At 39.1% G+C, this 288,358-nt stretch overlaps 2 protein-coding genes, 1 non-coding gene and 1 pseudogene across 10 annotated transcripts; 1 reads left to right on the top strand and 3 right to left on the bottom strand.

Annotated features, from left to right (window-relative positions):
• Positions 1–78,100: 78,100 nt before the first annotated feature.
• LOC136311715 (sister chromatid cohesion protein PDS5 homolog B pseudogene) lies at positions 78,101–79,589 on the bottom strand (annotated as a pseudogene).
• A 535-nt stretch (positions 79,590–80,124) lies between these two features.
• NCEH1 (neutral cholesterol ester hydrolase 1) lies at positions 80,125–170,978 on the bottom strand. Of its 2 annotated transcripts, XM_066241007.1 has the most exons (5): positions 170,745–170,978; positions 105,702–105,930; positions 103,280–103,349; positions 89,708–89,879; positions 80,125–84,136 (listed from the first exon to the last, which is right to left on the bottom strand). In XM_066241007.1, the coding sequence occupies exons 1-5, from the start codon at positions 170,880–170,882 to the stop codon at positions 83,519–83,521; spliced, it is 1,227 nt and encodes a 408-aa protein (XP_066097104.1). In that variant the 5' UTR covers positions 170,883–170,978; the 3' UTR covers positions 80,125–83,518. The 2 variants fall into 2 exon arrangements, with proteins under 2 accessions (XP_066097104.1, XP_066097105.1); XM_066241008.1 differs by lacking the exon at positions 105,702–105,930 and having other exon boundaries at positions 170,745–170,872.
• A 23,396-nt stretch (positions 170,979–194,374) lies between these two features.
• On the top strand, positions 194,375–267,041 carry ECT2 (epithelial cell transforming 2). Of its 7 annotated transcripts, none has more exons than XM_066241440.1 (27): positions 194,375–194,511; positions 195,231–195,351; positions 197,629–197,780; positions 198,643–198,722; positions 198,828–198,920; positions 200,249–200,431; positions 201,410–201,499; positions 202,609–202,716; positions 206,019–206,092; positions 206,782–206,912; positions 207,053–207,168; positions 207,267–207,329; positions 209,076–209,298; positions 212,864–213,000; positions 219,952–220,071; positions 224,207–224,275; positions 227,314–227,424; positions 228,308–228,404; positions 229,953–230,034; positions 245,868–245,946; positions 246,106–246,225; positions 249,455–249,593; positions 251,771–251,925; positions 260,420–260,527; positions 262,061–262,207; positions 264,195–264,462; positions 265,755–265,866. In XM_066241440.1, the coding sequence occupies exons 3-26, from the start codon at positions 197,651–197,653 to the stop codon at positions 264,459–264,461; spliced, it is 2,922 nt and encodes a 973-aa protein (XP_066097537.1). In that variant the 5' UTR covers positions 194,375–194,511; positions 195,231–195,351; positions 197,629–197,650; the 3' UTR covers position 264,462; positions 265,755–265,866. The 7 variants fall into 7 exon arrangements, with proteins under 7 accessions (XP_066097537.1, XP_066097541.1, XP_066097540.1 ...); XM_066241441.1 differs by having other exon boundaries at positions 194,410–194,458; XM_066241444.1 differs by lacking the exon at positions 264,195–264,462 and having other exon boundaries at positions 262,061–262,174; positions 265,755–267,041.
• On the bottom strand, positions 244,739–244,873 carry LOC136312399 (small nucleolar RNA SNORA52). Its single transcript, XR_010726987.1, has one exon. It is a non-coding gene; the product is annotated as a small nucleolar RNA SNORA52 (small nucleolar RNA).
• Positions 267,042–288,358: the final 21,317 nt, after the last annotated feature.

Raw genomic sequence — 288,358 nt, 5'->3', positions numbered from 1 at the left:
TCTTCTCAGAGCATGACCCCAGCTTGCCAAGAAGAATATGAGGTATAGCAAAATAAACGCTTTTACAAACAGGGCTGCTACTTTTGGCTTATGTCTTTTTCCCACTTCTTTTATTGTTTAGAGGTCATTTTAAATCTAGTTCCTCAGGATCTGTGAGTTTTCATGTTCACATTCCCCTCAATGAGCGATGGTGGGGAGTTGAGTGTTTTGACTCAGGAGAGGATTCTTGGCCCAGATAGGTTTGAAAATGGGCATGTCCATGGGCTGGAAAATATGGATCCAAAAGGGTGGCGCCTGCATTGTAGCCTCCAAGGAAGGGTGAATTTCATTACCAAATAGACCCTCCAAATTATTGTGGACTCTGAGGCTTCCAGAGAGAGAACACTAGATAATAGACATAAAGCAACAGGCAGGATTAGTGTGTTCACCACCCAAAATCAAGTCCCCTTCCATCACCATTTATCCCCTATTAACCAGTGCCACCCTAATAAGTTCAATAAAAATTAAAAAGAAATAAAGGGCATACATACATAGAGCCCTGCAAGGCAAACAAATTCAGAATTTTACATAGAAGAAATACATTTATGGTTCTGCACTTTGGGGGGAAAAAGCAGCAGGCAAGAAAGCTCAGGATGAATCTGTGGGTGTGAAACAAGCTGTGCAGGAAGCTGGCCTGGAGGATCTCAGTAATATTTTCTTTGGTAAATGAGAGGTGAGAAGTTAGAGGTACTGCTATTTATGAGTTGAATTGTAGCCTCCTAAAACCTAATGGAGGAGTCCTAATCTATAGTACCTCATAATGTCATTCTATTTGGAGTTAAGGTCTTTATAAAGATAATTACATTAAAATGAAGTCATTAATCCTTAAGAATGGGCCTTAATCCAAGATGACTAATGTTGAGGAAATCTGGTCACATAGACACAGAAGAATGCCACATGAAGGCTAAGGCAGAAAGCAGATTTGTGTAAGTTGCCGAAGGCTTGTGTAAGTTGGAGAAAGTTTGTAACAGAAAAAAAGAAAAGGAGATAAAACAGAATGGGAAGAAGCAAAAGAGACAGAATTGAATAAGTGAAAAAGGTGATATAGGAATATGAAAGAGAGGGACATACGTATTATAGGAAGAAAGGACATTGGATGGAGGATTGTTTTGGAGAAAAAAATGGAAATAGAAAAAAAGAGAAATAACAGAAAAGGAAAGTCCTATAAATAGATGGTGGAGCTGAGAGCTGATTTTGATGACAAATGTAAAGTCCTGGGAGCTCCCTTTGATTTTTTCAAAACCAATTATTCCCCATTGGAGCCCCTGGGTACAATTGACAATAAGGAGCAAATTGATTGATTTCTTAGCCAATATTGGAGCCACTTATTTGATTCTTGTTGGTCAAATAAGTTTGTAAATATAATATATAGGTTTGCTTGCTTATAGTTTGCATTGGGTGTGGGGGACAGGCTGTAAGCAGGCAGGGTCATTATAGCCTAAGGCTTAGTTTTAAGACTAAGCCTTTTCCACCCTAAGTGATTTTGTATCAGAGATTTCCTTGTTTGTATATTGGATTAAAGGTTTTGATTTTTATACTATAAAATGGGGCAGAGGAGCCCATGCTGGAAGAGAGCAGAGAAAGGCCATGTGGAGGAGAGGAGAAGCAGTCAAGATGGTGGAGTGCTGAAGGAGAAGCCCGTTTGTGCAGAAAGAAGGAGATGAGGAACAGAGGTTGTAAAGCCAGTACCCAGGGCCACCATCACAGCAGCCTGGCCCATGCAGGTTCGCATTGGATTCGGACAGTCGGTAAAGAAACAACGGAGCCAAAAACTGATGGGCCATCATCTTTAATCCTAGTTTGCACCTGGCGGGCAAGTAAAAACACACACTGGGCTCCAAAACCCACTCACATTCAGTGCTCACAAAGCTACTGACTTATCTGAGTTTCCTAGAATCAAAGGTTTCTAGCTCACCAGACTTATTCACCTCTGTTCCCCATCTTCTACCTTCTCCCTGCACAAACTCTACACAAACTGGCTTCTCACTCAACACTCTGCCATCTTGGCTGCTTCTCCTGGCCTCCTCCACGTGGCCTTTCTCTGCTCTCTACTCTCTAATGCTAATCTCAGGAACCAAGAGAGCAAGCTCCCATTCTGCCCCCATTTTATAGTGTAGAAATCCAAACCTTTAATCCAATATACAAAATAGGGAAGTCTCTAATACAAAGTCACTTATCTGGGACATGATGAGATTGTACCACCCCACATCTAAAAGGGTGGGAAAGGCTTAATCCTAAAACCAAGCCCCAGGCTACAAGGATCCTGCCTGCCCACAGCCTGCCCCCAATGCACATTAATATCACCTGGGCGACGGCCTCCACGTGGGCAGCGCCATCTTTAACAAAGTGAGCATAATATATTTTATCTGCCCAACAGAGGTGAATAAGGCTGGTGAGCTAGAAACCTTTGATTCTAGGAAACTCAGATAAATCAGTGGCTTTGGAAGCCCTGAATGGAAAGGGAAGTGTTTTCCCACTGTGTGTATTTCTTGCCCACTGGGTGCAAGCTAGGATTAAAGCTAATGGCCCACCAGTTCTTGGCACCGTTGTTTCATAACCAACTGTTCGAATCAAATGCAAACCTGCATGGGCCAGGTGGCTGTGATGGTGGCCGTGGCTACTGGCCCTACAGCTCTAAACAGAATGGCTAATCAGACAACTGTCTTGGCGGCAGGAGTTATCAAACAGATGCAACCAAAGGCCTTTCTCCAATCTTCTCAGAGTTTAAATTTTATTTTATTTATCAATTTTAGAAAGAGAGGAAGGGAGAGAGACAGAAAGATATATCTGTTCCTGTATGTGCCCTGACTGGGGATCAAACTGGCAATCTTTGCATATTGGGACAATGCTCCAACCCACCGAGCTATCCAGCCAGGGCCCAGTGTTTAAATTTTAAAAAACTTTTTCTTAACTTATGTTGGGCAGATAAAATATATTATGCTCACTTTGTTAAAGATGGTGCTGCCCACATGGAAGCCTGTAGCCCAGGTGATATTAATGTGTGTTGGGGGCGGGCTGTGGGCAGGCAGGATCCTTGTAGCCTGGGGCTTGGTTTTAGGACTAAGCCTTTCCCACCCTTTTTGCTGTGGGGTGGTACTCTCATGAGGAATCCCATTATGCCTCAGATAAGTGATTTTGTATCAGAGACTTCCTTGTTTGTATATTAGATTAAAGGTTTTGATTTCTATACTATAAAGTGGGGCAGACAGGAAGCTTGCTCTCTCTCAGTTCCTGAGATTAGCACTAGAGGAGAGAGCAGAGAAAGGAGAGCAGGTAAAGGCCATGTGGAGGAGAGGAGAAGCAGCCAAGATGGCAGAATGCTAAAGGAGAAGCCAGTTTGTGTAGAGTTTGTGCAGAGAGAAGGAGATGGGGAACAGAGGTGAATAAGTCTGGTGAGCTAGAAACCTTTGATTCTAGAAAACTTGGATAAGTCAGTAGCTTTGTGAGCACTGAATGAGTGGGTTTTGTAGCTCAGTGCGTGTTTTTACTTGCCCGCCAGGTGCAAGCTAGGATTAAAGGTAATGGCCCACCAGTTCTTGGCTCCGATGTTTCATTACCGTCTGTCTGAATCTAATGTGAACCTGCATGGGTCAGGTGGCTGTGATGGTGGCCATGGCTACTGGCTTTACAGCAGGTGATCTAGAAACCTTTGATTCTGGGAAACTGGGTAAGTCAGTGGCTTTGGAAGCCCTGAATGGAAAGGGAAGTGTTTTCCCACTCTGTGTATTTCTTGCCCACCGGGAGCAAGCTAGGATTAAAGATGATGGCCCATCAGTTCTTGGCTCTGTTGTTTCATAACCAACTGTCCAAATCAAATGAGAACCTGCATGGGCTGGGCAGCTGTCAGGATGGTCGTGGCTACTGGCTTTACACATGGTTCTTGGCAATATTTCCAGGTAAGGAATGAAGGTTACTGTTGGGAAGATAAAATATATTATGCTCACTTTGTTAAAGATGGCACTGCCCACATGGAGGCCATTACCCAGGTGATATTAATGTGTGTTGGGGGCTGGCTGTGGGCAGGCTGAATCCCTGTAGCCTGGGGCTTGGTTTTGGGATTAAGCCTTTCCCACCTTTTTTTGATGTGGGGTGGTACAATCCCATCATGCCTCAGAGAAGTGACTTTGTATTAGAGACTTCCCTATTTTGTATATTGGATTAAAGGTTTGGATTTCTACACTATAAAATAGGGGCAGAATGGGAACTTGCTCTCTCTTGGTTTCTGAGATTATCATTAGAGGAGAGAGCAGCGAGGAGAGCAGAGAGAGGCCACATGGAGGAGGCCAGGAGAAGCAGCCAAGATGGTGGAGTGTTGAGTGAGAGGCCAGTTTGTGCAGAGTTTGCGCAGAAAGAAGGAAGGAGATGGGGAACAGAGGTGAATAAGTCTGGTGAGCTAGAAACCTTTGATTCTAGAAAACTCGGATAAGTCAGTAGCTTTGTGAGCACTGAATGTGAGTGGGTTTTGGAGCCCAGTGTGTGTTTCTTACTTGCCTGCCGGGTGCAAGCTAGAATTAAAGATGGTGGCCCACCAGTTTTTGGCTCCGATTCGGTTGTTTCTTTACCGACTGTCCGAATCCAATCGAACCTGCATGGGCCAGGCTGCTGTGATAGTGGCCCTGGCTTCTGTCTTTACAGTTACTTTCCTAAAAAATGGCAAGACAGAAACCTTAAAATATTTTTGGGAACCTCAAGGACTTGAGTACTTATAATGTAGCAAGAATCAGAGGAGGACAAAAGAATGCCCAAACAAGAAGGAAGTAGGAAAAAAGAAAAAAAAAAAAAAGAAGGAAGTAGGATTTATTCAACCGGCGGAGCAGCTTGACTCCAAAAGAGGCAAAAAGTCATGAGCTCTTCAAAGTTAGATTTTTTTACATCTTATGTACCTTTACAGCTTTAGCTTTCATGTGACAAATGCCTGATTTCTATGACTTCTTTATTTGCAGACCTACGTGACTTTCGTGTCTTAGGGAGGGGAAAGGGAGAGGAGGCTGGAGGGTCTGTCCTTGATAATCCTATTACTCATTCTTCTTGCTGGAGCTGCAAGTTTATTTCCAGGAACTGATAAAAACCACTGATAGTGGTTTGTTATTTTTCAGACTTTTCTGTCTGCCCTTAATCCTTCAGTCTTGAACACTGAGGACATGGGCTGGAGTGTAAGACCCCAGACATTGCAGGCCCCCCTCTTCTGCATTCTTGTTTTCTCCTCCTAATTCTCCTCTTCAAGATCTCCAGAACTTTTTATTATACTGGAGTCTCACCTTCTTTTTGTTTAACTCCTGGAGGATTTCCTGATAGTGTAAAACTACTCCTATTAAAGTTTTAAATCTACTAAAGGTTGAAAACTATTCCACTAAAAGGCCATTGGGGTCCTATCTGTGCCAAACTTGCATGGGCACATGTGTTAGTCTTGTTATGATTTTGATAAGGTCCTTAATGCCTGGCCTTGGTCATCTATTTGCAGGTAACAATTAATGAGATTGAATTTTTCACATGCTCCTCCTTCTGCTGCTAACATATAGTCCAGTGCCAACCTGTTTTTGGTAGATGGCGTTTCTTATCTGAGTGTGTTGATGTGCAAGTAGGGTTAGGGCTCTCCCAATCTTATTGGTAATGATTTCAAAGACTGCTTGCAGTCGGATAGTCCAGTTTAACATGTAAATAAGGGTACAGTATCCCCAAGAACCATCCTCTGCCCAGGTGGCAGGTCCACAGTATTGTATTATCGTTTCTGGGGGCCACTCATTATCTTTCTAGTCTCCTATCTGGAGTTTTTTTTTTCACTTATTTTTTCCCCTCTGTACAAACCTCCTACAACCTGCACAAACCTTCTGCAACTTACACAAACCTTCAACTTTCATGAACTTTCTTATCTATTCAGAAATAACCCGCTTACTTTTCCCTTTCCCTTTTAAAAGTACTACTGTACTTTATTCCCTTTATCATTAAAACCATGCCATTTTATTCCAATTAATCAGAATTCTTAACTTCCAAAAACCTTAACCTTCAGTAACAACTAAGTTAGCAATAAGTAATCCCCTTTTAAAATATACTTCTTTTTGGAGATGTCCTTTTTCCAAGTAGACTCTCAGACACATGACCAATATTCACAGGGTATGATACAGGGGTAGCTATAAGCACATATAAACTTTTAATTTACTTTGTAGTTTCTTCTCCCAGCCAAGAGACCTGTGACAGGTACCACAGGCAAAGTCTGATGACAATGGAGGGGCTTGGTTTCTTTGCCCAGAGGGACTAGTTAAAGCTCAACCTAAAGATTTCTTATGAGGCTGACCTGTGGTGGCGCAGTGGATAAAAGTGTCGACCTGGAATGTTGAGGTCGTTGGTTCAAAACCCTGGGCTTGCCTGGTCAAGGCACATATGGGAGTTGATGCTTCCTGCTCCTCCCTCCCCCCTTCTCTCTCTCTCTCTCTCTCTCTCTCTCTCTCTGTCTCTTCGCTCCTCTCTCTAAAATAAATAAATAAAATCTAAAAATATATATATATTCTAAAGATTTCTTATGAGATTCTAGCAAAGCAAATTTGAAAAAGACTGTCTGCTGTGTTATGCAAATAATCAGGCCAAATTGAAACTGGACCTAGTACAGTAAATAGTCTGAACTTGGCCTTTTACATAAATGAGGGTAATTTGGGGAAGGGAAATTATGTTTCCACAAAAACTACATATAATACACATTTGTATGAGGCCCTGGCCGGTTGGCTCAGCGGTAGAGCATCGGCCTAGCATGCGGGGACCCGGGTTCGATTCCCGGCCAGGGCACATAGGAGAAGCGCCCATTTGCTTCTCCACCCCCCCCTCCTTCCTCTCTGTCTCTCTCTTCCCCTCCCGCAGCCAAGACTCCATTGGAGCAAAGATGGCCCAGGTGCTGGGGATGGCTTCTTGGCCTCTGCCCTAGGCGCTAGAGTGGCTCTGGTCGCGGCAGAGCGACGCCCCGGAGGGGCAGAGCATCGCCCCCTGGTGGGCAGAGCGTTGCCCCTGGTGGGTGTGCCGGGTGGATCCCGGTCGGGCGCATGCGGGAGTCTGTCTGACTGTCTCTCCCCATTTCCAGCTTCAGAAAAATACAAAAACAAACAAAAAACAAATACACATTTGTATGAAACTCTAGACTGGATCTTAAATTTTTCTAGTTGGTTTTGGGTTTTTTTTTTTTTGATGTTTTGGCTATAACCCTCTGAAAATGTTTTATTTTTCTGCCATCCTCTGACATATTGAAAACTAAATGCTTTTTCCCCCTGCAATACCTTTGCAATTACAAACTGCAGCTCAAGAACATGACATAGTTTTGAAATGGCGTCACCTTTAACAATCTTGGTGACTTAATGCTGTGTAGGCCATACAGAAATTACCTGAGCACCTGATGACATTCAAAGATATTCATTGAAGATAAGAAGGATCTATCAAATTGCCACTGTTTAATTTCCTTTCCGCAAAAGAAACAATAAGCGTCTACAGTCATTCCAACTGGGAAATAAGGGTCTACTAAAGACCTGGAATACACAAAGACTGAAGACTGGTTTATCAGTTTATTCTCATGAATACCATGGAAATGCTGGTTCATACTTAGAAGGATTTTTAATTGAGAGTAACTCTCTTATTTTAATTTACTTGTCTTTATTTGCCTGGAGCTTTTTTATAAGCTGTTTTTCTTTTATAGGTAAATGCATTTCTGTCTGATATATGCCTTTGAAAAATAAGCCTTCTTTTAACTCATGAGATTTTGCTTTACAATCAGCCCAAGTTTTCCACTCCCCTAGAAGATTTGGAAGACACCAATAGCTCCATAGAAATATAGCCAGAATTGACAGTGGGGAATTGTAACTGGGAATAAATATACTATATTACTGATATTAGTTTGACTTGCTAAAAAAAAATATCAATACACTAACAAAGTAAGCTTGTAAAAGAACTCTTGTAAAATTTATTTATTCCTGTAAAATTTAGAGTTTATTGCTTTTATTACCATGATTCAATATCACCAGTTTAGTGATTACAATGATGTATTTTATAACAAATCTAAGGTATATAATCAATCCTATGTGTATGGCCACCATCACAGACGCCTGGCCCATGCAGGTTCGCATTAGACTCGGACAGACAGTAACGAACAACAAGCCACGAACTGGTGAGCCATTAGCTTTAATCCTAGCTTGCACCTGGTGGGCAAGTAAAAACATACACTGAGCTACAAAACTCACTCATTCAGTGCTCACAAAGCTACTGACTTATCCGAGTTTCCTAGAATCGAAGGTCTCTGGCTCACTAGCCTTATTCACCTCCGTTCCCCATCTCCTTCTTTCCACACAAACACTGCACAAACTGGCTTCTCCTTCAGCACTCTGCCATCTTGGCTGCTTCTCCTCTCCTCCACGTGGCCTTTCTCTGCTCTCCTACAGCATGGGCTGCTCCTAGAATGTAATCACTCTTCCCCTAGAACAATGTGATCTCTCTTTCTTTTAAAATCTTTTGGCGCGAAAGCCCTCCCCCAACACATATTAACATAATCATACCCATCCTAAGCAGGAAGGGCAACTAATATCATCACCTGGGATATGGGCTTCTACATGGGCAGCGCCATCTTTAACAAAGTGAGCATAATATACACTGTGTCCATAAAGTCATGGTGCACTTTTAACCAGTCAGAGGAAAGCAACAAAAGATGATAGAAATGTGAAATCTGCACCAAATAAAAGAAAAAAACTCCCAGTTTCTGTATGATGATGTGGCAGCATGTGTGCATGTGCAGATGATGATGTAACACCGTGTATAAAGAGGAGCAGCCCACGGCCATGCCAGACGAGATGTGGAAGGTACAGAGGAAAGTTCAGTGTGTTCTGTGGCTTGCTAAATTCGAATTTGTGACCAAAGTGCAATGTGAATATCAGCACGTTTATAATGAAGTGCCACCACATAGGAATAATATTACTCAGTGGGATAAGCAGTTGAAGGAAACCGGCAGTTTGGTGGAGAAACCCGGTTTTGGTAGGCCATCAGTCAGTGACGAGTCTGTAGAGGCTATACGGGATAGCTACCTAAGGAGCTCTAAAAAATCTGTGTGTGAGCCCACATCGAACTGCACTGAATAGGTATGAAACTGGGAGAGCTTTCCTTTTATTTGGTGCAGATTTCACATTTCTATCGTCTTTTGTTGCTTTCCTGTGACCGGTCAAATGTGCACCATGACTTTACGGACACACTGTATTTGATCTGCCCAACACTATGCTTTCACCTCTAGCCACATCTCATTATAGTTGAAAGGCTGTTGAGGCCATGAAGGTTCTCATTGGGTTCAGACAGACAGTAAAGAAACAGTAGAACCAAAAAATGGTGGGCCATTTCGTTTGTTAAGTCTCATACTGGCGGAAGAGCAAACAGGCAGTGGAGACCGCTTTCCTCTCATTCAGAGCTCCCAAAGACCTGACACATTCTCCAGTTCCACAACCTGAAAATCTTCTCTGGTTCCTCCTGGAATCAAAGGCCCCCACCAACCTCAGCAGAGCTCACAAAGTCCCTCAGTGCCATTTCCACATCTGCACTCCTCCTCCCTGCAAAACAGGCAGGGGCAACAAAAACCCCTTCTCCCACAAACACTAGCCAAACAATGGCCCCTCTCAAGCAGGAAGGTAATCCGCAATTTGCCATCTGCCACCCTGAGGTTAACGCAACCTTTCAGAGACTACATACACATGATACTTCCCAGACCAAAACAAAATATTAGTGAGTAAACCTAAAAAACACATTTTACAAACTTATTTGCCCAACAAAAGGCCTGTTCCTTTCTGGCTGATGGGGTTAACATCTGAGCAAGAAAGATAAATGTAAGTAGAAGCTACTTGGCCCTCCTTCTCCTCACTCACACCATGCTGAAGCTTGAACTTCTTTTTTTTTTTTTTTTAATAATTTTATTTTTTTAATGGGGTGACATCAATAAATCAGGATACATATATTCAAAGATAACAAGTCCAGGTTATCTTGTCGTTCAATTATGTTGCATACCCACCACCCAAAGTCAGATTGTCCTCTGTCACCTTTTATCTTGTTTTCTTTGTGCCCCTCCCCACCCCCTTTCCCTCTCCCATTCCCCCCTCCCCCCCGTAACCACCACACTCTTATCAATGTCTCTTAGTTTCACTATTATGTCCCACCTACGTATGGAATAATACAGTTCCTGTTTTTTTCTGATTTACTTATTTCGCTTCGTATCATGTTATCAAGATCCCACCATTTTGCTGTAAATGTTCCGATGTCATCATTTCTTATGGCTGAGTAGTATTCCATAGTGTATATGTGCCACATCTTCTTTATCCAGTCATCTATTGATGGGATTTTTGGTTGTTTCCATGTCCTGGCCACTGTGAACAATGCTGCAATAAACATGGGGCTGCATGTGTCTTTACGTATCAATGTTTCTGAGTTTTGGGGGTATATACCCAGTAGAGGGATTGCTGGGTCATAAGGTAGTTCTATTTTCAGTTTTTTGAGGAACCACCATACTTTCTTCCATAATGGTTGTACTACTTTACATTCCCACCAACAGTGTATGAGGGTTCCTTTTTCTCCACAGCCTCTCCAACATTTGCTATTACCTGACTTGCTAATAACAGCTAATCAAACAGGTGTGAGGTGGTATCTCATTGCCGTTTTGATTTGCATTTCTCTAATAGCTAAAGAAGATGAGCATCTTTTCATATATATGTTGGCCATTTGTATTTCTTCCTGGGAGAAGTGTCTATTCATATCCTCTTCCCATTTTTTTATTGGATTGTTTGTTTGTTTGTTGTTGAGTTTTATGAGTTCTTTGTATATTTTGGATATTAGGCCCTTATCTGAGCTGTTGTTTGAAAAAATCATTTCCCATTTAGTTGGCTTTCTGTTTATTTTGTTATCAGTTTCTCTTGCTGAGCAAAAACTTCTTAGTCTGATGTAGTCCCATTCATTAATTTTTGCCTTCACTTCTCTTGCCATTGGAGTCAAATTCATAAAATGCTCTTTAAAACCCAGGTCCATGAGTTGAGCACCTATGTCTTCTTCTATGTACTTAATTGTTTCAGGTCTTATGTTTAGATCTTTGATCCATTTTGAGTTAATTTTTGTACAGGGGGAGAGACTGTAGTCCAGTTTCATTCTTTTGCATGTGGCTTTCCAGTTTTCCCAGCACCATTTATTGAAGAGGCTTTCTTTTCTCCATTGTGTGTTGTTGGCCCCTTTATCAAAAATTATTTGACTATATATATGTGGTTTTATTTCTGGACTTTCTATTCTGTTCCATTGGTCTGAGTGTCTATTTTTCTGCCAATACCATGCTGTTTTGATTGTCGTGGCCCTATAATAGAGTTTGAAGTCAGGTATTGTAATGTCCCCAGCTTCATTCTTTTTCTTTAGGATTGCTTTGGCTATTCGGGGTTTTTTATAGTTTCATATAAATCTGATGATTTTTGCTCTATTTCTTTAAAAAATGTCATTGGAAGTTTGATGGGAATTGCATTAAATTTGTATATTGCTTTGGGTAATATAGCCATCTTGATTATATTTATTCTTCCTAGCCAAGAACAAGGTATATTCTTCCATCTCATTATATCTTTTTCGATTTCCCTTAACAATGGTTTATAGTTTTCATTATATAAGTCCTTTACATTCTTTGTTATGTTTATTCCTAAGTATTTTATTTTTTTTGTTGCAATCGTGAAGGGGATTATTCTTTTGAGTTCCTTCTCAGTTGTTTCATTGTTGGCATATAGAAAGGCTATTGACTTCTGTATGTTAATTTTGTATCCTGCGACCTTACTGTATTGGCTTATTGTTTCTAGTAGTCTTTTTGTGGATTCTTTGGGGTTTTCGATGTATAGGATCATATCATCTGCAAAAAGTGATACCTTTACTTCTTCTTTTCCGATATGGATGCCTTTTATTTCTTTGTCTTGTCTGATTGCTCTGGCTAGAACCTCTAGTACCACATTAAATAAGAGTGGAGAGAGTGGACAACCCTGTCTTGTTCCTGATTTAAGGGGGAAAGCCTTCAGTTTAGTGCCATTTAATATGATGTTAGCTGATGGTTTATCATATATGGCCTTTATCATGTTGAGATATTTTCCTTCTATACCCATTTTGTTGAGAGTCTTAAACATAAAATTGTGTTGTATTTTATCGAAAGCCTTTTCTGCGTCTATTGATAAGATCATGTGGTTTTTGTTCTTTGTTTTGTTGATATGGTGTATTACATTAACCATTTTACGTATGTTGAACCATCCTTGAGATTTTGGAATGAATCCCACTTGATCATGATGTATTATTTTTTTAATATGTTGTTGTATTCGATTTGCTAGTATTTTGTTTAGTATTTTAGCATCTGTATTCATTAGAGATATTGGTCTGTAGTTTTCTTTTTTTGTGCCATCCTTGCCCGGTTTTGGTATGAGGGTTATGTTGGCCTCATAAAATTTGTTTGGAAGTATTGCTTCTTCTTCAATTTTTTGGAAGACTTTGAGTAGAACAGGAACCAAGTCTTCTTTGAATGTTTGATAAAATTCGCTGGTATAGCCGTCAGGGCCTGGACTTTTATTTTTGGGGAGGTTTTTAATGGTTTTTTCTATTTCTTCTCTACTGATAGGTCTGTTTAGGCTTTCTGCTTCTTCTTGACTCAGTCTAGGAAGGTTGTATTTTTCTAGAAATTTATCCATTTCTTCTAGGTTGTTGAATTTAGTGGTATAAAGTTTTTCATAGTATTCTACAATAATTCTTTGTATATCTACGGTGTCCGTGGTGATTTCTCCTCTTTCATTTTGGATTTTGTTTATATGAGTTCTTTCTCTTTTTTCCTTGGTAAGTCTTGCCAAGGGTTTGTCAATTTTGTTGATCTTTTCAAAGAACCAGCTCCTTGTTCTATTAATTTTTTCTATAGTTTTTCTGTTCTCTAATTCATTTATTTCTGCTCTGATTTTTATTATCTCCTTTCTTTGGCTGGTTTTGGGTTGTCTTTGTTCTTCTTTTTCTAGTTCCTTAAGGTGGGAAGTTAAGTGGTTCACTTGGGCTCTCTCTTGTTTGTTCATATATGCCTGAAGTGATATGAACTTCCCTCTTATCACTGCTTTTGCTGCATCCCATAGATTCTGATATGTTGTATTGTCATTTTCATTAGTCTGTATATATCTTTTGATCTCTGCATTTATTTCTTCTATGACCCATTCATTTTTTAAAAGTATGTTGTTTAGTTTCCACATTTTTGTGGGATTTTTTTCCTCTTTTTTGCAGTTGAATTCTAGTTTCAAGGCTTTATGATCAGAAAATATGCTTGGTACAACTTCAATTTTTCTGAATTTGCTGATGTTGTTTTTGTGGCCCGACATATGGTCAATTCTTGAGAATGATCCATGTACACTGGAGAAAAATGTATACTCAGTCACTTTGGGATGAAATGTCCTGTAGATGTCTATCATATCCAGGTGCTCTAGTGTTTTGTTTAAGGCCACTATGTCTTTGTTGATTCTCTGTTTGGATGACCGATCTAGAGCCGTCAGAGGTGTATTGAGGTCTCCAAGTATGATTGTATTTTTGTCAGTTTTTGTTTTAAGGTCAATAAGTAGCTGTCTTATATATTTTGGTGCTCCTTGGTTTGGTGCATATATATTAAGAATTGTTATGTCTTCTTGATTCAGTGTCCCCTTAGCCATTATGAAATGGCCATTTTTGTCTCTGAGTACTTTTCCTGTCTTGTAGTCAGCATTATCCGATATGAGTATTGCTACACCTGCTTTTTTTTTTGGATGTTATTTGCTTGGAGTATTGTTTTCCAGCCTTTCACTTTGAATTTGTTTTTATCCTTGTTACTTAGATGAGTTTCCTGTAGGCAGCATACAGTTGGATTTTCTTTTTTAATCCATTCTGCTACTCTGTGCCTTTTTATTGGTGAGTTTAATCCGTTTACATTTAGTGTAATTATTGATACTTGTGAGTTCCCGATTGCCATTTTATATCTTGCTTTCTGTTAGTTTTGTGTCTTGTTTGATCCTTCTCTTTCGTTTTTCTATCTTTTGTTTTTATTTGGTTGTATTCCATACATCTTTCCTCTATTGCTATCTTTTTTATTTCATGTGCTTCTGTGGTGGTTTTTTCAATGGTGGTTACCTTTGAGTAATGAAAAGGGTCCCTACCCTGTTCATTGTAGCGAACTATTCTGTGAGTACTTTTGCACTCCATTGTTCTTTGCTACTGTTAATCTCCATCTTCTCCCCCTCTTTCTTTTTGTTGTTGTTACAGTTTAAATTTGGTTTTATTATGTTCTTCTTGGAGCTTTTACTTGTGGCTCTGTTTTTTTTTTGTTCTTTGTATCTGATTGGAGAACCTCCTTTAGTAATTCCTGGAGTGGGGGTTTCTGATGATAAATTCCCTCATCTTTTCTGTATCTGTGAATGTTTTTATTTCTCCTTCATATTTGAAGGATAGCTTTGATGGGTGTACTATTCATGGCTGAAAGTTCCTCTCTTTCAGGACTTTAAATATTGGGGTCCACTCTCTTCTACCTTGTAGAGTTTCTGCTGAGAAATCTGATGATAATCTAATGGGCCTTCCTTTATATGTTGTATTCTTCTTTTCCCTGGCTGCCTTGAGAATTTTTTCTTTGCTGTTGGTTTGTGCCAATTTCATTATGATATGCCTTGGAGTAGGTTTGTTGGGGTTAAGAAAACTTGGAGTTCTGTTTGCTTCTTGAACTTGAGGCTTTAGTTCTTTCCACAGGCTTGGGAAGTTCTCATCTATTATTTGTTTGAGTATGTTCTCCATTCCATTTTCTCTCTCTTCTCCCTCTGATATACCTATTATTCTTATGTTATTCTTTTTGATGGAGTCAGATAATTCTTGTAGGGCTATCTCATTTTTTTTAATTTTTGAGTCTCTTTCTTCTTCTCTCTGTTGTGCCTCAAGTTGCTTGTGTTCTATTTCACTAATCCTCTCTTCTATCTGACCTGTTCTATTAGCTAAGCTTGTTACTTCGTTTTTCAGCTCGTGAATTGAGTTTTTCATCTCTGTTTGATATGTTTTTATAGTTTCAATTTCCTTGGACATATATTCTTTGTGTTCATTGAGTTGTTTTCTGAGCTCCCTAAATTGCCTTTCTGTGTTTTCTTGTATATCTCGGAGGATTTTTAGGATTTCTATCTTGAATTCTCTGTCATTTAGCTCCAAGGTTTCCAATATATTAAATTTTTTCTCCATAGATTTTTCCTCATCTAGCTGTGTTACCTCTCTTTTTTTTGTATCCATGATATTCGATTTTCTCTTCCTTAATGGCATCTGAGGGTGGTTTTGTTGATAGTATTAATGAGATTTAATAAAGAATAAAAAGTTAAAAAAATAATAAAAAATAAATAAAAAATCGAAAAGAGTTGTTTTTTTTAAAAAAATTAATAATGAAATAAAGAAAAATAAAATAAAATAAAAAATTTAAAAAAAAAGGAAATTATTCCCCCCCTCCTTATTTCCTCTCCTCTCCTCTCCCCTCTTTCTTGAGAAAATCTTGTGATGGACTGTGAATTATAACAAACAATGCCTGTGATGGAGGGCCTGAATTGGGGAAAAGTAATAAAGGGGCAAAAAAAAAAAAAAAAGAAAAAAAAGAAAAAAAAAGAGCGTATGGACCCACAAAAAGCAAATAAGGAAAAAATTTGGGTCAAGAATAAAATGATTAGCTTTTTGGTGTTGGTTGTCTAAGAGTTATGATGAGAGGAATAAGAGGAAAACGGAAAAATGGGGGGACAAATTAAAAAATTACTATTGTATTTAGTGGAAAAAGAACTAGATAATATGGAGAGCCAAGGATGGGAGCACTGCTAGTGAGTTAAAAAGGTGAAGTAAAAACCCCCCAAAATCCCACAAACAGAAGTTTGAGTCCCAGATAAGATAATTTCTTTGTTATTGACGTTTGAATGAGAGGAGATGTAAAGGAGAAAGGAAGAAACTAATATAGAGGGAGAAAAGAAAGAGAGAGAGAGAAAAAAAGAGGGAACCACTAAAAGAAGAAAAAAGAAAGGAGAGAGAGAGAGTTAAGGGTTTTGGAGTGCAACCCTCATAGAAAGAAAGGAAGAGAAGAGAAAAGATAATGGGAGATGTAACATTTATGGGTAGTGTAGTTCAAGGAGAGGAGAGAGTAAGACCGGTAGAGAGTTAATCAGCCAAATTGGAGGAGGAAAAAAAAGTATCAAGAATGAAGATAAGAGAAACAAACGAACAAATATAATAAAATGGGATAGGTTATAAAGTCTGCAGATTATTCTTGATTTTGAGAGGTTATCTTCTTGCTTTTTCTTTTCTCTCCCTCTTCCTGGTCGGTGACTCTGTACCCCGGGTTCTGCCCCTTTGGCACGCTCAGGTAGAGGTTTGCAGTTGATAAGTCTCTATGGCAATGTCATGTATTGTGCTTTAGTCTCATTGGCAGTAGAAGCTCATTAGCATTTATAGGCTCCGACAGTGAGAGAGTCCGTGTTCCTGGAGCCTTTCTCCTAGTCTTTCCTTCCTCAATTAGTAGCCTGATAATCCAGCTATGGGGTTGCTGCTGCCTCTGCCTGGATAGTAAGAGGCTCAAAGAGCTGGCAACTCCCCACTCTATTTCCACTCAGCACAGGGCTCTGGGTAAGGCTCAGTCAGTCAGAGCTGCTAGCATAATCAGGCGGGCTTTCCGCCCATTCAAAGACCTCTGGCTCTGCCACTCTGTCCGGTAACACAAGCGGGCGCCCACTTTCGGGGCGCTTGGAGGAAACTCTCACTCACTGTCTGCGACCAGGATATCCAGCCAGCAGTCTCACGCTCTGAGTGAAACCCCCAGCCGCAGGGAAAAGTTGCAGCGTTGGAATTGAGTTTCGCTCCGTCCCCGTGCGCGGCTTTTGCAAGGCGCTGGGGCGGCCCGAGATTCCGCTTTGGCCCACACAAAGGCCCCTGACTCTGCCCCTCTGTGCGATAACACGGGCGCGCACTGCCGAGGCACTCGGAGGAATCGCTCACTCCTTATCTGCGCGCGCAAACCAGGATATGAGGCCGGCCGCGGTTCCCTCTGAGTGAAACCCCCAACCGCACGGAAAATCTCCACCGTTGGAATTAGTTCTCACTCCCTCCTGTGCGTGGCTTTCTCAGGGTGCTGGGGCTGCCCAGAGACTCTGCCCTCGGCCCACAGAAAGGCCTCTGACCCTGCCTCTCCGTGGGGCAACACGGACACCCACTCTCGGGGCCTAGGAAGAAATTCTCGCCCACTAACTGTGCACCGACCAGGAGACCGGGTAAAATGGCCGCTCCGCTTGTCTTTCTTTGTTTGGGTTTGGTGCGAGTGTTAGCTTGTATTGCCCGGGTTGCCACAGGATCAGATTTTCCTCGGCTTGGATCTCCGTGCCACAGCCTGGTTCGACCGTTTGTGTCGCAGCCTGGATCTATTCACCCCCTTTGCCCGCCTCAGTTTCTATATTCACAGTTACCAGAGAAAGCCGCCCTGTTTAGGTTAGTGAGGAAGGCGGAGCATTTCTTACTCCCTATTTCCTTCAGGATTTGGTTATATATTTAGCCAATTTTTCACTCAATCATACCTTTGGGTGTATTGCGAAGCATCTGGAAGCTCCAAGTATAGGTTTTTCTGTTTCTGGTTGAAGATCTTGTTGAGTTTTGGGGGAGATTTATCAGTATCGCTTCCTACCCTGCCATTACTCTGACATCATCTCAGCTTGAACTTCTGATTCTCACTCAAGGCCAAGAGGCCAACCTGACTGTGGGAATGTGTGGAAACCTGTTACATAACACAAAAACCTAGTTTATGAGCCGCTTAACTAGCTTTAGTTCCTGTAACAACCAAAGAAGCAGACTGTAACCTTCAGATGTGCCAGCTCTGGGAGGTCTGCTGACCTTCAGCCCGTTATCTGAACAAGGTGTGCTGAGTCCCTCGGCAAAGAACTCTCAGCTTCTTCCTTTTGATTGCTTTATTTTTTATTTATTTTTCCTCTTTCTTCCTCCTTATAAAAACCCCTGCCTGCACCAAAAGTGTAAGTTGAGTTTCAAAAACAGGGGTTCTCCATCTTCGCATGTGGCTGGCACTTAAATCTCTCTTTTCTTCTCAACACTTGTCTTACAAGTTTGGCTTTTTGTTGTGACAGGCAGCTGGATCTGTGGGTCATTTTTCCAGTTACTGTAAGAACAGATTTTTCCTCACAGCCCTCAGAAGAAGCCAATCCTGCTGACACCTTCATCTCAGACTTCCAGCCCTTAGAACTGTGAGACAATACAGTTTTATAATTTTAGCTGCCCAGTTTGTGGTTCTCCGTAAAGCCTGCCCTGGCAAACAAATACAGATGTTGAGGGATTTTAGATTCCTGTGCCTAATTATAATCCCCCCTCTTGCTGCTGATTTTTAGAGATGAGAGACAATGGGAAGTTAGGTTAAAAAACAAGAGCATAGCTGTTGTTGTGATTGTCCTCCCACAATAAAAACTATTACACAAAAATCAACAATTCTGAAACAGTTGACTATAAAAACATGGTAGCTTTATACATAACTAGTCCAACCTATCATTTTCTGATGCAAAAACCAGAGTTATAGTGGACTCCTAGCCTGACTAGGTGTCGTACAGTGGATAGATCATCAACCTGGGATGCTGAGGTCCTAAATTCAAAATCTGGGGGTCGCTAACTTGAGTGCAGGCTCACCAGCTTGAGCCCGCAGTTGCCAGTTTGAGCGTGGCATTATCAACATGATCCAGTGGATGCTGGCTTGAGCAAGGTGTCATTGGCTTGGTTGGAGCCCCCTAGTCAAGGCACATATGAGAAGCAACCAACGAACAACTGAAGTGTCACAACCACAAGTTAATACTTTTCATCTCTCTCCCTTCCTGTCTGTGTCTGTCTTTCTCTCTCTTAAAAGAAGAAGAAGAAAAAAAAAGGAGTCCTGTGTTGGTTCACTAGGGCCACCATAACAAAATACCATAGACTGATGACTTAAACAACAAAAATTTATTTTGTCACAATTCTGGAGCATAGAACTTAAATATCAAGATGTTGGCCTATTTGATGTCTTCTGAGGCCTCCCTGCTTGTCTACCTCTTGGTCGTGTTCTCACATGGTCTTTCTTTTGTGTGCAAGCATCCTGCTGTTTCTCTATGTGTCCAACTTTCCACTTCTTATAATAACATCAGTCAGATTGAATCAGGGCAGAGTCTGATGGTCTCATTTTAACTTAATCACTTCTTTAAAGGCCCTATATCACATACAGTTATATTTTAAGGTATGGGAGTTAGGGCTTCAACATACAGATTTGGGGAACCCACAATCCAGCCTGTAGCATTCTGGCTCCCAACAATTCATCATGTCCTTCTCACATGAAAAATACATTAACCTTGATTGCAAGAGCCCTAAGGTCTTGAGGCCAAGCATCAGTAAATCCCAAATCTCATCTAAATATCTAAATCCAATGTGGCTAAAACTCAAGGTATGACACATTTTGAAGCAAAATTCCTATTCAGCTGTGAACCTGTGAAACCACACGTTATCTGCTTCTAAAATACAACGGTGGGACAAGCATAAGGCACACATTCTCATTCTGAAAGTGGGAAATCAGAAAAAAGAAAATGGTTGCAGTTCCCACCCAAGCAAATCCAAAACCTACCAGGGAAATACTAATTTGATTTTAATAATACTTAATTTGATTTCAAAAATCTCTGGCTGGATGCGCTGTCTTCCAGGCTCACCGATGTCAGCTCTGTCTTCTGGACCCACTGAAGCAGCAACATTGTCCCCAAAGCCCTGGGTGGCACCCATACCCCTGAGGCGCTGGAGAGCAGCAGCATGGCCACTGAAACGGAGGAGTTTGACCTGCTTTCTGCAACTGAAGAGGAGACAATCCTACCTTACAGATTATTCTTCCCATTCTTGAAGGATAATGCATGTTCACAGCCAGATAGCTTTACTGTCCTGTTCTGTAGAATTTCAGAAGTTTGGCAACCATACTCATCTCACCTCTTCTCTGTCCCTTTCAGTCAGAGCTGGTAGCATTTCTACTGGTTGGTTGATTGGATCCATGCATCACACTCATACTCTTTATCTTATGATTGTCCAGCTATATGCTTGTACTCTCAGAAAAGCTTTATTTTTTGTAATATGGATAGGCTGAGAATTTTCTGAATCCTCAAGTTTTGTTTCTTTTTTGATTAACAATTCTTTTTTTAATTTACCTCTATCCTTTCACGTTTTACTATGAGCAATAGGAGAAACCAGACTGCTTAGACTCTTCAACTCTGTTTAGAAACCTCTTTTGTTAAAAATCCACATTTATCACTTACAAATTCTACTTTCCACAATACACTTGAACGCAATTCAGCCAAGTTATTTGCCACTTTATAACGAAGATCTTTCTTCCATTGCCCAATAACATGTTCCTCGATTCTATCTGAGCTCTCACCAGAAGCAACTTTAACGTTCATATTTCTACCAACAATCTCTTCAAGGCAATTTAGGCTTCTTCTAACATGTACCTCCCTCAGAACTCTTTTAGCCAGTGCCCATTACCTAAGTCCAAAGCCACTTCCATATTTTTAGTTGTGTGTTACAGAAGCATTCTACTTCTAGTACCACAATCTGTATTAGTTTTCTAGGGCTGCCATAATAAAGTACCACAAATTGGGTGGTTCAACCAACAGATATTTATTTTCTCATAGCCTGGAACCTAGAATTCCAAGATGAAGGTGTTGGCAGGTTTGTTATTTTCAAATGCTTCTCTCTCTGGCTTATTAGAGTATAGAAATGCAAGTGATTATTTATATTTATTTTATATCCTGCAATTTTACTGAACTTGTTTATTATTTCTAACAGTTTTTGTGGAATCTTTAGAATTTTCTATATATAAGATCATGTCATCTGCAAACAGGTAATTTTACTTTTTTCTTGTCCATTTTATTTTATTTTTTCCTGGTTTAATTGTGCTACAAGTAGTAAGACTGGGAATCCTTACCTTGTTCCTGATTTTGGAGAAAAGATTTTAGTCTTTCATCATTGAATGTAATGTTAGTTGTGAGTTTTTCTGTATATGATCTTTATTATTATTATATTTATTTATTTATTTATTATTTATTTATTTTTTTACAAAAACAGAGAGTCAGAGAGAGGGACAGATAGACAGAAATGGAGAGAGATGAGAAGCATTAATCATCAATTTTTTGTTGTGACACCTTAGTTGTTCATTAATTGCTTTCTCATATGTGCCTTGACCACGGGTCTTCAGCAGACCGAGTAACCCCTTGCTCGAGCCAGTGACCTTGGGTCCAAGCTGGTGAGCTTTGCTCAAACCAGATGAGCCCGCGCTCAAGCTGGCGACCTCGGGGTCTCAAACCTGGGTCCTCTGCATCTCAGTCCGACGCTCTATCCACTTTGTCACCGCCTGGTCAGGCGACCTTTATTATATTAAAGTCATTATTTCTATATCATTGAGAGAGTTTGTTATGAAAGAGTACTGAATGTTGTCAAATGCTTTTTCTACATATATTGAGATAATCCTGTGATTTCCCCCCTGTTCATCTTGTTTCCTTTATTCTTTATGATACATCATATTAATTGGTTTGTGTAATGTTGAACCATTTTCACATCCTGGAGAGAAATCTCACTTCATCATTACGTATGATTCTTTTAATGTGCTGCTGAATTACACTTGCTAGTACATTTGCATCTACATTCGTCAGGGATATTAACCTATAGTTTGCATTTCTTGGGTGTCTTTGCCTAGCTCTGGTTTGGGTAATGCTGATCTCATGAAATGCATTTGGAAATGTACCCTCTCTTCTACTTTTTGGAAGAGTTTGAGATGTTTTGGCCTTAATTCTTTAAATGTTTGGTAGAGTTCACCAAACATTTGATCCTCAGCTTTTTTTTTATGTGTTTATTATTATTATTATTACTGATTCAATTTCTTTACTAGCTATAGGCCTGGCTCATATTTTCTATTTCTTCATTATTCAGTCTTGGTAATTTGTATGTTTCTAGGACTTTATTTATTTCTTATAAGTTATCTACTTAGTATATATTTATTTATAATAATCTCTTATGATTCCTTTTATTTCTGTGGGACCAGTTGTAATGTTTCCTCTTTCACTTCTGATTTTATTTGTTTCAATTCTCTCTCTTTATCTTAGTTTAAATAAAAGCTTATCAATTTTGCTTATTTTTTAAAAACCACTCAGTTTTGTTGGTGTTTCTATTCTCTGTTTTACTTATTTCTGCTCCAATATTTATCATTTACTTCCTCCTGCTAACTTTAGGTTTAGTTTTTTTTCTAATTTTTTGAAGTGTAAAGTTAGGTTATTTATGTGAGATCTTTTTTTTAATACAGGTTTTTATCACTATATACTCTAAATACTGCTTTTTCTGCATCCCATTAAGTTTTAGATATAGTATTCTTTATATATTGTTTGTTTAAAGATATTTTCTTAGTTTTTTTTCCTTTAATTTGTTGGTTGACCAAAAGCGTATTGTTTAATTTTCATGCATTTGTGAATTTCCTACTTTCCTTCTGCTCTTGATTTTTAGTTTCATTCTATTTTTGTCAGAAAAGACACTTGATATGATTCCAAACTTAAATTGGTTGACTTGGTTTGTGACATCACATGTACTCTGTCCTGGAAAACATTCTAAGCACACTTGAGAAGAATGTATATGCTGCTGCTGCTGCTGAGTGAAATGTTCTGTATGCCTGTTGTCACTTTGGTCAATAGTGCTGTTCAAGTTTACCATCTTTGTTCATTTTCTGTCTGGCTGTTGTGTTCATTATTCAAAGAGAGGCATTGAACTCTCTTATTATTATTGTAGTGCTATTTCTCCTGTCAGTTCTGTCAATATTTGTTTTATATATTTAGGTGCTCTGATATTGGATGCATATATATTTATCATTGTCATATCTTCCTGTTTAATTTTTTTATCATTATATAACATTGTTCTTTGTCTTTTGTGACAGTTTTTCAGAGTATTTTTTAAGACTTTATTTATTCATTTTAGAGAGGAGAGAAGGAAGGGAGAGAGAGAGAGAAAGAGAGAGAGAGAGAAAGAGAAGAGGGGAGGAGCAGGAAGCATCAACTCCCATATGTACCTTGACCAGGTAATCCCAGGGTTTTGAACCGGCAACCTCAGCATTCCAGGTCGACGCTTTATCCACTGCGACACCACAGGTCAGGCTTGTGACAGTTTTTGACTTAAAGTTTGTTTTACCAGATACAAGTATACAGCTGCTGCTATTTTCTGGTTACAATTTGTATAAAATATCTTTTTCCTTTCCTTATTTTCAATCTATGCATGTCTTGAAGTCAAAGGTGAATTTATTGTAGATTATAGTTAGAACTTGTATTTTTAATTCATTCAGCCACTCTATTTCTTTTGGTTAGGGAATTTAATCCATTTACATTTAATGCAATTATTGATAGAAAAAGATTTACTATTGCCATTTTGTTGTTTTGTTTGTGTTATAGTTTCTTTGTTCCTCTTTTTTCCCTTACTATCTTTCTTTGTATTTTATTTGCTTTTTTATTTTATTGATATGATTTTATTTTTTTCTCTTTTTCTTTTTTGTAACTTCCTAAGGTTTATTTTATTTTATTTTTGTTGTTAGCATAAGGCCAATATTTTAAAGTCTATTTTAAACTGATAGAGCTTCAATTGCATACAAAATTCAATACTTCTCTTCTTCCCACACTTTTTTTTATTGATGTCACAATTTACATCTGTTTGTACTGTGTACTGTTATCATATATTAGTTATGGTTGTTTTCATACATTTGTCTTTTTATACAATTAAAAGTGATTTACCCATCACAATTACAATGATACAGTATTCTACATTTGTTTACATATTTATCTTTATCAACAAAATCTATACTTTCCTATGCCATCATGTTGTCCTTTAATATCCTTTTTTTTCAACTTGAAGAACTGCCTTTAACATTTTTTGTTAGACAGGTCTAGGGGTGATAAACTCCTTCAGCTTTTGTTTGTCTGAGAAAGTCTTTATCCCTTCCTCATTTTTGAAGAACAGTTTTTCAGAGTATTCCATTGTTAGTTGGCAGGTGTCTTCTCCCCAGCAGTCTGAATATACTGTGCCATTCCCTTCCGGCCTGCAAAGTTTCTGCTGAAAAATCTGCTAGTAGTTTATGGGGCTTTCTTTGTACATAATAAGTTGAGGTTTTTTTTCTTGCTGCTTTTAACATTCTCTCTTTGTCTTTAACTTTTGACAATTTAATTATTGTCCTAAAGTGGGTCTCTTTGGTTTCATCTTATTGATCTTATTTAGAACTTTCTTAGTTTCCTAGATCTGGAGCTATCTTGTCAGTACTTTTTTTTATAAAGACTTTATTTATTTATTCATTTTAGGAGAAGAGAGAGAAATAAAGAAGGGGAGGGTCAGAGCAAGAAACATCAACTCCCACATGTGCCTTGACCAGGAAAGTGAAAGTTTTGAACCAGCAACCTCAGTGTTCCAGGTTGACACTTTACCCACTGAGCCACCACAAGTCAGGCATCAGTACTTTCAACATTGATAAAAATCTACACAACCTGGAAACCTCAAATCATTAGAATTGAATGGATAACATTTTTGAGAGGAAGAAAAATGAAACAAAACTTTACTCATATCATAATTTGGCCACAGGCTAGCCTTGGTGATGAAAACCAGAATAGTATGAGTTTTAGAATTCTATTAATAGCAGTTATGTTTTACATAAAAAAGTACAGTATTATCTTCATTTACATATAAAAAGAACATTTTCTCCCAAAAATTATTTAAAAATTTTCCAGCATCCAGCCTTTACTTAAAAAAAATTGTTAAAATTTTTCCATAAAAAAGAATAAGTTGGAGGGGGGGAGAGAAAAGGAGAGAGAGACAGAAAGAGAATATATACAATTTGGAGGGAAGAGTTATGCTTGGTGGATTTGCTACCTTGTTTCTGGGTTTCGTAAAGTGGGAAAAGTTCAAAGAATAGACACTGTGTTGGGAACCTTCTACTAGCATTCTTTCCTAATAATTATGCCTTTTCCAAATTATTAGGCCATTTAAGTTGTTTAAATTTAAGTTAGTAATGCTTTTATTCCCTTTGATTTATGGATTATATAATAGCGAAACAAAGAAAATGGCCAACTAAGGAAATTAATACATTTTCTTCACATTTTGGCAGGTGTATTCATAAGTGAAATATTTAGAACTGAGAACCTATTTGCTAAAAGTGAAATTGTAATTAGAAAACTGAATGTCCCAGAAACAGACTTATTAATTTCTCTAAGGTATTTTTTTGTTGTTGTTTGTTTTGGTGTTTTTTAAGTGAGAGGAGGGGAGATAGAGAGAGGGACTCCCGCATGCCCCTCCACCAGGATCCACCCAGCAACCCCATCTGAGGCCAATGCTCTGCCCATTTGGGGCTCTTGCTCGCAACCAAGCTATTTTTAGAGCCTGAGGCAGAAGCTTGAGGGAACCATCCTCAGTGTCTGGGCCGATGCACTGAAAACAGTGGAGCCATTTGCTGAAGAAGGGAAAGAAAGAGTGAAGGGGGAGGGGAAGAGAAGTAGATGGTCACTTCTCTCATGTGCCCTGACCAGGAATTGAACCTGGGATGTCCATATGCTGGGTAGATGATCTACCACCGAGCCAACCGGCCAGGACCAGGGTTTTCCAAAGTAATATATTTCAACAAAATGAATCATACATGTTCTTATGGTCACTGGTAAAAAGGGAGGTTGCTGTGGGTAAAAGAAATGTTGCCGTGCATTCTTCCAGCATGAATAGCAAGAATGCCCCTAAATTCAGACTAGAGAAATGTTTATTGCTGGTGCCTGTAACATTGATATATGACTTTGTTTTGTAGTCACACTCAGGTCACCTTTCATGCTATTGGGAATTTTGTTTTCAACACAAAGGATAAGAGAACAATATTACTTAACTGATATTAAGTACAGGCTATTCTCTTTTGTACAATCACTTTTGATCTGAGTAAAATCTATGAAAAATGTGAGCAAAAATATATATACATATAAATGTAAAATGAGTCCTTTAAGCAGAAAACAAAGTTATGGTCATGATGTAGAAGACAGAGCCATAAAATAGTAACCTAGTAGCAGGCATCAATCTCACATTTGACTTGATTTACGTGGTCTTGAAGACAGTTACCAAATCTAAAATGGAGACAGTAACAAATACTTATCCTATCTACTTCATGGGGACCCACAGGGAGTATTGATGGAGCCTACTTTCACAATAATTTGTCTTTTTTACATTGACTTTTACCAACCATTAAACATTATGCTAAATGTGTTAAATTTTATATCTGTTCTTCTCAACTATTCTGGAACCCAAGTGTTTCTCTCTCTCTCTCTCTCTCTCTCTCTCGCTCTCTCACTCTCATAGAAGAAGAAATTAAAACTCAGAGACTGTAAGTAATTTATCCAACTGGTAAGTGAATGAGTTGAAATCAAAAGACTTTAAGAAAACAGAAGTTTCTCTTCATCAGTTCTAGCATTTGACTTTGGATTGATGCTACTTTCATGTAATTGTTTTATCTGACAAAATGCAGTGACAAAGCTGAGAGGCTCATTTAAAAAAATATTAAATTATTTTTCCTGGGAAATGTTAAAGATAGAGTCATTGCTAAAGTTTATAGTAATCCTTTATATTTATTTAGGTACTTTTCCAGTTCACATAATACTTTCTTATATATAATCTCTGCTGAAATGTTTTCTCATTTTTTATTTTTTAATTTTAGTTTCTAACAAATATCAATTAGTTGTCTCCTTGGCAAGCCCCAACAAAACAAAATTTAAATTTAAAGAAGAACTACACAGAAATGAACTCCTCACCACACTATTTTTGCCTGCTCCCCAAAGTTAACATCATTGGGAAATAGACAAGTCAGAATCTTGTGTCTTATGCACTGAGAAGAACACAGCAATACTTTAGTGGTTTTCCTGACAAAGATGAGTAATCTGAATCTAACAGTGAGATAACATCAGACAAACTCAAATTGAAGGACATTTTGTTATAAAAAAGAAAGAGTTCACCTACCCAGGGCTAAGAGAACCAAACACTAAATTCAAGAATTGCAGTGGAGAAATATTGGCTATTTTATTAATAAATGGCACCTTCCAATTGAATAAGAAGCTAATGCTCAAAAGCCCAAACTTCCAATGGTGTGAAAATTATATAGATTATATCAGATGAAATCACAAGACACTATTCTTTAGGGGATTGGGCTTGTGCTGGAAGCTGATTGGTTGGAGGTGAAGAAAGGGTCATGAATCATTTCTTCAGGTCTTGAGGATAGCTTTGAGGTCTGCTCTGGTGTCCCTATGTCTGGTTTTATGGGAAAAATAGTCTGGAGGTCATTCTACCTTAGGGCTTAGGAACTCAAACTTAGGCCAAGACGTTATCTTTAGCCTCCCAGAAGCCTGCGCCTTGTGACCATTAGTCAGGTCCAGGATACTATCTCTGCTGCCTTGGGAGTTTGCTGATTATTCAGAGGAAAGGCTCTGTCTCTGAGGATAAGAGAGAGAGAGAGAGAAAGAGAGAGAGAGAGAAATGATTGCTAGAACTAGGATTTAAAGCTAAATTTAATCAGAATCTTAAGGACCCTCAGTTTCAATTCTACCAAGTAACTGGTCTGTATTCTTCAAACTGTTGATGTCATAAAACACAGAAAATATGAAGAACTGTTCCAGATTAGGAAAGACTTAAAAAATATGATAATGGGCCTGACCAGGCAGTGACACAGTGGATAGAGCATCAAACTAGGATGTGGACAACCCAGTTTTGAAACCCCAAGGCCACTGGCTCATCCTGCTTGAGCACGAGCTCACCAGCTTGTGTGCGGGGTCACTGGCTTGAGCATGAGTCACAGACATGACCCCATGATCACTGGCCTGAGCCCAAAGGTTGCTGGCTTAAGCAAGGGGTCACTCGTTCTGCTGTAGCCCCCAGTCAAGGCACATATGAGAAAGCAGTCAATGAACAATTAAGGAGACTAAGGAGCCTCAACAAAGAATTGATGCTTCTCATCTCTCTCCCTTCCTGTCTGTCTGTCCTTATCTTCCCCCCTCCTCTTTCTGTCTGTGTCACACACACACAAAAAAAATGGAATTCAATGCATGATCCAAGATTTATATTTGTCACAAAAGGCATTCTTGGAATAATTTGTTGAATAAGATCTGTGTATTTGATAATAGAATTATATCAATGTTAATTTCCTAATTTCAATTATTGTTATGTGATTAAATAATACTAAAGTATTTAGCAGTAAAAGGTATTATTTTTAAATATTTCATAGTATATAATGAAAGAGAAAAAATAAAGCAAATGCACTATAATTTTAACATTTGGGAAATCTAGATAAAGAGCACTTGGGAATCCTTTGTAATAATCTTGAAACTTCTCTGTAAGACTAAAATTCTGTCAAAATGAAAAAAATATTTGAAGTATCTATGCAGATTAATTTAAAAATTTTCTGTCTTCTGCCTCTTGTACTTTTCTAGACCTGTATATGAAATTGGCTGATTTTCCAAGGAGTCCTGGTTTGTTTTTGTGGAAAGATGATATTATAAACCATAATATGTGTACTAAAGCAAATATAGTAAGTGTGTCTCTTCTAGGATGCCATTGTTAGTACACAATTTTAGTGGATAGTCCCCAAAAGGATACATTTTCTCCTTAAAACATTAATTTTTATTATTTCTAGTTAAATTCTAAAACTATTGTGTCTTTATGTAAATTATTTTCTATAATTGTTCCTCCATTTCTCTTATGTTGAAAAATCTTGATTTTTAACAAAATAAATATTATTGCTTATTTTTTTTCAAGCAATAGAAGGAAAATAATTCCAAAACAATAACATCATTAATAGAAACAATAAGATGATTGGATGAAGTTCAAGGTTTCTTCCAGTTCTTTTTATCCTTGTAATACATCTCACTGTGGACGGATGCCACCTTATTTTGGTCTAAATTTTCTCATTTCTATAGAAGCACTTATCTTATGTATCATTGTTCCTGTTCCTTTTCGATTTGAAGTTATTAATATTCTTACAGGTCACCAATTTCAGGTTTTAGAAGATTTTAGTTTTTCTTCAGAGGAGAGTAAGCCCCTCAGGAAGTAAGAGGGGGAAGTTAGCTATTGTATGTCCAAAGTTCTGGCGTGAGTTTTATTTAAGCCACCATTTGAGTTGTCGTCAGTAATTAAATGAATGGTCTGTGTAAGATGCCAGTGCATAAGTTACAGCTGGGCTAACCAATTCTGCCTTTACATGTGAAGTAATCTTTGTTTTACTAAGATCCTGTGGAAATAGTTTTTCACATCTGTAAAAAAAAATCTATATCACATGTAAAGGCAAAGTTGCTTTCAGTATACTTATTCAAATTTCAATATCACTTCTTACTAGATTCAGATTCCTTGATACAAGCAATTGCTCTATCCTCTGCCTTTTGCAAACCAAGCTTACTATAAGGAGAGAGATATTTAATTTTTACTATTTCCTACTTCCAGCTATGGAGATCAAATATCTAGATATTGAGGCTATTATTTCTGGAATGAGTTCTCCTAAGGGTTTGGGATTTCAGAGACAATCCCAATCTTTAAAAATAATGATACAACAAGATAGATGGGAAAAATCACAAGGGGAGAAAAAGGAGATCAGTGTTGTGGCTGGATTTGAGAGTGGGGTGGGAATTGAAGACCTTCTTACACTTTTTGGTTGCAGCTCCCAAATCAGCTCCCAGTGAAGGACGATGAATAACATTGTTGTGTATGCCGTCTTTTGACTCCTACTTGGCCATATAAGAATGGTCTTTGGGTATGGAGCACTTCCTTAACACAAGGGAGGGAGCCCACACACCTTCTGCTTAGCTTCATGGCTGTATGGGAGTAAGTTTCCCTGTTTTGGACTCAGTGTGTACTCGTTTGTTCTAAGTTTATGCTTCAGTGCTCTTGGGCATACCCAGATGTCTGTAGTCAGACACCACAGGGTTGGCCTTGGAGTATAAAATAGGGTGTGTGCAGCTTTGCTACCCAAATTGGCTGCAGTGCACAGTGGGTCAGTTGGCTCTGGGGGACCAATACATTGAAGGAGCTGCGTTTTGTGCATCCTTTCTCTCTCTTCTTGCTATATATTATACACATGCTTTACCATTTGACGTGTATGTCATCTGTTCCTTGTAACCTTGAACCATGCACTGTTTCTTCCCTAGGTAGAACTTACCTGCATTTTAGTCTTGGCTGCAGTCAAGTTATATTCTAGCCTGTGGCATAGCCTGCCTACCCAGTGAATGGTGAAGCAGAAAGAGAAGATGTGGTAGGCTGAATGAATGGCTCCTGAAAGACGTTGTATCCTAATCACCAGAAACTATGAATACATTATTTTACATGGCAATAGGGACTAAGCAGATGGGATTTAATTAAGGGTCTTGAATTAAAGAGACTATTCTAAAGTATCCAGGTGGGCCCAGGGCAATCACAGCATTTTACAAGAGAGAAAGAGTGAGAGTCACAAAGATATGAAGACAGAGCAGAGGAATAAAGAAGATGTAATGTGGGGCTACAAACCAAGGCATGCAGGCAGCCTCTAGAAATGGAGAAGGCGACGGGTTCTTTTCTACGATCTCAAGAAGAAACCATCTCTGCCACCACCTTAATTTTAACCAGTGAGATTGAGTATTTCTCCTTTTACCTCCAGAAATGTAAGATAATAAATTAGTGTTGTTTTAAGCCATTAATTTTGTAGCGGCATTAGGAAACTAATACCAATGACTAACCATCAGACCTAACAATAAAGCAAGGCCAGAACTTCCAACAAGAGAGTCACAGGCAGGCCCTGGCCAGTTGGCTCAGTGGCAGAGTGTCGGCCTGGCGTGCAGAATTCCCGGGTTTGATTCCCAGCCAGGGCACACAGGAGAAGCGCCCATCTGCTTCTCCACCCCTCCCCCTTTCCTTCCTCTCTGTCTCTCTCTTCCCCTCCTGCAGCCAAGGCTCCATTGGAGCAAAGATGGCCCGGGCGCTGGGGATGGCTCCTTGGCCTCTGCCCCAGGCGCTAGAGTGGCTCTGGTGGCAACAGAGCAACACCCCGGAAAGGCAGAGCATTGCCCCCTAGTGGGCAGAGCATTGCCCCCTGGTGAGAGTGCCGGGTGGATCCAGTCAGGCTCATGCGGGAGTCTGTCTGACTGTCTCTCCCCGTTTCCGGCTTCAGAAAAATACAGGAAAAAAAAAAAAGAAAAAAAAAGTCACAGGCAGAAAGAAGGGAACTAAAATTTATTAAGTGCCTTATTATGTACTCAGTTAAAGGCTACACATACAACATGTGTATCCTGCTTGGTATAATTGTGTAAAGATCAGGGACTTGGGAGTCAAAGAGCCTAGGACCTGGCTAGGATACTAGCTCAGCCATAATTCTTATGGGTTGCTTTGCACTTCTTGACTTTACTGGACCTCACAATAAAATGTTGAAACTAATAATCTTGCAGTGTTGTCTTAAGACTAAGAAATAATATATCTAGCCCTGCCCAGTGATGCAGTGGATAGAGTGTCGACCTGGAGTGCTGAGTTCATGCATTCAAGCCTGGGGTCACAGGCTTTCTCCCAAGGATCCCAGCTGGACCCCGAGGTAGCCACTTTCAGCCCTTGTCAGTACACTTATGGGAAACTATCAATGGGTGCACAACTACACGGAACAATGAGTTGATGCTTTTCTTTCTCTTTCTTTTTTTTCCTCAGAAACAAACAATAAAAAAGCATTTGTAATAAAGAATTATTAATATTACCTGTCATTGTTATTACTATTGTAATAGCAAAATATGGTGGATCCATATGACTCTGGTGACCGGTGATCAGGCCACACATAAATTTTACACAGTTCTTTGTTTCTTGGTCTACTGGTTGTACCTTGTTACTATTGTTTCAGGCCTAGTTCTATTACAGCTTTTCAACTGGTAGTTGCTCTTTTATTATTTTTTTTTAGTTTACAGTTTCTCTATTTTTATTGTTTTAATTTATTGGATTGATATGATTTACCACACTATGCAGTTTTCAAGTGTACAACTCAATATAACATCATCTACACACATCATGCTCCCTCCCAAACAAAGTCTCTTTCTGCCACCTTTACCCCTACCCCACCATAGTAGCTCTTTACCCTTTACTTGAAAACAGAAGGCATCAAGGCATCAAAATGTCCCATCCCCTCCCCCCAGTTCACAACACATGGATTTCATAACCTGTTGCTCAGAAGGTGCTTAGGCAAGACTAATTATGAGCCCTGGTTGGTTGGCTCAGTGGTAGAGTGTCGGCCTGGCATGCAGGAGTCCTGGGTTCAATTCCCAGCCAGGGCACACAGGAGAAGCGCTCATCTGCTTCTCCACCCCCCCCCCTCCTTCCTCTCTGTCTCTCTCTTCCCCTTCCACAACCAAGGCTCCATTAAAGCTAAGTTGGCCCCGGGCACTGAGGATGGCTCCATGGCCTCCACTTCAGGCGCTAGAATGGCCCTGGTTGCAACAGAACAACGCCCCAGTTGGGCAAAGCATCGCCCCCTGGTGGGCATGCCGGATGGATCCTGGTCGGGCACATGCAGGAGTCTGTCTGACTGCCTCCGCGTTTCCAACTTCAGAAAAAATAAAAGAATAATTATGAATGGATAATGATACTCATATGTCCTTTACAGTCTTGTGAGCTTCTTTCCACTGTCCTGTGAGTTATTCTTAAGGGTCCCAAGGTTTCTGCCTCTTCTGTTATTAAGCAAGACCTTTCACTATTCCTGCTCTCATTGAACAGATTAGCCAGATACTGATTTTTCTGGCCCCAAGTTTATTTTACTAGAAAAATCACCTTTAAATGTAGTAGAATAGACTAGAAGGCACACATGATATTCAAAGAGTTGTAAATAAGGTATACTAATTTTGTCTGCAAGAGTGTTTCTCCTGAGTCTGAAAGGTGAAATGGCTCCTTTAGAGTAAAGCAAAATACCTCTTATTGGCTAGATGAACTTGTGAAAGTTATTTAATTTTGATTAAATTACACATATGAATATACAAATAATACCATTCCGTATGTGATTACAGTGTAATTACTATATAAGTACATGTGTAAGAAAGTGCTCAGTACATGTCTATTTTTCCCTTAGTTTACATGCAGTCATTTTTAGTTTTCATGTTTTCCTTGTTTCTGTTTTGAGCATTGTTTAGATGTAGTCTGTTTTGCTTTGCCTTGATTGTTGTTACAGATTCAACAATGTCTTTCATGTTGTATATTTCAATAAATATAAAAAGAAACAATAAACAAATATGTGACAAAATGAATTTTGAAAATGAACAGAAAGGGACATAAATAATTGAGGTTGTGTATATTGGTCTCATATAGAATAATCATTCACATAGAGCGATGAAAATTTATTTTGTATTTTCATGGTGGACTGATCCTCATAAATTTTTATTGTTGCAAATAAATAGAAATTACATAAAACTATGTGCTCTATTTATCTGAAGGACTTTGTAAGAACTCATTTAGGAATAGAAGTGCAAGCATATTATAACAGCTTCTTCCTCCTTGGGTTACTTCTCATAGTGAAACCACAAAGAAACAAAAGTGATACCTTAAAATAAAAAAAAGAAAAAAGAAAAAAAAAAGCTTCTGCTATTTTTCCTGGAATAGAATTTGAATTAAACTTAGGAAGGAAGCTTGTTTCTTATAAATCAAACTGCATAAAAATAAATTTAATTAAAGGAGATAAAAGATACCAAAACAAATAAGAAGGAAAAAAAATCAGTAACATAATTTTGGTGGACAAGAAACTTAATTTGGGAAGGGCCAGTCATGTAATTAATTTTTCTTCATACCAAAGTGACACTGTTTCATCTCAGTGGGATAAAGATTTTCAAAGTTACACTTAATTAATTCAAACTCCTCTAGGTGCTACAAGATTAATAGTATGAGTGGGTTTCACATTCCACAGGAGTAAATCTGTCATTTATCAACTGCGATATAGAATGTGAAACTGGAATACTATTTGTGGCATATTGACCCATTTAGAAGCTGCCTTATGAGTAATCATATGAATTGAACGTTTCCAGAATCTTTGAGGGACTTACAGTATCCCAATTCAGATTACCAAAGGTTTGGAACATTGAAATGTTGTCAAATATTCCTGAACATCATAACCTGAAACTCATTCTAGCCATGTAAAAAAGGATTAGTACCTTTCTTTCTATTTCAGCTTTATCCAAAGTAGAAAAGAAATTTTGATGCCCTAGTTATTTTTAATATATATAAATATTAGCACAATTATTACAATTAAAATAAATGTTTACTTATTACCTAAAACTATCACATGGAACATCAGTGACATGAATATAAACTTTTAGAAACAGTGGACTAAAGTTGTTATAGCTATGGGCAAGTGCCTACAGTCTATCCGGTGAGACAGCAGCTTGAATTTTGCATCCTTTCTTCTAGTATGGCTTAACCAGCATACTCTGAGGCTACAGATGATAGATAGGTAGGCAGGTAGGTAGGTAGGTAGATATAGATGATAGATATCAAGATCTGACTGCATCTTTTTTTTTTCTTAAATAAGAAGTGTGGAGGCAGAGTGACAGACTCTCGCATGCACCCTGACCTGAATTCACCTGGAAAGCCCACTAGGCGGTGATGCTCTGCACATCTGGGGTGACTTCACTGCTCAGCAACTGAGCCTGAAGTGAGGCCATGGAACTATCCTCAGCACCAGCGACCAACTTGCTCCAACCAAGCCATGGCTGCAGGAGAGGAAGAGAGATAGATAGGTAGATAGATAGATAGATAGATAGATAGATAGATAGATAGATAGATAGATAGAAGAAAGGGGGGAGGGGGAAGAAGCAGATGGTCACTTTTTCTGTGTGCCCTGACCAGGAATCAAACCTGGGAAGTCCATATGCTAGGTCAACAATGCTCTACCACTGAACCAACCGGCCAGGGCCTGACTGCATCTTTTAAGCACTTGGATTTAGTTATATGTCTGAATCCAGTTTTATCCCTACACTTTCCAGTTAACATTGTCATTTTCTATTAAGCCAGTTTAAAATGGGTTTTCTAAATAGTTCAAAAGGTCTTAACTACTCTAGAGATTAGTCTGTGGAAATGAAGTTTCACATAAAACAGACCTTAAATTATGGACTGGTGCAAGACAGCATGTATCACAAGGCAGTGAGACTCTTCTACCCTGGCTGAGAAGTATTGATTCTTGATAGATGGAGCTAGTACAACAGCTGACAACTGTTGCCTTTTTTTAAAGCAGCTTTAGATTTATAACAAAATTGAGCAGCAAGTGGAGAAAGTTCCAATATGCCCCCCCCTATATGCACAAGTTCCCCCACTACCAGTATCCCCTACTATAGTGGTACATTTGTTACAACTGTTGCTGCATTGACACACCCTCATCACCCAAAGGCTGTAGTTTACCTTAGGATTCACTCCTGGTTTTGTCCATTCTATGGGTCTTGACAAAATGTATCATGCAGAAGAGTTTCACTGCCCTAAAAATCCTCAGCTCTGCCTATTTGTTCTTCTGTCTTCTCTAATCCCTGGGAGTTACTGGTTTCTTTCTTTTCTCCATAGTTTATCTTTTTATATATAGAATGTCATATAGTTGAAATCATATAGTAAGTGTTTTTTTCAGATTGAATTCTTTCACTTGAAATATGCATTTCAGTTTTCTCTGTGTCTTTTTATGGCTGGATAGCCCATTTCCTTTTAGAGCTGAATTATATTCCCTTATATGTACGTACTACAGTTTATTTATCCATTCATCTACTGAAGGGCATCTTTTTTTTTTTTTGTATTTTTCTGAAGTTAGAAACGGGGAGGCAGTCAGACAGACTCCCGCATGCACCCGACCGGGATCCACCCAGCATGCCCACCAGTGGGTGATGCTCTGCCCATCCGGGGCATTGCTCTGTTGCAACCAGAGCCATTCCAGTACCTGAGGCAGAGGCCATAGAGCCATCCTCAGTGCCCGGGCCATCTTTGTTCCAATAGAGCCTTGGCTGCGGGAGGGGAAGAGAGAGACAGAGAGGAAGGAGAGGGGGAGGGGTGGAGAAACAGATGGGCGCTTCTCCTGTGTGCCCTGGTCGGGAATTGAACCCGGGACTCCTGCACGCCAGGAGGATGCTCTACCACTGAGCCAACCGGCCAGGGCCCTGAAGGGCATCTTGATTGCTTCCAGATTTTGGCAATTATAAATAAGGCTGCTATAAACATTGATATGAAGGATTTTTTTTAAATAAACTTTTTTAAAGTTTATTTAATTTTTTTAATTTATTTATTTTTTACAGAGACAGAGTGAGTCAGAGAGAGGGATAGACAGGGACAGACAGACAGGAATGGAGAGAGATGAGAAGCATCAATCATTAGTTTTTCATTGCGCGTTACAACACTTTAGTTGTTCATTGTTTGCTTTCTCATATGTGCCTTGACCGCGGGCCTTCAGCAGACCGAGTAAAACTTTGCTGGAGCCAGTGACCTTGAGTTCAAGCTGGTGGGCTTTTCCTCAAACCAGATGAGCCCACACTCAAGCTGGTGACCTCGGGGTCTCGAACCCGGGTCCTCTGCATCCCAGTTCAATGCTCTATCCACTGTGCCACCGCCTGGTCAGGCAGAAGGATTTTATGTGGATAAAGTTTTTAATTCATTTGGGTAAATACCAAGGAACGTGACTGCTGGATGGATCATATGGGAAGTTTAGTTTTGTAAGAAACAGTGACGCTGGCTACAAGAGATGCTGCACCTTTGTGCATTCCCACCAGCAGTGAATGAGAGTTCTTGCTGCTCCTTATCACTCAAAGTCCATAACCTCCCCAATATTTGGTGTGTTCAGCATTTTGGATTTTGGTCATTCTAATAAGTGTGTAGTGGTACCTCATTGTTATTACAAATTTTAATTTGTAATTCCCTAAAGACATGTAATGTTCAACATTTTTTCACATGTTTATTTGTTATCTGTGTATCTTCTTTGATGAGTTGTCTATTCAGGTCTTTTGTGCGTTTTTCACAGTTTGCTTGTTTTCTTACATTAAGCTTTAAAAATTCTTGGTAATCTTTGTATAATAATCCTTTGTCAGATATGCCTTATGAAAATATTTTTGCCCTACCTGTTTTTAAAAGTAAAATGACTGCCCAGCCTGGTAGCAAGCCTTGATTTGGGGTGGCTTAGTGGAAAAATATAAGAAAAAGGCTATGTTGTCTACCTATTGCAAACTTCAGTAAAGCCACAGAAGTGACAGGCTTCTATCAAATATGGCCTTCCTGAAAGGTAAGGAGGGAGGAAAATACAGCTTTTCTAAGAAAGATACATTTTTTCTATAGCCATAAATCCAATCTGGTTGCCTTGCTGATGGGCTTGAGCTTTGCAGAGTGAAAAAGTTGGATTCTCTGCACCAAGCTCAAGTTGGAGGAGGGAAAGAAGGTAAAATATGGTTGAATATAAGATTAAGGAATTCTAACACATCCTTTTGAGCTCTTTTATTGGCAAAGATGACAAAGATGTTATCCTTATTGTAACAACCATCCCATGAAATGTAACATAGGGCAAAGAGAAGGTGAACGGTCTTCTCTAACCCCAGGTATAGTTTTCCATAGCCAAGAGGCCAATGGTCAAGTTGAATGCTGAAGACTTACAAATGGATGAAACACTAGAACATGATGTTCTATGACAGAATCTTTAGATTTAGCTCTTGATTCAAGAATTATAAACAGTCAAGATCTGTGGAGTTGAACAAATTTGGACCAACAAAGGCTTTAAAGGAGATATGTTGCCAGCAAAACCCCAAGCCTATCACCCAAGAAATTAAAAGCCTGCAATCGCCAGATCTCTGAATCTATACCAACCAGAAGTAGACTAATGTAATATATACCCAGAAAGTGAATTCTTCCTGATGCTCATCTGAGTCATGGCCAGGTGTCTGAAGCTAGTGTCCACATCAATGGGTCAATGTAAGTGCTCTGCCAGTTACTAAAGTTTTTGAACATCATATCTAATTGGAAGGGAGACACTGATCTAAATTGTTCTTTGAATATGTTTTTGGTTGTGGACAATCATCTTGCTCATAATTGATTCCTCAATGGCTTCAAGTACAGTTATAGATCTAAACTTTTATCAAATAATGGAAGAGTGTGTTTTTTACCCAAAGGACAAAACTAGAATAAAGTCATAAAAAAAACTGGTACTGTATGGAGCTCAGGAGAGCTGGAGCTAGCCACTGGTCCTAATTTTCTGTATACATAAAGTGAGAAGGTTACAATCCTTCCATCTCTAAAGTTCTAGGGTGCCATTTGGACTAACTAAAAGTGTAATATTAAAACGAAACTTAATAGTAACTGCTTTCCTTTAAACGTGACTAATTCTAGGAAGTCTACTCAAAATTTGGCAAGGAAGTATGGAGTGAATACAAGCATACAAACTCGCACACCAGTTCCTTTCTTCACACACATACCCAGTTACATGCAATGAAGAAAGCATTTCACGAATGCATGTTGTTTTATTTAAATCCAAGGAAGGCATGAGTGAGTTAAGCATGAGATAAGTGTTATAAACATTTGTTTTTCCTTTTGAGATCTGGAACTTTTGTTCACTGATCCTTCTCAGATTAAATAGACAATATTTAAGGCAAATTTTTCCAGTTAAATAGGCATACTTGGGCTTATAGCTTTCTGTATTTGTTTAATTCAATATAAATATGTTTGGGAAGTCTTACAGGTATGGTCAGTACACACCTAGTGTTTTGGGGTTTTTTTTTTTCTTTCTTCCTTTTCTGATTCTATCTTTAGAATCAGAAGGAAATAAAGAGTACAGATACAAAAGGGAGAGTAAAGAAAGGGAAAGAAAAGAACAGAAAAAACACAAGAAAGGATTTAGTTCTGAGCATGAGCATAAGAAAAATCTCGCTTCAATGTGTTTATTATAAGAGTAAAAACATTATAGAGTCATTTTCTAAAGAAAAAAACAGGAAAAGATTTTTATACATTTGTTCTTTACAAATCAAATATGCAAATATACATATGTTTATTTTACCTAATCACTTTTTTTTCTTTGAAATAGTGATAATTTTTAAAATAACTCCTGTGGGTTAAGAATATCATCAGCTTTTACACAGAGCCAAATCCTTATTGTTGTCACTGTTTTTTCTACTCACAAAGTAGGATAAGCAAAATCCTGACAAGACATGCAAAGCATTAAATTAAAAGAAGACAACTGTCTCCCTTTCCTGCTTCGGAAAGATGAGGGCAGAGTTAGTCATGATTTGTGCAGGCTCCAGCTGCCAGTCCGTCTCACTCTGGTTAAGGAGGGGGCAGGGCTCTCTGTGACTCATGGACATCTTGCTATAAGAAATCAGCAGATTGGCTTTAAACTGAGTGGCAGAAACCATCATCGTTTTCATGTACGTGAACTTTTTATGTTTTTCTACAAACATCAAAGTCTAACAGAGGCAGATGTTTCTATTCAAGCTTGGCCAAATTCATCAGTGACTTCTGAGCAAAATTCAGTTTCAACTCCCCCACTTTCAAAGACAATGTGAACAAGAAAGTAATAGCTGAAATGACACTTTTGAGTTGTCCAAAGGTAAGGAATTATTAACAATTAGTTACTAAGATGACCATTTCTATACAAATATATATATGTTATGCATATTATATACATTCACACATAAAAAATGAATTTTATACTAGTTTGAATATCTGTGTTCTTAACTATAGACAGGAAGGCATTTGAATTTAGTTATGCAAGTTTAGGCAACTAGAAACTGTTCCCTCTGATGGTTACAGTAGCTAATTATTTATCTAGATCTGGTGAGATATTAATCTGGAATTTCCCAAGGACGCAGTGGAATTTTTGTAGGTGTTTTGAATTGATTCTCAAATAATGAGAGTTCATGTTTATATTTAACATAGAGACTGTAAGCTTTATTAATCTTAAAAATAAAAAAAGCTTTCCTTGAATGGAGAGAAAATCCTAATAAATGTGATAAAGAAAGGAAAAGAATAATAAAAATGAGTTTTGAAAACTAGCTTTGGGTGTAGGTGAGCTCAGAATTTGTAATTAGGGAGTCAAGATAGTTTTTTATTTCACTGTGTTACTTCCTCTCATAGATTGTACAGCTTCAAAGGTTTTATGCTTTTCTCCCCTGCCCTGCAATTATTGGATTCAAAATTTAGTGATCCTGTTGCTTTTTGTGTTGTTACCAGTCATATCAGGAAGAGGGGGGAATGTGCATTGATAAACCCAGTAAACCTCAGGGCTTATTAGAAAAAATCTTACAGGTGTGAAGAGCCTAGACTCTGGGTCAGATAAACGTGGACACAAACGCCATCAAGTGGTCTTGACAGATCCCTTGCTTGCTCTCTTCTTCAATTATTTATTGGCAAAGTGAGGACAATGTGGATGCAATAAGTCAATTACATTTCCAAATTTCTTCGCAGAGACCAGAATTATAGGATGCACTTGTCATCCAAGAATAAATGATACCAGCAAAAGGTCCCAAAATTCATTAATCTTCCTATAAAAAGGGGCAAATTTCAGGGTAAATAATGAAAATGACTAAGTCTATAAGATTAACAGAATTTAATGATTAATTGCAATAATTCCCTAATTCTAGATCCAAAGAATGTTGCAGAGTTTCTTTGGTGTAGAAAGGACACATATTTTAGACAAAATCATAGGATGGCACAATGAAATATGTTTTAGTTTATGCTACCATGTGAAACACCATTAAAAGAAGGCCATTTTTTCAAAAAATTAAAAAAATTTAAAAATATAATAAATAAATTAAGATTTTTAAAAAATCAGTATTTCAAAGGGCTTTTAAAAGTCTTTTTATATAACCCAGTACCTTCTGGAAGCATTTATTTGGTCATTAATCTTATGTAGGTAGAGCACAGAGCATTTACCTGGCAGCTGTGGCTGATGCTATGCTGTGAGAACACTCCAGCAAAAATAAACCCTCCCAGCACACCCTGGAGGGAGCTCGCCCACTATACGGAAATGACTCAGCGCTAGCTAGGCAGCCTCCTGACCTTTTTTGGCCATTTGTCCTAGTGTAACATCCTATTGGCTGAACTCCTGTATATAAGCTAGTTTACTTCCTGAATAAAGTGGATCTGCGTCACTGAACCTGGTCCCAGAGTCGGGTCTTTGTGTCTCCTTCGTCCTCACCCCCTGCAGGACTTGTCCACAACTGCCGCCTCGAACAGGGACCTAACCGGCATCCAAGGGACGGATGAGTGACCCTCTGCAATGGGAAACCTTCTCCCCCACTCTCAAGCCCCGCAGGCTCGAGCCCTGCACGCCCTATTGCAGAGTAGGCGAGTTGAAGTTAGTGAAAAGGATCCCTGTACTTACTGGGAGATTCTCTCTGGTCTCAATCCCTGGATTGAGGATGCGCCCCTCTGGGACCCGGATACTTGGTCCCGAGCTCTCCGACGTGTTGGTTCGTTTAGCCAAGGTGCATGAGGGGCAAACCTTCCCTCTCAGCCTCAGCCCTGCCTTATTGGCAATACACACCTGCTTGACCAGGGCTCCTGCTGGGGACCCTCAGCGGGTCCCTAAGGTCCTACAGGCTACTCCTCTTTCAGAGGAACCCCTACCTCCATATTCGCCCCCCTGTAGAGGAAGAAAAGGGTTGGGCCACCGAGTTTGATGGACTTGCAGCTGAGCGTGCAGAAATTAAACTAGATACAGGAGAAACTGCGCTATCAGCTCGGCCACCTGAAGAAGTGGAAGTCGCTACTTACGCATTCCCTGCCAGGGCTCAATGCCCCAACCCAGCCTCTCAGACGCCTTTTCTACCCCAGCTTTAACTCCAACACGTGTTCCTGCTGCAGACCCATGGGCCAGCCTGCACGCCCCTATGTGTCAGCAAAGAGACATTTCCCATGCAGCATGGGGACTAGAGCCCCCTCACCTCTTTCCGTCAATATTAACCCTACCGCTGCATCACCGCAAGCTTGGTATCCACATGACCAAAAAACAGCCGTTACTCTCAGAAATACTATCCAGGAAGATGGCCTTCATTCCCCCTATGTTCAGCAATTACTTGAAAATATCAGTGTTGATTTAAATTGTCCCCATGATTGGAAAATGTTAGCCCGAGCAGTCCTTACCATGGGACACTTAATTCAATGGAAAGCTTTATACAATGAGCAAAGTGAAGTAATAGGTGAAAGAAATCAAAGGGCTGGTATTAACCTCCCCCGGAAGCCCTCAAAGGAGAAGGGCACTTTGTCTCCCCCGCCATACAGGCTACAGGACCCCTCAGTATTTTGATCAAGTTCGCCTATGTGCCACTAGAGCCTTTACCCAAACTAATGCTCATGGAAGGTCCTTAAAGCTTTCCAAATTGCTTCAGGGTCCCAATGAGCCATTTTTAGATTTTCTAGGAAAGGTCCAAGAAGCTGTAAAGTGTAAAGTTACGCACACTGATGCCGCCGATGCTCTAACTAAAGAATTGGTGTGGGAAGGCGCCGATGGAGAGTGTAGACAGGCAATAGGGCCAATTAGAGCTGCGCCCCTAGATAATTGAGTTCTTCCCTGCCAAGATGCGGGCAGCAGCTCCTCAGTGGCCCTCGCTACCGCTCTTGCAGCCCAGTTGAGTGTCTCCCACCAGGGAAGCCAACTGACACAAGGAGCCTGCTTTGAATGCAAGGGCACAGGACATTTTGCATGGCAGTTTCCTAACAGGAAAGGAAAGAATGATAGAAGGCCACCTTCTGTGTGCCCCCGTTGTAAAAAGAGATTTCACTGGAAGTGAGATTGTCGCTCAACCACCACGGAGGATGGAAAGCCTTAGAGCCTTTAAATCAGCTCTCAGCCCCGCCCATGAGAGAGCAACTCCACACAGGAGTCTATTGGACCTTAGGAGTCTATTGGACCTTACCCTTAACCCAGAATAAGGCCTTTCTAACCCTGCAAGTAGAGGGCCATCCCATCCTTGGGCTCATAGATTCTGGTGCTGATATTCTGTAATCAGAGAGGAAGATAAAAAGGAACGCTGGGCCACGCAGCCGGGACCCTTAGTACAAGGAGTTGGTGGAGTACGACCAGCCCAACAAGCCATCCAGCCACTCCATTGGACAGATCCTGACGGGGTGACTGGAGTTTTCTGTCCTTTATTTATGACTGAATTGCCACATACACTTTGGGGATGGGATGTGCTGTCTTTACTCCATGTCTCTATTACCAGCCAGCACCCCCCCAATTCTAAAGGCCACTGCTCAATTAAAAACTCCGGAACCCACCAAACTTACATGGGATACCGACCAACCAATTTGGGTTGAGCAGGGGCCATTAACAGCCTCTAAATTAAAAGAGTTACACAAACTAGTTCAGCAACAATTAGAAGCCAAACATATTGAGCCTTCCACTAGTCCTCATAATTCACCTGTTTTTGTAATTCAGAAGAAGGCATCCAGAAAATGGAGATTCCTTCATGATTTAAGGGCTATTAACAAGCACATGGCAAAGATGGGCACTTTACAACCAGGCTTGCCACATCCCTCTGCGGTGCCACGGGCTGCCCATATCATCAATGGGCAGTCTTACCGCAAGGCATGAACTATGTGAGCACGGCAACGCAACCATTAGAGGAACAGTGCCTCATCTACCATTATATGGACGACATATTAATAGCTCATGTCGATCCTATGATCTTAGAAGAATGTTACCAGCAGCTCTTAACTAATCTGAATGCCATTGGGCTTTCTGTAGCACCAGAGAAAGTACGGACCTTGCCGCCCTTTTCTTTCTTACGGTACCGCATAGGGGAAGAAATAACACCTATTTCCCCTATGCTTATAGTCCCTCAACAATGCTCTTTACATGAATTACAAGAGCTAAGTGGCCAAATAAACTGGATACATGGATACCTATCTATTTCTACTGCTGAATTAGACCCCCTATTCTCCCTCCTTGAGCGCGACGTAGAGCCTACTAGCATCCGCCGTCTAACTACAGCAGCAAAACAGGTTATAGTGAATATCAACACTGCTATTGGCTCTGTGTCGACAGCTAGATTAGAACCTGATTAACCAATCTCAGCTATTGTCCCAGCCACAAAAGGCACTCCTACTGGTATCCTGTTTCAAAACAAACCCCTTTATTGGGTACATTTAGCATATAGTCAGCTATCTAAAATCACCCCCGGCAAGACTGCAATCTGCATTCTTGACCGGAAGCTGCAGCAAGCTTGTGTCACCTTGTATGGCCAAGAGCCTGATGTACTTATTCTGACAATTCCTCTTGACCATATTCAATTCTCTTAGCCAATGATTTAGAAATGTAGACATTCTTAGCTAACTATGCTGGACAAGTAGACAATCACCTCCCCAACAATCGACTCTTACAGACCCTACAAAGGATCCCCCTACAAACCACCCCTCATTCATATCCAGCATCTACCCCTCTTCTGCACAGCATGCTTGTGTTTACAGATGCCAGCTGGAACTATTGTGGAATAGTGTTCAAAGCACAAATGGAAGGCACTAAATTCCACAAATTAAGCTATGAGGGAGTTCACAAGTAGGTGAACTACTAGCCATTTACTATGCGCTACACCTTTGGAACATGGCCCCCTTAACATTTTTTCAGATAGTGCTTATGCAGTACAAACAGTCAAAGGCCTTGCTCATTCCACCTTCCGGCCCAAGCAGGCATTGCTAGATAGGGCTCTCAGCCAGCTTAAAGAACTGTTAGAGGAGCATCAACACCCTTGGTATATTCAGCATCTCTGCTCCCATTCTGGCTTGCCTGGCCCCCTAGCAGCAGGCAACACACAAGTTGATCATCTAGTTTTAACAGTCTCCCCTACTGAGCAAGCCAGACAACTTCATGCCCGGTTTCATATGTCTGCCCATTCTCTCAAATCTCTCTTCTCACTCACACAACCTGCAAACACCTTGTTTGCGTATGTAAACAGTGTGGGCCCTTGTTACCATTAGACCCTCTACAACCACAGGGTGTCAACCCTTGAGGCTTACAGCCTAATGCTGTTTGGCAAATAGACATCACTCATGCCCCCCAATTTGGCAAACTCCGCTACGTACACATAGCAGTAGATACCTTCTCTGGAGCAGTCTTGGCCACGGCCCTAGCAGGAGAAAAAACTACACATGCAATTCGTGCCCTTCGACAGGCCATGTTTTGCCTTGGTGTACCTTGGGAAATTAAAACTGACAATGGGCCCTGTTATACAGCAGCCAATATAAAGCCTTTTATTCCCAAATGGCAAATCACACACCACCTTGGCATTCCTTATAATCCCCAAGGACAAGCTGTTGTAGAATGGTGACACAGAGACATAAGCTTCAAATTAAAAAAGAAAGGGGGGATATGCCCCAGGCCTCACCCAGAGAAATGCTCCTCAGTGCTGTATTCACTCTCAATTATTTAACTTTTGATTCTGAAGGAGTAACTCCTGCTTATGAACATTGGGGAGGCCTTTGTAGCCACCCAACCCTTTACCGATGGTATGGTGGAAGGACCCAGCCACAGCTCAGTGGCAGGGACCGTACCCCCTTCTAACGCAAGGAAGAGGTTATGCTTGTGTTTTTCCAGAAAATAGCCCACATCCAATTTGGATCCCAGGAAGGAACATACGGCTACAACTAGTGTCCCAAGATGACCCCACCAACAACACCTCCAACACCTGCGAACCCTCCGGTTCAGGAGATGGCCAGCCTCAGCCTTAATGAATGGCTGCCTGGAGGAGGTCCTCACTCTTTTCCTCCTCATGTGTGCTATTGTCACAGTGAACTCCCAGGCACGAGGAGATCCTCACGTCTGGGTGGCTGTTCCCCACCCTGGCATAATTTTGCCTGTTGAAGTTAATAGCCCATAGTTTCCAGCAGTATATTCCAGTAACTGCTCCCTTAGTCTCCCTTGTGACAATAGTGGCCGGGAATCCCAACAGTGGAACGGCACTATATGGGGTAACCTCAGTGACCCAATGCTACTTAACTTTACTCTGAATAATAACACCGTCCCCTCAGAGGGATGAGTCCTCCTTCGAAATAATACTTCAGGGGACTTTGCTGAAAATGGTACTACCAACCAAGGCTCAGGACTTGGCCTACAAGCCCTCCTCCCCCTAGCTACCAACAGCTGGGCCCACCCCACTAACCTTGCCTTCCCAGGGTCGCCTCTTTGCCTGTTCCTGTATAATGAACATCTAAGAACACTTCTGAGAGAAGGAATTCCCTAGAGAGACTGCCACATTGCCTCTGGCCCAGATGCACAGACCATCAATCTCGGAATTTGGCATAGGAAGCTGAGAGACGGGACACAACCATATACAATACGCAGCCCGCGGCAAGCCATCTGTTCCGTGTTTGGATGCTGGGACCTTTGTGGGAAGGGGGCGTGCATAAACCTATGTCCATTTTTTACAATCAAAATGGAACTGTGTTTAACGGCACCTAGAAGGTCTCTGTAACATAATGGGAGAGAAACGATATCCCAACCCCTAGGAAGAATCCCCTGTTTAAGACCCCTGTTCTATTTCCTAACTAGTCAAACATTACGGAAGCTTGCCTCATTGTTTAATCCAGCTAATCTATTAGCATATAGTATAATAGGTATTATAGTTGTTTTAGTTCTACTAGGGTTCTGTTGCATAATGCGTAGCATTCAGAAGCTACAACAGCAACAAGCAGTCATCAAGCAAGTTCAACTGGCCTTAATTAAAAGAGAAGGGGGAGATGTAGGTAGAACACAGAGCATTTACTTGGCAGCTGTGGCTGATGCTAAGCTGTGAGAACACTCCAGCAAAAATAAACCCTCCCCAGCACACCCTGGAGGGAGCTCGCCTGCTATATGGAAATGACAGCGCTAGCCAGGCAGCCTCCTGACCTTTTTTGGCCATTTGTCCTAGTGTAACATCCTATTGGCTGAATCCATGTATATAAGCTAGCTTACTTCCTGAATAAAGTGGATCTGCGTCACTGAACCTGGTCCCTGGAGTCGGGTCTTTGCATCTCCATCGTCCACACCTCCAACAGGACTTGTCCACATTCTTACTCATTTTATTTCTTTGATGTTAATTTATTTGATTTCTTGTCTATTTTTCTTCTTCAATTTTTACCTGGTCTCTTGACACAAAACAATATGTGAGATTAGAGCAGGTCTCCAACATCATTTTTATCAATTTCATGAAATTCTGCATCTTCTGCAAAAATTGCAAATTTCACTTTGCCATATAATTGCTTTGTATTGTCAGAAGTCTACAACATCCTACAATCATTAAAAGACAGACTTGAAAAAATTTTGATTGGTTGATCAGGGTTAGTCACTCGAGCCAATCTGGAAGGTTGTTTGAGACAGGAACAATTTTTTTTTTGTGTGTGTGTATTTTTCTGAAGCTGGAAATGGGGAGAGACAGTCAGACAGACTCCCGCATGCGCCCGACTGGGATCCACCCGGCACGCCCACCAGGGGCGATGCTCTGCCCCTCTGGGGCGTCGCTCTGCCGAGACCAGAGCCACTCTAGCGCCTGGGGCAGAGGCCAAGGAGCCATCCCCAGTGCCCGGGCCATCTTTGCTCCAATGGAGCCTTGGCTGTGGGAGAGGAAGAGAGAGACAGAGAGGAAGGGGGGGTGGTGGAGAAGCAAATGGGCGCTTCTCCTATGTGCCCTGGCCAGGAATCGAACCCGGGTCCCCCGCACGCCAGGCCGACGCTCTACCGCTGAGCCAACTGGCCAGGGCCGAGACAGGAACAATTTTTGACAATGCCTCTTTTTATAACCAAGAATTTCTTTCTCCATTTATTGGTTCAATCATAATGGATTTAGGCCAAATCACATTTACCATATAAAGGACTAACTAGTATGTGCTTGTCATTTCCCAATTTGGGTTTAGAAATGCTAGTTTTGCCTAATATGATCAGTTTTATTAACTTGATGCTCTAAATCAGTGGAGCTGTCAACTCCACTCAGATTGTTCTCCTTATAGATATGCCACAAATATATGGAAAATAATTTTATATTTTATTAGGAACTACCAGTAATTTCATGTTAAACAAAACTAACAAGTGATGACTTGTTGAACTTTTTGTTCCTACCAGTAAAATAGTTGTTTTGTTTTGTTGTCACATAAAAAGCCAGTAGTTTAATCAAAAGGTGAGACTAAGAACATGAAAGATTGGGAGAAGATATGTATGACACATATCCAACGATAGACTTGTATTCACACTTAAAGCCTAATTTTTAGAGGAGTGAGACTTAAACGGGTATTTCACTAAAGGGTATCCAGATGACCAGTACAAATATGAAAAGGTACTTATCACCATTAGTCAATAAAATGCAAATTAAAGCCTCAGTGAAATACTACTATATCTCTGACAGATGCAAAAATTATAAAGACTGACACTACATGTGTTAGTGAAGATATGGAGCAGCTGGAACTCTCACAAATAGCTGATAAAAGTATACATTGTAAAGCCATGGTATATTGCTAAAGCTTAACATATATATACTCTATGACCTAGCAATTTTATTTCTGAGTGTACATCCAACATAAAGAAGTGTCATGTCCACCAAGTTGGCAAAACATGTTCATAACTTCTTTATTAATAATAGTGCCATACTATAAATAACTCCACACAGAAGAACAAATGAATAAATTATATGTATTATACTCATGCAATAAAATATGACATAGAAATTAAAATGAACAAACTACTGAGATATATATCAATATGGTAAAAAATGACACTAAAAATATCTAGTGTATGATTTATACAAAGTTTCAAAACAGACAAAACTAATCAATGGTGATAGAAATGAGAACAATAGTAATTCTGGATGGGGGACAGTATTGATTAGATGGTGACATGTAAACCTTCTGGGATATTAAAAATGTTTTATATTTTGACATGGTATTGATTACACAGACGCATGTAAAGATTAATTAAGGTATACTTTTCAGATTTATACACTTTGCCTGGCCAGGTGGTGACACAGTGGATAGAACATTAACCTGGGATATTGAAGACCCAAGTTTGAAACCTGAGGTCGCTGGCTTGAGTGCAGGGTCACTGACTTGAGTATGAGATCATAGACATGACCCCATTGTTGCTGGCTTGAGCCCAAAGGTCACTGGCTCAACTGGAACCCTCTGTTCAAAGGCACATTTGAGAAAGCAATCAATAAACAACTAAAGTGGCGCAACTATGAGTTGTTGCTTCTCATCTTTCTCTTTTTCTGTCTGTCTCTCTCTCACTAATAAATAAATAAATAAATAAATAAATAAATAAAAGAGATTTATAGAATTTGTGTATAAATTACGTATCCTTAAGTGATATAGTATACATGTTATATTTTATACATATATTTAACTATATATAAGAAAGGAATAAAGCTATCAGTGTATGAAAATTCTGTTTCCAAAGAACCTATACCACAAATGCAAATGTTTTCAATTCTTAACAATGTAGCCATATGTCACTAGCAACAAAAAAGTCTAAAAAATATTATCTTTAAATAAAAAAAAAACTGAAAAGACATTTAACAAAATGTTAATAATGAAATTGTGGGCTGTTTTTATTGTCTTATTTATACTCTTTAAATATTTTTTTAATTTTCTATGATGAGCAGGCAAATAACTTTAAAGTAGCTCCCAAAATGTTAACTAAAAGTACTATCATTTAATTTCAATTCATTGAGTTATAACATTAACATTAAATATTATTTCTTTTGTGGGCTTTTCTAATAAAATAAATAATTGAAAATTATGACTCTTTGATCTAATACCCTTTTAGGTAATAAATATTGAAAGTTTATATTTTTCTTTTATTAAACTATATACAAAGTGTTTCTTTCTTGCATTATTTGAAAGCAGGGTAGCCTGGTGGGCTCATATCTGACTCACTGAGTTTAGAGACTCAGCTCCACTGTATTTGAGTCCATGACTGTAGGAAACTGACTTACCCACTTAACCATTTTTAGTTTCTTCTGAATTAGGGGTAATAATAGTATACAGTACTACACATAGCAAAAGGGTTGTAAAATAAAATACTGTATTTCCCATGTATAAGATGCACCTTAGTTTTGGGGCCCGAAATTTGAAAATAAATGTACTACATAAAGTTATTGAACTCAAGTTTTATTCATCATAAAATTCATACAACTCCTCATCATTGTCAAAATTCCCATCCATTAGCTTGTCCTCATCTGTGTCTGATGACGAATCACTGTCTTAATATACTGCCTCATCCTCAGTTCCATTTATGGCATTTGAAATGACACACTTCTTAAATGACTTGACAACAATCTCAATCTTGATATTATCCCAGGATCTTTTTACTCAAGTACAAACAATCCTTATAGTTGGTTTCTTCACTCTTCCTGCTGGTGTCAAATTGTCCCCAGAAGACTTCATCCATTGGTTCCATTCATTTCTCATGGCAGCTTTGAAGGGTTTGTTAATGCTGACATCAAGTGGTTGGAGCTGGGATGTCAAGCCTCCAGGTATGATGGCAAGTTTTGTTTTTGCTATGCAGCAATCTTTTTTGTATTTTTTGTTCTGTGTGCCCTGAACTGATCAATCACCAATAGGGCAGGTTTGCATAAGAGCCTACCTGGTCTCCTTCTCCAAACTTTCTCAAACCAGATCTTCAACCCATCCTGACCCATCCAACCTTTGTCATGAACAGCAACAATCATACCTCAAGAAATGTCATCTTTGGCATTGTTTTGCGTTTGAAAATCAGTATAGAAGGCAGTTTGATTCTGGCTGCACAACAAGCTAGAACAACTGTATAATGGCTCTTTTCATGTCCACTTGTCTTCACAGTTACAATTTTAATCCCCTTCTTATCAACAGTTCTATTACCTGGGACATCAAATTAAATGGGGGGTTTCATCCATATTTGCAATCTGTCCCAACTCAAACTGATGTGTCTTTGACATTGAATGACAAAACTATGAAATTCCAGGACGTTCTGCTCATAGCTTTCAGGCATCTTTTGGGCAAGTCTGGTGCATGTACGCACGCTTAGTTCATTTTGTTTCTTGAACCTGAAGCACCAATTGTGTCCTCTTTTGAAATCAGTAACTTCTTTTTCATCAGCAATTCTTCTTGCCTCATGCTGAACCATCTTTGTGGACACAGGAATTCCAATTGCCCTTTGCTCTTCAATCTATATCTTTAATTCCCTCTCTAAATCAGGTCATTTTTCTGACTTGCCTCTCATGACCTTCTTCTGCCATAGTGTTTACAGTAGGGTTTCTTTTTCCCATAGCCAGTCTCAGATTGATTTCTTAGTTGAAGGAGGATGAAACTTACGTTCAGTAGCATGATTTCCATTCACTTTTGCAAACTGGATCACTTTTACCTTGAATTCAGCACTGTATGAAAATCTTTTCTGAGCCATTTCTGGGCAGAACATGGCAAAATGTAACCTACTGTAATATACCAGTAACAAGTGCAAAACAATGAGTGCAAAGACAGTAAGTGCAAAAAAGTGGGAAATGCAAGTAAAAAAAAATCTACAACCAGTGCATAAGAATCACCCAGTTTTTAGACTCCAAATTTTTCAAAAAAAAGGTGTGTCTTATAATGGAAATATGGAGAAATAATGTTTGTTATCGTCAGTATTATAATATATAATTAAATTATTTCTGCTCTATGTGTCTGTGTGTCTCATAGTATTATTTAAGGAGAATTTTGAAGGTTATTTCACATTAAAAATTACTCAATGTTCTAAGCTCTCAAAAATTAAATATCTCTAACCAACTCATCTACCTATTTACAGTAGAAATCAGTAGTCATTTGCATTGTCTAATTCTCATAATGTAGGCAGAACAGAGCTCCCATTTTATTTCTTTGGATACTGAGGTCTGAGGAGGTGAAATGAGGCCCCTGAAGTTAAGGAAGAGCCCAGAGTAGTGCAGGGGTCTTCTGACTTGCAGAGCAGGCAGTGCCTGCTCCAAGTATCACCCCCACTACAGTAGGCACACGACAATCCTTTCTGGCTGAGTTTAACCTTTAGTTCCCATCTGCTTCTCTGGTTTCGCCTTTGAGCTGGGTCCATCATCCTACTCCACTGTTTCACACTTGTGTCATCAACCACACTGTGATCAGTGGGTTTTCCTATCCGCAACATGAGCTCATATTGGCCCTTTGCCACAATGCCCGCTATCCTTCAAAGCTAAACATGTTCTTCATCCTTCATCCTTTCTAATTTCTTTCATGCAGTACTCTTAAAATATTAACCTTTTGTGAATCCAGATTAATATTTTGTTTTTCTTCTTACACAGTACTTATAAAACTCTGTTTTGCATTTCACTTACTTGAGTATTTTTCTTCCTGCTATACTTTTTTTAAATTTTCAAACCTTTTATAATGCCCAGGATAATGGCTCAAAAACAAAAGATGCCTAGTAGATATGCACTAAGTGGATAAATGAATTAATGATATGGCAGGAAAATAGGTACACATTTTAAATATATATTTATGAAATAAGTTCAAGGGCATATGTTATGATATTAGAAAAATGTCAGGATATTAGAATGTAGCAGGTTACTTGCAGATTCTACTTGCATTTTATTCATGAAAACTTTTTTGAGGTTTTAAAAATAGGAATCTTGCTCAGTTGTCCTTGATCTAATAAATACACTGGAAATGAATTTCCTCTTCTTTGCAGGCACATTAACTCCTACTGGTCAGAGAGATAGGGCACTCACAGAAAATTTCTTGAATGTCAAATGTCGTGAAGCCGAGGCTAGAGCCAGCTGGTAAAGGACGCACAGCCCACCTTTCCCCGGGCGGGGCCGGGTGCTCCGGCCCAAACAGCATCGTATTCCACTGCTTTGTTTCATTTGCCTCCCCAATGCCATTAGAGAGACTGGTGGAAAACCCTTTTATGTATGACATGGTTGATCATATTATGTAACACAAAATGTGGTCTTACAAGTTGGATAAATTATGCATTTCAACCTTAATGTCTTCCTTTCTGATCATGAGTTTCATATGTCTTGAGGTACACTTGAAGTAGTTAATGCAGTATATTTTATCTGTTGTGAAGTATTGAACTGAATATATAAACTAAAAATATAAAAAATAAATTTGCATTTTGAACTGAAGTACTTATATTATTCAAAATAAATTTTAATTTTAAAAAATAGAAGGCTTATGCTTTTTTGCATGACAAGTTACTTTTACTATCCTAAAATTCTCAGAAATATTAAGGGTCAGTGTATGTAAATTTTCCTGACAAGTGGGTGTAGTGGGAATTTCCAGAAAATCATCACAGATGAGTGTGTCAGAAGCTTGGACATGGACCAGATGAAACTTAAGTCATTTCACTGATTACTAATCTCAGAATATTTGATGAGAAGAGTTGTATATAGTCTAAGTTTTCAGGAGAAACAAACCAAAAGTATATATATGATTTATTGTAAGGAAGTGGCTCAGGTGGTTGTGGAGGCTGAGAATTCCCAAGGTCTGCAGTCAGCAAGCTGGAGACCCAGGAGAGCTGGTAGTGTGGTTCCAGTCCGAGTCTGAAGGCCTGAGAACCAGGAGAGCCAATGGAGTAAGTTCTAGTCCAAGTCCAAGTTCAAAAGCAAAGAAGACCAATGTCCCAGCTAGAAGACAGGCAGAGGGGAATTTCTTCTTATTCATGGGAAGCTTAGCCGTTCTGTTTTATTCATGTCTTAAGCTGATTGGAGAAAGCAATCTGCTTTTCTCAGTCTACCAACTCAAATGTTAATCTGATCCAGAAACACGCTCACAGAGCAGTATGCTAAGTGAAATAAGTCAGCCAGAGAAAGACAAATGCTGTATGATTTCACTTCTAGATGGAGTCTAATGAACAAAATAAATGAACAAACAAAATCGAAATAGACTCATAGATGCAGAGAACAGACTGGTGGTTGCCAGAGGGAGGGAGGTTGAGGGTGAAGAGATTAAAAAGTACAACTTGATAGCTACAAATAGGCCCAAGATGTAAAGTACAGCGCAGGGAATAGAGTCAGTAATAGTGTAATAACTATGTGAGTGCTGGAAATACTGGGGGGTATCACTTTGTAAAGTATATAGCTATCTAACCACTATGCTGTACACCTGAAACTAATACAAAATAATATTAAATGTAAACTGTAATTGAAAAATAAAATTAAAAAGAATAAAACATCCTCACAGACATACTCAGAATAATGTCTGACCAATTATCTGGGCACCCCTGTGGCTAGGTCATGTTGACACATAAAATTAACCATCACAAGCTATTTTAACAGTATCTCCCCCACTGTCCAAAATGATGAATGTTGCTCTTTTGGAGCCTAGAGAAAACTCACCTTCTTTGGGGAATGTTGACATGATAAAGGAGCACAGATTTGGGTGTTAAATGACCTGGGTTAAAATGCTCTGTCTCAGCCACCTTCTGGCTATGCAGACTTGGATAAGCTAGTTAACTTCTCAGTTTCCTTACCCACAAAGCATGATTTGTCACAGATTGTCAGGGAAAAATATTTTTAATGTACTTGTCACATACATAAGCATTCACTGCATCATATCTATTATCATTAGGAATTTTCTCAGATTTAGACAGCATTGTTCAAAAAAGTAATTATTTTGCACATGATGCTTTAGTTAAATGTGTGTAGATATAAGATGAAGCAGAGTTGCTGGAATGTAATATTTTTAAAGGTATGTTCAGTGTTCTTTTAAAATGACCAAAGTATATCTGCAATTTTAAGTAAAGTCTTGATGATCAAACCGGACCATGATATTAATACTTTCTATGCTCCTTGTTCCTTTGTTAAGTAATTTGATTTTGAGAAATCCTGAGTGTACACTGGTTGTCTGGGTGTCAAGCTTGGCCAGGCAAGACGAGGAGGAAAGGGCACATCTTCACTGCTGGACAACAAAGTGTTCCCTCTTGTTTACCAAGTGTTCTGTATTAGGTCACGCCAATTTGAAGACTGGGAAAAACATGGTGTTGGAACTACTTGCAGGGGATTTTAATTTGGCTACACAGAACTTCATGTGCTGTTTGCGGCACACATTCATTATGGTCCACGTTAAGAGAACAAATGCTAACCACAAAGGCAGCTAGAACATTGTTTATCACATCATCCTGGTACCCCACTCCCTCTTAGCAAAGCCAGAATGAATGATCCAGGCTTAATTATAATGGCCATGACTATGAACTCAACCCCAGCAATGCATCATGAGGACAACAGTCCCAGAATCTGTGACAGCAGGGCCAGGCCTAAGTAAAGGTATGACGCAGTGCTTGTTGCCTGCAGGTGTCTTCCTCTTTTCTTATACTATTTTCCTCTTTTCAGACCAACTTCCATTAAAAGCTTTCTCCTTTTCTGTGTTCTCTATGTAAAATCAGGGAAATAAATATTAATTCCCAAATTGCGTAGAGATTAAATAAGGTAACATCTTTGGTGAACCATGGATAATTAGAAACACTTTTCGTTGTTTCACAATTAGATCGATACTATTAGCTTTTCCATTTCTCTCATAGAATTGTGAGCATCTGAGGGCCTGGAGGGGGTCGTGTGACTGGCACTGTGCCAGGCATTTAAAAGGAATGCAACATTTATTAAATGAATAAATAAGGAAGGATGGCTGAATAAATGGCTGGCTGGATGTATGATGTATGATGTATGGATGAATGGATGGATAACAGACCATGAGGGAAGTGAATAAGTGGATATTTTAAGATCCAATATTTTGCTGAATGTATCAACCTTGTGTCCCTTCTCTTCCTGGACAGTCACATTGACCATAAAAGTGAAGCACAGTTCTTGATTGACATATAAACTGACAGTTGATGTGAAGTCTTCATTCCTATAATTTTGGAATGATACTTTGTAAGGTCCTTTTCTTTTTGCTTACCGAAAACCAAAGTTAGTGTTCCGAAGTACACAGGAAAAAAATAATTCATTGGATCCTAAAATTCATATTTAAAAGGAAAGACTAGTAGCGTATTTTTAGTCAATCATTTTGCTTACAAATTTTGAGTCAGGATAATCACTAGGGCTAGTTGTTGGGATTGAGTCACACCTATTATTTCTGCTAAGTGCTATTCTAAATACAACATCACTTTTATTATTTTTTTAAAGTATAATTACTTCAGAGAGCAGAAAGAGCTAATATTTGCCTGTGTGGACATGAAAAACATCTACCTTCCCTTATTCACTCTACTGCTAAAACCCAGGCTACAAAAGCACTAGATGTTGGAGGTAGGCTTCAGACCTCATGAATGTCTTCTGTTTCCAGATCCACTCACCACCTCCTCTGTCCTGCTGTGGGCCCACAGGGTCTGGCCAATATGGACTGCAGGAATGGGTTCGCTCACTTCTGGTTCAGAACATGGAAGGCACAGGCAGGAAAAGAGATGGCAGAAGGTGAGTGAAGTTTTGGGACTTTATTTCTCTATTTCCTTCTCTGGTGGCCACCAAAAGACAGTGGGTACCAAGCTTTCTTTACACAGTTACCTTCTCTTAGAACTGGGTGGGGGGAGGGGTCACTTCCTCCCTTTCTGTTACCAGGTCTAGATGAGGAAAGAGCTGTCTAGTGTTACCAGCTTGGGTCTGGCACTGTCTCTTGATGGTTTCTTTAAACCCTATCCACAGTTAGAGTCTCTTTGTTAAGTGTTTCTCAGACAAACCAGTTTAAGTGTGCTACCTCTTTCCTGCAGGGACCCTCACTGATACACTCTGTGTGTGTGGCCTGCATAGAAACCATTTTCCATTCATTTCTCTGAGTAATTCACTGACTACCATGGGACACAGTTTTAGTTCTGAGTTATTTCACACATATTTACATGTATTCTTCCTACCAGTCATGTTTCTGAGGTAAGTGAGCATCAGAAGTGGTGTCACAGAACACAGGGACTCCACAATGTGTTCATCTTCAGCAGTAACAGCATCATCTGTGACCTTGTGAAAATATAAATTTTGGGGCCCAGTTCCAGACTGACTGAATCAAAAGATCTTGGGAGTGGAGCCAACAATCTGTATGGCCATCTGTGCTTTATCAAGCCCTCCAGAGAATTCTAGTACATGCTAAAGTTTGAAAACCATGTGTGTAACATACTATGGTTACATACATGTTTTAATGGGAGAAACCATATTCTCTATCCCCCCAACCCCCACTCCACAGCCAAGGAATTTTTTTCCAGTCTAGTAGTTCTCAGACAGAAGAGCATTTGCATCAGAATGACTCATCAAGCTTGTTCAAAACCCCAATGCTAGACCTGGCCTGTGGTGATACAGTGGATAAAGAGTCGACCTAGAACACTGAAATTGCTGGTTCGAAACCCTGGGCTTGCCTGGTCAAGGCACATATGGGAGCTGATGTTTCCTGCTCTCCCCACTTCTCTCTTTCTCTCTCTCTCTCTCCTCTCTCTAAAATGAATAAATAAAATCTTTAAAGAAAAAATTAAAACCCCCAATATTCAGACCCCATGCTGGATTCACTGAACCCAAATCTCAAGTTTGCAAACCACTGATTACTCCATCACCTTCACATGGTGGAAAATCACACCTGGCATCGACAGCAAGAAACCCGAAGAAAGAACATATGTCCTCAGGAGGCTGTGAGCTCTGCGGAGGCCAGAGTTACCTTTGGACCGACTTGAGGTCATTGAATACTGAGAACAGGGAGAGAGGGTTGTCTGTTTTATATAACTGGATCACGTTTGTGGTAACTTTGGGGGGTAACTTTGGACAAGAGTAAAATGTCTGATCTATGTTTTGAGGTGCCTGCTCACCCATTTCTCTCTTTCTCAGAGACTCTACTCCCACCCATGAATCCTCCTTCTGGGCATGTCACCAGTTATTCCAGGCCACAGATGATGGCATCCAACCCAAATCATTGGCTGACTAGCCACCAATCAGATTCCTTCTCTCAAAAATGTCCCTAATGAATGCAGCACAGGGAATAATATTGTAATAATTTTGTATGGTGACTGATAGTTCTAGACATATTGTGGTGATCACATTGTAAAGTGTATAAACTTAGAATCACTATGTTGTATACCTGAAATATATTATTGTATGGCCACCACACTTCAGATTTTTGTTTTTGTTTTAAAAGGAAACCACCATTACCATGAACAGAAAAAAAAACCATTTTTACTGTTAAGGGTAAATAACTGGAAAATACAGTATCAAAAAAAAAAAAAAAGATCACGTGACTTTGCTACTCAAAATGTATTCTGCCAACTGGCAGCACCTAGGATTCTCCAAACACACTGAAACCTACGGAATTGGAATTGGTGTTCTACCAAAACCCCCAGGTGACTCACATACAGATGAACAGTTGAGAAGCACCAGCTTAAGAGACAGTGACATCATTGAAAGTCAGGAGGGGGGCTTTAAACCTACCCAGAATTGGTGGCCATTTTTGGTCATACAAAGCAAGCCAAGAAAGCCTATACTGTATGATTCCATACATAGGTGGGATACAAAATTGAGATTCATAGACATAGATAACAATGCAATGATTCCTAGGGGGAGAGGGATAAGGGGAGAGAATAGAGGCTTGGGGAAAGGGTATAAAGAGGAACAAATATAAGGTGATGGAGGATGATTTGACTTTGAGTGATGGGTATACAACATAATCAACTGTCCAAATGATCTGGAGATGTTTGACCAAAATCTATATACTCTTGTTGACCAATGTCACCCTGTTAAATTTACTTTTCTAAATTAAAATTTTAAAAAAAGCCTATTTGCTGAGAAAAATTGGGTATTTGGGAAGATAAGAAAGGAGCAGAAATTATATACACAGAGGAATCAGCCCGAGTTCTTGAGTTTTCTGTACCAAGTTCCGTGAGAGAAGATTTTTCTTCATTTTTTGTTATTAGATGTGCAAATTTCTGGTTATAACCTTACAGTAGCGAGCCTCCCTCTTTATGTTAGCTAACTTGAATGTATGTCTGGTTATTTTTTCTGTTAATAACTTGCAAAGATGTGAACTAAAACATGACTAAAAAAATTTTTTTAATGGGCCCTAGCCAGTTGGCTCAGTGGTAAAATGTCAACCCAGCGTGTGAATGCCTGCATTCGATTCCCAGTCAGAGCACACGGGAGAAGCGGCTATCTTTTCTCCATCTCTGCCCATTCTCCCTCCCTCTCGTCTCTTCCCACAGCCATGGCTCAGTTGGTTCAAGCATATCACCCCAGGTGCTGAGGATGGCTCCATGGAGCCTCCACCTCAAGCACTAAAAATAGCTCTGTAACAAACCTGGTTCCAGATGGGCAGAGCATCAGCCCCACATGGGGGTTGCTGGTTAATCCCGGTCCAGGCACATGCAGGAGTCTGTCTCTCTATCTCCCCTACTCTCACTTGGAAAATAAAAATTAAAAAAACTTTTAGGATGTTTGGAGTTATTTTGCAGACCCTGTATAGGTACTAGTTATGAGCAAATTGCCTTTAAATATATATATATTAAATAATACATAGTCATTATTTTTAAAAAATGATTTCTTTCCAAAGGGAGCCAAAATAGAATGAACTTAACTTTCTCCCCCTAAAGGCCTTATTCCCATTCCCCAGAGGAAACCAGTTAACAGTGCCTTGTATAAATAACCTTTAATTAATGTTCTATGCACCTGTAATGCCCCTGCTTTTTTCCCTCTTGGCAGCAATATAGGAGAAAGCTGATCATATTATTATCAATATACCTAGAGGAATACATTTAATAACATCTAACATTTGTTTGATTCAGTGTTTGAAAGTGTAATTCTGTAGATTTATCTCTGAAATAGCTTTTGGAGGCACACAATAGGGCAAGCATCACCATTTTCATTGATTTGACATATGGATACACTGAGGTTTGACATCATGTCCTCGGTTTTCATTGAGGGTCACTGAATAAGTAGTTATGTGAAAGGTCCTGCTGTATTTCCTTTTAAATAATTGAGAACATTAGATATTAAGTCTCATGTAGGTATTTTCTTTGAGAATTCAGTGTTGGAGACAGACCACCACCCCTTAGAAGCTCAAATGCCTCATAAAGGCTAAATCATTGATCACATTATCAGCTTTTTTTCTCAAGTGCCAGGGCACTTTGAATTAGAAAGAGGTACTGCAATAAACTTGACAGCTATCAGAGTGCCACATGGTGACTCAGAGTAACCACTCAAGAAGGTCTCATAGCAGATTCCTAATGAGGCAAGTCATAGGAGGTAGTTACATCCCAGGCCTATAGCTTCCTAAGCAAAGGTTAGTCTTTACCACACGTTGAGTCCTGTACATGCTTCCTACGCTCCTAAAATAACCCTCTGCAACATCAAAGTAATTTCCTTTTCCTGCCCCTTGAAGGCACAACCGCAGCCACCCAAACACAAACCCACCAGAAAACGAGATCACAGAACCTCTCTGTTATCTTATTCCTCAAATACCAGCTCTATGTGCTGTAAATGTTAATAACTATCCTGTACCCACCAATGTAAAAGAAGTATGTGTTTCTCCATTTTGTTTTTTATCTAATTCCACAGATCTCCCTGCATTGCTCTCTCTCTCTCATCCCCTTAATCTCCCACTGGTAGATTTCATGTAACCCCTCTTATGTCTTCTCCTTTGATTCTAATGCATAAAATAAGCTGCAAAACTGACATCCTCTAGATCCATCCTCACTCCATTGAAGTTTGGTTCTGGGCACGTTCTCAAAGTTTTGGCTCAAATAAATTTTCATAAAACATTTATATAGGCTAGACATTCTTTTGTGGGCAGTGCTTAGCACCAGAACAGAAGTCAACCACAACTGAATTTTCTAGTCGGCACATTTTTGTTCTTTTCCTTGGCTATGAGCTCATATTTCTATGTCACTTTTTCACTGTATTTTGCTGTTGTTGTTGTTTAATTATAATATACTTCAAGTATTTTTGTGGAATAAAGATGGGGTTTTAAAAAATGTCCCTTTTAAATTGAGGAAACTGAGGCACCAATGAGAACTTACACAAAGTTACTGAGATATCTGTTGGCAGAACTAGAACTGGGATTGCAGCTTCCTAAACTCTAGTTCATGCAATTTCCTATTTTCCACATGAGCTGAGCATCAAGCTTTTCCCCCTTAATGATGGAAAATATTGTATTTGTTTTAAAAAGTATGGTGATTCTGCAAATGTCACTGCTGAATGTAGTTAGAATTGAAAATGTGCTTTAGCTTTTGAAGGCCATCTAGCTCTGGCTTACTTGCTGTTTTCAAAGACAGTTTTTTTCACATAAGACTCCTCCCACCTGGTCTGTGGTGGCGCAGTGGATAAAGCATCCACTTGGAATGCTGAGGTTGCCAGTCCAAAACCCCAGGCTTTCCAGGCACATATGGGAGTTGATACTTCCTGCTCCCCCTTTTCTCTCTCTCTCTCTCTCTCTCTCTCTATGTTTCTCTCTCTTCTCTCTAAAATGAATAAAGTCTTAAAAAATAAAAATAATCCATCTAGTGCTGGGTACCTAGAGTTTGCCAGCAAACACAACAAAAGATGAAGGTTCTATAGTTCTTGCTGCACTAAATGATCCTTTAAAAACGCAGAACATAGGCAGCAACATGGTGATGGTGTAGTTGGATGTACCAACTTTCACCTCCCAGAACCAAAGTGAATTACAACTTAATTTTAAGAACCATCATTTGGAAAAATCAACTTTGGACTAAACTAAGAGGACTTTTTAACCAAGGAACACCAAAGAAGCCACACTGAGACTGGTAGGAAAAGCAGAAATGCAGAGAGGGCTGCCCAGCTCCTGGGAGAGAACAGCAGCCTGGAGAGAATTGCATGGCAGGAAGTGACTTTAGCAGACAGGGGAGGGTTCTGATCCCCAGGAACAAAGCCCAGGCCTTCAGCTCCAGAGCCTAGAAGAAGAGTATGGATAGTGTTTACCTGCAAAACATGTCAGGATACTGATTGTGAGAAAGATTTCTGAGACCCAGGACTCTTCTTAAAGGGACCAAGCAGAAAACCTCTTTCACAACCACTCACTCAGGACTCTGGGGGATGGAGAGAGACGAGAGGACCAGAGTAGCAGGAAGAGAGTGTAATCTAGGAGGCACAAGGAGAAACACTTTGAGGGACAGCCACCCTAACCTCTGGGCTGAGTCACTCCCAAATCTGAAGTGAATATTTCCCCTGGAACCAGCAATACCAGCAAAGGGAAACAAGACACCAGCCAAACAAGCTCTTCTGTGGCACTCAGAGCAGAGTCACTTAGGAGGGAGCCTTAAGAAATACAATATTGAATGCTAGGGTCTGAGTTGCTGTGCCCCCACCCATACTGCTGAGGGCTCACCAGAGGGTGGGCAATGGCAGGATGCAGAAGCCCGGTCCTGTTGGCAGGGGTGGAAGCCGGGCCGGCCAAGACTGAGGCCAGGCATGAGCTCAGTCTTGCCTGGTGGGGGCAGTAGGGGTGCACAAAAGTGGTCCAGCTGGCAACGGGCCCACCTGCAATCTCACCCACAGGAGAAATGCAAAAGCCTGGGAACTGCAGAGACCCGTGTCTGAGCAGGCACGCAGAGATGACCAAATTTGCAAGCACAGCTCTGCCTGTGGGGGCGGGGTGAAAGCCTGGAAATAGGTGGAGACCTGCATCTGTGCAAAGGTGCTCACCCCAGTCTGCAGTGCTGAGGCTGAGGCAGCATGAAGCCTCACCTGTGAGGGTGGGATGAAGGCCGAGACTTGTAGACTCAGGCACTTGAAAATAGCTGCTCCCATGGAGGAGAGGTGGAAACCACAGTGACAGCTGCAGCCAGCCAGCGCAAGCAACACCAATACCGATTGTCTGAGGCAGCAGCAGAGAGGATGGCGAACCTGCAGACAGACCACACCTAGAGAACACAGAGGCCACACCCATTGGGCTCCAGTGGCCACACCCTTCTTATACACAGACAAAATGGGAAGGCAGAGAAATGCAACCCAATTGAATCAAGAGAAATCCCCAGAAAAAGACTTGAATGAGTCAGATATAATCAAACTACTGGATACAGAGTTTAAAATAATGATAGTTAAGATGCTCAAAGATCTTAGAACAACAATAGATGGTCATAATGAACAACTAAATAAAAAGATAGCAAATATAAAAAAGGACATTGAAATAATAAAAAAAATCAGTCAGAAATGACAAATACAATATCAGAAATGAAGACCACAATGGAAGAAATTAAAAGCAGAATGGATGAAGCTGAAGATTGAATTAGTGAGTTAGAGGACAAGATAAACAAAGGCAGAGCAGCAAGAAGAAAAGAAACTCAAAGTGTGTGAGGAAACTCTAAGAGAGCTCTATGACAACATGAAGAGAAATAACATCCACATCATAGGGGTTTCTGAGGAAGAAGAGAAATAATAAGGGATAGAGATTTTATTCAATCAAATCATAGCTGAAAACTTCTCTAAATTGATGCAGGAAAAGTCACACAAGTTCAAGAAGCACAGAGAATTCCATTAAAGAAAAACCCAAAGAAATCTACACCAAGACACATCATAATTAAAATACCAAAGCTACGTGATAAAGAGAAAATATTAAAACCTGCTAGAGAAAAAAAGGCTATCACCTACAAGGGAGCCTCCATAAGGATGAGATCAGAATTGGAAAAGAAGAAGTAAAACTATCATTATTTGCAGATGATATGATATTGTATATAGAAAACCCTAAAGTCTCAATCAAAAAACTACTAGACCTGATAAATGAATTCGGCAAGGTGGCAGGATATAAAATTAATACTCAGAAATCAGAGGCATTTTTATACACTAATAATGAACTGTCAGAAAGAGAAATCAAGGAATCAATCCCCTTTACCATTGCAACCAAAAAAATAAAGTACCTAGGAATAAATCTAACCAAGGAAATTAAAGACCTGTACTCAGAAAATTATAAAACATTGATAAAAGAAATCAGGGAAGATACGAATAAGTGGAGGCATATACCGTGCTATTGGTTAGGAAGAATAAACATCATTAAAATGTCTATATTACCCAAAGCAATTTATAAATTCAATGCAATACCAATTAAAATACCAATGACTTACTTCAAAGATATAGAACATATATTCCAAAATTTATATGGAACCAAAAGAGAACACGAATAGCCTCAGCAATCTTGAAAAGGAAGAATAAAGCGGGAGGTATCACAGTTCCGGCTATCAAGTTATATTAAAAGGCCATTGTACTCAAAACAGCATGGTACTGGCATAAGAACAGGCACATAGATCAATGGAACAGAACAGAAAACCCAGAAATAAACCCACAGCTCTATGGACAACTGATATTTGACAAAGGAGGTAAGGAAATACAATGGAATAAAGACAGCCTCTTCAACAAATGGTGTTGGGAAAATTGGACAGCTACCTGCAAAAAAATGAAACTAGACCACCAACTTACACCACTCACAAAAATAAACTCAAAATGGATAAAAGACTTAAAATGTAAGCCGTGAAACCATAAGCATCTTAGAAGAAAACATAGGCAGTAAGCTCTCTGACATCTCTTGCAGCAATATATTTGCTGATTTGTCTCCACAGGCAAGTGAAATAAAAGACAGGATAAACAAATGGGACTTTATCAAACTAAAAAGCTTTTGCACAGCTAAAGACAATAAGAACAGAATAAAAAGACAAATTACACAATGGGAGAATATATTTGACATTGCATCTGATAAGGGGTTAATAACCAAAATTTATAAAAAACTTGTAAAACTTAATACCAGGAAGACAAACAATCCAATCCAAAAATGGGCAAAAGAAATGAATAGACACTTCTCCAAAGAGGACACACAGATGGCCAATAGGCATATGAAAAAATGTTCAACATCACTAATGATTAGAGAAATGCAAATTAAAACCACAATGAGATATCACCTCACACCAGTCAGAATGGCGCGCATCAATAAAACAACACAGAATAAGTGGAGAGGATGTGGAGAAAAGGGAACCCTCCTGCACTGCTGGTGGGAATGCAGACTGGTGCAACCACTGTGGAAAACAGTATGGAGATTCCTCAAGAAATTAAAAATCAAACTGCCTTTTGACCCAGCTATACCACTGTTAGGAATATACCCTAAGAACACCATAGCACTGTTTGAAAAGAAGAAATGCATCTCCATGTTTACATCAGCATTGTTCACAATAGCAAAGATCTGGAAACGGCCTAAGTGTCCATCAGAGGACGAGTGGATTAAAAAGCTTTGGTATATATATACTATGGAATACTACTCAGCCATAGGAAATGAGGACATAGGATCTTTTACAACAACATGGATGGGCCTTGATAACATTATACTGAGCGAAAGAAGTAAATCAGAAAAAGCTAAGAACTATATGATTCCATACATAGTTGGGACATAAAGATGAGACTCAGAGACATGGACAACAGTGTTGGGGTTACAAGGTGGAGGAGAGGGAGGGGGTTGGGGGAGGGGTGGAGCACAAAGATCATGGCTTTTCAGCATTTGCCATATTCCCCCTTTAATGTATAGACAGACAGCAAATATTTACTTATGGCGTTTCCACTATAAAGACTGCTGTCTTAGGGGCAAATGCTGATGAACTATTTCAGCAGTTCCTCCTTCTTCAAAGACTTATATGTCAACATAGAGCTCCATGTTTCATAGGACATACTCGAGCTCACTCCATGCTCCCTGGAGCTTTACCACAAGGGATTGCCCTTTTTTTTTCTTTTCTTTTATTTCTTTTTTTTTTTTGTCGTATTTTTTCTTTTATTTATTTATTTTTTGTATTTTTCTGAAGATGGAAATGGGGAGGCAGTCAGACAGACTCCCTCATGCGCCTGACCGGGATCCACCTGGCATGCCTACCAGGGGAGAATGCTCTGCCCATCTGGGGTGTTGCTCTGTTGCAACCAGAGCCATTCTAGCGACTGAGGCAGAGGCCATGGGGCCATCCTTAGTGCCCGGGGTGGTTTTGCTCCGGTGGAGCCTTGGTTGGGGGAGGGGAAGAGAGAGACAGAGAGGAAGCTGAGGGGGAGGGGTGGAGAGGTAGATGGGCGCTTCTTCTGTGTGCTCTGGCTGGGAGTCGAACCTGGGAATCCTGCACACCAGGCCAATGCTCTACCACTGAGCCAACCGGCCAGGGCCTAGGAATGCCCTTGTTGATCAAGTTACCCAAAAGAAAATTATATGGAACAACCATGACAGATCGAGCAAGTCAGTCTCATACTATTCATCACCAGAACGCTGCAGCCCGGTGTCAACAGTTTCAACTTTCTCGGGAAGCAGCACGGCAGATTGGGAAATCCTGTCCAAGGGGTCCTATATTGATCCTTCATTTGGAGTTAACCCTCAAGGACCCCTACCAGGACAACTTTGGCAGATGGATGTTACTCATATACCTTCATTTGGCAAACAGTCGTATGTCCACATTAGAGTGGATACATATTCCGGATCTATAGTAACCTCTGTCAGAACAGGAGAGGCTGCTAAGCATGTTATAGCTCATTGTCTGTATGCATTGTTCTATTATTGGATTTCCTAAACTGGCTAAACTGAAAATGCTCCTGCATATGGAGCAAAAGCATTTACTGTATCTTGTCATGCTTACAATCTTTAGAGTTAAGGTATTATTAAAGTGTACTCAGCAAACATTTTAAGGTCAATTTAAAAAAAATTTTTTTTTAAAGGGGGTAGTCATATCCTGGAACTCCTACAGGTCTACCATATCATTCTTTTTACTTAAAAAAATTTTTACATCTCTTTTGAATGCTGATGAACAAGAGACACCAAATCTTTTTTTGTCTGCAAACTACTATCTTCTTTATTAGATCCAGCTAATAACACTGCTTTGTCTTTTTCCAAATAGCTCCAGATATATGGAAAAGATTTATATAGGCGGATGAGGATCCTCAAACCCCTCAGCGAGATCTCTGAGCATGGCTTTTAAGATACCAAGAGGCAGAAAAAGCCCAATAGAGATCAGGGGAAGTACCAGCTTTTAGGATACACCCTTAAAGGCTCCAACGCCCTAAAGGGGTCTCATAGGATGCCATCTGGGTCCTGGGTCCTTCCTTCCAATAGTGGAAAGGAAGGTCATTGAGCTAAAGCCTGCCAGACTTACATGCCTCTGCTGTGAGGAAACAGGGACACTGGAAGGTAGGCTTCCCCCTCGCTCCTCTAAGGGAGGGTTCAGTCTCTTCCAGCCCTGCTCCAGCCACTTATGACCTAACCTTGCCCAGAAAGCTGGGGTTTGCCACTGAAGGCTGAAGGTGCCCAGAGCTGTCGGCCCCATCTGTGACACTGAGGACAAGCCTAGGGTATTTCTTCCAAGAAGCAGGTAAACTGATCTCATTTGCACAAGGGCCACTTAACTATGTCTTGCCTGAATAATCAGGTTTTTTATTCTTCCCTCGAAGATCTCTGTTGTGGGTGTTGATAGTCCTATTTTCTGCTGCTTTGCTTAATATATAGTGTTTCCTTTATCCCTCCTACCTCAATGCCCCACTCATATTTCAGGCTGGGACCTACTCCTAATTTAGAGCTCTCTTTCCCCCTTTTTCCAACTTCTATTATGAATCTACCTTTGCCACCCAGCTTAGGGTATCCCAAGGTTCTCTTTACCATGCCACAGTCGCAGAGCTCCAGGGAAAAGCACCCTGCTCTCATCTCTCCAGGCAGAAGAGAACAGAAGCTCCATATCCACGCATGCTGCAAATGGCTTCTCCAGTCTACCTGAATCATTACCAGCTAGAAGCAGCGGTCATTGGGACTTGGACATGAGCTGCAAAGTATAGAATGGTAACAACAATTCCAGTGCCATGCGGACTTTTCCTGGATGTGGACTTTTCCTGGACTCCTGCTCCCTGTGACAGCTCCTAACAGACTGAACTGTGGTTGGGTTGGATTTTTCAGGGATTTGGCATGGTGATGGTGCCAACTTGAACTTGATGAACATGTTAAGGACACTACTCTTTTATGGATTCTTGCTGTATTGGCCAAGAGTTTGCTTAAAGGCTTTTAATCACTGTAAAAAAAAATAGAAGACTGGGCCCTGGCTGGTTGGTTCAGCGGTGGAGTGTCGGCCTGGCATGTGGGGGTCCGGGGTTCGGTTCCCGGCCAGGGCACGTGGGAGAGGCGCCAATTTGCTTCTCCAACCCCCCTCCTTCCTCTCTGTCTCTCTCTTCCCCTCCCGCAGCCAAGGCTTCATTGGAGCAGGGATGGCCCGGGCGCTGGGGATGGCTCCTTGGCCTCTGCCCCAGGCACTGGAGTGGCTCTGGTAGCGGTGGTGCGATGCCCCGGAGGGACGGAGCATCGCCCCCTGGTGGGCGGAGCGTCGCCTCTGGTGGGCGTGCCAGGTGGATCCCGGTCGGGCGCATGCGGGAGTCTGTCTGACTCTCTCTCCCCGTTTCCAGCTTCAGAGAAAGTACAAAAAAAAAAAAACTAAAAAAAAAAAATAAAAGACTGGATAAAGAAGATGGGGCACATATACACCGTGATATACTATTCAGCTAGAAGAAATGATGACATCGGATCACTTACAGCAGAATGGTGGAATCTTGATAACATTATGTGGAGTGAAATAAGTGAATCAGAAAAAAACAAGAACTGCAGGATTCCATACATTGGTGGGACAGAAAAGTGAGACTAAGAGACATGGACAGGAGTGTGGTGGTTATGGGAGGTGGGAGGAGGGAAGGAGGGAGAGGGGGAGGGAGAGGGGGAGGGGTACAAAGAAAACTGGATAGAGGGTGACGGAGGACGATCTCTCTTTGGGTGATGGGTATGCAACAGAACTAAATGACAAGATAATCTGGAAATGTTTTCTTTGAATATATGTACCCTGATTTATTGATGTCACCCCATTAAAATAAAAATTTATTTATATAAAAAAAGCTACTAGAGAAGAAAAGGCTATCACCTACAAAGAAGCCCCCATAAAGATGACATTCCATTTCTCAACAGAAACACTTGAGGCCAGAAGGGAATGGCAAGAAATATTCAAAGTAATGCAGAACAAGAGCCTACAACAAGACTACTTTATCTAGCAAGGCTATTGTTTAAAATTGAATAAGAAATAAAAAGCTCCCCAGATAAAAAAAATTTCAAGGAATTCATTACCAATGCTGCAAGAAATGTTAAGGGACCCTATTATAAACAGATCAAAGGGGGAAAAGAATATAGTAAAAGAGTTTTAAAGAATAAAATGGCAATAAACAACTATATATCAATAATAACCTTAGCCTGACCAGGTGGTGGCGCAGTGGATAAAACGTCAGACTGGGATGCAGAGGACCCAGGTTCAAGACCCCGAGGTCGCCAGCTTGAGTGTGGGCTCATCTGGTTTAAGCAAAAGCCCACCAGCTTGAACCCAAGGTCACTGGCTCCAGCAAGGGGTTACTTGGTCTGCTGAAGGCCCGCGGTCAAGGCACATATGAGAAAGCAATCAATGAACGACTAAGGTGTTGCAATGCACAATGAAAAACTAATGATTGATGCTTCTCATCTCTCTCCGTTCCTGTCTGTCTGTCCCTGTTTATCCCTCTCTCTGACTCACTCTCTTTCTGTAAAAAATAAATAAATAAAAATTAAAAAAAAAATAATAACCTTAAATGTAAATGGATTAAATGATCCGATCAAAAGACATAGGGTAGCTGCATGAATAAGAAAACAGGACCCATACATATGCTATCTACAAGAGACACACCTTAAAACAAAGGATGCACATAGACTGAAGGTAAAAGGATGGAAAAAAAATATTACAGGCAAATGAAAATGAAAAAAAAAAGCTGGGGTAGTAATACTTAAATCAGACAAAATGGACTTTAAAACAAAGGCTATGTGTTAAGAGATAAAGTAGGTCACTATATAATGATAAAGGGAGCAATCCAACAGAAAGATATAATCATTATAAATATCTATACCCCTAATATAGGAGCATCTAAATATATAAAGCAGACTTTCATGGATATAAAGAGCGAGGTCAACAGCAATACTATAATAGTACAAGATTTCAATACCCCACTAACATCACTAGATAGATCCTCAAGAAAGAAAATTAACAAAGAAACAGCAGACTTAAAGGACACACTAGATCAAATCGATTTAATAGATATCTTCAGAACCTTTCACTCTAAAACAGAAGAATATACATTCTTTTCAAGTGCTCATGGTACATTCTCTAGGATAGACCACATTAGGGCACAAAAGCAGTCTCAACAAATTTAAGAAGATTGAAATCATATCATGCATTTTTTCTGATCACAATGGCATGAAACTAGAAATCAACCACAACAGAAAAACTGAAAAATACTCAAACACTTAAAAACTAAATAGCATGATATTAAATAATGAATGGGTTAACAATGAGATCAAAGAAGAAATAAAAAAATTCCTAGAAACGAATGATAATGAGCATACAACAACTCAAAATTTATGGGACACAGCAAAAGCAGTCCTGAGAGGGAAGTTTATAGCATTACAAGCATACCTCAAGAAGCTAGAAACTACTTAACCCTGCATCTACAAGCACTAGAAAAAAACAGAGGTAGGAGAAGGAAGGAAATAATAAAGATCAGAGCAGAAGTAAATAACATAGAGGCTAAAGAAACAATACAGAGGTTCAATGAAACAAGTAGCTGGTTCTTTGAAAAGGTAATCAAGATCGATGAACCTTTAACCCGACTTACTAAGAAAAAAAGAGAGAGGACTCAAATAAATAAAATTAGAAATGAGAGTGGAGAAATAACAACTGACACACCAGAAATACAAAATATTATAAGAAAATACTATGAAGAACTGTATGCCATTAAATTAGACAACCTAGATGAAATGAACAAATTCCTTGAAACATATAATATTCTAAAAATCAATCTGAAAGAATTAGAAAATGTAAACAGATTGATTACAACAAATGAGATAGAAACAGTTATCAAAAAACTCCCAACAAAGAAAAGCCCGGTGCCCAATGGCTTCACAAGTGAGTTCTACCAAATATTCAAAGAAGAACTAACTCCTATCCTTCTCAAGCTATTTCAAAAAATTCAAGAGGAAGGAAGATTTCCAAGCTCCTTTTATGAGGCGAGCATAATTCTGATTCCTAAACCAGGCAAAGACAACACACAAAAAAGAAAATTATAGGCTAATATCCCTGATGAATCTAGATGCCAAAATTCCTCAACAAAATATTAGCCAACTGGATCTAGCAATATATGAAGAAAATCATACAGTATGATCATGTGGGATTTATTCTAGGAAGGCAAGGCTAGTACAGTATTCACAAATCAATCAATGTGATTCATCACATAAACAAAAGGAAGGAGAAAAACCACATGATAATTTCAATAGATGCAGTAAAAGCATTTGACAAAATCCAGTACTCATTTATGATCAAAACTCTCAGCAAAGTGGGAATACAGGGAACATACCTCAACATGATAAAGGTCATCTATGACAAACCCACAGCACACATCATACTTAATGGGCAAAAATTAAAAGCAATCCCCTTAAGATCAGGAACAAGGTAGGGATGCCCCCTTTCATCACTCTTATTCAACATAGTCCAGGAAGTCCTAGCCATAGCAATCAGACAAGAAGAAAAAATAAAAGGCATCCAAATTGGAAAAGAAGAAGTAAAACTATCATTATTTGCCGATGGTATGATATTGTATATAGAAAACTCTAAAGTCTCAGTCAAAAAACTACTGTACCTGATAAATGAATCCAGCAAGGTGGCAGGATATAAAATTAATACTCAAAAATTAGAGGCATTTTTATACACCAATTTTGAACTGTGAGAAAGAGAAATTAAGGACACAATCTCCTTCACTATTGCAGCCAAAAAAATAAAGTACCTAGGAGTAAATTTAACCAAGAAGATTAAAGACTTGTACTCGGAAAATTATAAAACATTGATAAAAGAAATCAGGGAAGATACAAACAAGTGGAAGCATATACCATGCTCATGGTTAGGAAGAATAAACATCATTAAAATGTCTATATTACCCAAAGCAATTTATAAATTCAATGCAATACCAATTAAAATACCAATGACTTACTTCAAAGATATAGACCACATATTCCAAAACTTATATGGAACCAGAAGAGAACATGAATAGCCTCAGCAATCTTGAAAAGGAAGAATAAAGTGGGAGATATCACACTTCCTGATATCAAGTTATACTACAAGGCCCTTGTACTCAAAACAGATTGGTACTGGCTTAAGAACAGGCATATAGATCAATGGAACAAAATAGAGAACCCAGAAATAAACCCACACCTTTATGGACAATTGATATTTGACAAAGGAGGGAAGAGCATACAATGGAGTAAAGACAGCCTCTTCAACAAATGGTGTTGGAAAAATTGAACAGCTACCTGCAAAGAAAATGAAACCAGACCACCAACTTACACCATTCACAAAAATAAACTGAAAAGGGATAAAATACTTAAATGTAAGCCGTGAAACCATAAGCATCTTAGAAGAAACATAGACAGTAAGCTCTCCGACATCTCTCGTAGCAATATATTTGCTGATTTATCTCCACGGGCAAGTGAAATAAAAGACAGGATAAACAAATAGAACTATATCAAACTAAAAAGCTTTTGCACAGCTAAAGACAACAAAACCAGAATAAAAAGACAAACTACACAATGGGAGAACATATTTGACAATACGTCTGGTAAAGGGTTAATAACCAACATTTATAAAGAACTTGTAAAACTCAACTCTAGGAAGATAAACAATCCAATCAAAAAATGGGCAAAAGAAATGAATAGACACTTCTCCAAAGAGAACATACAGTTGGCCAATAGGCGTATGAAAAAATGCTCAACATCACTAATCATTAGAGAAATGCAAATTAAAACCACAATGAGATATCACCTCACACCAGTCAGAATGGCACTCATCAACAAAACAACACAGAGTAAGTGCTGGTGAGGATGTGGAGAAAAGGGAACCCTCTTGCACTGCTGGTGGGAATGCAGACTGGTGCAGCCACTGTGGAAAACAGTATGGAGATTCCTCAAAAAATTAAAAATCAAACTGCTTTTTGACCCAGCTATTTCACTTTTAGGAATATATCCCAAGAACAGCACAGCACTATTTCAAAAGCAGAAATGAACCCCTATGTTTATGGCAGCATTTTTCACAATAGCAAAGATCTGGAAACAGCCCAAGTGTCCATCAGTAGATGAGTGGATTAAAAAGCAGTGGTACATATGTACAATGGAATACTATGAGGCCATGAAAAAGAGGAAATCTTACCTTTTGTGACAACATGGATGGACATGAAAATTATTATGTTAAGTGAAATAAGCTAGGCAGAAAAAGGAAAATATCATATGACTTCACTCATTTGAGGAATCCAATGAACAATGCGAACTGAGGAACAGATTTGATACAGAGGAGAGATCAAAGGGACCAGAGGAAAAGAGGACAGAGGGAAAGGGGATGATAGGATGGGATAAACCTGAAGGGAAGGGGGGAGGGCGCTACGGGGAAGGAGGTAAAGGAGATGCTGAAGGGAATACGGGGGAGGGGGAATGCATTCGGGGCAACACTAGAAGCTATGTAACCTCAATAAATTAAAATCAATAAAAAATAAACAACAACAACAAAAAAACGTAGAACATCATTTTTCTTTTCTGTTAGCCTTTTCCCAAATTGATAGCAAATATCTACCGTGAATAAAAACAGGTAAAAGGAAAAAAAAAAACAAAAAACAACAGAAAAACAATAAAAGACAAAGCACTTTGGTGGGCAGAGAATTGAGTCATGCTTTAAAAATAATCAATGTGAGTCCTTTTGTGTTTTGTTTTGCTTTTTTTGTGAACGCAGACATTTCTCTCAGGCATTTATACCGGGATTTTAAAGTCTCTCTATTAAAAAAGAAATACCCAATTTAATTTGCTCTGTGATGGAAAGGCTTTTTATTTACCTCTAATAGAAAGTAGTAGGAAGGTAGTGGGAAACCTGTTTATTCCAGGCAAAACATAAGCAACAGTTTTGTAGGGTGACTAAATTCTATTTACTGTCAAGAGTGCCCTCTGCTGGCTATCGCTTTGAATTAAAAAAATACCCAGGCTTCAGGATTTCATTTGTTGATCAAATGAGGTTTTTAATACATTGGTTTAAAAACATATATATATACCTGAACGGGGGAAAAACTTTAGCGATTTTATTTTAAGTATACAAATAAGCAAATATAACAACAAGCAGGCAAAATGTTACATGTCATGAAAAGAGCACTGTTTTCATTATGACAACAGAGGAACAGTTAGTTGTTCAGGAAGGATTGAGTGCTTATTCTGTGAAAGGCACTGTGTCAGGCGTTGGGGGCCACAAACGTGATGCCAATATGACCCCACATCAAGATCTCAGAGTCTTGTGGGGGAGTCAGACCCACGAACAGTTACTTGGCCATGTGTAGAGTGCGATGGGAGACTGGAGGGATTCCCACATCGTACTGGGGAGGGAGGAGTTAGGAAGGGCTTCCTAGCGGATGCCGGCCCAGGAAAACAAAGCGGGGCAGGGAAAGGCATTCTGAGTAGAGGGAAGAGTATTAAGACATGTGCCAAACGTGTGCAGAACCTTGGCGACAAGCCCCGCGTTAGATGGCTTAGTGGGACTTGCAGGGCTCGTGATGCTGCACAACAGCAGTTCTCAGGTGTTTTGGCCTCAGGATTTTATCTTAAAATTTATTGAGGACCCTCTAAGATATTTAGTTCATATGGACTGTATTGCTTGATGATTACCACATTAGAAATTAAACAGAAATTTTGAACATAGTTGTTGATGTATTTACATGTTGCCTTAAGCCATACTTAAAAAAAAAACCCTGAAATTTTCTAAACACAAATGCATAAGAAGAGTGGTGTACACATTTGCAAAACTGCTAATGTCTGGTTTAATAGGAGCCAGCTGCCTCTCGTACCTCCTCTGCATCCCGTCTGTTGCAATACCACGTGTCCAGAAGCAGCTGAAAAACTCCACTGTAAACTCATGAAGCAAAACAGGAACAAAGGCAAACAACATCATAGTATTTTTATGAAAATAGTTTTATTTTGGGGGGCCCCAGGGGTGCACTTGGAGAACTGTGGTGGCAGACATAGAGAGAGACAAGCCCACGGAGAGCTGTGCACACAGTGCTGAGTACACGGAACCCTACCAGTGCACGTGTATAGTCAGGCGGGAGTCTTTTGTTGTTGTTTTAATGAGAGAGAGACAGACAGACAAACAAGGACAGACAGAGAAATAAGCATCAACTCATAGTTGCAGCACCTTAGTTGTTCATTGATTGATTTCTCCAGCCAAGCCAGTGACCCCTTGCTCAAGCCAGTGACCTTGGGCTCAAGCCAGCGACTATGGGATCATGTCTATGATTCCACACTTAAGCCGGCAACCTCAGGGTTTCAAACCTGGGTCCTTAGCATCCCGGGTCAACACTCTATCCACAGCGCACCTCCTGGTCAGGCAGACAGGCTTGAGTTTTAAATCATCCTATTTGCCTCTGTGTTGTGTTATATTTGAGGGGCATAAGACTTGAGTGAAGAAAACTAGTTATAAAGTTATTACAATTGTTTGGGCAGGAATTGATGAGAGACTCAGTGAAAGTAGTGTGTCCAGAGATGAAAAGAAGTTAATGGATTTTGAGAAATATTTAAGAAGTAGAATTGAGTAGACTTGGGGACTGATTAAGAGTTGGAGGACTGAGTTAGGGGGTAGAGAAAATGTCATAATTTTAGCTTGGGTAACTGGGATATATTCATGTGATTTTCAACTGCTTCAATCAAGGTATTGCTGACTCACCCAAGCAGAGGAATGACTTCCAGTAATACCCTTTCCCACACTTTGCTGAAGTGCGGGGCCAGATGTATTGAAATAAGAACTAATTGTATTGCACCTAGTACCAGAAGTTTGAAGGGAGGGGGAGGAAAACAAGATTAAAAATTAATGGGGGCCCTGGTCGGTTGGCTCAGCGGTAGAGCATTGGCCTGGTGTGTGGAAGTCCTGGGTTCGATTCATGGTCAGGGCACACAGGAGAAGTGCCCATCTGCTTCTCCACCCCTCCCCCTCTCTTCCTCTCTATCACTCTCTTCCCCTCCTGCAGTCAAGGCTCCATTGGAGCAAAGTTGGCCTGGGCACTGAGGACGGCTCCATGGCCTCTGCCTCAGGTGCTAGAATGGCTCCGGCCACAACGGAGCAATGCCCCAGATGGGCAGAGCATCGCCCCCTGGTGGGCGTGCCAGGTGGATCCTGGTCAGGCACATGCCCGAGTCTGACTGCCTCTCCACTTCTAACTTTGGAAAAATACAAAAAAATAAAATAAAAAATGAATGGGGCCAAAAGTTATCTGTGGAAGAATCTCCAAATCATCAGATATAGTTTTAAAATGTAATTAGAGGATTTTTTTCTTAGCAATGACTAGTCAAGACGGAAGTTCTCTCCTGGCAGGAACTGTCACTCCTTCCAAGAAGCTGTGGTGTCTCTTTTCCCTCTCCTTGATTCTGGGCTGGTCCTGTGATTTGCTTTGACCAACAGAATCTGATGATTTGATGCTGAGTAATTTCAAAACTTGTATCTTAGAAGATACAAAGCTTCCTGCTTTTGCATACTGACTGAGAATGATCCTTCCAACCTGGAATTCAGAATTTCATTTCGAGAGGGAAGCATATGGAGGCGAACCAAGTCACTTAGCTAACAGCCAGCCACAGCTGCCAGCCATGTAGTGTGCCACAGGGATGTCCAAGCCCAGCAGAACGCTGATGGCTGGGCTCCAGGTCAACACTATGTTCAGCAGATGACCCACAAGCTAAGCTCAGTCAACCCAGAATCATGCAGTAACAAATGGCTATTATTTTAACATAGCAGTTTCAGAGTAATAGGTCACTCAGCAAGAGATAACCAAAACAATTGTGTTTGGACCAAAAGTAGAATAAAATGGAGATAAAGGGACCAAAAGGGAGTTCCTTCTGGACAGGACAGTGCTTCTCACAGAAGGAATGAGTAGAGTGAGAGTTAAAGATGAAAGAGGGAGGAGATGTTATTTCAGCAAGTCCTTGACTGGAACAGGAATGAATTGGATTGCGGACAGAAATTGAGGTACTGGCTTTGTATAAAAGGCAGTAACCTCATTCTAGGAGAGTGGTGGAAATGAAGTCAGGAGGGGTGTATTACTTAGCTTAGTGAGCCATTTATCTTAAAGTAAAATGCTTAAAATACCTTTTATCTGCAGCCAAGCAAATAAGTGTTTATTATTTATTTGATGAATTTAACCCAAATAAAGTAGAATTTGATTTCTTGTTTAAAATAATAATGAAAACAGAAAGAAGGAAAGACTACATCCTAAAAGTGGTAAACTTGTTTTCATTAGTTAAAATTTCTCAAACTTTGACTTTGCCTTCAGTGGAACACTTGTGGTCTGTGTTATATAGATCATTTTGTAGGGCAGTTTGCAACAGTTTACTCAACAAAGCAGAACATCAGTCTCCATGAAGGCAAATGCAGGAAGGGCTTGAGTTGTGGAAGGATGAAAAGAAAGTCTTCACTTGACCCATTTTCTTAGAAACACTTTTTGCTTTAAAATTTGGCTGAGATTACTTTGAATTATTTAATTTTGCTTAGAAATATTAAAAAAAAATTTTTTACTTTCTGAAAACAATAGCTGTGTATTTTGTTGTCTGACCATTTAAACAATGTGTACATTACATAAATTGTTAACATTTAAAAATACAAAATATACAGTTGTTACTTGCCCCATAAAATTCAGTGTACTACAAGAGATGGAAAGAACAGTTTGACATTTGAAAAATACTTCACAGCATTTTTTTTTAGTGAGAGAGACAGACAGACAGACAGATAGACAGGAAGGGAGAGAGATGAGAAGCATTAACTCACAGTTGCGGCGACTTAGTTGTTCATTGATTGCTTTCTCATATGTGCCTTGACTGGGGGGCTGAAGCTGAGCCAATGACGCCTTACTTAAGCCAGCGACCTTTGGGCTCAAGCCAGTGACCACAGAGTCATGTCTATGACCCCACACTCAAGCCACTGGTCCCGCACTCAAGCTGGTGACCCTGGGGTTTTGAACCAGGTTCCTCAGCGTCCCAAGTCAATGCTCTACCCACTGCACCACCACCTGGTCAAGCCATACTTCACAATATTTAAATCCAGTGTGGCATACAAGTAATATAAATACTTTATTCTTTCTGTAGTTTCCAAATTATGGGGAACCATGTATGGAGCAAAGATCCATTCAACAAGCAATCAACCATAAACGTATTTTGATAATATATAGATAGCAATTTATTTTTGATAATCTGTTATGCAGCATATTTTCCAGCTGCTAATTGTAAAGCATACTTCTTAAAAATTTGGGGAAGTCTCATCATGGCTTTTTTGTGCACAATTTACCGATTGTCTAAAGTTGTCTCTCTCACAAAATTAAGATCTCTCACAAGCTCATTGGCCAGAACATGCTTTTGAGCAGCTGTACTAGAGACAGAGTAACATCTTGTCTAATAGCTTCCCCAGGGTCAGGTGACTTCACTTTAAGATAATCTATTAAATCCTTTACTAAATTGGTATGGTTCATGAAAGAGTTGCAAGCAAATTTCACACATTTCAGACGTCCTGGTGCATAAATGTCATTAACCTTCCCAAGTAAGGCTGCCAAAGTGGTTTGTTTTGAGATGCCCATTCTGAATTCTTTGTCCCAAACATTTTTGCCAGTGGTTTAACAACCTGCAGGCATTCCTCATTATCATTGCTCTTCAGTTTAAATTCAAGCTGGGATAAAACTGAGAGCAGCAAGTGACTATCAATATTATGGAGCTCCAAAATTAAGTAAAAAAAATGCTCTGACAAATCGCCGATAGGTATTTTCCCAAGCATTAGAACCTGATTTTGAAAATTTTAATGTGGTTCAATAGCTTGAGCTGAGCTGTCCCTCTTCAGTAAGGTCTTTCCTAAATCATATACTTGCTTGTTTCAACTCTTATAGGCAGGTTCCAGATTTACTGAAACTGCATCCAAAAGCTCCTAAGATACTATATCACCTTTACATATAATAGAACTCATGAGGTCTACCATGTGCATATGAACTTTTTGATGGTGGCCATTGTTTACAACTAAAAATAATGTCCTGTATAATTGCATAAAATTTTCATTGCTGTCTTCCAACACAAAGCATACATTATATGACTTGACCCAAGCAACATTCTCAAGTCAATAAAAATACCTATTGAATTGTGGGCTCTTTGTATACTCTAACTCCTCCAACTGCCTTGTTACAAACATCAACATAGCCTTTGGTTTATCAGAGGGTCTGTAAGGAGCATCAGGAGCACAAACTCTGAAAACATCCTCAAGGCAGCAGGCCACCAGTAGGCGAACATCTTTCTCAGGATGCTTGAGGAAAAAGTCTGAATCAAGATGTAAAGCCAGGTTTAAATAAAAGTCCTTTCTTCTTCAGGGTCTGGGTCCATGTTCATGAACATTTTCCCAACCATCTTGCCATCCTCTCTTTAGATATTTTATCTGAGATTTCCTGGACACTAGGAGGGTAAGTCGTTTTTCCATCATTGATCCTCATCTTTGAATGAGCCATGTTGCAAGTATTTTTACCCCACCCTAGGTTGCGCTGTTGCCTTCTATAACACCTCAAGTCTGGGTTTGGTGTCCCTTGTCTAGGTTTCCAGGACATCCCTGGGCTCCAGTGAAGGGAGGGCAGAACAGATTAGAGTCATGTGAGGAGAGACTGGGGTTTGTGGCTCCGAGGAGAATGCTGAAGGGTCAGCTACCAGGATCCCTGTGCAGGGTCCCTCTCCTACACTGCAGTTGCCATCTTTGTTAGGTGGAGCACTTTCCTCTTTGTGGCATCGGCCTGGGGGAATGCAATAGCCCCACCCTATGGGCTCTATATAATTTCTTTAAAAACTATATATTTGAGAAGTTTCCCCAATATGAGTAGTATATCCAGATATGAAACTAATGTCATCAAGGAGGCCCCTGAGCCACCTCTCTTGAAAGGCAGCTGGAGGATTCCAGTGGGCAGAAGATTTCGGCAGAACAGTGGAGAAGAATCTGAGAACAGCGAGAAAGAGAGAGGCAGGCGGGAACCAGAAAATAAGACCAGGAGCACATTGCCAGTTGGAGCCATTTTATTTCCAAACATGAATTAAAATAGACATATATTTTCTTACCTCCACGCTTATAAAATAGATTTGCTGCTAAAATCCTTCATAAAATCTGCCTTTCCCTTTGCAGTGTGATATATGCAAAAAGTCAAAGGTTAAAAGGTCATGCATAAAATTTCTGTCCACCAAGATATAATTATACAATAGTCTTAAATTCTTCATAAATTAATGATAAAACATTAAGACTAATTTATACTTCACTATATTTTGCTGCACTTCAAGATTTTTTTCTTCATATATTTATGTTCATATTTCACAAACAACGATATTACAAAAAACATTATCAACTTTTTCATAGAATAGGAAAACAAAACAAAGCCACAACACTAAAATATATGTCAATCTGCAGAGTACAAACTGAAAAAAAACAAACACAAAAACTAAAAGAAAATGAACTCACCCCAAACCTAAATACCTTCAACATAAACTCCATAGGCTTCCCAAAGGAGTTCTCAGCACTCAGATTTTTGGTTGGCTTATAGCCTTTCTTATACATAGTGGTTTTGCATCTCATGATTTGCAACTGTCATTATTACTAGGAGAATTTCAAGGTCTGAGGTGGGACACAGTGCAAGTCATTAGACAAATCATTCACATACATAAAAGCTGTCATAAAACTCAAGTATTTCATCAGAAAAAGTGCTTGACCCCCTTTTCTTTCACTCCCTTTCATCTGAGAGATCCCTTTAAGAATCTGGAATCTATTGTCTATAATTATTACAAGATTTGGTTTATAATTCCAGGGGCAGGGGATGTCATTTTAAGGAAGTCCATGCTTGTGTTATATTTTCTTTGCTTTATTAAGGTAGATAACCTCAAAATAAGGCCCGAACATTGGTTCCTTCAAAGGGTATAAAAAAACATAATGGTAAATGAGGAAAGTAGCTACCAGAAAGTTAGAACTAAAATCCTAATTTTTAAGAATAAAATTGCTTTGATGATGCATGTGTCTGTGTATGTGGAATAAATGACCTACAAAAAACAAAACAAAACGAAACACACCGTAGAAGAAAAGTTCAATGCAATTTGTCAGTCTGACAAAAGGGTTGGAATTTATAGTTGGAAGAAACTTCATAAATCAAGTAATCAATTCTCTTATGTTAGAGGAAAGAAAAGAGAGATGGTGGGTGACTCGCCTGGGTACATGAGCACGCTTCCTGCATGATTATTTTTATACATACACCGGCACACAGACATATGCACACACTGTTGCATTTACTTCTGTATTGTACATACAATGCTACTGGCTTATACAATAAATAAAAAATAACTGTGCATATTTTCATTTGCTATTTCATTGCCAGAAGTGGAAAACAGACATCTTTCAAATGAGCAAAAGGTTCAGTTCTCCCCAGTGGTAAATGTATTACCTTGTATCATTCCTTGGCTGGCCCGCTGCTCTCTGCAGTCCCTGGGAGAAGCACAGATCCCGGGAGGCTAAGAGTGGCAGGAAGGAGTACAGACGTACACAACTCACGTCAGAATTGGAGCTTCTTGTTATGCCGAAAGTATTTCCACTGGCAGTGAAGGCTCTACACCAAGTTAAACTTGGGTGACTAGAACTTCTGGCCTTGATGGAAGGAGATAATGGGGTTGTAAGCACCAGATGCCAAGGTTTGCCTTTCACCCCGAAGAATATGAGCGAGTGTTCCTCTGACCACAGAGAGCAAAAATGAGCATGTGTATCTTGTCTAAGCTCTAACCTATAGACTTAGATGTCTTAGTTTCTCCTTCTTTAATTTGTATATTCATGTGGACACCAAAATACTTAGGCCTAATATATAGTGGTATTAATAGCTATTTTACCATAAAATTACATGTGGATATAATTCTAAGGTAGTTTTTAAAAAATGTTATCATTTTTATTATTCATTATAGACTTCATTCTGAAAAATCTTGAGTCTAGCTATCTATATTAATGTTAAATAACTTAAAAGTAAACAATGCATTATATAGATACCAAAATAGCCCTATTTTAAAGCCATATAAGTGGAAAAGTTGAGTTTTAAGAATAAGCTAGACCTTCTACAGGTATTTTTCATAATTTTAAACTAATATTAAACATCTCTCTTTTTTTCTGGATATCCCAAATATATACACACTGCTCTTGGTAATTTCTGTCAGACGTATTCATTATGAAAACAATAGGTTGGTTCCTTTGTCTGTTTTTACTTGTTCTATAATGAAAAATTTATTCTAAATTTAAATAAATTTGGTCCCAAAAGTTGTCTTCCAAGGGGATGGCATAACCAAAAAACTTAATGTACAGACATCCAGTGCATGCAACCTTATATTTTCTAATAGTAGTGGTAGAAAGTAACCTTCAAGTATATTCATAATCCAACTGGATTTATAGATAGCTCTCTCATAAAATTAACACTTTAAAGGAAGAAAGTCATGGGAGAAACTTGTCCTTGCTCGAACACCTTTGCCAGAATTCCCATAGGAAACAAAACCATGCATCCACAAACGACAGAGGGCACTTGGTACCCAGCACTGAACTTAAAGTGCACACACTTGGCCCTGGCTGGTTGGCTCAGTGGTAGAGCATCGGCCTGGCGTGCAAGGGGTCCCAGGTTCGATTCCCGGCCAGGGCACACAGGAGAAGCGCCCATCTGCTTCTCCACCCCTCCCCCTCTCCTTCCTCTTTGTCTCTCTCTTCCCCTCCCTCATCGAGGCTCCATTGGAGCAAAGATGGCCCGGGCGCTGGGGATGGCTCCTTGGCCTCTGCCCCAGGCGCTCGAGTGGCTCTGGTCGCAACAGAGCGATGCCCCGGAGGGGCAGAGCGTCGCCCCCTGGTGGGCGTGCCGGGTGGATCCCGGTCGGGCACATGCGGGAGTCTGTCTGACTGTCTCTCCCCGTTTCCAGCTTCGGAAAAATACAAAAAAAAAAAAAAAAAAAAAAAAAAGTGCACACACTTAACAGTGCTCTGAACTCAAAGTAAACTCTAGAGAGTTGAAGAAGAGCCCACATCTTCTTAACTAATTAAAGGCTACTGTATCATCCAGAGCTGGAAGTATTTCTTCTAAAAAGAACTTCTTGAGGACAGCAGGACACACAGCTATTTCCGGCTCCTAGTCCTGCTTTCTGTAGCAGTAGGTATTCATAGTAGTTTGGCTAAAACAAGAACAGAGAGACTGGCCCACTTGGAGAACCCGAGTGAGATGTTTTTGTATTTATGTTAGTCAAATGCATTTAAAAAAATTAACATAAAGCAGGGCATGAAGATTCCATAGCTCATGAGTAACAAGGGGAAATTAGTGGTCTAAAAAGTGCATGTCTTTTCAAAGCAGGTACAGAAGGTCAAGAGGGGCACACACATTCTAGAAACTTTACTCCTTCACAGGTTTTGATCCAGCCACTTGATGTAACTATTCCTAGTTCGCATTCCCACTGAGAAGTTGGTGGGCCAGCTGGTGAAAATCATACAGCCGTGGAAGCCATCCTCAAAGTGATCGAGGGTCACCTCCACACCAGCACCCTCCAACCGCTTTGCATACATGATCCCATCATCTCTGAGCACATCGTGCTCACATGTAAGAATATAGGTCTTTGGGAGGTGCTGCAGGACTTCCTGGTCTGCGATGAGTGGGGCAGAACGGGCGTCCAGCAGCTGCGGGAGCTCCTGGACAATCCTGGCATTGCCGGTGGTCTGCACGACAGGTTTGAAATTCTTTGTGATGGATGCGGGCAAGAGGGACATCCAGTTCAGACGGGCCCGGAGCACAGCAGCCGCTTCCACGTCAAGTGAGGTGTGGTTGTTAACTATCATCGCCTGGACAAAGTCATAGTTGCCTTTGAAATAGTCCAGCCAGTACTTGACCATGATGTAGCGGGGCAGGATGGGGGCGTTCACATTTTGCTGATAGGAGGGTGTGTTAAAATCTAAAGCTTGGAGCACTGGGTAAATTAGAGCTTGCACTTTGAGCTTGTTTTTCAGGTTGGCATCTTGATTAAACTGGAGAAGAAGAAACAAACATAATTTTATTTTGCTTGGTTCCTTTTATAGAAACCGCACCTTAAAAAGTAGCTTAATGTGCTACAGTGGTACCTTGAGATACGAACAGACCAACATACGGATTTTTTAAGATATGACCTGTGATTCGGCCCGTATTTTTTTTTTTTAATAAATTTTTATTAATGGTAATGGGATGACATTAATAAATCAGGGTACATATATTCAAAGAAAACATGTCTAGGTTATTTTGTCATCAAATTATGTTGCAAACCCCTCGCCCAAAGTCAGATTGTCCTCCGTCACCCTCTATCTAGTTCTCTGGGCCCCTCCCCCTCCCCCTAACTCTCTCCCTCCCTCCCTCCCATGTCCTCCCTCCCCCCCCACCCTTGGTAACCACCACACTCTTGTCCATGTCTCTTAGTCTCATTTTTATGTTCCACCAATGTATGGAATCATGTAGTTCTTGTTTTTTTCTGATTTGCTTATTTCACTCCTTATAATGTTATCAAGATCCCACCATTTTGCTGTAAATGATCTGATGTCATCATTTCTTATGGCTGAGTAGTATTCCATAGTGTATATGTGCCACATCTTCTTTATCCAGTCTTCTATTGAAGGGCTTTTTGGTTGTTTCCATGTCTTGGCCACTGTGAACAGTGCTGCAGTGAACATGGGGCTACATGTGTCTTCACGTATCAATGTTTCTGAGGTTTTGGGGTATATACCCAGTAGAGGGATTGCTGGGTCATAAGGTAGTTCTATTTGCAGTTTTTTGAGGAACCACCATACTTTCCTCCATAATGGTTGTACTACTTTACAGTCCCACCAACAGTGAATGAGGGTTCCTTTTTCTCCACAGCCTCTCCAACATTTGCTATTACCCGTCTTGTTGATAATAGCTAATCTAACAGGAGTGAGGTGGTATCTCATTGTAGTTTTGATTTGCATTTCTCTAATAACTAATGAAGCTGAGCATCTTTTCATATATCTGTTGGCCATTTGTATCTCTTCCTGGGAGAAGTGTCTGTTCATGTCCTCTTCCCATTTTTTTATTGGATTGTTTGTTTGTTTGTTGTTGAGTTTTATGAGTTCTTTGTAAATTTTGGATATTAGGCCCTTATCTGAGCTGTCGTTTGAAAATATCAGTTCCCATATAGTTGGCTGTCTGTTTATTTTGATATCAGTTTCTCTTGCTGAGCAAAAACTTTTAATTCTGATGTAGTCCCATTCATTTATCTTTGCCTTCACTTCTCTTGCCATTGGAGTCAAGTTCATAAAATGTTCTTTAAAACCCAGGTCCATGATTTTAGTACCTATGTCTTCTTCTATGTACTTTATTGTTTCAGGTCTTATATTTAGGTCTTTGATCCATTTTGAATTAATTTTAGTACACGGGGACAGGCTGTAGTCGAGTTTCATTCTTTTGCATGTGGCTTTCCAGTTTTCCCAACACCATTTGTTGAAGAGGCTTTCTTTTCTCCATTGTGTGTTGTTGGCCCCTTTATCAAAGATTATTTGACCATATATATGTGGTTTTATTTCTGGGCTTTCTATTCTGTTCCATTGGTCTGAGTGTCTATTTTTCTGCCAATACCATGCTGTTTTGATTATCGTGGCCCTATAATATAGTTTAAAGTCAGGTATTGTAATGCCCCCAGCTTCATTCTTTTTCCTTAGGATTGTTTTGGCTATTCGGGGTTTTTTATAGTTCCATATAAATCTGATGATTTTTTGTTCCATTTCTTTAAAAAATCTCATAGGGATTTTGATGGGAATTGCATTAAATTTGTATATTGCTTTGGGTAATATGGCCATTTTGATTATATTTATTCTTCCTATCCAAGAACAAGGAATATTTTTCCATCTCATTGTATCTTTTTCGATTTCCCTTAACAATGCTTTGTAATTTTCATTATATAGGTCCTTTACGTTCTTTGTTATGTTTATTCCTAGGTATTTTATTTTTTTTGTTGCAATCGTGAAGGGGATTATTTTTTTGAGTTCGTTTTCTAATATTTCATTGTTGGCATATAGAAAGGCTATGGACTTTTGTATGTTAATTTTGTATCCTGCGACCTTACTGTATTGGTTTATTGTTTCTAATAATCTTTTTGTGGAGTCCTTCGGGTTTTCGATGTATAGGATCATATCATCAGCAAAAAGTGATAGCTTTACTTCTTCTTTTCCGATATGGATGCCTTTTATTTCTTTGTCTTGTCTGATTGCTCTGGCCAGAACTTCTAGTACCACGTTAAATAAGAGTGGAGAGAGTGGACAACCCTGTCTTGTTCCTGATTTAATGTAGAAAGTCCTCAGTTTTATGCCGTTTAATAGGATGTTGGCTGATGGTTTATCATATATGGCCTTTATCATGTTGAGATATTTTCCTTCTATACCCATTTTGTTGAGAGTCTTAAACATAAAATTGTGTTGTATTTTATCAAAATCGGCCCGTATTTTTGTTCAAGATCCAAGTGAAATTCCAAGATATGAGTCATGATTCAGGAAGCTGAAACTATTTGGCGTGTTGGCACACGGGTCCGGTATGGGCAGTTTGATATACGGGTTGACTGACTTATGAGCTCGGTTACAGTACAAATTAAATTTGTATCTCAAGGTACCACTGTACTTTGAATCACTCAAGGGGGTACGGTTGCTATATTTCTAGCAAGTGTGGGATTAATATAGTTTTTAAAAAAATTCTCATACCCACCACCACCCTACCAAGCCACTGGATACTATTCGAGAAATGTATGATGTTTGCAACTCATAATTTTGAGTGAACACTTCAAAGGTACATGATCTCTTAGACCTTTAAACCTTCACTAACATGTTACTTTTATCTATCCTCTGATACTTAGCCACTTACTGGGCATTATGGATGGATAATGTGGGAACTTCATTTGGTTCTGTATTCCCTGCAAGGCCCAAGTAGACAATGGCTTCCTAGCGAGAAGAACTAGTCTGACTCTTCCAAAGAAGAAGGGTCGGCATGTGAACAAATGGCAGGACTCCAAAGCATTGTTTAGAAGTCCAGGGCAGGTGGTGCGACGCGCACAGTCCTCACGCTTGGGGAGAGAGGGAGAATTCCTCAGGGCTGGCGCGTGTCTCGCTCTGCTCAGTGAGCACGTGCCCCGAGTGCGGCCGAAGGGGGAGGGTGCCGCATCTCAGCAGCTCTCAGCCCCCCATGCTTTTCCCCAAAGTGAATGAACTGCCTCATTTTGTCATTCTAGTGTTTCAAATGATTTATTTTTCATGTAACATGTAAAAGACAGCTATCTAGCTCACTGTAGGCAACTAAACAATCTTCAAGGTAACTCTAGCCGTACAAGTTTGTTTCACACCAGCCTTGGAAGCCCATCCCCAGAGAAGCTGTAACTTCTCTGTAAAAGCAAGAGGAAGTGATCAGTAAATAGTCTATTCATATGTGCCAGGAATTGTATACACATCCTCTCACTAACCTCATTTTTCTGAGGCTCAGAGAGGTTGAGGGTCTTGCTCATAGCCCCGTAGCTCCCAAAGGGAACCTAGATTCCACCCCAGTTCTGTCTGGTTTTAAATCCTCCCCAGTGTACCAGGACTCACTGCTTACTGCACCTGGACACATGGATAGCAAGCCTGCCAACACCAAGCGCACAATCAAGTTCCTTAATTACAGCAAAGGGGAAGAAACCAAGGTACACCACATATAAAAAGGCAGGTGCTACTTGAAAATACAAAAAAAAAAAATTGGAGGAGAGAAAACAAATGCTATTTGTAAGATATTTATATATTAAACAAAAAACTTTGCAGCCAAAGCTTTTCTAGAGGAAACCGTTTAGTCAACCATATGCGAGCCAGAAAAATGACCAGGTCCCAGGGCATGCAGTTGAGCCACCAGCAGCAGGGCTAGAAGCAGAAGACAGTCACACCCACTGTCCCGGAGCTGACAGGGAGGGAGGGCCCTTTTATACATGGGTTTGAGGAAGATGTAGTTGTTTGAAAGAAATTACACTGGCTCTATATGGGAGGGAGCGTGACTCAGGGAGTTCTAGGATAGATGCGTAAGGCTGAAATATGTCCTCCTTCTGGACTGGATGTGGACAATACTCTGGAGAGTTCACGCATAAGCAGGATGCACAGTATCTGGTCATCAGCTATTTTTTTTAGATAGTCACTTAGAAGTTTTACCATATGTTGGGCAGATAGAGTATATTATGCTCACTTTGTTAAATATGATGCTGCCCATGAAGAGGCTTGCCCAGGTGATATTAATGTGTGTTGAGAATCCTTGTAGCCTGGGGCTTGGTTTTGGGATTAAGCCTTTCCCACCCTTTTTTGATGTGGGGTGGTACAATCCAATCATGCCTCAGAGAAGTGACTTTGTATTAGAAACTTCCCTACTTTGTATATTGGATTAGAGGTTGTGAAGCTACAGTATAAAGTGGGGGCGGAACGGGAGTTTGCGCTCTTGGTTCCTGAGATTATCATTAGAAGAGAGAGCAGAGGAGAGCAGAGAAAGGCCACGTGGAGGAGGCCAGGAGAAGCAGCCAAGATGGTGGAGTGCTGAGTGAGATGCCAGTTAGTGCAGTTTGTATTTGGGATAAGGAAGGAGATGGGGAACTGAGGAGAATAAGGCTGGTGAGCTAGAAACCTTTGATTCTAGGAAACTCGGATAAGTCAGTGGCTTTGTGAGCACTGAATGTGATTGGGTTTTGGAGCCTAGTGTGTATGTTTTTACTTGCCCGCCGGGTGCAAGCTAGAATTAAAGACTATGGCCCATCAGTTTGTGACTCCATTGTTTTTTTGCCGACTGTCCAAATCCAATACGAACCTGCATGGGCCAGGCGGCTGCTGTGATAGTGGCCCTGCCCGTGCCTTCTGGCTTTACAACATATGTTCAGGAATGTGAGCAGTCTTTTGCTGGATAGAGCTGGAGGCTCCTTAACTGGTTACCTCTTACCTCTTCTTCCATCCTCCATCCTGCTGTGACTTAATTTAGGCCAGCTCAGAGATTTTCTTTTGTCAAATCCATAACACACAAAAAAAGTACTTATGTTGGAGTTTAGACAGCTGCCCCAAATTTTGTTTTCAAAAAATTTTACCAAGTAAAGCTCAGACTTATTACATTTAAAGCAACAGAACCATTTAATATGTTCTTTGATATTAAAAAAAAAAACATTGGGAGATACTTTTTAATTTTTTAATTTGGCTCAAAATTCTAAGGAAACAATCTCAGCGATCATTTAAGCAAAAATACCCTGTTTTAGGAAGTCCAACATGGAACAGGAGCAGGAGACACTTAATTTCCATGAATCCCCTGAGGAACAAGGGAGGCCTCTAGAATGTTAGACCTCTTGTCACATTGATTGTACTCAAGGCCTTTACCAGGACTCAGAGATGACATGTCTTTCAGTGACCCTACTCCAGAAGGATCTCAGAGCTCTTCAAGTTCAGTTACCAGAATAACTTGGCCACATAGTGACCAGCCCACCTGGCTAAGTCTTTGCTATTTGTGCTGGAATGCATACTGGTTTCCGGGACACTACCATGAACTCTCTCCTACTGCTGCACCTCACAGCAGTCTGTTACCTGTTGGCTTAAAGCAGCAGCCAAATTCCCACCAGCACTGTCACCAGAAATGCCAATTCTGCCTGGGTCAACTGAATACTTCTGTAAGACTTCTGGCCGCAGGAAATACTTCGTAGCACGTAGAACATCGTGAATTTGCTCAGGAAAATAAACCTTTGGAACTAGTCTGTATCTGTGAAGACAAAAGTTGCATTCATTTAAGGACTTCACCAAGTCTTAACAGTCCATTTGTAGTTTAAGGAGACACTGGTTCATTTGATGCCAGAAAAAAACAGGTAAGGAGTGGAAATAAATATAAAAATAAACCATTTGTTTTCTTGAAAATCAAATACTTAGTTTTAGAATGCAATGATTTTGTATTATCAATAATTCTTCTTTTTTCTTGACTATCAGCCACCAAACCAAACAAAAACAAACACCTACCACCACTACCAATGCAAAAATGAAACTTTAAAGTAAAAGGCAGATGTCAATTACTAGGTAACAGATAGACCACAATAGATTTGGAGTTTTATTTCTGGAAGTCAATGTTCCATTCATACCAACTCTGGGCTAGAAGGTGCCTCAGCAGCATTAATTACCTCGCTGGTTTCATGTTAAATGAGTCCATATGGCATTCTTCATGATTTATGTGTTAAATGTAGTAAAACTGTACTCCACTAAACAGGCCATGCCAGTCGGACATTAAACCCAAGCGATACATTCACTCTTTGGAAGGCTGAAACTAAAATGCCAGTTGTCAACAGCAAAAAGGAAGTCAGATATGCCAGACAGCCCAGCGCAGGCCCTCTGGAACCCCTCTGGGGCTTTTCCTACTGCCCCTTTGCAAGATCAAAGTCCCTTTGGGATCCTGCTCTGTTCATTTAGTAGGATTCATATTCCCTTAAGAGTCCCCAATACCCTGGCTTTGTCAAATGCTCATGTCATCTTACTAATCCATACTTGGTAGTCTTGTCTTGGAGGGTCCTCTCAGTCTCCACCTCCTTCCTTGCTTATTAATTCTCACTTATCCTTTAATCTTTTAGGGCAGTGGTCCCCAACCCCCAGGCCACAAACCATACCGGTCTGTGGGCCATTTGGTACCGGTCCGCAGAGAAAAAATAAATAATTTACGTTATTTCCGTTTTATTTATACTTAAGTCTGAACGATGTTTTAGTTTTAAAAAATGACCAGATTCCCTCTGTTACATCCGTCTAAGACTCACTCTTGACGCTTGTCTCGGTCACGTGATACATTTATCCGTCCCACCCTAAAGGCCGGTCCGTGAAAATATTTTCTGACATTAAACCGGTCCGTGGCCCAGAAAAGGTTGGAGAGCACTGCTTTTTGATGTGGCATCCTCCAGGCAGCCTTCTTTGACTCGAACGCCACTGCCTCTGGGGCTGAGCTAGCTACTACTCCTCACTACTTCCGTGTGTATATTACTGATCTTACTGTCTCATCTTGAAATGGTTCTTTATGTATTCTTCTAAAGAGTGTGTTCTCTGCTATCAGAGACTGTGTTCCATTCAGCACTGTGTTTCCAGTATATATCAATGTGCCAGGCACATAATCACCCATTCAGTAAAACTTTTGTGAGTATTGATATACCTTCATTATGCAAATGAAAAAAACTGAGGCACAGAAAAGTTACTTGATTTATAAATAAGTCGAACACAGATCAAAACAAGGTAGAATAGAAACTTCTTAATTAAAATCTAATAATAGTTAGGAAATCAGATCTTTTGATTTCCATTTAATAATTAGCATTCTTATTCTCAGAAACTATTTTTTCTAAGCTACTCTAATATAAGGCCATTTATTTCATCCATCTAAAATCCAGATATTTAACTAGGTATCTTCACATTCAGTGTACATACAGTCAAATGGACAAATATTTGTGAAATACTTTGATAAAAAATAATGTAGATCCAGTCACTTGGGAATCACTACATTTAAAAAATCTAAATGCAGTAAGAAATTCCCTCAGTGGTTGCCTTATGACAGATACAATGAGTTTTCTAATTTCCTTATTTTTCCATCAATTAATTATCCAAAATGTGTTTTTCTCTAGTTGATTTTCACCATGTCTTAAAGCGGCTGCTGTAGTAGTCTATTGGTAATAATTAGAGAAAGGAGTAGGATTGTATCATTTTGTCCACTAGGTGGAGAAATCTCACGTTATTCTATTTACCCTCAATTCTGAGATGAGCTCTCAAAGTTTTAAATTTTTTTAAGTTAGATTTATTGGGGTGATATTGGTTAGTAAAGATATAGGTTGCAGGTGTACAATTCTGTACACATCATCTGTACACTGCACTGTGTGCTCACCACCCCAAGTCAGGTCTCCTTCCATCCCCTTTATCCCCTTTATCCTTTTCTAACTCCTCACAATCCCCTCTTCCCTCTTGTAATCACACTGTTGTCTGTGTCGGAGTTTTTTCTTTGTGTAATCCCTTCACCCTTTCCAACCAGGCTCCAACCCCCATCCCCTCTGACAGCTGTCAGTCTGTTCTCTATCTATGAGTCTGTTTTCATTTTGATTGTTACTTTATTTTGTTCATTAGATTCCACATATAAGTGAAATCATACGGTACTTGTCTTTCTCTGATTGGTTTATTGCACTTAACATAATATCCTCCAGGTCCATCCAACTGCATTATTACCAAGCTGAATTCTTAATTCTTCCAATGAAATGAAAACAAATGCACTTTAGGACTCAAGTTGTGAAAATAAAGGCTATTTTGTCTCAGCAAGATTCTATATATTATAATAAACTGTTTTACTGGTGGCCTAGGAGGTCAGAATATATTCTACTAGTATACATACTTGAATTAAATTTTCAGGGGTTGCTTCCCAAAAAGTCTTACTGATTTTAAATAAAAAGAAATTTATAACCTAAAACACACAAACAAAAGCCATGCTACTGCCTCAAATCTTATCAATAATTAGCTCTGATAACAGAGTAAATATATTTAAATATGAACAGGTTACGATGGAAGAGTCTTCCTGAAGCCCTTAAAGACCTATCTCCCTACCCCTTCCTTTACCTTTGTTCAAGCTGGAAACATTCTCTAATTTCATTCAGTAAGAAGGGACACTATTTTCAGACACTGTGAAACTAGATAGGTCTGAGGTCATCTAGTGTAAGATGAGCCTTCAAAGGAACTTGAAATTGACCAGAAGAATATAACAAAAGTTCCGTAATATCTTTATAGACACAGAAAACAAAATCAGGAGAAAATTTATGAATGGTACAGCCAAAGAAAGCATGCATAAATACAGTATCTGCTGTTTTATTCAAAGCTATACCCCTGAAAAATACTGAAGGAGGATTCTGCCTTTTCGTTTTTTTATTTTTAAAATTGTAGATCTTGAGTAAAAGCACCTGATGAATTCTAGCAAATAATAGTCTCAATTTCCCCAACTCAATGCAGGGTTTGATGACTCTTCAATGCCAGCCTTTGCCTATCTACTACTGTGTCTGTCTCCTGTTAAAAGAACAAAATTTACTGTAAACTCAAGAATGAGACTTAATTAATTTAATATATGTGTACACTCCATAAGAATGATCTCTTTCCTGCTAGGTGAGTGTTGGGCAGATAAAATATATTATGCTCACTTTGTTAAGGATGGCGCTGTCCACGTGGAGGCTGTCACCCAGGTGATATTAATGTGTGTTGGGGGCGGGCTGTGGGCAGGCAGAATCCTTGTAGCCTGTGGCTTGGTTTTGAGATTAAGCCTTTCCCACCCTTTTTGATGTGGGGTGGTGCAATCCGATCATACCCCAGATAAGTGACTTGGTATTAGAGATTTCCCTATTTTGTATATTGGATTAAAGGTTATGGATCTACACTATAAAATGGGGGCAGAACAGGAGCTAGCTCTCTTAGTTCCTGAGATTAATATTAGAGGAGAGAGCAGAGAGGAGAGCTGAGAGAGGCCATGTGGAAGAAGCCAGGAGAAGCAGCCAAGATGGCAGAGTGTTGAGTGAGAGGCCAGTTTGTGCAGAGTTTGTGCAGGGAGAAGGAAGGAGATGGGGAACATAGGTGAATAAGTCTGGTGAGCTAGAAACCTTTGATTCTAGGAAACTCGGATAAGTCAGTAGCTTTGTGAGCAGTGAATGTGAGTGGGTTTTGGAGCCCAGTGTGTGTTTTACTTGCCTGCTGGGTGCAAGCTAGAATTAAAGATGATGGCCCACCAGCTTTTGGCTCCATTGTTTCTTTACCGACTGTCTGAATCCAATGCGAACCTGCATGGGCCGGGCGGCTGTGATGGCGGCCCTGGCCACTGGCTTTACAGTGAGGAACCTCACCAAGAGTTCTACAGATGTTTTACTCAAATCTCAGGTCAAACCTGTGAGTTTAAGGATGAAAACTTGAGGCAGAAGGAGGATGTATAATTTCTCTGTATTAGCTAGTAAGTGGCAAAGCTGTGATTTTAGTTCAAAACTAACTTTAAAACCCACAACTAAAAAAAACAAAAAAAACCCCACAACTACTCCTTTCCTTTAAAATATTCTTTCTCCAACACTCACATTCTTTTAATAGTGTGTGTTTTCATTACCCTATCAAAGCAGTAAATTCTTGAAACTGTAGATTTCTGACATCCCAGAATGTTCTCCATTTCAATGGTTTTGCAATATTCTCAAGACAAACCACCAAGCACAGTGCCTGGGCACATGATACATCTTATGAACAAAAAAAGGGGTGTTGTAATAAATCATAAATTCCTAAGTGGGCAGGTCATGGGGGGTAGTCATGCTCAGCCATATAACTTCTGTGAAAGATTTTTAAGCAAGCTCTGCTCATTGTTCTTGTGCATCTAGATTAATATATCTTTGAAATGCCAGAAGTAATACCCCTGAAAGGTATAATCACCTCCAAGAGAGCACATAATCTTAACTATTTTGTAATCTAACGTCTGCTCTGCTTTCTCCCACCTTCAAGTTGTCTTTCTTATGCTTCACCCTTAGTTCCAAATGTATAAAAGAAACTGCCAACTCTCTCTCTGACCCTTTGAGGTCTTGCTTTCCAGCAACTGTCACCAGTTTTGGCTTGAATAAACTCATAAAAACTGGCTACAGGTTTGGATGTTTCTTATGTTCACAATCTTTAATAACATATTTTTCTTCCCTCCAAGCACAATTTTAAAGATTTATTTTATCCCTGTACATATAAAATATACTGTATCACACTATCTGTGGTGAGAAAAGTAATAAGCCATGTGGCTTTAAAAACATAAAAAAAGAAATTGTTTCCAACCCACCTACTTGTCGGGCACATGTCCAAGGACTCCGCTCCCTGTATTCTATGTAGAGCAGTTTCCCAACTCTGCGTGCCCCACAGACTAATCCTGTGGTGTTACACAGACACTGAGGTGTGAGCCCTCTAGAAGAACGTCCCAATTCACGTGACCTGGAGTGGGGCCCAGTGTGACTGTATTTGAAGAAAAATCCCCCCAAGTAGTTCCAGTGTGCAGTCAGCATTCGGAAATACCACTGAGCTCAGCTACCTTCCCACTCTTCTCTGCACACACCTCCCTGTGCTCGTCCCAGTGCTTGGGTCCCTGTCTCTGTCCCCTATGCCCTTCCTCCAGCAGTTCATTGAATGTTTCCCATCCTTTAAGTCTCATTTAAAATGCCACTTCTTCCATGGAACCTTCTGAACACCCAGCCAAAAGTGACTCTCTCCTTTCTGAAAGCCCTCAAAATCTCTCTGACACGGATACCCCCACTTCTAGAAGTAGACGGAAAGTCAACATTATATGCTAAAGAGTTTGCTGTATACCTATCTGAAATAATCGGCACCTACTTTATTAACAGTGACAGGGAGGAGGAGCAATGCTCAGAAAGCCTGACAAACTGCTCTGTGAGCCAAAGGCAGGTACTGTATGAACACAAGCCTGTAGCTGAGGAAGGGAGATGAGAGTTGCCCAAGCCTATGGAAGTTGAAGCCTTGAATGTCACAAGTGTTCTAGTGACATGGTAATGTACAAGCTCTCTCAAAATAACTTAACCTGGAAACACTGTGCACCATCTTCTGCTGTGGACAAGGACACAAGCTCCCTTCACGTAGTGCCAGTTAGGCGAAAGGTACATGTGACATTCTGGAATGAAACTGTATGCCTGTGAGAATCTGCAGGAGCAAAATCCAATCTCATTCCTTTTGGTCGTGTGTCCGTCCCCCCCCCCCCCAATCCACCATATGCCCCAAGAGGAGCTCAGGAGACTCATCTTGAGAATGCAAAAAGGCTACTATTCCTTAGTCCTTAAGAACTGTATCTTCAGTCGGGGTTGTCTGAATCAAATCAGTAATTGCCTCCATGCTGTGGGAGACACCAGCAGAGGAAAACCTATTTCTCCCTCTAACGCAGGGGTCCCCAAACTATGGGCCCCGCAGGCCACATGCGGCCCCCTGAGGCCATTTATCCGGCCCTCGCAGCACTTCCAGAAGGGGCACCTCTTTCATTGGTGGTCAGTGAGAGGAGCATAGTTCCCATTGAAATACTGGTCAATTTGTTGATTTAAATTTACTTGTTCTTTATTTTAAATATTGTATTTGTTCCTGTTTTGGTTTTTTACTTTAAAATAAGATATGTGCAGTGTGCATGGGGATTTGTTCATAGGTTTTTTTTATAGTCCGGCCCTCCAACGGTCTGAGGGACAGTGAACTGGCCCCCTGTGTAAAAAGTTTGGGGACCCCTGCTCTAACGGGTACATGCTCTCTTGCCATTAAAAGAACATATAATGTAGGCCCTGGCCGGTTGGCTCAGTGGTAGAGCGTCGGCCTGGCATGTGGGAGTCCCGGGTTCGATTCCCAGCCAGGGCACACAGGATAAGCGCCCATCTGCTTCTCCACCCCTCCCCCTCTCCTTCCTCTCTGTCTCTCTCTTCCCCTCCCACAGCCAAGGCTCCATTGGTGCAAAGTTGGCCCGGGCACTGAGGATGGCTCTGTGGCCTCTGCCTCAGGTGCTAGAATGGCTCTGGTTGCAACAGAACAATGCCCCAGATGGGTAGAGCATCACCCCCTGGTGGGCATGCCAGGTGGATCCTGGTCGGGCACATGCGGGAGTCTGTCTGACTGCCTCCCCATTTCCAACCTCAGAAAAATACAAAAAAAAAAAATTTTTTTAATCATATGCATGGTCAAAGTAACATTTTAAAAAAGTTAAAGACGGCCCTGCCCTGTTGGCTAAGTGGTAGAGCGTCGACCTGGCGTGCAGAAGTCCCAGGTTCGATTTCTGGCCAGGGCACACAGGAGAAGCGCTCATCTGCTTCTCCACCCCTCCTCCTCTCCTTCCTCTCTGTCTCTCTCTTCCCCTCCTGCAGCCGAGGCTCCACTGGAGCAAAGATGGCCCGGGCACTGAGGATGGCTCCCGGTTGGGCGCATGCGGGAGTCTGCCTAACTGTCTCTCCCCATTTCCAGCTTCAGAAAAATACAAAAAAAAAAAAAGTTAAAGACATGGTATCTAGATATCAAATGAACACATAACATGTATTACTCATCAGTGAGGGGAATTCCCTTTGTATGGTGGTAATACATCTTGATGACCTGGATATTGACAGGCACTTAAAGATGAATGTTAGAAAATGTTAGAATCTTTCTAGGTAAGATACAAAACTGATTTATAGGGCAATAAAATTTATAAAAAAAACAAACAACAACAACAAAAATGTATAATGAACTTGCAAAAGTGGAAGGATTGTGAATGGATGATTTCTTCTCTTTTCATTTTCAAAACAGGCCCCTTGATACAGCTCTGACCCAGTCAAGCTAATCGCAGAAAGGGAGAGCTGTGATTAACAGAGGTTTGGCTGATGGGGGAAGAATAACATCCAGTAAAACTGACAGGTCAGGATGCTTCCCAAAAATCTAGGAGTGACTGCACTTAGGACTGGGATCCATTCAGAGCATGAAATTTTCTGACGCTGTTCACCACTGAAGTGAATCACATTTCAGTATATAGCAAGGAGCTTCCCAGACTCTCGGCTTTTATCTACAGAATCTGCCACCTCCCATTCAGGTGCAAACCTCACCTTAAACCTCACAGGTAAGCAGAGAGCCAGACACTCCCTCCGGTGGCTACAGAAGCCCAAGCAGGCTTGGTGCCAAGTCCTCCCAGCCTTCTTCTTCTGTGTCACTTCAGAAGCTAAACATAGCTCTGTGGGGTTCAGGTGTGGGTGAGACTGCGCCCCACAAGCTCCCTGTGGTCTGCAGTCACAGGTGCTCTGTAGCCGCAGCACAGGCATTCTGGGAAGCTCCAGTTACCCCCTTTCCGCACCCCCCCCAAATTCTATAAGGCCAAATCCACAAGAAAGAAACCGGTGGGGTTTGTATTGGTAGAAAACAAAGCCAAGAAGACATTAGTTAAATGTGCCTAAGAAGATGATTCAGTAAGTTCATGATAGTGAAGAGAATAAAAGAACCTACTTCTTAAAAGCAGCCACCAGTCTGCATTCCCACCAGCAGTGCTGGAGGGTTCCCTTTTCTCCACATCCTCGCCAGCACTTATTCTGTGTTGTTTTGTGAATGCAGACTGGTGCAGCCACTATGGAAAACAGTATGGAGATTCCTCAAAAAATTAAAAATCGAACTGCCTTTTGACCCAGCTATCCCACTTTTAGGAATATACCCCAAGAACACCATAGCACTGTTTGAAAAGAAGAAATGCACCCCCATGTTTACGGCAGCATTGTTCACAGTAGCGAAGATCTGGAAACAGCCCAAGTGTCCATCAGTGGATGAGTGGATTAAAAAGCTTTGGTACATATACACTATGGAATACTACTCAGCCATAAGAAATGATGACATTGGATCATTTACAACAACATGGATGGACCTTGATAACATTATACTGAGTGAAATAAGTAAATCAGAAAAAACTAAGAACTATATGATTCCATGCATAGGTGGGACATAAAAATGAGACTCAGAGACATGGACAAGAGGGTGGTTATGGGGGGGGAGAGGGAGGGGAGGGGGGAGGAAGAGAGGGAGGGGGGTAGGGGAGGGGCACAAAGAAAACCAGATTGAAGGTGACGGAAGACAATTTGACTTTGGGTAATGGGTATGCAACATAATCAAATGTCAAAATAACCTGGAGATGTTTTCTCTGAACATATGTACCCTGATTTATCAATGTCACCCCATTAAAATTAATAATAATAAATAAAATAAAAAAGCAGCCACAACATTATCTTTCCATAGTATTGAGTTATCTGTGTCGCTGGCCTGGGGGTTTGTGTAGGTTGGTCTGTGCTGAGTGAGAGAGAAGTGGTGAGCAAACCTTCCCTTTTTAAGGGAAACTCTTAGGAATTTGGTCTGCCCACCTTCCCAGGTGGCCCAGGTGGGAGTGACGCACGACAGTTTCCGTGCTTGGAGGCAAGCAGGCAAAGAAGCAGAGGGCAGGTCGCAGTGTGGTCACTGGCACTCTGCATCTTTCAGAGCATCTTATTTCACAACTGTTGATCAAGAAAAGTCTCCTAAAAGCACTGTGGTTTAGTCAGCTTGTACTCATTTTATGGATGAAAAAAAGAAAAAAGAGGCCTAAGTGTCCCATTGCTTATAACTCTGTTAGCAGCAAACTAAGTACTCCTGCTTCTTTCCTGCTCACATGAGCAACATCATTCCTATAGCTCTGCCAAAAGTGTTACACTTTCTGTGGATACTGCCATCGACACCTGATAAAAGGGGAATTAATCTCCATCTACATAACATGGAGTTTATGAGTGTAGTAAAGATATAATTAAAAGAAAAACACAACTTCACACTGTTTTCCACATCCAAGAAAGCAAAATAAATGCTTCTTTCTAGACCCTGATAGAATTTATAGAATTAAATAAAAGTAATTTAATAATATCCAACACATTAACTTTATTAGCCTACATTTTATCTTATGAAAAAGAAGTTAAAACTTCCTTTTCCCTTATTTTTCATGGTTCTAGTATTGTCTTATTATGTAAAATAGGACCTTCCTAGATTATATAAATGAGGATACATCTTTGTATTTTTGGTATTATAAGACAAACTTTTTCATTTATTTAACAAGTATGTGTTGTGCAATTATTATGCAAAATAACATTGTGTCGTGGAAGCTACTGAGGAGAAGGCGTGGAGTATTTTCAATACCCTGAGGCCCTTATCCACACCTCGGCTGCTGGGTCAGTCCCCAGAACCCTGAACTAGTATCAGTAACTTGAACTGCGGAGCGGTTGCTGCCCTTGAGGTGACACAGCTTTGCTTCCTGTGCATGAGGCCCTGGGACCTCTTACATTGGTGGTCAGTGAGAGGAGCACTGTAGGTAGCCGCACCGCAAAGCGCAGCATCGCTCACGTACAGTACTATTTGCGGTGACGCTGGACACACGCGTCACAGCTCCGGAAGCACGTCATATCACTTGTTATGGCTAGCAGTGACAAATATGGAACCGGACATTGACCATCTCATTAGCCAAAAGCAGGCCCATAGTTCCCATTGAAATACTGGTCAGTTTGTTGATTTAAATTTACTTGTTCTTTATTTTAAATATTGTATTTGTTCCCGTTTTGTTTTTTTACTTTAAAATAAGATATGTGCAGTGTGCATAGGGATTTGTTCATAGTTTTTTTATAGTCCAGCCCTCCAACAGTCTGAGGGACAGTGAGCTGGCCCCCTGTGTAAAAAGTTTGGGGACCCCTGTCTGGGCCTTGAAGATAAAGAGCAGCCGGTGGTCTCCAGACAGCCTCCCTGGTAGGAAAGGTGAAATTCCAGGGGAGCCAAGGATCCCGCGGCCTCCTAAAGACTCCAAGGTTCAGTTCCCAGCAGCTTACATTTTAGACACACAGAAAGGACCCCTGACCCCATTTTGCACGAGTTGAAATGATTTGCCTGACGTCACACAGTCGAGACTAATGGTGCTTGCCTGTGGCTGTGATACCTCCCTGTTGGTAAACTTCTGGATGCTACACCATATAGATTAGGCCCAATGGAAAGTTAAAGAAGAAAGGAGTTCCTTCTATGCTTTAGTTATTTTAAAAAAATCTTTCAAACATCTTATTCATCCCTGTGTGTTTTGTGACAAGCCTAAGAACACCTGTTTCACTTGAAACACGTGCTGGCTGGTGGAGACAGGAGTGCAGGAAGAGCTTGGGCTGTTGCCAGGCACTGGCATTGAAGCCCTGGAGGGTGAGGCCTGGGTGGAGAACCCTCACGGTGCCAGGTGAGGCAAGGCCAACGTCCTCCTCTCTCCAGGCCTCTGAGGAGCTGGAGTGACACAGGAAGCCACAGAAGGGGCTCGGAGGCTGTTTCCCCAGCACCGCGCTGTTTGACTTTGCTCAATAATGGGGCTCAGCTGCTTAAATGGCCCCTGCTTTCCTCTGGCCAGCTGCCCAGGCCAGATGACATAATCCCTCACTTGAAGGTTCCTGCATTACAGAACGTCCCTGAGGGCCCTTGAGTGATCCAGGAGGCCTTGTGGAGATGTCCAGAGCTGTCCAGAGACAAGTCTGCTGAGGAGGCAGCCACAACAGCACTCTGTGTGACTCTAAGGTTTCTGCGCACGGGTCAGAGCTGCCCAGATGGCTCAGGAGACCAGCCCTTCCAAGGGCCTGCAGAGAAAAAGATTCTCTGAGGTCTCAGATCTGGACTGGGGACAAGGATCAGGTGAGACGTGAATGGGAGAGCAGCTGGCAGAAAGGGACTGGGGGGTGGCTAACGGCACGGGAGGTGGTTAATGTTGTCATGACACTGTCACACTGGCACTCAGTATTATCAACTGCCTCCAATGTAGGCTTGATACCGGGCCTTGGAAACAACTTAACCTGGCTTAGTTCCCCACTCCAGCATTGTGACTAGTTAGTTATATGACCTCATGCAGGTTGCTTAACTTCTCAGGCCTCAATTTCCTTATCTATGGGGAAAAAAATAAAAATATCTATCTTAGATGATGTATATGAGAATTAAGCAAGACTCTTGATTCATTCATCCCACAAATATTTATCGAATGCCAGTTATCTGCTAAGAATGTTTCCAGGCACAATGATCATCAGTGAACACAAAAGAGGAAAGCCCCTAAAATTTCTGCCTTTGTGGTACTTCCATTGTCTGTTTCCATTCAGTACAACAAATACATAAGAAGTTAAATATATGATTTGTCAGATGTTAATGACAGATTTGGAGAAAAATAAAGCAGAAGTGAGTGGTAACTTAAACTTGGGGTGTCAAGGACAGTTACTTGGAAGGGTGATATTTGAACAAAGACCTAAAGGAGGAGAGACTGTGTTTGCTATAGCACCTGCACAATGTCAGCCACAGAACAGGGGCTGTGTCTTCTGTATTATTACTATCACCACAATTGCTATAAGCATTCACATTCTTCTTAGTATTCCAGAAAGATGGCTAATATGTAACTGTTAGAAACTCAAATATTGATACTATTACTACTACTAATTGTAATAATAACTACAGTGACTAATATTGTTAAACTTGGCACTGGCCAGTTGGCTCAGTGGTAGAGTATTGGCCCAGTGTGTGGATGTCCTTGGTTCGACCCCTGGTAGGGCACACAAGAGAAGCGACCATCTGCTTCTTCATCCTCCCCCCTCCACCTTCTCCCTTCTTCTCTCTTCTCCTCCCATAGCCATGGCTCAATTGGTTTGAGTACATCAGCCCTGAGTGCTAACCATGGCTTCGTGGAGCCTCCACCTCAGGCACTAAAAATAGCTTGGTTGCGAGCATGGCCTCAGATGGGCAGAGCATTGGCCCCAAACAGGTTGCGGGGTGGATCCCAGTTGGGGCACATGCAGGGGTCTGTTTCTCTGTCTGCCCTCCTTTCATTTGGAAAAGAAATAAAAAGTTGTCAAACTTATTACTATCTACAAGGTCTGAGTTACAGAACCTGACGTGGGGAGAGTAACTTTCAACTCTTGGTTGTAGAAGAGATCCTCTTAAAATGCTGACTGGTTTTTAGTTTTAAAAAAGCAGTACTGCCTGACCAGGCAGCAGCGCAGTGGATAGAGCGTCAGACTGGGATGCGGAAGAACCCCAGTTCAAGACCCCAAGGTTGCCAGCTTGAGCGCGGGCTCATCTGGTTTGAGCAAAGCTCACCAGCTTGGACCCAAGGTCGCTGGCTTGAGCAAGGGGTTACTTGGTCTGCTGAAGGCCCACGATCAAGGCACATATGAGAAAGCAATCAATGAACAACTAAGGTGTCGCAACGCGCAACAAAAACTAATGATTGATGCTTTTCATCTCTCCGTTCCTGTCTGTCTGTCCCTGTCTATCCCTCTCTCTGACTCTCTCTCTGTCCCTGTAAAAAAAAAAAAAAAAAAAAGCAGTAATTAGGCGTATATGCTTAACTGATTGTATATTTCTTTCTATTTCAGTTCATTCCTTTTCTAGAAATTTACCAAACTAAAATGAAAAGATAATTTGAGGCATTATACAGTGAATTCAAGACATTCTAAGTTATATCAGAAATCATTTTGTGTAACCTTGGTAAAATCATCTCACCTCCCTGGATCTTTATTTTGTCACTTGTAAAATCAAGTACCTAGATAGTTATCTAGGATCTCTTCTTAAAAAAAAATTTTATGACTAGTATTAATTACTTACTCAATGGAAACAATGACAGCATTCAATTCCTCAGCCATCGCTGTGCACAGTTCATCATAATAACTGATTTCTAAAAGAGAAAAAATTAGCAATTACTATTAAACACATTATTCAATACTATCTATTCTTTAATCCTGCTAATTGTGAACTGCTTTAGGACCCAGACCTATGTTACTAATAATAAAAAGCAAATGTGCACTTATATCTCCTTAATGCAGTTACATGTACACATGCAAAATGTACATTGGATTTCTGATTAAATGCAATTATTATAAAGTAACAGGAAATCCATATTAAATTGCCCTTGAATGTGTTTTTGACTAACTAAACATTTATTTCATAATGGGCTACATGAAATGCACCAAATGACTTCTCATTTTGTAGCTCTTCAAATGTATGCCTTTCCAAAATTCACAGCAAATCAGCAGTTTTCTCCTTAGAACTTTAAAAATGTTCTCTTTTAACATCCTATTTGCTGCAATTCAGGAAAGTCACCAATTTGAAGAATATGATATTTAGTTTAAACCAATACATAAAACACTAGAATTCTGAGAACTCTTAGCAATTCTTAGAAAGATGACCCAAAGGTTTATAATGACCAAAGCAATTTTATTCCATAAAAAATTAATCCCTTAGCTGTTCTTTTAATATTTAAGAGCAGACTGTGCCAGCAGAAAGCCAAGTATCACCATCTAGGCTTTCCAAAGCAGACTTAGCATCAGAACTTTAATACAACCATCTACACACCTCCCTCAGCCTGAGCTCTCCTCTGGCAAGAGTGATCAGCCAACATTATGCAGAAAAGGCCCCTGGCCGGTGAGTTCAGTCAGTGGCAGTCGTCCCAAAATGCCAAGGTTGCGGTTTGACCCCCAGTCAGGGCACATACGGGAAGGAACCAGTGAATGCACAACTAAGTGAAACAACAAATGAATGCTTCTCTCTTTCTCTTTCTCTCTCTCTCTCTCTCCCTTCTTCTCTCTCTTTAAAATCAATCAATAAATTAAAAAAATATATATGTGGTAAAGGCGAGGGTGACTCATTATCTATGCCATTCCTGGTACTTACTATTCCTGGCCTCCAAGGTAATGTCTCACCTGGCAAGTGTCCAATGGTAGAGTCATTCTTTTCTAGGAAAAACATTCTGTCTTATTCATTTTTATATCACCTACCACAAATTAGGGTGACCACACTGTTTGAATTTTTGTACCAGGAGTCTTGTGCCCCAGGAAATCTCTGAGCTCCAGGCAAATCTAAATACTTAGTAAAGATCTGTTGAAAATGTGAACAAATCAATGAATAAAAGAATAAATAAATAATAAATATGGAATTAAATAAAATGGGATTACTATAAAAAGCTATACTTTTGGCCTTTTCCTCATTAAAAAATATTATTAAAAACAAACAGGTATGGGAGGAGGGAAGAAGGGAGAGGGGGAGGGGGAGGGGAGGGGCACAAAGAAAACTAGATAGAAGGTGACAGAGGACAATCTGACTTTGGGTGATGGGTATGCAACATAATTGAACGACAAGATAACCTGGACTTGTTTTCTTTGAATATATGTACCCTGATTTATTGATGTCACCCCATTAAATTTAATAAAAATTTATTTATTAAAAAAAATAAAAACAAACAGGCAAAAAAAAAGAACAACTAGAACTGGTTGCCATGGCCTTTAAATTTAGGGGTGCCAATGCTCAAGCTGACATGGAGGAAGTTGCCCCGAGGTTCCAGGCAGAGATACGCCCTTACTTCCTCTTTGGTGCGCATCCTGCCAGCCTGCTCCACTTGGCAGCTTGCCACTTTGAACCTGTTCTGCTCAAGAAAGTAATCCAACACTAAGGAAAACCTTCTTGAACTTCATTAGATCACTTCTTTTCAATGGTGGCACACTTTTATACTTTCATCCTTGGTTTCATAAGCAGATAAAATGATGAGTTAACAGGTGTAGTCAGAAATACTTGTTCTATTTCATAGAAACATGTCTTCAAAACATAAGTTGGCAAAAGAGGTATAAATACCATCATCTTCTGGCCCAATGGAATTCTACCTTGTTTTGGTGGAAACAAATAATGCATAATAGAAAGCTATTGTCAGCACTTTGTAATAAGTTAATCTATGATTCAGGTCAGAGGAAATATTTTCAAAACAGTCTATCTTAATTAACAAACAAATAGGCAAAAACCTTTATGTAGGATCTGAGCATATGATTAATCATCCAAACCAGGACGCTTGCAAGCACGAAAAGGACACACCGCAAAAACTTGCTGGGACAACAGGGGCAAGTGGGACTATCCAGGAGAACCAAGTCAAATGGTCTGCCTCTCCTTACCCAATAAGAGAGGCAAACTCAATTACACGCACCTCTCTCCCTGGGCCAACCCCAACCCCAACCCCAAACAACCTGACGGGACCAGGACATACTTGCGCTTGCCAAGGCCCAGCCTCCCCCGTGGATATAAACAACACTGCGCTTCAGTGATGATTCTGGCTTTGGAGAGCCTTCGAATACTCTGACTTCCACGCCGTCAAAGTCAGTGTCGGTCACCTTCACCTGAGCAGATGACCGTGCGCTTTTCTTGCCAAAAGAAATGATGATGAAATTCAGTGCGAGCAGATGATGGCTGAGGCCCAGGTAGTGTATCATGTTACTCTGCAGGGTGAAAGAAATAATAAAGAGGAGAGTGTGGGTCAACTTTGTCATCCCCAGAGCCACACTCATAACTCTTAGTATTTAAATTCCTACAAGCAACTTTTACTGCACTTGAGGACTCACTGGCCATCTTTTATACAATAACAAATTATATTTACTTTTGATTTATAGAGCTTACAGAATATTCTCATGCACTATTGATTTTTAAGATCAGCTCTGAGAGGAAAATGGGACAGGTATCATCAGGCCCATCTTATCAAGAAAGCTTACAAATTAAGTAAACTTGCCCGTTTAAGTGGCAGTTCTGGGACTAAAACTTACAGCTTGTCAATACCAGGATCCAGACCTTTTTGTTTTTACTTCTTTCTTTCTTTTTTTTTTTTCTGAAGTGAGAAGTGGGTAAGCAGAGAGACAGACTCCCACATGCTCTCGACTGGGATCCACCCGGCATGCCCACTAGGGGGCGATGCTCTGCCCATCTGGGGGTGTTGCTCCGTTGCAACCAGAGCCATTCTAGCGCCTGAGGTGGAGGCCATGGAGCCGTCTTCAGCACCCGGGCCAACTTTGTTCCAATGGAGCCTTGGCTATGGGAGGGGAGGAGAGAGAGATAGAGAGAAAGGAGAGGGAGAAGGGTGGAGAAGCAGATGGGCACTTCTCCTGTGTGCCCTGGCCGGGAATCAAACCTGGGACATCCACAAATCAGGCGATGCTCTAGCACTGAGCCAGCAGGCCAGGGCCCTTTTTGTTTTTTCTTAGATCAGCACATCACAGCTCAAAAAGCATAATAGGAATGGATGAAGAATGCTTTATTTAAATGCATATAAAGAGAGGAAAATTTATATTTATCTTAAGTATTTTTAAACATACCAGTATATTGTAAGTGTGTCCGGTTGTTTTGAGAGTGAGGAAAAGAATAAGTGCGTGAGCGAGAAGAAGCAGAGTCAACTGTGACCCTGGCATTTACAAGCAGACCAACTCAGACATAATCAGAAGTTTTTCAGAAATGTGCAAAAAATATACCATATTCCCCCATGTATAAGACACTCCCATGTATAAGACGCACCTTAACTTTGGGGCTCAAAATTTGAAAAAATATGTATTACATAAAGTTATTGAACTCAAGTTTTATTCATCATAAAATTCGTACAACTCCTCATCACTGTCAAAACTCCCATCCATCAGCTTGTCCTCATCTGTGTCTGATGACGAATCACTGTCTTCAACAGTGAGCGCAAAAACAAGCGCAAAAAGCGAGAAATGCAAATAAAAAAACTACAACCACTGTGTAAGATGCACTCAGTGTTTAGATCCCAAATTTTTCAGGAAAAAGTACATGTTATACATGGGGAAATACGGTACAGCTGCCTTCTCTTTCCCTTTAAGCCCAAGGGGCATTGAGCCCTGCATTGGATGCTCAGAGAATTATTTGGTTGGAAAAGGAGCATAGAGAGAAGAGACCCAAGTCATCTACTCAGCAAAAACCGTGTGGAATGAATTCTCCTCTTCACCTCTTAGAAAACTCTTCCTGTCCAGTACACTTATAAAACTGACCTCTTTGCAGCACTTAGTGGCCATGTTCAAAGACAGAGATCTGAAAGCAGCCTGGATGTCACTGACTGGTCAAACTAGAGAGGCTCAGAAGTGTCAGAGCGATTGGGAACTTTACTGGCACATGCGCAAGAACTTTCTGCTAATGGCTCTCAGCCTCAGGAAGGAGAATGGCTGAGGAGTAACAGTGCCAGTCTGTAAAATATGAAACAGAGCACTGATGATTAGTGAAACATTTTATGCCATTGTAAGATCAAGGAAGCAATGCTACCAGCAGAAATCAGGATTACATAAAGCTAGCAATATACTATAATTCAGCTTCCCAACACAATGTGCATGGGGCACAATTGTGTGCACTGAAGAGAGTACAGATGTCCTGTTACACAGAACCCCACAGCCCTGGGAAGCCAAGCTCCCGAGTCATTATCCAGTGTCCCATATAAATATTATCATCATATAATATGCCCTGCCATGAGAAGAACTGGAAAGCACCGCATAATAAAACCATTAGCCAGTGCTACTGAAAAACAAACAGAAGGCGAAACACCTAGAAGACTGGAAGGCACATACTAAGTCTTACATGAGTTGGTTAATGTTATTATACCTCTGATCTGGAAGATCATTGCATCTGGAAGATCACTGCATCTAGAAATGTCAGCCAAGGGACAAACAGTCCAATATTTCTAGAGAAGCTGAGACAACCGTTTTTTCTCATTATGTACATTTGTTATTAGGACCATGATGATTACCATATTTCCTCATGTATAAGATGCACTTGAATTTTGGGGCCCAAAATTTGAAAAAAAAATGTATTACATAAAGTTCTTGAACTCAAGTTTTATTCATTAAAAAATTCATACAACTCCTCATCACTGTCAAAACTCCCATCCATTAGCTCGTCCTCATCTGTGTCTGATGATGAATCACTGTCTTCATATATTGCCTTGTCCTCAGTTCCATCTATCGCAGGGGTGGTCAACCTGGTCCCTACCGCCCACTACTGGGTGTTCCAGCTTTCATGGTGGGCGGTAGTGGAGCAATCAAAGTATAAATAAAAAGATAGATTTAACTATAGTAAGTTGTTTTATAAAGATTTATTCTGCCAAACAGCGAAAATCCGACATAACGTACTTGGTAAGTAATTATTATTATATGCTTTAACTTGCTGTAGCTCTGCTTTATAAATTTTATAAAGTAAAGTTACTCCCCTACTTTATAAATCACCATTACTGTGGAACTGGTGGGCGGTTAGAAAATTTTACTACTAACAGAGATACAAAAGTGGGCAGTAGATATAAAAAGGTTGACTACCCCTGGTCTATGGCATTTGAAATGCCTTAACCACTGTATAAGATGCACCCAGTTTTTAGACCCCAAATTTTTTGAAAAAAAGGTGCATCTCATACATGGGAAAATATGGTCAAGTTCTAAAATGATTTCCAGTTAAACAGATGTAAAACAATTACCTCAAAAAAGTTTGTTTGTTTGCTTATGTCGAAAGGGGTAGGGAAGGCTATAAAAAAGCCATAGTACACAGATACCTACACACATAAATGACTCCGTCAGCTTCCAGCAGGAGCCCACCACCTTAAACTCTTAGGGCAGCTATTGCAACCCACTACCTGCTTCATTTCCTACATCCAAAGGTGTGTGTTCTCCAACAGTGGTTCTCCACCTTTTCCACTGATGGTCATTTCATCCTCTCAAACAGTTTCTTCAAAATTCTCCTCTCTAAATCCTACTTTACGGCTGCCTATTATATAAAAACACATTCTAATAAACTATTAATTGCATGAAAATTTATGGTCATATTTTTAAAACATCATAAACTTTGAGTGTACTTTTCAATGCAGATTTAAATTTCTTTAGTGGCATGCAAATTATATGACCTGCACTATAAAAAGCACTTGAGATCCCCCAATGCAGAGTTCTTGTGAAACAGGAAAAATTCAATGTTTGTGACAAGAAATTACCGAAGGTCATATCATGTAATTCACCAAGTATTAATCAGTTCCTGTACATAGGTAAAGACCACTACAAAGGTAGGTAGAAGATGAACCAAGAACTTAAGTAAATAAGGATTTAAGTCTTGTCTGAGTCCCTCCCTTTCCCCAAATTCCCATCTCTTCTGATGCTGTCATAGTTCTCTGTACTTTCTCTGAGACTTTAACTTTGAAGGGCATTCCTTTCATTTTAAAGCTCTGATTAGATAAATTTTCTTTAATGTTGCAAACCAAACAAAACGTGTCTGCAGGCCAAACATGGACCAAGGGACACCAGGTGCAACTTCTAATGTAGAGGACGACCTGGTCTGCCTGGAAGTGGGGCCGGAAAGCTGGGGGCAGATTAAATGCTCTTAAGTGGTGACCTGAGTTAGTTGTCCGTGATAAAACTACAAAGGTTTTGGGACACTTTTTATTTATTATTATTATGAGACTATACTTTAGGAAGAATTATGCCGCTGAGGTATATATACAATAGATTGGTAAAAGAGGAGTTTGGAGGCAAGGGCAGCAGCTATAAGAACTTGGCAGTTTGCAGGAGAGAAAATGAAGGTGTGCCCAGGAGAACGCAGGGGAGCGACATCAGCAGGGCCACTGAGACAGAGTTGCTAGGCCTTGGCAACTAGTCACAAAATGGAGGGACTGGGATCAGGTAGGCAGGCTAGAGGGACACAGAGAAAGGGCTCAAAGATACCCTGGGTTTTCACCTAGGGTGTGAGAAACAGAGAACAGAGGCAGAGGAGGAGTCAGGGAAGGTAAGATAAATTTCATTTTAGAATTAATCCAGGCACAGCCTTTAGAACATCTGGGTAGATAGGTTCAAAAGGCAGATCACAAATACAGTGTCAGAGATTCAAGGAGGTTAGGCCTGGAGGAAGAGCTCAGAGCTCAAATAACCGAATTTCAGAAGAGGTAGCAAAGAGACAAAGCAGAGCATCAACAAAATAGGGCATGGGGATAACATTCTTCGACAGGATAGAAAGAAGAATCTAGAAGGAAAAATGTAGAGAGTGGCAAAAGGAAAACTAAGAGTGAATCATAGTACAGAAGTCAAATTTGAAAAAAAAATTTTTTAAGTGGACAATTTGGCAATTAAAGGAAGCTCAGGACTGAAAAATGACCATTAGCATAACTAGGATATCATCACTAATTGCCAGAAAAAGTTTTAGGTGCATCATGGAGGCATAATCTAATTATTTCAGTATCTCCATCCTCACTGATTTACTATGTGCCCAGGAGCCCAGCTCTGTACTTGGACCGCTGTTCCTTTAAGAGATTTAGCACCTATGTCAAGATTTTCCCATGCCTCCCCTTCTAACCTGCTGAGAATTCATGCCCATGTCTATGGTTGTTCAGGTCAAGTGCTAAAAAGCATTAGTCTAGGCTAAGTAATACTCAGGAATTATAGTACTGTATCAATCTTGCTCTATCACTGTGCAATAGCCTGGATTTGAATCTCATTTCTATTATTTCCTGGTTGTGTGTCTAATTAATGCTCGTATGCCTTAATTTCCTCATCTGTAAAATGAAAATACCTAACTCAGAGTTGTTCTGAAGATTAAATGAGTTAATATATGGAAAGTACTTAGAACAGCATTTGACACATATTAAATACTATATAACTGTTTATTATTATGATTACCAACTAATAATTGATATAATAAAAGTGTCGCTTCAGTTTTTATCCCATAGAACAACTGTGACAATATTTATGTCTAGTAAGTTAAATAAGATTATCTATAGTATTTAGAGAACATTTGCTCAATTTATTAAAATTTAGAAATTAAATGTTTAGAACAATTTGACTTGGTTTTGGCCATAGTAACTTTTAAGCTAACTTGTAATTTATGCTTAACTTAACTTGAAGATCCCAGCATATCCTCTGAGATACTATAAAGTTCTTCAAAAACTCTAATTTTTGGCCCTGGCCGGTTGGCTCAGTGGTAGAGCATCGGCCTGGCGTGCAGGAATCCCGGGTTCGATTCCCAGCCAGGGCACACAGGAGAAGTGCCCATCTGCTTCTCCACCTCTCCCCCTCTCCTTCCTTTCTGTCTATCTCTTCCTCTCCTGCAGCTGAGGCTCCATTGGAGCAAGAATGGCCCGGGCGCTGGGGATGGCTCTGTGGCCTCTGCCTCAGGCGCTAGACTGGCTCTTGTCACAACAGAGCAACACTCCAAATGCGCAGAACATCACCCCCTGGTGGACATGCCGGGTGGATCCTGGTTGGGCGCATGTGGGAGTTTATCTGACTGCCTCCCCATTTCCAGCTTCAGAAAAATACAAAAAAAAAAAAAACTCTAATTTTTTTTTTTCTGGTTCTCTCTGTAATAAGTGTACATTATTTAGGACTTGCAAAAGAACAGTGTTACAAATCAAAGATTAGCATTGGAATCTTAAAGAAATTACAGGTGACTTGGAAAGAAATATTAGATTTATAGGCTCATTTCAGAGATTTGTGAGGAGGGGAAGTGGAAAGAGCTGAACAAAAAGTTACTGGAATGACTATGCTCCAGATACAAAGACCTGGAGGTAAGATAGGGTTACCAGCCCAGAAAAAAAGGCATAATTGTCCCACAAATATAAAGACAGGGTGGTTGTGACACAGACATGCCCTTGCAGGGCTAACTCCTGGAAGTAGAATAGAGCTAATGCGACATTTCTCCAAATGTCACACAATTCAGCCAGTTGGTTGGTTAATGCACCGCCTCTGAGAGAATGGATGAGACTCAATGGATTCCCCTCCCCCACCTGGGGGGGGGAGCAATGCAAGGGGACAGAGCTGGCCCTGTCTCTCACCAGCTCTGGTTTATGCAAAGCTATGACATCATTCTAAGCCTCTGCTTTTTCCATGTGTTAACAAAAACAAATCTCATCTCCTTACATTAAGTTATTCAATGTGAAAATTTTATTAAAACATCTGACATACATGCTGGCACTGGCATATTACTTTAGTTATTTAATCTGATGGTTCTCAAAACTGGCAGCACATTAGTATCATCTGGAAGTTCTAAAATCACCAATGCCTGAGTCCCATCCCACACCTACTACCAGGGGTCCCCAAACTTTTTACACAGGGGGCTAGTCCCTGTCCCTCAGACCATTGGAGGGCCGGACTATAAAAAAAAAAAAAACTATGAGAGAAAAAAGATGGCAGCAGAGTAGGTGGATGCACAGACACCCAGCTCTCACCACCAAACTGGAATACAAATCAACTTAGGAAAAATCAGCATGAAAAACCAACTCTGAACTGCAAGAACAGCTCTCAAAAACCAAGGAGCAAAGAAACCACAACAATCCTGGTAAGGAGTGCCTGAACCTCCTCTGCTTACTGGAACGGAGGGGGGGCGGTGAGGCTGAGAGTCCAGAGAGGATCTCAGAGGGAAAAGAACAGAAATGACTGCTCACAGCCACTTGCCTGGCAACCAGGGAGCAAGGTGCGTTGAAAAGACCAGCTTATCTCCCAAGTGGAAAGGACAGTGAGAGGGACAGACTGTGAGGGGCTAAGGAATGCAGGAAATGAACTAAAAAAGCTGACTCATCCGTGCTGGAGGTGGCCATAGCTGGGGGAGGGACTGAACCTTTCACAAAACAGAGCTGAAGTGCTTCCAGATCAGAGATCTCTGGACATCTATCCAGCTCCAATCAGTGCAACAAGACACAGCTGAAAACAAGAAGTGGGGAGGAGGGGCAGTAACTCAGGTCTCCATGGAGATCTGAGATACACCTCCCCCTACTGAAGCTGAGAAAACACCCTGCCCCCAGTGAGATTAGCTGGCTAAAGAGGCCTTCAGAGTCTCAGGTTACACCCATCGCATTCCTGGATACAGTTTCAAGGAAGCCCCCTGCTGAGATCAGTAAACAAGACTATCACCTGTTAAGAAAACAAACAAATCAAGACTTCAAAGCTGCTCAAATCCCAAAGTGGATTACAGATAACAGCTGATACCAACCCAAGAAGACCTAGAAATAACACAACTGAAAACTGGAGGCAGACAACACCAAGCCTAGACTCAACCAACTCTACAAATAAAACACCATGATGAGAAGACAAAGGAGTGCAATCCAAATGAAACCACAAGAGACACCTTCGAGAGATGAACTGAGTGATATGGAAATAATCAAACTTCCAGATGCAGAGTTCAAAATAATGATTGTAAGGATGCTTAGGGATCTTAGAACAACAATGGATGGTCATTATGAAAACCTAAATAAAGAAATAGCAAGTATAAAAAAGAATCAGTCAGAGATGACAAATACAATATCAGAAATAAAGACCACAATGGAAGGAATTAAAAACAGAATAGATAGAGCAGAGGATCGAATCAGCGAGTTAGAGGACAACTGGAATGAAGGCATGAAAGCAGAGAAGAAAAGAGAAAAGAGACTCAAAAAGTCAGAGGAAACTCTTAGAGAGCTCTGTGACAACATGAAGAGAAATAACATCCGCATCATAGGGGTTCCTAAAGAAGAAGAAGAAAAAGAACAAGGGATAGAGACTTTGTTAAATCATATTATAGCTGAAAACTTCCCTAAATTAATGCAAGAGAAACTCTCACAAGTCCAAGAAGCACAGAGGACTCCATTAAAGAGAAACCCAAAGAAACCTACACCAAGACACATCATAATTAAAATACCAAAGCTGAGCGATAAAGAGAAAATATTAAAAGCTTCAAGAGAAAAAAAAGTTATCACCTACAAAGGAGCCCCCATAAGGATGACATCTGACTTCTCAACAGAAACACTTGAGGCCAGAAGGGAATGGCAAGAAATATTCAAAGTAATGCAGAACAAGAACCTACAACCAAGACTACTTTATCCAGCAAGGCTATCGTTTAAAATCGATGGAGAAATAAAAAGCTTCCCAGACAAAAAACAACTCAAGGAATTCATTACAACCAAACCAATGCTGCAGGAAATGTTAAGGGGCCTGTTGTAAACAGATCAAAGTGGGAAAAGAATATAGCAAAAAAGGAATACACCTTTAAAGAAGAAAATGGCAATAAATAACTACATATCAATAATAACCTTAAATGTAAATGGATTAAATGATCCAATCAAAAGACAGGGTAGCTGCGTGGATAAGAAAACAGGACCCATACATATGTTGTCTACAAGAGACACACCTTAGAACAAAAGACACACATAGATTGAAGGTAAAAGAATGGAAAAAAACGTTTCATGCAAAGGGAAATGAAAAAAAAGCTGGGGTAGCAATACTTATATCAGACAAATTGGACTTTAAAACAAAGGATATAGTACGAGATAAAGAAGGCCACTACATAATGATAAAGGGAGTAATCCAACAGGAAGATATAACTATTATAAATATCTATGCACCTAATATAGGAGCACCCAAATATATAAAGCAGACTTTGATGGATTTAAAGGGCGAGATCAACAGCAATACTATAATAGTAGGGGATTTCAATACCCCACTAACATCACTAGATAGATCTTCAAGAAAGAAAATTAACAAAGAAACAGCAGACTTATTGGAAACACTAGATCAACTCCATTTAATAGATATCTTCAGAACCTTTCACCCTAAAGCAGCAGAATATACATTCTTTTCAAGTGCTCATGGTACATTCTCTAGGATAGACCACATGTTAGGGCACAAAAGTGCTCTCAACAAATTTAAGAAGACTGAAATCATATCAAGCACTTTCTCCGATCACAACGGCATGAAACTAGAAATGAATCACAGCAGAAAAGCTCAAAAATTCTCAAACACATGGAAACTAAATAGCAGGGTGTTAAATAATGAATGGATTAAGAATGAGATCAAAGAAGAAATAAAGAAATTCCTAGAAACGAATGACAATGAGCATACAACAACTCAAAATTTATGGGACACAGCGAAAGCAGTGCTGAGAGGGAAGTTCATAGCACTACAGGCACACTTTCAGAAGCTAGAAAAAGCTCAAATAAACAACTTAACCCTGCATCTAAAAGAATTAGAAAAAGAACAGCAAGTAAAGCCCAAATGTAGTAGAAGGAAGGAAATAATAAAGATCAGAGCAGAAATAAATGACATAGAGGCTAAAGAATACAGAGGATCAATGAAACTAGAAGCTGGTTCTTTGAAAAGGGAAACAAGATCAATGAACCTTTAACTAGACTCACCAAGAAAAAGAGAGAGAGGACTCAAATAAATAAAATTAGAAATGAGAGAGGAGAAATAACAACTGACACAACAGAAATACAAAATATTGTAAGAAAATACTATGAAGAACTGTATGCCAAAAAACTAGATAACCTAGATGAAATGGACAAATTCCTTGAAACATACAATCTTCCAAAAATCAATCTGGAAGAATCAGAAAACCTAAACAGACCGATTACACCAAATGAGATCGAAACAGTTATCAAAAAACTCCCAACAAAGAAAAGTCCAGGACCCGATGGCTTCATAACGGAATTCTACCAAATATTCAAAGAAGAACTAACTCCTATCCTTCTCAAACTATTTCAAAAAATTCAAGAGGAAGGAAGACTTCCAAGCTTTTATGAGGCGAGCATAATTCTGATTCCAAAACCAGGCAAAGACAACACAAAGAAAGAAAATTATAGGCCAATATCTCTGATGAATATAGATGCTAAAATCCTCAACAAAATATTAGCAAACCGGATCCAACAATATATGGAAAAAATCATACACCATGATCAAGTGGGATTTATTCTGGGGAGGCAAGGCTGGTACAATATTTGTAAATCAATCAATGTGATTCATCACATAAACAAAAAGAAGGAGCAAAACCATATGATAATTTCAATAGATGCAGAAAAAGCATTTGATAAAATCCAGCACCCATTCATGATCAAAACTCTCAGCAAAGTGGGAATACAGGGAACATACCTTAACATGATAAAAGCCATCTATGAGAAACCCACAGCCAACATCATACTCAATGGGAAAAAATTAAAAGCAATACCCTTAAGATCAGGAACAAGGCAGGGGTGCCCCCTTTCACCACTCTTATTTAACATAGTCCTGGAAGTCCTAGCCACAGCAATCAGACAAGAAGAAGAAATAAAAGGCATTCAAGTTGGAAAAGAAGAAGTAAAACTATCATTATTTGCAGATGATATGATATTGAATGTAGAAAACCCTAAAGTCTCAGTCAAAAAGCTACTGGACCTGATAAATGAATTCAGCAAAGTGGCAGGATATAAAATCAATACTCAGAAATCAGAGGCATTTTTATACACCAACAATGAACAGTCAGAAAGAGAAATTAAGGAAACAATCCCCTTCACAATTACAACCAAAAAAATAAAGTACCTAGGAATAAACTTAACCAAGGAGACTAAAGACTTGTACTCGGAAAATTACAAAGCATTGATAAAAGAAATCAAAGAAGATACAAACAAGTGGAAGCATATACCGTGCTCATGGTTAGGAAGAATAAACATCATTAAAATGTCTATATTACCCAAAGCAATCTATAAATTCAATGCAATACCAATTAAAATACCAATGACATACTTGGTATTCCAAAAATTTATATGGAACCAAAAGAGAACACGAATAGCCTTAGCAATCTTAAAAAAGAATAAAGTGGGAGGTATCACACTTCCTGATATCAAGTTATACTACAAGGCCATTGTACTCAAAACAGCCTGGTACTGGCATAAGAACAGGCATATAGATCAATGGAACAGAACAGAGAACCCAGAAATAAACCCACAGTTCTATGGACAACTGATATTTGACAAAGGAGGCAAGGAAATACAATGGAGTAAAGACAGCCTCTTTAACAAATGGTGTTGGGAAAATTGGACAGCAACCTGCAAAAAAATGAAACTAGATCACCAGCTTACACCACTCACAAGAATAAACTCAAAATGGATAAAAGACTTAAATGTAGGCCGTGAAACCATAAGCATCTTAGAAGAAAACATAGGCAGTAAGCTCTCCGACATCTCTCAGAGCAATATATTTGCTGATTTATCTCCACGGGGAAGTGAAATAAAAGACAGGATAAACAAATGGAACTATATCAAACTAAAAAGCTTTTGCACAGCTAAAGACAACAAGAACAGAATAAAAAGACAAACTACACAATGGGAGAACATATTTGACAATACGTCGGATAAGGGGTTAATATCCAAAATTTATAAAGAACTCATAAATCTCAACACCAGGAAGACAAACAATCCAATCCAAAAATGGACAAAAGAGATGAATAGACACTTCTCCAAAGAGGACATACAGATGGCCAACAGGCATATGAAAAAATGCTCAACATCACTAATCATTAGAGAAATGCAAATTAAAACCACAATGAGATATCACCTCACACCAGTCAGAATGGCGCTCATGAACAAAACAACACAGAATAAGTGCTGGCGAGGATGTGGAGAAAAGGGAACCCCCCTTCACTGCTGGTGGGAATGCAGACTTGTGCAGCCTCTGTGGAAAACGGTATGGAGATTCCTCAAAAAACTGAAAATCGAACTGCCTTTTGACCCACTTTTAGGAATATACCCCAAGGACACCATAGAATGGCTCCAAAAGGAGAAATGCACCCCCATGTTTGTGGCAGCATTGTTCACAATAGCGAAGATCTGGAAACAGCCCAAGTGTCCGTCAGAGGACAAGTGGATTAAAAAGCTTTGTTACATATATACTATGGAATACTACTCAGCCATAAGAAATGATGACATCAGATCATTTACAATAACATGGATGGACCTTGATAACATTATACGGAGTGAAATAAGTAAATCAGAAAAAAAACTAAGAACTATATGAATCCATACATAGAAGGGACATAAAAATGAGACTCAGAGACATGAACAAGATTGTGATGGCAACAGGGGTAAGGAGTGGGGGGAGGGGGGAGGGGGTGAAGAAGGAGAGAGGGGTTGAGGGGAGGGGAGGGGCACAAAGAAAACCAGATAGAAGGTGACAGAAGACAATTTAACTTTGGGGGAGTGGTATACAGCACAATCAAATGTCAAAATAATCTAGAGATGTTTTCTCTCAACATATGTACCCTGATTTATCAATGTCACTGCATTAAATTTAATAAAAAAAATAATAGAAAAAAAAAAGCTATGAACAAATCCCTATGCACACTGCACATATCTTATTTTAAAGTAAAAAAACAAAACGGGAACAAATACAATATTTAAAATAAAGAACAAGTAAATTTAAATCAACAAACTGACCAGTATTTCAATGGGAACTATGGACCTGCTTTTGGCTAATGAGATGGTCAATGTGCTCCTCTCACTGACCACCATTGAAAGAGGTGCCCCTTCCGGAAGTGCAGCGTTGGCGGATAAATGGCCTCAGTGGGCTTCATGTGGCCTGCGGGCCGTAGTTTGGGGACCCCTGTATTAAACAGTCACCTCTGAGAGTGTGACCTAAGGCTGCAGTATGCTTTCAGCTCTCTGAGTGATTTCAGGACATAGCAAGGCTGAGAATCACTAAGTAAAGCACTTCGACTAACTCCTTCAACCACTCTTTATTAACCCTTTAAGTAATGAGTTTTTTGTTAACCCTTTGAGTGAGGACATACATCAAAGTTCGTACTACTCAAAGGGTTAAGGACCCAGTTGGTCGTGACTGGTCTAATTTCTGGGGGTACTGAATGAAATTTTAAAGCACAAGAGCCTATTTTCAAGAAATATACAAATATGAGGAGGTCAGGAAAAGTCTCTCAAGCTGAAAATAATTAAAGCCCAACAAACTCAAGAAGAGGTTTTTGTTTGTCAGTTTGTTTGTTTTGTTTTACTTGCTCTTTCCCTGCTTAAGGGATGCAGATAGGAACACCTACTTCAGGAAGGGAAAGTTAACATGTTCACCTTAGCACACATGAATTAAGTGCAGCAGACAGGTAGGATCCATGCAAAAATCTGTTTCTTAAATTCCTCTTTGTGTCTCACTGTTTCTGGCCCTATAAGAATTTGTTTTCCAAAAATTTGCTCTTTCTCATGTCCTTGTGAGTTGCTACCTCCCCCTTTTTAGTCCAAAATGACATATGACATCATTTTGCCCATCTTTGGTATTTTCACGCTTCTGTGAATTCCACATGCACATGTATTAAAATTTTATTCTCTCCTGTTAGTCTGCTGTATGTCATTTGAATTATTCAATTAGCCAGAAGAACTAAAGGGATGAAGGGGAAAGTTTCACAGGCCCTGACAGTGGGAGCATCCTAGACACAATAGATGATTGTGATATGATGCAGGCATTTCAAAAATAGAGAGATGTACCCTAAAGTACAGAAGTACGTGACCCCACCTAGGAGAGAAGAGACGGGGGCTATCTGAAGAGGCTGCCTGGAGGCAGGATTAGCTGAGTTGAACTCAGGTTCCATAGGCTGGAGAAGGGGGAAGAGAGGGGAAAGGCACACAGATGTCTGTGTGTGGACAGGTGCTCCATACTTCAATCTTCTGCCCACCACCCACGCTTTGCTTTACAAGTGTTCAGCATCACTTTCCTCCGGTAAGAATCGGAAGACATCAATTCCTCTTTGCTTTTCCCACCCTGATTACTCCTTCACTTGCTGGGGGCTGATCTCTAATCCAACCTCACTTGGGCTATCTGATCAACATTTCTGAAGGTTTTTAACAATATGGTAAATTCCACCAGAAAGGGGAAGTCAATTTGCTCAGGAAAAGCAAGAATTGTAAAGTTGAATAAGATAAAAAATGAAACTCTGAGAATACCATCATTTAAAAGGACAGTGGACCGAAGAGAAAGAACCAATCGTTAAAAGATCTTCCTGGGGGAAGACAAGATGGCGCTGGAGTAGGCAGACGTACCAACATCCATCTCCCAGAACCAAAGTGGACTACAAACTAATTTTAAGAACCATCATCTGGAAAAACCAACTTTGGACTAAACTAAGAGGACTCTTCAACCAAGGAACACTGAAGAAGCCATACTGAGACTGCTCCAGATATATAGAAAAGGTTTATATAGGTGGATGGGGATCCTCAAACCCCTCAGCGAGATCTCTGAGCATGGCTTTTAAGATACCAAGAGGCAGAAAAAGCCCAATAGAAATCAGGTGAACTACTAGCTTTTAGGATGCGCCCTTAAAGGCTCCAACGCCCCAAAGGGGTCTCATAGGATGCCATCTGGGTCCCGCTTCAAAAGTGGAAAGGAAGGTCATTGAGCTAAAGCCTGCCAGACTTACATGCCTCTGCTGTGAGGAAACAGGGACACTGGAAGGTGGGCTTCCCCCTCACTCCTCTAAGGGAGGGTTCAGTCTCTTCCAGCCCTGCTCCAGCCACCTATGACCTAACCTTGCCCAGAATGCTGGGTTTGCCACTGAAGGCTGAAGGTGCCCAGGGCCGTCAGCTCCATCTACGTACGACACTGTGGATGAGCTTAGGGTTATTTCTTCCAAGAAGCAGGTAAACTGATCTCATTTGCACAAGGGCCACTTAACTATGTCTTGCCTGAATAGTCAGGTTTTTTATTCTTCCCTCAAAGATCTCTGTTGTGGGTGTTGATAGTCCTATTTTCTGCTGCTTTGTTTAATATTAATATATAGTGTTTCCTTTATTCCTCCTACCTCAATGCCCCACTCATATTTCAGGCTGGGACCTACTCCTAATTTAGAGCTCTCTTTCCCCCTTTTGCCAACCTCTATTATGAATCTACCATTGCCACCCAGCTTAGTGTATCCCAAGGTTCTCTTTACCACACCACAGTCGCAGAGCTCCAGGGAAAAGCAACCTGGTCTCATCTCTCCAGGCAGAGGAGAACAGAAGCTCCATCTCCACACATGCTGCAGATGGCTTTTCCAGTCTACCTGAATCATTACCAGCTAGAAGCAGCGGTCATTGGGACTTGGATGTAAGCTGCAAAGTATAGAATTATGACAACAATTCCAGTGCCATGCAGACTTTTCCTGGATGTGGACTTTTCCTGGACTCCTGCTCCTTGTGACAGCTCCTAACAGACTGAACTGGTGTTAGGTTGCATTTTTCAGGGATTTGGCATGGTGATGGTGCCAACTTGGACTTGGTGAACATGTTAAGGACACCACTCTTTTATAGATTCTTGCTGTAGTGGCCAAGAGTTTGCTTAAAGGCTTTAATCACTGTAAAAAGAAAAAATATATATATATATATATGTCTGGATAAAGAAGATGTGGCACATATACACCATAGTATACTATTCAGCCATAAGAAATGATGACATCACATCATTTACAACAAAATGGTGGGATCTTGATAACATTATACAGAGTGAAATAAGTAAATCAGAAAAAAAACAAGGACTGCATGATTCCATACATTGGTGGGACATAAAAACGAGATTAAGAGACATGGTCAAGAGTGTGGTGGTTATGGGGTGTGGGGGGAGGAAAGAGGGAGAGGAGGAGGGGGAGGGGGAGGGGCACAAAGAAAACTAGATAGAAGGTGACAGAGGACAATCTGACTTTGGGTGATGGGTATGCAACATAATTGAATGACAGGATAAACTGGACATGTTTTCTTTGAATATATATACCCTGATTTATTGATGTCACCCCATTAAAATTAATAAAAATTTATTTATTAAAAAAAAAAAAAGATCTTCCCCATCCTCCCCCAAAGAGGAGGAACTATTCATTAGCATGGAAAGAGAAACAAGAGGCTGGAGAAGTAAAGGGGAAAAGTTTCAAAAAAGAGCAAGTTGTTCAGCGTTTGCAGAGGCCAAGTAAGTCACTGGTGCTGACAATGAGGTTATGAGATTATTGGTGAACCCAGTAAGCACAGCTGAGTCAGAGCAATCTGGCCAGAAGCCAGGCTGTAATGGGTTGCAGAAATGAGTGGGAGTGAAGACTCTGAGATAGCGAACAGAGAGGAGTACTTTCACTGTTCGTAGGGCTAAGGAAGGCAATAGAACAACAGGCTGAGGGGAAAAAGTAAAGAAAATCCCTCCCCCTTTTTAAGATGAAACTTGAACATGCTCGTAGGGGAAAAGCCCATAAACAGGAGAGACAAAGGTTTCAGTAGAGAAAAGAAGAGTGAAATGAGACCCTGGAGGAAGGAGGAGGAGAAAGGCCCTAGGAAACCAACCAGCGGACTTTGGGGCCATGACAGGCAGCTTGCTGGAGGTGGGCAGAGAAGCCAAGAGGACTCACCTCTAAAGGGAATGTGATTTCTGTTGAGATCAGCTCTTTATTTACCCTAAAGAAGACAGCGGCTTTTCAAAGACCCCCTTTATGAAGGCAGCCCATTACAATTTGGCTTCCAGCCAGATATCTCCGACTAAACTGTGCTTATGAGGTCCACCATGGCCCCCGTCACCACACTGCCAACACCAATGACCTGCCTGGCCTCACTGCGGCCTCTAGCGACAACTGGCTCTTTCTTGAAACTCTCTTCCCCTTAACTTCTCAATCTTGTTTCTTTTGCCATACTAATAATTAGTTACTTCCTTTTTCTTCTTTTGTCTGTCATTGATTCTTCTCCTGCCGACTGGGCCCTTTAAATAATGGTGTTCCCCAATGTTGGTTAAATAAGTTTGTACAGAGTGACGTCATGGAAATGGCGCCGTGAGCAGCGCGTCCGACAGCTCTCCCCTAAATCACAACAAATTTATCAACTAGAAACAGAAAAATTTATCCTCGGAGCATTCCGGAGTTCCACACAAACTGATAGCGAAAGGACTGTTATCACTTGAATCTGAGAGACGAGGGTGTGGAGGAATCTACCACAGGGACGTTCTTTCAAACCGCAAGGAAGTGCACCTGTGGTGAGTCAGCCCATATACTTGGGAACAGCGAGCCGCCGCGAGCCGCCGCGAACTGCCACCGTGCGCGCCCGGTCTGGTTGAGCACCGCTGACGTTCCCAGCAGCCCGCACACTGCGAGTGGGGGTCGCCGGCCACCGGTGCCCGGAGCGCCCCATTCACGCGCGTGCCTTGGGCATTCCACGCGCCCAGGGAGCCCTGCTGGCCCGCACACCCAGGGGGCTCCATTATCCTGCGCCTGGTGCGGTCCAGCCGCCAGCGGCGGGGCGAGCGGGAGAGGCTTGGGAAATTCTCTCCGTGGGCGGGGCACCTCACCCAGCCATTCAAGCTAACAATCAAGTGTTGGGGGAGGGGCGCGCGCAGGCAGCCTAAAATACCTTCGGAAGCACAGCTGCGACCCAATCACTGAAATTAGCTTAACCCATAAAATCTGCGCACCCTCGGTTCTAATTGATAAGATCTCTCTCAGTTCAGCGATCCAAGACAAGAGGCGTGATATTTTTTAGTGCCTCTCGCTAAAGGGGCGGGGGCAACTTCTGATTGATAGAGCCTCCATATTCAGAGATAAACGCTAACAAGAAGGACTTGGCAGATAATAAGGTCTATACTACACTAGTCGTAAGCAGAGACTAGTGCCTCTTCTTCCCTGCAAAAACAGGCTACAAAGTGTGGAAAGCCTGGGTTGAGAGGTCCAACTAAATGATAGGCGCTGAACAGTCACCTTGACAACAATTGACTCCCACCCCCGCCTGATTACACTGGAGGCCCTGACTCTCAGAGCCTTTCCCAAAGCCTTGCACTGAGTGGGGATAGAGTGGGGATTTCCCAGCTCTTTGAGCCTCTTACTCCCCAGGCAGAAGCAGTTGCAGCCTTATAGCTGGATCACCAGGCTGCTAATTCAGAAAGGGGGGACTAGGAGAGAGAATCCAGGAAAGCAAACTCTCTCATCGTTGGACCCTGCAAACGCCAACAAGCCTTTACTTCCAGCAAGACTAAAGCCAATTATATGACATTGCCATAGAATCCCATCAACTGCAAATCCCTACCTAAGAGTGACACAGGGGCAGAGCCTGGGGTACAGAGTCACCGACCAGGAAGAGGGAGAGAAAAGAAAAAGGAAGAAGTTAACCTCTCAAAATCAAGAAAAACCCACAGACTTTACAACTTGATCCACTAATATTTTTTTTTTTGTTGTTGTTTGTTTCTTCTATCTTTTTGCCTTTATTTCCTCCACCTCGGTCCTTCTATTCTCTGCCCATCTTATGCTTCCCCTTTCTTGAACTACACAACCCATGAGTGTTGCATTTTATTTTTCTTCTTCATCCTCACCCTCCTTTAAGGTTATACTCCAAAACACTTAACTTTCACTCTCTCCTCTTTTGTTTTTTTTTTTTTGTTATTTGTCTTGCTTTATTTTGTTTTTTTCTCTTCCTATTTGATTTCTTCCTTCGTTTTTCTCTTTTTCTTATTTTTTCCTTTCTATTCATTTTTTCTTTTCTCATTTTACTTTCCTCCCATATAATCCTCAATCACGAACAAATTAGTTAATTTGGGACTCAAGGCTTTTTTTTGGCTTTATTTCTCTTTTTTGCTTTTGTTTTTATTTTTTTTTTCTTGTTTGTTTATTTTTGTGGCACTTTGGGTCCTCCCAACCCAAGGTCTCCATTGTATTTAGTCTTCGCTCCACTTAATACAACAGATTTTTACTTATTATTTTTATTTTTTCTTCTTTATTATTCTTTTTTGGTCCTTTTTTCTGGTTTCCTCTTATCCCTGTCATTATATCTCTTAGTCGACCATCACTTACAAGCAAATCATCTTATGCTTGTCTAATATTTTCTTCCTTTTTTTTTTTTTTTTTTGCATTTAGTAGGTCCCTACTCCCTTTTTTTTTGCCCCTTGAACTCTTCACCCCAAATCAGGCCCTCCATTATAGGCACGATATTTCCCTGAGGAGGGGAGAGGAGGGAAAGAGAAGAGAGAAAAAAAGGGGGAAATAATAAATTATTACTGTTTTTTTTTTTGTGGGGTGTTTTACCTTTTTTTTTTTTACTTTTTACCCTTTATTAATTCTAATTAGTGCTATCAATAAGACCACCCTCAGATGCCGATAAGAAAGAGGAAATCGAATATTATGGATACAAAAGAAAGAGAGGTAACACAAATAGATGTGGAAAAATCTATGGAGAAAAGACTTAACATATTGGAAGCCTTGGAGCTAAATGACAGAGAATTTAAAATAGAAATCTTAAAAATACTCAGAGATATACAAGAAAACACAGAAAGGCAATATAGGGAGATCAGAAAACAACTCAATGAACACAAAGAATATATTACCAAGGAAATTGAAACTATAAAAACAAATCAAACAGAAATGAAAAACTCAATTCACGAGCTGAAAAATGAGGTAACAAGCTTAGCTAACAGAACAGCCCAGATTGAAGATAGGATTAGTGAAATAGAAGACAAACAACTTGAGGCACAACAGAGAGAAGAAGAAAGAGACTCAAAAATAATAAAAAACGAGAAAGCCCTACAGGAATTGTCTGACTCCATCAGAAAGAATAACATAAGAATAATAGGTATATCAGAGGGAGAAGAGAAAGAAAATGGAATGGAGAATATACTCAAACAAATAATAGACGAGAACTTCCCAAGCCTGTGGAAGGAACTAAAGCCTCAAATTCAAGAAGCAAACAGAACACCGAGTTTTCTTAACCCCAACAAACCCACTCCAAGGCACATCATAATAAAGATGATACAAACCAATGACAAAGAAAAAATTCTCAAGGCAGCCAGGGAAAAGAAGAGTACAACATATAAAGGAAGGCCTATTAGATTATCATCAGATTTCTCAGCAGAAACTCTACAAGCTAGAAGAGAGTGGACCCCAATATTTAAAGCCCTGAAAGAGAGGAACTTTCAGCCAAGAATATTATACCCATCAAAGCTATCCTTCAAGTATGAAGGAGATATAAAAACATTCACAAATACAGAAAAGATGAGAGAATTTATCAACAGAAAGCCCCCACTCCAGGAAATACTAAAGGGGGTTTTCCAACCAGATTCAAAGAACAAAAGAAAACAACACCACAAGTAACAGCTCCACCAAGAACACAATAAAACCAAACTTAAACTGTGACAACAAAGGAAAAAAAGGGGGGAGAGGATGGAGATTAACAGTAGCAAAGGATGATGAAGTGCAGAAATACTTATAAGATAGGGTACTACAATGAATATGGTAGGTACCCTTTTCATTACTTAATGGTAACCACCCTTAAAAAAACCACCACAAAAACACTTGACTTAAAAAAGGTAGCAACAGAGGAAAGAAGTATGGAACACAAACAAACAAAACCAAATGATAGAAAAACAAAAGAGAAGAATCAAACTAGATACAAAACTAACAGAAAGCAATTTATAAAATGGCAGTAGGGAACCCACAAGTGTCAATAATTACACTAAATGTAAATGGATTAAACTTACCAATAAAAAGACACAGAGTAGCAGAATGGATTAAAAAAGAAAATCCAACTATATGCTGCCTACAAGAAACACATCTAAGCAACAAGGATAAAAACAAATTCAAAGTGAAAGGCTGGAAAACAATACTCCAAGCAAACAACACCCAAAAAAAAGCAGGCGTAGCAATACTCATATCTAATAATGCTGACTACAAGACAGAAAAAGTACTCAGAGACAAAAATGGTCATTTCATAATGATTAAGGGGAAGTTGAATCAAGAAGACATAACAATCCTTAATATATATGCACCAAACCAAGGAGCACCAAAATATATAAGACAGCTACTTATTGACCTTAAAACAAAAACTGACAAAAATACAATCATACTTGGAGACCTCAATACACCGCTGACGGCTCTAGATCGGTCATCCAAACAGAGAATCAATAAAGATATAGTGGCCTTAAACGAAATACTACAACACCTGGATATGATAGACATCTACAGGACACTTCATCCCAAAGCGACAGAGTATACATTTTTCTCTAGTGTACATGGAACATTCTCAAGAATTGACCATATGTTGGGCCACAAAGACAATATCAGCAAATTTAGAAAAATTGAAATTGTACCAAGCATATTTTCTGATCATAAAGCCTTGAAACTAGAATTCAACTGCAAAAAAGAGGGGGAAAAACCCACAAAAATGTGGAAACTAAACAACATACTTCTAAAAAATGAATGGGTCAAAGAAGAAATAAGCGCAGAAATCAAAAGATATATACAGACAAATGAAAATGAAAATACGACATATCAGAATCTCTGGGATGCAGCAAAAGCAGTAATAAGAGGAAAGTTCATATCACTTCAGGCCTATATGAACAAACAAGAGAGAGCCGAAGTAAACCACTTAACTTCACACCTTAAGGAACTAGAAAAAGAAGAACAAAGACAACCCAAAACCAGCCGAAGAAAGGAGATAATAAAAATCAGAGCAGAAATAAATGAAATAGAGAACAGAAAAACTATAGAAAAAATCAATAAAACAAGGAGCTGGTTCTTTGAAAAGATCAACAAAATTGACAAACCCTTGGCAAGACTCACCAAGGAAAAAAGACACAGGACTCAAATAAATAAAATCCAAAATGAAAGAGGAGAGATCACCACAGACATCATAGATATACAAAGAATTATTGTAGAATACTATGAAAAATTATATGCCACCAAATACAACAATCTAGAAGAAATGGATAAATTCCTAGAAAAATACAACCTTCCTAGACTGAGTCATGAAGAAGCAGAAAGCCTAAACAGACCAATCAGCAGGGAGGAAATAGAAAAAACTATTAAAAATCTCCCCAAAAATAAAAATCCAGGCCCAGACGGTTATACTAGGGAATTCTATCAAACATTCAAAGAAGACTTGGTTCCTATTCTACTCAAAGTCTTCCAAAAAATTGAAGAAGAAGCAATACTTCCAAACACATTTTATGAGGCCAACATAACCCTCATACCAAAACCTGGCAAGGATGGCACAAAGAAAGAAAACTACAGACCAATATCTCTAATGAATACAGATGCTAAAATACTAAACAAAATACTGGCAAACCGAATACAACAACATATTAAAAAAATAATACATCATGATCAAGTGGGATTCATCCCAGAATCTCAAGGATGGTTCAACATACACAAAACAGTTAACGTAATACACCATATCAACAAAACAAAGAACAAAAACCACATGATCTTATCAATAGATGCAGAAAGGGCTTTTGATAAAATACAACACAATTTTATGTTTAAGACTCTCAACAAAATGGGTATAGAAGGAAAATATCTCAACATGATAAAGGCCATATATGATAAACCATCAGCCAACATCCTATTAAACGGCATAAAACTGAGGACTTTCTACCTTAAATCAGGAACAAGACAGGGTTGTCCACTCTCTCCACTCTTATTCAACGTGGTGCTAGAAGTTCTGGCCAGAGCAATCAGACAAGACAAAGAAATAAAAGGCATCCATATCGGAAAAGAAGAAGTAAAGCTATCACTTTTTGCTGATGATATGATCCTATACATCGAAAACCCAAAGGACTCCACAAAAAGATTATTAGAAACAATAAACCAATACAGTAAGGTCGCAGGATACAAAATTAACATACAAAAGTCCATAGCCTTTCTATATGCCAACAATGAAATATTAGAAAACGAACTCAAAAAAATAATCCCCTTCACGATTGCAACAAAAAAAATAAAATACCTAGGAATAAACATAACAAAGAACGTAAAGGACCTATATAATGAAAATTACAAAGCATTGTTAAGGGAAATCGAAAAAGATACAATGAGATGGAAAAATATTCCTTGTTCTGGGATAGGAAGAATAAATATAATCAAAATGGCCATATTACCCAAAGCAATATACAAATTTAATGCAATTCCCATCAAAATCCCTATGAGATTTTTTAAAGAAATGGAACAAAATATCATCAGATTTATATGGAACTATAAAAAACCCCGAATAGCCAAAACAATCCTAAGGAAAAAGAATGAAGCTGGGGGCATTACAATACCTGACTTTATATTATAGGGCCATGCTGATAATCAAAACAGCATGGTATTGGCAGAAAAATAGACACTCAGACCAATGGAACAGAATAGAAAGCCCAGAAATAAAACCACATATATATGGTCAAATAATCTTTGATAAAGGGGCCAACAACACACAATGGAGAAAAGAAAGCCTCTTCAACAAATGGTGTTGGGAAAACTGGAAAGCCACATGCAAAAGAATGAAACTCGACTACAGCCTGTCCCCGTGTACTAAAATTAATTCAAAATGGATCAAAGACCTAAATATAAGACCTGAAACAATAAAGTACATAGAAGAAGACATAGGTACTAAAATCATGGACCTGGGTTTTAAAGAACATTTTATGAACTTGACTCCAATGGCAAGAGAAGTGAAGGCAAAGATACATGAATGGGACTACATCAGAATTAAAAGTTTTTGCTCATCAAGAGAAACTGATATCAAAATAAACAGACAGCCAACTATATGGGAACTGATATTTTCAAACGACAGCTCAGATAAGGGCCTAATACCCAAAATTTACAAAGAACTCATAAAACTCAACAACAAACAAAAAAACAATCCAATAAAAAAATGGGAAGAGGACATGAACAGACACTTCTCCCAGGAAGAGATACAAATGGCCAACAGATATATGAAAAGATGCTCAGCTTCATTAGTTATTAGAGAAATGCAAATCAAAACTACAATGAGATACCACCTCACTCCTGTTAGATTAGCTATTATCAACAAGACGGGTAATAGCAAATGTTGGAGAGGCTGTGGAGAAAAAGGAACCCTCATTCACTGTTGGTGGGACTGTAAAGTAGTACAACCATTATGGAGGAAAGTATGGTGGTTCCTCAAAAAACTGCAAATAGAACTACCTTATGACCCAGCAATCCCTCTACTGGGTATATACCCCAAAACCTCAGAAACATTGATACGTGAAGACACATGTAGCCCCATGTTCATTGCAGCACTGTTCACAGTGGCCAAGACATGGAAACAACCAAAAAGCCCTTCAATAGAAGACTGGATAAAGAAGATGTGGCACATATACACTATGGAATACTACTCAGCCATAAGAAATGATGACATCAGATCATTTACAGCAAAATGGTGGGATCTTGATAACATTATAAGGAGTGAAATAAGTAAATCAGAAAAAAACAAGAACTACATGATTCCATACATTGGTGGAACATAAAAATGAGACTAAGAGACATGGACAAGAGTGTGGTGGTTACCAAGGGTGGGGGGGGAGGGAGGACATGGGAGGGAGGGAGGGAGAGAGTTAGGGGGAGGGGGAGGGGCCCAGAGAACTAGATAGAGGGTGACGGAGGACAATCTGACTTTGGGCGAGGGGTTTGCAACATAATTTGATGACAAAATAACCTAGACATGTTTTCTTTGAATATATGTACCCTGATTTATTAATGTCATCCCATTACCATTAATAAAAATTTATTAAAAAAAAATAAGTTTGTAAATATGATATATATGTTTGCTCGCTTATAGTTTGCACTGGGTGTGGGGGACAGGCAGGGTGGTTATACCCTAAGGCTTAGTTTTAAGACTAAGCTTTTTTCCACACGCTTGACTGTTGCATGATGTGGGGTGGTGCACTCTCATGAGGAATCCCATCATACCTCAGATAAGTGACTTTGTATCAGAGACTTCCTTATTTGTATATTAGATTAAAGGTTTTGATTTCTACACTATAAAATAGGGGCAGACCAGGAATTTGTTCTCTCTCGGTTCCTGAGATTAGCATTAGAGGAGAAAGCAGAGAAAGAAGAGCAGAGAGAGGCCATGTGGAGGAGGCCAGGAGAAGCAGCCAAGATGGCAGAGTGTTGAGTGAGAGGCCAGTTTGTGCAGTTTGTGCAGGGAGAAGGAAGAAGATGGGGAACAGAGGTGAATAAACCTGGTGGGCTAGATACCTTTGATTCTAAGAAACTCGGATAAGTCAGTAGCTTTGTGAGCACTGAATGAGTGGGTTTTGGAGCCCAGTGTGTGTTTTTACTTGCCCGCCGGGTGCAAGCTAGGATTAAAGATGATGGCCCACCAGTTCTTGGCTCCATTGTTTCATTACCAACTGTCCAAATCCAATGCAGACCTGCATGGGCCGGGTGGCTGTGATAGTGGCCATGGATACTGGCTTTACACCCAAGGTTCCATTTTTTATTGCATTCAACTGTACAACTCTTGCTTTCCCTGAGTAAGCCAGTGTATTACTATGGCACAAAGCCGAGCAAATAGGAAGTGCTCACTGTAAAGCCAGTAGCCATGGCCACCATCACAGCCGCCCAGCCTGTGCAGGTTCGCATTAAATTTGGACAGACGGTAATGAAACAATGGAGTCAAGAACTGGTGGGCCATTACCTTTAATCCTAGCTTGCACCTGGCGGGCAAGTAAAAACACACACTGAGCCCCAAAACCCACTCACTCGGTGCTCACAAAGCTACTGACTTATCCAAGTTTCCTAGAACCAAAGGTTTCTAGCTCACTAGCCTTATTCACCTCTGTTCCCCATCTCCTTCTCTCTACACAAACTCTGCACAAACTGGCTTCTCCTTTAGCATTCTGCCATCTTGGTTGCCTCTCCTCTCCTCCACGTGGCCTTACTCTGCTCTCCTTTCTCCACTCTCTCCTCTAATGCTAATCTCAGGAACTGAGAGAGCAAGCTCCCAGTCTGCCCCACTTTATAGTGTAAAAATCCAAACCTTTAATCCAATATACAAACAAGGAAGTCTCTGATACAAAGTCACTTATCTGAGGCATAATGGGATTCCTCATGAGATTGCACCACCCCCTATTATGCCAAGGGAGTGGGGAAAAGCTTAGTCTTAAAACTAAGCCTCATGCTATAAAGACCCTGCCTGCTTAGGGCCTGTCCCCCACATCCAATGCAAACTCTAAGGGAGCAAACATATATATCATATTTACAAACTTATTTGACCAACACACACTTAATAGCAGCCTATTAAATTGAATGACTAGGACCTCTGTCCATGTGCTGATGACTTCAAGATTTCTACTAGCCCCTGATCAGTCATTCTTAAGCTGCAGGTACATATTTCCAGGCATCTCCAGGACATAACCTGAAAGCTCTTTGAAATGACCATGCTCTATCCTCCCTTCTCTACCGTCACTCCGCAACTCACTCCAGTACAGTAAATTCTTTATTAATGCTCTGACCAAATTTTAGTTTTCAAGCTTAAAACAAACCTTGATACAGGTTTCTCTTGCTATCTGAAAGTAGAGCATTCCTATGAAAGCTTTCATAAACTGAAATGACATGAAGCAGAAGCAATTACAGTTAATTTATATGGTAACATTCTTTTAGTATTTCCAGACCCCCAAATAACCTACCAAATCATAACAAACATGCTTAATCACATCCAATTTTAGGTTATGTGTAACATCCTTGCGAACGCCCTTAGGCTTTTTGATACCTTAGGACACACCTTGATAATGGATACACTGAATGAATCAAGATAAAGCCCAGCTTTTCACAGACACAGTTCAAACCCATGGCAGCCGGATGCTCAGATGCTGAGAGGAGTCCCCGGGAAGGACTGAGGGGTGCCATGCTCACTGGCCCAGGTGTGTGTTACCTCCATGAGGGCTCACTGTAAAACAAAGGCTGAATGCTAGTTTTTGCTTTTCACCATTTTTCATAAAAACAAACCCCTCTTCAAATTTCTTTTGAGTTAGCAAAAACAGGTATGTAGGTATGTAGTCTTTCATGACAGCAAAGTGGCATAGCAGGGTCACATAGCAGCTCCTTCTTTCCTTCAGGTGATATCCAACCAATCATCAGTTTATGTCAATGTCACCTGCCGTCAATTTCTAAATCTTGTTCTACCTGCAGCCTCCACCCCTACTCATACTGCTGCCTTGATGATATGTTTATTATTTCCTGTATTTGCCTATTAAGTTTAATTCTAGACACTTTCTTTCTCTCTAACCTGATGTATCCTGCTGATCAGAGTTCTTACCTTAAAAGGCTGATCACATTGCCTGGCTGCTTAAAAACTTCTTACACAAAAGCAAAACAACAACAACAACAGAAAACGGACCTTGATAGTGCAGTCTGATCCCACTGTGTGTTCCAACCTACTTCTCACCACCCCAAACTCCTGTGTTCTAGTTCCCTAGAGTCAAGTATACTCAAGTCTAACTTGCATAACTTTCTTTTATCCTGTACCTGCTGTTTTCTATGGCAATGGCCCTCAGTGGTGTGCTGGAACTAGCTCTTGCCAGGTCAAAAAAAAAAAAAAATTAACTGTTCAAATTTACAAGTCAGTTGACACTAGGTCAGCAGGCTGAAATCGGCCATGGTGGGAGTACTTACATCATGGAAATTAGCAGTAACAGATCAGATTTCCCCCACACCCTTCCTCCCCCAGAGAGTACTCCACTGCCTCTACTGCACAGCCCTCCTCCCTACTCATCCAGAGCACTGCGTACTGTTTTAGGGTGCAGACTAGGAAGTCCATCAGCCAATGTCCAATCCAGGCTCTGACACTTACTAACTGGGTGATTCCAGACAAGTCACCAAACCTCTTTCTACCCGTTTCTTGACATGTAAAACTGAGGTGATCGTAGTAAATACTTAAAGTGCTTTTTAAAGGATGCCATTTTAAAGAACTTAGTATATCAGTGCTCACAATGCTCTTTCTGCTTGTTTAAGTCAAGCCTTTGCAGCATTCCAGACTGTTGATAATGAAGTCTCACCACCTCAGTGGAGCTGTGGTGACTGGAAGAGAAAACCTGCTTTGAGCACGCAGCCAGCAGAATCCCCAGTGCCTACTCCTCAGCTGGGACAGATATGAGGACTTCAGGGGAGCAGAGCCCTTTAAGTGAAATAAGCCCCCATCTTGCAGGCTTCCTCAGAAGAAAAGGTTGTGAAGAATCACTTTTCATTATCCTGCCTTGCAATTCTCTGAATAAGGTTTGAAGAGGAAAAGGAAGTATGGAGAGGAAAGAGCCCAGACCTTGGACAGAGACCAGGGCCCAGTCCCAGCTCTCCCGTTACTGGCTACGGGACCTGGGCACACTTCCCGAGTTCTCTGGGCCCCGCTCCCCAGATGGAAGAGGGAGGAGAGAGCCCACGGGAGAAGGTAATCTGCATTACCTATTGTCTCCTCTCTGGAGGCCCTGAACTGGCAGGTCCCCATCCAGTTAGGTAGCCTTCCTATACTTCTTTTTTCCTTCTTTTCTTCCTTTACTCAACACTATTTTTGTTAAGTAAACTTTCTTTCTCACACTCTGAGAGTAGGCATGGACCAAAAGACTTGTGTGGAGAACAGTGGCACCCTTCTCCACATAGCCAAGCCTTGGAGAGAATTATTAAGTCAACTTGCAAAACACAAATATAATTATGTAACGGGAGGGTTCTCAGATGTGATTAATCTACTACAGAATTTCAAATTTGTTTAGTTCTCTTTTCAAGGATTTTATTTTAAGCTACAAAGCAAACCTGAGGAAAGCCTTACCCCCTTAGTAGCCAGGTAGCCCAGAACAGAGGAGGGAAGAGCCCACAGAGGGTCCAACCCCTCACCCCTCACCCTACCGCCTTCAGTCTGTTCTCTCACGCAGGGGTCCCCAAACGTTTTACAAAGGGAGCCAGTTCACTGTCCCTCAGACCCTTGGAGGGCCGCCACATACAGTGCTCCTCTCACTGACCACCAATGAAAGAGGTGCCCCTTCTGGAAGTGCGGCGGGGAGGGGCAGATAAATGGCCCCAGGGGCTGCATGCAGCCTGTGGACACCTGCTCCAAGGACTACAGTTCAATAGGGGGAGCACAAAAAGGATAAACTCTTCTCTTTCCAGTTCCTAAACCTGTTTGTTTGTTTCTCACTATCACAGAGAAGACAAAGAATTTCTGTATTGCTGAACTACTTGCTTCGCTCCAAAAGCCTCCTCTATTCTGTCAGTAGATGTCCAGAAGGAGAATACCTCACACATACTGACACGTGCTGTCTGCTTGTCCCTGTCCTCAGGGGGGAGGTATCTCAGACCAGTAATGGCCCACTGAATTGCCCAAGGTCACACAGGCAGAAAGCGGTGGGTGGCATTTGAACAGAAGCATTCTGGCTCCAAATGCTTAACCAGCACCCCCTACTGACACTCACAAGCCCATTTATTCTCAGCCCTCCAGAGCAGGGGTCGGGAACCGAGGGCTCGCGAGCCAGGTGTGGCTCTTTTGATGGCTGACTCTGGTTCACAGACAAATCTTTAATAAAAAAAATAATAACATTAAAAATAGAAAACATTCTCATGTATTCAATCCATTCATTTCCTACCGCTCATGTTCATGGTTGCAGGTGGCTGGAGCCAATCACAGCTGTCCTCCGGGACAACACCTAATTTTTGTTGGATAATGCGTAACGTACATGGGTCGTTGTATGGCTCTCATGGAATTACATTTTAAAATATGTGGCGTTCATGGCTCTCTCAACCAAAAAGGTTCCCGACCCCTGCTCTATTGTAAAACGGTAAGATTTTACATCTGGAATAAATCCTTAGCTTCTTATATTTGTACCACGAGACACTGAGGCTCAGGAAAGATGTGTGCCTCGCCCAGAGTCAGCAGCTGCAGCCAAGCAGCTCCAGCCTTGACCTCTCAGAGCCCAGGCAGCACCCCGTCTTCCCCTTCCCCCAACTCTTCTTCCTGAGCCTATCTCTCTCTCCAGCCTTCTCTGTCCTTTTCTCTCTCACCCCTTTCTCAGTTCGGTTCCGCCTCACTGTCCTTTGCCTTCCACACACATGCACATGATAGCTGGATTAAGACTTTAAAAAATTAATTCGAGTTCTTTTTCAGTCATATCTCTGTCTCCTATAATAGCAATAACTAGATTGTGAGCTCCTTGGAATAAGGTCTGAATCTTGGGGATCAATTTTTTTTCCCAGTGACTCATACATAACTGGTCATAAACAAATGTTCTTCATGAGGGCCCTGAAGCTGTTAAAGGCTTCCTTGACGGTGGGGACAAGCAGCATTTGTTTTCATTTGAGTGTTCCAAATAGCAGCTGACTAGAGGCCGCACAATGGAATTTCGCTTCGCAACAGTATCTCCCACGCTTCCTTCTGCTAGATGGCGACTCAGAGCTTGCACACTCACACCCTCCACATGACCTCACAAATGTGTTGCACAGGATCTTCCGGAAGTGAAGTGCTTTACGTGAAGTGCAGGAAAAGCAGCAAATTAGACACGACTTTTGAAAATGGTGTCTTAAGTGGCATGTGAACTCAAAAGACTGAGGAAAATGATGTTTATAGATATCTACAGATGTCTGAAGAGTCAGAGCCAGGTGATTATAACAACTTAAGACCCCATTGCATACCTTCAGAATGTAATGATAATAAATTAGTGCATACTATTATATAAAATACATGATCAATTTTCAGAAGCATAATAATTACTCTTTTGTACAAGGCATTACAGTTTATGACCGTTTGAACTTTCACTTATCTGAATCACAAAGGGACCTGTGAAATAGGAAAAATAGGTACACTCATTGTATGCTCATCTAAAGCTAAATGCCTTGCCCAGGGTCATAAAGCTCCAAATAACAAAGTGAGCACCTGTGCCCATCACTCTGAATGTTATTGCTCAGAACTTAGAATCAAATCACTAACCAAACCATTATTTAACCCTGAGCCTCTCCCATCATGCAGGTTTTGAGCACTTCAGAATAAAAGGTTTGATATCAGGGTGGAGAGGAGAAGTAGGTCATGAAATGTATCCCAGACTTTCCTTAGCAACAGCATATTTGCTAGCAGATCTGCTGGGCTGGTCAGCAGGACCTGGTTGCTTATGTCAACAGTGCCTTAGATGACTGGTATCAGAATAAAAGCCAGTGGCTTTATAGCAATTAGAAATTCTACAGCTAGAAGTTTCAGTCACTCCTTGGCCGGAGGCATTAGGAGAAAGAAAGGCCCAAGGCAGGATGTTGTGATAGTATCTGGAGGTCCCTTAAAATGGAGGTTTTAAACCTCCCCCAGGAGAGTTTTCTCCATTAACTGATTCAGGAAACTGAAACGATTTATGCCTCACAATCATTTAAATGTTTAGTTGTAGATCCATAACTGTAACAAATAATCTAATGTGTTTAATGTTTAGCACTAAGTCTAAATCAAAGCACCTACACGACAGATAACTATTTGTTATAGTTACAGTTCAATAATGGTATCTGTTGTGAATTAGCTATCCCATCACATAGAAAAGGGTCTATATTTATGTTCCATCCACTTGTTCAGTAAACATTTGAGTATTTACTGTGTACTAGACACCAAAACTGGCCCAGAAACAGACGGAATAAAAAGATGGGCTCCATCCTTAGAAAGCTGATAGGATATAAGGTGGATATATATACTCTGTAAGGCAATAGTATAAAAGTACATACACAGAGTGTTGGGCGATAAAATATATTATGCTCACTATATATGGTGCTGCCCACGTGGAAGCCTGTTGCCCAGGTGATATTAGTTGCCCTTATGCTTGGAATGGGCGTGATTATATTAATGTGTATTGGGGGTGGGCTGTGGGCAGGCAGGCTCCTTGTAGCCTGGGGCTTGGTTTTAGGACTAAGCCTTTCCCACCCTTTTTGATGTGAGGTGGGCTCTCTCATGAGGAATCCCATTATGCCTCAGATAAGTGACTTTGTATCAGAGACTTCTTGTTTGAATATTGGATTAAAGGTTTTGGAATCTACACTATAAAATGGGACAGACCGGGAGCTTGCTCTCTCTCTCGGTTCCTGAGATTAGCATTAGAGGAGAGAGCAGAGAAAGGAGAGCAGAGAAAGGCCACGTGGAGGTAGCCAGGAGAAGCAGCCAAGATGGTGGAGTGCTGGAAAAGAAGCCAGTTTGTGCAGAGAGAAGGAGATGGGGAACAGAGGTGAATAAGGCTGGTAAGCTAGAACCTTTGATCAGGGGTCTCAAACTCGCGGCCCGCCAAACAATTTTGTGCGGCCCGCAGACTAATCCAGGAAGTTCAAAATATTTTGGATAAAATTAAGTAAGCCTAGGGGCCTACTTGTATTTTTCATTTCTCTAGCATCCTAGCTAGATATTAGCTTAGTTAACAGCAGTTGTGATGCGAACTACAGTTTCTGGTCGTTTTGTGACACTGAGTAAACTGCATGTACGACTGTGCTTGTTGTACTGATTTTTTTTTTGTTTTCAACTGCAGTGAGAAAAGTGTTGCGTAACAGTTGCCTTTTGTAGACCTAGTACGGCCCGCCAAACGGCTGTGATCTTGCTCTGCGGCCCACATGCTGAGTTGAGTTTGAGACCCCTGCCTTTGATTCTAGGAAATTTGGATAAGTCAGTAGCTTTGTGAGCACTGAATGGGTGGGTTTTAGAGCCCACTGTGTGTATTTCTTGCTCCCCGGGTGCAAGCTAGGATGAAAGGTAATGGCCCACCAGCTCTTGGCTCCATTGTTTCATTACCGTCTGTCCAAATCTAATGTGAACCTGCATGGGCCAGGCTGCTGTGATGGTGGCCGTTAATACTTGCTTTACACAGAGAAAGAAGTAACAATTTTTACTCAGAGGAGTTTGCAACATGTTTACTGTTAAACCAGTAGCCCCAGCCACCATCACAGCTGCCTGGCCCATACAGGTTCGCATTAGATTCAGACAGACGGTAATGAAACAATGGAGCCAAAAACTGGTGGGCCATTACTTTTAATCCTAGCTTGCACCTGGTGGGCAAGAAAATACACACAGTGGGAAATAGTTCCCTTTCCATTCAGGGCTCCCAAAGCCACTGTCTCATCCAAGTTTCCTAGAATCAAAGGTTTCTACCTCAGCAGTCTTATTCACCTCTGCTCCCATTCCTCCTCCTAATCTGCCATTCTGGCTGCCTCCTCCACGTGGCTTCCCTGCCCTGCCTCCTTGGTCTCTTCCTAGAACATAATCATTCTTCCCTGGAACAACGTGATCTCTCCTCCTTCTAAAACCTTTTGGTGAGAAAGCTCTCCCCCAACACATATTAGTATAATCACGCCCATCCCAAGCAAGAAGGGCAACTAATATTATCACCTGGGCGACAGGCATCCACGTGGGCAGCACCATCTTGAACGAAGTGAGCATAATATATTTTATCTGCCCAACATTCATACAGTGGTGATATTTGAGCTGGGTCTCTAAGAACAAATAACAATTTGCAGAAGAAAATAGGGAAGCACATTCTAAACAGGGCAAGAAAGTATGGTAACTTACGAAGGTATAGAAGAACAAGACTTGTTGGGATGTTGGGACAAACTACTGCCCTGTGGCCCTGAGAAAAATAGGATTGACACTGTATTTCAATGTGTTAAAATAGTCTTAATTTGATGATTCTGAATCTGGTCTTAATGGTACTTTCTAAAACTATCTATTCTTTCTTTCCACCACCCACCACCTCATCCCCAGTACTAAACCCAGGGAAGCAGAAGTCTAGTTCCACTAAAAGAGATAAATCCCAACTATAAAGACAAATAGAGTTTGGCACAATAAGTAAGTTATTAATTATTAGTTTTTACTATCTACATGTTTTTAAAACAAGGTTACTGAGAACTTGTTCTTTTTATGCCTTATTTCTATTATCACCATTACACAATCAAACAAATTGGCCACTTCAAGACCACTCAAAACACCTGGCTCTGTGAAATGAGGAATTCTTGGCCTTTGAAAAGCTGTGGAAGCAAAAGACATCCAAATTAAAAAGGAAAAAGTAAAACTGTCATTATTTGCAGAAGACATAATAGAAAACACTGAAGGACCCACCAAAAATTAATAGAATTAATAAAAGAATTCAGTAAAGTAGTCAAAATACCAATGACATTCTTCTCAGAACTAGAACAAAAAATCCTAAAACTTATATGGAATCACAAAAGACCATAAATAGCCAAATCAATCTCGAGAAAGAAGAACATAATTGAAGGTATCATGCTCCCTGATTTTAAATTACACTAGAAAGTTATAGTAATCAAGAGAGTATGGCACTGGCACAAAAACGGACATATAGATCAATGGAATAGAATAGCAAACACAAAAATAAGTCCTTGTTCATATGGTCAACTAATCTATGACAAGGGAAGCAGGACTATAAATGGAGAAACAGTAGTCTCTTCAACAGGTAGTGTTGGGAACACTGAACAGAGACATATAAAACAATGAAACTGGACAACTCTCTTACACCACATAAAATTAATTCAAATTGATTAAAAACTTAAATATAAGGCCTGCAACCATAAAACTCCTAGAAGAAAACATAGAAAGCAAACTACTTGACATCAGTTTGGGGAATATCATTTTGGATATGTCCCCTTGAGAAAGGGGAACAAAAGCAAAAATAAACATAGAGGATTTCGTTGAACCAAAAAGCTTATGCACAGTGAAAGAAACCGACAACAAAACAAAAAGATAATTTACTGAATGGAGGAATATATTCACAAATGATATATTTAATAAGCTATTGATAGCTCAAATATGTAAGGAGCTCATACAACTCAATAACAACAAAATGATCCAATTGAAAAATGGGCAGAGGACATAAAAAAACTTTTCTTTAAAGAAGACACAGATGGCCAACAGACACATGACAAAATAATCACAAATCATCAAGAAAATGCAAACCCAAATCACAAAGAGATAACTAACCTTACACCAGTCAGAACTGCTATTTTCAAAAAGTCAGCAAATAGCATTTGCTGGCAAGGATGTGGAGAAATTGTATCCTTGTGTGCTGTTGGTAGGACTGCAATTTGGTATAGCCACTTTGGAAATAATATAGAAATTGCTCAAAATACTAAAAATAGGCACAGCTGGATGGCTTAGTAGATGGTTTTTTCCCAGGGCATCAAGGTCACAGGTTTGATCCCTGGCGAGGGCACATATGAGAAGCAAACAATGAGTGCACAACTAAATGGAACAACTAAGTAGAGCAATAAGCTGATGCTTCTCTCACTCTCTCTCTCTGTCCCCTTTCCTCTCTCTCTCTCTCAAATCAATGGAACAAAAAATTGTTTTAAATACTAAAAATAGACCTAACATAGGACCCAGTAATTCCACTTCTGGGTATTTATCCAAAGAAAATGAAAACACTAATTCAAAAAGATATATGCACCCATATGTTCACAGCAGCATCATTTACAATTATCAAGATACGGAAGCAACTTAGGTGTCCATTGATGAACGGATAAAGAAGATGCTGTATACATATATACAATGGAATATTATGCACCACAAAAAAGAATGAAATCCTATCATTTGTGACAAGATGGATAGACTTGGAAGGTATCATGCTAAGTGAAATAAGTCAGACAAAGACAAATACCATATGTTTCGCTTATATGCCAAAACAAAAACAGGCTCATAGATACGGAGAGCTATGGGATAGTTGCCAGAGGGAAGGGGGTGCTGGAGGGTGGGTGAAAGGTGAAGGGGACTAGCATCGATAATATTATGTTAAATTTACACAGTGACAGGTGATTACTAGAATTAGTGGGATAATCTCATTGTAAGGTAAAAATTTTTGATTCATTATATTATACATCTGAAACTAATATAACTAATATTGTATAAATATTATATAATATTGTATAAATTTAAAAAATCTTTTAGAAAACTGCAGAAATGACAGGATCAGATAGAAAATTAATAAGAAATTTCAGTCTCTGGGGAGAAGTATAATGGCATCTGTAAGGCCTTTCTTGCCAAGATCTATGAACTCACTGGCAAAGGGAGGGATATGCGTGGACCTTAGAAGCTGAGGACTCGAAAAGGACACAGAGGTGGTAGGAGAAACAGGAGATGGAAAAGGAAGCTATCCCTGGCCCAGAGCTCAGTTGGTCAGAGCATTGTCCTGAGATGCCAAGGTTGTGGGTTCGACCCCAGGTCAGGGCACATACAGGAATCAACCAGTGAATGCATAAGTGGGTGGAGCAACAGATCTCTCTCTCTCTCTCTCTCTTTCTCCTTTTCCCTGTTTTTTTGAAAATAAATAAAAGCTAAAAAGAGAAATAAGAAAAGGAAGCTGAGATGGAGTCTAATGATGAGGACCCCGCTCATGTACCTGGTGATATGGAGAAACACGAGGGAGCAGAAACTGAAGAGAATGAACACAAAGGAGGAAAATACACTAACACATTTTAAAATATTGACAAACTTTAAAAAGGGCCAGGTTTTTATTAAAATACAATGGGAACTTTCATATTCTGACATCCCCAAAATATATTAAATGGAAGCAAACAGATTCTAGCCAGCCCCTTAGGTTTGAATTTGCTTTCCATTTTAAACACATTAAGTATACCCAAAGGTGTTGAAGAAGAGTTAAATTTGAGACTATTTTTTTTTTTCATGATCTCTTCTGTGAGGATTGGAAATTGAGGCTCAAAGTGAGTATCAAGAATGTATGAAGTAAAGATTTCCATTTTGGAACCCATTCATCATACTGTCACACTACACCTAAAGCCCAAACTGAACATACTCTCAATCCTTAATTTCTCAGTTCCCTCAGCCCTGAAATTCCCCGGTGCAGAGAAAGCAGAACCCAAGAAAAGTGCTATCTTCTATGACCCAGAGATCACCAGCATACTTCACAGCGATGGGTTCCAGGGAGCCTGTGCTGGCAATCTGGACACTATTGTTGAGGACGCCAAGGAAACACCCAGGCAAGTGTGTGCCCCGCCCACAGCTCAGAAGTTGAAAACCTTTCATTGTTAAGTTTGCTTGTAGTAGCTTGCCTATGTTATTTTGCTGTACAAATATAAAATGGTGCATAATTAAATTTTACTGCTTAAGCATAGCAGTTAAGAATTTTCAGAAAGAAAGCATTCAACGTGAAGACTCAGTTTCTTTGTGAGTTTTGAATTGTGTGTGACCCAGCCATTTCCATAGAAACATAAGCATAAGGTTATTTACCACTGTGGTATTAATAAAGCTTCTTATTATTAAACATTTTTCTCCTCTTATACCATGTATTGGATATATAAAAAATAATATAAACGGAGCCACTTGAAAATGGAGTCTGAGCTGCCATCCTGGATGAATTTATGCCTCATGCTTTTGAAATGTTAAAACAATGCAAAGTAACATTTAGACTGAGGCTAAAGCAACATCGTGCCCTGAAAAACTATTTGCAAAGGTAATAAGAAAGCAGGTTCTATGACTACTGGACTGAAATTTAAAAAGCCTCTTTAGAATTAACCTCACTGCGTTAGTGCATCTGCACCTACAGAAACGCCTTCCTTCTCTGACGGAACTGTCCCCCTTGCCTTTGTCCTAAACACCCCTTGCCTTTGCCTCCTGATCCGAACACTATTTGGGTTTCTGCTTGAATCAGAGCCTCTTAAATAGAAATTCTTTTTGATCTCAAATAAATGTTTGTTGCCTCTCACTTTGATCTTATATTTTTAGGTCAGCAGGTAAAAAAAGGTAACAAAGCATATTTTCTTTCAGTTAAACCTTTACTGAAAGTTGCTACTTTACCATTCTTTTATAACTTAAAATGAATAAAATTGTTAAATAAAAATGAATGAGGGAGTGAATGTTTACAAAGCCAATTCTTTGTAGGAAAATAAGTACCCATTCACACAGGTCAAAGGATAATAATAATGTATTCTTTCGTGGCTTCATCCTTACCACTTAGCAAGTTGCCTGGCATCTGAAACTATTTACCAAGATATACATTACTGTGTTTCATAATTACAAGACTACTAAAGCTAATTTTACCTTAGCAAATACAAATTTGTAGTCTAAAGACTACAAATAATCAAAAATTGAAAATGGCGGCCCTGGCCGGTTGGCTCAGTGGTAGAGCGTCGGCCTGGTGTGCAGGGGTCCTGGGTTTGATTCCCGGCCAGGGCACACAGGAGAAGCGCCCATCTGCTTCTCCACCCCTCCCCCTCTCCTTCCTCTCTGTCTCTCTCTTCCCCTCCCACAGCGAGGCTCCATTGGAGCAAAGATGGCCCGGGCGCTGGGGATGGCTCCTTGGCCTCTGCCCCAGGCGCTAGAGTGGCTCTGGTTACGACAGAGCAACGCCCCGGAGGGGCAGAGCATTGCCCCCTGGTGGGCAGAGCGTCGCCCCCTGGTGGGCGTGCCAGGTGGATCCCCCGGTCGGGCTCATGTGGGAGTCTGTCTGACTGTCTCTCCCCGTTTCCAGCTTCAGAAAAAAAAAAAAATGCAAATGGCTCACTGAAGTCCAATTACGTAGTCACTTCATTATAAAAAAAAAAACATCAAAACAAGACAAACAGGCATAAATCTTGGTGAAAGTCAATCAAGTAAATCAATTTCTTAAGAGAGTTAATGATCACTCAATCTAGTTCAGATGTCTGGTGGGTTTATTTGGGAATTTAAGCCATATTAACATAAGAAGCCAACTGAGCAGATATCATCTGTCATGTGCAATTCTGGAGAAAAGCGGTAGTTGGAACTCAGTTTCACAGAAGACCAGAAAGGATCCGGTCTCACGGGGCTTGTAAAGGAGCCTCTCTGACCCAATTCTCCCTAATGTAGGTCTCATCCCTCGTTTCTTCATACACCTTTCCTTCTCAAATCCCTGTCTGAAGAATTCAATCCTTACTAACTTCGAATGGGAGCAAATATAAGTTGTACAGTTTTAAAACCTACAGGGCCCACAGGCATATAGACTCTTTCCTTCACAATGAGAAAACTGACAGCCTGAGAGGAAAGGTGACAGCCCCACACCACCCAGTGGCTGACACGTTTGGACTAGACTGCCAGTCAGCAGACAGGTCCCAGGTCCAGGTTCTTCACTACATTTCTACGGAAAAGTCTCAGTTGATCTCAGAAAGTTTCTGGGACCCCAACCTTTTCTTCTCTTCCCCTTCACAGAAAAATTGCTTAACTCTACACTTATTTTGGTTATTTTAATTCTACCCTTCTGAGGCAGGATAGTAAGAAGCTAGGAAAATTCCTTGGCAAGTGGAATGAAGGAAACTGTGACCAAAAAAAATTTAAACAAGGTCGAACAATTTGAGCAACTTACAACCAACTAGTGAAGCACGAGGTCTTATCATTCCTAACCAAGGACACTTAGAAACACATGATTTACACATTCCAGACCCTGCCAGGGTAGATCTACCTTGTTCTGGTCCCTCTTCAGTGACATTCTTTAAAGATGAACCTGACCAGAGAATGACCCTGACCCCTCTATACATTGATGTCACACCTGGAACTCCTGAGAATGGTCCACACCAGTATGTTGATTATCATTTTGATAATTACACACCTGGAAAACTAATCAATATTCTGTTAACCTCACCTAAGACCTCCCCTAGGACTCCCCCCTCTCCCTGCAACATAGAAATAAAAGCCCCAAGACAAAGGACCCAGTGTGGGCTCTCTCTGGAGCATGCCACGCCTTTTCTGGGGAATGAGCAATTTATTTCTATCTCCTAAACTCTAAGTGTCTCCATGAGACTTGCAACCAGGGAAGTAGTGGGCAGCAGAAGCTCCTCCCAGGCTTACTCCCTGAACCCATCTTCAAGGCCCTCCTTTTCTCAGACTTTGCAGTGAGCCAATGCAGCGTCGCCCTTGCTCCTTCAATCACTGTGACTCGTACTTCTCAGTGAATTCACACAGACCAGCATGGCTCACTTCTTCCCTATAACATTTCCAGAGAGTGAAAGCAGCCCTGCCTAGGCTCTCACCTATTATTTCTTCTACCTTAAGCCCTTCCTTTGTTTCATTGGCCCAAGCTTTAAAAAACATAGTCAAAATCACTTGGACTCATGCACTGAAGTCTTTCTTGCACGAAGTCAAGAACCCATACACTACCGACTCCATCCCCATTCAGTGACACTTCCATTTCACTATTACCTTCTGCCTCCCAGACCTACAGCTAGAACATCTATGTCTCAACAGCATTGTTCTAAGTCCTCACTGCCTGCTGACCTGAGCCCTGAACTCTTTGACATCTCTGGCTTTCCAGGCTTTTATTGCCCTTTTACATACTTAAAATATTAGAATGTTAGCCTGACCAGGCGGTGGCGCAGTGGATAGAGCGTCGGACTGGGATGTGGAAGACCCAGGTTCGAGACCCCGAGGTCTCCAACTTGAGCACAGGCTCATCTGGTTGCAGCAAAAGCTCACTGGCTTGAGCCCAAGGTGGCTGGTTAGAGCAAGGGGTTACTCGGTCTGCTGAAGGCCCGTGGTCAAGGCATATATGAGAAAGCAATCAATGAACAGCTAAGGCGTTGCAACACACAACAAAAAACTAATGATTGATGCTTCTTATCTCTCCATTCCTGTCTTTTCCTGTCTATCCCTCTCTCTGACTCTTTGTCTCTGTAAAAAAAAAAAAAAAATATATATATGTATATGTATATGTATATGTATATTAGAATGTTAGAGTTGGAAGGAAACTACAAAGCAGATTTTCCCAAACTCTGTTCTACAGAACAGCAATGTGAGGAGCTATTTTTGCAGAGGACAGAGTGAAAAGCTCTGTGGTCCTGTGATTAAGTTTGGGAAATGCTGCATGTCAATTCTTCTCTCAGAGATTCACAAGGCACATCAGCTTCTGAAAGACACTGACAAGTCCCAGCAGTGAAACAAAATTTTATTTCACTCTTCTTAGTCTTTAATCTTTTCACACCTATTAAATTCCCTTAAAACTGGTTTGGCAAGATTGTGCCTAGTCCAGCCCCCTTCTCTTACAAATCAAAACTGAGTCTGCATCTGACTGACTTACTAAGGTCCTGCTCTTTGTGGGAGCCCTGACTCCCGGGCCAGGGCCTACACTAACTGTTTATTCTCCTCTGTTAGATCCAACTCTTTCTGGTCTTCAGTGCACCCAATATCCAACCCTCTGCCCTAGGATGGACTACAAAGGTTCACATAGCGTATGCCTGTGGGAAAGGTGAGACGAGGACATGCTTGGTTTTATTACTTCTTCTTGTTCTTACATCCAATCAGGGCAAAGGACTGTGTTGGGTTTTCTCTGTTATGCAGCCTCTGCGTAACACCGAACACTGGGCAGGGGCATGCAAAGCCATCCTAAGGATCATTCTCAGGAGTGCCAGGGACCTAGAGGAACGAGCCCAGAGCAACATCCTGGAGGTGACTTGGGGGTGAGACTGTTCCGACGAGGGCCACAGTGGGCCCCCTCCAAAAATCTGACAGTACATGCTGAACAACTGCCCTTCCATCCTCTCCAGGCTTCCTCTCCATGTTCTCCAAGTAGTGCCAGATGATTCTAGAAACTATGCTATGCCAAGAATCAGTCTTTTTTCTCATGTTTTTCCTGGGGGAGGAAGAGCTGGGAAGAGGTAACACAAACGAGCTTTAAGGCAATGGAAAACAGGGTTTGCCTAAAGAACAGTGGGCCAGTGTTTGCACAAACTGCTTGCTGTCTTCCTGTTGGGCATTTCCGGAACAACTGTGAAGTGAATGGAAAACAGTGGTGCGAATGAAAGGATGAATGTCAGGTAGTTTCACTGGTGAGTGGTAGCCCATACTTATCTAAACAACTCCTTGATCCAACAGCACAGGACTGTTCATTCCTACCAGTCTGCTTTTGCTCATATTTCATATTACTTCCTTCTCTCCTACCACACATCTCTCCATCTCCCAGCCTCCCTGCAAGGCTGTCTGGCTCACTCTTCAAGGTATAGCTCGGACTTGAACCCTCCCAAGGTTGCACAGCTCAGCTTTCACCCTTCCCTGAATTCCCAGCCATTGCTAACTATTAATATACTGCCTTTTTCAAATCACCCAGGTAAGGTACTTACTGCTTCCTGACATCTTTAAGCTTATGCTCCTGTATTACTTTACTTACTGTGCAATTACATCCTGTCTCTCCAAATAGAATCTGAACACCTCAAGCATAGGAATCATTTGAAACCTTTGTGCAAAATAAAAGTTGTTTGATAAATTTTTGTTAATTTGCCCTGGCTGAATGGCTCGATTGGTTGGAGCTTCATCCCAAAGTGCAGAGGTTGCCGGATCAATAATTAGGTGAAACATTAAATGAGGATAGCTATAGAACACAGGTCATAAACTCATGTCTTCAGAGGCCAGGGCAAATGAATAAAACAGGCACGATACTCAGGGGCGGGAGGCGGTGGCAACCTGGAGAGACAATGTCCTGAAGAAGGACGACACTGCTGCTCTCCCAGGTGCTTACCTGAAGTCAAAATTCTGGCCCCATGTTCCCAGATGATCTGACTTTTTAAAAGAGAAGCAGAAGCAGAAAGCCCAGATTATTATGTAAAGTATCCTCAATTTTAAGTGTTGGCGGTGAATTTGAAAAGATGTAGTATCCAGCCCTGGCCGGTGGCTCAGTTGATTAGAGTCACCCTGATGGAAGACCATGGCTGCTGGCCGCTGGAGGGATCCCGGGTAGGGGCACACATGAGAGTCAAACAACTGGATGCTTGAGTGGGTAGGGCAGCAGGTTGATGTTTCTCTCTAAAAAATATCAATCAATCAATCAAATAAAATAAATAAAATGTTTAATATACATTGTGGGCCCAAAATAACACGTTCAGGCCAGTCTTTAGCTCTCAGGTTGGTTCTGTGAAAGTTATCACATTTTTTCATACAGACAATATGTATGATTGACTGTGCTCTACCCCCAAACCTGGACAATAATAAGTAGAACCAAGACATAAAGTCAGAATATTTGACTTGGTTTTGGTTTTGAATGATGATGATACACAGAAACAGTTTAGACAGCAGTGACATTGGACATGGGGACCATGGAGAATCTGAATGGTATTTACGGGTCCACCAAGAACTGCATGTACTTGTTCCTTTAAAAATTCCTTTTCCTTCAAAACACAGACATCCTCTCTGATTTGAGTTTAGTTTTCTTGTCAAGGATCCTTATGACCATTGGGGTGGAATCCAGAGCACTAACTATTGCAAAGAAGTAAGGGAATTCATATGTGTAATCCAACTGATTTCAGAGATTTGGTTCACTCCATTGTGTACCCTGAATGGGACAAATCCTCTTTCCCTGAGGTTGAATTTGATTTCTGGAAAAGCCAAAGTTCCCTTAGATAAAGAAACTTATGATGAAACTGAGGACTGTACTTTGTTCATAAACAAAGTGAAACATGTCCGTGTGGACCTCATGAACTGGCTTGGAAAGAAGTTTCTAAAAATGGTTTTAGACATGTTCTGAGTACTCACAATAGTGTCATAATTAGATTAAGTTTGGAGGAAGATAGTTGAAGGAACAGGCACTCTGCTAAAAAAGCCGCTTTATTTCCCTCCACGGGGAGGGTAGCAGATGGGCGAGACCATGGGGTTGCAATAAAGGACCAGGGAGGAACCTCTTCTGAGCTGCTTATCAGCTAATTTTACAAAAGTACTGAACCCCTGATGTATTTTTTTAATGAAACTTTCTCTAAATGTAAGATAGAGAGTGAGCGCAGGAATTACTACACTTGTTTACTACTTTTCCTTAGAATAGAGATGACACACAGTAGATGTACAATAACTTCATTGAAGTAATGAACAAGAATTCTAATGTCAACTGTTTTCAAAGCAATTACAGTTAATGTATCAATTTAAGTTATTAAATTAACAAGTTTTTAAAAATCAACTACAATATTTTGTGCTGGAAAGACGATAGCAAAATTGGCATTCTCTCACATTGTTATCAACAATATAAACAGGAGAATATCTTGGAAATAAGAACCTGAAAAGATATTTATACTCTGATCTGGTAGCTCTAGTTATGGGGAATCTTTTGAGGAAAAATCCTAAACTCACATACAAAAAAAGTACATATACAAATGAATATGTTCACTATAACATTACTTATAATAGCACATAAATAGATTGTCTCAGTTTCTGGTAATAGGGGAATAGTTACATTTAAACTGGTTCATGCTCCATCGCAGAGAGAAGGGAACACTAAGCAGAAGTAGTGTGGTACATCCTTCTGGTACAGTGATAATAAAACAGGAAATGAATATGCTCTATTACTTATATTAGTTTGACTAACCATAAAATAGAGCTAAATAAGAATGAACTAGGTCCTGGCCAGTTGGCTCAGCAGTAGAGCGTCCACTGGGCATGTGGAAGTCCCGGGTTTGGTTCCCAACCAGGGCACACAGGAGAAGCGCCCATCAGCTTCTCCACCCCTCCCCCTCTCCTTTTTCTCTATCTCTCTCTTCCCCTCCCACAGCCAAGGCTCCACTGGAGCAGAGTTGGCCTGAGCACTGAGGACGGAGGCTCCATGGCCTCTGCCTCAGGCGCTAGAATGGCTCTGGTGGTTACCGAGCAATGGCCCAGAGGGGCCGAGCATTACCCCCTGGTGGGCGTGCCAGGTGGATCCTGGTCAGGTGCATGTGGGAGTCTGTCTGACTGCCTCTCCACTTCTAACTTCAGAAAAATACAAAAAAAAAAAAAAATACAGCCTGACCAGGTGGTGGCACAGTGGATAGAGCATCAGACTGGGATGCAGAGGACCCAGGTTCAAGACCCCGAGGTCAGCAGCTTGATTGTGGGTTTATCTGGTTTGAGCAAAAGCTCACCAGCTTGGACCCTAAGTCACTGGCTGGAGCAAAGAGTTACTCCATCTGCTGAAGGCCTGCGGTCAAGGCACATATGAGAAAGCAATCAATGAACAACTAAGGTGTCGCAACGAAAAATTGATGATTGATGCTTCTCATCTCTCTCCGTTCCTGTCTGTCCCTATCTATCCCTCTCTCTGACTCTCTCTGTCTCTGTAAAAAAAAAAACCCAAAAAAGAATGAATAAAGTAAACTTAAAAAGAATTTTTGTAAAATGTTAAATCCAGTTTGTTACTCTTATAACCATAATTCAATATTACCAACTTAGTAATCAAAGTTATGTATTCTGTAACAAATCAAAAGTATATATACCCTATACTTTCAAGTCTGGCCAAGCTCACATTACACTTGAACAGCTTATTGTCCTTGGGGTGATGCACATGGAAAGTCAACTTCAAAGTGAGAAGAATGGAAGTCAACAGGACTCATATGACCCCACTTGACCCCCTTTCCCTCACTCCCACCAGGCTGAGGCTTGCAGTTTTGATTCTTAGACAAGGCCCAGAGGACAGCCTGACTGCAGGAAGGTATAAGCACCTGTTTCAGAGAACAATAATTCTAGTTTATGACTTACTAGCCTCAGTTACAATTACAAGACCACAGTGACCACGAAAGACCAGCCAGCCCTGAAGACAAGACAATTCCTTTCTCAAGAGAAACGGCTCATCTGCACCCCCCCCTGCGCATCTGCACCCCCTGCCCCCAGGAGATTCTTCCCTCTCCTGAACTTCCACCACCTCCCTATAGAAACCTCTGCCTACAATGAAATGTAAGATGGGTTTTTGAGGACAGGTTCCCCCGCCCACCTTCTCAGGCTGCTGTCTCTTGAATAAACCTCTTTCCCTTTCACCAGCACTTGTCTCACAAATATTAGCTTTCTTCACAGCAGGCAGCGTGCTGCACACCCTAATGTACACCCTCTGGTCTGCACACTTTGTCCTGCCTATACATTATATACTGTCCTCAAAGACACAGAGGCTGCATGGCAGTGTGCCATCTGTTACTGGAATTTCTCCTGCTTGCTCTCACGGCCACATCCTAGTTCCCCGTTCAGTGTCCGCCCCAAAGCCCTCCTCGGTGGGGCCCTGCGCGCCAGTCCCTCTGCAGCCACTCCTGCCTCAGTGCTCTCTGGTTCGAGCTTCTACTCTACACACTTGCTGTACTGCCACTATCAGTTTCTAGATTTAGCTCCTTTTCAGCATGAACTATTGTAACTAATTTTTTAAAAACTTGTTCATTTAATATTTTAAATCAATACTTTGTTTAATTGCCTAGTGCATAATTACTGTTTAATATAATTGTTCAATAAGTGAATATATTACTGGTTATGTTTTTTTGTTGTGGCTTCTAAGTGCATTCTTTCTGAAAAATTAGGCAGCTTACCATGCTGTCATTAATCCATGACAACACCCAGATGATAAAGCTTACTCTTTATCATTTTTCCTACTTGAGCTTTTTATGGAGAGGGCAGGGGAACCTAGGGCAAAAGCAAGCATGTTCTGCTGGTTGATCTCACTGATAATGCTCTGTTGGAGAAGTGGGATGTGCAAGGAAGACTTCCAGTCGGGAAGTTATCACCACCCTCTTTACCCTAGAAGCTGTCCAGGGCCATTGAGTCATTCACCATTTATTCACTCAGCAAATATATGTGTGTTTTATTTTGTGCCTGGTACTTTCAGGAGCTGTGTCCATAGTGGTGAAGCCACAGACATGCTCCCTCCCCTCACAGAGCTTCCAGTCTGGCAGGGGAGACACAATTACTTAGGGAGAAAAATTACTTAGGAGGAGCTAAACAAACAGACAATTATGAATGGCAGTGTGTTCTATGGAGGGAAAGAACAGGGTAGAGTGAAAGAGGAAAAGAGAGGTGAGAGGGAAACCAGGCTGGGTGGTTAAAATAAGAGGTCAGGTTCCCTAACCATAGACCCAGCCACTCTGACAAACACACAAGAAGCTTTGGACTCAAATACGCACCAGCACTGCCAACAGGTGCAATGTTTGTTTCAAGCTTTCAACAAGGGATACTTTTCTGAAGCAGAGCATTTGGAGCACAGCAAGGAAAGATTCACTTAAGTTTTTAAGACCAAAAGTTACTAAAACCAAACAACAGTAGAAAAACAAGTTGTTTCCAATCAAATTATATATTTGGCCACCAAAATGTAAATACCACTCCATGGGTCTGTAACAAAGAATATTTTAAATAAGACGTTTAAAGATTGGGCCTAACCTGTGGTGGCACAGTGGATAAAGCGTCGACCTGGAAATGCTGAGGTCGCTGGTTCGAAACCCTGGGCTTGCCTGGTCAAGGCACATATGGGAGTTGATGCTTCCAGCTCCTCCCTCCTTCTCTCTCTCTGTCTCTCCTCTCTCTCTCTATCTCTCCCTCTCTTCTCTAAAATGAATAAATAAAAAATAATAATAATAAAAATTTAAAAAAAAGCAAAAAAAAAAAAAGAAGTTTAAAGATTAACTTGCCAAGTTGTATTATAATCCTACTATTAGCTTAAACTTACCATAATTAAAATGGTAAAATATACCTTAACAACACAAGACTGGGACTAGCTCCACCCACGGATCAGTTAGGTAAAGATCTCCTTCAAACTTTTATTTTCTTTCAGAAACTCAACACGGATGGGCCATGTTCTTCCACCTCACAATCGTGCACCTGACGTGTTCTCTTCCTGGAATGGCTTTACTTCCCTGTCTGTCTGATGGGCTTCTTTTCATCCGTTCAGAGTCAGCTCAGCCAGGATGTCCTCTGGGGTTCACACCTCAGTTCCCCAGACTTATAGAGGCTTCCGTGGTTGGGATCCCACAGTGCCCACTATGGACCACAAACTGCAGCACACCCAAGTTTTGTTGAAATTGTATACTTGGATTTTCCAACTAGAATACGAGCACCTCAAAGTCTCTGCAGGGTCTGACACATTCCAAATGATCAATAAGTAACAATGTCTGTTAAAAATACCTCAGTATTTTAGAGAATGAATAATGCATGATTTTCCTCCATGAACAGAAACTGGAAGAGCTGTAACAGAGTGCAATACTGTACATTTTAGTATAACTTCAATATTTATAAAATGACTCTAAGTAAACCTGGCTTTCCTGTGTGCACAATAAAACCACAGGACCCGATCTTTATTGCAATAACCTTAAGGATTATAGGTGTATAGGTAAAACTTAAAATTGCTACCCAAAGTTGCTTGCCACTCTCTAAAACCTGAAAATAAGGTAGGAGGGGATAGGGCTGGGTAGGCTGGAGGAGAGAACGGTATAAAGACATTTAACCGTGACAACACACAAATAAAAGTGTAACTTTTTAAGCAGTTAAAATTCTATGACTTTTTAAAGAATATGCTTTTATGAAGTAAAGAAATCATGTTAATGTTTTTAGAGTAATTGAAAATCACTTCCAAACAGGTTCCTCATGTAGACATAACCAATAAACCAATAACAATGTTTTGTTTTGTTTTTTTCATTTAGTGAGAGGAGTGGAGGCAGAGACAGACTCCCACATGTGCCCTGATGGGGATCCACCTGGCAAGCCCATGAGGGGGCGATGTTCTGCCCATGTGGGGCATTGCTCTGTTGCTCAGCAACCGAACTCTTCTTAGCATCTGAGGTGGAGGCCATGGAGCCATTGTTACTGCCCCAGGGCCAACTCACTCCAATTGAGCCATGGCTGCAGGAAAGGAAGAGAGAGAGAGAGAGAGAGAGAGAGAAAGAGAGAGAAGCAGGGCTGGGGTGGAAAAGCAGATGGGTGCTTCTCCTGTGTGCCCTGACCAGGAATTGAAACTGGGATATCTACACACCAGGACAACACTCAACTGCCGAGCCAACCAGCCAGGGCCAGTAACAATGTTTTTTATTTTCATCTAAGACACATCTTCATTCAAGTTGTAGAATTATGCAATTTTAATTGGCTATATGAGTGAACAAAACTGATAAGTAATTGGTTTTGGTCATTAAGAGTTGCTGTGGCTATTTCTTGTGAGAAATAAGACTCAAATCTGGCACACAGTGTGTCTTATAAAATACTAGCCCATTGTTCTTGACAAAGGTATAGCTATGCATTTACATGGTATACTGCTAACTATAAAATTAAAAGGCATCAATCTATAATGGAGCAAATTTAACGTTCATCTGATGTGAACCTCATTTTGAAGCACATAGAAAAAGCTACTTAGCCTATTAAGAGTCCAGATTTTAAAATGAACCAACCAATATAAATTTAGTTATTTGGGGGAAAAGATTTTCTTTACTTTTTCATTCCCTTGTTGTTGTTTTTTTTAAAAATATTATTTTTTAATGTACTAAATAACTATATAGTTATACATATAAAACTATTCATATATCAGTAATGTATCAATAACCGCCATCTCTGGTTTTATTCACAAGCTATAAAGTATATGTTGGCTCTTTCTTGTGAGAAATGAGAGCTCAATATTCATATTGCTTAAGTCAAAACATTAGTTTCATCAGGATTCCTTGAAATTTTTCCAACAGACAGATTGTAAGTTGAGATGCTGAAATATAAAAGGGTCAGTTGCCTGTGCGTCCATTTCTGTCTGACATGTTGAAGCCACCCGGACGCAGAGCTCACAGGCCTGTTTGCACCGCCCGTCCCTCACTCTCGGGAGAACTGACTCCCCTCCAGGTGTGCTCTTCGTTGGTTTCTTTAACACTGTATTTTCCTAGTCTTCCTCTTTGGTCCCTGACTGTTCTCTCTTCTTTGTTGGCTCACAACTCTAAAACTTTTCTTTTTTCACTCAACATTGTTTCCTTAGGGGATTTCATGTCTTTATAGGATTTCAAATACTACTGACCTGCCAACAAATTTCTCCGTATTTCATATAGTTTCCTTTATATGATTACTTGTCATATATTTTTGGCATAGATTATAGTTCCAGAAAGGCTAGGTGCTGGGTTTTGTGTGTGTCTGCCTGTGAACTGCTATAACTTTAGTCCCTGGCATGCAATAATTGCTCAATTAATTAATGACAAAGGTCATGGTGAATTTGATCTATTATAGTGTCACCTAAAGACGCCTGCCTTTAATAACTTAAAAGTCAGGGTCACGTTTTCCATAGTTACAGACCAGATCTCGGCCCAAGAGGCGATTATTTGAGCAAATCCTGCACCATTTGTAAAGAAAAATAACCCTGCTTTTCAAGTACTTCCTCACTACCTTCACATTGTGGCAAAATGGCCACCACTGGGATAGAAGTGAAATAAAGCACTTTATTTAACAAAATGTCACATCACCAACTCTATCTTAGGGTACTGAAAGTGTAAGAACTCTGTTTCAGGTGACACATAATTTTCTTTTTTTTTTTTTTTTTACAGAGACAGAGAGAGAGTCAGATAGAGGGATAGATAGGGACAGACAGGCAGGAATGGAAAGAGATGAGAAGCATCAATCATCAGTTTTTCGTTGTGACACCCTAGCTGTTCATTGATTGCTTTCTCATATGTGCCTTGACCGGGGGGCTACAGCAGACCGAGTGCTCCCTTGCTTGAGCCACTGATCTTGGGTCCAAGCTGGTGAGCTTTGCTCAAACCAGATGATCCCGAGCTGAAGCTGGCGACCTCGGGGTCTTGAACCTGGTTCCTTCAGCATCCCGGTCCGACGCTCTAGCCACTGCGCCACTGCTTGGTCAGGCTGACACATAATTTTCTGAAACAAATTAATACCTTGGCAAAGCCCAGCAGAGATCTATGATATAAATAAGACAATGACAGTCTAAGAGACATACAGTTTTAGTTCTCCACCTTTTAGAGAACTAAATTAGAACACTGGCTCTGGGTATGGGGCCTTGGCAAGTTAGTTAACCTCTCTGGGCTAGAATTTCTTCATTTACAATATTGGAACAGTAATTGTACTTACCTCACAGGGTTGTTATAAAGATTGACGTAATATGCATGTAAAATGATTAGAATAAATCAGTGATGAATTAGTGATGCTGCCATTTCTGTGATTCATACACCAGTTAGAACATCAGCTCATGGACTCCAAAACTTGAACCACAGGAAGAGGCTTTCAACTCTTGCTATATGCAAAGCACTTCGTGTACATAATCACATTTAATCCATATAATAAGCTTTGAAAAGGGCACTGTCATTATCTCGCTTTTATAGATAAGGAAACTAAGCTAAAGTTTAGAGTTTAAATAACTTGTCCAACTTGTCTCACAACTAGTAAATATGGGGTAAAGCCAGGATTTAAATGTAGTAGCCTAGCCAACAGCTGTCAAGGTTAAGGTCTATACCTGTGCAGAAATCCTTCAACCTGACAGTAGCAGCAGATTGCCAAGAATAATGGAAATGAAAGAATAAAAGACAGCATAGCATGACCTGTGGTGGCACAGTGGATAAAGCGTTGATCTGGAATGCTGAGGTCACCGATTCAAAACCCCGGGCTTGCTTGGTCAAGGCACATATGGGAGTTGATGATTTCTGCTCCTCCTCCCACCCTCTAAAATGGATAAATAAAGTCTTTAAAAAAAAAGACAGCATATTACTATTGCAGTGTAGCATAAAAAACCAGATCTAAATTAAATATATGTCTTATGTGCCAGATACCATTCCCAGTGCTTTACTTATTAACTAATGTATGATAATGATGACAAACAATAAAGCTTTGTATATATTACTCATACAATCTTCAAATAACTTTATGAGCCAAATATGTTGACCACTTACTAGATCAGGAAACCAACTCATAGATAAAATACTCTTTAAGGTCATACAGCTAGCATAGCTCAGAGCTGAATTTGAACATAAATGACCTGATCCCAAAATCCACGCTCTTAAACACTATAAAAATGGCCCCCAAATTTGGTAAATATACCATCAGTTTCATTAATTTTTTTTGTAAAATAAAGGTTTATAGTCAATTAAATTTAGGACTCTATATATTCTCTCTTTAAGACTCAAAATATGGCCTGACCAAGCAGTGGCACAGTGGATAGAGCATTGGACTGGGATACAGAGGACCCAGGTTCAAGACCCCATGATCACCAGCTTGTGCACGGGCCCACCAGCTTGAGTGCAGGGTCGCTGGCTTGAGTGTGTGATCATAGACATGACTCCATGGTCACTGACTTCAGCCTAAAGGTCGCTGGCTTAAAGCCTAAGGTCGCTGGCTTGAGCCCAAGTTCTCTGGCTTGAGCAATGGAGCAAGGGGTCATTTGGTCTGCTGTAGCCCCCCGGTCAAGGCACATATGAAAAAGCAGTCAATGAACAACTAAGGAGCCGCACCAAAGAACTGATGCTTCTCATCTCTCTCCCTTCCTGTCTGTCTGTCCCTCTCTCTGACTCTTTCTGTCAAAAAAAAAAAAAAAAAAAAAAAAAAAAAAAGATTCAAAATATATGTTAGAATAGCAGAAATTCTGAAACATTTTACAGTTTAAAAAAAATCTTGATTAACTCTGTTTTACTCAGCATTTTGTAGTATTATTCAAACATGGGATCCTTTTCAATGTGTAATATATTAAAATCCTCCAGAACTAAAATTTGTAAATATATAACATACTCTTTTCCTGTGTGATGCTTTCTTAATGTGGATCATACAACTAGTACAAATGATTTCAGAGGGGAGGGGGTGGAGTAGGAAGGGGAGGAGAGGATCTGAACAATCCTAAAAGCAAGTTGTGGAATAGAGTTGAAAAGGCTTCGGAGGCCAGCAGACCTGGTTCACAGCCAGCCTCAGAGCGGTCATGTGTCTGTGAGCCAGTTACCCAACCTTGCTGAGCTTCTATTTCCTTTCCTGTTCAATGAGGACATTAACTACTATTTCACAAGGTGGTTATATTTATTATTCAGTAAATGGATCCATTATTATCTTCCAGGAATCTTATTCTATTAAAATTAAATGATCTCCTAAAAGCAGAAGAATTGACTTGCCTTGCTAAGAAAGTAGAAGAAGCAGGTATGATTGCTGCCCTCACTAACAGGGAAGAGCGGTGTCACCAAACAGAAATGATTGAAACCCTGGGACAGAGTACCTAATCTTTATCTGATGCATAAGCTGGGAAGAGTGATATAAACAACTTGCACTTTAGAAAAATAGACCTCAGAACAGTCAGAGAAAAGGTCATTTGAACCCAAGGGCAGGGACAATATTTGGGATAGGCAGCACATAAGAGAGTCGGGTCAAATAAACTTCTTATGGGGCATTCATCAATTATCCATTCAAGAGGCAAAGGGAAAGGCAGAATGATAGCAAATGAATGTGGGAATTCACCAGCAATCTTTAATTTGTAATTATAAGTAACATTTACCTAGAACAGGCACATAATTCATTAAAATTTTTTTTAAAAAGTATAATCTAAAAAAATATTACGAGGAAGTAAAAAACCCAGAAAAGAGCAAGGCTTGCCAAAAAAAGTGGCAAAAGACAAGAAAAAGCCATTTTTGGTAAGTTCAGAGTCAGAAGTACATGAAACACTAAGTCTGCCCCTCGGGCCAGGAACCAGAGACTGAGGAAAAGCAGAACCATGAACTATATTCTCTACGGTGAATGATCTTTAAACCAAACCAAACCAAATGAGAAACAAACAAAAACCACCTAAAACAGTAAGAGGAAAATTATGTCCATAGGTGAGAAAGGTTATGATTTGGTGGGAAATTTCTATATATCAGTAGAAGGGAAGAAACATAAAAAGGCCCTAAAAGAAAAACCAAATGCTAGCAGAGTTTAAAGGAGAGAGAAACTAAAGCTGACAGGAGAAAAGGGGGAAGTTTCCAATTCCAAAAGAGATGATTTTTGAGGAGGTGTTGAAAGATGTGGGGGATGTTGGCCAAAGTTAGAGAGCGGGAGGGCATGTGAGGCAGAGGTGACAGTGGGGGAAAGGTGTCAGACACAGCGTGCAGACGGTCACGGGACACTGTGAGGTGAGATTCCGCAGAGTGCACTGCTGCACTGCAGCAGGCCCTCGATGCCACTAAGGGGCTCAGTACTTTTATTCTGCCACTGTCCTAGGGGACAGGACGTTGGGGTAAGGGCATATGTAGGGGTCCACTGGAGGGCTGTCAGATTTTAGCAGAACAGGTAGCACAGGGTCATTCTATAACTTAGACCTCTTCATTATGCTGATGTTTGCAATTCAAATGTAGGCCAAACATCTGTCCAGATTTGTCAAGGTATAATTCTGGTTTAAAACAGTTGTATTGGTATGATTATTAATAGCAGTCCCTATCACTGTCAAAAATATCCTGGTTTCGACCTGTGGTGGCGCAGTGGATAAAGCGTCGACCTGGAACGCTGAGGTTGCCGGTTCAAAACCCTGGGCTTGCCTGGTCAAGGCACATATGGGAGTTGATGTTTCCTACTCCTTCCCCCTTCTCTCTCTTCTCTCTCTCTAAAAATGAATAAAAAAATAAAATAAAATAAAATAAAATAAAATAAAAATATCCTGGTTTGGACAATGAATTATATGGATACCTAGGTATATGTAACTTGAGGACTATCAACATTTAATAGCAATAATAACAAACTATAGAGAACAAAGATTCCTACCAGGTATGTTACAAATGGTTTACAGGTGGACCACAAGACATTGGCTGAGGTGTTTTATAGAAGTAAAAACTTAAAACCACATTTTAGAACTATTTAAAATTTATCATGGTTGCCATTCTATAGGAGAACCATTGTATAATTCTCTTTATAAATTCTGTGAACTCTGTCACTCCAGCCCATATAAATCCCCTCACCCCGCCCCATATTTCCTCCCGTTTCCCCCAGCACACTTTAAAAACGTAATCAAGCCGACAGCATGAAAAAATTATTGGGAAACACTAGTGTAGATTAATTTCAGTATGTGCTGTGGGGCTCAAAAAAAGGTCAGGATTATAGTGTACTAGTGACAAAGTGATCATGAGCATTTCTGCATGCATGGCCATGGCTGTGAGGGGCTGTCAGAGAGACAGCACCAGGAACAAAGGGAGCAAATCCACCACAGAAGACTTCGTTTTCAAGTCAGCCTGGTCCAGCAGTGAGATGCGAAACCAGGAGTCCAGGAACTTTTATTCCAGTCTCTATTTTCTAGTATAACTAATCGCATAATCTCAGTGATGTATGTCATTGACCCTTTCTGAACCTCAGTTTCTCACTTAACACATGAAAATAACTAATGCCAGTCAGGCTTTGTTTGGGATTTTTCTTTTTTTTTTTTTTTGGTATTTTTCTGAAGTGCAAAGTGGGGAGGCAAAGAGACAGACTCCAGCATGCGCTCGACCAGGATCCACCCGACATGACCACCAAGGGGCGATGGTCTGCTCATCTGGAGCGTTGCTCTGTTGCAACCCGAGCCATTCTAGCAACTGAGGCAGAGGTCATGGAGCCATCCTCAGCGCCCAGACCAACTTTGCTCCCATGGAGCCTTGGCTGCAGGAGGGGAAGAGAGAGAGAGAGAGAAAGGAGAGGGGGAAGAGTGGAGAAGCAGATGGGTGCTTCTCCTTTCTTCCCTGGCCAGGAACCTGGGACTTCCACACGCTGGGCCAACACTCTACCACTGAGCCAGCTGACCAGGGCCTGCCAGTCAGTCCTTTATTGTAAAAATAAAATCAGATGATATTAGTATAATCCTTTGTAAAAATTTCTATATAAATGTACAGTACATTAAAAAATTAGGTTTTTTAGGGTCTCATTTCTCTTAGGACTAGCCTCTTCCTCCTCTAGACACTGCTGTCCCCTTGGGGTATCTGGTAGGGTCCCCTGATCTACTCTCACCCATACACATTTACTGCCACTACTTGCACCACCACCCACTCATTGACCACACCCAAGTCTGTATCTCCTGTCTCCTCCCAGTGTGTGCTCTTTCTCTCTCTTTCTCTCTCTTCTTACTTCTGGTCTTGTACAAGCAAGCAATTTATGAACAGCTATCCTTGGACTAGTCCTACAGACACTTCAAAACAAGATCCAAAACTCATTACCTTCACCCTCAGCTCTGCTCCTTTTCCTACACCAGGGTCCTCATCACCATGCACCCATTTACTCCAGAGTCATCTCTGATGCCTTTCTTCCTTCACACACACCATCCCCGCCATCAGCAACCTTCACGCCAAACCAGTCCCACTTTAGTAGTTCACACTCTCACCGCTCACCTGGATTGCTTCCTAAGGGGTCTCTCCCCTTCACTTGCTTTCTTAAACGCCAGTCTCCACACTGCCCCCAAGAAAGACACAGATTTGACCATGTGATTTCCCTGCCAAAAATCTTTCGGTGGCTCCTTTCTCAGCCCACAGAGCCCTTCATGATCTGATCTGTGCTTCCTTCCTGCCCCACCTCTGACTTCGGGGCTTCACGCTCCAGCCAGTCTTTTAGTTCCTCGGTATCATCCTCTCTCAGTGGGAAGTCCCTTCTGGTTGGAGTGCCCCTTCACCATTATTTCTCCCTCTTCTCTTCCCCCACCTCCTTCACTCAGCCAGCTCCGGAGGAAAGGCATTCCAGGACAATGATCAGGTTCCTGAGGTCAGAGGAAGACAGGCTGGAGGTGAACTACAATTTTATCTCTTATAAATGGTCAACTTGAGCCAGTTCTTTGCATTTCAGTTTCCTCCTTTATAAGAGAAAGAAAAAGAGCACCCACTTCATTGTAACCCTCACTAGAGGCATCAGTCCTCTGAGCTGGGAGTTCTAAGGGCAGACAAGAAGGTCAGGTGAAAACCCAGTAAATGGGCTGGTTTAAGTGATACCTAAAATCCTTTCTGACCCAGAGATTCTAACAGCTGCTTGATGGAGACACCATTCACTTCCTGTTTCTACAGGTCTTTCCCAAGGGCGTGTATTTCATTTTGATGTTCCAATAGACCAGAAAATGATCCAAGAAAAAACAAACCCTGCCTCATAGAATTAGAGCATGGATCAAATGAACTGCATGCAAAGCACATAGCACAGTATCTGGCACACTGCACTGCGAATGTTCACGATATGCTTAGTAAATGTTTGTTACTTTTGCTGTAAACACTAACTTTGATAAGTCAAGTTAGATGTTATTGTGAAAAGGAAACAGTCCCCGATGCCCAGTTCTACATTAGATGTCCTTTTAAAGGCTCTTGTAGCAACCCATAAATATCTATATCATAATTATTCTGTCATTCAAATCTCACCCTTTAACTGTCTAGAGATTTTTCTCCTTTTCACTCAACTGTAAAGTTCTCAAGATTAAGTATATGTCTTTTTTGGTTTTGTTTTGCTACTTCTAGCATTGGTGTTCAGGTAATATTTATTGAATAAGTGATGACTTTTATTTTGTATTATCTTTTCTTTTTTCATTTTGTTGATGTTAGTCTCTTTTAAGTGATGACTTCTAAATGGTAGAATTTTATTTCAGAAAAACTGAAAGATAAAATGACACAGAAAATAAGTGGTAAACAGTTTTCATATAGTTTCATTAGGCAGTAAAAGTTAAATATTGCTCACTATTCTAAAAGAAGTAATTGTGGTCCTGGCTGGGTAGCTCAGTTGGTTAGCATTAGAGCATCATCCCAACATGCCAAGATTCAACTAATGAATGTGTAAATAAGTGGAATAACAAATTGATGTTTCTCTATCTCTCCCTAAAATCAATAAATTAATTATTAAAAAAAAGGAGGTAGGGCACTGAAAAGGACAAAGTACCAAAAACTTTAAAAAATAATAAAATAAAAAATAAAAAGTAATTGTGCATTAATAGAACATTTAATGATGATTACTGCACTTTCACATCTCGCAGAAATGTCACAGATAAGCTCAAGCCATATGTTAGAAACAGAATGTGCCGTTAAAATAAAGTAATAATGATAGCATTTCTGTGCTCAGGGCTATATTTGCAGAGTCCCAGAAAAAAGAAAAAGTAAAACTATAAATTAGGCATGGTTTAACAACACACCTGGTAACTGAGTCAATCTGACCTTAATGTTTGATTGAATCCACCAAGAGGTGCTATCTATAAAGACCAACTCAGATAACTGAGTAAATATTGCCTTGAAGTGCTCCGAAAGCCTCTTGGCAGCCGGTATTTAAAGAAAAACCCCCATCAAATCAGCTAAAAATTTTTGTTGGTGGTGAAATCTCTTACTTACATGAAGAAATATGTATCACGGCAAGTTTAGAAGGTGGTAGACAAAACTCATTTACTAATGTTTTCAATTTAATCTACCTGACATTAGCAAATGCCCCAGTTCATGCAGGAATGGCTATGAAAAAGGTTAGCAAGCTGGAGTCCTGCCCGGCGTCCAGCGGAGCTGTCACCGCACCCACACAGCCCACAGAAAATTCCAGTAAGGTCACTTTAGATTTCAACAAGTTTGAGGACTCTTACAGGATAAAAAAAACAACCAAAAAAACCTTGCTCAACTAGTCCAAAAGCACTGTCATCAATAAGGAATAGGGGGAACAGTCAGTAAAAATACCAATTTCAACAACCTCTCTTTTACATTTTTTCTAACATTTTTTTAACTTGTTGTTGTTATCCAGTGAGAGGTGAGAGGCAGGGAGACAGACAGACAGACTTCCAAATGTGTTCCTACTGGGATCCACCCAGCAAGCCCCCTAGGAGGTGATGCTCTGCCCATCTGGGGCTGCTACTCCCTTGGCTATTTTAGCTCCTGAGGGAAGGCCATGGAGCCATCCTCGGCACCTGGTGCCAACTTGCTCAAACTATTAGAGCCATGGATGCAGGAGGGGAAGAGAGAGAGAGAGAAGGGAGAAGGGGAAGCGTGGAGAAGCAGATGGGCACTTCTCCTGTGTGCTCTGACAGGGAATCGAACCCAGGACTTCCACACGTCAGGCCGATGCTCTACTGCTAAGCCAACCATCCAGGGCCTCTTTTACATTATTTCATCAAAGAAATACATAGTGTAAGAACTATTATGTTGGGAGATGATCAAGGTAAGACAAATCAAGCTCTGAACTCCCTTTAGACACCATTATTAACTTTATTCACCAACTTATCACCTCTCCAAACTGTATGCAACCTTTTTCTTCTAGGAATTTCTGTAACTATGTCTCTTCTGTAATACCTGTCAGCTCCTATCTTTTTAATGGCTATATATTAACATGACTTCTCCAGTCTGCTAAGCTGTAGTTTCTTTCAGGTCATTTTAGCATCTCCCTAAAACCTCACACAGTAGGCTTTCAGCCTGTGTTACAACGAAGTGACTGAGCGTGAAGTATGACGCAGTGATAGCAGTATCAGGGGATCCAAGATGCCTTTAAAGAAATCTGATTCTCGCCCTGGCCGGTTGGCTCAGCGGTAGAGCGTCGGCCTGGTGTGTGGGGGACCCGGGTTCGATTCCCGGCCAGGCCACATAGGAGAGGCGCCCATTTGCTTCTCCACCACCCCCCCTTCCTCTCTGTCTCTCTCTTCTCCTCCCGCAGCCGAGGCTCCATTGGAGCAAAGATGGCCCGGGGCGCTGGGGATGGCTCCTTGGCCTCTGCCCCAGGCACTAGAGTGGCTCTAGTCGCGGCAGAGCATCGCCCCCTGGTGGGCAGAGCATCGCCCCCTGGTGGGCGTGCCGGGTGGATCCCAGTGGGGCGCATGCGGGAGTCTGTCTGACTGTCACTCCGCGTTTCCAGCTTCAGAGAAAATACAAAAAAAAAAAAAAAAGAAAGAAATCTGGCTTTCTTCATAAGACAATTACCAAGAGATTAATCACAATGATAAGCATCAGCACATCAATTTCACTTTAGAAGAACCTACTAGTCTACGGCCATATCACCCTGAACGCGCCTGATCTCGTCTGATCTCGGAAGAAGAACCTACTAAAAAACTTATTACAAAACGTTTTAAGGTCGTTTCTTTTTATTATTTATTTATTTTAATTAATTAACTTACTTGTTTTTTGTATTTTTCCAAAGTTATTAGCGGGAAGGCAGACAGACTCCTGCTTGTGCCCGACAGGGATCCACTCGACAGGGATCCACCCGGCATGCCCACTAGGGGGCGATGCTCTGCCCATCTGGGGCATTGCTCTGCTGCTGCCAGAGCCATTCTAGTGCCTGAGGCAGAGGCCATGGACCCATTCTTAAACCCCCACCACCACCTGCCAACTTTGCTCCAATGGAACTTTGGCTGCAGGAGGGGAAGAAAGAGATAGAGAGAAAGGAGAGGGGGAAGGGTGGAGAAGCAGATGGGCGTTTCTCCTGTGTGTCCTGGCCAGGAATCAAACCCAGGACTTCCACATGCCTGGCCAACGCTCTTTTGCTGAGTCAATCTGCCAGGGCCTAAGGTCGTTTCTTATTATGACATGATCATTGTAGAAAAACTACCAAATACGGATTTGAAAATTGAAAGATATAACCTTACACCCCCATCCCTATATTTTAAATTATATACTTCTGCTTTTTCTATACCTATATATAGATATACATAATTGTATGTTTTAAAAGATATTTTAAATGGGATAATGGGCATATATGTTGTTTTGTAGCATTTTCCCACATAATATACAGTACAAATTTTTCATAGGCCACTAAACATTATTTTACAAGCCAATTTTTTTTGACTGCACAGTATTCCAAAATGAAGATTTACCACAGTTTACTTGATCTCTAAATGTGCTTAAGTTTTTATTCTTTTCAATAATGCTATATGAAAAGAAATAAAAGATAAACAAGGTTGCTGAGTGGTCCCCCATATTTCTCATAAATAGCAGTGCTTTAGGACTAAACAAGGTTTTTGATCCTGTAAATTGTCTCCATCTTCATAGCTACAGTTTTGCCTATATCCATGATCACTTAAATTCTCTAAAAAGATTACGAAGTCAAAGAATAAATATGCTTCTATGGTTTTCAATGGATATTGCCAATCTGAGGCATGTACATATCTCAGTATCTTCACCTGTACTGGAATTATCAATTTTTAAATTCTGCTCATGTAACCATTTGAAATCAGTATCAGAATCTCCCAAAACTCCATTCATTTGTCCCTCTAGTTTTCAACTGCCCAATCTTGATATACCCTCTCTCTCCACTGCCTTCCCCGACCACTTTTGTTTGTGCTTTTCCATGGCTCAAATCTTATGACGGCTCTGCTATAACCCTGAAATTTGCCTAGCTAGTATTTTATCCCCTTAGACTCTTAGAGCCAAAGTATGAACCAACTAATCTGATAAACTAATCCATGCTAATATTAAGGGGCTCATTCACAGTAACATATGTGCAACATAACTTGAGCAGTTTAAGGAAAATATATTATCTACATCTGCAATGCATTTTATTTATCTTAAAACACAGTGCTTTCTTCTCCCAGGAAGAGATACAAATGGCCAACAGATATATGAAAAGATGCTCAGCTTCATTAGTTATTAGAGAAATGCAAATCAAAACTACAATGAGATACCACCTCACCCCTGTTAGATTAGCTATTATCAACAAGACGGGTAATAGCAAATGTTGGAGAGGCTGTGGAGAAAAAGGAACCCTCATTCACTGTTGGTGGGACTGTAAAGTAGTACAACCATTATGGAGGAAAGTATGGTGGTTCCTCAAAAAACTGCAAATAGAACTACCTTATGACCCAGCAATCCCTCTACTGGGTATATACCCCAAAACCTCAGAAACATTGATACGTGAAGACACATGTAGCCCCATGTTCATTGCAGCACTGTTCACAGTGGCCAAGACATGGAAACAACCAAAAAGCCCTTCAATAGAAGACTGGATAAAGAAGATGTGGCACATATACACTATGGAATACTACTCAGCCATAAGAAATGATGACATCAGATCATTTACAGCAAAATGGTGGGATCTTGATAACATTATAAGGAGTGAAATAAGCAAATCAGAAATAAACAAGAACTACATGATTCCATACATTGGTGGAACATAAAAATGAGACTAAGAGACATGGACAAGAGTGTAGTGGTTACCAAGGGTGGGGGGGGGAGGGAGGACATGGGAGGGAGGGAGGGAGAGAGTTAGGGGGAGGGGGAGGGGCCCAGAGAACTAGATAGAGGGTGACGGAGGACAATCTGACTTTGGGCGAGGGGTTTGCAACATAATTTGATGACAAAATAACCTAGACATGTTTTCTTTGAATATATGTACCCTGATTTATTAATGTCATCCCATTACCATTAATAAAAATTTATTAAAAAAAAAAAAAACAAAACACAGTGCTTCTCAAATTTTGCTGTACATTGAAATCACTTCAAGAGCTTTAAAAACATTGATGCCTGGGACTTACCTCCCACAAATTCTAAATAAAGTACTGGTATAGGGTGTGACCTGGGCATCAGGATTTTTAAAGCTCCCTAAATGATTCTAATGTAGCATGTGTTTGAGATGAATTAGGGAAAGATACCAAGTAGCTTCTTCTTAGGTAATACTGCAGGACTCCAAGGAAGATAAGTACAATAAACAATTCTTCTGCTCAGGATAAAGGTAATAAGAGTGGTTTGAGGGATGGAGCACTTGCCAATGACAACAGAATAAAATTAGCATTCATATTTCTTGATGCCAGGCATGAGTCTGCTGTGTTAGGTGGTAGACCACGTTCATTTCTGAAATAGCTTCAGTTGCTTTTGTAATTGAACCAGTCAACTCTGAAATTATTTGGGTAACAAACTTTATGCCATGAAATTTAGTGGTAGCTCTTCAGAATTCTGTTGTTTCTGGTTTACATTTGTTTCATTGTTTCAACAAAGTTGGGCAATCCCACAGATTTGGGAATCTCCACAATCATAGCGGACCTGTGGGACAACTCTTAAAAGAATATTTATAGGCATTTAAATACATTACTAAACCTCACACCAACCCTACAAGGTTGGCCCTATTTTATAAGGAAAACTGGGGATTGGAGTAGATTAGTAAATTGCCTGGCCTCCCAATCAGTAAGCATCCTGGCTGAAATGTGATTCAGAAAGGCATGACTCTAAGAGTCACGCTCTTATCTACTTACATTGTGTCAAGGCACACTGTCTTTTCCCCAGGACAATTTGAAGCAGCATTGGTAAATTGCTTTATAGGCAAAACAGGCTTCCATGTGGTCTGAATGATTTTTCTAATATTTCATCATTGTGAAGACAAGTGATGAGAGCCACTTCTGTGTAAAGCTACGGTGCCAGGTGAGGATGCTTTGCTACTTCATCTATCTCTGAGATTTGGCATTACTCACATTATCACCAGAACACTAGCTGGAGGTACATTCTGTGAAGGACTGTAGGGTCCAAAAGTTTTGCCTTTTTAAAATTATTATTATTGATTTTTAGAGAGAGGAAATGAGGGAGTGAGGGAGGGAGAGAGGGAGAGAAAGGCATCAATTTGTTATTTCACTTATCTATGCATTCTTTCATTGATCCTTGTATGTGTCCTGACCGGGGGTCAAACCCACAACTTTGGTGAATGGGGACAATGCTCTAACCAACTGAGTTACCCACCAAGGACTTGCCTTAAATGGGTTGATAGCCTAGATGGGGAAGAAACGCTTTTCTTCCAACCTGGCATTTCCCAGATTACTTAGGATGTGGAAGACTTCCTTGGTGACCTGAAAATGAAAAATTATCTCTGCGGCCAACACAGACATTTTACTCCCCCCACCCTGTTTTTCTTCTTTTTCTTTGTCACTATTTTTCTTACCTACTATCTACTGTTTACTAAAGGCCATTTAACTCATCCCAGGTAAATACCATTGTACCCCAGAATCCTTGAAGGATGTTATTCCCAAATTACATAATTTGTGAACAAAAAAAAAGGGATTGCAGGGGTTCCTACATGAAGATTGCCTTGCATGAAATCATTGCTAGAGAAGGGGTGGCCATGCTTTTACTGTGTTAACATTACAGTGAACGGGAGGAAAGGAGAAGGATCTATAGTTTCATGGGTATTTCCTAGGAGTCAACAGGGGGCTTGGGAGGTGGAGAAGGTGGCTGGGCTCAAGAGAAGCAAATTCCTACTATGATTATGCTACAATACCCCAGCCCTCTAGGAAAAGTCATGTTTATTTCCCCTCTCTCTCTCCAGTCACTCTTGAGAAAAGGAGTTTACAAAATAACCTGAAATATAAGGTTGGAAAGAGAAAACTTGATTTTGGAGGAGGGTTAGGAGTTTAGATAGAGCAAACTATTCAGGCTGCAGATTGTAGTTTAAATATTAGTTTTTGGCATTGAAAATAAGGCTTCTTACCATAGAATAAAGCAGAGAGTAATATCTTCCTGTTTATGGGGAAAAGAAATTTACACCCATGATACAGTAGAAAGCAATGTTAACCTGTCTGGGTAAGCCAGGGTATCCTGGTTCAGGCAAAGGTTATGTCTTGACAGCCAAGGACGTCAAATAAATGCTGCAGGGCAGGCGGAAAACAGATATATCATGCAAACTCTGGCTGCAGCCTCCAGCGCTCCTCTAGCCAGCCAGGCCTCCTGGCCTTCTTTCTTGGGCTAAGCTAATAAATGCCACGCGTGACAAGGGAGATCTGAGCGGTTCCTCAAGTGCCTGGAGGAGCCCTGACCGCTGGCCCCCAGGAACCGAAAGCTCCACATCAGGGGATGTGGTGCCACTGCCTGTGCCCGCTTCTGCTTTTAAGGTGGTTGCATTACCCGAACCGAGAGCCTGTTTTTCCCAGAGCTGTCCTAAAAACATTTAACTCGCTCTCTGCTGGCGCCTATCGGAGAACAATAATGGGGGAAAGGTGGCTTATAAAATGCTTAAAGGTCGTCTTTTCTGACGTTGCAAACCAAGACAGAGGGGGCTAGTTAGGTCAGACGAAGGGTTAACGGTTGTCAAATTCTACTCAAGAACTTCACTTCTCCATGGCCAGCGCAGACGAGGAGGCACAGACGTTGCCCACAGCCAGCAAGGAGGCTAATGCGACACCCTGAAAATGCTCGACTGAACCACCTTAAAAAGCAACTGCCTCACTGTTTTAGCAAAATGCATTCTCGTGGGACACGGTCCGGAAATTTTGCTTCCCCCTTTAAATTGTGCTTAAGAGGAGAAAGAGAGGGTCAGCGCTGGGCTGCGTCTCACCACTTGCTGTGCGCCCCGGAAAGTCGCGTCCAGCAGCATCAGCTTCCCGGGATCGGACACGGAGCCGGGCAGGGGGATGTAGACGTAATAGGCGGCCAGCGCCACCAGGGCGGTGAGCACGACACAGGACGACCTCATGCTCCCCCCGCCGGCTCGTCAGCGGGTTGACGAGGACGAAAGAGCGATGCCACCCCACAACCTCCCACAAGTTTCTGCTAGGGCCGGCTGCTAATTCACTGGTCTCTTATAGGGCCCAGGAGCCAATCAGCGGCGGCGTCGGGAGGAAGTCGGAGCGCTGACGTGCCCCCTCTTCGGTGTCCTTGCGAAGTGTTGCAGACACTCCAGGTTTGAGAGGGCTTTGAGGTTGCTGTAGGGCGCAGCACAGCGGACTCTGGAGGACACAGGTCTGTAGTGCATGCCTGTGCCCAAGAGCTCCTCGCTGAACGGTTTTTTTGGTGTGTTTTTTTTTAATTGATTTTAGAGAAAGAGGAAAGGAAAGAGAAAAAGGGGAAAAATGATTTGTTGTTCCACTTATTTATGTATTTATTGGCTGATTCTTGTATGTGCCCTGACCAGGGTTGCCAACTGGCCACCTTGGCCTGCCCAAATTACTCTCCAACCAACTGAGCAACCAAGCAAAGGTCCAGTGAGGGGTTCAAGTTATTTAACAACCGGTTGTCTGCCCTAATAACTGTTTTAAGTATAAAAAAAGATACACCGAAAGGTAGTTTATTATTTCAAGCATTTAATATTTAAATAAGAACTATAAAAGAGGTATACAAAACTAGATTACAAGCGTTTTAAAATATTAATGTAAAAATATTAAATAATACCTGAAAAAAATAAAACTTATTTAAGATATTTGTATATTGCCTTTTTTTTTTTTTTTTTTTTTTTTACAGGGACAGAGAAAGAGTCAGAAAGAGGGATAAACAGGGACAGACAGGAACAGAGAGAGATGAAAAGCATCAATCATCAGTTTTTTGTGGCAACACCTTAGTTGTTCATTGATTGCTTTCTCATATGTGCCTTGACCGTGGACCTTCAGCAGACTGAGTGACCCCTTGCTTGAGCCAGTGACCTTGGGTCCAAGCTAGTGTGAGCTTTTTTGCTCAAGCCAGATGAACCTGTGCTCAAGCTGGCGACCTCAGGGTCTTGAACCTGGGTCCTCAGCATCCCAGTCCGATGCTCTATCCACTGCACCACCTCCTGGTCAGGCGCATATTGCTTCTTGATTGGCGTCCTCGCTTGCAATTTTTTTTCACTTATGGGCGGACTGAACATTACTACAGGTGCTTAGAATATGCAGTTGCACGATGAACGTTAAAAAAGTGTAAGGAATGTAAATTTGTGATTTCCACATTGGGCGGCTGCCCAGGCACCCACCTTAGAGAGAACCCTGATTACAAGTGCCATTTTAACAACCAGTTCTCCAAACTCAACAGAAAAGTGGGTATTGGTTCTGCAGAACTGGTGCAAACTGGCTGAATCCCACCACAGCCAGGGCTCCCCCTGAAGGTTCTTAAATGGAAACACGAAATAGCTTCTGTCTGTTTGAAGCACGGGGCCTTGCTGGCTCAAAATGAAGATACTGAGAAAGATAAGCCACTGTCTTCTAGAACCAGACTTGCAATGGAACAAAATTCGAGCTGATAATGTGGTACAGGAAGATAATTACAAAGTCTTATAGTTCAAGCAATGACAAGCCAGCAGTATATCTCGCACCCAAGTGTTGGTTTCTAAATCCCAGACTCCAGTAAAAGGAATCATGACTCTGTCACAGTTCCTTGGGGAAAAAAGGCTGATTCCAGGGCTGGGGCAGATACAGTACGGATTAGGCCTTTTGTGCTAGAAGATAGAAATGTGCTTAAAAATGAAGGGAATGGTCAAAAGGACACAGGTAGCTGCTTAAAGGATCTCTCAGTTGTTAAATATGGGATAATTTCAGCATCAAAAGGAATACTAATAATGCTTTATAAATGAATAAATGGGGATATGCCATGTAAAAAAAATTTTCAGGATGTCAGTGAAACCAAAAGAGCTCTTGAACCTAGATTTCTTGTTAAGGATTGGGGATGGGAAGTGAATACAGAAGGAGAAAGAGAACTTCAGTAGCAAAACCACACCAGGGATATAAAAGGAAAACATTTGCAAGAACTTGTTTCAAGGAGGTGGTAAGAGAAGAACTCCAAACTTACCGAGCAAGGCCTTAAAACACCTGGTACATATAGTTTTGCACACTAATATAGTAATCTAAATTTAATCTGATCCAAAGAAGTGAAGTAATCATAAATTGGAAACTGACAAATGAGAAAGTTTGTTTCCCATTTAAAGTGATAGGAAAACATGTGTAAGAGGGATACACTTCAATGGCTTTCGAAGTATTCAAGTTTGGGATCATTGTTTTATTTAGTTGTTGGGGTTTTTTTGTAGTTACTAGGTAAGCATATAACTCTAAACAAATTAAGGTGCGTGAATTTGTGGGTGATGAGAGATAAAACCAAGCTGACTCTTGGATTGGTTATCATAACTAGCTTTCAGGTAATCTGTAAAATAATTCCGAGTTTTACTCTGCTGTTAAGTAATTAGAACTATGAAGAAAATAGAACAGGGTGGTGTGACATCCTGTGGCTGGTTGCTGCTTTAAACTGGATGATAAAGGGGACCTCTTGAGGAAATGCCATTGGAACTGAGACCTGAACGACAAAGAAGACAGCCATATAGGAATCCTTAGGTCAAGGAACAAGTGTGGAATCTCTAAGTTGCTAAGGAGTTCAAGGAACAGAAAAGGTGCTATTGAGACAGGAATAGTGTGCAAGGATAGTGGTCTAGGCACAATCAGAGAGGTAGCACGGTGTGGGAGGGCAGATCACTTAGGACTGTGTAGGCCAGATAAGGAGTTTGAACATCTTGGTGCAATGAAAAGCAATTAGAGGCTTTATAGGTAGAAACAGGATCTGATCTGTATTTGAAAAGAAGCACTTCAGTTGCTGTATAGAAAACAAGGCAGTCAGGAGGCACCTGCAGTAATTCAGATGAGAAATGATGGGGTCCTGGAGTGGTAGTACAAGAGTAAAATGGGGGGAAGGGGCAGACTTAGCTTCTATTTTAGAGATAGGAGCGATAGGACATTCTCAGATTGTAAAGGGTGATAAAAAGAGAAATCAATAAAATGTTTTGTTTCTAAGGAAATAAGGTGTAATTTTAGTTAAGCAATTAACATTTCTATTTATATAGAATTAGTTTTTATTAAAATCTCCTAATTATATGACATAGCAATGTCATTGCTTAACAAAATCTTTATTACTTTAAATACGTTACCTGAAATGCCATATGAAGAAGGCTTCTTCATCCAAAAATAAGCAGAACTTTAGTTCAACAAACACTGAGTCCTGCTATCTGCAGGCACTGTAGTAGGCACTATCATGATGAAAATGGCCCCTTTCCCACAAAAAATGTCCACTCTAGTGAGAGAGAGAATCAAATAAACAGATTATTGCAAATATGCACTAAGTTCAGAGACAGTGCCGAGGAAGTCATGATTAGTTCTGTTCTGGGAGAGTGAGGAGTAAGAAGATCCACAAGAAAGGTGAGGGCTGAGCAGATTCTTCAGGATGAAGAGGGGGTGTGCAGGTGGACAATAGGTAAGAACATCCCAATCAGAGAAGAACACACACAAGGTCCTGAAATATGGTGTGAGCACAAAATCCCAAGTAGTCTGATATTTCTGAAGCATCAAAGGCAAGGAGGTGAAGAATGTTGAGAGTTTAACCTGAATGTCACATGATACAGGGCCTTGTTTATTATGCCAAGGTGTTTGAACCTTATCCTGTAAGCAAGGAGAAGCATTGAAGGGTTTGCATTAGATCAAGTGGCAACATAGATGGTGTATTGGTGGGGGAGAGCAGGGGAAGCTGCTGGGGTGGTCTTGACTCTAAGGTGTTCAACAAAGAGATACATTAATTTGAGTGTGCATAAAGAATGGTAACGGAGTTGAGGCATCAAAAAGTATCTAAGAAAGGGGAGTATCTAAGGACTTGGAGAGGGAGGGAAAGATGAATTATTGAAGCAAGTGGATAAAAAGTTATGGAGAGTAAAAGATGTGAGGGAAAATGACAAATGTAGTCTGGAGTATTTAGGTTTGAGGTGTCTCTGGAACACCCAAGTAGAGATACTGAGCAGGCACCTATGCATCCAAGACAGGAGCTCCTGGAGAGGTCCGAGCTGGAGATATAAGCATGGGAATTTTCATCACTGAAGCCATGAGAGTGGATGAGAGAGAAGCTGAGAGGGTGGGGAGTTGGAAGAAAAGTGGGCCTGAGGGCCTTGGCATTTACTGTTTAAGAAAAAGAGAGAGACTAGTTGACCAAAGAGGCTGAGAAGAAGTAATAAGAGGAGTACTGTTTGATTTAGAGAAACTTGGTGGTGATGAATAGTGAAAGTGAGAGAAATCATTTAGAAATTAAATTGGGAGAGGTAGGGTAGAAGTGGGAGAGGTAGGGTAGAATCAATAATGACTTCAAAGTTTCTGGTTTGCATAATGTCATCAACTGACAGAAATATTGCATGTAAAGCAGGTTTGGGGGTAAGGTGGTGAGTTCAATCCTGTCATGTACCCAGAATTATATTCCACTACACTCTTAGCAATACGATCTAAATGCAATATTAAGGTTTTTATCAAAGTCTAAGTCACTAAAAAAAAAAAGTCTAAGTCACTACATAATATATAGAAGAAAATTAGTTTGGGAATTACTATATTTATAATGTGTGTGCTTAATTTGCATAACTCCCTCTACTGACAATGGTTTGAAGCTCATCTCTGATTTTGCCAATTATAACAGCATTATACTCACTTAAGACAGAAAGCCCTGGCTTGTGTTCAGAGAATAAAAAGAAGTTTTTCTTTTCCTTGCAACCATCCTTTTATATCACCATCTAAAAGATCTGAGTTTATATATAAGAAAAATTTCATGGTAGAGCATCGGCCTGGCGTGCAGGAGTTCCGGGTTTGATTCCCGGCCAGGGCACACAGGAGAAGCACCCATCTACTTTCTCACTCCTCCCCCTCTCCTTCCTCTCTGTCTCTCTCTTTCCCTCCTGCAGCCAAGGCTCCATTGGAGCAAAGTTGGCCCAGGCACTGAGGATGGCTCCATGGCCTCTGCCTCAGGCACTAGAATGGCTCTGGTTGCAACAGAGCAACACCCCAGATGGGCAGAGCATCGCCCCTTGGTGGGCATGCTGGGTGGATCCTGGTCGGGCGCATGCAGGAGTCTGTCTGACTGCCTCCCCGTTTCCAACTTCAGAAAAATACAAAAAAAAAAAAAATCAGCATGGACCAGCCTATGGCAGCCCCAAGAAAATGACAATATTGTTTCCTAATTGGAGTGTCATATTGCTTCCTCTTCCAATCATAAACACAACTCAGGGACCACTTCAATGCCTCATCTCCCAGTTTCCTGGGTCTTGCCCTCAAAATTGTACTAATTTCCTATTGCTGTTGCAGAAAAGTACTACCACAAACAACAGATATTTATATTCTCACCGTTCTGGAAGCTAAAAGTCTGAAATCAAGGTGTCAGCAGGGCCATGCTTTCTCTGAAAGCTGTATGGAAGGATCCTTCCTTGCCTCATGCTGGCTTCTGTGGTTACTGGAAATCCTTGGTATTCCTTGGATTGTAGATGCACCCAACTCTGGCTCTAGCTTCACTGGCCATCTCTTCTGTGTATCAGTCTTTGTGTCTCTTCTCTTCTTATAAGGATAGTAGTCGTGTTGGATTAAGGTCCCAGCTTATCTTATATTGGTTAGTTAGGTTATAACTTTATCTTAACTAACTATATGTGCAAGACCCTATTACTAAATAAGGTCATATTCAGAGGTACTGGGAAGGAAGTAAATTTGGAAGGAGTGTGTGGCACTATTCAATCCAGTATATACCCACATATTACATGAGTATTGGAAACACTTTAGCTGAGCATCCCACCCCTTCCATTATTGTAGCTCTGCATGTGGTTTCCAGGCCTCCTGAGATAGTAGTTTGCATGACTCCTCTACAGGTGATATTATTCCCCTTACTCATCTTCTGAAGCTCTAGCTTCTGTCTTTAGATTGACACTTAATCTAATAACTAATTCAGGCTAATAGGGAAAGGGGAGAGGTGAGGTTAGGGGATGTATATGAGTTTTCTCACACCTTGTAATTTTGAAGATCCTATCTTCAATCTCATTGATTCTATCTTCTACTTAATCAAGTCTGTTGATACTCTCTATTGCAGTGATTTTCAACCTTTTTTGAGCTGTGGCACATTTTTTACATTTACAAAATCCTGGGGCACACCACCTACCCAAATGACACAAAACGACACTCTAACACGGTACATATTATACATATAGTTAATAATATAGTTTCTAAATGTATTTATACTCACACCTGACCATGTCTCACGGCACACAAGTGTGCCGTGGCACACTGGTTGAAAAACACTGCTCTATTGTGTTTGTTTGTTGTGTTTTTTTAAACAGAGACAGAGAGAGAGAGTCAGAGAGAGGGATAGACAGGAACAGACAGATAGGAATGGAGAGATGAGAAGCATCAATCATTAGTTTTTCATTGTGCATTGCAACACCTTAATTGTTCATTGATTGCCTTCTCATACGTGCCTTGACCGCGGGCCTTCAGCAGACCGAGTAACCCCTTGCTTGAGCCAGTGACCTTGGGCTCAAGCTGGTGAGCTTTTGCTCAAACCAGATGAGCCCTCGCTCAAGCTGGTGACCTCGGGGTCTCGAAGCTGGGTCTTCCGCATCCCATTTCGACACTCTATCCACTGCACCACCGCTCGGTCAGGCTCTCTATTGTGTTTTGTTTTGTTTTATTCCATTCTTCAACTCCAGAGTTTTTCGTTGGTTCTTTTTTAATGATTTCTATCTTTTTGTTAAACATCTCATTATGTTTTTTCATTGTTTTCTTGGTTTTGTTGAATTTGTATTTCCATATTTTCTTGTAGTTTGTTGAGTTTCCCTAAAACAGCTATTTTGAATTCTTTACCTGGTAAATTGGAAATCTCTGTCTTTGTGTTTGGTCACTAGAAGATTATTGTGATTATTTGGTGACACCATGTTTCCTTGTTGTTGTTGTTTTTTATATGCTTTAGAGTTTTGCATTGCTTTTTATCACATTTGAAGTAACAGTCATCTCATCCAGTCCTTACTAAGCCCACTCCAATATCCCTAAACTCACATATTTTTCTTGGTCCAACAGAGTACTGGAATTTCTTTCCTGGAAACCTGGACTTCTACAAAGGCTCTCTGGTTCATGAGTAATTGTCTAGGTAGTGTTCCTTAGAAGTGCCTGGACTGTGGCCAAAAAAGGCTGAAGATAGTTCATGGGTCACTGAAGGATGCAGAGCCAGGACCAAGGTCTGGCTGCCTATTACCTGGCATGGAGTGGACAGCACTCCATCCTGGTCCCTTGACCTATGGTGCTGGAATCCACAGCTCTGTCAAAGGCACTGTTGTCTGTGGATGGATGCTGAATTTTTATTGTTGGTGGGGGTAACAAAAACAAGGCTCATCTTATGCTGCTATGATGCTGATGCCACCCCCTTCCCCATTTTTTAATCCTTTAAAGGTACTAGGAACTAAATGGCAGGAAAAATTTTTTTTAATGTGTAGGATTTTATTTTTTTTCAGATGAATGTGTATTATGAGAGGAAGTGTTTTACAGTTTATTTAGCAATTTATCATTTAAAGGCTCCTGGAAGTGAGTCAACTATTGCAGCATTGAATCTCTTCAGCACTGTTTTAGAATGTTTTTTTTTCCCTAGAGGTTTGATAACTTGCTACATATAGTAAAAACTGGTATGACATTTGTTTAAACATTTAAATTTTCTGTTATTTACGGTTTTTATCAATATAAAATTCATTGATAAAAATAAGTCCTGGGACCATATCAACACCTTTCTTCCCTCTCGGGTGTGCATCTCCTAAATGCTCAGAGTCCCCAGGAGACTCGCAACCAGGAGAGCAGTGGGCAGTAGCAGCTCACCCTGGGATAACCCCTGAACCTGTCTTCAAGCTCCCCTTTTCTCTGACCTTTCAGCGAGTCACTAGCAACCTTCCTTCGGCTCACTGCTGTAACCGTGACTTTTATTTCTCACTGAGCCAATGCACCCTGCTTAGGCTCACTTTTTCCTAAATGTTTCTGAAGAGCTGAAGCACAAGAGAGAACCAAAGCTAAGCTCTGTCTTGTTGCTTCTTTCCTCCTAAGCCCTCCCTTATTTTACTGTCCTTAGCTTTAATAAACATACTCTCAAAATAAAAAAGTATATTTTAACAATCAATTTATATTCATAGAGCAGAAAATACAGCTAGTAAAGAGACACACAGGAAAATGTTTAACATTACCAAGTGTCAAACAATGTGCCAAAGTGTAAAATTTCAGGGTCTTGTTTTCCTCCAAAGAATTATAAAGATAGAATATGTAGCTATTTCTTTATGTAATGCTTCTATAATAATACTTTTGAAATAACTTAGAAATAGAAGGTTACACAGGCACCAAGAAAATTGGTACTAGAATCAACGTACGTCAGATACACCTGAATTTTTATGGAAAGTTATGTCTATTTATCTAATTTTAAAATTGTATTTATAAAACAAGCCTCTTCAAATTATTTGCCTTAAACATCTTATCCTAACAGAAAAGCTGACGGGTTCTTTCATCATCAACTAGCTATATGACCTTGTGGAAGTTATTCATAATTCTTTTTTTTTTTTTTTTTTTTTTTTTTTCTTAGAAGTCTCCATGACTTCTTTTTTTTTTTTTTTTTTTTCCTGAAGCTGGAAATGGGGAGAGACAGTCAGACAGACTCCCGCATGCGCCCGACCGGGATCCACCCGGCACGCCCACCAGGGGCGACGCTCTGCCCACCAGGGGGCGATAATCTGCCCATCCTGGGCGTCGCCATGTCGCGACCAGAGCCACTCTAGCGCCTGGGGCAGAGGCCACAGAGCCATCCCCAGCGCCCGGGCCATCTTTGCTCCAATGGAGCCTTGGCTGCGGGAGGGGAAGAGAGAGACAGAGAGGAAAGCGCGGCGGAGGGGTGGAGAAGCAAATGGGCGCTTCTCCTGTGTGCCCTGGCCGGGAATCGAACCCGGGTCCTCCGCACGCTAGGCCGACGCTCTACCGCTGAGCCAACCGGCCAGGGCTATTCATAATTCTTGACTCTTAGTTTCTTTATCTGTAAAATAGTTAGGTCCAGGATCTCTAAGATTCTTTCCAGCTCCAAGAGCTACCAGTTACATGAGGATGCAAATACAGGTTAAACATAATTTAAAAGGCACTTTTAATAAAGTCCTAAAAATGTACTTTTATAAGAAAAATTCAGGAGCACTAAAAAATTTATGTTGAGAAAAACAGGCAATGATTTATAGTATTAGCTTAATAGGTGATCATAATCACATCATAGAAATGTATACTTGGCAAGAAATTGTATCATTGGGAAGAAACCTGGATCATGATTAAACTTTTCTAGACTTATTGGACTTAAGCTATTTTTTCTTTCCTTAGGTAAAATGAATCATTCAACTTTTGCAATTTTCATGACTAACTCATTACAAATTGCTTTATAAATAGAGCTTTACTTAATGAGTAGATTTACAAGAACAATTCTATAATCAGTGATGGAGATCACAGCATCCAAAAAAATGAAGTTGTATTCTTTGTACCCTTACTAATGAAGTAAAAAAGAGACGTTACAGGCTAGTCTGAAAAACATATATATATATTATATATGTTATATATATATTTAATTGTATCCAAAGGCTTATTTTAATTAAATGAAGGTGTCATTGACTTTAGGAATTATTTGATCAGACCTCACAATGACTGCATCTCTCTAGAATTTTTCCATTCTATTTTATGCTAACTTTTCCATTGTCATTGTTATAAAACACTATCCTTTGCCAGTCTTTCTAAGTTCATGTGTTTTGTTCCCCTCAAGAACTAAATAGAGTTCATAGGAACCAAGCTAACTCTCTAATTAAATTTTCCTATGGGGATTCTTGGCATTCCGAAAGAAGACACATTTCCTTAACATCCCATGTTGAGCAAAATGCCTCTTGACATTTTAGGCTAATCTTTATTTTAGCCAGGTCATAGATTACCCTAACTGCCAGAATTTGTAGCAAAAGGAAGAAACTCAACATCAAAGCTATCTGTAAGACTAACGTATTTGCCATACTTAGGAATTAACTGCTGCTCAGGGTCTGGTGCTTCCCTGTCCACTCTGTGGTCAGATCACTCGATGATCTCTGTTAATATATTCCCGTATCATAATTATTTCAAAAATATATATAACATAAGTGATATTTAGAAAACAGCTGCCAGTTGTTTCACTTTGTCTTAAAATACGTCTGGAAAGTCCTTATTTTGGAGCTTTATTGTTGTTGAAAATTGAATTAAATGCTGTAATTTTGCGCTTCTCATATTGAACTTGATCCTACTTTGGTGATTACTTTTTGTAAGATCTTTAGGTAATTTAAAATTCTAATTAATTATAGTTACTAAAAAAAAGAGATTTTTGTCTGTTTTATTCACTGCTATACTACTAATGCCTAGAACTGTTCCTGGCACATAGTTGGGTAGGTGCTTAACAAATATTTTTAATGAGTGAATATTATAAAGCATTGGTAAATTCACTCAATACATTTTTCAAATTTAATGAAAATGGTCATTTATACATATTATTGATAAATATATTTAAAGAAATAATAGATTCAGAGAAAAATACACCTAAAATTGTTGCCCAGTATGGCGAAAAATAAATTTATCCCCTGTTGGAGATATTAGATAGCATCGCTCAAAGGCATCCCTCCATTCATTGCCTCACTAATTTCATTGCCCTGAGAAACAGGGTAAGCTCTACTGGTAATAATCTATACTTTGCTATAAAATCAACTTCCTATAGCATGTTGTGGATTATAGAAGCTTGCACTTCTACCTGATTTTACATTATTCTCCTACATCTAACCAGTCACTAGCAAGTCTTCAATTTTGTTCAACCTTGCTCTCACATTTGCTTTCTTTTTTATTTCCATCATTCACGATTCCTGAACTATTACAAAAGCCAGTATTAATTAATAGTCTGCTTACCACCAGCCTGTAAACCAGCAAGCAAGCCTAACACAATTGTTTTCTCAACAATGTTTCATTAAGTAAATAATTAATGTTGAAACTTAATTTGTTTGATTTAGTATCTCATAATATCTCAAGTTTAAATAATTAGTGTGGTCCTGGCCGGTTGGCTCAGTAGATAGAGTGTCGGCCCAGCATGTGAACATCCTGGGTTCTATCCCTGGTCAAGGCACACATGAGACGTGTATAAAACATTTGAATATTCATGGAAAAGTTCTTGAATATATCATTAGTAAATAACAGGAAGTGAAAGTTTGACAGGGAAAATGACACAAGTATGGCTATTCTGTTTCACAGTTTGAAATTATAAAAATGATCCTTGTTCACAATTTAAAAAATCAAATAATATAGAAGTTCTTACTGGAGGTATCTACTAGATGATAACATATTCTTTGCTTTTAATTTCACATTTGTGTTCTCAAGGGCAGTGATTTAATATGTATCAATTCCTTGGTAAGTCATATTCATGTAGAAAAAGAAAAAATAAGAGAAGTATTTTAATTAGGAAATTAAAACAATGTAATTTGAAAATATTGATAAACATCTCAATGCTATGATATTACCCATAACAATTCCATTTAATCTTTAAAAAGGGAAGCATGTAAAATGTTAATGAAAAATTAAAGGAAATTATGCTTAATGAAGAAGAAAATAGCCTAATATTTTAATAGCCTTTATAAAATAGTTCACTGTGTGTGTAAAGGAAGGTAAAAATAATGCAATAAAGCATTAATTTTCCCCTCACAACTGTGACTATATCAAGCATCACAATGTTTATATTAGTATGCATGAGGAAAACATTTTTCTATTTTATATCCTAAGATAAAATTACCTATTTATTATGGATGGTTAGTGTGCAGTGTGGCTTTATGAACTCCAGCTGTACCAAAGGAAAGCATGGGGAAATGGGGAGAGTTTGCGATTTTCTAAACAGAGCTCGTGAAACTCTGAGCTCCGTGAGGGCAAAGGCCAAATCAATTTGTTTCATAGTTTTATTTCCAGTGCCTAGCACAGTGCTTGGAATATAATGAGTACCTAATAAATGTGCCAAAGAAATAATAATAATAATAGCTGGCATAATTGAGTATTAAAATGTTTTTTCCCTATTGATTTTAGAGAGAGAGAAAAACATCAACTTGTTGCTTCACTTACTTGTGCACTCATTGATTGCTTCTCATCCATTCCCTTACTGGGGTTCAAACCAGCAATCTGTGGTTAAGCTGGCAACCTCAGCACTCCAGGAGCACACTCTGTCCACTGTGCCACTAGCTAAGACTATTGAGTGTTCCCTATATGTCACTATCTTAAGCACTAACATTATTTCATATAATCCTCATCAAAACTCACAGAATAGTTCATAGGGTACCTATTCATTTATTCACTGTAGGGCAAAGATTAAGAACTTTCGGAATTTTACAATTGCCTGAATTTTAGGTTTCCTCTGATTTTCCTTTGTTGTCCAAATTCTGGGATTTCTTTGCCTGCCTGTGCCTGTCTGGTCTTTTTCGTCTCACATACTGTATACCTGGTCCCTTCTGCTTGCAAGAATTTTAGTATTGCAGGCTTCATGGGTTTAAAACTTCTCTTGGGTCCCAGTCCCTTGAACTAGTATCCTAAAAGTTGTGAATGCCTGCACTAACAGTCACTCCTTTGCTTCATTTCTGTTTCAGGATGTAGGAAAGGTGTTATATTCAGGGTCAAGATACCACAACCATGGAAAAAAGAAAGAGCCTTGGGAAGCCCATAAGATCAACCACGTGAATGACGCAAAAAACAACAGCTCTTGTGAGAACACTGGCTTTAGTATGAAACAAATGGGAAGCCAATAAAGGCTTTTGAGCAGAGTTACATGATCTGACTTATGCTTTAACAGGAATATTCAAATTGCTTTATTAAGAACAGATGATGAAGATTTAGGGTAAAATTGGGAAAATGAGTTAGGAGGCTATTACAATAATTCAGGTGAGAGATAATGGTTACCTAGAAAATGGTTAAAGAGGGGATAAGAATTAGTCTAATTCTGGATATATTTGAAGGTAGAGCCAATAGGATTTGGATTTGTAAAATTTATTTATTGGGTGACATTAGTTAATAATGGTTGCAGGTGCACCATTCCATATAGACTGCATCTGGACACTGCACTGCGTGTGCACCGTCCCAAGAAAGATCTGGATTTGTAAATGTGCCACGTCTTGGAATCTTGGTCACAAGCAATAAAAACCAATTCTAACTATCTTTACGGAGAATGATTTATTTTACAAATTCACAGAATCAGTTTGAGGACCAGCCTTAGGAAATGGGTGGAGGTAAGAGCTCCAGAGGCAGAGGCACTGAAAAGACCAGCAAAAGTTATTGGGCCCAAAGAATATGTTTTTCACATTGTTGTTGCTATTGGAATGTATATAACCCTTACCCCTTACCATAGCTTTAGCACATGCTAAAAATTCAAAGTCCTATGAGTGACTGTTTGGCTGAGCTTTAATTAGAGGAGGAAGATGTGACCCCATTGAAATCTATGGTAGCAAGAAAGCATTACCTCTCACTAAAACCGTATTCAGTGAGGGATTCCTCCAAAGAGAAATCAGACCATTATTAGGAAGGAAGGGTTAAAAGTTCTACAGCCAGGAAAACAATTGTCCGCCAAAACACTCATGATAGAAAATTTCAAAAGTAACCCACAAATGGAAAGGAGAGGGAGAGATGACCTGCCCAGATTTTACTGTACATTAAGAACATTTTGTGTATTTCTTTACAGATAATTGTTTTCTATTTGTATGTTTATATAGTTTCATTATACAATTGAATATCATTTGCGCCACTATGTCTTACATTTTAAATATCTTGCCCAGTTCTTTTTTTTTTTTTTTTTTTTAACAGAGACAGAGAGTCAGAGAGAGGGATAGGTAGGGACAGACAGACAGGAATGGAGAGAGATAAGAAGCATCAATCATCAGTTTTTCGTTGCGACACCTAAGTTGTTCATTGATTGCTTTCTCATATGTGCCTTGACCGTGGGCCTTCAGCAGACTGAGTGACCCCTTGCTCAAGCCAGCGACTTTGGGTCCACGCCAGTGAGCTTTTGCTCAAACCAGATGATCCCGCACTCAAACTGGCGACCTTGGGGTCTCGAACCTGGGTCTTTCTGCATCCCAGTCCGATGCTCTACCCACTGTGCCACCACCTGCCTGGTGAGGCTTGCCCAGTCCTTTTCTATTACTTTTTACATGTGGTTTTCCCTTTATTATTAAACCTACAGTCTGCTTTTGACAAATGGTCACACAATTGAGGTCAATTATCCACACTTTTTTAATGATCTGGGGTACATTTAAAATTTTTTTCATTGATTTGAGAGAGAGAAAGAGAGGAAGGAAGAGAGAAAGAGAGAGAGAGAGAGGAAAGGGGAGAAGTGGAGAGGAAGAGAGGCATCAATTCATTGTTCTAAGTTTTTTCATTTAGTTGTGCACTCATTGATTGCTTCTCATATGTGCCTTGATCAGGGATTGAACCCATGACCTTGGCATAGGGAGAGGGTGGGTGTTCTATCCACTGAACCTCCTGGTCAGGGCCTTTCTTTTATATCAACTTAACTAATTACAATTTTTATATCAACTCCACTAAAAATTACATTTTCCCACTCATTTAAACAGCAGCAACATAAATATGGCTAAGAACAATCGAAGTGTTCAAAATGTTATCATAGCAAATGCTACTCAACAAAGATGGAGTTGCTGTTAAAACTGAACTGGCAGACAGTAAAATTGGGATATCCCAGATGTTTGCAAGTCAGTTGAAAGTGTGGAAGAAGCAATATATGAGTGTCAGCGAATAATAAATGAAAGTGTAGACTGTAAAAAAAACTGAATTTTTGATATGGATAATTGCCTATGTTCATAAACAGTGGCAAGTCTTAACTGAATCTGTTTTGTACCATTAGCATAAACTGTCTTCCACTCATAGCTGGGCTAGCTGGGGTACAAGAACCATTCAATTCTTGGGTAATTTATGTAAATGTCAAAGATATAAATTATCTTATCCTTGTCAATTTATTAATTTTCAAAGTATGCCGCTTATTTTTTAAGTGATAAATAATGGGTTATAAAGCAGTACAAATAATAGAAATTTTCTTTAGTATCTTTGGGAAAAGCACACTGATATTATAATAAAAATAAGTTCATTCATTCATCAGTTTATTCACTTGTATTCCAACAAATATTTGAGTACCTTCTATGTGCTAAGCACTCTGGATGACATGGTGGGTAAAAGATGTTTTCCCCACTTTCAAGTAGCTTAGGTAGTGGAGGAGAAAAATATTAATCCAATAATCACATCTTTGGTAAGTGCCACAAAAGAAATACTCATGGTGCTGCAGATTGTGTAATGGGAGTTCTGATAGTGTGGGTAGCTAGGAAAGACTTCCTAGGAATGATAAATGAACAAATGCTAAAGGATGAATAGAAGTTATCTACTCTAGGTTAAAGGAATGGGGATCAGAGGGATTGGTAGAGAGAAGAGCAGGTGCAAAAGTCTTTGACAAGGAAGGCAGGTAGAGACCTTAAGAGAAAGAGAATGACCATGGTATAAGATGAAGTTGGAAATGCTGGTAGAGGTCAGACCATGCAGTTCCAGAAAGATTGAAGTGTATTTAAACAAGTGGTGATATAATGAGTTCGGATTCACATAATGTTGCTCTGAATACAGGCTGGAGAATGGATTATAAGGAGACATGGATTCTTGGAGATCAATTAGTATGTTATTCATGCAACTTTTAAGAAGGTACTATGTACCAGGAACTGCTGCTAGGTGTGGAGACACATTGGTGAACAAGATCTACAACAAGGCTCTTATGGAACTAAAAACATCTTAATAATTTCAAAAGTAAAAAGAAATAAGTATTATAAATAAATATATTGCTACTTTTATAAGTATAATGAAAAAGACAGATTAATGGAAATAAAACTTTTTTTTTTTATTAAATGAGAGGCAGGGAGGCAGAGACCGACTCACACATGCACCCCTACTGGGATCCACCTGGCAAGTCCTCTACCAGGCAATGCTCTGCCCACCTGGGCTGCTGCTCCATTGCTTGGCAACTGAACTACTTTAATGCCTTAGGCAAGGCCTTGTAGCTGTCCTCAGCACCCAGGGCCAACTTTGCTTGAATCACTCGAGCCATGGCTGCAGGAGGAGAAAAATAAGTGAGAGATGGAGGGTGGAGGGGTGGAGAAGCAGATGGTCGCTTCTCCTGTGTGCTTTGACTGGGATTTGAACCTGGGACATCCATACGCAGGGCCGACACACTACCACTGAGCCAACTGGCCAGGGCCAGAAATAAAACTTTTTTAAAAAAATTTTTATTCATTTTTTTTGTTAGAGAGAGAGAGAGAGAGAGCACAGGGGGAGGAGCTGGAAGCTTCAACTCCCATATGTGCCTTGACCAGGCAAGCCCAGGGTTTTGAACCGGCGACCTCAGTATTCCAGGTCGACACCACAGGTCAGGCAAAATAAAACTTTTGATCTTAGTTTTGCCACTAACTAGTTACCTAACCTTGGTAAAGAAATCATTGCTTTATTCATATGAATCAATAGGCTATAAATCATTTGACATAGATTTGCAAGACTGTATAGATTTAGCACTTGGTAAAGGAATATAACCTCTTAATTGCTAGCCTTAGTAAAATTCATCTGTAACTAATGAGCTTAGATTTTTTTTTCCACATCTAAAATTTTACTAATCAAATGACATAATTTGAAATAATGGCCTCATCATATTTAGAAACCTCTTGCTCCTTCAGGGAAAGCTAATTCTATTTGTGAAACTTTAAGTGCTAAACTTATACAGTCTTGTAAATCTATGTCTAGTGATTTATAGCTTATTGATTCATATGGATAAAGCAATGATTTATATCCTAATTACTGGTTGTTGAAGTGTATAAAATAGCTTCTCATGGCTCAAAGTGATTATAACTTCTAAAGCTTATTTTGCAAGCAGAGATGATTAGGAAATATGACATATTAATTGGAAAATGTTAATAATTACAATATAGAAAAGAATTCCACAGCTATTCATTAAGCATTTTGATATAAGAATCTTAAGTGATAAGTTCTTAGAGGGACTGAATCTTTGTAACTGTCCCTAATGTGGCATTAATATGTATAGTTGTGTACTTTATAAATGCCTTGCTTAAGGGGTTAAGGATGGTGATAGGGGAGAAAAATAATTAGGTGACATCTATGTAACATTACAGTGTTAATATTTAGTTACAGTAAAACATTTAGTCCTATGATGAAACATTTACATTTATTATAAAGTAGATATTATAGGTTCATAATATATTGTTTCATACTTAGAAATAATATCAGATAATTGTAATATATTTCATCACAACTTTAGGTAATAAAAACAAAGTCCATTACAACCAATGTCCATTAATTGCAACAAATATAATAATTTTTCAGATATACTAGTTCCTTTTAGATTTGAACAAACTAGAAAAGAGTGAGAAATCTTGTTCACTGTCATTTGCAGAGTGATTGCAGGGACAGTGTGCACACTTGTGACTGAGGGTGGGTAGAGAAAGATAGTCCAGAACCCAAAACCAACTTTCCCAAATTCCTACTTTCTGCTGCCCTGACAGAGTGTAGATGAAAAAAAAAAAAAAAGATCAAGATATGGGGTTGGGAGTGGGGGAGGGAATGAAAGAAATGAATGAAAAGGAAGGAATAAATTGGAAGAGGAGCTAGTGTGAGGAGGAAGTCAGGAAAGATGGTCCAGTGTTACCAGAGGCAGATTAAGGTCAATTGAGGCCCCGGGCCCAGAAGAAAAACATCGAGTCTTTTAAAAAGAAAAGACAGAGAGACAGGGAAAATAAAAATACATGTTAACCATATTTTTAAATAAATAAAAAATATTATGTACTATTAATGTTAAAATTGCACATATGAAACCAAACTGGAGTCATTAGAAAAAATGTAAGGTTGGAGTTTTGCGGGGCCCTCAGAAGTCGGGGCTATCACTCAGTTTGGAGGTGGAGGTGGGCAAGTTGACCCTCTAAGTAATAATCCAGTAATCCAGTCATCCAAGTTTCACCTTATTCACCTCGAAAATTATTTTATTGGCTGATTAAAATGTCACATACTTTAATATACTGGTACTTACCATAATTCAGTTCAATTCCTTTAGTATGTTTTCATCTGCAACTTGTTCATTCAGCATCTTAGGAGGTTTGGATAAAACACAAGATTTTTTTTTTAATGGTTATTCTTTCAAGAAATTTTTTGTTTTATCTACCTAGCTAGCTTATACTTTTAAGGGTTTTGTTCTCTTGACATATGAATTCAATGACTGTATTTCCAGTGAGTGATGGGTTCTGGAAGAAGAGGGTAGTATTTAACAAAAGTAAGGTGACTAACTTTTTTACAATGAAAAGCAGGACAAAAATAAACAGAAGAAAACAATATCGTAAATAAAAGAAACATTTTATTCATTGCAATAACAATACACAATCATATGATAAATGCATAGTAAGAACATTTGTAATATTTTATATTGTAATTATGTTTACATGCCTATTAATTTTTAATAATTGTAAGAAAAAAGTACTCATTTAGATACAAATACGTCACATCACACACAATGGATCGACTCTGCATCAATTGAATACAGACATTTACAGATTAATCTTCCAATATCAAAAAGGAGGACATGTAGGAGGACACTTTTCAAGGGAGGATGGAACTTACAAAAGAAAGACTGTACTCCCTAAAGGAAGACGATTGGTCGCCTTAACAAAAGGAATCTTAGTACCTGCCTTGGAAAGGGACAGAAGAAGCTTGGTAAAGGGCAACAGCAAGAGAGCCATGTCTTGCCTGACCAGGTGGTGGTGCAGTGGATAGAGTGTCGGACTGGGGATGCAGAGGACCCAGGTTTGAGACCCCGAAGTTGCCAGCTTGAGTGTGGGCTCATCTGGTTTGAACAAAAAGCCCACCAGCTTGAACCCAAGGTTGTTGGCTCCAGCAGGGGATTACTCGGTTTGCTGAAGGCCCGCGGTCGGGGCGCATATGAGAAAGCAATCAATGAACAACTAAGGTGTTGCAGCGCGCAGTGAAGAACTAATGATTGATGCTTCTCATCTCTCTCCATTCCTGTCTGTCTGTCCCTGTCTATCCCTCTCTCTGACTCACTCTCTGTCTCTGTAAAAAATAAAAAAAATAAAGAGAGCCATGTCTTGTAAACAGGATGGCTTGGGTACAGCAGGCTTTCCCTTCAAAGAGCAAAAGGAGACCTGATTTTGTGTAGAAGGACTGTCCTCTTTTTGGTAGGAAAAGAATGCAATGGAGGTCTTCTCAGAATCAAGTTTGGTCTAGTAGGGGGCGGGATTTGTGGCTGGGCTAAGGTGAGACAAAGGCAGTGTAGAGAACCATCAGTCTAAGATATGAAAAGGCGCCCTGGCCGGTTGGCTCAGCGGTAGAGCGTCGGCCTGGCATGCGGGGGGGGACCCGGGTTCGATTCCTGGCCAGGGCACATAGGAGAAGCGCCCATTTGCTTCTCCACCCCCACCCCCTCCTTCCTCTCTGTCTCTCTCTTCCCCTCCCGCAGCCAAGGCTCCATTGGAGCAAAGATGGCCTGGGCGCTGGGGATGGCTCCTTGGCCGCTGCCTCAAGCGCTAGAGTGGCTCTGGTCTCGGCAGAGCGACGCCCCGGAGGGGCAGAGCATCGCCCCCTGGTGGGCAGAGCGTCGCCCCTGGTGGGCGTGCCGGGTGGATCTCTGTCGGAGATGAAAAGACCTCAGCTGGGATAATAGTAGTAGTAATATTGATAGCTAACATCTTTTGAATGTTCATTATATGCCAGAATGTTTTAATTACACACAACCCTTTTAACCCTCACAATAACACTATGAGCTAAGTATAAGCATGCCATTTTATAAAAAAGACAAACTGAGGCACTGAGAAGTTAAATAACTAGCTTGAGGTTGAATTGTTTGGAAATGTTATAAGATTGTATTACCTGTTTATTTGGTAGTAAACTGCCACACATCCCTTTTGCAGGGATCCCCAAACTTTTTACACAGGGGTCAGTTCACTGTCCCTCAGACCGTTTTGAGGGCCGCCACATACAGTGCTCCTCTCACTGACCACCAATGAGAGAGTTGCCCCTTCTGGAAGTGCGGAGGGAGCTGGATAAATGGCCTCAGGGGGCCGCATTGTGGCCCACGGGCCGTAGTTTGGGGACGCCTGCGAGAGGAATCAAATATAACTTTTGTAGGGCTAGCATACAATTTGTGCAGTGATACCATAGAGTCAGTGGTTCAATTTGGGTGCAAAGCCTGTGCAATACGAGATGTAGGCTGCTCTCCTCACTAGTGTAATACAGGTTCAGTGATGAGAATTTTTGGAATGTTGGGCACACCCTAGTTTAAGTATGCAAGTACATTCCAAAGTAAAATTTCAATTACTGCTTTTGTTTTCTTTTGTCCTAGCATTATAATGAAGGGCAGACCACAAATATTTTTCAGTTAGTAACAGGGAAATCAGTAACTACCAGACTGCTTCACTCATCTCGTGTATTGTATTACAGACTTTTCAGGCATTGTAAGGTGGCCTGACAAAATTAGAAAATAATTGTAAATCCTCATGAGCTGTTTGAGATGGTCAGAAGTGTTACATTTCAAAGTTAAAGTCTTCTTCTACTTCATGGAATTTAAAGTTCTGGCTAGGATTCCCTTGTCTTCCTCCATGTAAATCAGCAATTGCAGCCGAACACTGTAAAATCCACTTGGAGAAGGCATCTGTAAAGCCAGAAGCCACAGCCACTACTACCCTTACAGCAGCTTGGCCCATGCAGGTTCGCATTGGATTCGGACAGTCAAACTGATGGGCCATCATCTTTAATCCTAGCTTGCACCTGGCAGGCAAGTAAAAACACACACTGGGCTCCAAAATCCACTCACATTCAGTGCTCACAAAGCTACTGACTTATCCGAGTTTCCTAGAATCAAAGGTTTCTAGCTCACCAGCCTTATTCACCTCTGTTCCCCATCTCCTTCCTTCTCCCTACACAAACTCTGCACAAACTGGCTTCTCACTCAACACTCCGCCATCTTGGCTGCCTCTCCTGGCCTCTTCCATGTGGCCTTTCTCTGCTCTCCTCTCTGTTCTAATGTTAATCTCAGGAGCCAAGAGAGCAAGCTCCTGTTCTGCCCCCCCCCCCATTTTATAGTGTATATCCATAACCTTTAATCCAATATACAAAATAGGAAAGTCTTTAATACAAAGTCACTTATCTAGGACATGATGGGATTGTACCACCCCACATCAAAAAGGGTGGGAAAGGCTTAATCTCAAAACCAAGCCTCAGGCTACAAGGATTCTGCCTGCCCACAGCCCGCCCCCAACACACATTAATATCACCTGGGTGACGGCCTCCATGTGGGCAGTGCCATCTTTAGCAAAGTGAGCATAATATATTTTATCTGCCCAACAGCATCTTTTTCTTAAGAGAATGTATGTATAGGGTATTATATTTAAAGAATAAAGAAAATAGGCCCTGGCCTGTGGGCTCAGCAACAGAGCAAGGGCCCGGCATGTGGAAGTCCCAGGTTTCCTCTCTCATGAGGGCGCACAGGAGAAGCGACCATCTGGGCTCCACCTTTCCCCTTCTCTGTCTCTCTTTTTCTTCCACAGCCATGGCACAGATGGTTCAAGCTATCTGGCTCCCAGCTGAAGATGGCTCTATGGCCCGCCTCCCTCGCTAAAATAGCTGGGGTTGCCCAAGGACCCAGCAGTGGCCTCAGATGGGCAAAGCATTGCCCCAGCTTCATAGAGGGCTTGCCCGTCATTCCGTTTGAACGCATGAGGGAGTCCGTCTCTCTGCCTCCCTGCCTCCCTCTTAATAAAAAAGAAAAAAAAAAGGGGGGGGAAAGAATGAAGAAAATATGGTTGTTTCATAATAAATTATTTCAGGAAAAACAGTAAAACTAAGGTGACCAACTGTTCTACAATGAAAAGGAGGACAAAAAGAAACATTTTATTCATTGCAACAATAATATATTATAATATGATAAATGCATAATAAGAACATTTGTAATATTTTATATTGTAATCATGCTTACATGTCTATTAATTTTTAGTAATAATTGTAAGAAAAAAGTACTCATTTAGATACAAATATGTTACATCACACGCAATGGATCGACTGCATCAATTGAATATGTACATTTACAGATTAATCTTTCAATATCAAAAAGGAGAACATGTAGGAGGACACTTTTCGAGGAGGACGGAACTTACAAAAGAAGGACTGTCCTCCCTAAAGGAGGACGATTGGTCACCTCAGTAAAACAAAACAAAATAGTAACAAAAGATCCCAAGGTGGTGGTAGTGGCGCTGGTGAGCAGGACATCAGGAAGCAATTTACTTTCACTGCAGGAGATTCTAGAACAGGGGTCCCAAAACTTTTTACACAGGGGGCCAGTTCACTGTCCCTCAGACTGTTGGAGGGCCGGACTATAAAAAAAACTATGAACAAATCCCTATGCACACTGCACATATCTTATTTTAAAGTAAAAAAACAAAACGGGAACAAATACAATATTTAAAATAAAGAACAAGTAAATTTAAATCAACAAACTGACCTGTATTTCAATGGGAACTGTGGGCCTGCTTTTGGCTAATGAGATGTTCAATATGCTCCTCTCACTGACCACCAATGAAAGAGGTGCCCCTTCCAGAAGTGGGGGGGGGGGCGGATAAATGTCCTCAGGGGGCCGCATGCAGCCCGAGGGCTGTAGTTTGGGGACCCCTGTTCTAGAATCTCCTGATATTTTTACGTTTGTTCAAATGCAAGCTTATATTTTTAAAAAGCCCGAGAAATACAAAGAACTTATTCTAATCATCCACGAAATTCCCTAGACCAGAGTCCAGTGCTTAAAGTATATATCAGGATTTAAATACACGGGCTACTGATTTAAGGGCCATCTGCACAGCCCCGGAGTTACCTCGTCCCTGGCCAGGCTATGCCAACACCTTTAACCCAATTGCTAAAGCAGAAAGAATTCCGGCAGAAAGATCTTAACAGATCACAGCAATCACTGGGGAAGAATCATCTATGGAGGCACTGATTTCGTTAGAGGATTTGGTGGCGCTTAAAAAAAAAAAGTGGGAGGAGAGGAGAATCCGCTCAAACTTTCCTCAGGAAAGAGGATGTTTACTGAGTAAACAAGCGGTTGCCAGAGACACACCTGCTACTCCCCCAGGGGAAGCCTAGGAGCCACCACCGCCACCTTCTGGCCACATCCGGGCATTTCTCTCCAAACTCCTGACGTTCTGACGTCGAAACCGTTGGGTTTATTTGAAACACACGCACAACCAATCAGTGGGCGGAGAGCAGTGACTTGTCGCCGCCCCTCTGGAGACTCAAGCCTATGGGAAGGAGGTTGACTTCACGCGCCAATCCGCATGGCTTTTAGAGAGAGAGGCTCCCTTTTTGAATCGGCTGTGGCTGCCCCCAGCGAGGAATGGTGGTAACGGTGAGAGGAGTAGGAGCCTGAGGAGGTGGCGTTCTGGGCCTGTTTTGAGAGTGGTGAGGAGTGTGGGTGTGGGTGTGAGTGGGGAGATGGCAGTGGGCTAGCGTCCCGGCGGCAGTGGGCTCCTTTGCTTGTGTCCGACAGCCCCGCCCCGGGGACCGCGAATTCCGGGGCGCCCCGGCCGCCGCGCTCCCAGCACCTGGGCGGGGATGTCCAGTGGGCGCCCGAAGGCCGCCAGGTGGCTGCTGTTGTTGTAATATGTTGTTATAGTAATTAAATCTATTTCTATATCTATGGAGAGAGTGTATATATGTGTGTGTGTATATATATACATATATATGAAAGAGTTGGCAGACTTTCATTTTTGATTAAATATATATTTCTATATATTTAATTACTATAACACTATATTACTACAACAGCCGTGAATCTTCGCCGCTCACTTGGTTAGTTATGTTCTCCGGAAGAGTGTCTGGGTGAAGGGAGGGAGCCGGGAAGGGGTTCTCTGGGGGCCGGCAGCTGCACCCTTTGTGGGCTTATCTCGGAGGACGTAGTGGTTTCACTCCGGGATTCTTGGGGTCTCCTCTGCGGGCAGTTTCGTTGTTTGAAACGCTAGGCCTCTCCGGCTCCCCACGCCCCTGCGCCAGCCTCTTCCGTACGGATATGTATGGTTTAGTGGTTAAAAGCGTAGCCTCTGGAATCAGGCGGGGTGTAAATCTCGGTTTTATAACTCACAGTGTGACTTGGGGGAAGTTACTTAACTTTTCTGTTCTAGATTTCTCTATCACTTGGGGATGATAATAGTACCTGCCTCTTAGGATTGTTGCAAGAGATTAAATAAATACAAGCAAAAGGTTTGGAACAACGTTTGCCACATATTACGTGTTAAAATAAATGTAAGTTGTTAATCATGATGTTATATATTATATAATGTTATCAATATTCTTGCTGTTGTCGGTAATACCACCAGCAGATCCAGTATGGCATTTAGCTCCTCCATCCTGAAAGTGGATTGCCTAAAAAAAACTAGAAAGAAACCAAAAGTAAATACTTGTTTAAATGACAAGTTTATCTTTGTGTGAAAAGAGACATGTGTTATAGTTAGTATATTTAGTTCTTTCGGAATGTTTTTGGATGAGAAATAAGCTGTATAGGTTTATGAACAATGATTCTCTTGTGTTTGTTTTATAGAAACTTAATAGCATACAGGAATAAAAAAGTAGTTAGTGTATTTCAGTTTATATCCAGACTTATATGTTCTATCATCAGTTTGTCATGAAACTTTTCTTCCTAAATTTTAAAGCTGTTTTGGCAATAAATTGATCCTATACAGTATAACCAAAGTCAATTTTTTTAATCATCTGTTTTGGTGGTCTTGAAGAAGAAATGAGAGAACTAAACTTCTGGTGTTTTTGATTTATTAAAATCTCCCTCCATTTCTTAAAGCAGGTTAGTTCATCTCTTGATTTTTTAAAAACATTCTTTTAAGTTGAGTGAGTGGAATCATGTTTAGAGACTTAAAAAAGAATTAAGGTCTGGATAGAATGCATCATGAGTTCTAATTAAAGACTTATTAACAACTATTGAACTACTTCTTTGGAGAGCCTTAGAATAGCAACTGACATGGATATTTGGTAAGAATACTATAAGAAATGTCCACATGGTGAATATTACCTGAGAATTAATTATTGTTATTCATTTTAGGACATCATGTATTCAACTGGATTTGAGTCCTGTTATATTTTTTACTGATGCTTAACCTTTTAAGTGCAGAGCTTAGACTGGAAGTTGAGTTGTCTGACTTGGAAGTGTGCACCTCACAGTTGTGCTTAAGACTATTATTTTAGTGTACACATCTTCACACTACTTAGTGTCACCATCCAGAAATGATGCTAATGACACCTTACCGTTTCTCCAGTAGCATAGTTTACTGAAACTATTACTTTGTTAAGAATCTGGTGGACGGTACTTGTATATTTTATTAATCTGAAAAAGTAGGAAAGGATAAAATAGATAAGATATGTACCTCCAGGTAATCATCTAGAGATTCAAGATAATAAACTTACATAAAACTCCCATTTGAAATCATGAAAATTTAACTTTTTCTTTTTTCTCTGCAAAAGTCCTAGAAATCTAAAAAAAAAGAAAAAAATTTCATAGTCTAGAGTCATATTGGCTCTAATCCATGCATAACTGTCTTGTTAATTCTTTTAGAGGAGAGACATTTATAAGGTAATTAATATGAAAATACAGTTAAGGTAATTAATAAGAAATTACAGTTCAGTTATACATGAGAAGTTCAAAGAATTCATCTGAGAAGGAGTCAAGAGTGGTGGTTTGGAAGTTGACAGACATGATAGGTGGAGAATTGACATTGTTAAATGCAAGTGGGTATGGAGTAAATTGTGATGTGTTGGAAGGATGCTGAGAAATGCATTGTGGCTGGAGTATATGTGGACTGGGGGAATTAAAGGAGATGAGTCCGAATAATCTGGTCAACTAGGCCAGGGTCAAACTGTATCCTGGATGGTGAATTTAGACTTGGTCATAAAGGGAGGGGTGCTTATGGAAATTCTAAGTAGGGAAGTGATATGGTCACATTTGTTTTTAGGATCATATCCCTGAAATCCTTGTAAAGAGCCATGTCTGCAGAAACTGGTGTTAGAAGCTGTTCTCTTTGAACAGGTGCCCACTGTGGCATTGGGTATCAGGAAGACGGACGGGTCCTAGAGATACTTGAGATGGGATTAATAAGGATTTTGGGGAGGGTGACTGAGGTAGAGAAAAGAATAAGAATGGATTCAGTTTTTGATTGGGATTATTTTGGGGATGATGGTATTATAAATAAATATATTAAGAGAAATAGGTTGGTTGAGGGCAAGAATAATATTTAAGAATACTTTCAAGTGTTCATTATGTCAGGTAATGTGCTGAGTACTTTTGATTGTTATTTTTACTATATTCCAATAAGCTGGGTATTAGTATCTATCTTTATCTTATTGAAGAGGAAACAGGTTCAGTGAAATTGAGTTACTTTTCTTTAGCTCAATATTAAAAAAATGGGTAATGATGCTTTTTATAAATTCTAGCTTAAAGGTAGAGCCTCTAATACCTGTTTTGCCCCACAGTCGTGTTTGTTTCATGTATTTCTATTCAAATTTATTTTTTTTTAGCCAACTTAAACCAGTACAAACAATGGCTGACAATAGTGTATTAACATCCATTACGGGGAGTACAAGCTTGGCAGACTCTTCCATTTTTGATTCTAAAGTTACTGAAACATCTAAGGAAAACTTATTTATTGGACCTACTTCCTATGTTGAAGGTAAATGTGCTTTGATATACCAAATCAATATGTTAATCCTAAACTTACTGACTAGAGACTCTTTTATGAATTAACTGTAATTGTAACACTGTTAAGCTAGAGTATAGGTATTCAGTAAATATTTGTTAGCATAATCTCCTTACACTATGAAGATTTTTTATTATTGTTTGGATTAATGTTTTCCAAGTTTGAAGGGGAAGTCATCTTGTTGGATATTGCTTTTTCTGTATGTGAGGGCAATCCAGCTGCAACATTATTAGCTAGACTGTATTCGTTATATCTGGTTAGGTGAAAAGATACTTCTCTTACCCCACTATGTAACTGGATCTTTTCTAAATTTACATGCGCTGTTGAAAAGGATGACAGTATAAGACAGTGAATGCTTTCTTTGGTTAGGAGGAGTGCTGATTTTTGTATTTTTTTGTACAATATACTTTCCTTAAAAAGATGTGTCCTAAACTTAAAAATTTTTTTTTTCATTGAGAGAGGGGGGGAGACAAAGGAGAGAAAGAAAGAGAGGGGGAGGGAGAGAGGGAGAGAAAGAGTGGGAGAGAGAGAGAGGCTTCAACTTGTTCCACTTAGTTGTTTCATTTAATTGTTCACTCATTGATTGCTTCTTATATGTTCTTATATGTGTTCTGACCTGGGAATGAACTAGGTGGACACTTTATTTACTGAGCCACCCAGCCAGGGCCAAAACTTTAAAAAATACACTGGGAATTAAGTAATTTTAATTTCAGAGACTGTTAATGTTCTCAAAGATGGAAAACAGATATAGCCCCCACCCCCCAAAAAAGAATTAGGAACTAGTGATTTTGATGTTAATCCCTGATAAACATTTAAATAATTTTAATTTTAATAGAAGAAATGCCTCAGGTTGAGACAAGAGTGATATTGGTTCAAGATGCTGGAAAACATGAAGAACTTATAAAAGCCTTAAAGGTATGAAGCTTTAGTCTAGGTTTTTTTAAAGGCTATTTTTCTTCCATCAGTGTATAAATAATTTTATAGTTTTCTTAATCTCATACTTCAGTCTCTTTTCCACAGACTATTAAAATAATGGATGTCCCTGTTGTAAAGATAAAAGAAAGTTGTCCTGGGAAGTCGGATGAAAAATTAATTAAAAGTGTTGTTAATATGGTAGGTCAAGCATTTCATTGCATGTGGCATGCTGCATTTCCCTTGCTTGTATTCTGATACTCCACTTGTGGTGATTGGACTCAAATTAGGCACAGGGTATATTGTGCACTCTGAAGCTAGATGAGCAGGTACAGTTTTATTTTTAAAATTTGGGTGTTTCTGAAACCCCATGCTATAGCATATGTTGCAAATAATGAAATTCTCATAAAATAATTTGGCAATGTTGAATTTAAATGACATGTTAAATTTTTATAAAGATCTGAGACTTTTATCTTTTCTCATTAACTTTATATTTATTCTAAACTCTTGCTTTATTTCCAAAATTATAAATCGCTCTTGACAATCATTCGGCAATTTGCAAGGACATATGAAATATATATAGTTCCCCATACCAGCTGTAATAGTTTGTGAGGGCTGCTGTAACAAAATACCAATACATTAGGTGGCCTAAACAACAGAAATGTATTTTCTCACAGTTCCTAGGGCTAGAAGTCTAAGGTCCCTCTGAACAGCCCCATTGTCAAAAACACATTCTAAGGTAAAGGGAATTAGAGTTTCAAAATGAATCTTGAAGGTACATAATTCAGCCCATCATATCAGCCTAGCAAATAAAGCCAAAATAATTTACCTGTTCAGAATTTTCTTTTAGATGGTTCTTTTTTGTTACATGTGAGTCATACAGGTACTTGAATATCTATTCTCTTTCACAGCTGTACCGTATAAAGTGGTATAGTATAAACAATAACTTGCCTTTTTATATACTACGTTTACTATGCTGCAACTACCTACGTATTCACACCTCTCTTATTTTCCTCACATATACTGAAATAATTATGTGACTCTGCATCCTTTTTGTGGAAAGTAAGGGCCATAGTATTTTTCTGTTTTTCTGAAGACACTTACTTTGTCCATGAAGGAACCATATGTATGGTATCATTTTCTTGGCCAGAGGAAAAAGCAATAGTGGATATCTTTCTAATGCATCCTTCTATCAATATGTGTGTACTTATATTCATCATTTTTTATTACACACATACCTCATGATTTATAATGACTACTAGGTTAAGTCAGAAGCTTATGTCTTTATAATAATCAAATTTTTAAGATCTTAATGTAGATGGAGATCTGTATACATAAAAATACAAATCAGCAACTAAAATGACTTCTCACTATTAAGTATAATGCTCACTGCTATATGATTTAAAACTTGTTTTCTATATATATAAAATTTAAAATGTTAATATTGAATTGATATTTAGGTCTTATTTAAAGAGATATGAATTGATTTTATATAAATTTTATTTCTATAATTCCGTAAAAAAATCAAGGAAATTAAAGTGCCCTTTGTAAAGATGGAATCAGTGGAAGAATATGAAAGTTTTGATTCTCCAGAATTTGAAAATGTATTCATAGTCATGGACTTCCAGGACCCTGTCTTTAATGAATTATATAAGACTGATTGTAGAGTTATTGGACCACCAGTTGTATTAAACTGTGCACAAAAAGGAGAGGTAAGAAGAATATACTTTTATTATGAATTTTCAAGGTTAAATTTTTACTAATGAATGTTCTGAGTATTCATAAGCAGAAAAATTCCATTAATTGTTAAAGAGTACGAAATATTTAGGATAGGAATAGTAGTATCTATTGTAGTTCTTTAATTCTTCCTATTGTAACTTTTAGTTGTGAAAACCTAAGACCTTTGACAGTAATAAAAACTATATGTTATATATAAAAGTCGTAGCAGAGTTAGTCCCTATTTGGTTTTATTGCTGTCTTGTCATTCTTAAGTTTGCCTTATTTAAAATCGCTTTTGTCATTGTATTTTTGTCTTAGATACCAGTAATAAGCACATGATAGTCTTTAATTCTCGCCTTTGATTGAGAAATGCTGCTTTCAGAAATAGAATAGAATTTTTAAAGACTACAATTAAGGAAAAGAATCTTCTTGCATAATGGTTGTAATTAAATATACATATATTAAATAATTCAATATATATATATTCTCATTCTGGTGTGTGTGTGTTTGGTTAAATGATTTACTGATTACCTTGATTATTTGAGCTCAAAAATTGAAGGCTTATTTGTTTTAACTGTGTTATATACCTAGTATTTATAAATAGCTGACATTTTAACTTGAATTGGAACCATTTATAATAATTTATGGAGTCAGAAATCTTTCCTTATTAATAACCACATGTGATAAAATAAGTTTTGGAGCTAAGGGTGTGAGTATGTTTATGTTTAATTTCCAAATTGTAAAGTGTGCTTAGATTATGTGTATCAAATATGATTTGGGAATTGTGGGAAGTTTTTTATTGTAAAACTTAATCCATTTTTTGCTGCATTTTGTTGCATATTAAAAAATGCAAGGAAATTTTTGGATTGGAACAGTTTGGCAAGAAGGAAACTATGTTTAACTTGAGAAAGATGTATTTTATTTTAAAATAAATTTTTAACATCGATTTAAAGTTGTTTTTTATTTCTCAGCCCCTGCCATTTTCATGCCGTCCACTCTATTGTCCCAGCATGATGAATCTTGTACTGTGCTTTACTGGGTTCAGGAAGAAAGAAGAGCTAGTAAGTATTTTCAAATACTCTATTAAAAAAACATTTTTTTCCAGCAAAATAAATGGAAATTGGCATTTTTTTTGATAATTGTGTCATGGTTTTATTTTAAAAGTTTCGAAGGAGAAATTACTGTTACTACCAGATTTCAAATTTTGTGAAGAAACATTCTAAAGAGCCTTATACAGAAACAAATATTATGTCTAGGATGCCTAGCATATAAATTAACAAATTTCATAACTATTTATTCTGTTTGAACTCTTTTTATTTGGTATCCTATCAGCCACATTATATGAAGTTTTAGTTTATACATTAGAATTTGTTGCTATATAAGTTTAGCTTTAAAGTATTATCACCTAGAGATTTCTTAGGAACCTTTTTCTTTGATTTGTAAAATTTTCTGTGTTGGGGCTAATGAAGAATTGCTCTAATTTTGTGGGAAGAATCTTGGTGTGATGTAATCTCATTGTTAAAAAAAAAACCTGGCCGGTTGGCTCAGTAGTAGAGCGTCGGCCTGGCGTGTGGATGTCCCAGGGTCAGTTCTTGGTCAGGGCATACAGGAGAAGCGACCATCTTATTTCCCCAACCCTCCCATCCCACCCCAACACTCCCCTTCTCTCTCTCTCTTCTCCCACAGCCATAGCTCAATTGGTTTGAGCGTATTGGCCCTGGGCACTGAGGATGGTTCCATGGAGCCTCTGCCTCAGGTGCTAAAAATAGCTGAGTTGCAAGCATGGCTCCATATGGGCAGAGCATCTGCCCCAGAGGGGGGTTGCTGAATGGATTCCAGTCAGGGCACATATGGGAGTCTGTCTCTCTATCTCCCCTCCTCTTAACTTGGAAAAGAAGAAGAAAAAAGTAATATATTTAGGCTATATGAAAGTCAGTTTAAATAACTAGGTTTTGTGTGCTCGTCTTTACTGGCTTATCACTATATATAATTTTGCATGAGCCAATAAAAGCAAATGAATATTTTATTGACATAAAATTGTTATCTTTGTGAAAATCCCTAATGTGTGCCTTATAAATAAAAAGTATTCAGTAAATGCTAAATGAATGGTAAACATAGTTTAAAATTTTAATTATAAAGTTAATCTTGTCTTGCTTAATTTTCTTTTGAGGTCAGATTGGTGACATTGGTCCATCACATGGGTGGAGTTATTCGAAAAGACATTAATTCAAAAGTTACACATTTGGTGGCAAATTGTACACAAGGAGAAAAATTCAGGGTATGTAAACGTGGGTATTTTTGTATATTTCAATGTAGCATCATTTGGGAATGGATTTATAAATAGCACTCGCATCTCTTTCTCCTACAATTTACTGAAGATCAGGAAGTTTTTGCTTTGTGCCTGGCCTATGTTAGTGCAGTGGATAAAGCATCGACCTGGAACACTGAGGTTGCCAGTTCGAAGCCCTGGGCTTGCCTGGTCAAGGCACATATGGGAGTTGATGTTTCCTCCTCCTCCCCCCTTCTCTCTCTCTCTCTTCTCATCTCTCTCCTCTCTAAAATGAATAAATAAAAGTTTAAAGGAAAACAAATCATAAAATTTTTGCTTTATGTACTTTTAGTAAAAATTTTATGGTCTAATTTTTAAGGTGGTCTTCAAAAACAAGTAGGATTCTGGAGATTGGCAGATGGGTGGCATTTTAGGCAGATGACTAATGTCAGCAAAGGTTATTAGGAGCATTGGTGAGTGAGGGGGTTTGCAAGTGATGAATAGATAGTTCACTCTTGTCTAAGTAGTCTTTAAAGTATTTTTATTAGGATTAAAATCTTGGTTTAAGGTTATACTTGCATATATATCTTAGGTAGAGTACATCTGTCTGTTCCCACCCTCCATGAGTATACTTATTGTTTATGTAGCAAATGATCATTTCAGTGTAATATTGAATTCCTGGGAATTCATACTTTCTAATTCATACCAAAGTTTTTATTTACTTAATCAGATGTTTTTCTTCTGTTTTTTTTTTTTTGGGGGGGGGTCAGTTTTTTCAAAGAAGTAAACATGGAGAAAGGAGAAATAAAATACAGTAAAGGTGAATTTACTCTATTTCCCCATGTATAAAACATACCCTTTTAAAAAAAATTGAGGTCTATAAACTGTGTGTGTCATATACAGTGGTTGTAGATTTTTTTACTTGTATCTCCTGCTTTTTCGCGCTTGTTGTTTTTGCACTCATTGTTTTGCACTTGTTACTGGTATATTACAGTAGATTACATTTTACCATGTTCTTCCCTGAAATGGCTCAGAAAAAGATTTTTGTACAGTGCTGAATTGAATTCAAGTTAAAAGTGATCTAGTTTGCAAAAGTGAATGGAAATCGTGCTGTTGAACATAATTTTGGTCCTCCAACTGAGAAATCAATCCGAGACTGGCTACGGGAAGAAGAAACCCTACTGAAAACGCCACGGCAGAAGAAGGCCGTGAGAGGCAAGTCACCAAAATGGCCTGATTTAGAGAGGGAATTGAGGATATGGATTGAATAGCAAAGGACAATTGGAATTCCTGTGTCCACAAAGATGGTTCAGCATGAGGCAAGAATTGCTGATGAAAAAGAAGTTACTGATTTCAAAGGACAACAAAATTGGTGCTTCAGGTTCGTGAAATGGAATGGACTAAGCATGCATACACTCACCAGACTTGCCCAAAAGATGCCTGAAAGCTGTGAGCAGAAGGTCCTGGAATTTCATCGTTTTGTCATTCAATGTCAGAAGACACATCAGTTTGAGTTGGGACAGATTGAAAATATGAATGACGTCCCCCTTCAATTTGATGTCCCAAGTAACAGAACTGTTGATAAGGGGGTGAAAGCTGTAACTGAAGACAAGTGGACATGAAAAGAGCCATTATCCAGTTGTTCTAGCTTGTTGTGCTGACAGAAACAAGTTGCCTCCTATGCTGATTTTCAAACGCAAAACAATGCCAAAAGAAGACGTTCCTCGAGGAGTGATTGTCCACGTTCATGACAAGGGTTGGATGGGTCAGGATGGGTTGAAGATCTGGTTTGAGAAAGTTTGGAGTAGGGGACCAGGTAGGCTCTTATGCAAACCTGCCCTATTGGTGCTTGATCAGTTCAGGGCACACAGAACAAAAAACAGAGACAGTTGCTGCAGAGCAAAAAACAAAACTTGCCATCATACCTGGAGGTGACATCCCAGCACCAATCACTTGATGTCAGCATTAACAAACCCTTCAAAGCTGCCATGAGAAATGAATGCAACCAATGGATGAAGTCTTCTGGGGATAATTTGACATCAGCAGGAAGAGTGAAGAAACCAACTATAGGAGAAGTATGTACCTGGGTGAAAAGATCCTGGGATAATGTCAAGATTGAGTTTGTTGTCAAGTCATTTGAGAAGTGTGGCATTTTAAATGCCATAAATGGAACTGAGGACGAGGCAGTATTTGAAAACAAAGATTTGTCATCAGACACAGATGACAAGCTAATGGGTGGGAGTTTTAATAGTGATGAGTTTTATGAATTTTATGATAAATAAAATGAGTTCAATAATTTTATGTAATACATTTTTATTTTTCAAATTATGGGCCTCCAAATTAAGGTGTGTCTTAAACATGGGATCGTCTTATACATGGGGAAAGACAATAATCAACTTCAGAGATATATTTATTTAAAGTAAAATATAGAAGTGATTTGGCCTGACTAGGCGGAGATGCAGTGGATTGAACGTTGAACTGGGACATGGAGGACCCAGGTTCGAAACCCTGAGATTGCCAGCTTGATCTTGGGCTCACCAGCTTGAGCACGGGGTTGCTGATCTTTTTTTACAGAGATAGAGAGAGAGTCAGAGAGAAGGATAGATAGGGACAGACAGGAAGGGAGAGAGATGAGAAGCATCAATCATCAGTGTTTCGTTGCGACAACTTAGGTGTTCATTGATTGCTTTCTCATATGTGCCTTGACCGTGGGCCTTCAGCAGACTGAGTAACCCCTTGCTCGAGCCAGCAACCTTGGGTTCAAGCTGGTGAGCTTTGCTCAAACCAGATGAGCCCACGCTCAAGCTGGCGACCTTGGGGTCTTGAACCTGGGTCCTCCGCATCCCAGTCCGATGCTCTATCCACTACACCACCTCATAGTCAGGCGGGGGTTGCTGATCTTATGGTTGCTGGCTTGAGCAAGGGGTCACTTGCTCTGCTGTAGCCCCCCAGTCAAGGCACATATGAGAAAGCAAACAATGAACAACTAAGGTGCAGCAACGAGGAATTGATGCTTCTCATCTCTTTCCCTTCCTGTCTGGCTGTCCCTCTCTCTGACTCTCTCTCTGTCTCTGTCAAAAAAAGAAAGAAGTGATTTGGACATCATAGGACTTGGTTTAAAGTTATTTAAATATAAGTTGTATGATTGAAAGAGTTTTCTGTTAATTTTCCTTTATATTATGTTACAAAGCAGATGAACAATGATCTAAAACTAAAACTGCAAAGAAGTATATATATAATTGTTTAACGAACTTTCATGAATGCAGTTATTTAAAGTAAAAATTAATAGTAATTCATGTTTATATTTTTAGATTGCCGTGAGCCTGGGTACTCCTATTATGAAGCCAGAATGGGTTTATAGATCTTGGGAAAGGAGGAATGAACAGTAAGTGTTTAAAAATTCAGTAGTTTATTTTGTGAATTAAACATGTTATCTTATGAAGGTAAACCCATGTGCCCAAATTTGTAGATAGTATAGAAAAATGAACTCAGAGTTTTGGTAGCTTAGGGAATAAAGGGAAGAAAGAATGAAGTTACACAAAAAATTATGAATTACTGAAAATTGGAAAACATCTATGGTTATCTTTGGACTTGATCTTGTGAAATAACTTTCATAAATATTCTAAAATTATTAGGTAATAGCGTAATGCATCTGGATATTTGGATTTTGTTCTGTTATTTTCTTATTTTTGGTGTTTCTGGTTGCATTTTAAATGATGATTGCAATTCATAAATTTTTTAAGCTTTCCAATCTTGCTGTTGTAATACTTCTTCATTACTAAAGATTTCATAAAACTAGAACCTACCCTGGAATACACATAAAATTTCATGTACAGAGCAGGAATTTGAATCTTGCGATCAGATTTTGTCAAATTCAGGATGACTGAGGACACATCAGTTTTTTAAAACATTTTTTAGTTGTTAAAATGTTAAAGGTTTTGTTAAAATTTCAAGACTAGATGTAAAGTATTTTGAATAAATGTATTATACTAAAACCTTTAAAATTATAACTTGATGTACTAATTTGTTGAATTTAAGTTAACCTGGTGCTAGAAGAATGTATTTTGTTTTTAGGGATTTCTGTGCATCAGCTGATGACTTTAGAAATGAATTTAAAGTTCCTCCATTTCAAGATTGCATTTTAAGTTTCCTGGGATTTTCAGATGAAGAAAAAACTAATATGGAAGAAATGACTGAAATGCAAGGTAGAGTTTAGCATAATTTAAAAGTTTTATATAAATATATTTTATCCTGCACTCGTACCTAATGACTTCCTGGTGAATATGCCTCTAAAAATTTGGGTTTGAAGGTAGTTTGCCTTATTTATGTCTGCGTTCCTCTTTAGGAGGCAGCCATTTACCAGTTGGAGATGAAAGGTGCACTCATCTTATAGTTGAAGAGAATGTAGTAAAAGAACTTCCATTTGAACCTTCAAAGAAACTGTATGTTGTGAAGCAAGAGGTAAGTAATTTTAAAATGAAATTGGTTTTCTAAAAATATTACTATTGGCTTTCCTGATAAGTTGAATTCTTAATTAAAATGTTCTTTTTTTCACCTAGTGGTTCTGGGGAAGTATTCAGATGGATGCTCGAGCTGGAGAAACTATGTATTTATATGAAAAGGTATACTTTTTTTTTTGTTCCTTAGTTATTCTGTGAATTTGTGTGAAGATAACATTTTTTTTTATCCAGAAGATATATAGTTAGAACACAGGTCATCTTTTTCATTATGCTTAGGAGTTTGAGAACAATTAGATATTGAGTAGTAGTCAATGTATATTTAAGTGAAAGCACTGCTTGTGATGGATATTATTTGAATTTCTTATTTGTCTTTCTGTCAAAGGCTTGGTGATATTATGAACAATAATATCTTTATTTTTAGAAACTTAGAAACTTAAGGGAAAGATAGATATGCAAATAGTTACAGTACGGAATTATATATGCTGTAATTGAGTAATGTATTTTAACCAGCCTCTTTCTGAGAGAATCAGTGAGGATTGAAAAGAGCAAATAGCCTGACCAGGCAGTGGTGCAGTTGATAGAGCGTCGGACTGGGATGCGGAAGGACCCAGGTTCGGGACCCCGAGGTCGCCAGCTTGAGCACGGGCTCATCTGGTTTATCAGCTTCAACCTAGGGTCGCTGGCTTGAGCAGGGGATTACTCGGTCTGCTGAGGACGTGCGGTCAAGGCACATGTGAGAGGGCAATCAATGAACAACTAGGGTGTTGCTGTGCGTGGCGCAAAACTGATGATTGATGCTTCTCATCTCTTCGCTCCTGTCTGTCTGTCCCTGTCTATCCCTCTTTCTGACTCTCTCTGTCTCTGTAAGAAAAAAAAGAAAAGAAAAGAGAAAATAAATATTGAGCCAACTTTCTAGGCTATTCTGATAAGGACATGCTAGTTAGATAGCAGGTGAGAGTGGGTATGGAAGCTTGGAAATATGTTAAAATAGCAAACAGTTTAGCATGGCTTTAGAAAAGAATTGGGGGGGAAAGGCCAACAGATAAAGCTTCCTAGGTGATTTGCCTGAAATCTGTGTACTCATTGATCAATGTCACCCCATTAAATTTAAGTTTTGAAATAAAATTTTTAAAAAAATTAAAAATAAATAAATAAAGCAGACTTGCTAGGTGGGTAGAAGTAATATGTTGAAGAAGTTTAGATTTTGTCCTATAAGTATCGGTAGCCATTTACAAGTAAGGAGAAAGATAACATTTAAAAAAATGACTGCAATAGTAGAATGTAGGCAAGGAAAATCCTGCCTTCCTTCTGGACCTTGATAAAGAGTAGTATTCACCAAACTGTGGCGTAAAGCTCGAGAAGCAGGTTTTAAGGGAAGATTTACTGCAGTTTTGGATTTAATAATTTTGAATAGAATATTGAAGATGAGATGTGAATTCATTGTGTTTCTATAAAAATCTAAACAGGTACTAGTCTCTTCAGACTCTTCTCAGTGTTAGGTTCTTAACATAAAGTTTAAAAAGTTGCTTTAGATATTAAGAGAGAGTTCTTAAAATCAAGTGTTATTTGACAAATATTGGAGAGCACTGTGTCTAGCCCTGTCTAAAGGCTAGAGATTCAGCGAACAAAATATGAATGGTTCCTGCTCTCTGGGGTTTATTTATAGCCTAAGGGGCGAATACAGTAAACAAGCTTACAGATGAGTATGTAGCACTGATAGTGTTATGAAGAACAAGAATTAGGTGCTAGGGGTTTGACAATTATAGTGGTCCCTTGACTTATATTTCATGAAGTTGTAAAATTATTTTGCAAAATCTAGGTTTTGTTAGTCTTGTAAATATGTATTTTTTTCCTGTCTTGTTATAGAACCATGGAACTGAAACTGAGTTTTTGTATTCTTGATTGTAGGCTACTACACCTGAGCTTAAGAAATCAGTGTCACTGCTTTCTCTAAATACTCCAAACAGTAATCGCAAAAGACGTCGTTTAAAAGAGACACTTGCTCAGCTTTCTAGAGAGACAGACCTGTCACCTTTTCCTCCTCGTAAGCGGCCATCAGCCGAACATTCCCTTTCCATAGGATCACTCCTAGATATCTCCAACACACCAGAGTCCAGCATTAACTATGGAGGTAATTCAGATTTTAAAAAATTTGTCTTTAAAATTTAGTGGAATGGAATGATTCTTAAAATATAGACAAATCTCTGCTAGACGGAACATCAAAGGCTCTGCCTTTAATTTTGTTCCAGCTGGGGAGAAAAGGCACATGAAAATGCTTCTCTTTACTGACTGCTTGCTGTAGCTAAGTGTTTTTTATATTCTATGTGTTTATAAGATGGGTTTTATTTGTTCCATTTTCCAGATTACTAAAGTGAGGTTAGAGAAATACCGATAACTTTTCTAAAGTCACACAGCTAGACAGTGAGGGATTTGTTCCAAGAGCAAGTTCTTAGCACTGGTTAACAGATCACAGATGTATTATGGGGAAGACAGGTACACTGAAGTCAGGGGAGGGTGAGTTCACTTTGTTCTCAGCTGATACAAGAAAGCTACAATGAACTCTTCTCTGTTCATGTTTTTTTCCATTCAGCACCCTAGTATGATGTGTTTTCTAGATTTAAAAAACAAAACCTCCCCTTGATCTCATGGTACTCTCCACTTATCTCATTTCTTTCTTCCCTTTCACATGAGTACTTTTCAAAGAACTACCTTGATTTGTTGTCTCATTTACTTGCTTATCATTGTCTTTTCAACTCATTCCAGTTGAATTTCGCCCCCCTGCAGCTTTGGAGGACAGTTTTAATGCAGTCAACAGCATTCAACACATGAAAAGCTACTTATTCCTGGACACATTTTTTTCTCTTGGCTTTACTCATTTCTTTTTCTCCTTTGCCTAGCTTCTCTCTCCAACTCTGAATGTTGATTGCTATTTCTGTGTTGTTTCTTCTCTATTTTATTTTCCCTTTATTATCTCATTTAATTCCATAACTTTAACAACATTTATATGCTGATGACTCCAAAATTTGTCATCTTCCCTCTCCAACTCCCTGCTTCATGCCTCCTTTTCCACATCTTAAACTTAGCATAATCAAGTCAGAACTTTTGATTCTCTCTACCACTCTCAGCGCCATTCCTTTACCATCCTTTATCAACCCTTTTTGGAAAAAAGCTCTGAGGCAACTGCAGTGGTCTCTCTAAATCCATTTTTGTCTTTCTACATGTAGATATTACAGTGGTCTCTAAAACTATATAAATTATATCATGCCACTCTATTTAAAGTCATTTTGTAGCTTTGTATTACCGTAGTTTCTCTGTAATTCTTCCTCATTTACCTCTGACATGTGGTTTCATGTTCTCCAGTGATACTGTAAGCTTTAGTCACACTATCTTTGTTCTTTGAATATTTCTACTACATTCATAACTCAGGAACATTGTACTTGCTCTCTTTGCCTTAAGGAAATTCTACTGGGTTCCCTGTAAAGCTCAGCCTCTGCTCCACCACTCCTTCCTACCAACCCATCACCAGTAGTAGCTATCACGGTTAGAGGTTATACTTTTTGTTTACTTATTTTATTTGCTTCACCAGAATGTAAGCTTTAAGAGAAAAAGAACCTTGTCCATCTTACTCTTTGCTTTATTTCCAGTGCCTAGTATAAAGTAGGTATTCAGTAAATAGCCATGAAATGAATTGAAAGTTATTTTAAGGTAGGCCCGAAAACTGAGATGGATTTCAAGAATATAAGAGGAGCAAGAAAACTGTACAAATTAAGTTTTTAGGGAATAATGAATAGGTTGGTTTGCTTGGAGTATGGGGGAGAAACTTGATTAGAAAGATTAATTAGGGCCAACTATTAGAGGATTTTGAAATCAAACTGGCATGTCTGAACTGTATACTGTCATCAGCGAGGGACTTTAAAAACTCTTGAGCAGCAGAGTAATTGAGTAGGAAATCTGTAGTGGATTATTCTGAAGAATGATTAGGAGGAAGGCAGTTTAGAGGTAGCCAGACCATGAAGAAATCTAGAGTGGCTTGGGCCACAAGATGATAAGGCCGTGAACCAGGAGGGAAAGAAAAGACGAAGCACTGGGGAAATAATTGGTCGAATGGAGTGATAGGAGGGGAGTAAGAGGAGAAGACAGCAAAGTATTAAATGGAAGAAATGTTACCTTGCAAAAATAGGTAGTTTATATTTTGAAGGAACATAGTGCGAGTTTAGAGAAAATCTAGGTTAAATTGTAGTAATGTCCATTAGGCATTTGGAAAACTTCAACCAGGTGCTTGTGCAAGAGCTTACAATTAGCTATGTAGTTCAGAGAACTTACTGGTTCCCTAATTAGGTACATAATGGTCATGGGGTGGTAAGTACTGCTCATAAAGACTGGAGCTTGATTATGCAACATAGAGTACAGGAGAGGTAAATGAACCCCTAAAAACCAGACATGACAATCTAATATATTTGATACTTTGTAATAGAACTCCTGTTTGTAGATCACGGTCTAGACATACTACTTAAATTAGGTCGGTGTACACCAATACTTTCCTCCAAAAGTAACGTTGAATGGCAGAGGCTTCTCAGCCTGGTGTCAGTACCCTGAAATAACATGGCAAGTGGGGAATTCTTTGAAGTTTGTTATCTTTAAAAGGCATTCAAAATTCCATAGTACACATGGTTATTTTAATAATGCTAAAAATGATTGAGTGAGTAAAATTGCTGTACTGGGACTACATAGTATCTTTTCTATATCATTCTACTCTATGTTATAGTCTCCTTTTCCTATTGTGGAACTTTCTGTTAGGAGAGTCTGTGAATAATGTTGAAATAGTCTACCCATATTGATAGTAAGAAAATTATTTCAAGCTTTTATAAAATTTCTTTGAAAAATTTTGTTTAAATTAAATGATACATATAAAATATACGAATGCATCCTCCCTGCACTTTGGGTTGGACTGGATACTTTGAACTAGCAAAGAATTTGCAGTTGATGTTGGATTTTTTTTTTGAGAGAGGCTTTCACAACAACCTTTTTCTCCTTTTTTAACTTAAATATTTATATGTTGCTTTTCACTTTCTTATTTAAGTTTTTTATTTTGAAATAATTTCAGATTTCAAAAAAACTGCAAAATTATAGAGTCCTGTATTCTATTCAATAATTTCCCAAATGGAAATATTCTGTTACATTTGCTTTAATATTCATTTATTCATATTCTCACTCTTTCTCCACACACGTAGTTTTGATATCTGCAATGTATTGCAGAGATGTCATGCCTTTACCTCTATCAGGCGTCCCCAAACTACAGCCCTGCGGGCCACATGTGGCCCCCTGAGGCCATTTATCCGGCCCCCGCCGCACTTCCGGAAGGGGCACCTCTTTCATTGGTGGTCAGTGAGAGAAGCACTGTATGTGGCAGCCCTCCAATGGTCTGAAGGACAGTGAACTGGCCCCCTATGTAAAAAGTTTGGGGATGCCTGGGAGACTTAAATTAGTATTTTACAAAATATAGACATTTCTTGAAAGTATTGTAATTAGGAAATTTCTTCTGGCCTCATCTTATAAAGAAATTTCATTTTAATTAAAATGTATATGGTGTTATATTTATAAGAGTTGGTATCCTTTCCTTTTTTCTGTGAAATCTGTAATGTTTGGTACTTATATCTGGCCTGCATTTTAAATCATTCCTCCTTTTTACCTTTTAGAAACACCAAAGTCTTGTACTAAGTCTTCTAAAAATTCCACTCCTATTCCTTCAAAGCAGTCAGCCAGGTGGCAAGTAGCAAAAGAGCTCTATCAGACTGAAAGTAATTATGTAAATATATTGGCCACAATTATTCAGGTAAGAGTTTGGTTGCAAATGATTTCTGTTTTTGTGTTTCTAAGTAAAAAATATAAGAGGTGTTTTTCTTACAGGAAAATTGCATAAGTATAGAATTTGAACATAGATATTAAAAATGAAAATGAGTGACAAAAACTGCTATTATGGAAATGCCATAACTTTAATAGTAGCTTTTATTCATGCAGTAATAGCACTATTTTTTTAGGGTGACTTTAAAGAGTGAAGGATCCTAATTAAATGATCATATAGGGGACCAAGTTTAATTCAGAACTTTGCAAGTTCCTTGTCAAGATACTGCATTTATATTTATATTTCTGAAAGTGTGTGTTCTAGAATCATTGCTTTAGATGGTACTGTACATATATGAAAAAGCAATAGCAATGAAGTCTAGTAATATCGATGTAAGTAATTTTTAAAAAACCCTTTCATATGTCGTTTTCTTTTTAACAGTGATTAGTCATAAATAAGTGTTCTATCACACTGCTTACCACTATTAAAATGCACTATGAAGTTATTTCTAAAGAAAAACAATTCTAATGAATCTTTGTAATATGAGGTTGAAGAAGATATTTTTTTTTTCAATTTTTATTTTTATTTATTCATTTTAAATAGAGAGGAGAGAGAGAGAGAGAGAGAGACAGGGGGGAGGAGCTGGAAGCATCAACTCCCATATGCGCCTTGACCAGGCAAACCCAGGATTTTGAACCGGCGACCTCAGCATTTCCAGGTCGATGCTTTATCCACTGCGCCACCACAGGTCAGGTTGAAGAAGATATTTTAAGGAATAAATTGAAATTCAAAGTTCTACTGACCTGTTGTGGTGGTGCAGTGGATAAAGCATTGACCTGGAAATGCTGAGGTCGCCGGTTCGAAACCCTGGGCTTGCCTGGTCAAGGCGCATATGGGAGTTGATGCTTCCAGCTCCTCCCCCCTTCTCTCTCTCTGTGTCTCTCTCCTCTGCCTCTCTCTCTCCTTCTCTCTCTCCTCTCTAAAAATGAATAAATAAAAAGAAATTTTAAAAAACATACAAAAAAACAAAACCTTGGGCTTGCTTGGTCAAGGCACATATGGGAGTTGATACTTCCTGCTTCTCCCCTCTTCTCTCCCTCCCCCCACTAAAATTAAAAAAAAAAAAAAAAAGTCCCAAAGTTCTAAAAGACATAATAATAGGACATTTTGGAATCTGTATAAAGAAGGAATAAATTTGTTTTACGTATTGAAGGAGGTTGTCAGGAAAATAAAGTTAATACCATCAAATTTGTCTTTGAATAGAAAAATAATGAACAGAAAGACTTCTTTCTTGGTGCTACTGGAGAGATAGGTGATTCTTCACGGTTAATTTGCTTAGTAGTAATCAGGAAATTATGTGGCCCTCAGCTGTATTAACCTTGTTTTAGGCCAGCTTTTCTCCTTCCTCAAGGGAGATGTATTATCCTTGTTGACTTTCTTTAAGTTTTTATAGTCAGCCAAAATGTAGTTGAGTAGCAGATTATCCTTTTGGCATATGCTATTCATGTACTTTGGTAGCATTTAGTATTACCTACAAATGTAAATCCTTTCAGACCATGGGAAATGCACGGAGTTTCAGTATTCTGATTTGCATATCAATTAAATTAATCAGAACTCCTTTTAAAAAAGCCCTAGCAATTATTCAACTATAGCATAAACTCACCTAAGGATTTATTTAAAAGCTTGTGGTCTAGATTCATGACTGTTTTCTTGCAGCTATATTTTAGGGCTTATGAATTTGGAATAACAATTTTAACTTAGAGCCCAAATTAAATGAATAACCATAATATCATATATTATAACAGGGAATAATAAAGATTCCAGAGTATTATGGAAGTTTATAATAAAATTATAAATTAATATTGTGGCAGGAGTTCAAGAAGATTTTTGTTTTAAAAGAGCTTAGGCTGGAAGAGGAAATAGGGTATACACACCAAATCGTAATACCAAGTGGAAGATTATAAGCATCATGAGGGAGGTACAGTGGTCGGCACACTCATTAGTCAACAGAGCCAAATATCAACAGTGCACTTGAAATTTCTTTTGAAAGCCAAACTTTTTATACTTAACTATATAGGTAGTTACATTCCTTATGGAGGGAGCGCCTGCAAGTGGTATTTTGTGGCAGAGCCACACTGAAGGGGCCAAAGAGCCGCATGTGGCTCGCGAGCCATGGTTTGCTGACCACTGAGTTAAGATATTTGGAACTTTGTGAGGTTTTACTCTTCGTCCAGTTTAGGAAAGGTATTGGATTGCAATTTTTGATAGGTTGAACACTGGAAAAAGCATCTTTTTTTGGTTTTTTTTTTCAGGGACAGAGAGTCAGAGAGAGGGATAGATAGGGACAGACAGACAGGAATGGAGAGATGAGAAGCATCAATCATTAGTTTTTCGTTGCGCGTTGCGACACCTTAGTTGTTCATTGATTGCTTTCTCATATGTGCCTTGACCGTGGGCCTTCAGCAGACCAAGTAACCCCTTGCTCGAGCCAGTGACCTTGGGTCCAAGCTGGTGAGCTTTTTGCTTAAGCCAGATGAGCCTGTGCTCAAGCTGGCGACCTCGGGGTCTCCAACCTGGGTCCTCTGCATCACAGACCGATGCTCTATCCACTGCGCCACCACCTGGTCAGGCTGGAAAAAGCATCTTAAGAAAAAAATTGAACTTGATTTTTAAGTATGTGTGTGATTGGTACATGCACAGAATGTGAGTGGAAAGTGTATTTGAGATTTTTTAAACAATACAGATGATTGAAGTTGTCTGTTATTCAAGGTGTAGAGAGTAGTCTAGGGGCATTAGAGTTTAGAGTGGTATAAGGAACCAGGTTAGGGATTGGTGTATAGAACTAAGACTGCATATGCAATTCCAGAGAGGGCCCTTGTATAGTGTGCTATATAATCTCTGAGCTTATAGAAGATGATATTATCTTACTTGCATTTTAAAAAGATAACTTGGTTCACTTTGAAGGAAAGGAGAATTTATGGAGGCCAGGAGATCAATTTGTAGGTTATTCCAGTAGTCTTGGTTAGATTTTTGAGGACCTGAACTTCTTAGGATAATATCAGTGAAAGTGAAAAGGGTATAGATTTAAAGAAATATTGGAAAAGTAGAATCAAAAGTTTTTGGCTCTCTAATTTTAACATAACTTTTTTTGAGATTTTTTTTAATGAAACAGTGCATTTTGGTTGTCTGAATATTTTTGTTTAGGATTTTTTAATTAAATATTGATTGGGTAAAGGAATGATTACAAATATCTTTGAAACATCTATTGTGTTTCTTTACCTCCCACAGAGATAATCATCATCTGGAATTTTGTGCTTATTTCCTTTGTAGATCTATCACATATGTATAGGAAAAGAAACTATATAGTATATATAATCATACTTATATATGTTAAAGATTTGGTTTTTCACTTGAGACTAATGATCTTAAGATGTCTGTTTTTATATCTGTTTTGTATTCATTTTTTTGTATGAATAAATCAACTTATTTACCTTTTATTTTTAATGAACATTGAAGTTAAGTTTTAGTGTTTTGTTTTTGTTTTTTACTCTTCCTAGTAGTCTGTGTGAATATTCTTATTTATGTCTCCCAGAGAACATACTCTGGGTAAAAACTTGGAATTTCTGAGTAATAGGTTATACACATTTTTATCTTGACTGAAACTTGATAGTAGGTTGGAAACTAGGTTTTGTTAGTCTCTGTTGTCCATTGAGGTTTTCATAGGTGAAGCTTAACTTGCATCAGTATAGGCAGATGACCTTGGGGCAAAAGCTGGTTTTAGTAGTCAACTCTCTACTTTCACTTAGATTTTGGCCTCCGAAGGTCCTTCACTTTTTTTACATTATCATTTATAGTATACTTTCTTTTTATTCCTTCCTTCCTTCCTTCCTTCCTTCCTTCCTTCCTTCCTTCCTTCCTCCCTTCCCTTCCCTTCCCTTCCCTTCCCTTCCCTTCCCTTCCCTTCCCTTCCCTTCCCTTCCCTTCCCTTCCCTTCCCTTCCCTTCCCTTCCCTTCCCTTCCCTTCCCTTCCCTTCCCTTCCCTTCCCTTCCCTTCCCTTCCCTTCCCTTCCCTCCCTCCCTTCTTTTCCTTTTCTTTTTTCTTTTCCTTTCCCTTCTCATACTTCCCTTCCCTTCCCTTTCCCTTCCTTTTCCCTTTCCCTTTCCCTTTCCCTTCCTTTCTTCCCCTCCCTCCCTTCCTATTGTGATTCATTTTATTTCTACATATTTTAAGGACCCAACAACACACTATTATTATTATTACTATTTTTTTAATTTTATTCATTTTAGAGAGGAGAGAGAAAGGGAGAGAGAGAGAGACAGAGAGGGAGAGAGAGAGAGGAGAGAAAGACAGAGAGAGAAGGTGGGGAGGAGCTGGAAGCATCAACTCCCATATGTGCCTTGATCAGGCAAGCCCAGGGACCGGCAACCTCAGCATTTCCAGGTCGATGCTTTATCCACTGCGCTACCACAGGTCAGGCCACACTATTATTTTTAATTGGGTTGTTTCTTTTGAGTTTCAAAATTCTTTCTATATATATTTTAGATACTATTCCTTTGTCAGATATATGATTTGTAATTTATTTTCTAGTCTGTAGCATGTCTTCTCATTCTAAGTCCTTTGCTGCAAAGTTTTTGATTTTGATGAAGTCCAGTTTATCAGATTTTTTTATATAGGTCATGCTCTAGTTATATTTAAGCTGAGGTTTATTTTTTTGCCCATGACAAATGGTGTTCAACCATTTGTTGAACAACTAGCCTTCCTCCAATAAATTGCTTTTGTACTTTTGTCAAAAATTACTTCATATTTGTGTAGGTTTGTCCCTGAACTTTATTCTCTGTTATTGACCTTATATGTTTTTCCCTTTGCCAGTACCACACAGTCTTGAATATTGCAGCTTTATACTAAGAGGCTCCTTTGCCTTTCCATATACATTTTTAGAATCTAATTTTCTTTATTTACAAAATGTTCTGGTATTTTGATAGGTATTGAGTTAAATCCATACATCAACTTTGGGGAAAATTGATGTTCTTACTGTGTTGGATCTTTTAATCCATGACCATATGTCTTTATTTACTTAGGTGTTTGATATCTTTGATCAGCATCTTTATTTTTTGGTATCACGTACGTGTTTTATTATAGTAAGTCCTCACTTAACATTGTTGATAGGTTCTTGACTTTAAGTGAAATGATGTATAATAAAAGCAATTTTGCCATAGAATAATTATATAAACTAATGTTAAGTTCTTATGCTATCTTGTTTATTATATGCTGCTTAAGTGTCTGTCTGTCGCCGATAGCTTATTGGTTGCTTGCGTAACTGTACTAGCCAGTGGGGTGAAGTTGCCACGGCTAAATGCAAATTGAGCGGGTCAGGGCGAAGGTGAACATTTGTTTGCATTGGCAATCATCTGTTTTACATAAAAACGTCTTAACGTAATTTCTTTTAAGAATGCCTCCTAGAAAATACAGCACTGAAGAGGAGAGAAAAGGAGCTAAAGTTGCACAGAAACGGCTTTCTCGACAAAAAGAAACCACTGAGCAGAGAAAGACAAGGCTTGCTTCAGTCGCAGAGCAAATGCGTCTTTCTTGGCAAAATGATACTGATGAGCATAGAGAAACAAGGCTTGCCTCAGATGCAAGACAAAAAAGCCTGTCTTGACAAAATAAGTCCCTTGAACAAAGGCAGGCGAGCTTAAAAATGATGGAAAGATCTACACAAGAAATGTTGTGTACAAAGAGATCTTTGACATGTGAATTAACATTTTATTATTTAAATCACCTTTATTTATTGAGCTAGCGGTGGCTCTTAAGAAATGTACCGCCAGTGGTTTCCTTCATTGCACTCTACTTTAAGCAATTAAGCAAGTAGAAGGGGGAAGCCCTGTGGGGCACTAAGCAAAGGGGCGTCCTCGCCGCCTGCCCTGGGTAATTCAGTTTGAATTAGCAGACACCTTTGCACAAATCATTTTAATTATAATATCTAGAACAGCGGTCATTTCGTATGACCGCTGGGCTTTCTAGTACCATTATAATGAAGCAGTGTTATTCGAAGACCTGCTTTATACTTATACTTAGGTATTTTAACTTTTTATTGTATATGATACATTTTAAATTTTGGTTTCCTTTGTATATTACTGGTATATAGAAATACGATTAATGTATCTTTGTTCTTTATGTGAATGCACATGTGCTGTGGACCTTGTATCCTCTGACTTTGCTCTGTTTACATATTAGTTCTAGGAGCTATTTATCTTTTATTTTTTTTAGATTGATACAAGCAACAACATGCATACAAACAGGTCTTTTGCTTTAAATTTAGTTTCATTCCCCTAAACCAGTGGTCGGCAAACTCATTAGTCAACAGAGCCAAATATCAACAGTACAACGATTGAGATTTCTTTTGAGAGCCAAAGTTTTTAAACTTAAACTATATAGGTAGGCACATTCCTTATTGAGGGAGCATCCGCATGTGGTGTTTTGTGGAAGAGCCACACTCAAGGGGCCAAAGAGCCGCATGTGGCTCGTGGCCGCAGTGTGCCAACCAGGGCCCTAGACCAAGGTTCTGTGCTACCATTTTAAAACATTTAGTACTTATTACAAGTATATGCCTGAAACTAACTGATTGCTTATTGTGTTCTTCCTTAGTACCTTGACTAAAAATAGAAATTACTCTTGTATCATACTAACAGTTTTAATGATTTGTAGAACTGTGTATAAACTTTTATTAGATTCTAACATAATATTTTATTACAAGAGTATATATACACATATACACAGATGTTTAAAGAAAATTTTAAAAAGTCTCAAATATAGAGATAACTATTTTTTAAGATCTTTTTCTTTTTCTTCAACATTTTATATCCTCTTTATCACTGTCTCTGTGTTAGCTTCTCTCCACCCACACAACGAACCTAAACTAGCCTTTGTTTTTTACTTTTTAGTTATTTCAGGGACCATTGGAAGAAGAAGGACAACGTGGTGGGCCTATCCTTGCACCAGAAGAGATTAAGACTATTTTTGGTAGTATCCCAGATATCTTTGATGTGCACACTAAGATAAAGGTAAATTTGTTATATGTTAGTGCAGGGGTTGGGAACCTTTGGCTCGTGAACCATATGTGGCTCTTTTGATGGCTGCACCTGGCTCTCAGACAAATCTTTATTAAAAAAAATAATGATGTTAAAAATATAAAACATTCTCATGTATTACAATCCATTCATTTCCTACCGCTCATGTTCATGGTTGCGGGTGGCTGGAGCCAATCACAGCTATTCCCCGAGACAACACCAAATTTTTATTGGATAATGCGTAATGTACACGGTTGTTGTATGGCTCTCATGAAATTACATTTTAAAATATGTGGCGTTCATGACTCTCTCAGCCAAAAAGGTTCCCAACCCCTGAGTTAGGGTCATAGTGATTCTTTTTCGATTACGTTTATTTATTATGATTTTTCAGGTACTTATGATGAGCTAAATAAAACTTCTCATTTATTCCTTTAAATGATTATTTTCCTTGCTCCAGTGCGTTGCTAATATTGTTGTTTGCTTCTTTTAAGTATAATTTTAAGTAGTTAAGTATTATATTTTTGACTTGTGGTTTGTTAAGTATTCTTGTTTTGAAGGAATTTTTTTCTTCTTGAACTTTTCTGAGTCTCCTAGTTAGAATGATTCTTAAATTATTTGTGCTTAACTGTGTTTGAAATGAAAATGTAACATTAAAAATATTTTTTAAGATGCATCATGTCTTTTTGTTGTTGTTGTATTTTTATGGAGAAGCAGGGAGACAGAGAGACAGACTCCAACATGCACCAGACTGGGATCCACCAGGCAATGCCCACTAGGCGGCGATTCTCTGCTCATCTTGGGCATTGCTCTGCTGCTGCTGGAGCCATTCTAGCACCTGAGGCGGAGGCCATGGAGCCATCCTCATTGCCCAGGCCAACATTGCTCCAATGGAACCTTGGCTGCAGGAGGGGAAGAGAGAGACAGAGAGGAAGGAGAGGGGGAGGGTGGAGAAGTAGATGGGCGCTTCTCCTGTGTGTCCTGGTTGGGAATCGAACCTGGGACTTCCACATCCCAGGCCAGTGCTCTACCACTGAGGCAGCTGGCCAGGGACTGCATCATATCTTAAACAGCTTAACTGAGATACATTTTATGTCTTTTAATTCACATATTTCAAATATGATTCAGTGATTTTAATAATTTTGCCAAGTGATGCAGTCATCACCATAATTCTATTTTTACACAGTTTTACCTTCCCCAGTAAGATCCTCCATTTTTAATTTATAGTTAACTTTCTCATTGATAGGCCTAGCTCCATGCAACCTCTAATCTACTTTCTATGAATTTTCATATAAATGTAAAACTACAGTATGTGATACCTTATGTCTGGCTTCTTTTACATAGCATATTTTTGAATTTCATCTATGTTAGCATGTTAGTAGTCTGTTCCTTTGGCCAGATAATATTTCATTATATGGCTATGCTACATTTCTTCACTCATTCACCAGCTGATGAAAATTTAGGTTGCTTCCGGTGTTTGGCTATTTTGGATAACACTGCTGTGAACACTGTATGCAAATTTTATGTACACTTGCTTTTACATCTGTACAGTAGATACTTAGGAGTAGAATTTTTAAGTCATTGGTGAGAAACCACAGGCTTATTTTATATCATGTTACATTCTCACCAGTAATGTATGAGGTTCAAATTTATCCACATTCTTGCTAATACTTACCTGTTTGTTTGTTTTTTTGACAGAGCCAGAGAAAGAGATAGAGAGAGGAACAGATAGGGACAGACAGGCAGGAAGGGAGAGAGATAAGAAGCATCAATTCTTTGTTGCGGCTCCTTAGTCTCCTCAGTTCAGTGATGGCTTTCTCATATGTGCCTTGACCAGGGGGCTACAGCAGAGAGAATGACCCCTTGCTCAAGCTAGCTACCTTGGGCTTCAAGCCTGTGACTCCGTGCTCAAGCTGGTGACCTCGGGGTTTTGAACCTCAGTCTTCTGAGTCCCAGTTCGATCCACTGTGACACACCTGGTCAGGCTATACCTATCTGTTTTTTAATAGTCATTCTAGGATGTGAGTTATCTCATTATAGTTTTGATGTGCTTTTCCCTAATATTTAATGAGTTGAGCATCTTTTTATGTGCTTTGTAAGCAAGCCCTTGTGAAATGTGTGCTTAGATCTGTTGTCTGGTTTTTGATTGGGTTATTTATCGTCTTACTGATTTGTAAGGGGTCTCTATAAATTCTAGATCCAAATCCTTTATTAGCCATATGTTTTGCAAATCTTTTCTCCCAATTATTTGTTGCTTGTCTATTCACTTTTAAATAGTGACTGTGAAATATAATTTTTTTTTTTCATTTTGATGAGGTCTAGTTTATTCATATTTTTCTTTCATGTGCTGTCCTTTGGGATCATATATGAGAAATTTTTCTTTTTTCTCCTATGTTATTCTTTTTTCTCCTATGTTTCTTTTTAAATGTTTTGTTTTAGCTTTTACAGTTAGGTTTATAACCCATTTTGAGCTAACTTGGGTGAGGTGAGGGTTTTTGTTTTTATGCATGGAAATCCAATTTAAAATACATTCATATATTTAAGTAGTAAGTCCTTACATGGTAGCATAATCAATATATTCTTTATGAGAAATAAACTCATTTCCAAAATAGAAATAGTGAAGGAGTGGTGTTATATTTTTTTTTCCAGCTTAATAGGAGATTGTATCTCAAATCTATTTCCTAATTCAGTTGCAGTATCACACACTATGTAGCCTCTAGAAAACCTTGTATACTTGTGAGCAAATTACAATGCCTTAGTATTGTAATTGGAAATAGTTTTAATCTCATGGATCCCAACAAAAAAGGTGTGCTGTGGGTTTGCAAATAATACTTTGAGAATCTCTGGTATTACTACTTTAAAGTCACTTTTAGAGTTGTAGTTATGGCATGTCATTTCTTGGCATCTCATTTTATCATCTCATTTGTATTTTATTATCTTATAAAGCTCTTAAAGGTCTTCTACATTTTCCCAAATATGTACCATTTTAATATTACAACTGAAAAGTTTTTTAGACCAAGGTTTAGCAAACTATGGTTGATGGAACAAATCCAGCCATTTGTGGATTTTGGTCAAGTTTTGCTTTTGGTAAACAAAGTTTTATTGAAACACAGCCATATTCGATTGCTTATATATTGCCTATAGCTGCTCCTGCTCTAAGAGGGTGGAGTTCAGTGTTGTGACAGAACCATATGGCCTCAAACCTTAAATATTCACCCGCTAGCCCTTATGTCAGGTTGGTTTGACCCTATAATAGATCCGTTTCTAATGGCTGGTGTTAAATAAGATGCTTAACGACTGTGCTGAAAGTAGATTCTATACTGAACAATGCCAATCAGCTTTATATAGTTAATAAGAAAGTATATTGAACTGTCACATAATGAAAAATTAGGCTTAGTTTTATTGACTTGATACTTTATATTATTAATGATTTTTCAAAGGATGTTTTTCTCAAGTTAAAAAGTTAATTCTTTATTAAGAATGTGTTACTAATTGTTTTTGTTTTTTTAAAAAAAATTTTACTTATTGATTTTAGAGGAAAGGAGAGAGAGAGAGAGAGAGAGAGAGGAACATTGATCTGTTCCTGTACATGCCCTGACGGGGGATCAAACGGGCAACCTCTGCACTTTGGATTGATGCTCTAACCCAGGGGTAGTCAACCTTTTTATACCTACTGCCCAGTTCTGTACCTCTGTTAGTAGTAAAATTTTCTAACCACCCACTGGTTCCACAGTAATGGTGATTTATAAAGTAGGGAGGTAACTTTATAAAATTTATAAAGCAGAGTTACAGCAAATTAAAGCATATAATAATAATTACTTACCAAGTACTTTATGTCAGATTTTTGCTAAATTTGGCAGAATAAATCTTTATAAAACAACTTACTTTAGTTAAATTTATCTTTTTATTTATACTTTGGTTGCTCCGCTACCGCCCACCGTGAAAGCTGGAACGCCCCCTAGTGGGCGGTAGGGGCCAGGTTGACCGGCACTGCTCTAACCAATGGAGCTGTCTATCTTACACATTAAATTAAAACACTTTGTAAAGTACCTTAAAAATGAGTATTTTGACAATGTTAAAAGATATTTAGGAATTGTCAAGTTTAATCTTAAATTTTAACCTGCTCTTTTAGGATGATCTTGAAGATCTTATTGTTAATTGGGATGAGAGCAAAAGCATTGGTGACATCTTTCTTAAATATGTAAGTATTTTAAGTTTTCAGAAAAGTATTATAAAGGATTGGCAGGAAATGAAAGTTACTTGTTTAAATGTGAGAGCTTTTTAAAATTTTTACATCATTTTATTTGTAAAATATAAAATTTAACACTTCTGATAGCTCAAGGCCATCATTAGGAACACTAATTGTTCTGTGCTATAATCGTTTTACTATATATGAAGTTATTTGTCTTTCACAAATGGCTATAGGTTAATTTTTTTTTAATTTTCTATAATTTTTAAATAATTTTTTTTTTAGTTGAGGTTACTTTTTACTGTTATTGTTTCTACTCTGCATAAAAGCTTCTAATGAATTGCTTCTCTTTAGGATAAGAACAGCATAGCTTAAGTTTCTCAAATAAAGAAAATTCATTTTGAATGGGGTGCTGTGAATAGGATTCAAAAATTTCTTTGTTTTTTTTTTTTAATATGATTTATACCTTTCAGTGCCTTGGGTTGTGGCTAACTTTTGTTTTCTGAGGCCTTCTAACTTCCATCTTTACCATATACCTAGTCTCTTAGATATTTTTTTGTTGGTTGAGAATTGCAACTATGCAAATTATTCTCACATAATCTTTTTGATACCTGTTAGTCTCCTAAATTAGCCAAGATGTTTTTCATTTTCTTGTTTGCATTTTTGGGTAGTATAATTAATCTTTTTTTTTTTTTTTTTAATTATTTATTTATTTATTCATTTTTAGAGAGGACAGAGAGAGGGAGAGAGAGAGACAGAGAGAGAGAGAAGGGGGGAGGAGCTGGAAGCATCAACTCCCATATGTGCCTTGACCAGGCAAGCCCAGGGTTTCGAACCGGCAACCTCAGCGTTTCCAGGTTGACGTTTTATCCACTGCGCCACCACAGGTCAGGCTTTTTTTTAAAATTATTTATTTATTTATTCATTTTTAGAGAGGACAGAGAGAGGGAGAGAGAGAGACATAATTAATCTTTCAGTGGTGGTTTAGACTCTTCAATAAATAACAGCATATTCTTAGATTCTACATAGATTAGTTCTAAATCAGTTCTAAATATTATACTATGAATTTATGGACTTTTTAAAATTATGTTTCAGGTGTACAGCATTATAATTCAGCATCTGTATACATTTACAAAGTGATGACCAAAAGTCTAGTTATTATCCATTACCTTGCAATTGACCCCTCCCCCTCTTTCACTCACCCTTCCAACCCCCTTTCATCTTGATAACTGCTGATCTCTGTATCTATGATTTTGTTGGTTTTTTTTTTATATTTTTTTAAAGATTCTACATGTGAGTGAAATCATACGGTATTTTCTGACTTATTTCACCTAACATTATATCCTTAAGTTTCATCCATGTTGTTACAAATGGTAATATTTAATTTTTTATGGCTGAGTAATAGTTCATTGTGTGTGTGTGTTTGTGTGTGTGTGTGTGTATTATATTATATAACCACATCTTTATCCATTCATCCAATGATGGACACTTAGGATGTTTCTGTATCTTAACTATTGTAAATAAAACTGCAGTGAACATAGGGGTGCACATATCCTTTAGAATTCATGTTTCCAAATATTTTGTCTAAGTGCCCAGAAGTAGAATTGCTGGATCATATGGTAGTTCTAATCTTAATTTTTTTGGGCATCTCAATATTGTTTTCTGTAGTAGTTATATCACTTAATCTCACCAGGAGTGTACAGGTTCCCCTTTACCCCGCTTGTCTCGAACATCTGTTATTTCTTGCTTTTTTGGTAGTAGTTATTCTAACAGGGTGAGGTATTACCTTATTGTGGCTTTGGTTTGCATTTTCCTACTATTTAGTGATGTTAGCATCTTTTCATGTGCCTATTAGCCATCTGTATGTCTTCTTTTGGAAAATGTGTATTCAGATCCTTCTGCCCTTTTTTAATCAGGTTGTTTTTGTTATTGGGTTATATAATTTCTTCATATATTTTGTATATTAACCTCTTATCAGATGTGTGATTGGCAAATATATTCTTTCATTCAGTAGTTGCCTTTTCATTTTGATGATAGTTTTCTTCATGGCAGAAGGTTTTTGGTTTGTTTGTTTTTTGCATTTTTCTGAAGCTGGAAAGGGGGAGAGACAGTCAGACAGACTCCTGCATGCGCCCAACCGGGATCCACCCGGCACGCCCACCAGGGGGCAATGCTCTGCCCCACTGGGGATTCGCTCTGTTGCTACCAGAGCCACTCTAGTGCCTGGGGCAGAGGCCAAGGAGCCATCCCCAGCGCCCGGGCCATCCTTGCTCCAATGGAGCCTCGCTGCGGGAGGGGAAGAGACAGAGAGGAAGGAGAGGGGGAGGGGTGGAGAAGCAGATGGGCGCTTCTCCTGTGTGCCCTGGCTGGGAATCGAACCTTGGACCCCTGAACGCCAGGCCGATGCTCTACCACTGAGCCAACCAGCCAGGGCAGAAGGTTTTTAGTTTGGTATCGTCCCATTTGTTTATATTTGCTTTTGTTTACCTTGCTTTTGGAATTAGATCCTTAAAAACATCACTAAGACCCATGTCAAGGAGCTAGACCTCCTGTGTTTTTTTCTAGGAATTCTATAGTTGTAGGTCTTTCATTCAAGTCTTTAATCCATTTTGAGTTAATTTTGGTGTATGGTGTAAAATAGTGCTCTGGTTTCATTCTTTTGCATGTGGCTGTCAAATTTTTTCTAACACCATTTATTGTAGAGACTTCTTTCTTCATTGTATGTTCTTGGTTTCTTTATTGTAAATTAAATTTATAGAAGTTTTTAAACTTGTAATGTTTATATCAGTACAATAAACTTTAATATACTTTTTTTTATTTCTAGTCTATTTAAATTTCAGGTTCTAGGCTGTGAGTGCTAATTGAATATTGTTTAGCAGTTTAGTCACTCATTAGTGAGAAGTTTATAAAATAAAATTTTGTATTTAACATGTAAAGAAACATAAACTTTTGCATTCAATATGTCAGATTGTGACTATTGATTTTTCAGCTGTAATTTTCATTGTCTAAGGGTGAAATGCATTACAGATTGTTTTTTTTCTTCTTTCTAGTCAAAAGATTTGTTGAAAACCTACCCTCCCTTTGTAAACTTTTTTGAAATGAGCAAGGAAACAATTATTAAGTGTGAAAAACAGAAACCAAGATTTCATGCTTTTCTGAAGGTAATATACATTTTTTCAAATGAAAGTCAGAGAATAGCCCTGCCTGGATAGCTTAGCGGGTCAAGTGTGGGCCTGGCGTACCAGAGTCACGGGTTTGATCTTCAGTCAGGGCATGTATGAGAGGCAATCAAGGAGTGCACAACTAAGTGACCAACTAAAGGAACAACTAAGTGAAACGAATTGATGCTTCTTCCCCCCCTTTCTCCCTCTCTCTCGTTCTTCCTCTCTCTTTTTCTCTCTCAAATCGATGGAAAAAGTATTTTTAAATCTGAGATTAATTTCTAAAAGAATTCATTAAAATAATGCTTTTAGTAAGACATGTATTCATATACGACCAACTTAATGTTACCTGGTAACTTGAGCTGTGCTTGAGACTGGCAGTGATATATAGCTTCTGAAAATTTGACATAACAGAGTCCAAGAGGCAGCAAAGTGAAAGAAAATGCTGTATATGGTTATTCTTATATTTTTCTTTTTTTTTTTCAGTCATGCATGTTTTAGTTCTTAAATACCTTAAAAATTTCCAGGGTGATTTTGTTTGTCTTTAATTATTTTTTTTCCCCTTTCCAGTGGTATCATTATACTATTTTAAAAGTTTTTTCTTGTGAATGATGTCGATTTAAGAGCAGCTTAAGATGTAATATACAGTAGTGTGCAGAGGAACTTCTGTGTGGTTAGGATATTAACCCTAGCTGGCCAGGAGGGCATTCCAGGCCTTGGACTGTTCAGCCCCAGCAGTCTGCTACAGAACAACTGCCACTTCACACCTGTTAGTCGTCAGGACACTAATGATCAGCTGGAATCTGATCACTGTTGGATGTCTGATGTTTGCAGAAAACCTTTTTTACTTCTTCAAATTGTTGAATAAATTAATTTCTTTCAGATAAACCAAGCTAAACCAGAATGTGGACGGCAAAGCCTTGTTGAACTTCTCATCCGACCAGTACAGAGGTTACCCAGTGTTGCATTACTTTTGAATGGTACTTGTCTGATCCTCTTTCAGACCACTTTTGGATACTTTTATGGAATTGTTCTCTTTAAGCTTATCTAATGTATTTTAGAATTACTAGTTTTAAAATGATTTCCTAGTCATTAAAAGCCATCGTATTTTATAGATAATAAAGAGAACATGAGTAAGCAAACTTTTAACTTTACAACAGTGTATTTAATTTTCTTTCTTACGTATGTTCATTATGTTTCATTAAGTACTTGTAGAAATCCATCTGAAATCAGCCTGACCAGGCATGGTGCAGTGGATAGAGTGTCAACCTGGGACATAGAGGACCCAGGTTCAAAACCCTGAGGTTGCTGGCTTGAGCAAGGGCTCATCCTGCTTGAACATGGGCTCAACAGCTTGAGTGCAGAGGTTACTAATTTGAGCGTGGGATCACAGACGTGACCCATGGTCACTGGCTTGAAGCCCAAGGTCACTGCTTGAGCAAGGGGTTACTAGCTCTGCTGTAGCCAACGCCTGCCTCCCAGCAAGGCACATATGAGAAAGCAATCAATGAATACTTAAGATGCTACAACAAAGAATTGATGCTTCTCATCTCTTTCCCTTCCTGCCTTTCTGTTCCTGTCTGTCCCTCTCTCCGTCTCTCTCACTTAAAAAAAAAATCAAGTGTAAGCATCCCATGAACCCATAAACTAAAACAAAACCTGCTTTCAAGTGATGGAATCTTTAGACTCCTATATAAAAATAACATATACGGGGGTGAGCAAAAGTAGGGTTACAGTTGTAATGCAATAAATAATATGATTGTTAATAAACAATAATGCAAGAATAAGCTGTGTTTCACATACTCACAGTTGTAAAACTACTTTTGCCCACTCGTGTGTAATGATTGCTTAGCTAATTGAAGACCATGTGTTTTCATTCATAGAGAGTTTAAGGAATGCAGAAGTCCCCAAGCTTTACTAGAAAGAAATTGAAATGGTAATGAAATATGTGTTACATTATTCTGCAAGTTTAGTCAATAAAAATTGTGGGAAACACCTCACCAGTCAGTGGTACAGTGGATAGAGCATCAGCCTGGGATGCAGAGGGCCCAGGTTCAAAACCATGAGGTCGCCTGCTTGAGCCTGGCTTACCTGCTTGAACATGGGATCAGAGACATGATCCCATGGTCGTTGGCATGAACCCAAAGGTCACTGGCTTGAAATCCAAGGTTGCTGGCTTGAGGAAGGGGTTCCTGGCCTAGCTAGAACCCCCTGGTCAAGGCACAGATGAGAAAGCAATCAATGAACAACTAAGGTGCCGCAACGAAGATTTGATGCTTCTCATTTCTCTCTCTCTCTGTCTTTCACTGTCTCTCTCACAAAATAAATAAATAAATAAATAAATAAATGGAAACATACAAATGTGTAGGAAGAGAGCTCTGAAGGGAACACTATGTAAAAACTTTTTTTTAAAGTAAAGGTTGGATACTGTCTGAAAATTTTCTGTTAAGATGGATAGTATTTTTAAGTTTTAGATAAGAAAACCGCTGAATTTTTGTTGATCATTGAAAAATGTTTTGTCATTACAGATCTTAAGAAGCATACAGCTGAAGAAAATCCTGACAAAAGCACTCTAGAAAAAGCTATTGAATCACTAAAGGAAGTAATGACGTAAGTGCATTATTTAAATTTTCTTTAAAAAAATTAAAAAACTTTTTTCCATTGATTTGAGAGAGAGGCTGGCGGAAAGGGGAAGGTAGAGAGAGAGAGAGAGAGGTCAACTTGTCCTTCCACTCTGTTCTTCCATTTATTTGTGTACTCACTGCTTGCTTCTCATACATGCCCTGATCAGGGATCCAACCTGTGACCCTGGCATGCAGGATGATGCCAGGGCACATTATTTCGATATTTTGTTGTCCTTTGGAGTTAGAATGGAATTGATAGAACAATTAGAATCATAAATGGAGAGAAAATTATCAAAAATATTTACAAAATATTTATTATTTTTCTAATAGTGTAGTTACACATCAAAATAAAGAGTTTTGTAAGTATACATTGATTACTCAAAAGCATTTATTTCTTAAGGTGTTAAGCTATTAATGGTTTACAATTTTGAAAATGTTAGACTTCACTTATTGATAGCTTGTTTTTGTCTTCATATTTATATAAACTGCCCAAATGTAACTTGGGAATGTCACCATGGTGAAATAAAGATAATAGGTTTATAATACTGTTTTCAGTTTACTTTTGGCTTCTTGTTTCTTACCTTGAATTTTAAGGAATTAAACTATTGGAGTTGGTTGGAGATGTAACTGTTGGAGTTGGTTGGAGATGTATGAAAAGCATAAACTCAATGACATTGACTTAGGGCCTTGATTATTGAGATTGTAGACTTAGTTTTGGTCAGTAATAATTTTTTTCTGACTATTATGAGCAGAATTGAAAACTATGTTGGTAATGAATCTCATGGAAGGAGAGGGCACTTCAGCTCTTTGGACTTTACCTATCAACTTATTTAATAGATTAATTAAATATTGAGTTCTGAGATTCCATGAAGTGCTTTAATACGGAAGAGTTTTTTAAAATACTTGCAAAGGAGCTTTTGGCCAGGAACTTTACCAGCTTTAAGACTGAGGATCTGGCAGTAAAACAATGCTCAAGTTAGTGAATACCAGTTTCTGTTGCTACTGAGTTATATGCATGTTTTGTTTTTTGCCTACATTTACATTTTATATGTTCATCAGCCAGCCTTCTTGCTTTTGATTAATTTTGAGGCCAGGATAGTAGTTTTTTCAACACTTCATGGTTTAACAAACTCAGACACTATCTTAACTCTTTCAACAAACTCTTTAAAGTAGGTGGTAGTGTTAATTTTACAGAGCAAAGCTGAGAGGGTGTTACTTGCCCAGTGTACCTGTTCAGTGTGTAGCATATTCTACCACTATTTTTTTGATGATAGCGTATGCTGCTTGTTAATTATATGTAATGTATTTTGATAAAGATTATAAGATACCCTAATTTAGGGAATAAGCTAGTCATTTAACGTGTTGCCTCCTTTAGAGTAGTGTTGCTCTAGGAATAATGAGCCCAGTTGATAAGATTGGTGATTAAAGATTTCTTTCCTTTTCAAAAGTATTTAAGCTTCCTGGAACTTACAAATCTTTTTAATATATTCCTACCCTAAATTTCTTGCTCATACTAGATCTTCAATAGATGTTTAGTTATAGAAGTTGCTATTTTAATGAATTGTGATACTGATTTATGTATAAACCTTACAGAATTTGACCACATCTGAATTCTTGAGATTCTTGAACATTTAGCATAGGGATTAACAGTCCTTGCCATTTAAGCAGAACAAAAACCTAAAAGTGGATTCTAACATCATTAATTACATATACTTAATTGATAAACATTAATTTGTTACAGATTTGTTTTAGTAGTTTCAATATTATTTTTTTAACAAAATATACATGTTTAAAGTAGTTTGGTTAATTTTGGCATACATATGCTCCCACAGAACCATCACCACTATCAAGATAAGGAACATTTTCGTCATCTCCAGAAGTTTGTTTTGTTTTGTTTTGTTTTTTTAGCGAGAAAGACAGACAGAAAGTGAGAGATGAGAAACATCAACTCGTAGTTGCAACACTTGTAGTTGTCCATTGCTTGCTTCTCATACATGCTTTGACCAGGCAGGGATGGGAAACTTGAGCCAAGCTAGTGACCCCTTTCTAAGCCAGCGACCTTGGGCTTCAAGCCAGCAACTATGGGGTCATGTCTGTGATACTCTGCTCAAGTCAGCAACCCCGCTAAAGCTGGTGAGCCTGTGCTCAAGCCTGTGACCTTGATGTTTCAAACCTGGGTCTTCAGAATCCCAGGGCGATGCTCTATCTACTGTACCACCATCATCTGGTCAGACTCAGCACCTCCAAACGTTTATTCATAGACTTTGGTAATCCTTTTTCCTGCCTCTTCCTCTCCACCCCATCCCAAGGCAACAACTGCACTTCCTTTTATCGATGTAATTTGCATTTTCTGGGATTTTATCTACATAGATTTAAGCAGTAATTATCTTTTGTCAGGCTTGTTTTACTCAGCATAATTATTTCGAGATTAGTCCTTATTGTTGCTTATATCAATTGTTCATTACCTTTTATTGTTTTCCAATGTATTTAATATACCATATTTATCCATTCATCTGTTGGTGAACATGTTGATGGTTTTTAGTATTTGGCTTTTACAAATAAAGCTGCTATGAACATTTGTGAATAAGTCTTTGTATGAACTTATACTTTCATTTTTCCTGGATACACATGTAGGAGTAGGAATGGCTAGATCATATAAGTTTTTAAAATTCCAACTGTTGCCTGATTGGTAGTGCAGTGGATAAAAAGCGTCAACCTGGAATGCTGAGGTCAATGGTTCAAAACCTTGGGGCTTGAATGAGAAAGGCACATATGAGAAGCAACAACTATGAGTTAATACTTCCTACTCCTCCCCCTTTCTCTTTCTCTCTCTCTCTCTCTCCTCCAAAATCAATAAGTAAAAGTCTTTTTAGAAAAATTTCAACTCTTTTCAAAGTGGTTGTATTGTTTTGCATTCCTACTAACAGCACATGCTGAGTACCACTGGCTCCATGTCCCTATCAACTCTTAAGTATGGTCAGTCATTTAATTAGTAGATTCTAATAGATAGGTAGTGATGTGTCGCATTGCTTTGATTTGTATTTCCCTAATGATGAATAATGGTTAGCATTTTTTCATGTGCTTATTTGCCATCCATGTTATCCTCTGAGAGTTCTTTATATACCTGGTTAAAAAGTAGCTTTTTGTCAAATATATGATTTTAAAATATTTTCTTGTTGTCTGTGGCTTTTTTTTTAAGAGTTCCTTTCAAAAAATGGAAGTTCCAGATTTTTATGGAATCCAGGATATCTGGGTTTTTTTTTTAATGGGTAGTAATTTTATAATTTTATCTAAGAAATCAAGATTGTCTAACTTAACGTCACAATGATTATCTGTTTTTTTCAAGAAGCTTTGTACTTTTAGTCATTAGGTAAAAATCATTGAGGTTTAAATTCATTTTTAGGGTTTGTTTTTTTTATGATTTTAATTTATTGTGTTTACATCAATTCAAGTGTCCCACTGAATATATCTCCCCCACCCCCGTGTTCCCCTCGGCCCCCCACTTTACCTCCTCCTCCCAATGCCTTCCCCCTTCCCTCCAGGATTTGCTGTCCTATTCTCTATAATGCTGTGTTATGTATATATAATTTCATTAATTTCTTTCCCTTCTCTGATCCCATCTTCTCGTCCAGTTTCCCTCTGACTGCTTTCTCTCTGGTCCCTTTGATCCCTCCTCTGCCTGTGATCCTTTGCTCAGTTCACATTGTTCATTGGATTCCTCAAATGAGTGAGATCATATGATATTTTTCTTTCTCTGCCTGGCTTATTTCACTTAGCATAATAGTTTAGTTTCCAGGTCCATCCATGTTGTCACAAAGAGTAAGATTTCCTTCTTCCTCATGGCTGCATAGTATTCCATTGTGTATATACATCACTGCTTTCTAATCCACTCGTCCACTGACAGACACTTGGGCTGTTTATAGATCTTGGCTATTGTAAACAATGCTGCAATAAACATGGGGGTGCACTTCTTTTGAATCCGTGATTTGGTACTCTTTTTTTTCTGTATTTCTCTGAAGCTGGAAATGGGGAGAGACAGTCAGACAGACTCCCGCATGCGCCCGACTGGGATCCACCCGGCACGCCCACCAGGGGGCGACGCTCTGCCCCTCCGGGGCGTCACTCCACTGCGACCAGAGCCACTCCAGCGCCTGGGACAGAGGCTGAGGAGCCATCCTCAGCGCCTGGGCCATCTTTGTTGCTGTGGAGCCTCAGCTGTGGGAGGGGAAGAGAGAGACAGAGAGGAAGGAGAGGGGGAGGGGTGGAGAAGCAGATGGGTGCTTCTCCTGTGTGCCCTGGCCGGGAATCGAACCCGGGACCTCTGAACGCCAGGCCGACGCTCTACCACTGAGCCAACCGGCCAGGGCCGTGATTTGGTACTCTTACGATATATTTCTAAAGTGGGATAGCTGGGTCAAAAAGTTCCATTTTTAATTTTTTCTTTTTCTTCTTTTTTTTTTTTTTACAGAGACAGAGTCAGAGAGAGGGATAGATAGGGACATACAGACAGGAACGGAGAGAGATGAGAAGCATCAATCATTAGTTTTTTGTTGCGACACCTTAGTTGTTCATTGATTGCTTTCTCATATGTGCCTTGACCAGGGGCCTTGAGCAGACCGAGTAACATCTTGCTCAAGCCAGCAACACTGGATACTGGTGAGCTTTTGCTTAAACCAGATGAGCCCGTGCTCAAGCTGGCGACCGTGGGGTCTCGAACCTGGATCCTCCGCATCCCAGTTTGACACTCTATCCACTGTGCCACCGCCTGGTCAGGTCCACTTTTAATTTTTTGAGGACTCTCCATACAGTTCTCCACAGTGGCTGAACCAGCCTGCATTCCCACCAGCAGTGCAGGAGGGTTCTCCTTTCTCCACATCCTCACCAACACTTACTGTGTGTTGTTTTGTTAATGAGTGACATTCTGACAGGTATGAGGTGGTATCTCATTGTGGTTTTAATTTGCATTTCTCTAATGATTAGTGATGTTGAACATTTTTTCATATGTCTATTGGCCATCTGTATGTCCTCTTTGGAGAAGTGTCTATTCATTTCTTTTGCCCATTTTTTGATTGGATTGTTTGCCTTCCTGGTGTTGAGTTTTACAGATTCTTTATAAATTTTGGTTATTAACGCCTTATCAGATGTATTGGTGAATATATTCTCCCATTGTGTGGGTTGTCTTTTTATTTTGTTAAGGGTGGCTTTTTTTTTTCTTCTTTTTACAGAGACAGAGAGTCAGAGAGAAGGATAGATAGGGACAGACAGACAGGAACGGAGAGAGATGAGAAGCATCAATCATCAGTTTTTCATTTAGGACTTCAGTTGTTCATTGATTGCTTTCTCATATGTGCCTTGACCGTGGGACTACAGCAGACCAAGTAACCCCTTGCTCAAGCCAGTGACTTTGGGTCCAAGCTGGGTGAGCTTTGCTCAAACCAGATGAACTCGTGCTCAAGTTGGTGACTTTGGGATCTCGAACCTGTGTCCTCCATGTCCCAGTCCGATGCTCTATCCACTGCACCACCTCCTGGTCAGGCGTTAATGGTATCTTTTGCTGTGCAAAAGCTTTTTAGTTTCATATATTTCCATTTGTTCATCCTGCCCTTTATTTCACTTGCTGGTAGAGATAAATCAGCAAAAATATTGCTATGAGAGATATCGGAGAGTTTACTGCCTATGTTTTCTTCCAAGATTTTTATGGTTTCGCTGACTTACATTTAATTCTCATCCATTTTGAATTTATTTTTGTGAATGGTGTAAGTTGGTGATCAGTTTCATGTTTTTGCAGGTACCTGTCCAATTTTCCCAGCACCATTTATTAAAGAGACTGTCTTTACTCCATTGTATGCCCTTACCTCCTTTGTCAAATATCAATTGACCAAAAAGGTGTGGGTTTATTTCTGGGTTCTCTGTTCTGTTCCATTGATCTGTATGCCTGTTCGTATGCCAGTACCAGGCTGTTTTGAGTACGATGGGCTTGTAGGATAACTTGATATCAGGAAGTGTGATACCCCCCACTTTATTCTTTTTCAGGATTGTTTAGGCCAGGGGTCCCCAAACTACGGCCCGCCGGCCGCGTGCGGCCCCCTGAAGCCATTTATCCAGCCCCCGCTGCACTTCTGGAAGGGGCACCTCTTTCATTGGTGGATGCATCCTGTGCTCCTTGAGTACTGTATGCAGTGGCACCGCAAAGCGTGGTGTCGCTCACGTACAGTACTACTTCCTGTGACGCGGAAGGCATGCGTCACTGCTCTGGAAGTACGTCATATCACTTGTTACGGCTAGCAGTGACAAATATGGAACCGGACATTGCCCATCTATTTCATTAGCCAAAAGCAGGCCCATAGTTCCCATTGAAATACTGGTCAGTTTCTTGATTTAAATTTACTTGTTTTTTATTTTAAATATTGTATTTGTTCCCGTTTTGTTTTTTTACTTTAAAATAAGATATGTGCAGTGTGCATAGGGATTTGTGCATAGTTTTTTTTTTGTTTTGTTTTGTTTTTTACAGAGACAGAGAGAGGGGGATAGACAGGAACAGAGAGATGAGAAGCATCAATTATTAGTTTTTCATTGCGCATTGCGACACCTTAGTTGTTCATTGATTGCTTTCTCATATGTGCCTTGACCGTGGGCCTTCAGCAGACTGAGTAACCCCTTGCTTGAGTCAGTGACCATGGGTCCAAGCTGGTGAGCTTTTGCTCAAACCAGATGAGTCCGTGCTCAAGCTGGCAACCTCGGGGTCTCGAACCTGGGTCCTCGGCATCCCAGTCCGTCGCTCTATCCACTGCACCACCGCCTGGTCAGGCCATAGTTTTTTTTATAGTCTGGCCCTACAACGGTTTGAGGGACAGTGAACTGGCCCTCTGTGTAAAAAGTTTGGGGACCCCTGGTTTAGGCTATTCGTGTTCTTTTTTGGTTCCATATTAATTTTTGGAATATTTGTTCTATATCTTTTAAGTATGTCATAGGTATTTTAATAGGTATTGCATTAAATTCATAGATTGCTTTGGGTAATATAGACATTTTAATGAAGTTTATTCTTCCTATCCATGAACACAGTATATGCTTCCACTTGTTTATTTCATCCTTGATTTATCAATGTTTTATAATTTTCCAAGTGCAAGTCTTTAACCTCTTTGGTTAAATTTACTCCTAGGTTTTTTTTGTTGTTGTTGTTTTTTTTACAATAGTGAAGGGGATTGTTTTCTTAATTTCTATTTCTTACAGTTTATTGTTGGTGTATAAAAATGCCACTGATTTCTGAATATTGATTTTATATCCTGCCACCTTGCTTAATTCATTTATCAGGTCCAGTAGTTTTTTGACTGAGACTTTAGGGTTTTCTATGGTACAGTATCATATCATCAGCAAATAATGATAGTTTTACTTCTTTTTTTCCAATTTGGATATCTTTTATCTCTTCTTGTCTGATTGTTCTGGCTATGACTTCTAGAACTATGTTGAGTAAGAGTGGTGAAAGGGGGCACCCTTGTCTTGTTCTTGATCTTAAGGGGATTTCTTTTCATTTTGCCCATTGATTATGATGTTGGCTTTCAGTTTGTCATAGATGGCTTTTATCATGTTGAGGTATGATCCCTGTATCCCCACTTTGCTGAGAGTTTTGATCACAAATGGGTGCCGGATTTTATCAAATGCTTTTTCTGCATCTATTAATATATATTATGTGATTTTTATCCTTTCTTTTGTTTATGTGTTGAATCACATTGATTGATTTGCAAATATTGTACCAGCCTTGTCTCCCCAGAATTAATCCCATCTGATCACGATGTATGATTTTTTTTTTTTTTTTTTTTGTATTTTTTTGAAGCTGGAAATGGGGAGAGACAGTCAGACAGACTCCCGCATGCGCCCGACCGGGATCCACCCAGCACACCCACCAGGGGCACGCTCTGCCCACCAGGGGGCGATGCTCTGCCCCTCCGGGGCGTCACTGCCACGACCAGAGCCACTCGAGCGCCTGGGGCAGAAGCCAAGGAGCCATCCCCAGCGCCCGGGCCATCTCTGCTCCAATGGAGCCTCGGCTGCGGGAGGGGAAGAGAGAGACAGAGAGGAAGGAGAGGGGGTGGTGGAGAAGCAAATGGGTGCTTCTCCTATGTGCCCTGGCCGGGAATCGAACCCGGGTCCCCCACATGCCAGGCCAACGCTCTACCGCTGAGCCAACCGGCCAGGGCCTGTATGATTTTTTTTAATGTATTGTTGGATCTGGTTTGCTAATATTTTGTTGAGAATTTTAGCATCTACATTCATCAGTGATTTTGATCTATAGTTTTCTTTCTTTGTAGTGTCTTTGCCTGGTTTTGGAACAGTATTATGCTTGCCTCATAAAAGGAGTTTGGAAGTCTTCCCTTCTCTTGAATTTTTTGAAATAGTTGTTCTTTGAACATTTGGTAAAATTCACCTTTGAAGCCATCTGGCCCAGGCCTTTTGTTTGTTGGGAGTTTTTTGATAACCGTTTCAATCTAATTTGATGAAATCGATCAGTTTATGTTTTCTGATTCTTCCAGATTGATTTTTGAAAGGATATATATTATATATATGTTTTGAAGATTTTGTTTAATTTTATGACATACAGTTCTTCATAGCATTTTCATACAATCCTTTGTATTTCTGCTGCGTCAGTTGTTACTTCCCTCTCATTTCTAATTTTATTTATTTGAGTCCCCTCTTTTTTTCTTGGTGAGTTTGGTTAAAGGTTTATCTATCTTGTTTACCTTTTCAAAGAACCAGCTCTTGGTTTCATTGATCCTCTGTATTGTTTTTTTAGTCTCTGTCATTTATTTCTGTTCTGATCTTTATTATCTTCTTCCTTCTACTTCCTCTGGGTTTTACTTGCTGTTCTTTTTCTAGTTCTTTTAGATACATGGTTAAATAGTTTATTTGAGCTTTTTCTAGCTTCTTAAGATATGCCTGTAGTGCTATGAACTTCCCACTCAGGTCTGCTTTTGCTGTGTCCCATAAATTATGAGTTGTATGCTCATTTTCTTTTGTTTCAAGGAAATTTTTTATTTCTTCCTTGATCTCATTGTTAACCTAGTTATTTTATAACATGCTATTTAGTTTCCAAGTATTTGAGTGTTTTTCAGTTTTTCTATTGTAGTTGATTTCTAGTTTTATGCCTTTGTGATCCTAGAAGATGCTTGATATGATTTCAGTTTTCTTAAATTTATTGAGACTCGTTTTCTGTCCTAACGTGGTCTTAAAGAATGTACTGGGAATACTTGAAAAGAATGTATATTCTGCTGCTTTTGGGTGAAAGGTTCTTGAAGATATCTATAAGATCCAGTCAATCTAGTGTGTCCTTCAAGTCTGCCGTTTTTGTTTTTTTTTTAAATTTTTTTCCTTGAAGATCTATCCACTGATGTTAGTGGGATATTAAAATCTTCTATTATTATAGTATTGCTATTGATCTCGCCCTTTATGTCCATCAAAATCTGCTTTATATATTAGGTGCTCCTATATTAGGTGCATAGATATTTATAAAGGTTATATCTTCCTGTTGGATTGCTCCCTTTATCATTACATATTGACCTTCTTTATTCCTTACTATATAGCCTTTGTTTTAAAGTCTATTTTGTCAGATATAAGTATTGCTACCCCAGCTTTTTTTATTTCCATTTGCATGAAATATTTTTTCCATCTCTTTGCTTTCAGTCTATGTGTATCTTTTGTTTTGAAGTGGGTCTCTTGTAGACAGCATATATACAGGTCCTGTTTTCTTATCTCTGCAACTACTGTATGTCTTTTGAATGGAGCATTTAGTCTATTTACATTTAAGGTTATTATTGATATACAGTTGTTTATTGCCATTTTATTCTTTTAATCTACATTCCTCTTTTACTACATATTTTTCCCCTTTGCCTGTTTACAGCAGGCTCCTTAACATTTCTTGTAGCATTGGTTTTAATGAATTCCTTGAGTTTTTTTTGTCTGGGAAGCTTTTTATTTTTCCTTCAATTTTAAATGATAGCCTGCTGGATAAAGAAGTCTTGGCTGTGGGCTCTTGTTTTGCATTACTTTGAATATTTCTTGCCATTTCCTTCTGGCCTCAAGTGTTTCTGTTGAGAAGTCAGATATCATCTTCATGGGAGCTCCTCTGTAGGTAATTGACTGCTTTTCTCTTACAACTTTTAGTATTTTTTCTTTATCTCTTAATTTTTGTATTTTAATTATGAATGTGTCTTGTTGTGGGCTTCTTTGGGTTTGGCCTTAATGCAGGGGTCCCCAAACTTTTTACACAAGGGACCAGTTCACTGTCCCTCAGATGGTTGGAGGGCCGCCACATACAGTGCTCCTCAAACTGACCACCTATGAAAGAGATGCCCCTTCTGGAAGTGCGGCAGGGGGCCAGATAAATGGCCTCAGGGGCCACGTGCGGCCCACGGGCCGTAGTTTGGGGATGCCTGCCTTAATGGGACTCTCTGTGTTTCTTGAACTTGTGTGACTTTTTCCTTCATCAGTTTAGGGAAGTTTTCATCTATGATTTCTTCAACCAGATTCTTTATTCCTTAATCTTTCTCTTCTCCTTTAGGAACCCCTATGATGCGGATGTTATTTTTGTTCATGTTGTCACAGCTCTCTCTTAGAGTTTCCTCAGACATTTTGAGCTTCTTTTCTTTGCTTCTCTGCTTCCGTGCTTACGTTTATCTTGTGCTCTAAATCACTGATTTGATACTTAGCTTCATCCAGCCTGCTTTTAATTCCTTCTAGTGTGGTCTGCATTTCTGATATTGTATTTGCCATTTCTGACTCGTTCTTTTTTATTACTTCAATGTCCTTTTTGATACTTGCTATCTTTTTATTTATGTGCTTGTTATATCCATCCATTGTTGCTCTAAGATCTTTGAGCATCTTAACAATCATTATTTTAAACTCTGCATTCGGTAATTTGGTTATTTCCATCTCATTCAGATCTTTTTCTGGACATTTCTCTTGTTGATTTATTGGATTGCATTTCTCTGCCTTCCCATTTTGTCTGTATATAAGAAGGGTGTGGCCACAGGAGACCAATGGGTTTGGCCTCTGTGTTCCCTAGGTGTGGTCTGTCTGCAGGCCAGTCACCTCCTCTGCTGCTTCTTTGGGCTTTCAGGCTCTGGTGTTACCAGCGCCAGCTCACCACTGCGGTCACTGCAGCTTTTGCCTCTCTTTTGCAGGCGGGACTGTGTTCATGCATTTGGGCTGCAAGCCTTGGCCTGCTCCCGGCCTCTGCCCCACCCCAATGGACAGGACTGTGCTCAGTGCACCTGGGGGGCCGTAAGCTTTGGCCCCGTGGGCGGGGCTGCGCTGTCATGACCCTTTCACAGCCGGGGCCAGCCTCCAGCTTCTGGCGCCTGGGCTGCAGCCATGGCTGGCCCCTAGCTTCTGTCCCACTGGGCGGGACTGTCCCTGTGCCCGGGCCCATGGCCAGCCTCCGGCTTTCACCCCTGCCCTTGGGATTGCGCTCCCGCGTCCTGACGCTGCCTGTTGTCTGGTGAGCACTCAGCAGTGTCGGGTGGCGATTTAGTTCAGACTTCAGCACTCACTACTGTATCCCTGATGGCTCCCTGCTTCTAAGCAATTCTTTGCTCTGACTGCAGTAGAAGAGCTTTTGTTTGGCTGATGACTTTCTTCCCTTTGCTGGTATTGCTGGTTCCAGGAAAAATATTCACTTTAGATTTGGGGAGTGACTCAGCCCAGGGGTTTGGGTGGTTGTCTCTCAAAGCGTTTCTCCCTGTGTCTCCTAGAGGCACTCTACTCTTCCTGCTACTCTGGTCCTCTCTGCTCACCCTGTTACCTGGAGGCCCAGGTGAGTGGTTGTGAAAGAGGTTTTCTGCGTAGTCCATTTAAGACGAATCCTGGGTCTGAGAAATCTGTCTCTTTCTTGCAAACAGTATCCTGTCTTGTTTCACAGCTAAATACTGTCCATATACCTGTTCTAGGCTCTGGGGCTGCAGGCTGGGGCTTTTGCCCTAGAGCCCTCTGCTCTCTGGGAAACTCCCCTCCCGTCATGCAAGTCCTTCCGGGCTGCTTCTTGCTCCTGGGAGCTGGGCAGCCCTCTCTGCATTTCCACTTTTCCTACCAGTCTCAGTGTGGCTTCTTTGGTGATCTTTGGTTATAGATTCCTCTTGGTTTAGCCCAAGGTTGGTTTTTCCAGATGATTGTTTTTAAAATTAAGTTGTAATCCACTTTGGTTCTGGGAGTTAGAAGTTGTAACGTCCACCTACTCCATAACCATCTTGCCGCCCCTCCAATTTTAGGGTTTTTTTAAAAAAGATTTTATGTATTGATTTTAGAGAGTGGAGAGAAAAAGGTGGGAGGAGGGGGAGGAAGAGAAGGAAGCACAACTTGTGGTAGCTTCTTGCATGTACTCTGACCACAGAAGCCCAGGGTTTTAAACTAATGACCTCAGTACTCCAGGTGGATACTTTATCTACTGTGCCACCACAGATCAGGCTGTTTTGTTTTTTGATATAAGGGTAAGGCCTAGATCAGGGGTCCCCAAACTACGGCCCGCAGGCTGCATGCGGCCCCCTGAGGCCATTTATCCGGCCCCCGCCGCACTTCCGGAAGGGGCACCTCTTTCATTGGTGGTCAGTGAGAGGAGCATAGTTCCCATTGAAATACTGGTCAGTTTGTTGATTTAAATTTACTTGTTCTTTATTTTAAATGTTGTATTTGTTCCTGTTTTGTTTTTTTACTTTAAAATAAGATATGTGCAGTGTGCATAGGGATTTGTTCATAGTTTTTTTTATAGTCCGGCCCTCCAACGGTCTGAGGGACAGTGAACTGGCACCCTGTGTAAAAAGTTTGAGAACCCCTGGCCTAGATCATTATTTATTTTTTTAATGTAAATCTTTTTTATTATTGTTTGTCGAAGAGACCAACTTTCCTCAATTGAATTACTTTTAACACCTTTATTGAAAATCAGCTAACCATAAATGTGAGGGTTTATTTCTAGACTCTTAATTCTAGTTCATGTTTTTATTTGTCTGTGATTCTGCTAGTACTACACAGTTTTTATTACTGTGCTTTTTAAATTGTTTTAAAATTGGGAACTGTGAATCCTCCAAATTTGTTCTTCTTTCGAGATTGTTTTGACTATTCTGGATTCCCTGAGTTTGCATGTTGCTTTTAGAATCAGCCTGTCAGTTTCTGGGGCTGGGAAGAAGAGTGGGGAATTTGATAAGGATTTTTGTTAAATTTGTATTTCAATTTGAGGAGTATTATCATTGATAGTAAATTTTCTGATCTATGAACATTTATTTTTCTATGTTTAGTTCTTCATTTTTTTAACTATGTTTTACAGTTTTCAGAGTATATGTTTTTGTACTTCTTTTGTTAAACTTATTCATAGTAGTTTATTCTTTTTGATACTATAGTAAGTGGAAGTATTTTCTTAATTTCATTTTTTGTAGTACTTATTGCTAGTGTATAGAAAGACAATAGAATTTTATATATTGTTCTTGTACTCTGTAACCTCACTGAACTTGTTTTAGTTTCTATTTTTTTTTTTTTAGAGGAGTACTTAGGAATTTGTGTAAACATGATTATGTCATGTGTAAATAGAGATAGTTTTACTTCTTTCTTTTCCAATCTGAATGTTTTTTTAATTTCTTTTTCTTGCCTAATTGTCCTGGCTTAAGGGTCCAGTATAATGTTAAGCAGAAGTTGTGAGAGGAACCAACAACAATTACTGGTTTTGGAGTGGGAAGGGGTAGCATTCAGTCTTTCACTACTAAGTATGATACTAGCTCAGATTTTTGTAGATTCCCTTTGTTAGGTTAAGGAAAGTTGTCATTTCTAGTTTATTAATTTTTTTTTTTACAATGAAAGGGCGTTGTATTTTGTCAAATGCTTTTTCTGCATGTATTGAAATGGTCATGTGGATTTTGTCTTATATTTTATTGGTATGGCATATTATAATTTTTTGATTTTTGATTGATAAGCAAGTATTTCTGTGACAATCTCACTTAATCATGGTATTTAATCCTTTTTATATGTTGCTGGATTTGGTTTGCTAGTATTCTGTTGAGAATTTTGGTGTCTATATTTATAAAGGATATTGGTATATAGTTTTCTTGTAATGTTTTTGTCTGGCTTTGGTATCAGGCTAATACTTTTTATAAAAGAACTTGGCATTTCTTCTAATTTTTGGAGGAATTAGTATAAATTCTTTAGGTCTTCGGTAGAATTTATAAATGAAGTCATCTGGATGTAGACATTTTATTGTAAGAACTTTTAAAATTACTTAATGAGTTTATTTTTATAGGTCTATTGAGAGTCTCTGTTTCTTCTTGAGTCAGTTTCTATAGTTTCTATCTTTCTAGAAATTTGTTCATTACATTTTAACTATCTAATTTATTGATATTCCATTAGTTGTTTCTAGTATTTTCTTATAATCCTTTTAATTGGTATAAAGTTGGTAGTGATGCCCAGCATTTTATCTCTGGTTTTATTAATTTGAGTTGTCTTTACTTTTTTCTTGGTAAAATTAGCTAAAGATTTGTCAATTTTGTTGATCTTTTCAAAGACCAATTTGCAGTTTTCTCAATTTTTCTCTATTATTATTGTAGTCTCTGTTTGATTACTTTTCACTCTAATCTTTATGGTTTCCTTTTTTCCGCTTGCTTTAGATTTAGTTTGTCCTTTTTCCCCCTTAGCTTCCCCCCCCCCCCCATGCCCATCCTTCAGAGTGTCTAGTAGTGCCCATGGCATGAGCCCACTGAGGCTGTGCTCACTCCTCTGGGTGAATCTTCTATGGTGCTCTGGTCCACAAGCGAAACCTCGCAGGCCACAGGCTGACCAGTAGGGATTAGGATGGACCACCCCCTTAGTTTCTTAAAGTAAAAGGTTAGGTTATTGATTTGAGATTTTTTTTTTATTATATACACTTAATAGCTATACATTTTCCTTTAAGCATTACTTAAGTTTTATCTGATACATTTTGGTTGCTGTGTTTTTGTTTTTATTAAAGTATTTTCTAATTTTGCTGTGATTTCTTTTTGACACATCGATTATTTAGGAATCTGTTGTTTACTTTCCACATATTTGTGAATTTCCAAAGTGTCCTTTTGTTATTAATCTTTAATTTCATTCCATTTTTGTCAGAGAACACAGTTTGTTTTATTTCAGTTCTTTCAAATTTTTTGAGGCTTATTTTATGACCTAACCTGGAGATTGTGCCATGCATACTTGAGAAGAAAGTATATTTGCTATTGTTGGGTATTGTATATCCATCATTTTATTTGTCTTTTAATTTAAATGTGCCTCTTTTTTTTTTTTTTTTTTTTAAATGTGTCTCTTTTAGACAATATGTAGTTGGGTGACTTGCCATGTTTGTTTCCTTGTGTCATAGGAATTGACTTCCAGTGCCTAGAGAACCTTTATTTTTATTTATTTATTTATTTTTCGTTGTTTCAGGCAGTTTCTATCCTTATTTCATTTGGAAGCTATAGTCTTAGTTTTTGTTTCAATGAAATGATTAACATATGGCTTAGGAATGATTTTAATAAAACCTTTACTGAACTGTTGATCTGAAGATTACACAGATTTAATGTATTTTAGAAAGTGTATACTGTGTGAAGTTAAAATTAAGAATATAGTAGGGAGTATAGTTAACCATACTTTTCTGAAAGATCTATGGAATTTTTTTTTCATTTAGTGGGATACTTTTAGGGAATATTTTTAACTAATTCAGTTATCAGAATTAAGATAAACTCACTAGAAAGACTTTTATTATGACATGAGATGTATTTGTATGCAGTCCTAATAATCTGTTGTTTTAGAAGTTAAAGTTTTATAACCTTATTAATTTTTCAGGCATATTAATGAGGATAAGAGAAAAACCGAAGCTCAAAAGCAAATTTTTGATGTTGTTTATGAAGTAGATGGATGCCCAGTAAGTATTCATTTTTGATGATTTTCAGTTTATTTTCTTTCTTGTTATTTAGATTCTGCAGTTTTAAAACAGAATCTTGGTACCAATTTCTTTGAAATTAAAACTTTAAAAAACATTCCTTGCTCCTACATGATCTATTAATATTTTCAACCTCTACAGGCTAATCTTTTATCTTCTCACCGAAGCTTAGTCCAACGAGTTGAAACAGTTTCTCTAGGTGAGCAGCCCTGTGACAGAGGAGAACAAGTAACTCTCTTTCTCTTCAATGACTGCCTGGAGGTAAAGTCGTGCTTAATATAGTGTAACACTGCTGATTCGTGTGACTTCTGTGACCATTTAAAAGCAAGTTTTGATTAAGTATTGTACATAAGTTTAAAGTGAGTGAATTTAAATAGTCACATTTGATTAATACCAATTGTTGATTAAATAGTATTTATTAATAAAATTCTTTTAAAAGAACACCTAATATTAAGAAGTATGATGAATTTTCATGACTTCAAATTTAAGTGAGAATGAAATTTTAATTTATTTTTAAGCAAATTAAATGCTTAAGAAAAGAATATTAAGAATTTATTTTTGTGTATAAAAAAGTATTTATAAAAAAGTAAAAATTTATAAAAAGTATTCATTAAAAAGTAAAAAATAATTATGAGTTCATTTTGAAATTTACGTAGATTTTTTCAACAAAGAAGAAGTCAGCTTTTTTTTAAAAGATAGATAACTTGATTATTTAATATCATGAATTATGATTCCCTGATTCCTTAAGTCAGCAGGGTTTAGGGTGAGTGGTCCACATATCAGATGGCGTGCAATGTTTCTAATTCAAAAATTTTTAAGTTAAATTTTTCCCCCATATTATTTTCACAGACAAACTGCATTTTTTGTGTGCTTTTTCAACTTTTTTCTTTCTTTTTGTTAGTAGTGCCTTTTAAACAGTTAAATTGCCTAATGGGGAATATAAAGGAGTATATTTTTCTTCATTTCAGAAGATCAAACTTTTCATTTTGATAAAACGGATATTAACCAGAAGACTAATTTGACTAATATCTGTTACTGGTAACTTTCTTTTGCTTTCACTAAAGTAATTTGATGGGTTTCCTTTTTTTTTTTTTTTTTTTTTAAAGTCAATACCTGTTTTTTTTTTCTACTTCTAGTGTTGTGCTCTTTTATCATGTATATTATTATAAAACACAGGGGAATCTTAGTAAGTCATGCCCAGTTACCAGAAGTTCACTTGTGTCAAATGCATAGTTATGTTGTTTTAAGGTTAGTGAAAAATGATATTCCATTTGTTCAGGAACACAAAAGTAAAGACAGTAAAAATAGTGTACACGGATACTCAGAACTGAAAAAGTTTTAGTCAAGAGTCAGATACTTCAGAACTACGTACTTGTGTATCCCAAAATAAGAAATTTACACTGACTTGCTTTTGAGATAGGAACTAGGTGGAGACATTTATCAATCATATTTTACCTCAGTTTGCATTATCATGGAGTTTTATGCTCTGACCATAGTTGCTCAGTACATCTGTTAGCTTCTATTAAAGCTTTTATAGTTTTTTTTTTCCTATTGAAGTCCCTAGGTCAACTGGCTCTATTTATCTAATCCAGTGGTAGTCAATCTAGTCCCTAGCGCCCACTAGTGGGCGTTCCAGCTTTCATGGTGGGCGGTAGCGGAGCAACCAAAGTATAAATAAAAAGATAGATTTAATTAACTATAGTAAGTTGTTTTATAAAGATGTATTCTGCCAAATTTAGCGAAAATCTAACATAAAGTACTTGGTAAGTAATTATTATTATATGCTTTAACTTGCTGTAGCTCTGCTTTATAAATTTTATAAAGTAAATTTACTTTCCTACTTTATAAATCACCATTACTGTTTACTGCTAACAGATACAAAAGTGGGCAGTAGGTATAAAAAGGTTGACTACCCCTGGTCTAATTGGTTAGGTTATCTGTACTTCCCTGCTAATCCATTCTGGTTTTTATCCCCTTAATCCTGAGACTGTTGTGACTAACTTTAAGTTTCTGATCTTACATCTCTTTCAAATTCAGTGAAGTATTCTATAATTGGCTCATTGACTTACCTTCCACTGTAACTCCTGCCATTTGTCATTCCCTGTAGCTTATAGTTGATTATGTGATACCCTGGCCTCTCATTTCATTTACCAGTAACTTTTTGTTCTAATCTCTTATCTTTTTTGTCTCAGAATCATAATAACTGAAACAGCTCTATTTCTAACATTAAATTTGGACTTAAAATTTGCTTGTTTGTCTAAACAAACAAATCAAACATTTAAAATAGATTAAATATATATTGATTTCTCTTAAATATGGCAGGTGATATTTTACTGAAACTAAACTCATTTAGTATTTAAGAATATGTTTTTTATATTTTGTGTTTTAAGTTTTTTTACCTTGATGTCCTAGCATCTTTCATTAATATTAACACTTTTTATTGTTTTTTCTTTTTAACAAAGAACCTTAAGATTATTTTGCTTAATTAAAATATTGGTGAAAATATTGAAAGTCTTTATTGCTTATTTTTAATATATTAATGTAAATGAACTTTTAATATTTAGTATGTAACAGATTTGTATCATATTTCTGCTGTAGTATATGATATTGACTGCCTTTTGATCTTTTCTAATGAGCCAGTGAAGGTAGATACACTTCTCAGCCATACATTCTCATAGGGTGACCAGTTAATCTCAAGTCATTAAGTAACTAATCAAAATAATTTTGTGTGAATGTCTTTCAGTTGATGATTATAGCCTCAAAAAGGCTTTTAAAAAGGCTAAGTAACAAAGCAGGCTTTCATGGTGATGAAACCAAAAATATTTTCATTTAGACCTTATAAAATTTACAGAACTCAAGTACATCGTAAATCACAGGGTCCTTTCTGATTTGCTCTTGGTTTTTCCAGCATTACTTTACCTATCTCTTCCTCTTGAGTGAATCTCAGTTTAGATAAAGTTGTATCTTAACACAGCACCTTGAGTATATAATTTGTATTATTTGTTTAATGTATTGTTTAGTTGCTGTTTAATTGTCCTCTTTCTCAATAGTATGAAAATATGAGAAGCAGAACTCTTTGTTATTTTACTCCTTTATTCACAGAATCTGAGATAATTGTGCATTCTGTTAAACTGATAACCAATTATCTTTAAAACCCAACACAGAGATCCCAAGGCAACTATTCTTTCTCAACTCAAGAAGATTCCTCAGTTTTTTTTATCTTAATAGTTCTCACAATGCTTCTAAATTTTTTCATACCTCTGTAGTTTCCTGACTTTTGAATTCTTGTCATATAAACACATGCATTTCTGTTACACAATTAAATGTATGAATTTTTTACGTAGCTTCTTATCACATAGTAATTCTAGAATGACTGATAGTCACATGAGCTGCATATAGATTTATGTGATTAATGACATTTGGTTTTTAAGTATTTGGCCTTTGTTTTTATTCATATTAGTTAAAATGACCTTTTCCCCCCTATAACCAGATAGCAAGGAAACGCCACAAAGTTATTGGCACTTTTAGGAGTCCTCACGGCCATACCAGACCCCCAGCTTCTCTGAAGCATATTCATCTAATGCCTCTTTCTCAGATTAAGAAGGTGCTGGACATAAGAGAGACAGAAGGTATGCTAATAAGATAAACTATTGGCTAAATAAAAATAGTTCATATTTACTCCTTTATGTTTTACTTAAAATTGCTAAGTTATCTTTATGTATAGTTGATTAGTTCTGATAAAGTAATTGTTCTTATACTTCTACCCAATCTCCATCTCTAGGAATTGATTTGATTTTTTTCAAAGAAAGTCCTATCTCACTTTGACATGTAACCATTTAAGGAATATCTTCATCTCTTAAATATTCCCACACCAAAACTTCATTTCTTTAGAATCTAAAAGAAATCACCAGACTATAGGCTGTAGCCTGCATCTTATACCTTCCCTCTTGTCAGTGACTACATTGTTAAGGATACAGTTAGGATATGACCAGGAATAGATGTGCTTGAGTAAATATACCCAAAGTAAGTATAGTAGTCTTGACATGGAATTAAATGTATATGAAGGGAAGCTTTTACTCCCAACTTTGGTATTGTTAGGGAGGGTTCTCTGAAGGGCTAAAATTGCCAAAAGTTTATACCTAACCAAAACAGTATCATCTGTTTAACTGGTACCTATGATATGTCTGCATGGCCATATTTTGCATGTTAGACATGCTTTTACAGAGTAAAACATAGCCTCTAATGATGGAAGGCTTTGAGTTAATAGAATCAAAGAAAATATAAACAGTAACTTATATTGCTGTCTTTATTCAGTTGTCAAATTCTGAATTAATAAGTGTTATGTAGTATAGTTATTTTAAATAATTTTCATATTTTTGGATTATAATAATGGAAAGACTTCATTATTTAAAATAGATTCTATATCTTGGTCACAAACATTTTGTAACAATTTTAATATTTGAGCATTTTATTTCTTTGAACTTAAGTAGGTTGAGTTTTTAAATTGTTCTTATAGTACCATTTTATTTTAAAATTCAAATTCTAGAGTTTTAAACTTAAATTGTGTGTGTGTGTTTTTCCAAAGTTAGAAATGGCGAGGCAGTCAGACAGACTCCCGCATGCGCCTGACCGGTATCCACCCAGCATGCCCACCAGGGGGCGCTGCTCTGCCCATCTGGGGTGCTGCTTTGTTGCCGCTGGAGCCATTCTAGCACCTGAGGTGGAGGCCACGGAGCTGTCCTCAGCACCTGGGCCAACTTTGCTCTAATGGAGCCTTGGCTGCTGGAGGGGAAGAGAGAGAAAGAAAGGAAGGAGAGGGGGAGGGGTGGAGAAGCAGATGGGCGCTTCTCCTGTGTGCCCTGGCCAGAAATCGAACCTGTGACTTCCACATGCTGGGCCGATGCTCTAGCTCTGAGCCAACTGGTCAGGGCTCAAATTCTAGAATTTTAAGTAACAATACATTCTAATTGTTTAAAAACTCCATCATGCAAAATATACTGATCATTTCAAAATGAATATGAAGCGATAAAATAAGAAACATTTGATTTTTTTTTTTTTTTTTTTTCAGAGAGAGAGTCAGAGAGGGACAGATAGGGACAAACAGACAGGAACGGAGAGAATGAGAAGCATCAATCATCAGTTTTTCGTTGCAACACCTTAGTTCATTTATTGCTTTCTCATATGTGCCTTGACCCTGGGCCTTCAGCCGACTGAGTGACTCCTTGCTTGAGCCAGCGACTTTGAGTCCAAGCTGGTGAGCTGGTTGAGCTGGTGCTCAAACCAGACAAGATGAGCGCGTGCTCAAACTTGCGACCTCGGGGTCTTGAACCTGGGTCCTCCGCATCCCAGTTCAACGCTCTATTCACTGTGCCACCGCCTGGTCAGGCTGATTTTTTTTATTAAACAAGAAAATCAGAAATTAAACGAAAAGTCAAAGAAAGTTGTTTGAATATGCAAATGAGATGCAAAACCAACTTTTATTTTATTGGTGAAAATACACTATACAAAGGCTGAAAGTACTGGAGTATTTGCACGTCCTTTGATCCCCTAATTTTTGTGAGCAGTGTACTAAATGTCATGGAGGAATACTGATTATGTAATGTCAAATTATGTTCCTCATACACTACTTACTGTTACAATTTTTTCTAATGTTACAATGTAGTATGGTGATACCTTTTGTCCATTTAAAAATAGAGGGGATGGAAAGGGTAGAGAAGAGATCATTTCATTGGAATACTGTTGGTATAAACAACTAAATTTGTATAAACCTATCACTTTCTAACACCTAATGGTTCTGGAACCCTAGATTGCCATAATGCTTTTGCCTTGCTTGTGAGGCCACCAACAGAGCAGGCTAATGTGCTGCTCAGTTTCCAGATGACATCAGAGGAACTTCCAAAAGAAAAGTGGCTAAAGATGCTATGTCGACATGTGGCCAACACCATTTGTAAAGCAGATGCTGTAAGTTCTTAATCTACTATTATATAAAACTCATGGTAGTGCATTCAAGCTAAACCTGTACATTTCTTTTTTTTTTAATCTTATTTTTATTAATTTTAATGCAGTGACATTGATAAATCAGGGTACATATGTTCCGAGAAAACATCTCCAGATTATTTTGACCTTTGATTATGCTGCATACCCCTCACTCAAAGTCAAATGGTCCTCTGTCACCTTCTATCTGGTTTTCTTTGTGCCCCTCACCTCCCCCCCACCCCCTCCCTCTATTTCCTCGCCCCCTCCCCACCCCTCCACCCCACTCCCTGTTACCATCACATTCTTGTTCATGTCTCTGAGTCTCATTTATATGTCCCATCTATACATGGGTTCATATAGTTCTTAGTTTTTTCTGATTTACTTACTTATTTAACTCCATATAATGTTATCAAGGTCCATCCATGTTGTTGTAAATGATCCAATGTCATCATTTCTTATGGCTGAATAGTATTCCATAGTATATATGTACCAAAGCTTTTTAATCCATTCGTACTCTGACAGACACTTGGGCTGTTTCCAGATCTTCGCTATTGTGAACAATGCTGCCATAAACATGGAGGTGTGTTTCTCCTTCTGGAACCGTTCTATGGTGTCCTTGGGGTATATTCCTAAAAGTGGGATGGCTGGGTCAAAAGGCAGTTCGATTTTTAATTTCTTGAGGAATCTCCATACTGTTTTCCACAGTGGCTGCACCAGTCTGCATTCCCACCAGCAGTGCAGGAGGGTTCCCTTTTCTCCACATCCTCGCCAGCACTTATTCTGTGTTGTTTTATTGATGAGAGCCATTCTGACTGGTGTGAGGTGATATCTCATTGTGGTTTTAATTTGCATTTCTCTAATCATTAGTGATGTTGAACATTTTTTCATATGCCTATTGGCCATCTGTGTGTCCTCTTTGGAGAAGTGTCTATTCATTTCTTTTGCCCATTTTTGGATTGGATTGTTTGTCTTTCTGGTGTTGAGATTTACAAGTTCTTTATAAATTTTGGTTATTAACCCCTTATCAGACATACTATCAAATATGTTCTCCCATTGTGTAGTTTGTCTTTTTATTCTGTTCTTATTGTCTTTGGCTGTGCAAAAGCTTTTTAGTTTGATATAGTCCCATTTGTTTATCCTGTCTTTTATTTCCCTTGCCCATGGGGATAAATCAGCAAATATATTGCTGCGAGAGATGTTGGAGAGCTTACTGCCTATGTTTTCTTTTAAGATGCTTATGGTTTCATGCCTTACATTTAAGTCTTTTATCCATTTTGAGTTTATTTTTGTGAATGGTATAAGTTGGTGGTCTAGTTTCTTTTTTTTGCATGTTGCTGTCCAATTTTCCCAACACCATTTGTTGAAGAGGCTGTCTTTACTCCATTGTATTTCCTCATTTGGTGTAATCGGTCTGTTTAGGTTTTCTGATTCTTCTAGATTGATTTGTGGAAGATTGTATGTTTTAAGGAATTTGTCCATTTCGTCTAGGTTGTCTAGTTTTATGGCATACAGTTCTTCATAGTATTTTCTTACAATCCTTTGTATTTCTGTTGTGTCGGTTGTTATTTCTTCCCTCTCATTTCTAATTTTATTTATTTGAGTCCTCTCTCTCTTTTTCTTGGTAAGTCTAGTTAAAGGTTCATCAATCTTGTTTACCTTTTCAAAAAACCAGCTCCTAATTTCATTGATCTTCTTTATTGTTTCTTTAGCCTCTATGTCTTTTATTTCTGCTCTGATCTTTATTATTTCCTTCCTTCTACTAGCTCTGGGCTTTACTTGCTGTTATTTTTCTAGTTCTTTTAGATGCAGGTTAAGTTGTTTATTTGAGCTTTTTCTAGCTTCTTAAAGTGTGCCTGTAGTGCTATGAACTTCCCTCTCAGTACTGCTTTTGCTGTGTCCCATAAATTTTGAGTTGTTGTATGCTCATTATCATTTGTTTTTAGGAATTTTTTTATTTCTTCTTTGATCTCATTCTTAATCCATTTGTTATATAACAACCTGCTCTTTAGTTTCCATGTGTTTGAGATTTTTTGAGCTTTTCTGTTTTGGTTCATTTCTAGTTTCATGCCGTTGTGATCAGAGAAAGTGCTTGATATGACTTTAGTCTTCTTAAATTTGTTGAGAGCGCTTTTGTGCCCTAACATGTGGTCTATCCTTAGAATGTACCATGAGCACTTGAAAAGAATGTATATTCTGCTGCTTTAGAGTGAAAGGTTCTGTAGATATCTATTAAATTGATCTAGTGTGTCCTTTAAGTCTGCTGTTTCTTTGTTAATTTTCTTTCTTGAGGATCTATCTACTGATGTTAGTGGGGTATTGAAATCCCCTACTATTATAGTATTGCTGTTGATCTCACCTTTTATATCCATCAAAGTCTGCTTTATATATTTAGGTTCTCCTATGTTAGGTGTGTGGATATTTGTAATAGTTATATCTTCCTGTTGGATTGCTCCCTTTATCATTATGTAGTGGCCTTCTTTATCTCTTACTATATTCTTTGTTTTAGTCTATTTTGTCTGATATAAGTAATGCTACCCCAGTTTTATTTCATTTCCATTTGCATGAAATGTTTTTTCCATCCTTTTACCTTCAACCTATGTGCATCTTTTGTTTTAAGGTGTGTCTCTTGTAGACAGCATATGTATGGGTACTGTTTTCTTATCCATGCAGCTACCCTATGTCTTTTGATTGGATCATTTAATCCATTTACATTTAAGGTTATTACTGATATGTAGTTGTTTATTGCCATTTTATTCTTTAAAGCTGTAATCCTCTTTTTGCTATATTCTTTTCCCACTTTGATCTGTTTATACCATGCCCCTTAACATTTCCTGCAGCATTGGTTTGGTTGTAATGACTTCCTTCAGTTTTTTTTTGTCTGGGAAACTTATTTATTTCTCCTTCAATTTTAAATGATAGTCTTGCTGGATAAAGTAGTCTTGGTTGTTGGTTCTTGTTCTGCATTACTTTGAATATTTGTTGCCATTCCCTTCTGGCTTCAAGTGTTTCTGTTGAGAAGTCTGATGTCATCCTTATGGGGGCTCCTTTGTAGGTGATAGCCTTTTTTTCTCTAGCAGCTTTTTTTTTTTTTCTTCTTTTATTTCCGAAGCTGGAAACGGGGAGAGACAGTCAGACAGACTCCTGCATGCGCCCGACCGGGATCCACCCGGCACGCCCACCAGGGGGCGACGCTCTGCCCACCAGGGGCGATGCTCTGCCCCTCTGGGGGGTTGCTCTGTCGCGACCAGAGCCACTCTAGCACCTGGAGCAGAGGCCAAGGAGCCATCCCCAGCGCCCGGGCCATCTTTGCTCCAATGGAGCCTCGCTGCGGGAGGGGAAGAGAGAGACAGAGAGGAAGGAGAGGGGGAGGCGTAGAAAAGCAGATGGGCACTTCTCTTGTGTGCCCTGGCCGGGAATTGAGCCCGGGACTTCTGCACGCCAGGCCGATGCTCTACCACTGAGCCAACCGGCCAGGGCCTCTCTAGCAGCTTTTAATATTTTCTCTTTATCACTTAGCTTTGATGTTTTAATTATGATGTGTCTTGGTGTAGGTTTCTTTGGGTTTTATTTTTAGTGGAGTTCTCTGTACTTCTTGAATTTGTGAGAGTTTCTCCTGCATTAATTTAGGGAAGTTTTCAGCTATGGTATGATTGAATAAAGTCTCTATCCCTTGTTCTTTTTCTTCTTTTTCAGGAACCCCTGTGATGCGGATGTTATTTCTCTTTATGTTGTCACAGAGATCTCTAAGAGTTTCCTCAAACTTTTTGAGTCTCTTTTCTTTTTTCTTCTCTGTTTTCATGCCTTCCTTTCAGTTGTCCTCCAACTCGCTGATTCGATCCTCAGCTGTATCCATTCTGTTTTTAATTCCTTCCATTTTGGTCTTCATTTCTGATATTGTATTTGTCATTTCCGACTGATTCTTTTTTAATATTTCGATATCCTTTTTTATACTTGCTATTTCTTTATTTAGGTGTTCGTGATGACCATCCATTGTTGTTCTAAGATCCCTAAGCATCCTTACAATCATTAAAAACTCCGCATCTGGAAGTTTGATTATTTCCATATCACTCAGTTCATATCCTGAATGTCTTTCTTGTGGTTTCATTTGGATTGCACCTCTTTGTCTTCTCATTGTATCTGGGTGTGTTCTTTGTAGAACTGGTTGAATCTAGGCTTGGTGTTGTCTGCCTCCAGTTTTTACTTGTGTTATTTCTAGGTCTTCTTGGGTTGGCATCAACTATTATTTGTAATCCACTTTAGGAATTGGGCCACTTTGAAGTTTTGATTTGTTTGTTTTCTTAACAGGTGATAGTCTTGTTTGCTGATCTCAGCAGGGGGCTTATTTCAAACTGTATCCAGGAATGTGGTGGGTGTGACCTGAGACTCTGAAATCCCCTTCCACTAGTTACTCTCTTTGGGGCAGGGTGTTTTCTCAGCTTCAGTATGGGGAGGTGTATCTCAAATATCCATGGAGACCTGAGTTTCTGCCTCTCCTCCCTACTTCTTTTTTTTAGCTGTGTCTTCTTGTGCTGATTGGAGCTGGAGAGATGTCTGTATCTCTGTGACCTGGAAGTACTTTTGTATTTTGCTTTGTGGAAGGATCAGCCCCTCCCCCAGTTATGACCGCCTCCAGCCCTGAATGAGTCAGCTTTTTATGTCATCACCTATATTCCTCTCCCCCTCACCATCCATCTCTCTCTCTCTCCTTTCTTTTTGGAAGACAAGCAGGCCCTTTCAAGACACCTCGTTCCCTGGTTGCCAGGCAAGTGTCTGTGAGCAGTACTTACTGCTCTTTTCCTTGGAGCGAGAGCCCAGCCTCACCCTCCCCCCCACCCCCCCCATTCCTGTAAGCAGGGGAGATTCAGGCGCTCCCTACCAGGTTTGTTGTGGCTTCTTCTTTGCTCCTTGGTTTTTTAAAGCTGTTCTTGTAGTCCAGATTTGGTTTTTCATGCTGATTGTTCATAAATTAGTTTATAATCCAGTTCGGTGGTGTGAGCTGGGAGTCCATGCGTCTGCCTACTCCGCTGCCATCTTCAGGTCTCTCCTAAACCTGTATATTTCTAAGGACTTGTTCATTATGAACACAGGAGAGTTTTGGTTTTGTGTGTATTGAGAAAATCTGGTTTAATAAGTTGTTTTGGAAAAGATTTTTTAAAGGTAGAGGCACATGAAACATTTCTTTGAGTCACTAGTTTACAGAAGCCCTCATAACCTTATAGCTCCTTTGCCTCTGATTTAGTGAGGCTTTGGGGACTTGTAATGTACCCTGTGATTTTTACTGATGCTCTTCGACCTGGCTGTTTGTAAAATAGAGGTTATTTTGTTCTGCTGTTCTTTTATCTAACTGAAGGCAATAGATGAGTTGAAGTAAGTTGCTTTTCCTGGCAAGTGGCCAATCCATTTTTCTCAGTCCCATCTCTTAAAATCAAATGTCATTATGAATATATACATATAGGATATATAATTATCTTTATCCTATACAAATTAAAGTGAAGATATATGAGAAATTCAAGTTACCAAAGTTAAATGACTTACTAGAAATTAGGTAGTCTATAGTAGCTCTCAGATAAAATATAGGTCCCTTAAAAGATAGTTTAATTTCTTCATCATATATGGGGAAACATGATAGATAAAGAAACATCATCTCTGCACAAATGACATAAATTTAAACAAAATTTATTTGTTAATAAAATTATACTTATTATATTAGTGGTTAGAAATCTGTAATGACTTCAGCAAAGCTACCATTTAACCTCAGGTGATAAATGAGCCTAAGAGTATGGACAACGAAATGAAAAGCTCCCTGTTGACAAGAGACAGAAAATGCATACCTGGGCAGTCTTAGAAAAACAGTTTCAACAGACTATAACTTTAACCTTTAAATTTGAAATAACAGAATATGGGGCATTATATCCATGAGGGAAAAAACTGTCAAGAGGATTTAAACCAAGAATAAGGGTACCCAGAATCTAATGTTAGCTTTATGTTTTTGGCCTTAATTATACATGTAAGATAATGATATTAGATTAAGTGTTCTTTCAGCCTGAAAATGTTAATTTTTAACTCATTTACAAATGGGCATGACAAATGAAATTAGTCTAGAATAAAATAGTTATACTTAGTTTTCTCTTAATTATTTAGGCTTCAATTATTTAGGGCACCAAAAAATTCATAATAGGAAGATAAAAACTAATTCAGAGTCAGAGATTTTATTTTTTCAATCTTTTATACATATATATTTAAAAATATTTTCTTCAACATGGCAGTTCTCAAATGATAAGACAGATGCACATGATAAGAGGAGGACATACTGCTGGTGGCCCTCTCCAGTAGTGCAGTAGTGCTATAGCTGAGGTTGCCTTGGGTGTTCTGGTGACAGTAAAATGTTCATTTTATCATCATTAAGTCTTCTTTTGAAAGACATTGAGATATAATTATTGTGATTTATAAAGTAGATAATACTTGATTAAAAACCCCTACCTAAAATGTTTAGGACAATTAATAGACTTAGTTTTTAAAAATTTCTAGGAACCCAAAATATGTTGTTATAATAAAGGATTGTTTGTTGCACAAAAAGTTTATAGAAGGAATACAGTGTTAGTGCATAAAACAGAATGCTGACTAGAAATATGATGGAGACAAATTTTTGTTATAGAGCTCACAAAACTATTCATTATAAGAAAGAATTATTTTTCCTAGTTCTAGGTATCCATATATAAAATGAATCCTTGCAGTATAATGTTTGCCTATTTCAGAAATTACTCTGCATCTAGCATGATGTTGGACTGGATGCTTATACAGTCCTTTCCGAATTTATAACTGTAAAACTGAAGCGTAAACTGTCAATGGATCTAGAACTCAAATATAAATAATGAAACAAATTTCATGAAGTAAAATTAGCCACAAGATGGCAGCAAACGTTTAACTATGTTCTGATTTATACTGTCTTAAACAGAATTTTTTCAAGTAGTGAAATTTTGTTACTAAGAAATGTGTGTGTAAATTCACATATTTTTTTACTTCAGTTGAGCTCTTTCTCAATTTAAAATACTGCACATAGTAAATTTTTCAAAAGCCCTGAGTCAGTGTCTTAACATTTGAGAACATTTCCATGTTGAAGAGAAAGTATTTTAAACTATGTATATACAAACTATATAAAAGATGAAAATCTCTGATTCTTTGAATCAGTAGTTTTTGTTTTCCTATTACATATATTTTTTTGGTGCCCTAAATAATTAGAGCTTAAGTAATTAAGAGTAAAATAAGTACAACTGTTTTATTCTAGGCAAATTTTACTTGTTATGCCCATTTGTAAATGAGTTAAGAATTAAAATTTTCAGGCTAAAAAAACACTAAATCTAATATCATTATCTTACATGTGAAACGAAGGCCAGAAGCATAAAGCTAACATTAGATTTTGGGTATCCTTATTCTTGGTTTTTTGAGCAAATCAGAAATTCTAAGCTATAATCATGATTACAGAGTTTGAGCAAATCACGGTAGCACAGGCTAAAGGTAGGAACTCAGTGACATTAGATGCTATCATAAATGAGATCATTTAGCTATTTAGTTTTCTATGTAGGTGAATCTTTGATATATGGATGTTAATTTTGTAACCTATTATTTTTGTTAAATTCTCTTACTACTTCTAATTGCCTTCCAACAATTCTATTGGATTTTTCAGTTCTTAGTTTTAAAAAATGTCATAAGTTGACCAATTCAGAGTGAGATTTAATAAATTACTTTGTAGTTTAAAATAAGCTGTAATGGAAGAAAATAATTCCCTGCATTGCCACTTCCAGGACCTCTTGATCACAGGTTCAGAACCTCTGATTTAGAATTTTTCTACATGTTAGTTTAGGATGAAAAGGAAAATTAAGAGAAAGTGTAAGTTTAAATTTGAGGTTTTCTCAAGTAAAGTGTTTGTGATACTGGTTCTGTAGTAATGTTTTTTAAGTATATAAATTATGCTAAATTTCTAACTTGTTTTAGGGTTGTTAGTAAGATTTTATATCGAATTCTTTTTCCAATTGCTTTGGTGTCCATTGTCCTTGCAGTGATTTTTTTTTTTTTTTTTTTTTTTACTGAGTGTGTACCACTACCCTTAAAGTAGTACATTTTAGATTAGAATTATGTCAAACACATCAGAAATCTTAAGTAGCTTCAGCTATATATGCTCCCATATGTACATAAGTGCTTTTTAAAAGTTTAATATTTGGGCCTGACCTGTGGTGGCGCAGTGGATGAAGCATTGACCTGGAAATGCTGAGGTCACCAGTTCAAAACCCTGGGCTTGCCTGGTCAAGGCACATATGGGAGTTGATGCTTCCAGCTCTCTCTGGCTGTCTCCTCTCTAAAATGAAAAATAAAATAAAAAATTTTTAAAAGGAAAAAAAAGTAAAAGTTTAATATTTGGAAAATGTTGTTTTTCTTTTTTCATTTTAATTTTAAAATAATAAAAATGTTTACTTTTCAACAGGAAAATCTTATTTACACTGCTGATTCAGATACCTTAGAAGTAAATACAAAAGATATGGACAGTACATTGAGTAGAGCATCTAGAGCAATAAAAAAGACTTCAAAAAAGGTGAGTCTTAGTGACATTATTATTTAACATAGCTCCAAAAACGTATATTTCAGAGTTTATTAAATAATAATGCCCTAAACACCACTGTAAAGATAGTTTATAAAACACAGTTGGTTTTGGGGCTAGGAACTAGCCCACAGAGATAGTAGGTTTAGTTTAGTGAATTCTTTGCACAGTAAATATAACAACCTGTATCCTTCCAATTCTTGTTATAGTGATACTTCTAGGAACTCTACTTCAGTGAAATGTACTGACAGTGTTTTAGATATAGATATGTATGAATTCTTCGGAACTATTGCCTCAGCAAAGGGTACATGACAGAGGCCAAAGGCTTAGGATCTGTTCCTGACTATAGTATGTTTCAGTCTTGTGTTGATGAAGATAACTTTTTTTCAGGGAAGTTGAGGACTGTGTAAGAGTGTTGGTAATAGGGCTTTTTAAAAGTAGGAGCATGAGCCCTGGCAGATAGGCTCAGCGGTAGAACATCGGCCCAGGGTGTAGAAGTCCCAGGTTCGATTCCCAGTCAGGGCACCCAGAAGTGCTCATCTGCTTCTCCGCCCTTCTCCCCTCCTTTTTCTCTATCTCTCTTCCTCTCCCGCAGCCAAGGCTCCACTGGAGCAAAGTTGGCCCGAGCGCTGAGGATGGCTCCATAGCTTCCATCTCAGATGCTGGAATGGTTCCAGTTGCAACGAAGTAACACCCCAGATGGGCAGAGCATCACCCCCTGGTGGGCATGCTGGGTGGATCCCGGTCGGGCACATGCTGGAGAGTCTGTCTGACTGCCTCCCTGCTTCTCACTTTGGAAAAATACCAAAAAAATAAAATAAAGAGTAGGACTAGAAATTTAATAGTCCAGGTAAAATTTCTTGCCATAGTCTACTGTTAGATTTAGATTTACAGGCTTTAGTTGTTGTTTTGCTTTTGAGGGAGGCCTTGCACTTATTTAATTATCTTTGCATTTCTGAGCAATTAACATATATGATATATAGTAGATAAACATGTTAAATGGTGAGTCAAATGGACTCATTCACTTTTTCAATAATGAAGTCAGGGTTCAAATGGCTTTAAACGACCTCACACCTAAATTTTAGTGTAATCAGACAAAAAAATCCACATTTTTTCTCTCCCATGCCAGGTTTATCCTTGCACTTTCTCCCATTTGACTGTAGTGCTCCATGAACGCAAGTGTACAGCAGGTTTTTGAGTAATGTTCAATGTCATTTCATTATAATGCTGATGAGATGCTATAGGAACTTAACTCTTGTTTATGTCAATTAGCTTGCAGTAAAATTGGTTTTATTATGTGTAGTTTCACTTGAAGTCACAAAATTTATTGATGACCACAACTCTGAATGAGGAATTACTGTACCACATTTTCTCAGTGTGTTGTCAAAAGAGAATCTAATTGAGTTATATACAATTGGTACAAAACTGTTTGATGTGTATTTGATTTTGTTTGTGTATAATTGTTCTTATCAGTTAAATTAAATTTATATAGGCTTAATTGTACCTTATAACTTTCTTTAACTCTAGGTTACAAGAGCATTCTCTTTCTCCAAAACTCCGAAAAGAGCTTTACGCAGGGCTCTGACGGCGTCTCAAAGCTCAGTGGAGGGAAGGAGTCCCCTCAGCGGTGACAAGCATGCAGTGAGTCGTCTGTCTAGCACATCCTCATTAGCAGTAAGCGACTTTGATTTAATGGGCTAAATGACTTATTCACATTTATGGAGTTGTTATAGAATTTTCTAACTTTTAAAGATAGAAACTTAATAATCTGCATCATTTTTTATATATCTTTTCTGACATTTTTTATTAGGTAAAGATAACTGAGAAAACCACACTTAATGAACCTAGAGATAGAGACATACTTTATTTGATTTGATATCTTATTTTCATTGAGATGTGTTCTAATATCTCTAAAGAAAAAGAACATTTTAATCTGGTTTATTACTTTACTAACACAAATAGCGATGTCTCTGTTTATACAAATTGGTTCCAGTAATACAGAGGTGGACAAAAATATGTTTACAGTTGAGAGTACATGAAGCACAAAGTTTATTCTTGTGTTTTTTATTAATTATTATATTATTTTCCATACAAACAACTGGAAACCTAATTTTGCCCACCCTGTATAACAGAGTTAATTTTATTTCTTTTACTATTTCTGTGGTGAGTAGACTATCTGAAACTGTGGACTTTAAAGGGTGATATGGATTCTAGATTTATATGTATGTTTTTAAATGTTTTCTGAAAAACCCAGTTTCCCAGTGATGTCAGAATTATTTAACAGTTAATATTAAGGACATTTCTTACACTTACTACTGCCACCAAGTATATGAGTGGTGTATCTTTATAAAATTATTAACCTAACCTACTAAGGTTAAGAAAAGCAATTGATTATCACTTAGCTATGTGTCCTTGAGCAAATTTCTTGTTCTCTTATCCCCATTTTTGCAGATGAGGAAAAGAGATTAATAGGACATACCTTATGGTGTTATTGTAAGGATTAAGTACACACACACACACATACACACACACACACATATGATGCAATTATTTGTGAGAGGCAGTATGAACTCTAGAACATACGTGTTCAAATCCTAGCTCTTCTGTTTTACTAGCTGTATGGCTTTTGGCAAGTTATTAAAGATGTTTGGATTTCACCATCTATAAAATGAAGCTAAAGTAGTAGTTGTCAGGATTAAATAGGTTAACTTATATGAAATGCTTTGAGCAGTCCCCAGCACACAGTGGGCTCTAGTGGGTTTTTCCCCGTCCACTCCCCCATCCTCTTTCAGCCTCCCATTCACACTCCCCAAGACTGCCAGAGAGAGTTGTTGCCAGCTGGACCCTCTAGATCTCCCTGAACCCTTATTCGGGCCCTCCATAGCAGTGCTCTGGGTCCCCAGCCCCCTCTCCCATTTCCTTTCCCTCACGTCCCCTCTGCATCCTCTTCCAGCCACTCTCGCTTTCTTGCTCTTCTTAAAAACACTAAAAGCACACCCCACCTAGAGGCTTTTGCACGTGCTCTTCCCTGCACCAGTAATGCCCTTCTTGAACTCTTCATATTGAATCTTGTGGACGAAAAGGGGTGCTATAATTCATAAATTTCTGACTGGGCATGCCATGGTACGTAGCTACCCTTCCAGGCTGCTCTAGTGTTTTATAATTGGTTACCTTTTATGTAACATTTATACACACAAGGCACATCATGTTTAATAACATTTTTTTAAGCTAGTTAAGTCTTTAACACATCAAAGACTTATAGCTTAATCTAAACATGCTTATACAGGTGTTTGATCAAGGTTAACCTTTCAGTGGGAGAAAAGTTGTACTTAGCTGATAATATAAATATTATGCAAAGAAATTTGATTAATGAAGAATGTTTTAAAATTGATAAAATACAGTAAGCATTTCTTTATTAAAATCAGATTATATGCTTTCTGAAGGCCAAAGAACTATCCCTTGTGTATTTCCTGCATCTATAGTAACTGTTATAAAGATTGCTTTTCAAATGAAGGTAATTGGATTTTATAGAAGTTTTCTTAGAAAATTAATTTGTATTATTAATGGTTTTGCCACTTTTATGTAAACTATTATATAAGAAGTACCTAAACTATCCTTTAGACATTCATGTCCTCTTCATTGCTTATTTCTGTTCTAACAGATTATCCATTCCGTTTCCACACGCAGTATAATTGGATTTACTGAGCATGTTTATGCTCAGCGCTCAAACTCTACCGGTGGGCGCTCTCAGAGCTCCTGGTTTCCATCTATACGTCACTCTGCCTCACAAGCTAGGTTTTCCGAGACACTTAAAGGAAATACTGGTTTTTCAAATTTCAAAAAAAGTTCTATCCAAGTCATCTTTGATATTTGTGAAGAATTAGGAGATATGCCAACTAGTAATGGAAACAAGCCTCAAGAAGTTTAATGTGAGCGTATTAGATATTTAAAATTTGTATCTGTGAAAAAAGAAAGTATACTTTCACCACTGAATTACTTATTAGGTGGGTGGGGACTTGAATTTACCACTTTATAACTGCTTTGCCTTCACAACAACTAGGATTAATAGAGTTTCTTTGCATACTGGCACATAAAAATATTTTTGCAACGTAATTTATGCTTAAGTCCAGAAAAAAATGAATGCTATTAGAAATTTTCTTATTTATAAAAGTGATCATTTTAAAGAATAACAATAATTAACATGTAAAGTGGAAGTAAAACTAATTTTTTTTGGTTGTATTTTTCTGAAGTGAGAAGTGGGGGGGAGGGGAGGCAGTCAGACAGACTCCCACATGCTCCTGACCAGGATCCACCCGGCATGCCCACCAGGGGGTGATGCTCTGCCCATCTGGGGCGTTGCTCTGTCGCAACCAGAGCCATTCTAGCGCCTGAGGCAGAGGCCATGGAGCCATCCTCAGCGCCTGGGCCAGCTTTGCTCCAATGGAGCCTTGGCTTCCAGAGAAGAGAGAGATAGAGAGGAAGGAGAGGGGGGAAGGGTGGAGAGGCAGATGGGCACTTCTCCTGTGTGCCCTGGCCGGGAATTGAACCTGAGACTTCTACACATTGGGCCAACCGGCCAGAGCCTAAAACTAATTTTCTTTATAATTCCTTTTGATTTACACCTTTTGGAATTTTGGTATTATGTATACTACTTTATTATTGTTAAAAATTCTGATATTTAACTTGGACCTCTGAAACAGCAAGTTTAGACAGCTCAGTGATGTAATAATCTCTTATCAGAAGTGCTGCTGTTTTACCCAGTTTTTATATGGAACAAAATTGTGCACAAATACATACATATAGGTTGCATAGAGAATACAAAACCTCTTTAGGAGTGCGTGACCTTTAATTTTAGAAAATTATTTCTGATGAAGTAATTTAATTCTGCTATGTGATTAAGTTAAGAAGAAACCACTAGGGTTTGTCTTCTTACCTCAAAATGTATTTACTAATTAAAAAAAATTTTATGACATGAAATACTGAATCATTAATATCTCATAGAATCACCATTAGCAGTAAGCCAGTGTCTATTTTAGTGACTTTGAGTATGCTTTCTTTCCTCTTTCACTTTTAAATTTTCTGTTTATTTAAAGAGTTTAGGATTTTCAGATGCTGTTTATTGTCTTTTGTAGAATGTAAAAATAATACACATGATGCTAAACTGTGTTACAATTTTTTAAAAGAAAAATTTTAATATAAAATATTTGTCTTGTTTTTTCAGGGTGTCCCATCTCCCTCCCTTGTCAGCCTTCCTTCCTTCTTTGAAAGGAGAAGTCATACTTTAAGTAGATCTACAACTCATTTGATATGAGGCTTAAAAAATCTTAAGTTATGGAAACTTGCACCTCAGACAGACTCTGACGTCAGTGGTGCTTGTCCTTGGCCCTTGGGGGAAGCTGGAAAGAAGATGGGTAACACTCAACGGTGGCATTTGACTTTCTTCTTGAAAGAGCAAAGTTAACCTCTTACATTTTTCAAATTAATTTATTAAGAATTTATATTGATTTTTGTGTAATTTTTTTCTGCTCAGAGCCTTCATTTGAAGACCAATATATGTTATTCATGAAATTGGTAGCTTTGCAACCTATACATATATTAAATAAATTTTATTGGTGAATGCCAGGTACTGCTGCGGATTTTTTTGTATAGTGTCCATGAATGAATCTTGGAAATACATATTTGTGTATCTCAATTTGTGCTGAAATTAAGTAAATCACAGTACTTAACTAGATAAAAATCTGCAAAGATACCTGATTAAACAGTGAAGTCTTGTTTCACATATGCTGTTTGGTTATTTACCTGCTCCTTTTGCAGTTTGTTTTATTCTCAAGTAGTTTTCAAGATCTAGTGTGTCAATTTAAAAAGAGCCCTTATTAAAAAGAATAACAGTTAAAGGCGATTGTTTCAAATACTTTTGCAAATTGAGATAAGGACAGAAAGATTACAGAATAATGTATATTTTGCACAAACATGATACTGGTGTATACTTGTAGCTGTTTCAGAAATGTGTATTTATGGTGATTTTTAGGCAGTAGCTAATGTTGATTTAGTTTGATAGTGTGTGGAATTTTATTCTGAAGGATGACCATGGGGAAATTGTGGTAAAGACTGTTTATACTCTTTATGAAATAACTCTAAAGTTGGCATCAGTTTTACTAATCTGCTGTAAAATGCATAGATATTTGTATGGTCAACTTTTTATTGTGATCCCATAATTAAATGTAAAATTGAAATACATTTATTTGCTGCTGTACAATATTTTTAAAACCTTGAAGCTATTTCTCACAATAATTTTTTTAATAGTAATACAGAATAATCATTTTATTTCCTACCTGTTTAGGGAGTACTACAAACATTTAATTGTCATTTAACAATTCTCCGTTATCTTCTTTAACTGACTATATAGATTTTTTTATACCACGTATGTGCCGCTTTTAAATAGTAAATGACCCTTTGTTGCTGTATTTTAAAAGCAGTTGTATTAGTAAGAACTTTGTAAATAAATACCTAAAACCCAAGTGTGTTTTATGGTTTATATTTTAAACAGTTCCTTTACAAATTATTGTAGGCCAGTATGAATGCCTGCATCAGGCTCTGCTCTGTTGCATATTTGTTTGCAAATTTGCTTCTTCTGTCCTCCATTAATTGAGCATTATTATACTGAGCTATGTGTAAGATAGGATTTTTTTAATCTGAAGTCTACTTTGCTGAATGGAGATAGTGGATATTATGATAGTTATATAAAATTGTGATTATGTACACATATGCATTTTTTCTGGGAGAAATTACAGTGTTTTTATCAATTTAGTAAGAATGGAGCTGTGATTCTCTTCCAAAGTGTGGGGTTTTAAGGGAGAGGGAATGACATAGGCATGACGTTAGAAATGTGTTGGACATACACGGATAAGTTATTAAAATCTGACACAAAAGTCAATATACAAATATTGATTGTATTTCTTGACACCAGCCACGAACAGGTTGAAATACTCTTTTTAGAAGTTACCTGTTCAAGTAGCATAAAAAATTATTAAAGCACTTAAGAATCTAATAAAAGGTATATAAAATCTTACAGAGAAGACTGTAGAGTTTTATTTACAATAATTATAGACCTTGATGGAGATGCTTTATCATAGCAGTCATGGATTAGATATTTCTTTTTTTTTTTTTTTTTTTTTATAGTAAAGTCAATGCAATAAAATTTTTATTTCATTAAAAATACATAGATACAATGAAAAGTTGAATGCACAATTTTTATAACTTCTTGAGATAAAAGGTTAGCTTTCAGATAAGTTTTATGATTGAAGTTGGCCCCTTTGGGTGTTGCCTGAACCTCTGTAGGGCAGGTTCATTCCTCTGGCACTAGGCATATATTTAGTAGAAAAGCCTGAAAAGCACTTAGAGAGCTTGGTATTAATGGTGTAGGAATTTCAGCAAACTTTTCCTCTTTGCATGTAAAAAATTAATACTAGACCTTAAATGTGGCTCTTCAGTCTCCAATACTTAGTTTTGTTTGGTGAAACCAGGAATGTGTCATTCACCAAAGATGCCTACTTACTTGTCTCAGTTAAAAACATTGAAAAACAGAATGCTCATTTAGCAGCAGGAGATTGAAGAAAGGGTCAGTTAACTACCATACTCACATTGAGCCTTGGGTTACATAATAGACGCTGAAGATCCCTACAACCAGGTGTATGACACTTCACTTCTGAGACTTAATTTCTGCAAAAGGAGGTAGATTAACTATTTACTCAACAGACATTCACATAGAAATGACCAGTTGCTGAGACTTATGGACATAGATAAAAGTGATGTGGTTACTAGGGTGAGAACGGCATAGGGAAGGGAGGTAAGGTGTGGGGAGAGGGCAAGGGAAAGGTGTAAAGAGGAACAAATATAAGAGGATGGAAATGATTTGACTTTGAGTGATGGGCATACAACATAATCAACAGTTCAAATGCTATAGAAATGTTCACCTGAAACCTATGTACTCTTTTTTTTTTTTTTTTTTTTTTATAATTTTATTTTTTTAATGGGGTGACATCAATAAATCAGGATACATATATTCAAAGATAACAAGTCCAGGTTATCTTGTCGTTCAATTATGTTGCATACCCACCACCCAAAGTCAGATTGTCCTCTGTCACCTTCTATCTTGTTTCCTTTGTGCCCCTCCCACCCCCTATCCCTCTCCCATTCCCCCCTCCCCCCCGTAACCACCACACTCTTATCAATGTCTCTTAGTTTCACTATTATGTCCCACCTACGTATGGAATAATACAGTTCCTGTTTTTTTCTGATTTACTTATTTCGCTTCGTATCATGTTATCAAGATCCCACCATTTTGCTGTAAATGTTCCGATGTCATCATTTCTTATGGCTGAGTAGTATTCCATAGTGTATATGTGCCACATCTTCTTTATCCAGTCATCTATTGATGGGCTTTTTGGTTGTTTCCATGTCCTGGCCACTGTGAACAATGCTGCAATAAACATGGGGCTGCATGTGTCTTTACGTATCAATGTTTCTGAGTTTTGGGGATATATACCCAGTAGAGGGATTGCTGGGTCATAAGGTAGTTCTATTTTCAGTTTTTTGAGGAACCACCATACTTTCTTCCATAATGGTTGTACTACTTTACATTCCCACCAACAGTGTATGAGGGTTCCTTTTTCTCCACAGCCTCTCCAACATTTGCTATTACCTGACTTGCTAATAACAGCTAATCGAACAGGTGTGAGGTGGTATCTCATTGCCGTTTTGATTTGCATTTCTCTAATAGCTAAAGAAGATGAGCATCTTTTCATATATCTGTTGGCCATTTGTATTTCTTCCTGGGAGAAGTGTCTATTCATATCCTCTTCCCATTTTTTTATTGGATTGTTTGTTTGTTTGTTGTTGAGTTTTCTGAGTTTTTTGTATATTTTGGATATTAGGCCCTTATCTGAGCTGTTGTTTGAAAATATCATTTCCCATTTAGTTGGCTTTCTGTTTATTTTGTTATCAGTTTCCCTTGCTGTGCAAAAACTTCTTAATCTGATGTAGTCCCATTCATTAATTTTTGCCTTCACTTCTCTTGCCATTGGAGTCAAATTCATAAAATGCTCTTTAAAACCCAGGTCCATGAGTTGAGTACCTATGTCTTCTTCTATGTACTTAATTGTTTCAGGTCTTATGTTTAGATCTTTGATCCATTTTGAGTTAATTTTTGTACAGGGGGAGAGACTGTAGTCCAGTTTCATTCTTTTGCATGTGGCTTTCCAGTTTTCCCAGCACCATTTATTGAAGAGGCTTTCTTTTCTCCATTGTGTGTTGTTGGCCCCTTTATCAAAAATTATTTGACTATATATATGTGGTTTTATTTCTGGACTTTCTATTCTGTTCCATTGGTCTGAGTGTCTATTTTTCTGCCAATACCATGCTGTTTTGATTGTCGTGGCCCTATAATAGAGTTTGAAGTCAGGTATTGTTATGCCCCCAGCTTCATTCTTTTTCTTTAGGATTGCTTTGGCTATTCGGGGTTTTTTATAGTTCCATATAAATCTGATGATTTTTTGCTCTATTTCTTTAAAAAATGTCATTGGAATTTTGATGGGAATTGCATTAAATTTGTATATTGCTTTGGGTAATATAGCCATCTTGATTATATTTATTCTTCCTAGCCAAGAACAAGGTATATTCTTCCATCTCATTATATCTTTTTCGATTTCCCTTAACAATGGTTTATAGTTTTCATTATATAAGTCCTTTACATTCTTTGTTATGTTTATTCCTAAGTATTTTATTTTTTTTGTTGCAATCGTGAAGGGGATTATTCTTTTGAGTTCCTTCTCAGTTGTTTCATTGTTGGCATATAGAAAGGCTATTGACTTCTGTATGTTAATTTTGTATCCTGCGACCTTACTGTATTGGCTTATTGTTTCTAGTAGTCTTTTTGTGGATTCTTTGGGGTTTTTGATGTATAGAATCATATCATCTGCAAAAAGTGATACCTTTACTTCTTCTTTTCCGATATGGATGCCTTTTATTTCTTTGTCTTGTCTGATTGCTGTGGCGAGAACCTCTAGTACCACATTAAATAAGAGTGGAGAGAGTGGACAACCCTGTCTTGTTCCTGATTTAAGGGGGAAAGCCTTCAGTTTAGTGCCATTTAATATGATGTTAGCTGATGGTTTATCATATATGGCCTTTATCATGTTGAGATATTTTCCTTCTATACCCATTTTGTTGAGAGTCTTAAACATAAAATTGTGTTGTATTTTATCGAAAGCCTTTTCTGCGTCTATTGATAAGATCATGTGGTTTTTGTTCTTTGTTTTGTTGATATGGTGTATTACATTAACCGTTTTACGTATGTTGAACCATCCTTGAGATTCTGGGATGAATCCTACTTGATCATGATGTATTATTTTTTTAATATGTTGTTGTATTCGATTTGCTAGTATTTTGTTTAGTATTTTAGCATCTGTATTCATTAGAGATATTGGTCTGTAGTTTTCTTTTTTTGTGCCATCCTTGCCTGGTTTTGGTATGAGGGTTATGTTGGCCTCATAAAATGTGTTTGGAAGTATTGCTTCTTCTTCAATTTTTTGGAAGACTTTGAGTAGAATAGGAACCAAGTCTTCTTTGAATGTTTGATAAAATTCGCTGGTATAGCCGTCAGGGCCTGGACTTTTATTTTTGGGGAGGTTTTTAATGGTTTTTTCTATTTCTTCTCTACTGATAGGTCTGTTTAGGCTTTCTGCTTCTTCTTGACTCAGTCTAGGAAGGTTGTATTTTTCTAGGAATTTATCCATTTCTTCTAGGTTGTTGAATTTAGTGGCATAAAGTTTTTCATAGTATTCTACAATAATTCTTTGTATATCTACGGTGTCCGTGGTGATTTCTCCTCTTTCATTTTGGATTTTGTTTATATGAGTTCTTTCTCTTTTTTCCTTGGTAAGTCTTGCCAAGGGTTTGTCAATTTTGTTGATCTTTTCAAAGAACCAGCTCCTTGTTCTATTAATTTTTTCTATAGTTTTTCTGTTCTCTAATTCATTTATTTCTGCTCTGATTTTTATTATCTCCTTTCTTCGGCTGGTTTTGGGTTGTCTTTGTTCTTCTTTTTCTAGTTCCTTAAGGTGGGAAGTTAAGTGGTTCACTTGGGCTCTCTCTTGTTTGTTCATATATGCCTGAAGCGATATGAACTTCCCTCTTATCACTGCTTTTGCTGCATCCCATAGATTCTGATATGTCGTATTGTCATTTTCATTAGTCTGTATATATCTTTTGATCTCTGCACTTATTTCTTCTTTGACCCATTCATTTTTTAAAAGTATGTTGTTTAGTTTCCACATTTTTGTGGGATTTTTTTCCTCTTTTTTGCAGTTGAATTCTAGTTTCAAGGCTTTATGATCAGAAAATATGCTTGGTACAACTTCAATTTTTCTGAATTTGCTGATATTGTTTTTGTGGCCCAACATATGGTCAATTCTTGAGAATGATCCATGTACACTGGAGAAAAATGTATACTCAGTCACTTTGGGATGAAATGTCCTGTAGATGTCTATCATATCCAGGTGCTCTAGTGTTTTGTTTAAGGCCACTATGTCTTTGTTGATTCTCTGTTTGGATGACCGATCTAGAGCCGTCAGCGGTGTATTGAGGTCTCCAAGTATGATTGTATTTTTGTCAGTTTTTGTTTTAAGATCAATAAGTAGCTGTCTTATATATTTTGGTGCTCCTTGATTTGGTGCATATATATTAAGAATTGTTATGTCTTCTTGATCCAGTGTCCCCTTAGCCATTATGAAATGGCCATTTTTGTCTCTAAGTACTTTTCCTGTCTTGTAGTCAGCATTATCCGATATGAGTATTGCTACACCTGCTTTTTTTTGGATGTTATTTGCTTGGAGTATTGTTTTCCAGCCTTTCACTTTGAATTTGTTTTTATCCTTGTTACTTAGATGAGTTTCCTGTAGGCAGCATACAGTTGGATTTTCTTTTTTAATCCATTCTGCTACTCTGTGCCTTTTTATTGGTGAGTTTAATCCATTTACATTTAGTGTAATTATTGATACTTGTGAGTTCCCTATTGCCATTTTATATCTTGCTTTCTGTTAGTTTTGTGTCTTGTTTGATCCTTCTCTTTCGTTTTTCTATCTTTTGTTTTTATTTGGTTGTATTCCATACATCTTTCCTCTGTTGCTATCTTTTTTATCTCATGTGCTTCTGTGGTGGTTTTTTCAATGGTGGTTACCTTTGAGTAATGAAAAGGGTCCCTACCCTGTTCATTGTAGCGAACTATTTTGTGAGTACTTTTGCACTCCATCGTCCTTTGCTACTGTTAATCTCCGTCTTCTCCCCCTCTTTCTTTTTGTTGTTGTCACAGTTTAAATTTGGTTTTATTGTGTTCTTCTTGGAGCTTTTACTTGTGGCTCTGTTTTTTTTTGTTCTTTGTATCTGATTGGAGAACCCCCTTTAGTAATTCCTGGAGTGGGGGTTTTCTGATGATATATTCCCTCATCTTTTCTGTATCTGTGAATGTTTTTATTTCTCCTTCGTATTTGAAGGATAGCTTTGATGGGTATAGTATTCGTGGCTGAAAGTTCCTCTCTTTCAGGACTTTAAATATTGGGGTCCACTCTCTTCTAGCTTGTAGAGTTTCTGCTGAGAAATCTGATGATAATCTAATGGGCCTTCCTTTATATGTTGTATTCTTCTTTTCCCTGGCTGCCTTGAGAATTTTTTCTTTGCTGTTGGTTTGTGTCAATTTCATTATGATATGCCTTGGAGTAGGTTTGTTGGGGTTAAGAAAACTTGGAGTTCTGTTTGCTTCTTGAACTTGAGGCTTTAGTTCTTTCCACAGGCTTGGGAAGTTCTCATCAATTATTTGTTTAAGTATGTTCTCCATTCCATTTTCTCTCTCTTCTCCCTCTGATATACCTATTATTCTTATGTTATTCTTTTTGATGGAGTCAGATAATTCTTGTAGGGCTATCTCATTTTTTTTAATTTTTGAGTCTCTTTCTTCTTCTCTCTGTTGTGCCTCAAGTTGCTTGTCTTCTATTTCACTAATCCTCTCTTCTATCTGACCTGTTCTATTAGCTAAGCTTGTTACTTCGTTTTTCAGCTCGTGAATTGAGTTTTTCATCTCTGTTTGATTTGTTTTTATAGTTTCAATTTCCTTGGACATATATTCTTTGTGTTCATGGAGTTGTTTTCTGAGCTCCCTATATTGCCTTTCTGTGTTTTCTTGTATATCTCGGAGGATTTTTAGGATTTCTATCTTGAATTCTCTGTCATTTAGCTCCAAGGTTTCCAATATATTAAATTTTTTCTCCATAGATTTTTCCTCATCTAGCTGTGTTACCTCTCTTTCTTTTGTATCCATGATATTCGATTTTCTCTTCCTTAATGGCATCTGAGGGTGGTTTTGTTGATAGTATTAATGAGATTTAATAAAGAATAAAAAGTTAAAAAAAATAACAAATCGAAAAGAGTTTTTTTTTTTTAAAAAAAATTAATAATGAAATAAAGAAAAATAAAATAAAAATTTTTTAAAAAAGGAAATTATTCCCCCCCTCTTTTTTTCCTCTCCTCTCCTCTCCCCTCTTTCTTGAGAAAATCTTGTGGTGGACTGTGAGTTATAACAAACAATGCCTGTGATGGAGGGCCTGAATTGGGGAAAAGTAATAAAGGGGCAAAAAAGAGAGAAAGAAAAAAAAAAAAAAAAGGAAAAAAAAAAAAAAAAAAAAGAAAAAAGAAAAAAAAAAAGAGCGTATGGACCCACAAAAAGCAAATAAGGAAAAAATTTGTGTCAAGAATAAAATGATTTGCTTTTAGCTGTTGGTTTTCTAAGAGTTATGATGAGAGGAATAAGAGGAAAATGGAAAAATGGGGGGACAAATTAAAAACTTACTATTGTATTTAATGGAACAAGAACTAGATAATATGGAGAGCCAGGGATGGGAGGACTGCTAGTGAGTTAAAAAGGTGAAGTAAAAACCCCCCAAAATGCCACAAACATAGGTTTGAGTCCCAGATAAGATAATTTGTTTGTTATTGAGGTTTGAATGAGAGGAGATGTAAAGGAGAAAGGAAGAAACTAATATAGAGGGAGAAAAGAAAGAGAGAGAGAGAAAAAAAGAGGGAACCACTAAAAGAAGAAAAAAGAAAGGAGAGAGAGAGAGAGAGTTAAGGGTTTTGGAGTGCAACCCTCATAGAGAGAAAGGAAGAGAAGAGAAATGATAATGGGAGATGTAACACTTATGGGTAGTGTAGTTCAGGGAGAGGAGAGAGTAAGACCGGTAGAGAGTTAATCGGCCAAATTGGAGGAGGAAAAAAAAGTCTCAAGAATGAAGATAATAGAAACAAACGAACAAATATAATAAAATGGGATAGGTTATAAAGTCTGCAGATTATTCTTGATTTTGAGAGGTTATCTTCTTGCTTTTTCTTTTCTCTCCCTCTTCCTGGTCGGTGACTCTGTACCCCGGGTTCTGCCCCTTTGGCACGCTCAGGTAGAGGTCTGCAGTTGATAAGTCTCTATGGCAATGTCATGTATTGTGCTTTATTCTCGTTGGGAGTCGAGGCTCATTAGCATTTATAGGCTCCGACAGTGAGAGAGTCCGTGTTCCTGGAGCCTTTCTCCTAGTCTTTCCTTCCTCAATTAGTAGCCTGATAGTCCAGGTATGGGGTTGCTGCTGCCTCTGCCTGGATAGTAAGAGGCTCAAATTGCTGGCAACTCCCCACTCTATTTCCACTCAGCACAGGGCTCTGGGTAAGGCTCAGTCAGTCAGAGCTGCTAGCATAATCAGGCGGGCTTTCCGCCCACTCGAAGACCTCTGGCTCTGCCACTCTATCCGGTAACACAAGCGGACGCCCACTTCCGGGGCGCTTGGAGGAAACTCTCACTCACTGTCTGCAACCAGGATATCCGGCCAGCAGTCTCACGCTCTGAGTGAAACCCCCAACCGCAGGGAAAAGTTGCAGCGTTGGAATTGAGTCTCGCTCCGTCCCCGTGTGCGGCTTTTGCAAGGCGCTGGGGCGGCCCGAGATTCCGCTTTGGCCCACACAAAGGCCCCTGACTCTGCCCCTCTGTGCGATAACACGGGCGCGCACTGCCGAGGCACTCGGAGGAATCGCTCACTCCTTATCTGCGCGCGCAAACCAGGATATGAGGCCGGCCGCGTTTCGCTCTGAGTGAAACAGCCTCCAGCACGGAAAATCTCCACCGTTGGGATTAGTTCTCACTCCCTCCCGTGCATGGCTTTCCCAGGGCGCTGGGGCTGCCCAGAGACTCTGCCCTCAGCCCACAGAAAGGCCTCTGACCCTGCCTCTCCGTGGGGCAACACGGGTACCCCCTTCCGCGGCTTAGGAAGAAATCTCTCTTCCACTAACTGCGCACCGACCAGGAGACCGGGTAAAATGGCCGCTCCGCTTGTCTTTCTTTGTTTGGGTTTGGCGCGAGTGTTAGCTTGTATTGCCCGGGTTGCCACAGGATCAGATTTTCCTCGGCTTGGATCTCTGAGCCACAGCCTGGTTCGGCCGTTTTTGCTGCGGCGGCCTGGATCTATTCACCCCCTTTGCCCGCCTCAGTTTCTATATTCACAGTTACCAGAAAAAGCCGCCCTGTTTAGGTTAGTGAGGAAGGCGGAGCATTTCTTACTCCCTATTTCCTTCGGGGTTTGGTTATATATTTAGCCAACTTTTCACTCAATCATACCTTTGGGTGTATTGCGAAGAATCTGGAAGCTCCAAGTATAGGTTTTTCTGTTTCTGGTTGAAGATCTTGTTGAGTTTTGGGGGAGATTTATCGGTATCGCTTCCTACTCCGCCATTACTCTGACGTCATCTCGGATTAGATATTTCAATATTGAAAAGTAGCAGTTTTGCCCAAATTGAACTATAGATTGAAAGAAAGCCAATCATAATACTGACATATTGTGTGTGTGCACCCCATGATAAATTGTTCCCAAAATTCGTACGGAAATACAAAGGGTCAAGAATAACCAGTCAAAGAAGTATAAAGACTTGCTCTATGAGAAACAAGGAAATTATAAAGCTGTAGAAATTAAGATAGTGAGGTGTTAGAACTGTTGGTGTACTGAACAAAATAATGGATCACAATGGAAAACCCACAAATATAAAAGCAACATTGTAAATGGGAAACGATGCTTGATTCAATAAATGGTTCTGAGAAAAATGGGTATCTTTATTTAAAAAAGAGAAATCCAATCTCTTCTTTACACTTTATATAAAAATGAGTTGCAAGGGGATTATATACCTAATTTTGAAAGGTAAAATTATGTAGATTTTACTGTATAATGTAGGAGAGCATCTTAATCTGTCAGGTTGGAAAAGATTACTTAAACATCTAAACCAGTGTTTCCCAACCTTTTTTGTGCCATGCCCCACCTTAACCTTTCTAAAATTTTTATATCCCCCCCATGTAACATACATAATTTTTAACATTAAAAAATTGATTTGTTCACTTAATAAACATAAATGATAGGTTCTAGGAAGAAATCACTATGAAATTGTTAAAACAGTAAGTAAAATTTCAAAACATATAATGAAAAACAAATTTAAATTCCAAATAATTTTAATACAGATTTTTCTATATTAATTTATTATTTTAATTTAGTGTGATCCTTGCGCTTGATGCTTGCTGCACAGAGATTTTATATTAGGTTCCAATTTGGTTAGCTTTAGTCTCAAGTCTCCACGTTGTGTTATATCCAGCCAATTTCTTTTTTTTTACCAGTAAATCATTTACAGCACTAAATCCACATTCAGCTAAAAATGAAGATGGAAACGGTAGCAATAGTTTTCTTGCACATTTGATTGAATTTGGGTATTTGATTTCTGTTTCCTCACAAAGCCATGCCATCGCTCCTTTGATATTAAATAAAGCTTTAACTGACTCATCATTTTGCAATTCTGCGAGTTCTTGATACTGCATATTTGATATATCAGACAAATCCACTAACATTGGCTGCATCATCCATGTTGGGAAATCAATTTGTTTTAAATCAGGAAATCTTTCTTTTAAATCAGCCGATAGAATATTCAAATGATTGACAATAACAAGTAAAGCGGTATCAGTTACTTCACATTTTTGGAGCCAATGAAACTTTAAAGTTTTTGTTGTTAATATGTTTCTGACATAACTCAATATTGGTAATGAAACCAAATATCTTTGCTTTTGCATCGACAAGAGTTTTATTCCTTGAAGTTGCTTATTTCATATATTTAGTTTTTCAAAGATACCGGCTAAACAACTCACAAATGCTTTACCATCTATTGTTAACAGATACTTCATTTCAGGTTTGTCACTTAAAAAATCACTAAGAGTATCAAACAGTTCCATAAATCTTTTCAAACAGTTTCCTTTAGATAGCCATCTTACTTCAGTATGAAGTAAAAGTCTCACATGGTCTTCATTTTGTTCTTCACAAAATAGCTTGAAAAGATGCTCACTTTGGCACTAGCTTTTTTTTTTTTTTTTTTTTTTTGTATTTTTCTGAAGCTGGAAACGGGGAGAGACAGTCAGACAGACTCCCGCATGCGAGGGACCGGGATCCACCCGGCACGCCCACCAGGGGCGATGCTCTGCCCACCAGGGGGCGATGCCCTGCCCCTCCGGGGTGTCGCTCTGCCGCGACCAGAGCCACTCCAGCGCCCGGGGCAGAGGCCAAAGGAGCCATCCCCAGCGCCCGGGCCATCCCTGCTCCAATGGAGCTCTGGCTGCGGGAGGGGAAGAGAGAGACAGAGAGGAAGGAGGGGGGCGGGGTGGAGAAGCAAATGGGCGCTTCTCCTATGTGCCCTGGCCGGGAATCGAACCCGGGTCCCCCGCACGCCAGGCCGCCGCTCTACAGCTGAGTCAACCGGCCAGGGCCTTGGCACTAGCTTTAATAGCATTAACACACTTTATTACTGTATGTAATACTTCATTCAGAACAGGAGAGATGTTTTTAGCTACCAAGTTTTCCCTATGAATAACACAATGCACAAGAATCATTTCTGGATTTGCATCTTTCATCAATTTTAAGCAGCCATTTTTCTTGCCCATCATATTGGGAGCACCATCTGCAGCACAAGATGTTATATTTTTCATTGGTATATCATTGACATCTAAGTAGTTTTTTAGCTTATTATATATATCTTTGGAGGAAGTGGTGCTTTCTAATCTTTTACAGAACATTTCTTCAGCAAAACGTCCTTTATCAATATATCTTACGTAAGTTATCAATACTGCCTCACTGTCTTTTAAAGTTGATTCATCCATTTGCAAGGAGAATTTTCTTGTTTTCAGCTTTTCAATAAGTTGTTTTTCAATATCCTCACTCATTTTGTCTATTCTTCTGCTAACAGAATTGTTACTGAGTGGCATAGCTTTTACATCTTTGTCATCTTTTTCAAGAACCGTTTTAAGAAATGCTGATATTGACGGTTTTATTAAATTCTCTCCTATAGTGTGATTTTCTCCAGTTTTAGAAATGAATAAAGAAATTTGATAACTAGCCTCAAGAACACGATTATTAGTTGAAGTATGAGCAGTAAATAGAGACTTTAATGTTCTCTTTTCAAAAATTTTCTTTAAAGTTTTAAAGTAACTCAAATCTGAATTAATATGAGCACTATGTTTCACCTTCAAATGCGCCTCAAGACGACCTCATTTCATTGATTCGTTGGTCAAGCATTGCTGGCATAAAAGACAAGGAATCCGCTCATTGTGAACAGCGGGTATGAACCCAAATTTTAAATATTCCTCCAAATATTGACGAGTTTTTTTCTTGCTTGCACCACTCATTTTACTATGAGCTATGAGAAATAAAAATAAGATCAATTAAAAACTAATATTAAAATATGTGTTAAAATATATTCAATGTGACATAGAGTAAACATATACTAAAAATTCATATTTATTTAAATGTATATAACACATTGACTACACTACCACCGCAAATCAAAAGGTATCTATATTTTTTCCACTTGACAAAATTTTCTGGAAAGTTATGCTTCTAAAATTAAAATTGTCGTGCATGTACTATTATAGCCCCAATAATATTTATAAAATATTATTGCTTTCTAGCCCCTATGCAAGAAGTACTTAATAAAGAGTTTAATATTGATAAAAATAAAATCAAATACTTACCAATTATATCTATACAATATATATATATATTTATTAAATCAGCAAGCTTTTACAACAGTTTTGACTGACACTTATTTCAAATTAACACCAACTGAATGATGTGAAACACTACAGAAGTTGTGATGGGCCAATTAGGTGAGAATAACTGCGTTGTTTAGCGAGTTTTTGAAACGTCCGGGGCTCCCCACGGCAGACGGCACGCTCCGCCGTGAACCCAGGACAAAGTTTACTTGACGATGCCAATCACCCAGTTGATATTTTGGTCTCGTCAAACAAAATTATACTTAATAATTATTTACCGCAATTATTTAAGAATTGCATTTTTTGTTAAATTTGGCACCGATATCTAGCATTGCATTTAAATGGCCCCGGGGCGAAAGAGTTGAAGTCGTGTCGAGTTCATTTTCAAATTGCCCCCCTTAACTATTGAATTGCGCCCCTGTGGGGCGTGGGCCCCACGTTGGGAAACACCGATAAACATTTATGATCATTATAGCAGAAAAGATTGATAAATCTACATTAAAATTAAGAACTACTAGTTTTAAAAAGACATCAGAGTGGAAGTCACTGAATACATGTTCACAATATATGTAACTGAGAAGTTAAACATCCTTATAGAAAAACAGACATTTCACAAGTGAGAAAATCCAAATGGCTAATAAGCTTCTTAAGAAATGTTCCTATACATAATACAGACAGTACAAATAAGATACATTGATTGTACATGCATCATATTGGCTTAGCACAGATAGGAAGCAGAAAAGACTCTTTCATTGCTTGTAAAAGTGTAAATAGTGCAACCATTTACAAAACACTTGGGCATTAACCAATAATGTATAATTAAAACCCAACAATTCCAAATCCTAGATATTCCAGGGAAATGTAGGCATATGAATGCCAAGATCCATTTACAAGAATGTTCATAGCTTCATTACACAAATAGCCTGAAACTGAAAAATCAAATTTATATTAACTTTGGAATAGATTAATATACTATGTTTTAGCCATGCATTGAATGAACTTCAGTGAACATGCAATGACCTACACAACTTGAATGTTCTTAAATTTACTTGTAACTCAAGTTTGGTACTGGGAGGAAGTGCGTATAACATCCACCGATGTAAGGAAGGAATGTAAATGTAAGGAAGCAGATACATGGTTTTATTTAGATAAAATTTAAAAATTGGTAAAGTGATACTCTATTGTGTAAGGTTGCATACTTATCTGGCAAAACTTGAAATAAAAGCAAAGAAATGATTTCCCTAAAAACCAACATATTATATTACCCAGACTGGGAAGCTCAGTTGGTTAGAGCATTTTCCTGTTATGTCAAGGTTGCAGGTTTGATTCCTGGTCAGGGCACATACAGGTAACAGCCAATGGGGCGTGGATAAGTGGTACAACAAACATGTTTTTCTCCTTCCCCTTCTCTCTCTAAAATCAATCAATAAAGAAGTTTTTAAAAAGCCAACAGTATAATCATGAGTGAAAATGAGGAAGGGGCATGTGGTAACTTACATGCTATTGGCAGTGTTACATTATTTAACCTGTGTTTATACAGTTGTTTACAGCAGCGGTTCTTGACCTGTGGGTCGCGACCCTGGCGGGGGTCGAACGACCAAAACACAGGGATCGCCTAAAGCCATCAGAAATTTCTGATGGCTTTAGGCGACCCCTGTGTTGGCTTTAGGCGACAAACATCTCAATGTTGTTGTAGAGAGCAAATAAATAATGTTAGGTATGATCTACATCTGGACATACTCAGTGCTGGAAATCAACTGGTTTACACTGTTTCTGCAGAACCGATAACTAACTTTTGTTGAGTTCAGGGTACCTGTTGTTAAAATGGCGCTTGTAATCAGGGTTCTCTCTAAGGTGAGCACCTGGGCAGCTGCCCAATGTGGAAATCACAAATTTACAATCCTTATTCTTTTTTAATGTTCATCTGTGCAACAGTATATTCTAAGCGCCTATAGTCATGTTCATTCTGTTCATAGGTGAAAAAAATTGCAAATGAGGACACCAATCAAGAAGCAATATGGAGATATCTTTAACAGTTTTATTGTTTTCTGTCAAGTATTATTTAATATTTTACATTAATATTTAAAACTCAATCTAGTTTTGTGTACCTCTTGTATTGTTCTTATTTAAGTATTAAATGCATGAAATAATAAACCACCTTTCAGTATATCGTTTTTTATATTTAAAAAGGTCATTAGGGCCTGACCAGGTGTTGGCGCAGTGGATAGAGCGTCAGACTGGGATGCAGAAGCACCCAGGTTCGAGACCCGGAGATCGCCAGCTTGAGCGCGGGCTCATCTGGCTTGAGAAAAAAAAAAAAAAAAAGCTCACCAGCTTAGACCCAAGTTCACTGGCTCGAGCAAAGGGTTACTCAGTCTGCTGAAGGCCCGTTCTCAAGGCACATATGAGAAAGCAATCAGCAATCAATGAACAACTAAGGAGTCCCAAGGAAAAACTGATAATTGATGCTTCTCATCTCTCTCCATTCCTGTTTATCTGTCCCTATCTATCCCGCTCTCTGTAACAAATAAATAATTAAAAAAAAAGTCATTAGGGCAGAGAACCGGTTAAATTAGTATTTGAATCCTACCACTGGACATACTATATTATGAACAACTTTCAAAATTCTAAAAACAGTGGACATTTTTCAGTTTTTAATTTGTTTTACAAGACCTTGATATCAAAACAAAGACACAATAGGGCAGTCTAATCTCATTCAAGACCGGGATACCCAAACTACGGACCACGGGGCGCATGCAGCCCCTGAGGCCAATTATCCGCCCCCGCTGCACTTCCGGAAGGGGCACCTCTTTCATTGGTGGTCACTGAGAGGAGCACATTGACCATCTCATTAGTCAAAAGCAGGCCCATAGTTCCCATTGAAATACTGGTCAGTTTGTTGATTTAAATTTACTTGTTCTTTATTTTAAATATTTTATTTGTTCCCATTTTGTTTTTTTACTTTAAAATAAGATATGTGCAGTGTGCATAGGAATTTGTTCATAGTTTTTTTTTATAGTCTGGCCCTCCAACGGTCTGAGGGACAGTGAACCGACAACCTGTGTAAAAAGTTTGGGGACCTCTGCTCAAGACTATGATGGAGGCCTGGCCTGTGTTGGCACAGTGGATAAAGTGTCGACCTGGAACACTGAGGTTGCCAGTTCGAAACCCTAGGCTTGCCTGGTCAAGGCATATATGGGAGTTGATGCTTCCAGCTCCTCCCCCTTCTCTCTCCCTTTCTCTCTCTAAAAATAAAAAAATATATATAAAAGACTATCATGGAAATAGTCTAAAACTGCTAATATTCTAAGCAATATTAGCTTAGAATAATGAGTTTGCATTGTATAAAAAAGATTATGCATCATTACTAAATTGAGTTTATCTCCGAAATGCAAGGTTGCTTTAATAATACAAAATCAATGTACTTCACCACAGCAGATAAATATTTGGCTGGTTACATAATAGATATACAAAAATCAAAAGCTTTCCTCTGAGTTGACAGTATCCAGTTACCATTTGAAGCAACACATTAAACTTTTCCATACAATTGTGACAAAGTTTATAAAATCCCTTAAAATAAATTTAATAAGAAAGATACAGGGCCTGAGTATATACAAGCCCTTATTAAAGGGCATGAATCCTGAATGACTACAGATTTATTTTTTCTACATGGTGATACCTAATATTTAAAATAATTTTCCCCAGATTAATTTCTAAATTCATTGCATTTCTACTCATCATCTTATTTTTTCTTATTTAATTTTTTTAGATATAATTGACATTTGTTTCAGGTCAACAACATAGCAGTCCATATTTGCATACATTGATGAATGATCACAGTAAATGTAGTTAACATCTATCACCACATGTAGTTAGAAAATTTTATGTGTGTGATGCAAACTTTTATTTTTATTTATTTTTAATTTTTTAATCTTATTTTTATTAATTTTAATGCAGTGACATTGATAAATCAGGGTACATATGTTCAGAGAAAACATCTCCAGATTATTTTGACATTTGATTATGTTGCATACCCCTCACCCAAAGTCAAATTGTCTTCCATCACCTTCTATCTGGTTTTCTTTGTGCCCGTCCCCTCCCCCTCACCCCCTCTCCCTTCTTCCTTGCTTCCTCCCTACTCCTCCACCCCACCCCACCCCACCCCCTATTACCATCACATTCTTCTCCATGTCTCTAGTCTCACTTTTATGTCCCACCTATGTATGGATTCATATAGTTCTTAGTTTTATCTGATTTACTTATTTTGCTCAGTATAATGTTATCAAGGTCCATCCATGTTATTGTAAATGATCCAATGTCATCATTTCTTATGACTGAGTAGTATTCCATAGTATATATGTACCAAAGCTTTTTAATCCACTCGTCCTCTGATGGACACTGGGGCTGTTTCCAGATCTTAGCTATTGTGAACAATGCTGCCATAAACATGGGGGTGCTTTTCTCCTTTTGGAACAGTGCTATGATGTTCTTAGGGTATAGTCCTAAAAGTGGTACAGCTGGGTCAAAAGGCAGTTCGATTTTTAATTTTTTAAGGAATCTTCATACTGTTTTCCACAGAGGCTGCACAAGTCTGCATTCCCACCAGCAGTGCAGGACGGTTCCCTTTTCTCCACATCCTCACCAGCACTTATTCTGTGTTGTCTTGTTGATGAGCACCATTCTGACCAGTGTGAGGTGGTATCTCATTATGGTTTTAATTTGCATTTCTCTAGTGATTAGTGATGTTGAGCATTTTTTCATATGCCTATTGGCCATCTGTATGTCCTCTTTGGAGAAGTGTCTATTGATTTCTTTTGCCCATATTTTGATTGAATTGTTTGTCTTCTTGGTGTAGAGATTTACAAGCTCTTTATAAATTTTGGTTATTAACCCTTTATCAGACGTATTGTCAAATATATTCTCCCATTGTGTAATTTGTCTTTTTATTCTATTCTTGTTGTCTTTAGCTGTGCAAAAGCTTTTTAGTTTGATATAGTCTCATTTGTTTATCCTGTCTTTTATTTCACTTACCTATGGAGATAAATCAGCAAATATATCGCTGCGAGAGATGTCGGAGAGCTTGCTGCCTATGTTTTCTTCTAAGATGCTTATGGTTTCACGGCTTACATTTAAGTCTTTTATCCATTTTGAGTTTATTTTTGTGAATGGTGTAAGTTGATGGTCTAGTTTCAATTTCTTGCAGGTAACTGTCCAATTTTCCCAATACCATTTATTAAAGAGGCTGTCTTTACTCCATTATATGCCCTTACCTCCTTTGTCAAATATCATTTGTCCATAGAGCTGTGGGTTTATTTCTGGGTTCTCTGTTCTGTTCCATTGATCTGTATGCCTGTTCTTATGCCAGTACCAGGCTGTTTTTAGTACAATAGCCTTGTAGCATAACTTGATATCCGGAAGTGTGATACCTTCCACTTTATTAGTCTTTTTTAAGATTACTGAGGCTATTCGTGTTCTTTTTTGGTTCCATATAAATTTTCGGAATATGTGATCTATATCTTTAAAGTATGTCATTGGTATTTTCATTGGTATTGCATTGAATTTATAAATTGCTTTGGGTAATATAGACATTTTAATGATGTTTATTCTTCCTATCCATGAGCACGGTATATGCTTCTACTTGTTTGTATCTTCCTTGATTTCTTTTATCAATGTTTTATAATTTTCTGAGTACAAGTCTTTAGTCTCCTTGGTTAAATTTACTCCTAAATACTTTATTTTTTTTAGTGTAATAGTGAAGGGGATTGTTTCCTTAATTTCTCTTTCTGACTGTTCATTGTTGGTGTATAGAAATGCCTCTGATTTCTGAGTATTAATTTTATATCCTGCCACTTTGCTGAATTCATTTATCAGGTCCAGTAGTTTTTTGACTGAGACTTTAGGGTTTTCTATGTACAATATCATATCATCTGTAAATAATGATAGTTTTACTTCTTTTCCAACTTGAGTGCCTTTTATTTCTTCTTTTTGTCTGATTGCTGTGGCTAGGACTTTCAGGACTATGTTGAATAAGAGTGGTGAAAGGGGGCACCCCTGCCTTGTTCCTTATCTTAAGGGGATTGCTTTTAGTTTTTGCCCATTGAGTATGATGTTGGATGTGGATTTGTCATAGATGGCTTTTATTATGTTGAGGTATGTTCCCTGTATTCCCACTCTGCTGAGAGTTTTGATCATTAATGGGTGCTGGATTTTATCAAATGCTTTTTCTGCATCTATTGAAATGATCATGTGATTGTTCTCCTTTCTTTTTTTTATGTGAAGAATCACATTGATTGATTTGTGAATATTGTACCAACCTTGCCTCCCAATAATAAATCCCACTTGATCCTGGTGTATGATTTTCTCCATATATTGTTAGATCCGGTTAGCTATTATTTTGTTGAGGATTTTAGCATCTATATTCATCAGGGATATTGGCCTATAATTATCTTTCTTTGTGTTGTTGTTGCCTGGATTTGGAATCAGAATTATGCTCGCCTCATAAAAGAAGCTTGGAAGTCTTCCTTCCTCTTGAATTTTTTGAAATAGCTTGAGAAGGATAGGAGTTAGTTCTTCATTGAATATTTGGTAGAATTCACTTGTGAAGCCTACAGGCCCAGGACATTTCTTTTTGGGGAGTTTTTTGATAACTGTTTTGATCGCATTTGGTGTAATTGATCTGTTTAGGTTTTCTGATTCTTCCAGATTGATTTGTGGAAGATTGTATGTTTCAAGAAATTTGTCCATTTCATCTAGCTTGTCTAGTTTTATGGCATACAGTTCTTCATAGTATTTTCTTACAATATTTTGTATTTCTGTTGTGTCAGTTGTTATTTCTCCACTCTCATTTCTAATTTTATTTATTTGAGTCCTCTCTCTCTCTCTCTTTTATTTCTGCTCTGATCTTTATTATTTCCTTCCTTCTACTAAATTTGGGCTTTGTTTGCTGTTCTTTTTCTAGTTTTTTTAGATGCAAGGTTAAGTTGTTTATTTAAGCTTTTTCTAGCTTCTTAAAAGTATGCGTGTAGTGCTATGAACTTCACTCTCAGCACTGCTTTTGCTGTGTTCCATAAATTTTGAGTAGTTGTATGCTCATTATCATTTGTTTGTAGGAACTTTTTATTTATTCTTTGATCTCATTTTTAATCCACTTGTTATTTAATAACTTGCTATTTAATTTCCATGTGTTTGAGTATTTTTGAGTTTTTCTGTTGTGGTTGATTTCATGCCATTGTGATCAGAGAAAGTGCTTGATTTCAATCTTCTGAAATTTGTTGAGACTCATGTTATACCCTAACATGTGGTCTATCTTAGTGAATGATCCATGAGCACTTGAAAAGAATGTATATTCTGCTGCCTTAAGGTGAAAGATTCTGAAGATATGTATTAAATCGAGTTGATCTAGTGTGTCCTTTAAGACTGCTGTTTCTTCGTTAATTTTCTTTTTTGAGGATCTATCTAGTGATGTTAGTGGAGTATTGAAATCCCCTACTATTATAATATTGCTGTTGATCTCGCCCTTTATATCCATCAATGTCTGCTTTATATATTTAGGTGCTCCTATATTAGGTGAATAGATATTTATAATAGTTATATACTCCTGTTGAATTGCTCCCTTTATCATTATGTAGTGGCTTTCTTTATCTTTTACTATATCTTTTGTTTTAAAGTCCATTCTGTTTGATATAAGTAATGCTACCCCAGCTTTTTTTCATTTCCATTTGCATGAAATGTTTTTTTCCATCCTTTTACCTTCAGTCCATGTGCATCTTTTTTTTTTTTTTTTCTTTCTGAAGCTGGAAACGGGGAGAGACAGTCAGACAGACTCCCGCATGCGCCCGACCAGGATCCACCCGGCATGCCCACCAGGGGTGACGCTCTGCCCACCAGGTGGCGATGCTCTGCCCCTCCGGGGTGTCGCTCTGCCATGACCAGAGCCACTCTAGCACCTGGGGCAGAGGCCAAGGAGCCATCCCCAGCCCCCGGCATCTTTGCTCCAATGGAGCCTTGGCTGCGGGAGGGGAAGAGAGAGACAGAGAGGAAGGAGGGGGTTGGGGATGGAGAAGCAAATGGGCACTTCTCCTGTGTGCCCTGGCCGGGAATCGAACCCAGGTCCCCCACACGCCAGGCTGACGCTCTTCCGCTGAGCCAACCTGCCAGGGCCATGTTTTAAGGTGTGTCTCTTGTAGACAGCATATGTATGGGTACTGTTTTCTTATCCACACAACTACCCTATGTCTTTTGATTGGATCATTTAATCCATTTACATTTAATGTTATTAATATGTAGTTGTTTATTGCCATTTCATTCTTTAAAGCTGTATTCCTCTTTTGCTATATTCTTTTCCCTCTTTGATATGTTTACAATAGGACCCTTAACATTTCCTGCAGCATTGGTTTGGTTGTAATGAATTCCTTGAGGTTTTTTTGTCTGGAAAGCTTTTTATTTCTCCTTCAATTTTAAATGATAGCATTGCTGGATAAAGTAGTGTTGGTTATAGGTTCTTGTTCTGCATTACTTTGAATATTTCTTGCCATTGCCTTCTGGCCTCAAGTGTTTCTGTTGAGAAGTCTGATGTCTTCCTTCTGGGGGCTCCTTTGTAGGTGATAGCCTTTTTTTCTCTAGCAGCTTTTAATATTTTCTCTTTATCACTTAGCTTTGGTATTTTA

Source organism: Saccopteryx bilineata, chromosome 8 (assembly GCF_036850765.1).
Source record: "Saccopteryx bilineata isolate mSacBil1 chromosome 8, mSacBil1_pri_phased_curated, whole genome shotgun sequence".
In the NCBI taxonomy this organism is placed as follows: domain Eukaryota; kingdom Metazoa; phylum Chordata; class Mammalia; order Chiroptera; family Emballonuridae; genus Saccopteryx; species Saccopteryx bilineata.
The sequence above is the reverse complement of the archived record's forward strand: the minus strand, read 5'-3'. Positions and strand labels throughout refer to the sequence as shown.

What these genes read in the sequence shown, in the direction of transcription:
- NCEH1 (XM_066241007.1), bottom strand. Translation starts at nt 170,882, where the DNA reads ATGAGGTCGTCCTGTGTCGTGCTCACCGCCCTGGTGGCGCTGGCCGCC. An exon ending in CTGGGCCTTGGCAAGCGCAA is followed by an intron (nt 103,350 to 105,701) that starts GTATGTCCTGGT and finishes TTTCTCTTTTAG; the next exon opens with AAATCAGTTATTATGATGAA. An exon ending in GCTGTCATTGTTTCCATTGA is followed by an intron (nt 89,880 to 103,279) that starts GTAAGTAATTAA and finishes TTGTCTTCACAG; the next exon opens with ATACAGACTAGTTCCAAAGG.
- ECT2 (XM_066241440.1), top strand. Translation starts at nt 197,651, where the DNA reads ATGGCTGACAATAGTGTATTAACATCCATTACGGGGAGTACAAGCTTG. An exon ending in TGTATGTTGTGAAGCAAGAG is followed by an intron (nt 207,169 to 207,266) that starts GTAAGTAATTTT and finishes TTTTTCACCTAG; the next exon opens with TGGTTCTGGGGAAGTATTCA. An exon ending in TAAAAAAGACTTCAAAAAAG is followed by an intron (nt 260,528 to 262,060) that starts GTGAGTCTTAGT and finishes CTTTAACTCTAG; the next exon opens with GTTACAAGAGCATTCTCTTT.